This window comes from Phaenicophaeus curvirostris, chromosome 17 (genome assembly GCF_032191515.1).
Source record: "Phaenicophaeus curvirostris isolate KB17595 chromosome 17, BPBGC_Pcur_1.0, whole genome shotgun sequence".
Taxonomy (NCBI): domain Eukaryota; kingdom Metazoa; phylum Chordata; class Aves; order Cuculiformes; family Cuculidae; genus Phaenicophaeus; species Phaenicophaeus curvirostris.
The window spans coordinates 12,469,997-12,747,558 of record NC_091408.1 but is presented as its reverse complement, the minus strand read 5'-3'; the positions used below and the strand labels follow the sequence as shown (position 1 = coordinate 12,747,558).

The following is a 277,562-nucleotide window of genomic DNA, read 5'->3' as shown; positions in this document are numbered from 1 at the left end:
AAAGCTATTATATAGTAAGAAGTTGGCCATTCTAATTCTAAGCCTTAAAGTGTAGATAAAACTGTAGATGGGGTTTCAGACCCATTTTTAACTTGTCATCCTAAGGAAATAAGGCTGACATATTCACAACGTTTATCTGGTCCCTCTTAATATTTCTATTCACCCTATTAGCTAATCTCCACTAAACCAAGAAGGGTGGAGGTCCAAAGAACATAAATTCCCATGCGTTGTGGGAGTTCAGTAGCCAGGGAGTAGAAGGCAAGGGAGGCTCTGCTCTTGCCCACTCAGTTTAGGTACCTGGTAGCACAGGTGAAGCTTGCGGCTTAGCAGCACGCACACACCAGTTGGCTGAGCAGTGCAAGGGTAGATGCACGCCTGTCAGAGCTTTTCCTATTTCTTGCTTATCCAAGAGGGCAAACGAAGGTAGCTGGTGAATGTGGGAGAACGCAATTGTGAGGAATCATAAAGGCAATTGAAGAAAATAGGGTGTATTATGGAAAAGGATATAAGGCGTGTCTTGGCTTGACAGCAAAGGATGACTGGAGGTATTGCAAGGGTTGAAGTTGTTTTTACTTAGTTGTATTGTCCCTGTTGACGGAGGGAGGCAGCATGGAGACAGGCATAGGGTCTGCTTTTTGTTCATCATGGAAAAAGGGAGAAAACCACAAGAGAGAAAACTAAGTTTTGGAGTTTTGTTTTTGCTGGTTTTTTTCCTATAAGAACTATAACACCAGAAGAAAAAAATTAAGGAAGACGACAAACAAAAAAGTAAGGGACAGATATTGTAGATCTTTAGAGTAATTTGAGAATTTATCTGCACTTTTCTTTATTAAGCAAATTCCAAGGTCTTATTAACTCTGAAGTCAGCATTGTTAGCAAAGAGCAGCTGCTACAATGTAAACACACCTGCTTCTGTGTTAGCCTGGCCACAGTCTAAATTAAAAGAATTAGAAGAAGCAAACCCACAAAAAAAATGGAGGCATGGCCATCTTTCATCCCTTTCACTTAAGTTATATGTGAACTTTAAAGTGTAATTAAAACAATTTAAATATTAGCATAGTTAAACACATGCAATTTCATGTCACTTTTTCGTTTAGTTAAAATGAGGCTATTAAAGCAAAGAAATTCTATTAATTCAGCCTCTGAGTTAAAAATCAGAAAAATTTAGAAAATCCTAGAGTGACCATAATATCTAGCACCTGTGAAGTCTTCAGCTTTGCTTCACTGTTGGAAGAAAAAGTACAGCTTTTGAGAGAGCTCTCTTTTCATGCAGCTCTGCTGGAGACAGGGTAGTTCCAGCTATTTACAGGTAAAACATGTTTCTGTTTGTGGAAGAAGCTGCGTTATTAACCTCCAGCATCTGCACCAGGGTAGAAGAGCCTCTGCTCAGCTGTACACCTAGAGACAAGTGTGAGCAAGCCATAAGTACAGTGGGATACCACTGGAGACCGATGTTCTTGAGCCCTGCCTCCTCCTGCAGCCCAGGAGAAGCTGCACATCTAGGTCGTGCCTGAGAAGAGGGGAAATAACGTTCTGCAAGTGTTTGGAGAGGAGGGGAGTCTGGAGGCAGAGACAGAGGCAGAAAGTAAGTGGCAGAGGCTCAGAAATGGCTGGATTGTTTAACAGGCTTCTGATCCTTACTGGCAAGCATCACTTTTAACCGTTTTGATGAATCTGTTTCCTAAATAATTCTAATAATAGTCAGTAATTACATACTAAGGGGTGTGTGTGATATACCTGCCAAAAAATCCTTGCTGTCGTGCACAAACATGTATTTCACACACGCAGCCTGGGTGAAAGAAAAAACGAATGGACTGTTCTGAGAGCAGAGGTTCAAAAGGTTTTCTGCTTGTAACACTGTAAACTACTTGAAAGTAATTAAGGACTTGCCCACTCTGATACAGGAAGTCTGAGTCCCCAGAGGGATTAATCTTAGGTTTGCTGATCATACTCTGAAACCAGGACAGGACTGTTCTCTCCTTGCAAAATATTCTGAAACTGCTGAGTGCCTGCTCAGTCCCCCCCATTTCGAGTACGAATCAGATGCTTTTCAGATATATGAGCTCTAAGTATAAAATGTTCCTTTGTCCAAAATCATTTGGCATAGAGAATTGATACCAATGGAGACATATGTCTTCTTCCAACACTCCCTGCATCGCTCGTCAGCATTTTCACATAGGTCATCTGCAACACTCAACAGTTATGATGCCAAGAATGATTAATATTTGGGTTTATTTATTCTCGTATTGTTTGTGCTACATAGAGGCTTAGTGTGTCACAGACAGAATAAATGAAGCCAGACTGTATGGGATGATTAGCCTATACAATTAAAGCCACTCAAGAGGCTGGGATCATCCATTCTGATGCTGCCAGTTTGTCTCACCCACACGCACTTACACAGAGAAAAGGATCTTTAGCTTACCAGGGAACAAAGCTTAGCATCACATCCAGCAGGCCCCATTCAAAATCCAAGAAGAGGATGCTATCTAAATTCCTGAGTCTTTCAAGCTAGTTCATCTCATGCTATGGATGCAAAAAGCCCTTTGATGATACAGTTGCTTGATTGAGGGGAAGGGAACGGCAGCTCTTGAGTTACTTGCAAGTTCTTCAAACAAGGCTTTCTTTTTTTTTTGCCTCCACATACTGTTAGCCTGTGGTTCCATGTCCTGTTAGAACAGATTGAAGTTCTCAGTCCTGCTTATTCTTGGCCCCTTTATTCTTTTCTTCTGAATCAGTTCTTTGTTTTGGTTGTGTCCAAAAGCAGAACTGTGACATTTTCCCATTTAAAAATAGTAACTGCGTAAAAAGTAGAAGCAAAGTTCTTTTTTTTTTTTTTTTCAAAGTCTGGTATTGAGCACAACCATCCAAACACTGAATCAGCAAAATGGGACAGATGGTAATCCGTGACAAACGTGCAGAAATAGGCGGCTGCTGGGAGGGAAACCAGGACTCGCTTTGGCTGGACTTGTAGCCAGTGGAATAATAATACAGTCTAATGCACGGCCTTGTACTGCCCTGTCTGTGAATTGTCCCCTTTAGAGTACTTCTCTACTTCTCTGCACCAGAATTTTTAGCTAATGATTTTAAGAGTTGTTTCAATAGTTCATTACCATTGTTACCTTCTGCTATGGTGAGTAGCTGTGAACAATAGACCAATAATTCAGGAGCAAAAATCTCAAGGAAATAGGTTGAGTACAGGGGTTGTAGAAGGGTGAGTGAGGAAATAGGTGACCTCTGGAAAAACAAAAGGGAGTAAGGTCATCGTGGATTAGAATTAGAGTGAGTAAACAATAGCTTCAATTCCAATTCACGCATCTATCTCTATACAGTTACAGATATATAGATAATGATATATTTAGCTCTCCTGCTACCGTTCATATTGTAGCAGTACCTCTGAGTTTCAGTTCTGGCTCAGGATGTCTGTGTGCTAACACAGACCAAAAAGACTGTCCTTGCCCTAAATAACTTTTTTCAGACTAGTGCAAGATGACATTAGCAGGGCTTTGCAGCTACAAGAATCAGCTTTAAAAGGATGTTAAATCTAGGCCACCGCAAAAGAATCTAGTGAAATAAGGGAAGGGTTGGAGAAGGAAGGAAGGAAAGTGAAACAGTAAAGATTAGCGCTGGGAAAAATATGTCCCACTTTTGAGGTTTTTTTTTTGCCGTGTACTCCATTCAGAAAAGGGCACAGGTGAAGATTAAAGGGAAATACTATAAATCATATCACAAAAAATGGCAGCATGACAATGTGAAAAAACCCGGCCAAATGGTTTGTAAGACAATCACCGTAGCTGTACCGGGAGACGTCAGCACTCTGGATGCAAGTGTTCATTTAGCACAGGGTGTAATTAAAGGCAGAATTTGTCCTGACTGACAGAGGGGATAAAGTGAGTGTAACAAAGCCTGCTGTCCCACGCACTGATGAAAGGACAAAACAAAATTTGGCACCAGCAGTCTCTAATGTTTGAAAATTGCTGAAAGTGTGATGATAGGAGTAAATGTTACGGAACGCCTAAACAATTTGACTGAGGGGTGTGATATATCTCATAATGCAACGGCAGGTAATGACTTAATCCAAGCGTGATTTGAAACCAATTATGGATCTGTACTGTGACTTAAGAATTAAAAGGTCTACTGGAAAAGCCCGAGTGCAAATACTAGAGTGACGCAAAAGTTTTTCTTGCACGGCTGTGTCAGGTAGAGCAAAATATTGGCTAATGTAAGTTTTACTAGGTTACAAAACATTCAGGGAGATAGTATAATATACAGCGGTAATGATCTAAATTGTCTAAGGGATTAGAAAGATAATTATGACAAGATTGAAACACTCACTGCCAGCTGACACGCCTGCTCAGGACCCAGTCCCTCTCACACAGTTATGACAGCGCAATGCAGATTTCCACTGGGTGGATCACTCCTTGGCACAATCACACTGCAGTAACAGTACCACCACATGGGCTGAAGTGGAGTTTTCCCTGTTACTGACCTGAGTTGTTGAATTCCCAAATTGCAGAAGAGGCTGTCATCTGCATCAGTCATTGCATATGACTGTAAAATAAAAGTATTCCTTATTTTTCTAGCTCAGCTCCAGCTCCTGTCTGCTGGGAAAATTCAGTGCAGCTAAATTAAGCGAGTGGGGTGGTATCAGTAAGGAACTGAGCTTCTGAAAACTTAGTTGAAGCAGAATATTTATATCCACCAGATTTTCATGGTACACCAGTAGGAACTGGAGTTTCCAAGTGACCTAAAGGAAAGCTTGTTGGCCCAAAAGCACATCCATATTTTTCCTCCATCTGTATCTAATACTTGGATAATATTACATGCTACCTCTTCCCATGAACCTGGTCTCTCCACACACTGTCAGGTCACTGCAGAGCTCTATTGCTATTGCATCGAGTGCAAGCAGATGCTGGTGTAAGTTATTAACTGTCACTTTCAATTCAACCTGACAAGAATGAGTTAATGGAGCAGCTCCATTACAATGGTAGACAGGAAAATAAAAGCCACACTGAATCTACTTTTCTTGTCTCCCTTGTTTTCAAAGACAGTGCTGCTGGCATAACACAGAATGCCCTGTTCATTCATTTGCTGATAATGCTTCTCCCTTTGGGGGTGAGAGACAGCTTCTTCATGGATATAGAGTAACTTGTTCAACCACAAAGAGAAACTTCTTCCTTCCTTTAGACTGTTCTCAGACTACCAAAGCAGCTACTGATGCTGACCTACATATTGCTGGCTACTTTTCTCACTAATAGCAATTGAAAACTAGAGATAACAATCTTGGTTTTTTTTTCAAGTGTGTAAGATCTTATTGCTTTCAATCTTGTTTCTGTTATATTTGCCAACTAAAACTAAGCAACACATTGTACTATGTGGGTCTACATCAGAGAATTTTAGAAAACGCTCCATCTGGGGTATGATATCTGCATTTATAGTTATAAATACAAATTAGCAGATTTAATTAGACAGACAGAGAGCAAAGGACAAAGCCGGCCTTGAGTTTCACCAGTGGAAATGCAGAATTCTTACATTCAGACCAACGAGTTCACTGTGAGATGGAATAACTAGGAGAAGGCTTTTGCCTACTAATTAAGCTTGGATGAAATCAGAGGGTTTTGTTGTAATTGCATTGAGCTGATATTAAATCACGTAGACCCATGTCAGATGATATGCCTGGTTCCTCTCTGATACCTTTCCAAAGATCAGTCAGAGATTGCACTGTGAAGTACTTGAGAGGTGGCTGCGTCTTAGACCACTGTCCTGCAAAACTGCCTGCACAGATTACATCTTCAAGATTTAAATAGTTCTTCAAGAAACTTGTGAGAAATTTCATAGATGTTTAAAGTTGAGTAGTGTGCAAGGACTTGGAGTTGTGCGTGTTTGTGTGTGTATTAGTTGCCATATGCATGTTTTTCTTCTGCACCCATGGGATTTTGCATTGTAAAGTGAGGGTTTAGACAGCTGATGTTTCTACAGATACTTAGATTTAACTATAATTGCAGCCTGGCAAATGACATAGCAATATAGCACAAGAATGAGTATGTCTTGTTTTGGAGTTCTCTTCATGCCTATTACTCCAAATTATTCTTTTGAAAGCAAATTTCTTTAATGGCAGCTAGTTCCACAGAAATGCTAGCAAAGTATTGGGAATAAACACTAGCCATGATCAAATACAACATGTTTCCTCATCTTCATGCTCTTGGTCCTGCATGTTGTAAGAATAGTTGCCAATCCCAAATCTTCCTTGATTACTACAATGTTGGAACACCTTGACATCAACTTTTCTTTTCTGAGACCTAACAGATCAAGAAAAATCCTTGGAAGATCATAATCCTCTTTGACTTTTTACTTGATACTGTCTTGTGTTTTTAGTTGACATCCATAAAGATAATGTATTTACATCTTTAAGCCTTTCTGCTAATCTTTATGAAGAAGTTACACCCATGCACAACATCTGCTGAGCCATTAAGTCAGCATCATGCACAGTGTTATAAATGCCACCTACACCAGTTGCTGCAGGTGGTTCTTAAATTTCAAAGACTGTCAGACAGGACTTCTTAACGACTGCCCTTCAATTTCCAGCTAAAACTCATTTTCAACTTGCATTCGTTCTGAGGCTCGGCCCACCGGAGGCTTTTTACTGGGGTGACACGCATTCAAAAACCTAAAAAAGCATGAATTCTTTTGAAAATAGCGACACCCCTCATCCCCTGCAGAAGCAAGTACATATAGATTCAAAGCTATCTGCTTTTTAAACTCTCTTTAGTCCCATTTCCTCCTTCCAAGTTGCCCTTGATTTTGCCTCCATGTTGCTGGTTCCTCCCCTCTCCCTTTCGAACTGTCCCTGATTTATATGTCAGTGCTGAGTGCATCTGATCAAAACGTGGCAAAGTTGCTGGTTCAGCACTCGCAGCAGGGGATGGGAGAAATGGGCTATGTCTAATCCTACTTTGTAATCACTGTCACAATGCTGTGACACTGCCAGTTGGCAAGTAGGAGCAACAGTGGAATTTGGAGGAGATAATGACAGGTGCTCACAGTGCATTTAGGACGGCACGTGCTGGAAAACATGTTTTTTAACTAACCTGCTTAGCTTTAAAATAAACAGCACATTGGTTGCAAACAACAACTTACCATTGAAGAGTGTGCAGGGTATTACATGTGCAGGAAAAGTGAGCAGGCTCCAGAGCAATGTCTGGGTATGTGATTCTACTAAATTATATCTGTATTCAGTTCTGCTTAGAATGAAGCGGCTCTAAGAAGCTCAACTAGGTAGGGTGGTGAATTTTTTTAACTTCAGCCTAAGAAAATTTTGTGGGAGGAGTCACTTTGGAAAGGTGGGAAAGCCTTTACCCTCAGGTTGCCTCAGTAAGAAGCTCCCGCTGTGATACTTGAAAGCCCAATAGACATGTCTGAATTTATAATACACTCTTGAAGTATTCATTCATAATCCTGTAGGGATTTTCAAAGCCACAAAGAAGATGTATTTCTTTTAACTGGCTACAGGGAAAATATTAGTTCCTGCTGTAATAAACAAATAGTCTATTTTGGTGCAAGAGAAAAAATTTGAAGAGTCAGAGCAAAGAAAGGGGAACGGTTCTGACACTCTTGGAAGTTTCTGTTTTTCTAAAATATGTGATACCCCACGAACCACTATTTTCTCCTCATCCTTTACTCTCTGAAACTTCACTGTTGTAACCTGGTGATCCACCAGTGTAAATCAAAGTCACTGCATTCATATGGGGTAAAATCTTTAGCCAGATTACTGCACAGTTAAAAGAAAGGAAGTGCTCAGCTATAAAAAATGGCAGTGGAGGGGGCTGTTTCTCCCTTCAATCATTTGTCCCCGCAGCCTCTAGGCATTTCACAAGAGAGGATATGTAGCATTGCACCTCTGCTTTGTGCAGTCACTTCCTTCTGCTTCCACAGCTCTGGATGGGCTTGTGCAGGCAACGCCACTGTGGTCAGCAAGCACAGGACTCCAAGATGAGCCAGAGTGGTGAGGAGCAGAGTCTGGGAGCAGCAGATTCCTTATACAATAGGATTCTCTTACCATGAGTTTACAACTGAGTTTGTGTTGCTGAAAAGAATAAAAAATAGCCATTTCTAATCACTTTGTCAATTCCTAACCTGTGTAGGCAAGGTCCTCCTGCAAACTTTTACCTCTTTTGCAGCATGCTGTGACAAGTCCTAATGCACATCACGGATGCTGGAATTTAAATAGTGCATGTCCTTTGTGCTTCATGTGTACATGAAGTGGATTTCATAAATGAAATACAGTTTCTTTCCAGCACCTGAGGGGGCTACAAGAAAGCTGGGGAGGGACTGTTTACAAAGGCTTGGAGTGACAGGATGAGGGGCAATGGGTATAAACTAGAGAGGGGCAGATTTAGGCTAGACGTAAGGAGGAATTTCTTCACCATGAGGGTGGTGAGGCCCTGGCCCAGGTTGCCCAGGGAAGCTGTGGCTGCCCCATCCCTGGAGGTGTTCAAGGCCAGGCTGGATGGGCCTTGGAGCCCCTGATCCAGTGGGAGGTGTCCCTGCCTATGGGTTGGTACTGAATGATCTTTGAGTTCCCTTTCAACCCAAACCATTCTATGATTCTTGCCAGAAAGTGGAGTAGCTGCAAACTATGTATGCTGCTACTGCTGAAATCACCTATATATACTCAGCAGGACTTGACTTTTCTGACTGTTAGCCCCACATCTTCAACAACCCTGCAGTGGAGGTGATATATAACAAAATGTGCATTTTAGCTAAGAAAAGCCGATGCCTTTACCACCAACTCATAACATCATTTTGAAAGAAGGTGCCTGTCCTATTCATATTTATTTTGACTTGTGAATTATGTGATTTGCCCTTAGAAATAAAGGAGCCAAATTTAAATCTGGTGTTTTTTTTCTTATTTATCTATTATAGATCACTTAATGTACTTCTTAGTCTGTACTCTAGATAAGGCTTGACAGCTACTTAAGTTTAGCCAGCCATACCCACCCAGATAAGAAATGAGAAAGAACAGTGTATCTTAGTGAAGCTACAAGGAATATTTAAGAAAGCACAGTGTGACTTTATCCGTTTTGAAGAAGAGAATCCAGAAAGATTAACTTAGTAGCTCAACTGTTCCCACTGAAAAAGCCAACTAATCCTCTGATGACTGTATGTGATTGGGACCAAGCTGAACTTGTTGTGTCACCACATTTCCTGTAGCACAAGTTGTTTTTTCTATAAGTCTGTTAATTCAGTGTGGAGTCAACCCAGGTCTGTTCAGTTTGTGAAATCAGAGCCTGAGCTGGAATACATGCAGACCATACTATTTGCCCACATCAGAAATCCTTCGCAAGATACCTGTCTAAGAGAAAAGAGAATTAACCTACTTGAATAACTAGTGGTTTTAACTGCTTTGAGTTACAACAAGCTTCCCTGAAGAAAGGAACTCAAGTTTCCCTGGGTGACCATGCTTTAATAATTATACATTCATACAGAGACAACATTCTTATTGTTGTGTGGTAATTTTACATTCTGTCAGGCTTAATGAATTAACATGCACTTCAGCCCAGTGTGAGGGCTTACAAACAAATATATTGTAGTCACCAAAATAAATGTGACTTTATAAAAGCTTGGGGCAGCAAAGGGGATATTGGTGGACTAAGCTGAGCACAAAGACTCCTTATCAACAGAGGACGAGGTTTGTTAAATTGACAGTAAATAAAAAAGCATCCAGAAACCAGGTAAACTGCTGAACTGCAGACTGCAATGTAAGCACTTCAAATTCACCAAGGCAAATTCACTTTGCCATCTGAACCTCCCATCACCCAATCTCTTCTCTTACCTTATTTAGAAGCTGAGTAACAGCAGGGGCTTATCTTGGGAAGTCACTCTCAGCTCAGCCAGGGAGCAGTATACTGGAAGCAGCGTTTTCCTCCATAAACACATTAATTTGAGTCCATTTTCCTCACTCTACATGTGCATATCTTGCAATACTAATGAGAGCTATGCAGGCTTGTCAGTTTGCTGGAAACGTCCTTTCTTTGGGTTGGTACAAGCTCGGATGTCTTTCATTATATATACATGCATCGACTTTAAACAATTCATTTTTTCTCCTTGAAAACAATTTTCTTACTTCTCCTGTAGTAAAACAGGGAGATGAAACCTTATAGTGTCAGCTCTAGAATCAAAGCTTCATGGCTGGCTGTTACAAAAGACAGAACAAGGCACTTTAGCTGTTGACTGGTACTTGTATTTACAGCACTGAACTTCATGAATTAGAATGGTCAATGAGGAAACTAAGATTTAGGTTACAAGATATTGGAGATTAGTAGATATTGTTCTGTGGTTATCATTCTATTTGTAATGACTTTTTCAACTTATGTACTTATATTTAATTCTGGAGATTACAAGTGCTTTTGGACCACTAGCAGGTTGAAAGGGTGAATGAAAATACATGTACAGGAGATCTATGGTAAAATGTACTGGCATTTATTTGGCTGCAGATTTTGCTTCCAAGCCCAATTGAAGAGTAGTTGGTCATTGTGTAGAGTCCAAGCCAAGCCTGCATATGACACCCTAGTTTTATTTTAGGAGATAGACATTTTATAGCTGTGAATTCACCCTGAGAACGGAACTTGGCCTCTTGTTCTGCTCTTTATAAACTGTCACCTTTCCTGAAATCCCAGACAATTAAACTGCTCCTTAACTGCTTAACAGGAAACTGCCCTTGTTTGTCGGCAACTTCAGTTTTCATGCACATTTCAAGTAATAATTTTCCATCTTGGTGAAATGAAATCCACATTTAAAGCCCTTAATATGAATCCTGCTATTACTTGGGTAGTAAGTCTTCTTTTTTTTCCCTCACCTTTAAACTACTTTGGATTAAAATAATTACTTTTGTTTAATATGTGACCAGAGACTCACCTGACCCATCTCTGCAAGAGACCCAACAACATCCAGGTCAGTGTTTTCCTTAGTAAGAAAGCTCTTTGTACAGCTCACCCTGTCAAGCTGCTGAAAAGCCCATGCTTCAGCTAAAACCCAGATTAGTTTTCCCATTTGTGAGTTACAACTTCTGTGGTGCTTGAATGGGGGAGGAAATTACTGCAAGTGGAAAATGAGCAAAACAGAAGGGATGGACACTTCAAACCACAAAGATTTTCTCTGTCGCAATTATATTGCAGCTGCCATGAGCTGATCAGATCACATTGATAATGTAGGGAAATGCCATTTGTGGATGTTAAAGTCAGATTACAAAGTTAAGTGAAAGCAAACTGGAATCCTGACTTCAATGTGAAAGAAAAAAAAAAGCATCTTTAGATGCATACATGTGGCAGCCACTGATGTAGATAAAAGCTGCAGATATGCCTTTAGGAATATAACTTAGTCTATGGATTCAAAGGCTTGCCTCATAGGCAGAGCTGGTATTGCAACCTGTTATTAAGGGTGACCAACATAAGCTATAATATGATCCTGTGCTAAGAAATCTGATAAGATTTACTTTGAAACACTCTAGAGACTTAATACTTTGGAGAGAGGACTTGAAATTTGGCATGTTGGCATTGTGTATGGGCTTTTTGCTTCTCCTTTGAAAATTCATGTTAAGTTATCAAAGATAAAAGCATTGGAGCTACTGCAGTTCACACACATGCAGCAGAAATTTGCTAGAGTTTATCATCCAAAGCCTCTAAAGATTTATGAGGAGTATGAATACCTGAATCTCTCACCGAGTCTGGATTTGATTGAACTATTCTGTCACCTGCTCCATCCCTGACACTGACTGGACAAAGAGAATACTGAAAACTAGAGGAGCAAGTAGGTACAGAGTGTCAGGAGAGAGCAGAAGTGTCAAGGTGCAAGGGAGACTGAAACTCCTGCAGGATTTTAGTTGCATAAAGATCTTGAAAAGACTGCAGTTATCAGGATAAGGAGAATGACACTTAAAGTCCGTGGGACCAGGGGTTGAAGAATTCATGAAGAATTTAAAGGGTGTTTAATCACAAGCCTGCAGAAAGAGGGAAGATGGTTTCTTGGCTGAGGAAGCTGTCCTGGGGAACTGAATTCAGCTGCAGAACGTAATGCCAATGCGAACATTTAAACAATACTTTCCAGAAAAGGTATTAATTTATGTCATTCCCAGTCCACATCTAACCAGAGACTCTTAAGTCTGATCTGCACAAGTGCAGAGCAATTACCACTTTATAGTAACTTAACCATTTAGTTTAGAAACACTACTCAGAAAAAAAACAGGCCTTCCATGTCTCATAGGCTAGATTAATGAATATTTTCAGACTTAATATCTTTGTGTGATTCTCCATCTGTTAAGAAAGATAATATTCTCTCATCTCAACGATGTATTGTAAAAATAGTTTGTCCTATGTATTGAATGATAAAGGTCATAGGAAAAAAAAAGCTATGAAAGGACTTCATATTTTAACAACTGCTATTAATGGTACAGTGAGGGTACAGCCCCTTTTTATTCAATAGTGATATTGCTACTTTAATGTTTGATCGTGTTGCAATAGAAGAGAACACACCTGCAGACACACCCTGATGTGTACTGTTGGAGGCGGGAGTGCTGGTTCCTGCTGTACTACTTTTACATCTTCTATGTACTCTTGCTGAAGATCAGGATACCCATTGCTATAGCAGCGGTCCACAATGCCGTGTCATCATTTCAGAGAGACTGCATAACTGGATCAATATATGCTGAGAGCAAGACTTCACTACTAGTTGAGAAATTAACAACCTAAAGACTTTAAAAGTCCTCTTGGGTTTCCTTCTTCACCTCTCAGCCAGAGAGATTTTCTTCTCCATTCACCCATCTTCAAGAAATGCTGTAATTCCTTCTTTATTGACTGAGTTTCTTTATACCTTCAGAAACACGATGCTTACAGAAACAATCTTCCTGTCCTCCTCCAGCCCTTAAATATTTGAAAATCTGGAAGTAGAGCTTCGAACCAGAAAAGTTAGAAATTTATTAGAATAGACATTGTAAATGTGAGAGCAATGGCCTAAGGATGATGACTACAATTAAGCATCAGAGAGTTCTGAGCAGCCTCTCATATCTATCCTCATGGGAGAGAAGTCTAGGCAGTCATAGTAAAGAAACCTTTAGTGCCACAGAACTAGGAAAAAGTTAACCAACAGCTAAAATAGATATTATACGGGTAAAAGAGAGCACCAACCTTAAAAATGGGTTTGGTTTTAAGATATTTGCCTAGTTCTTTTCTTTTTTCTGTTTATTTTGCATTATCAGCTTTTATTACTTCCTCTCACCTTTTGTAAAAACTTTGAAGAAAACAGCCAACACATTCTGTCTGTATACCTTTCAAGAGTTTTGCTTCAGGATTATGAGATGCCTTCTTAACTCCTTTAAAGAAAACCTTGTAACATGTGCATGTCCAAGTTTGCAAATACAATTGTGTGTGCGTCATCGCGGCAGTGCTCCAGCACGAGGGGAGACTACTGCAAGTGATAAAACCAACAAAAGGGTAAGTGTCAGGGATTGCTGACACTTCATGGATAGATTGGTTTATATTCCTTGTGGCTAGAATCCACCAGTAAGTTGCAAGGTATGATTCAAGGGGGACTGTGGCAGGCCAGGTGGTACTGAACATGACTGTGATTTCAATGAGACCTCCATGGCGTGCGAGACTTTTTGCTATTTCTTTGCGCTAAGGTAAATTTCAGTCTCCTAGGCGTAACGTGGAAATTGCATTTTGGGCTAACTGTTCCTGTCCTTTTCTGATTTCCAGGTGTTCGCTGTCAGATTAATGTTAGAGGTAGGTTGCAGGATAGGTCTTGTATACATGTGATTTTGTATCACAGTGTGCTGGTTTGAAACTATTATGAAGTATTTTTACAGATTAAGGTATCCATATCATATCTATTACTCCTGTAAGTTTAGTGATAAGTGCAAGGTACTTTTATAATGAGATAACTGTGCTGTGCTACGAAGGCTGACATACCAGTAAGGCAAACCCCTTCCCTCAGACTCATAGATAAAATAACATCCCAGCATTTACAGAGGCTTTATGCTAACCCATGCAGAAAAAGATGTTCCACAAAATGTTAATGTTTCATTTGATATAAGAACAACAGTATAAGTGCTGACTGGCTCTGAGTTTTGGCTTCTGCTATCCTTTCCGTCTTGCCCCTAATGAACATTTAATTGGTTAAAGCTATGTTTATCCCTACAGTGAGCTGGCAAGCCCAGATAACTGTCTAGATTTTTAGATTATATAAACAGGCATGGTTCCAGTGAGTTAAAGGGATAAATGCTGATTTATCCTGCTGAAAGCTTGGCTTGTTACATTTAATGTTTTTATTTATTCTTTTTCCATATGGAACTGTATCTTGTATCTGTATGCAGGTCCTTCCCAACCATAAGGTTTAGAACGGAAGATTGAATCTAGTTAACATGTCTTCTTCCATCCTGCAGCACTATAGAAGACAGAAGGGAAGAGTTTTTCTTCTAGTTAGATATTTTCTAGTAATCTTGCGTCAATAGGAAATCCCTATAGTTGTTAGTGTGATCTCTATGTCTGTGTAGATAAACTTCTAGAGAACAGATGAGAGAGCAGCACATGCTATTCAAAAATAAATACTATAATTTCTAAGGATCGTACTTCAGTAGAACTAGTTGTATATTGCAAGCAGCTTTTTCTGGCACCACTTTACGTGCTCTCCTAACACCCAGGTAATTGCCTGCTTCCTGCCAAATACACAGTTTTGGAAAGAGATTTTTCAGTGTTGCCAATTAATATCCAAAAGTCTCTGCTTGCACTGACTAAAATTGGAAGTTACCGACCTGGTTGCAAATACATGTGGATGCATGTGAGCAGAATTTGATTCTGGTTTGATTTCATTTTTCCTTCCAGACTTTTCAGTTTCCCATTGCTTAAAAAATATGTCCAAATCAAATGGAGAAGAAGCAATGTCTGTTACTCTTCATTTCTTTGCACATAAATGGCAATATCATGCCTGCCCAAGTAGAGGAGCTGCGGGTTTTTGTAGCAGCAGGAATATGGTAACAGGCTCTGCCATAGGAGAAAACCAACAAGATTTCACTTAATATACACACTGGAGAAGAAATCCAGGGAAAGGATCCCTGGTGAATGGGGACCCAAAGCTGTCTGGAGGGGCAATAGGCATTTATTGTCCTGTATGCAGGAGGATTTTAGCTCCTATTCCAGGATCAAGTCTGAAATACTTCTAGGTGTTTGGGAAAAGTACAGAAAAGCTGCCTCATGCTGAGCAGGGACCTTTTGTACTCTGTGACTGTCAGATCTGACGGAATGGAAGCCACTGAACAGCTCCCTCGTAGCTGAGGTAATGATTCTTGTTGACTGTTTTCCTGTTGCTGCAAAGATAGGAAGAGTCACACTGTGTCTGACATCTAAGGAGATTCCACAAGCAATTCGCCTGAGTCAGCAGGCCCTTTGCTGCTGCCTGCAGATAGAAGGCAGGAGCTGGAATTCGGCTCTCTGCAGCACACCTCGTGGGGGGACGTGATGGAAGGAGCCTGTGTCGCGCCTAGAAAAGGGACCAGCTTTCATTATACAGTTTAAATGCCTTATAAATATGTGCGATATAGTGTGGTTGGTTTCAGTCCTGATCAGCTTTGGGAATCCCACTCTTTCCTAACCACAACCTGTCACTTCCTTAACTAATCCTCTCTCTAGCTGCCTTCAGTTAACACCTCTTTATTTCAGAAATTGGCTTTTTTAGATTTATACCCCTCTAATTGGCTTTTTCACCCTCTGAACCTTTTCTGCTTCCTCCTGCATGCAACCCAGCCCCTTTCAGCACATAATCCCCTCTTTTCACACTTCGATTCCACCATTCTCTTTTTCCTTCTTTTTATTTCCTCCCAAAATGAGCTCGTCCTCTTTTGCCACAACCTCTGAGGCTCTAGTGTTAAAAATCTCTGACATACGTGGTGGTGTAAAAAATTTCTGGCTTTCCCTGACTTTCATTATCTGACACTTGCAAAATAGGCTCTGATCCTACAAACCTGTATGAGCACGCCAAGCTTGAATTTGAGTGTGATGAGACTTGTGCCTGTGTTGCCAGATTTTATTGTTTTATCATGAGTTGTGTGATATTTAGGTTTCTGTTTCTGAAAGCCCAAATAAAAAGGCAATCTTAGAAATGTTCTGCCTCACCTAGGGAAAAAAAAAAGAGGAAGACCAGAAATAACTTCTAGCCCTTCCAGCTGTAGAAGCAGATGGCAAATGTAAATCATATAAACCTGAGAGTCAGAGGGAAAATAAAATTAACTCATTTGTCAATATATATCTATTTTAAATCTCTTTATCGTAATCTCATAATCCTGTTGAAGCTGATACAATTTTTGAATACCTGCAGTTGGCAATGCTGAGCATGCAGTTAAACACACTTGCAGTTATTTGCACTGACTTATGAAGTTATCACTGACTTTTTCTAAACAGAAACCAAATAAGTCAGAAAGATGGATTGCCTATACAGTAACAGAACAATGCTGTACCCAATGCATACAAGAGATTCAAAGAAAGGAAAACAGAGAACCAAAGCTGTGCTGTTCCAAAGGGATATTTTAGGAACATCTGGTCTCTACTGGAAGAAGCATTTCTCCAAAAATGGAAAAAAAAAATCAAACAAAAAAGTAAAATCTTTACATGTATTCAAAAGCAAAACTTTAACGAACAGGCTTTGATCTGCAAATGTAATTAGCATTAGAATTAGAGATGGAATGGAGATTTGTCTAAAAGCATTAATTCAAATCCCACGCCTGATTTTTTCTTATCACTGCTGTAATTCTAACAGTGCCTGTGGCAGATTCAGAAATCAGAAGAAAGGGACAAGGGCAGTAGGTCTCCCACTAGAAAAAAAAAAAGGGGAGGGGAGAGAGAGAGGAGGGAAAAAGTCTGAGATGGAATTAATCTATAATATCCCCAGCCCAACTCTGTTTTCAATGTATGAATTATTTATCTTCCAATCTCAAAACGCCAATGTATTTGTGTGCACCATTACTTTGATCTCATGCCGCTACCCAGCACTGCAATGCCTAAAATAAGATGGTTGTGGAAGCTTATAGGGTTCAGGTATATTTAATTTTAATAATAGACCCAAACATCCACTACAGGTTGCTTTTGAAAAGTCTGGAATAACCTATTTTCTTGAAGCTATTCCTCCTTTTATCCTTCTGTCATTGGGTGTGTGTGCATTAGGGTGCAGTGTGCCCACAGTTACACCCCGTTAAGCCTCATTAGGTTACCTCGGGCTGCAGTTACAGTAACACTGGACAGAGTCTCACCTGTCTGTTTGGCAGAACATGAAACTCAGGTAGAAAGGTTAAAATGGTCTCCTTTGTAATGTGTGGTCCTTTGTATTAAGATAGCTAATCAGGGGTTGAAGGGATGTTTGAATTTAGGATTAACCTCTTTCTTGAGTCCGGTAAGCATCAGAGCATACATACATTCAAAGCTTTTTGTTTAGACAACAGTAATACCTTCTATGCCCTTTTCAGTAGAGAAGGCAGCTCTCTGCTTTGATTCCTGTATTCTAGGACCTCCCAATTTATTCACATAGGTTTCTAAACATGCTCCTTTCTCAACATTCACGACTAAGCTATAAAAACTTCCAAACCTGTGGCATCCATTGGGCATTACCGATCGTATTCAGTCTAAACTAGATGGCCAGGATGCTGCTTCCAGACAGAAGTCAAAGTTCTTATTCAGACATCTCTCAAACCTAAATTGTGCTCTCTTTAAAAAACAGAAGTAAATATATGGTGATTACCCACTTTCCAGAGGGATTTGACCAAGCATTTATAGTTTTCAAATCAATATTTTTCTTGTTATTACTGTTATTAAAATTACAGTTTTGCTTGATCGTGGTGCAGCTCTCACCTTTTTTTTTTTTTTTTCCTATGAAAGAAAATAACTTTAGCAGGAACAAAGGCTGAGAGGCTGAGCAAAAGGCAGCCATAAGTCTTATCAAAGCCCCAACAGAGTGGGAATAATTATTCACACTCTGCTGGGGGTTCTAGAAAGACCATCTGAGGAAAAGGATCACTCAGTCTTTTCAACATGTGAAATTAAAGAAAACCACTAGAAATTCAGTACAGGGTTGGGAGGAGGATGTAAAACAGGGGCAGCTGAGAAAGAGATGTAGCTTCTCCTCTCACACTTTGCTCGCACCATTCGCTGACCACAAGTCGAGCCGGCTGTGCTGGGCAGTGCTCACAACAGTAGTTGCGTAACAAATCTCTGTTAATAACTTTAATGAAAGGATAATAGCAGAGCGGAAAACACGACTGCATTATAAGCCACATTTAACTGATGTGTTCTGTTCACTCTCTCCCACTGGTGTTCTAGGTGTTTATTCTGTATATGAAGAAAAATATCTAAGCTTTAACTAATTAACCTAATTGTTCAATTTCAAACAAACGCCTTTGTGTTAACTCCCACACTGGCTCTCATTCTTGAGAGAGGCAACTCTTAAATATTCATGGTACAGCCTTGCATTACACCACTGAAAACTTCCATTTTTAACTATTTGGCCGCTGTTTTTCTAAGATCACAACCTCCCAGGTTGGATGGGCCTTGGGCAGCCTGATCCAGTGGGAGGTGTCCCTGCCCATGGCAGGGGGGTTGGAACTGGATGATTTTTGAGGTCCCTTCCAACCCAAACTATTCTATGAATCCATGATTTACCCAGGTTCGCTCAAAAGGTCTGGGGAGAGCAAGAATTTGAATACAGCTTTCAGTCCAGGGCCAATACAACATCTTGACCACTACATGAACTTAGGCTGAATTTAAAAAACGACAACCCATACATATAAAATTAAAACTATCAAAAATCTATAATTAGGCTTTAAAGTTAAAATTCTAACAGGAATTGAATCAACTCTAGTCTTTTGTAAAGCTGGGTCTACCCAACTAACTGAGATAGCCTTCGGCATATCAAAGCCCTTCTCAAACAGTTCAGAAGCGTTTCTCCTCCTAAATTATCTCTCTGAAGTTCACCTCAGGGTAAAGTAACAAAATGCTACGTTGGGCAAAGTCTGTGATTTTTTTGTGAGCACTCCCTCAGCATCGCAGTTGGCTTTGTCTTAGAGATTAGGCTGGGTACTGCCCAGATGGCACCTCACCTGTAATTACAGTCACACCGAGTGCTATTCTTACTCAAATACTTTTCCTTCTGACTGAAACAGCCTTTGAATAGGCACATATAAAATTAAAGGTGATCTCTCTGTCCTTTGGGTCTGCATTATGAAGCTGCTTCTTGAATATGTTAAACAAAAGGCACGACACAGTTTGCTGGCCCAGGGTTTTCAGGCATTCATTGAGAAGGAAGCTAAGGCATTTGGAGATGACCACTTTAATAAAGTGTAGATTGATTCAACAGATAAAGTACCAGGTCCTTGAGTCACTGCTTCATCTCTGGCCAGTTTCTGAAGAAAAAGGATACTACCTATTCTTAAGAAATAACAGAGCTTCAGCTCCCCAGTGTGCCCTGGGAGCTCTGCCACAGAACTACTTTTTTTTCTCCAAAATGTTGGCATCTTGTTGCCAAGTGAAAAGACCTTTTTCATCTTCTTTTCAAAATCCTTGGGAACGAGTGTAATTTGCATTGACCAGACCATTTCATTTAGCACTATGGCTGCAGTCTGTCTGCTCTTTAATAAAAAGGCAAGGTATTTAGCCACCACACCTGGGATTCCTCGCCAGCACTTCTGCCTCTGAGGTGTGAGCAGTCCAGACAACCCATTGATCTTAGGCCTGTGACTTCTGTGGGCTGGTAGCTATGGAGGAGAGTTTATTAGGTAAGGTGAATATTAAGCTTAAGATGTATTTTCATAGAATCATAGAATCACCAGGTTGGAAGAGACCCACCGGATCATTGAGTCCAACCATTCCTATCAAACTCTAAACCATGTTCCTCAGCCCCTCGTCCACCCGTGCCTTAAACACCTCCAGGGAAGGTGACTCAATCCCCTCCCTGGGCAGCCTCTGCCAGTGCCCAATGACCCTTTCTGTGAACATTTTTTTCCTAATGTTCAGCCTAAACCTCCCCTGGTGGAGCTTGAGGCCATTCCCTCTCATCCTGTCCCCTGTCACTTGGGAGAAGAGCCCAGCTCCCTCTTCTCCACAACCTCCTTTCAGGTAGTTGGAGAGAGCAATGAGGTCTCCCCTCAGCCTCCTCTTCTCCAGGCTAAACACCCCCAGCTCTCTCAGCCGTTCCTCATAAGGCCTGTTCTCCAGCCCCTTCACCAGCTTTGTCGCACTTCTCTGGGGGAAAATAATTTTCCTGTCAAGTTTCATCAAAAGGAAGTTAAGCCAGAGCCTGAAACACTCCTAAAGTGGCCAAAAAATGGACTAGGTGATGTGGTCAAGTTACCTACATGTCTAAGTTTTGTAATCCTAACAACAAACAGAAACAAAGCTGTTCCCTGAGGAGTGCCTCATGTTACATAATATTTTACTATTGCATGAATTATGCTTGCATCTAGCTGATAAACCACGCTTGGCAAGGCAGTGACAAATGGCAGGAGACAAAGCAAAACCAGAGATTTGGGAAATGATCACTGGAGGTAGAGGTTGGAGGCCAAACCAGAGCCCGAACCCAGCGTGCCTCGCAAGCGGAACGTCAACTGGCTACTGCTCTTTCCCCTGCATGGGCTAAATCTTGTTGGGTTTGTGTTAGTAAAACTGCAGATCCCCAGCACAAAATTTTACCCTTAGGGCTAGCTGAGCTGTGTTATAAATGTGCTGTATACCAAGGGAAAAGTATTCTCTGGTGTCAAAAAATTGTTGGTGTTGCTTTGATTATTTTTTAGAAAAAATACTTTCAAAGTGAAAAAGAGGATTTTTTTTTTTATCTTAAAGGGGAAAAAAAGCAGCAGGGAGTTGCTTTCCTTACTCTATATGCCCTTTAAAATCCAGCACAGAAGACCCTATTAATTTATTTTCTCTTTCCCAGCATCACATTTTGAAAAATGCCCATCATATTGCAGATCTGTAGCCAACTTATTATTAGACCGAATGCAATGATGGAGGAATTAGGAACAACTTTTTCCCCATTCTCCCCAGCGGCAGCGACTGGTGACCACATGGCAAAAGCCCTGCTGATTTTTTTCTCCGAAGCGAACTAAAGCAGATAAGGTCTGTCTCTCTCCACTGATACACAATGTAGGGATGTGCCGCTGTTATAACCCCGGTGCCACAGTTATTGTTAGCAGGTCAAAGCACTGAATATCAATAGACTAATTCCTTCACCCCTCCAACCCGTTCTCCGACTGGAATGTAAACTTCTATTGCACAGCTTTCACCTTTGGCCCTCACCGTCTTCATGGCTCCACACTTCAAAGAATTCTGCTCATGTAGAAAATGCCTTATTGAAGGAATGGTCATAGCTGCACAATTATTTCAAAAAAACTCGACATTGTATTTCAGCTGAGGACAGGAGGACTGGCGAAAGTCTGAATCACTTTCAAGATTCAGATCTAAATCCTGAGGTTTAGAAATATGAAAGTCAAAACTACAATAGTCCAAACACACAGAGCCTATTCTTTGCGCCTTGAAATGTGGGAAATTAAAGAGCTGCTCTCAGTTTGACTACTCACCTTTCCATTTTCTGAGGCACCCAACAAAGTTCCCTGTGCTAATGAATACAGGTTTTGATTGTTGGATTACACAGATTATTTTCTGTCATCTTCCTGTCCTTTAAACAATTGCTTCCTTTGAAATTCCTTATGCAAGAAGCATATGACCTTACAACACTCCTATTTCTCTTTTGTATTTAACATCACAGTCCTCACTGTGGTTATATACAATATGGGGAACGCTACAGGTCAGGGCTATGAGGTGGTAGCTGAAAATGCAGGGCACCCGACTATTGAAGTTAACACAAAATACACAGAAGAAAAGAGGGCTACAGGGAAAATGATTTAAAGGTAAACATTATTTTTTATATCAAATTTTGTTAAGAGTTCCAAAAACCAAGGAACAGATGATTATATACAGGACAGGAAATAAATCTAGGGAAAATGAAAAATTAAATGGGACATAAACTTGATCGCTGAAACAGTCTGAAATTCAGATTTGTTTGAAGTGTGGTCAAGTGTGTCCACGCCGGTTGGAATTTATATTGGAAAATCATTCCTGCCTGCCCAATCTTTCTTTCTCCCTCTCTTTCTCTGTGTCTTCTCTGTTCCCTGACATGTTCTCTACTAATGCACCAATACCCATCCCTCATGAATAAACATTTTCCCTTCACCAGGCTTCCTCCCTCGTGCATCTCTCCCTCACTGGTACCCAGCTGCCCCTCCAACACTTGCACCTTCGCTCTGGGTTTTCTGTCGTAAAAGGGAGGCCAGGCTGCCCTAGGAGAAACAACAGAGGTACATCTGAGCCTAGCAGACAGAGAGCTTGTCCCCAAATCTAGTGCAAAAATATGTTTCACGTTTCCACAACATCTTCCATTTTAGCACAATTCTGCACTTCACGAATAGAATTGTTTTTTTCCTGATATCTTTAGGGAGCAGCCAGGCAACATTCAGAGAAACTGAGGTGTTGCTGTTAAACATCAAGAAACGTGAAGTGCCGGTTAGGAGGTGAGACGTATTTTAAATTCCCTGTGAAGCCACAGGCATGATCTAAACACAGGGAAACTTTCACACACATTGGGCCATACCTTCTGAAGGCGAATTTTTCTGTGAATGCTTACTATGAGATTTGTTGTGTATAACAGTTCCTAGATTGGGATTTAAATGCAGGAAAATGCTGTGGGCACAACAGGCTTGAAACAATAAATTGAACCTAACTTTGTCGAACTCAGCATTTAGAATTTTTATTGGCAGAGACTTGTAGAAAGGAACCAGAAATCATAATTCAGCAAATTCCTTCTATCACTGCTCAACTTTTTGTCCTCATAGTAAATTATTCACCTCGGCAATGACTCAGTTAGCGAAAGATTAAAGGCTGGATTCTGGCACCCTTGCTGTTATTGGTTAGCATTATGAAGAGTCCTGTTGAATGCTACAAAAGCATTATTCAAGGTGGTACAACTCTACTTGAAGAAAGGTATCTGTTCATAATTACAAAAAAATTATAAAAAAATATAAAAATCAAAATATAAAAAAATCAAATATAAAATATAAAAATCAAAATATAAAAAAATCAAAATATCAAAAAAATATAAAATCAAAAAAAAATCCTTGGAAATTCATTTGATGGGCAACTCACGGATTCATGTCACCATGGGGGCTGGCTAGCATTATCCATTTACAGAGTGACCCACAGCCAGATTCCAGGTACTGGAAATACATACCTGGCCCTTGATTTTCTCAGTACCTTACGAGGGACCTTATAAGGAACAACCATCTTCCTCTATTTTATCTTACATTTTTTAATTTCTGTACAGGTAGATACAAATATTTGTCATTTTGCATTGATGTCTATGTATTCCACAGCATTGCTTCAACCCTTCTGAGGTGATTTAGGTGTAATGGCAGGGTCTGGAATTTCTTCCTGGGGTTTACAGATAGGCACAACCTCTTTAGTCGACTGCAGTGTTTTGTCTTGTTACTCACATGTTCAAAGTCTTTCCTACATCAATACAAAGCAACAAAAAGGAAAACTCAGTATAATCCGCTGTGTGCAAGTCTGCTACTAAATAAATAAACCTCATGAAACTACAATTATTAAACTAAATGTATCTGACTCAACAAACCTTTCATGAACCTAATCACACTCTAAACTGATAGTTCTCTGCATGTAAACTTTCAGGAATAAATCCTTTTTACTTTGCAGTTAACAAGTCCTGAAAAAATATGCATGAAACTAATCTTCTGTCTTTGGGCATAAATCTGCGAAGTTCAACAGGGGGAAATTTTTATTTGGGCTTTTTATTTGTTTTGTTAGCTTTTCTTCAGCTGTCCTGTAGAGTTCTGTAAAAGATACAGAACCCATTTGAATGGCTCATAAAGTCCATATAACACAGAATTATTTTATCCTAAGGCTTTTCATTAAGATTTTCAACAAAAAAAAGGTTGCTCAGTAACCAGCTGAGCATTTGGCTACTTGTAGCACCACAGTTGATTCTCTTTTGCTTTGTACCTCAAGCAATCACTGTAGAACATGGTAGTCATTAGGCAGTCCCAACCTGATCATTCGAAGGATTTTGTATTAACTGTGTCCTGCTGTGCAGAAGGAAAGAAGCAATGAGGGATCACATGTAAAATGGTCAAGATGAGAAATTAGATTCAATAAATTTAAGGACCAGTACATTTCTTCATAAGCAGTGTTGCTTAGTGATAGCGTGGCAGAGATAAGGTACCCTGAGACTACAGTTCTGTGTGTTGTGAGCATTTCTGGTTGGCAGAAGCCCTTAAGAAACACAATGTTTCCAGTTCTTTGTTGAAAGTTGAAATGATAAATTTCCCACAGAATATTTTGGAATTCAGAAGTGTTTGGCAACTCATAGAAAACAACCCATATGCTATGTAGGCACTGAGGTTTCCTCTCTTACTTCTCTCAGCTATCATGAACTGAGAGTTATCATTTCAGCTTTCTGGAAAGCACTTGATGCAGTCAGTTCCTTTAAAAACATATTTTGTTGGAAGCTGTTAGAAAATTCAGTAAAGAGACTTTGATCATGATCCATTCATTGACTTTCTTGGACTAACTTTTATATGGGATTTAAAGTGGATTTGAAGCTTCTGTTTCAAAAGCAAAGCATATTTTCCAAATTCCTGCAGTGCCTCATGGCATCGGCTTTGCTTTTGAAATAGAGAATGAGGATGCAGAGATATTAAAGCTAAGCTCAAAGAAACATGATTTTTCACCCCCTCTAGAAAAACAGGAACATCCTTACTCGTCCTTTGAATACATAATTACTGCTAATTGAAGACCCATGTCAGAAATTTATACAGCAGGACAGGATATCAAATGCAAAGGGTTTTTCCTATCAATGCTAGAGACAAGCAAATTAAGATCTGCAGTGATCCTCTTCATGGATCCTCGTGTCACATGCAAAACCTACATTTCATAAGTGGCCCTCTGGTCCTACATGGTCCACATAAGCAGCTCCCTGCAATACAATAAATAAAATTTAATGTACCTATAATTTCCAAATAAAATATTTGCAAATACAGGGGTTTTTTTTGATACTTAGCACTCAGTAAAACTTCCATTGAACTGTCATACTGGTATTCTTGGTAATAAAGATAATAAGTAATTAACAATCAACAACAGAGGCGGTTAAGGAAACTTTGCTAAATGTTGCTGCCTACATCGGCTGCAATTAACAGTTCTATTTAATTCTGTTGATGCCTAATTCAATGCGTACTTAAAAATCCTGAACTATTTCATGAAACTCTGCGCAAGTACTGATCCCATCACTGCTCTCTGTAGCGTACTCAAAGATAATAGGCTCAGGGTAGCACATATCAAGATCTTGAAGGTGCTTACTCCTTTTCATACATACTGATGCAAGGGTAACATCCACTAGTGCTCACTAAAGTCACATCAGAAGTCGAACTCTTCCGTTCATCAAGACGAGAAAATTACGTAACAGAAATTCCCATTCAGCTTTTAAAATTTTCCAGCTGTTAAGCAATTCCCTGGATCCAAATCAAAGTCTGCAGATGCTCTAAGGATAAAATCCCTACTGAACTAATAATACAGTCTGGATGGCATTGCATTATTAAGAACATTCACGATGGCTCCATGAATCTGCCTGGATGTGGATCAGCTGCTCCTAATTCAGTCATGTGCTACACAGTCACGTCCTTATGTCCTTGGTAGAATTTTCTTTTTTTCTGATATTTTATATTCTTGTTTGATTGCTTCAAAATCCTTAGTTCTCCTCTCCTCTCTCTCAATTTTTGACAGTAAAATATAACCCACTGAAGAGGTATATCCATACTAATATCCTTCCACTACCTGAAGGGGCTACAAGAAAGCTGGGGAGGGACCGTACACAAAGGCTTGGGGTGATAGGATGAGGGGCAATGGGTATAAACTGGAGAGGGGCAGATTTAGGCCAGGCATAAAGAGGAATTTCTTCATGATGAGGGTGGTGAGGCCCTGGCCCAGGTTGCCCAGGGAAGCTGTGGCTGCCCCATCCCTGGAGGTGTTCAAGGCCAGGTTGGATGGGCCTTGGGCAGCCTGATCCAGTGGGAGGTGTCTCTGCCTATGGCAGGGAGGTGGATCTGGATGATCTTTAAGGTCCCTTCCAACCCAAACTAGTCTATGGTTCTGTGATTCTAATGTGACATTGAAATGGAACCAAATGCTCCTAATTCAATCATATGTTACACAGGTATGTCCTTACGTACTTTTATTAATAGGTAATATCAGCTTTGGTCTGCATAGATTTCTTGTAATATGGTTGAAAACATCTGCCCTTGGCCTTAGTCAGGAGCAGAAGACAGCAGAGATGATCTGTCTGATAAGTTAAGACCCATCATCTTCCCTGTGTTCTAAGCAAAATTTTAGAGCTTTTATGGAACCCCCATACATGTAGTCTAGGTTCTTTCAAAAGCCCAACACAAAAGTGTGAAATACGAGTTCAAATATTTATTCCTCTTAATGTACCTTTTATCCCAGCTCTACCTTCACATGTTCAATCAGATTAGTTTAGTTATTCTCTCTTGCCTTTTAAAAGATACACTTTCATAATAATTATGCCATGCCTTCTGAATACATGCTAGGAATAGACATGGATGGAAAATGCAATTGATTTTGCCAGGGTCTGGGTTGCATTTTAGGAATGGTTTCCCTTGGAACTGCTTCCACCTGTATCAGTGCTGTCAGAGCTTGCACTGCTTCTGCGGCAGAACCTGGGTCTTTACAAATTCCTGCAATTCAAATGGATATGCAATGTTTATAATGAGTGAAGCTATGTCCTATATTGCAATACTCAAGAGTCTTTTGAGGTTTTCAGTATGTTTTATAACTGTTTGTGCTATCTAGTTTAAAAAATAAACAAAACAAAACAAAAAGCTGGTAAAAGAGACAATTAAATGTCTTAGGTTGAGATGCTCCATAATTTATTGCAGATCTATGAGAGTACATTTGTAGAACCCATTTAATTCATTTAATAGTAATGCAAACATTGATATAAATTAAAACTCCAGAACGCTCTCTCACATCTTTTCTCTCCCCATGAGAGGTGGATGAAAATGATTCATTACTCATAGATTATAATTGCTTAAAATAGGTTATGATGTAAGAAAAAAAAAAAAAGATCCCTTCTACCAGGCAGGAGCAAAATTCTACAGAAAGAGAAATTACATCTAACGCCAGCGTGTTAAGGAAGAAACATCCTCGTTCTCCCTTTGGGGAAACTCTAAGAACATCTTTTTAGAACTGTCAAAATTCACAAGCTGTAATAAATTATTCTTTTTCATTACCCATTTATTAAGTAGGCTGTTTGGTATAATAGCAGAAAAATTCTGTTTAATTTTTACAGTATTACACTACTGTGATTTCTCATTTGAAACACACTAGTTTTCAAGAGCAGTGATGTGTTTTATTTTGTACATTGGGACCACATTTCCTCTGAATTCTGATGAAGACAACTTTTAAAGCATGTAATACTCTGCCTGTCAGGACAGTTACATGTCAGGGAGGAAGGGTTGGCTCAGTGGAATTGCCAGCCTTAAGGCCAGCTCGTAGAAAGAACTTGGCCTACAAGCTTAGGTACATGATTTCTGCTACTGCGTGTCTGCAGTTTCTTTGCTAATGTACACAGACATAGGATCATAGAATAGTTTGGGTTGGAAGGGACCTTAAAGATCATCCAGATCCACCCCCCTGCCACGGGCAGGGACACCTCCCACTGGATCAGGCTGCCCAAGGCCCATCCAACCTGGCCTTGAACACCTCCAGGGATGGGGCAGCCACAGCTTCCCTGGGCAACCTGGGCCAGGGCCTCACCACCCTCATCATGAAGAAATTCCTCTTTATGCCTGGCCTAAATCTGCCTCTCTCCAGTTTATACCCATTGCCCCTCGTCCTATCACCCCAAGCCTTTGTGCACGGTCCCTCCCCAGCTTTCTTGTAGCCCCTTCAGGTACTGGAAGCTGCTCTAAGGTCTCCCCAGAGCCTTCTCTTCTCCAGGCTGAACAATCCCAGCTCTCTCAGCCTGTCCTCGTACGGGAGGTGCCATTTTTAGTACTTCTGTCCCTTCAAAATGCCAGATGCCGTCCTTTTTCCTCTGACAGACATCAAGGGACAATTACAATGAAAGGAGTTCACTCCCTGCTTGTAGTAATTGTATTAATGTATTTGATTCACTGTTTTTTACAATTACTTGAATAATTAAAGCGGATGTCAGATGTAAATTTAATAGCAGGTTAAAAAGGAAATTTCATAGAAACATAGAATCGCCAGGTTGGAAGAGACCCACCGGATCATCGAGTCCAACCATTCCCATCAATCACTAAACCATGTCCCTCAGCACCTCGTCCACCCATCCCTTAAACCCCTCCAGGGAAGGTGACTCAACCCCCTCCCTGGGCAGCCTCTGCCAGTGCCCAATGACCCTTTCTGTGAAAATTTTTTTCCTAATGTTCAGCCTAAACTTCCCCTGGTGGAGCTTGAGGCCATTCCCTCTTGTCCTGTCCCCTGTCACTTGGGAGAAGAGGCCAGCACCCTCCTCTCTACAACCTCCATCCAGGTAGTTGTAGAGAGCAATGAGAAAAAATAGATGACTGAAGAATTGTAACAAAACTTAGCAATGTTGTGAATATTGGGTAGAAGATGCTGCAGGGATCTGATTAACTGCAACATTAATGTGAAATTCTAAATGAAACTTTATGGTGGATAAATGGTTAAAACCCTGGCTTAGGAGATGAGAAATAAGGTCCTGGCTCCATCACAAATATTTGTATGATTATGAGAGAGTAATTTATTTAATATAAAAATTTAACATAAATATATAAATATACTATATGACAATTATGTTACTGTAATTTATATCCCATAAAATACATAAATATAGGAAAGTCCTACTGTGGGTAAAGCTTCCTCACCCTTGGTGGTCTAAGTGAAACACTACTGACTTTGCTCTCATAAAATTAAAATGAAAATCCAAATTATTCTGCTTTGCCTAAGCTGGAATGGATGTGCATGCGCTGCCATAGCTTTATTATGTGTAAAAAGCTTTTGAATATAAGAGTTAATGAACATTGTAAGTGGTGATTATAATGGGCTTATTTGGAGTGCTATCTGGTGTCTCACTCAATTGTCATGGGCCATACCACACTTAAAATCAAATAGTTGAGGTATAATGCTAAAAACAGCAACTACCCTTCCATACACAATTCCTGGGCAGGCACAGGGGACGTGTCTGACCAGATCCTCAGCTGGCAAAATGAAACTCATGCTATTACATCGTTCTTCTCCTGAGGTTCACTACGTTTCTTATATGGGGTTGCATGTGTGGTAACACGTAACTCCACAATGTAGCCCAGGATACAGGAGTAGAGAAGTAAAGGGAACAGATGACTGCAATAGTATTTTTAGAAGATATTTGTGAGACCTACAGCCCCCCTTCACCCCTGAAAGGATATGCAATGACAACAGAAAGGCAAAATAAAAGCTACCAATCTCCTATGCCCTGAATGGCAACGACAAGCCAGGAATGCTGCTTTGTGGGCTTTGGTTGAAAATATATAAATAAATGGTGGTTATAAAACCCACATTGTATCTTCACAGCCAGCAGCGACATAAAGCTGCTTTCTTCAGCTAGGAAGTGGATTACATTTTTATAACTAATCCGCAGCCCTTTGACTGAAAAGATTTGCTAAGCCTCCCCTCACTACTTTTTCTTTTAGGTCTGTGCACTCCAAAAGCTTTCTTCCACCTTCTTCCACCTACTTCCCAAAAGTACACTCATGGCTATTTTTTAGGACTTACAGAACGTAACTTTGTGCCTTGCATTGTTAAACAGGATTCACAGACAGAGCAGAAAAAAAAACAACCCAGCACCCAAACAACTCAGTGCTTCATTGATCCATAAAATCATTATAGGCAGCATTTCAGTTTCAACAAGTGCCAAAAATCCTCCCCACTCCCCCTCCCCGAATATAAAAAAATCAGAAACAAAAATAACAAGGCTATTAATCTTTCATTAAGTTAAAGGGATGAAAAGGAATCGCTTAAAGTATCATTCTTTACTTGCACCACAAGATTGGATGCCCCCTGCTAACTTCAAAGGCTTGAAAAGAAGCTGGTTAATATTGTTGGCACAGAACCAGATTGTGGTTTACTTTAGTTTTTCTGATTTTTTTTTCAACAAAAGAAAACATTAAGGGTCGGACACTGATTGCTGAATAACAGCTATTGAAAGAGGGTGCCTTTTGTGCTGCTACCAGTAATATGTCAGTTTTCAGACATGTAATAGCTGTTCAAAAAATTGTGTCAGTCACTGCATGAGGGCAAAAGTCTGTAATGTTGCTCCTGTTTCTTCTGTGGTTTCAGATCAGATACAAATCACTAGTTTTCCCTGTACGCCAGAGTGTTTGGACTTGCAATAACTTTGGTGAAATACGGACTTTTTCCATCCCAAGAGAAGTAATAGATCCCCCATAAGCCAGCAAGTCATTCACTTGCTTCCCTGCACAATTGCTATTACATTTTAATTCCTCCCTAGCCCCAAAGTTTGTGTATATTGAAAACACAGCTAATTGCTACCGAGTGACATAATTTTGTGGTTACATTTCTTTGTGCAAGGGTTTCATTTCAGTGTAGTGCAAGCTGTTAAGCTGCAGATTGTGGTTGCCGCTGCCTGGCAAAGGGTAAATAACAAGAAGCCTGGAAAAAGGAAGGCAGGAAGTGTTGGTGATGGTTTGATGATGTGCTGATAGCTTAATGTGCGTGGCTGAGCTGTGTGGTGCAGGCTCATGGAAATCCATGTTGCTCAGTGTGCGTGTGTGTGGCAAAGGGAGAAAGCATTCAATATATTTTGCTGTCTGTTTCAGATAAATAAATCACTCTGTCTCCATTGCACCACCAGCCTTCAGCCTTTTTCCTTAAGTGGATAGTGAGGAAATAATAATAATAATAGTGGTAATGAGTATAAACTGGAGAGGGGCAGATTTAGACTAGACATAAGGAGGAATTTCTTCACCATGAGGGTGGTGAAGCACTGGCCCAGGTTGCCCAGGGAAGCTGTGGCTGCCCCATCCCTGGAGGTGTTCAAGGCCAGGTTGGATGGGGCTTGGAGCCCCTGATCCAGTGGGAGGTGTCCCTGCCCATGGCAGGGGGGTTGGAACTGGATGTTCTTTAAGGTCCTTTCCAACCCAAACTATTCTATGATTCTATGAAATACAGGCGTGACCATGCAAAGTGAGCCCTCCTGAGGTTTGAGTACCTTAATTCTTTGGGTTTCCATGTGACTTGTCTTGGGCAGAGTAATCAGGAGGCCCAAGCAACCTTCCTGCATCCACGCAAAATAGCTGCTGTGCCTGACACTGCGTTTGAAAGCAGCGATGTCAGCTTGGTGAGCTGAACAGATAAGGTTACCATCCTGCTGTGAGGCATGGGGAACCCTAGAAACTTGGCTCTGCCTGCCTGTGTATCAGCCAGGGTTACTGACTGTGTGAAACTGGAAAGAAAAGAACCACACATGGGCTTCTACACAGACCAAATGGAGAGCCAAACCTTGGAGCTAAAATTTGCAAAAGGCCAGTCCTATGGTAGCTGAAGATGTTCTATTGCTTCAAAAGCAAAGTGCTTCCAGTGGCAGGTCTTGCTAGTATAGAATCATGGAATCATAGAATCACCAGGTTGGAAAAGACCCACCGGCTCATCAAGTCCAACCATTCCTATCAATCACTAAACCATGTCCCTCAGCACCCATCCCTTAAACATCTCCAGGGAAGGTGACTCAGTCACCTCCCTGGGCAGCCTCTGCCAGTGCCCAATGACCCTTTCTGTGAAAATTTTTTTCCTAATGTCCAGCCTGAACCTCCCCTGGCGGAGCTTGAGGCCATTCCCTCTCATCCTGTCCCCTGTCACTTGGGAGAAGAGCCCAGCTCCCTCCTCTCCACAACCTCCTTTCAGGTAGTTGTAGAGAGCAATGAGGTCTCCCCTCAGCCTCCTCTTCTCCAGGCTAAACACCCCCAGCTCCCTCAGCCGTTCCTCATAAGGCCTGTTCTCCAGCCCCCTCACCAGCTTTGTCACGCTTGGTTTGTATAGATTCCATTTGTCTCTATGAGATTCTTCTACTTACACCAGGCTATTCATGCATAACAATTACAAATAAATTTGGCTGCTTCCCCCACAGTGTATTTCACCCAACATCTCCCTGCCATGCTCATATCCACTATCTCTTCTAACTATTCCCTCTTGGACGGATTCAACCTTCATCAAAAAACCTGCATTTAATCAGAGTGTTTGTATAAGGCATATATATGTTCTTGCATACACCGAATATGATAGATATGTTACATTCCTTCTTTAAAACCCTTCTTGGGGAAAGTCTATAATACTGTTGCTATGATGAATAATGCCTCCCTGACTTGTAATAAACTATATATTTTACTTGAGTTAGCCTACAAATTCTTTGGGGCAGGAGGAAAGGGCATGACCATTATCCTTTTGGGATCTTTTCAAGAGGAAGCACACATTTCCTGCACAAAAGAGCAAACGGAGCCAGTTGCACCGTTAGTGAGACAGGCTGCCCAGTGCTTCCTATTAGGAGACACCTTCCATTTGCTCATAGTTCTACTAAATTGTATGTGTTTGTCTCAGAATGTGTGATCTCAGCTGTCTGCCTCAGTCATTTTTTGGGACTAAAATGAAGGATAAATCTGTTCTGGTTTTGTGTTAAAAAATTCTGGCAGACAAAGTGGGAATTATGCTGTCACTTGCCTTCACAAAGCCTGCAAACATTAGTTATGTTTTTAAAATACTAAAAAGTGATAAGTGCTACAGAAAGGTCCATTAGAAAATTAATAATCCTCTCTCAAAGCCAGTTAATGTGCTGTACATAAAGTAGGGAGGGACATGCCGAATGCTGGAGATAAAGGGAAGCATTGAACAGCACCAATCTGTCTCCATGTGCTGAATGAGGCACGAGTTCTCTAGGAAAAAAAAAGTAATTATGTAATTAAGAACTGTGCTATAATGTATAAACAGCAGGAGGCCAATATTGCTCCACGAGCATCTCAGCTCCTGGTACTTTCTTATTTTTGAGTGCTTGAGTTTGACCTGAATAATTTCCTTTTAACTTATTTCTCTTTGTGTGTAATAAATAACAGCAATTAATGCAAACAGTACAAAATGCAATTATTTCAGTTGAACAGCTGTATGACTTGCATCTGTTTTGGGTAGAATGTCTCCTGTGTAACAAAAGGCATTCATTCCCTGAAAAAAGAATTGTTTCCGTCTCCCAGATTTTCTGGTGGGGTTTTCAGTTGGACAGGACAGGGAATACATGTTATGGAAGTGTTTCTGCCAGAACCTAAGGAGGGATGCATGGACCTGAACATCACCGGGGTGCCCTTCCTGGCCATGGGACCTGTGAATCCTGTCAGCAGGGGCATTATTCTGATCTTTTCTGTCATCAACCTTTCCTCTTGCAGATGGACAGCTGGTCCAGTCCACTTGGTTGACTTCAGTGACTTTGGATCAGGCCTTGGGCATGAGTTGAAGACGTAAGCACAAGGAAAGATTTTATTTTAGCATCCTATATAGTCTGGTGGCATGCCGCATCTTTGTGACTTTTTGCTGAATTTATGCTTCATTTTGTGTAATGTTATCTTGAAAAGAAGGGTTTTTAAGCTTGGCTAAGCAAAAAGACTTTTCAAGAGGGGGAATGGCTGGTTCATGCTTGAGACGGCTGTCTGTTAAATGTTATATTGATGATAAGATCCTTAAAGAGCCGGTTGGGGGTGAGCAATCTTTTTCTTTCCTTTTTCTTTCCTTTTTTTATGCTATCTTTGCTGAAGTTTCTTTTCCGCTTATAGTGAAGGGGAACAGTTTGCTTTCTTTTTTTTTTTTTTTATCATCAACTTCAACCACAGGGTCAGCTTTGATTTGGGTGAGTCAGAAACATATTTATCTGTGAAGTTCTCCTTCTGTGCCTGGGAATGAAGTGTTTCTCCTCATCTCAGAAGAAAGAGACATATTTTAAATAATAGCAGTGCCACCCCCACCCCAGCCCCTGTATTAATAGCTTTTTGTTTGACCTGCCTATACTAGGTCTGATATATACGTTGCTGGTACATATATGATTTTAAGAGACTTCTCTAGTTTCTCCGTGGCAATGTTTATAGTTTGTTTACAGAACGAGATCTGTACTCCAGACTTTGTTCTCAGCTCAGACAGTTGTTACAGCAGATAGACTTGACCTACTACTCACCCTGTTTAAGATGTGTTTTATTTTTGCAGGCATTCCATAGTTGCAGGAAGCACTCAAGCCTTAATCTGGACCACTTGTTGGGTAGTGAAAGGAAAAAAATAATTCAGGGAGCAATCCTCTTCAAAAACCATACGTGGGCTTTAGGGAGAGCTCAGCAAGCCTGCAAATGCTGTAGGCAGCTTTGAAATCCCCAGTTTAAGATGGGCCAATAAGGCTTTGTTTTTGATGCCTCAAGGGAGAAGCCAGATGCAGTGCTCACCACGATGTGAATGCGTATCAAGAATAAACTGAGATTTTGCATGGTTTGATCTGTACATCCTTTTCTTGCCTGCTTCTGCAGTTTTGGTGGAAACGAAACTGCTTAGAAGCCTGAAAACCCAGGGACTATGTTGGTTCACAGACTCTAACAGGTATCTCCATGGTCTTCAAGACTCTGAATTCTTTTGTCCTCGTAGCTTATGCCCTTGGGCAGAAGTACATGCCATCAGTGCAGCTGCCGATCTGTTTGGAAGGCTGCGCATAGTCTGGAGCAAGCATATGCTATTCTTGGCTATGGTTCTTTGTGAGTATTAGACATCCTGACAAGAGTCTTTGTGATATTCTTGGCTTCTGTGGCCTTCCGTTGCTGTACCCATAGTAACTGGACTGTAAGTATGCCTGGTATTGCCAATGCTAGGCTCTGTTATATAGGATCTTGCATGGTGTATATGATAGTCTCTGGTAAGAAACTTGTCACGTTCTGAATCTCAGAACAAGCAGTATTTGCTTCATCTTTCTTTAGTATTTGAACTACCCATTTTTTTTCTTAGACTACAGTACAGCTAAACTAGAATGAATAAATTACAAGTTGAGTATATTTTAGAAACAGTGATGTGAGCATCAGTTTATTTATTTTAACCAAATGCAAAATTTGAAAGAAGAGAGTTCTGGAGCAGATGGAGACTATAAGTTACTGTCTGTAACACCCACATGCAGTTGCTATTTGAATCTTGTTCAATCCAAATAGCACCACAGAATATTACCTGGGAAGAATCCACCATTCAGTATAAAAATAACATTATCTTTACTTACTTAGCTACAGATCAGAAGATGCAATCACTATAAGCAGGCTACAATATGTTCAGCAGGAATGAGATTGTACTTACATAATACAATCATAGAGTCATAGAATAGTTGGGTTGGAAGGGACCTTAAAGATCATCCAGTTCCAACCCCCCTGCCATGGGCAGGGACACCTCCCACTGGATCCGGCTGCCCAAGAACCATCCAGCCTGGCCTTGAACACCTCCAGGGATGGGGCAGCCACAGCTTCCCTGGGCAACCTGGGCCAGGGCCTCACCACTCTTACCATGAAGAAATTTCTCCTTATATCTAGTCTAAATCTGCCCTTCTCCAGTTTATACCTATTCCCCCTCATCCTATCACCACAAGCCTTTCTAAAACATCCCTCCCCAGCTTTCCTGAAGCCCGTTCATGTACTAGAAGGTCGCTATAAGGTCTCCTCGGAGCCTTCTCTTCTCCAGGCTGAACAACCCCAACTCTGTCAGCCTGTCCTCATACGGGAGATGCTCCAGCCATTGGATCATCCTTGTAGCCTCCTCTGGACCCGTTCCAACAGTTCCGTATCATTCTTATGGTGAGGATTCCAGAATTGGACACAATATTCCAGATGAGGTCTCACAAGAGAAGAATAGAGGGGCAGAATCCTCTCCCTCACCCTGCTGGCCACACTGCAGCCCAGGATACGCTTGGCTTTCTGGGCTGTGAGCACACATTGCCAGCTCATGTTGAGCTCATCAACCAGCACCCCCAGGTCCTTCTCCACAGGCTGCTCTCAATCACATCATCTCCCATCCTGTATTGAAACGGCTATTGGATGTGTCCTTCCAGTAATAATTTTCTCTATATTTTTTAAGATCCTTGAGAATCTTTATTAATTTTTTTCAGATCCAATGATAATGTGATTAATGGCAAACTGTATTCTGCACTTTGAATTTTTTTTTTCTTAATTTATAGAGTGGGAAACCAAAGTCCAAGTGTGTAGATGATTGCAGTTTCAAATAAAGTCAACTGCAGCTGCGGGTGCTCAACATCCGTGAGAGTTAGCTACAAGGACTTTACACTGTGTTCACGACAAAGGCCTAGTAAGTACCCTGCTAGTTCTACAAACGCAAAGAGGAAGATTGGAAATGTAGTTTCAGATTATTCTGAATTACTTGACATGCAACAAAACGATTCAGATCTACTCATGGTACATTGGAGTATTACCATTATACTGTGTTCAGTTTGGAAGTAGAACTTGCTTTTTCTGTTATTTATCCAGTTGTATCCAGGTAGGTCAGGGAACTAGAAAGTTCTAGTAGTTCTTGGAGGGAATCTTTTGTTTTCTTTATTGGAAATCCCAGTTGCAGTGTTGCAATTACTAGATTTCTGCAAGGTATATTTGCTCCCATGCCATTATATTCCTTTTCACTGAACAATCCTTTTGGAAAATGAACTCATGGGGAGGAATTAGATTGCACAAAAAAAAAGGGAGCAGTGGGCAAGTAACTCATACGTCTGCAGCCACAGGGAAAAATTATTGTATATGCATAGCCATCATTCTGTGCAAGCAGTAGTGATCCAACCTGGTGATTCTATGATATGTGGGGCCTGCACTACTGGGAAAGTGTACAAGTTCTTTACAAGCTTTTTCTTTAAAAAAAATTATTTATTTGATACTTTAAAAATTGGGTGTAAATACATATTCTGTCCAGTAATGGAGTATCATTTAACTAGAATTCCAGTAGGAAGACAATCTCAGTTGATAGCTTGATTTAAGTAGATGTACTTCTGAATGATTTGGTGTTGAACGCAGATCTGTGGTATACCAACCTAAACTTGAATTAGTGAGATGAATATTTTTATTGTCACTAAAAATGTATTGATTTGCAGTGGTGATAAATCATTTATGTCCCTTGGAAAGAGCCCCACATCCTAAAAAAATCATATTAAAATGGTGGTCATAGTGCATTTTTGACTTGGAATAGAATTACTTTTTAGAATTGTTTAAAACTACATCAATACAGACATTAATGGCAAAATAGTGGCCAGATATTCAGCAGATGCAAACTGCTGTCATTTCATTTATTTCCATTGAACTGCTGCAATTTACACCAATTCAGAGAATCACTCTGACAGATCACTTCTCCTGCCTTCACATTGAATGTTGCCTAACTAAACAATTAGTTTAACTAATTTAATGGAAACTCTTTTCATGTTTTCCCACGTGTGCTAACCTCTGTTTCAAGACAAGCAAAGCATGCAGCAGAGATCAATGCTGGCACAGAGAACATCATCCAGGCTGAAGTCGAAGGGTGACCAGAGTAGCTGCTACTTGCAAAATTCCTAACTCTCCTTGGATGGGAAATCTGGATAAAGGGACAGGAAATTCCACAGTACTGATTAAAAAAAAAAAAAAAAATCTAGTAAGTGCTAGCAAGTATAGCTTCACCTTGCACTAGCATTGCTTTTTACTGCCCGTGCTGAGAGCGGTTCCACCTCTGACTTGTCAGGTGTGGAAAAGGATGTTGATCCAGTTGCTGCCACCTTGTCCTTCAGCATCTTGTAAACTTGGCAGTGATTCTGTATTTCTGAAAGCATCGTGGAAGTCAGCCACCTGCTGTACTACTGAAAGATCATTTTCTCTCAGATCCCATAGCTCTGCGACTTCCACAGAAGACCCATTTCCCTACTCTCCTGGAGTGGTAGCTTTCAAGCTACATACATGTGAATGGAGAAGGGACTAACATAACTAAACAATAACTCATGTATCATGCAATTTCCAGTGAAACTGATGGCAAGAAAAAGACTACAGGTTTGAGAAAAAAATCATCTATCTTCTCCCATGGACTTAAAAATGTTCTCTTTAAAGATCTGCACTATTTAGCTGATGTCTCTTTTTTTTCCTCTCTTCTCATTTGACCACCTTGTGTTCAAATCTGCTCACAGAAGCCCATAGCCCAGAATAGAGAACATACTGTTAGAAAATAAGGTTTTTCCTCATAGATTTTTCTTCATCTTGGGATAATGTTTGATGGATTAATGGGTTAAAGAAAGGAATGGAAGAAGTAGAAACAGTTTATCTTTTGGTGTTTTGCTTAAGAAACCCCTAAGACGTCCAAACCCTATTTTTATCCAACTGGGAAAACATATAGAAAGGTAATGGAGCAAACCACTCACCCTAATGATAACTACTAGCTACGCTGAAAAAAATTACATATGTGAATAAACAGGCTTTCTATTTCACCTTCTAACAATGCTCCCCTCACATAGACCTGAGACCAAACCCAGTGTAATGAAACATCCATGCCAATACTGAACACTAGGAAAGGTTAAATGTAGAATTGAATGGCAGTCTTGCTAGACCATTTTATCTCCTTATTGCAGCATACATACCATGATGCATTCCTCAACTGTTGTTAATTTAAAGGGTTTGAGGCGGAAAAAAGGAGATTCTGGAAATGTCATGCTGGTCCATGTGGGTTAACTTAGTCCGAGGTATCTGCATTTGCAGTTTGAGGATTCAAAGTGACTTGGTGGAAGACTCTCATTTGGGTTTTTTCTCTCTACTGTTTCTGTTTAATCTGAAAAGCAGGAGGAAAAAGATTTAATATTAGAATTCTGTGCAGCAGATCATTAGCAATATCATGAAAAAGAATTCATACCTTAGGTCTTAAAAAAATGAGGAGTTTTTACCTATGTGTAGATAGAAAATAAAATATTTTCTTTTGGGAGATTGTATAGTGCAAGAACACTGTCATTTGTTTTTCACTAGGTATGATGTTAGATTATGTGAGGAAGAAATCATGCAGATTTCAGGTTTTGCCATGTGCCACAGGAAAAAATCTGTATCCAGATAGTTAAGATTTTAGAAAGATTATATTGGTTTTTCCTTTAGTACTAGGAACCTCAGACCTATTTTATTATCTACCCAGCTATCTAGGCTCATTTTCTTCAAGCTTTTAACACATGTTCTTAACTTTCTTTTCAGGAATCACTGTAAATATAATTTTGATAATATGTTTCCTCTTGTTCCTTTGTCCGTTTGGGAACTACACCATTCTGACTAAACATCCCTGAAGAGAAAGAACATCCCACTGCTCAAAATCTTTTTTACTTTGCTGAGTTCTGTTTTCATTTAGACGCATAGTCAAAATTCCATACTTGATCAGACTAGTGGTATCGTCAGCCCAGCATCCTGTCTTTTACAAAAGCTGGTAACAGATGCTGCATAGGAGGGGTAAAGGAATGCTTCAGTTAGTAACCCACGGCTAACCTGCCTGTGGGGGAAGATTTCTCCCCAAGCCACAAGAGTTTGAGACTGAGTTATGCCCTGAAGTATGAAGTTTTATATCCTTTCAAAAAGTTTTAAAACATAGCTATCATAACTTCACAAACCTTTTTGTAAGTACCTCTTTCTTCATAGAGTCCCATTAAGTTCCTGCCTCCACAGTTTGTATGGTGACAACGAGTTCAATAAGCCAATTATGCTCAGTTATGAAATAGATTTAGATATCTGTCACTTTTCTGTTTGATCCATTTCAATTTAATTAAATGGTCAAAACTAAAAGCATATTTTTTCCATCTTGAAAAATAAATCCTCCATTGTAACTTGTCAGAAAATATCCAGTCTAGTCCTTTATTTTTTCATTTGGAATAATTCTGAGCTCTTACACTGATGAGAGATTGTTTAAGCAAGCATCTCACTTATCTGCTGTAGAAACTATATTTTAAAGACGCAATTTTCTGTGAAAGAAGCTAGTTCAACATGTAATTCTCTTCTGTCTTTGATGGATCAATTGCTCAGACGTAATGAATTCTGCTGAATCTGATAACTTTATTTCTCATAAAGTAATCACAGTAAAATAATGAGTTACTGTATCATCATTTTCGCTTTGTTTCTCATTGCTTGCCTCTTTCACTTGATATAAGTCCTTGAGATCTTGATTAGTCTTGTTGGCTTAAAGGACTTGTCTTTTATGTTGTTGAAAGAAAATATTATTCAGATTCTTTACTTTTGATTCACCGTTGCTCTGAAATAATGAATGGTATCCTTCCTTATAATGACCCAAAACATCAAGGGTGGCTTCCTGCTCCCTATGAATAGGTCCAGCTTTTTCATTGGGATAAAAAACTTGTTAATAAAATCAGCACAGTGATTCAGGTATGTTAGTCTGTTAGACCACCAACGGGAAAGTCACAGATCCTAAGATGAAGAAGAAAGGGAAGGAGAAACAGAGATTCATGGGAAAAAAAAGGGGAGGAAAATGTGATTTCAGATCGTATCAAACAAAAGAAAAGAATGTTACCATCAGTTCTCTCCCACCAAATTTGCCTCTGCCCGGTTCAATGCTGGTGCCACTGCTCAGGTCAGAGATTTAGTAAAATGCAATAAAGTGTCAATATTTCTGGAAGCCTGGAATCATCCTGGAACTACTCAAAGAACTCTAAATGGAACTGATCCAACCCCACAAAGGTAAATGGGATCTTTTGCATTGATTTCAAGAGGCTTTCAGTTATATCAAAATCCTAATTGTAGAAACAAATGTTGAACTTTCCGTTGGCAAGTTGAGGGGAACCCACCACTATCGTCACTTACAGAATCTATCATTAACAGAAACAAAATACCACGCTGTATTCACTGACATGGTTATCTCTCTCTGATGGATTTCTGCAATAAAACCTATCACAAAGTTGAGATTTTTTAAATATTTGAAGAGTTAAAATTCATCAAAAGTTTGAAACCTGTTGCGTTAGAACTATCAGAAAGAGCTGGTATTTACTTCTCAACCAGTACACTTTAAAAGTATGTGTGCTTTTTCCAATGCTATTTCACGTCCTATTTCCAGCGATGACCTCTACTATCTGTGCTGGACTTAGGTATTATTTTTTACTAAAAAGAGATCTCTTTAATCAGTTTTTAAAACATCATGAACTGAAACTGCTCTTATTTAAAAGTTTAACTTCACTTTCATCAATTTATAATCAGAGTTCCTCTGGTATGCTTGATTCCTGACAAACAAGGATAAAAGTCTTGTGCCCCCATTGCTAATGAGATGATAAAACAGCAGGGATCAAGTTTTTAATTACTACAGGCTATGCACTGGAGAGGTACCAGTGATATTTTCTATTGCATGTCTAAGTTGTAACTTCAGGCTTATGACAGTCATGCTGTGTTCCTCTGCCTTTGATGATCACTCATCTTTGTCTCCTGAGAACATACAAAAATTTCTGAGCTTGGATCCTGGGGGGCTTGCAATTATTGCTGTAACCTGGCACAGGTTCCAGTGCAGCACCATCGCTGCTCAGCGAGGATCTGATGTTTGAACGGAGGATAGGACATGCAAAACATCTATGAACTTTTCTTCTCAGACAATCTGGATTCTCAGTCTAGTTGTATGCAAGTCCCTTCAATATTTATGCTTTTAATTAAGCTGGAAAATAATTTAATATTGTTTCATTTTTTTCCTATTAGAAGCACAACCTATTACCTTCTCATCTATGAAGAACCATGGCCACAGGCACACAGCAATGCACATTTTTGGCACTAGGGGACTCAGGTCTTGGAAAACTGACAATAATAGGCATATATTTGGAAATGATCATTATTCCTACCCAGGTTTATAAGCTTCTTGAGCAAGTTTTGTTTCTCTGAATGAAATGAATACTGATGCAAGAGATTAAAAGGCATTTTCTTGCAATAAATAGAGACATCATTAGACAGAGAGACAAGAAGCTGATGATTTTGCAGACCTATCCTTCCCTTCCCAGGTTTTACAGATCTCCACCACACTGATCAGCTGCACATATTTCACCATTATTCTGGTTATTCAAATGCTTCTTTGTCCTTTTGCTCCATATCACTGTCTTAGATAATGGTGAATATTTCCTTTGGCTCCAGAGCAAAGCAAACAAAAGAAGAGTCACCAGTTGTGCTAACATAGACAAAGCACAGATGAGACCAGAATGAGGATGTTTGTAGTTTACACGGAAAGTCAACTCTCTCAGATGCCTCAGGACTGGATCACTGCTTAGATCACCAGAAATTTGTGGGGAGGAAAAAATCAGAGGAAAAACACTGGAAGTATCTCCTTGCTGAGTTTCTATGATTTTTTTCTCCTTATACAAGGTTTGTCTTCTCATGAGAGTTTGTAAATTCTGAACATGAACCCACCAGAAAAGGCTGTCCCTGTACAGGCCACATACCCAGCAACATTTGCTCTGAACCCACTACAGTGACATCTCCAGCATGAAGCGAATTCAGCAAAAAGGAAAAGATGAGTCTGGATTCAAGAACAGGACATCGTCCTTGAGTGCTGAAACACACACACACACAAAAATAGAAAGTACTTTTTTGCGTAAATGTGAAGATTTTACAGTAGCATCATTTGTATACTGAAAAAAATACTAAAGGAGGTGCCTGCATGCAGGGATATTGCGGTATACTGTATGAAAGCAAACTTTAACTAATATATTCATTTCAGCAAGAACTGTGAGTTCTGATCTGACTTAGATTCTCCAGGGACTGCATGTCAGACAAATGCTACAGAAATCAAGAGACCAGATGACCCACTTCTCTCTAGCTTGAGGATAAAACCCCACTGCTTTGGTATCCTTATCCAAGCTGGCTGTAAATAATTCTTAAGAAAAACAGGGTGGCAAAATTAACTTCAAAAAGTACTTCACGCATTTGAAAACTTCTATTAAATAACCAACCATGATTAATGCACTTGGCTGTAGAATTCAATTACATTTTAAAAGCAAATCATAAAGGAGACTTCACACTTGTTTTCTTTTACAACTGATAGGACAGATCAGAAAAGTTAATGCTACAAAAACTGTATGGACTAGAAACTAAATTTATCTTAAATGAAATGATTTATTTCACAAATGTAGGATATCCAAGTAATAAACTGTGGTTCTGTAGAGGCAATCAATGGCACTTAAGAACTATACAGCTTATATCAACTGACACCAGGGCATAAACAGAATCAAGAGACATTTAATATGCTACATAACAGAACTAGAAATGAAGTTGACCATAAAATTTGTATATTCTAAACTGCAGAAATCTCTCCATTTTAATGATCTATTCCATGAAAATAAAATGCAAAGTGTTTAAAAGATCTAGCAAAATGTGTGCATTGATTGAATAAATCATCATGGGTATCAATTATATCTTGAAAATAGTGTACAGCTCTTGTAACATCAAGGACTGGTTTTAGTTACAGCTGCAGTATAACTAACATTTTCTTAATTTTAATGAGTGTTGTTCTATGATAGGATCAACTTGTGATGAAGCTGAAGAAGCCAAATCAAGTTTGAATTAAAAGAATTCCAAAGACACTGGAGAGGTATACGGAGCTGCAGATTGTTTTGAAATGTGTTGAATATTGGCCCAAGTGCTGTTCTTCTTTCTCACTCGATGAGACTTCTCATAGGAGTATGGCAAACACGATTTGGCCTTTTTTCCAGAATTGTAAAAAGTAGATATTGCAATGGGCTACAAGTGCAAAGCCTGTAGTAAACTCCTGCCTACATAAGGGAAATTTGCAGAACTAAAATAAGCACAATATATCATTATAAACCTTAGGATGGAGGCACATCAGTAACATCAACTCTTTTAAGTCTCTCTGTGTGGTTGTAAATCATGCTTGATTGACATATTGTATCTATATGGAGTATTTACCATCATAATAACACTGATACAGCAGCAACATTTCATCAGCTAGGCCAGGATTAAGTGAAATATTGTATAAAGGTCAAAGAACCACTTGGAAGACTCCTGAATCAAACCCAAAACCTAGCAAGTTTGCGTTTATTATCAACACTTCAAATCATTTAAGAATGTTTTCACTAAAGAACGATAGAACTTTGTTTAGTACAGAACAGGGCATAGAACCAGTGGTTTGAGAGGTGGCAATGGTCCATTTTATGCTAACTCTAGCTTTTGTCCCCTTCTTTTTCTGGCTTTGTCTGATGATAATGGTCAACTAGTTGCTATTTATGTTCAGGATTTTTTTTTTTTGGTCCGTTTTTAGGCTACTGGTCATGAATGAGGTCTAACGTGGGACATAGAGAAGACTGACTTTATGATCCACAAACAATTTATGGGAAGCAGCTGGTTTTGTGCAAATGTGAAGTGTGAGTACGGAGATTAGAAGTCATAATTTAGCCTCGAAAGTGGGCTCTTGGCTACAGGAGCAGAAAGAATATCATATTTTTGTTATACTAAAACTATGCCACTATTAAATTAAAGGAAGAATTCTAAACCAAAATATTCATGTTTACAGAAATGTGAACATAGTTCTAGAGGCTAGTGCCATACCTCAAGCCTTCTCTATGCTGAGGACAGAAACATTTGCATTTGGCATTTCATTTTTCTTCAGCAAATTTCATTCCTCTGACGTTTTCATTAAAAGAGCTGTAGTGTGTATCGAGAACATTGCTTATATAAAAGGAAAACTAGATAATAGGTGCTTTTTATGTCAAAAGGCTGCATTGCTTTTCTCCTACTGCAGGGTGGCCATAATATTTAAGTCATAAATGGGCAAATGTCAAAGCAGGTCTCCTGCCGTGCCTGACTCCCTCTAATAATTAGGTGCTGGTTTATTGTTCCATGGCTTAGTTGTGAGTACAGCTGTCAGCTGACATAACTGGTAATGGAAGGTCCACATTCTTTATAGCCAGACAACTCCCTTCAAAATTCACAGCATATTTACAGGCATCAGATTTGCAATATCAGGTTCCAGACTATAGCTGTGCACAGCAAAATAATATCTGAACCTATGTGACTGCACTGTTAAATGCACATATTTAACATCAAAAATTTATATTCATGCAAAATAAGGAGGACCAGACCTTCCATCCAGCTACGACTGCACCTTACATTGCTTCAGAAGAAGCAAACAGCTTCACTGCCCAGCTGGGAACTCTCCCTTCTCCTCGCAGTGTAACCCTGTGTGCTCGCCCCAGCTCCCTTCCCTCTCACGCGTGTCCTGGAGAGCACGAGACAGGAGAAAGAAGCCTCGTAGAATAAGCATTTCCATGGTCCCCAGTCACCACAGTAGTTGTTTGGAACAGTAAACCAGTAACGTAATTTAGCTACTTGCTACAAGTGAAAAAAAAAACCAAAGGCAACTGCAAAGGTTGTTGGGAGCAACACATGTAGACAGGGCTCTGATTTGTATTTGCCCAAGGAAAAATGCAACATCTATTGAAGCCTTGCCTGTCTTGCTGCTGTTTGAAAAGTGTTTTACCATCCTACTACCCTTTTTCAGACCCTTTCTATAGACTCCTGTGATGCTTCGAAGGGCAAAAAATTTCTGTTGAGTCATAGCTAACCTTCCCATCCCAGCAGATCTCTTTTTATGAAGGCTCCAGGGAGCGACACCAGTTCAATGCCCACTAGAAATACTTGCTGTACCAAAGTTATTTCCTGGCAGAAGGCACCTCGTGGGAATGAGGGCTTATTGACAGAGTGGTGCTGTTACGTGGGCTGCACCAGGAGTTGTCTGGCTCAAGGTGACTCTTTGCAAGGTCTGTTGCAGGAACACAAGCATGGGGCAGCACACAGTGATGATCGTTCTAGATATCTCTTGTACCCTGAGCCAATTTTATAGCAACAAGGAGAAAGCACAGATGCAGGAGCTGCTATTCCCTCTGGTGCTAGTGGGAGATTTTCTCTACGCTGGGAAAGCCTTGGGTGAAATGTGGGTTCTCAGAAGTAGCCCTTTTCAAGAGGCCTTCTTGTAAAAGAAGAAGTTACAGCTCCTTGCTGCTCTAGCCAAAAGGTACACAATTTTAATGCTGGAGGATTATTAGGTCTTTGTGTACTTAACAAAACATGTCAGTAATGTTCTGTACAAAAACTTTCCCGTGGCAGCTGTCAGACTTGTTATAAGCTGTAGTTGAGCAACCAGTCCAGACATGTGGTTTTCTGGGGGAGAGGATTTTTATGAGGGTTGTTGTGTTACTTTATTCCAAAAAAATCAAATTAGCTCCTTGCTATTCCATATTCTAGCAATAACTTCCACCCAAAAAGCCACCCTCCTTCAGCATGGACTTAGGAAAATGAGGCAAGAAGAGCTTGTTCAAAGCTAGCAGTGTTCAGGCAGAACATTTAGAAAACATTGAATGTTTAATATCTCAGTCCCTGCCCTTTATGCAAGGAAACTTTCTCTGGTATCAGTGGCACCTTTTTCTCTAGGCGGAATCTATAAAGCCAGTCCCGTATTGCTAGAAGGAAGGTGAGAGAGCAGAGTTTTGAATAGAGAATTTATTTGCCACAGCATGCTACTGGACACAGGAATTGTAAGAAAAATTTTACTGAGAAGAAAGACAACCAATAATACATCAGTAAACATTATGTTTTTTCTAGCAGTCGCATACTGACCGTGCTGAGGATGTTAATTTGCTGTAGTGGTTATTTTAATAGAGAAAAACCAGAGCGATAAAAAGGGAAAACAGTGCAAACAGCATAAGATACTCTTCTGCTTTCTAAATGCTGGATAATCATTCACCCAACTTTTTGCTAGATAAGAAAGTTCTAGTGTTGGCTATTTGTGAGATACTTAATGCAGTGAGACTTTTTTTTAATTATTTTTGCCCAGGAGACAAATGTGTAACCATATGATTTTTTCCCCCTGCTATGTTAAAAATGCATTTATATTTTTTCAAGCACACCCCGATTAAAGAGGGCACATCTGTTTTAAGTCCTTCTTTATGAAAATTACTGAGCTTCCTCTGAAAGCTTATCTTTTAATTTCAAAATTCTTTGTAGCAATAACTTAGATAATAACCAACCATATTTCTGTCTTCTTTAGGAAAAAAAAAAAAGAGAGAAAGAGAGAGAGAAAGAAAGAAAGAACCATTTTGAGCTTTGAACTCCCCCTCCCTCCCCTCTTTGGGTCTCCTTTGAAAAGGCCCCCCTCATTTGCGTTTAAAATGGATGTTTCATACTGGTTGATTAGTGTTAGTATGGGATACCAGCCGCTCTGAGCCCAAGGCTCAGCTTGAGATCTGCGGATTATTCATCAACTTCCCCGGCAGGGGGGACCGTTCCTCACTTTCACTGCACAGCAGCAAAGTGTTCAGCTTTGCTTTGTAAGATTTTTTTTTCCCTTTTCACAAAGTTTTTTTTCTTTTTTTCCCCCCTCCTTCTTCCCCGTGGAGGGGTTACTTGAGTGTACATAACACCAGATCACTTCTAATACCAAACCTCCCCCTGCCTGACCAGCTTTCTTGGTCTGAATAGCACATAATGGGTCGGGATGTATTTACCATATGTCTGTCTGGTTACAACCATTGTTTAAGGCAAAGATCATTTAAATACGTAAACTGAGACTTGGAGAGGCACTCGATTTTATGACTACATTATGGCCTTATTGTAGCATCTCTTTTTTTTTTTTTCTTCTTTTTCCTTAGGTCTGATTGACGTGTTGTTTACCATATATTAAGTTAGAAAAGATGTAGAGGACATCTGTTTGGATGTGTCTGTATTAACAATATTTCAATAACATTTATCATCATTGCTGCCAGCGTTTTGAGTTCCAAATCTAATCCAGCTCTGAGCAGGCTTTTTTCAAAACTCTTATTTGACATTAGCTACCTGTGTATTTTTGCAATATTTGATTGTTATTCAGAATCATACCTACCGAGATAACATTTCAAAACCAATTAAAAAGGAGTTCTCCTTGTGCAGAACAAAAATAAATAGCAGACAACTTGGTGTGTCTGAAATCTAGCTCTCTTTTGTGTCATCCAGCCTTGCAAAAGATGAGTTCCCGGCAAACCTGGGGTTTCTCAGTTCCATAAGCCATTATGGGCACAGGAATAAAATTGCAGCATGAAGAGTTTTCCCATACATTAGTAAGCATACATATCATCCTTTGCTCCTTTGTCTCCAGCTGCCTAAAGGCATTCACCCTTCCTTGAACATAGTGACTACACACAAAATTATAATGTCTACAAAAAGGCAGAATGGCTTTCTTTTAACTTTAGCCATCTAAACCAGGCATGAACCTTGATGATTAGTTTAGAAGAATATTTGCTGATGGAAAGAAACCAGCACTTGCAGAATGTGACCATCCTATCAATGCTTACAACGGAAAAGAATATCTTCTAGATATGGCATATATTATCCCTGCAGACAGAGTCCAGATAAGATGCTTGGATCAAACTCCCAACTTTTAAATAGCAGAGACTGGGTGAGATGATTCACACTTAGTAAGACAGGATGATTTGGTGCAATGTTCACAATCATTAATTCTTAAAATAAACAGCTACCAGGAGCTGAATTTTCTCTTTTGTTGCCTACTGAAATCCCTGAAAATTCAAAAGAGGTAGATCTCTCTTCTTTGGGACTTTTAGTGAACTATATTTCTCATGTGGGACATATTTAATCGGCTTACAAGGAGGTTAGTAGAACTAACAGACACAGCACAGCACTATGGACGCTTTGAAAACAAGAACTTCTTTACATCCATGTGGGCACCCACAGTTACCCCTTCCTAGTCAATGTAAATTAACGATACGCTTTCTCTCTTCGTTACCTTATTTTTTTGGTTTTGAACCTATATCCCCTGGCTGAACTCTCTCTCACTATGAAACCACAGCACGTAAAACCCAGATGTGTTATTTTAAGACACAAATGGCCACAAACACTGCACATTGTGCCAAGTTCAGGTCTATTGATATGTATTTGGCATCCTCCTCCAGGAACCGGCACCTCGGTACTCCTTGTAGGTCCTGTATTCCAGGAGGGCTCAGACAAGAGTGGTACCTTTCAACCACCCATATCCACAAGACAGAATTATGAGGATCTGGAAACTAAACGGTCAAATTTAGGCCTATGCAGAGTTAGACATATGCTAAAGAAATTACACAGACTTAAGTTGAGGACTTAGGTGCTTAAATCTCTCTAAAATATGTTTGGGGCACATGAACGTTTCTTTTGATGGCCCTTAATGCATCCTTACTCTTCTCAATTTTGTGTCTGCTGCAGCCATGACCACAGCAGTATTTGAGTGTCATTCAGAACTGCCTCATGTGAATTCTGCCTCTTTCTTCTTTTTCCCAGAAGGAATCTAAGTAATAATCACAAAAATTTAAATACATACATAGATACATATACATACATGCATATGTATATAGACCAGAGAAACTAGTAACCAAGATGTGTGACTCCTGCAGCCAGGAGATGGGTGTTTTCATCACAGACATCAAAAGGAATATATGAAGGAGGTGGGGATGACAATGAAGCAAATAAGTCAAAGGATATTGCAAAAGATGTTGCAAGAGATGGAAAGACGTTTTACATACTGTGCTGCATTACAAATGATGCGGTTCACATAAAATGCTCTAGAGAGAACTCAGAGAACACACTATGTGACTAGATTTCTTAGGGCCACTTGAGCAGGCTAGTGTAAATCAGCACAGCTCCACTGACTTGAACTGATTGGGGCAAATAAATTGCAACAAAGGAGACACCAAAAGGAAACCTAATGAGCCCTCAGTCATTTTATTCAGTTGTGTCTGGAGGCATGGTGATACTTCAGAAGTATTGCTTACAAAGCATTAGTGGTAAAGCCATTTGTACTAGACTCATTTAACACGTACCTGCCCAACCCAATTCAAGTCAGCGAAGCCGTGTTCATAAGCATGTCATCTGCTTGATGGATAGTTATACTATAATATGAAATATATTTGATAATACATCTATATTTGATACATGCAAGAGCAAGGTAATGGGTAGCAACATGGATCAGAATTCACTCCAGAACAGATTTTAAGTAAAATGGAGTTATTACATTTTCAAATTACTGTTACTGAGATCAGGATCTTTACTAACATATTGATGACCACGCTTTCTTACAGAAGTCCATGGGGAAAACCATTCAGCAGGATCATTTGTAATGTAGTCCATTAGGAATTTGGCATTTTAGAAGTTAACCAAAATAGAATTTTATAAAGTCGTTATCTGCAAATATTCCGAGGGAAGCAAGTGAAATGGTGATAGATGTTTTCCATGTAGATAGATGCAAACTTTGTTTAACATAACATAAAATGTGTCAGAATGATTTAAACTCAATTGCAAAATTAATTATTAGGGTTTTGAAATTGTAAAGCACCATTTGGTCTTTAAAGAATCTTCAAAATAAAGAAAATAACTCAGGTATTTATTGGTTTGCTTCAATTTACATTGGTGCTATAAATAGCTGACAAGAAATGATGACAAATAAGCTATTGTAACCCTTTGGGAGTTTATTAGGTCATTTGTGAGAGTGCTGAATAGTCTCATTTGTTGCCCTCAGGTGTTTGAGAGTCTCTTTACCCTTGGGAAAGGAATTTAACAAAGGAGTGTATTTCAAAGAAGGCACTCTGTGTTTTCCACCCTTTTTCTGAAGTGTTTTCAAACACACTCCAAGCTAAAAATTCTCAGAAGTGAGAAAAGGAGGTATATATCAGACGATCCCTGAAGCAGCTGACAATCCCAGGGAGCAGAAGATAGGGTCAGATCCTAGATGCTTGAATCCCAAATACATTTTCACCATAGGAGGCCTTGATTTATTTTTGCCCCACCCACTGGGTGCAAACTTTGAAATGCACAACACAAAAGCGTTGGACTAATGCCCTACTTGCATTTTCTGACTTGGCTCAAATGTGACATGTCTGATTTTCTGTCTGTTTCCAAAAACACTGAGCAGGTCCTTTGTTACAAAAAGGCACTGCATCTGCCTAATCTATATATCTTCTTAATTAAATAAAGGATTAGCATTTCTTTAGGTTGTAATAAAACAGATTGTCTAGCAATATCAATATAGCCATCATAATGAATCTGCTAAACAGCTTTAGGAAAAAAAATAACTGCAGTTTTAATTATCTAAGTAGCATCTAGGTAGTTATCTGTCCCAAAAGCAGTGGTCCATGCAATCCCTCCAGTGGAAAGAGGGGTAAAAAGGAAACCAAGGGGAAAGGAAAAATGGAAGTGAATCTGTGTGTGTGTATATATATATATGTATATATTTTTCTTTTTTTCTCTTCTACTTCCCTGAACAGCAGCAAAGACATTTAGCTATCTAAAATGCATTGAGTAAACATTTTTAGCATCATCCACCTTGTGTTTAGTTCAGGAGGTTACCAAGTTACCACTAGCTCAATATTTCTGCTTAGTTAAGGTACCTAGAGGAAAATCTGTGGAAATTAAAAGGTTAGTAGTGACAATGATGAAATGAAAACACAGTCTCACTGAGTAAAGCAAATTTGCAGTACTGAATACAACAGCAGTTCATGGACATCAGGTAATAAACAGGATCATTGTTTTATTTTTCCCTGAAGGCTATTGCTGATGGGTCCAAGGCAAGACAGATCATCTTTGTTTCAGGAAAGGCATCCTTCCTGTACAAACTTTGCTTAAAACAGCTTTTATCTGAAGTGTCTATCAGAGAAATCGGACAGAAAAAAGGAAACCATAGGCTAAAAAAAATAGTGCAAAGCCCTGGCTTTGATTAGGGAGCTGTTGCAAGGACAGTAGTTAATACTGGTGTCACAGGCATCTTTGCCTGAAATAAGGGCAAATGCACTCATGAGATTCACTGGCTGGGTCAGGAATATGTACTAATTAATCATTCTTCATTAATCATAAAGGATAAATCTTAGGAATTAGTTTTGTAGCTGATTTTGTCGTCTAAGACCACAAACCTGGATTTGGTGGGAACCATTAACAACTCTTGATATTTAGGAAAAATATGTGTCTTTCTAAAAAAAAAAGCTTCTTTAAAAATGCACTTAGTGCATTTGAAAGGCTGGAAGCTGGTGCTTTTTATCTCACTGGGACGCTGGAAGATTTCGTTGTGTTTTTATAGCATCTGCCAGTCTCCTTGCCATAGCACAGTGTCAATCAGGAGTTAACTGTACGTTTAAGAATGAGAAAACCAGAACAAAGCAATGTGAAAGAGAACCTGTTTTCAAAACATCTTTCTGTGTTCTGGATGGGGCTTTGTTTCCCTTGACAGAAGTCTGAACGTAGTGGGCATTTCTGACCTACATTTTTGGGAGCTGACTATTGCCTGTCTGTGTGTACATAACACAGCAAAACACTGTCTGTGGTCTCACTGGTGCTGATGGGCAAGGATTTGTTCATTCCCAGAGCCCTTCAGAGCTGGATGCAGAGGTTCCCAGCCCATCTCAGAGATGACCCTGTAGATTTGGTCACTGTACAATTCACCTATCACTGAAAAGACCCATTTCTGGTAGTTTATAGCTACAACTTACAGACTGCACCTGAGTTTAGAAACGAGGTCTCGATGTAATAAAGATGCCAGGCAGAGCTCCCCTGCAGAGTAAATAAGACTTAGGAGGAGTCCCAAATAGCCAGCTAAACATCCGTATGCTGGACTTTAATCCCTCTGCCCTCTTCTTCATGTTTATGGATGGATGCAGGCTTGGTTCAGTAAGGAAAGCTCTGCGGAGTGGCAGTAGCTCCCCCACCACGTTGCCTGAAGGACATGCATTAGCACATGCCAAGAAGGATGCTACAGTCCTGTGTCCCACCACTCTCAAAAATTATTTCCTGGCCTTCTTCAGGGGTTCAAGAGTGTACTGTCATCCACTCAGACTCCACTTGAACCCCCTCTCAAGTGAAAGCCCTCCAGCTCTTATCTTTAAATAGTGATGTCCTTCCTTTTCGCTCATACAAGTCATGCAGATTTTTCAAAGGCAAAGCTGATTCTTATGACCCTTCTTCTCTCTTGCTTTCTCATTTCTTGACTGGACTCACTGTGCATTCACTTCACAGGTAATTCATGCAAATAAGCCACTGTATGCTCAAAAGGTGTCCAAGATGAAGAATGGCTGAGATTAGGCTACCCCAATGGGAATAATTCATATAACCCACATATTCTTTTGCTTAGGCTGAATTTGAGAGCACACAGAAATTAGCCTGTCAGTAGGTGAGTGTTCTGACTGTGACCACTGCATTTTCCTGGCTGCCACTCATTCCTGGATATTATCTCTTTTACTGGCTGTTCAGTATTTTGCTTGTATGGTCATGGATGCTGCATGCATCTGACTTGCAGAGACTTGTTTTCTCCTGAGATGCTGCCTTTTTGGGGCAAAGAACCTGATCCGTTTTGTCAAGACAGTTTTGTGCTAGGAAAGTACAAAAGAGTAACTTGGAATGTCTGAGGAAATCTGTAACAAAAAGTTCAGTGCATGTGAAGTTAGGCACCTTCAAGAACAGGCAGCATCTCAGCAGGAGATCTCAGTATCTGTTTGGTATTCAAGTTCTACATGCACTGTAAGAACACAGAGTCTGTTTCTTCGTGTACCTCAATGGAAATTTTGTCACATATACTATTTAGGTAATTCAAAGGCATGTGTTTATTTCTGGAGTGCTTAGAATAAATTAAGAGCTCTGCAGAAACCTGCCACTGTCCCACCAGATGAAGCTCTAACAGCCACTAGTCACCAAAATGACCCAACTGTTAAAATAAGAAAATTTAAAACGAACACAACATTTAAAATGAAAACAACTTTCCTTACTATTAAAGACCGAGGCAAAGAAGACATTAAGTACTTCAGCCTTGTCCTCATCCTTTGTCACAGTTGGTCCCTTTGCATCCAATAAGGGCTGAATATTCCCCCTGGTCCTCCTTTCACTATTGACGTATTTACAGAAAGGTTTTTTTATTATCTTTCATCAAATTGGCCAGTCTGAGCTCTAGTTGGGCTTTAGCCCTCCTCATTTTTCCTCTGCATGATCTCACTTCCTCCCTGTAGTCCACTCAAGACGCCTGCCCCTTCTTCCAAAGTTCATAGACATTCTTCTTCTTTTTGATGTCCACCCATATCTCCCTGCTCAACCAAGCTGGTTTTTTTCCCCGCTGGCTCATTTTCCAGCACATGGGGACAGCTTGCTCCTGGTGCCAGGATTTCCTTCTTGAAGAGTACCCAGCCCTCTTGGGTTCCCTTGATCTTAAGGACTGTCTCCCATGGGACTTCATCAACTAGCCTTCTGAACAGTCCAAGGTCTGCCCTCTGGAAGTTTAAGGTGGTTGTTCTGCTAACCCCCTCCTCACCTTACCTAGAACTGAGAATTCTACCATCTCATGATCGCTTTATCCCAGTCATCCTCCAACCGTCACATCCCCCACAAGGCCTTCTCGGTTCACAAACAGCATGTCCAGGAGGGCGCCATCCCTTGTCAGCTCATTCACCAGTTGTGCGAGGAAGTTGTCTTCCACACACTCCAGTAACCTCCTAGACTGCTTTCTCTTTCTTGTATTGTACTTCCAGCAGATATCTGGTAGATTAAAGTCTCCCACAGGGACAAGAGCTGGTGACCTTGAGACTTCCCCTAGTTGTTTGTAGAAGAGCTTGTCAGCTTTTTTTTCTTGGCTAGGTGGTCTATAATAGACTCCCATTACAATATCTGCCTTCTTGTGGGCTCCTCTGATTTTTACCCACAGACACTCAATCCTGTCATCACCATAATCAAGCTCAATGGTATCAAAGCACTTTCTAACATAGAGGGCTACCCCACCACGTCTCCTACCTTTCCTGTCCCACCTGAAGAGTTTATACCCCACCATAGCTGCACTCCGGTTATACGAGTCGTCTTATCACGTTTCCGTAATGGCAACCATGTCATAGTCTCCTTGCCCTACGACAGCTTCCAGTTCCTCCTGTTCATTGCCCATGCTGTGCGCATTAGTGTAGATGCACTTCACCTGGGCTGTTAATCCCTCACCTCTCATAAAGGGAATAGTGTTCATTCCCAAATGACTGGTCCTTGGATTACCCCATCAGTGCCAATTACGTCTTTTCCATCATGAGATGTACTCATCATTGTCCATTCTCCCCTGTTGCTTCTGTCCCTGCTCTTGATGCCACTGTTCCCATAAATGCCCACGCCCCCCTTTCCCTCCCTACAAGAACACCACCAGTGGAGTCACTGCCTGCAACATCTCCTCCACAACCTTGCAAGAGATCCTCTACTCGTTGCCTCTACTCGATCTGCTTGTTGCCAACAGGCCCAGCTTCTTCTCGGCTGAGCTTCCCCTGTGTGTACAGCACAGGGAGCACCAAATGTTCATATATTATTTTCCTTGTGAATACCATAAAGATAGTTGTCTTCATGCAATCAAATATTCAGATTAAGTAAATTTCTATGAAAACAGAATAGAGGGTGTGTGGTTTGGTTGATGCAGCTACCCAGGAGTAGAATACACGTAGAAACATGTTTGACACGTAGTTGTACTCTTTCAGTCCTTTCAGCCCTGCAGACCAGACTCAGTATTTGTAGGGAGTCGGGAGCAAAGTGCTTTTCCTAATACCTTACTACTACGGAATATACTCTGCACTTTTGTCACAGCAGATACTACTTGTGGATTTGTGTTCTTGGTTCTCAGGAGAATACGTTTGCCAGATAACCAAGATCTTAACTCATCTTTCAGCAGAAATTCTTGGAATACTGTACTGAAATTGTTAATTAATTTGCTTAGATAGTCCTCTAGTTTGTGAGTGTGTATCTGACATTGTGCACAAAGGAACTACACTAGCCTCCGTCTCTGTGTCAGTGACACCGATATACAATCTCCGTGCTGTGGTCACGCGTAAATGCTGTGCTGCCAGTCCTCTTCTCCTCAGGCGCTGCGCTAACAGAGGTTTCAATGAAAACATTTCAGAAATGATTTTGCAACTTAAGAAAACATACTTCAGCAATTATCATTTCCTTTACCATGAAACCAAATTCACTGTACATTACAGCTTTAAAGCTGAGATCTAAGGTTCAGATCAGCTCTTTAATCCTGACTGTAGCTTCAGGTACTTCCTGATATTTATGAGAAATGCTCCAGGCCTGCAGCTGGGCTTTGAACAAAAAAATAATGAACTTCGTTGACTGTGAACAAAGTTCTACAATATTTTAAAGAAAGTTGAGCTGTGACTTTTTTTTAATCCAACACTCAATCACATAACCCAAATTCTCTGCATAATTCAGGAATGTTCAGAGCAATAAAAATGACAATTAGATCAGACTTGAGAACTCTTGCTAGTCTCTCTCCTGAAATACGTCCCATTTCTTTTTGGAATAATACAATATTTTACTATAATACCTGAATCAAAAGTCTGTTTTGGTTCTAATACACTCCATAAAATAATTCTCCATCTTCTCTTATTGCTTGAAAAATACAGATAATAAATGATATGACCACATTTTGTAGAATTTTGTACTCACTTATGCACTAGGCTTTACAAATCTAATTACAGTATTAACTTCTGGAGGCCTTGCTCCTGTCTATTTACTGTGACCTCTCCGTTTAATGTGGCCACCTATTGACATCAAATCACTTCTTGCTCACTTTGCTTAGGATTTGGATACAAATTAAACCTCAGCTTGGACTGATGTGAATTTGTAATGGGCAGAAAATAATGGAAAATAGAATTAAGTTGATACAGCACAGGAAATTTTGGCAGGGATGTGATAGTTTGTAAATAAGAGGCCATTTTTCTACTCAGGAAAAGAGGGCTCAGGGCACAGTCTGACAAAACAGGGCTTGGAACGAGCAGTGATGATAACTGCAGTGATTAGATACCCTGGTAGACATGGAACACATGAAATAGCTTCTGCTGAAGCAAAACATGTTGTTGTCAAGGGGAACCGGAGTGAGTCCTACACAGATTCCAAGCACAAAGTGACTGATGTTTTACAAGAAGAGTTACAAAGAATAAGGGCTCAGACAAAAGTACTAAATGTCTGAAGGCAAACAAAAATTAGGAAATAAAAAATAATCTAGAGAAAAGCAGAGGAAATATAAAGTTGAAAAGTATGTTTTCCCTCTTCCTGAAAGAAAATGCTTGCATTATATCTGTTATGTAGTGAGTTGGGTATTGTGTTCTTAGTAGCATTTTTTTTCCCATAACAAGCCTTTTGATTTCTGTTTTGGTATGTAAACATGAGTTTCTCTGCCCCCTCATACTCTACCCAAGGTAGTAAGTAAACCAGGCTAGACTGTGCAGGCAGATCAGTTCCTCTATCCCAAGCCGAATTATAGTAAATTAAATGTGACACCAAAAACTTGCATTGGGACATTGCAAGACTGTTGATTTATGAGATATTACATTGGATAGCAAGTCAGACTCTAAAACTTTGCCTTTCTGACTTCAAAATAAAGCTAATTAAGAACATAAAACCACTAGGACCTAGATTTGTGAATACTTAATACCTACCACAGGAACTTGAATTTTTAAGTTTATTTTTGAGCAATTCTCATTTGAAATTTTGAAACAAATATTTAACACCATTCAGGAGCAACAGGTTGGGCTTTTAAAAATCTAGCCACACATACAAGTTGTTGAGGTTTGTTGTGATGTGTTCCTTATTTTTTCTTGCTTTATCACAGCAGATAATACTTTTTATTCTAGTACCCTGAAACATTGTGTTTTCTGGGGCTAAAACCAAAGGAGCTATTGATATCTGGACGTGGTATAACAAGAAAGATGTGAAGGTAAGAGTTCAACTTACATTGCTAGGAGTTTGCAAGACATTTAAACACTACACTAAAGGTACCAAAGTGAGCATTATCTGCACTGTGTACATTGGAATCACTTATTTATTTACCATTCAGAATCCCAAAGTGCTGCTAACTACACGAGTCAACAGCTGTCTGCTAGTGTAGTTCCTGGCTCCTACCACCTCAGGCATCTTTTTCCTGTTTATGCTTGTACATCAAATAGGCCTCTGGAAAAATCCCTGATTTTCTTTTGTTCTGTTTTCTTTGTTCTGTTTCCATGTGGTCTTTTCCCCTTTGGAGATGACATGTATGGGAAATGGCTTATTGTAGCAACAGGAGACAGAAGGCAAAAACAATTGCATCATGGGTAAAACAAACATCAAAGCAAAGTACAAGCCAAGTAGCTGTGAAACAATTATTTCGTATGTGATTTTGTGACATCTTGAAGTCCAGCATTGGTAGGGCTATTGGCAACAGAGAAAAAATAAAATGCAGAGTTACCATTTTCAAAACTATGTTTTCCTCAGTGTCTCTGTGAAACCAGCCAGGACACGATGCACCTGTTCCCACTGGTGCATTGTCCTTTCCACGTTCCATCTGACTGTGAAAGTCCATTCACTCTGCCTATACAGTCACAGTTTTAACTGGGCTTGAACGACTCAAAAACCCAAATCTGAAAGACTGAGAAAACCAAATTGGAACCTACATTTCATTAAGTACTAATTAACTCTCTGACAACCCACGTATAAAAGTGAGGGTGCTTCTTGTTGGTGTTTATTTTCACTTTATAAGAAATTGCTGTAGGTAGCCAGCCTGATTAAGTACTTTTAACAACTCCCGTCTAAAGATAATTAAGTTCTGCAGTGGAATGTAAAAAATTTGGCCTAAAAAAATAAACATTAAGTACGGCAGATCTTTATATATTTATTAATTTAAAATAAATAAACATAACTATTTCCAATACGCCCATTCTGCTTTCTCATGATTTACACAACGTAAATGACTTTGACAACATCTTTATATTCTGTTTATCTCTAAATACTGCTGAGCCAAGGAAATCGCATATTGTGTTTCTTCAGCTTTAACCCTCTGACCCACTGGAGAGTTCTACAGCCTACAGAGCAATAAGAGTTCCCACTGTTGGTGAAGAGCCCATGGCAAGCAGTAACCGGTGCTCTTAAAAGCACTGAACATGCCCTATCTCAGTGTATTATTGAGTTTGTTAAATATTTATCCAGATCTGTATGTGAAGAATAAGAACCACACTGCTAAAAGTACTTCACCTATCTTTACGCAGCAATCGCCACACTAGCATAGTTTGAAAGCTCTTCTTTATCACTTGTAAAAGAGAAGCTGGCTTCCTAAGTGGCTTGCTACACTGACATCAAAGAGAAGCACATCAAAACTGGCTTTAGGGACAAAAATACAATCTAAATCAAACAAAAAATCGATATTTGTATTATTTATGTAAAGTGTGTTAACACCGGCACCCATTTCTACCTGGAAGAACAGAGAACAAGCAGCCTTGTCTTCTTTTCACTACTGGTATCTGAAAAATTGTAACTAACCTCATGAAATCAGACTGGCCTTTTATACAGGTAAAGTTTTAATTAGATAACGTTATCTCTTGTCCCTTGAAGTCAGTGTCTCCAGATGCATCACAGCTGTCTCATTTTTAAGCAAGGGCACACTTAAAAATGACAGAAATGTTTGAGCCTTGGTGCTGTCTAGACATCCTGTCTTTCCAGGGTAGCCTGGAAAAGTTTGCATATAGAGTTAATTCCCGCTGAAGGTCACTTATTTCCAAGTCCTAAGATTTCCTAGTTCCCTCCTGGAGTATCTAAAATATAAGCCATTGAATCAGCCTTGGTACTTAGAAAAGGGCTTGTTTTCCTCTTCAATTGGATTGCTGGTCTGCTGGAGCACATATCTCAGGGGAGGGATGGTTGCTCAAGTGTTTGAACTGATGATGCTCAATTGGAATGCGTCAAATAATTCTTGCCGACGGTTCCCTTGCAACACACAATGCGTCTATAGCCAACAATTTCTGCCTGTGTTCTGAGCATCTCTGGAAAAGAGCAGGAAGTTTAAACAGCTGACAAACGCAGTTCTTCACTGCAACAACTTAGGGGGTTCATTCCTTGTTTTATTGCTCCACCTTCTGGTTAGCTTCAAATGTATTTTTCAAGCAAGAAGTGGGATGAGGAGAAAATAATTTTTAATGGGAAAATTTATTTCTTGCAAAGGTTACAGATGAAGGAAGGAATAAATCATTATGTTGAATGAATGAATTAGCTTAAGCAGTAATAAGAATAAGAAGAATCAAATCCTGGCCAGCTGGCAGTTAGAAGAAATGAGATTGTAAGAGATGGAACTGTTGGAATGGGTCCAGAGGTGGCTACGGAGATGATCAGAGGGCTGGAGCACCTCCCATACAAGGCCAGGCTGAGAGAGTTGGGGTTGTTCAGCCTGGAGAAGAGAAGGCTCCAAGGAGACCTTATAGTGACCTTCTAGTACCTGAAGGGGCTACAAGAAAGCTGGGGAGGAACTGTTTACAAAGGCTTGTAGTGATAGGACAAGGGGGAATGGGTATAAACTGGAGAGGGGCAGATTTAGACTAGACATAAGGAAAAATTTCTTCATGATGAGGGTGGTGAGGCCCTGGCCCAGGTTGCCCAGGGAAGCTGTGGCTGCCCCATCCCTGGAGGTGTTCAAGGCCAGGTTGGATGGGCCTTGAGCAGCCTGATCCAGTGGGAGGTGTCCCTGCCCATGGCAGGGGCATTGGAACTGGATGATCTTTAAGGTCCCTTCCAACCCAAACTAGTCTGTGATTTTATGTTTCTACGATTCTTTTAATAAACAGTACCAGGGTACACAGGGGGAATCCACATAATGTGTCCCTCTAATGAGACTGGCTACATGACTTTTATACTGGTTAAACATATAGATTCTCAGAAATATGTTACGAGTTCATTGCCTTTCACCCACTCTTGTATGCACATCACAGTTTCTTTGTGTCTTCAGAAGCCTCTGATGATTTTTATCTTATCTCCTTCCTAACTGTGTCCTCTTGGTGAGCTCCAGTCTGTCTTTTGTTCCTGCTGCTGTTCCCAGGTGCCCTTTCAATCCTTGATTCATTCCTTGTTTCAACTAGTAAACAAGCTAAACTCCTGTTACAATCCCATTCTTTCTAACTGCAAGCTGGCCAAGATTTGATTCTTCTTATCCTTATTATTGCTTAAGCTAATTCATCCCCTTAACAATGATATATTCCTTTCTTCAGAATATATGGTTGGACTCGATGATCTAAGGTCTTTTCCAACCCAGTGATTCTAAGATATTTTGCACTTGCAGGCATATGGATTAATTTTCCCAGAAATCTTATGCATATTCTATTAAAGAGACAGATCACTCTGAAATAACCATAGAATCATAGAATAACCAGGTTGGAAGAGACCCACCGGATCAGCGAGTCCAACCATTCACAGAATCACAGAATCACAGAATAACCAGGTTGGAAGAGACCCACCGGATCACCGAGTCCAACCGTTCCTACCAAACACTAAACCATATCCCTCAGCACCTCGTCCACCCGTGCCTTAAACACCTCCAGGGAAGGTGACTCAACCACCTCCCTGGGCAGCCTGTTCCAGTGCCCAATGACCCTTTCTGTAAAGAATTTTTTCCTAACGTCTAGCCTAAACCTCCCCTGTCGGAGCTTGAGGCCATTCCCTCTTGTCCTGTCCCCTGTCACTTGGGAGAAGAGGCCCGCACCCTCCTCTCTACAACGTCCTTTCAGGTAGTTGTAGAGAGCAATGAGGTCACCCCTCAGCCTCCTCTTCTCCAGGCTAAACAACCCCAGCTCTCTCAGCCGCTCCTCATAAGGCCTGTTCTCCAGGCCTGTTCTTTGCTAGGCCTGTTCTTCCTAGCAAATGTGTTTGGGAAAAAACTATTTGGAAAAAAACGCTATCAAAAAGCGGGACATTCTGTCTAACTTTCAAATGACGGTTACTTGAGTTGAGCTCAGCTTCGCTTTTGCTTAAAGATATTCCACTTCTTGCAATAGTAACTTCAGAGCAGCGGGGCAGGGGCGGCAGCGGCGCTTCGGCTCCTTTCGGCCCTGCCTTTCGGGACCCTTCGGGAAACTTCGGAGCCCTTCGGACCTCTTCGGAGGTCTTCGGGGCTCTCCTCGGGACTCTTCGGCAGCGCTCGGGCTCCAGGAGCCAATCGGGGGAGAGCGCGCGTTCCCGCCTTCCGCCGGCGGCTCGTGCTGCCCTGAGGGGCGCGGCCTGAGGGGCGGGAAAGGCGCGGAGCCGTGCGCGGCGCTTCAGGCGCTTTTTAAGGCTGCGGGAGCGACTCCGGGGCCTCACCTGGGACCAGCCGGCGTGGAACTCGTCGTGCCTTGCTGAGGTGGGAGCAGAGCCCTCCCCGGGCGGGCTGAGGGAGCGCCGAGGGCCCGGCGGCCGAGCGGGGCCTGCTCCCTGCTGGCTGAGGGGTCGGGGCCGGCCCGCGCGAAGGGAAGGGCCTCGCGGGGAATAGAGGGAGGTAGACAGGTCTGCGGGGCCGGTTTGTCATCGTCGGGGAGCTGAAGGTGGTCGGGGTTGGCCTGTGCTTTGCGTGAATACATGAGGTGAAATATCGCGAATTTTTTTTGTTGTTTTGGGTGAAACATCAGGAAAAAATATTTCACAGAAAGGGTCATTGGGCACTGGAGCAGGCTGCCCAGGGAGGGGTTTGAGTCACCTTCCCTGGAGGGGTTTAAAAGACAGGTGGATGAGGTGCTGAGGGGCATGAGTTAGCAATTGATGGGAATGGTTGGACTTGATTATCCAGTGGGTCCTTTCCAACCTAGTGATTCTATGATTCTATAAATAGTGGAATGAGCTGTTCTGGGTCAAAGGAAGGAATAAATCATTATGTTAAGGGAATGACTTGGCTTAAGTAGTAATAAGAACAAATCTTATTGAAAGAATACCAGCTTAATAATCAAGTTGGCATTGCTTATTGAGTTTGGATTTTCACGGCATCGTGGATTCCCCTCTGTGTGCCCTGGTGCTGTTTTAATATTAAAAGAAAGACAGAATCATTGAAATAACAGCTGCAGGAACAAACGACAGACCTGAGCTCACCAAGAGGACACAGTGAGGAAGGAGATAAGATGAAGACCATCAGAGGCTTCTGAAGATACAAGGAAAGGACGTGTGATGTGCATAGAAGATTGGGTGATAAACTATGCTAATAAGTTCCTGGAAAAACTATGAACACGTAATATGTCTCAGGAAATCTATGTGGATATGTATGTTTAACAAGTGTAAAAGTCATGTAACCAGTCTCAATAGTTGGACACATCAGGTGAATTCCGCCTGTGTACCCCACCACCGTTTATTAAAAGAATATCTGTTTAATAATCAGATTGTTATTGATTGTTGAGTTTGGCTTTTTCACAGCATCAGGATCGAGGGTCGAGCGTAGCTTGGTGATAATAAGTCTAATGGGCTTTCTTCACAGCTTCAGAATTTGTAATGGGCTGCGCCAGTCAGTTAAAACTTGACTAAAAGATGCTGTAACCACACCACGCTGCTGTTTTTGTGCGGAGATCCAAGAGCCTACGGAGGAGGTTGTAGTTTACTGGATCAGTTGAGATTAAACTAGGTCAAATGCAGTAATGTTGGTCATATTTACTGGAATAAGGGTGGGGAAGGAGAAGAATTAACACTAATGATGAAAATTGTTTGTCTTAGAGGAGAAGATGACAGGAAGAGCTAGAGCCAGAGCGAGAGCAAGACCTCCAGGGCAGCAAATTGCTGTTCCTGCTGTAGGAGCTGCACCTGTAAGTTGGTTCGCTTTTTAATTAGCACAGCTGGACTTTGAAATGTCATAGTTCAGCTATTTCCTACATTAATATCTAGTGTGTATGTTAAATGTTATATTTGTGTATGTGTATATTGTCAGATATACTGTTATATTAATTTCTTTTTATTAAGGAAATAGCTCTGTGCTTACAAACAAGTGCTCTGTCATAATAGAGCTAATGGAAGTAGGTAGGTGTTTTCATAGTCTACTTTGTCCACTGTGATACCCTGCAGAGAAGCAGAATGTATTAGGCTGCTGCTGCAGTTGATGCATGTTTGGGCAGAAGCTGGGTCTGGCAGGTGTTCTGGCGTGGTCCTGTTGTTTTTAATTTTAATATCAAGGACTTCCTATCTCTACTTTTGAACTAGTGTATAGAACTTGTTTGCTGTGTATGTGCTTTGTTCAAACTATAGCTTGAAAATGGCTGGTAGTTCTTTATTTAAAGCCATTGCCATGTGCATGAAGATTTTTTTTAAAGCAAGTCCTCAAATTTGTTGCTTATTAATAATCATCTTTCATTTGAGAATGTGATTAGATCGAAGGAGTGTTCCTAGTCAGACTATTGCCAGCGTCAGATGAGTTTATATTGTGTTAGAAGGTAGTATACGGTTCTGTTTCTGAAATAGTGAAATGTGTCTTGCATCAGCGGTAGCGTTGATGCATCTCTTGAAACCGGAGCAGAATTTATAAACCTAAGAGACCTGATTATTTCAAATGTGGTCTCCTTGACTTGAATAGAGTTGTTAGTAGAAGCCAGGAGGTGATACTGGTTAAATAGGTTGCCCATAAGGATTGCACAGTCTGCATTCTTGGACATGGGATAAATCTCTGAGCAATCTGATCCGACCTCATGTTTGACCTTGCTTTGAGTAGGAGGTTGGGCTAGAGACCTCCCGAGGTTTCTTCCAGCCTGAATTGTCTTGTGATTCTGTGAGTGTCAGGATTGTTGAAAACCCCCTTTCCCACATGCATACAGAGACCCTTATCCCGGCATAATCTCCTTTTTGACTTTATGATTTGGAGCTCTTCTCTGCTCCTTCAATGGTTGGGAAGGGAATGTAGTTAGCTCAGTATAGCAGGGCTTAATGCTCAGCTGTTGGACGTGTAGATGTGACATCGCAGCTTCCCTCAGGAGCAGGAATAGAATATAGGTGAGAGAGGCAAAGCAGAATGAACTTTTCTGAACTAGTGTTGTGAATACTACAGGGAGCACAAAACTTGTGATAATATGCTCTTACTCTGATAGTACTGGACTGTGATAATTTTCACAGGTACTCTTCAGGGTTATGTGTGTTAGATCTTTGCCATAGTAAGTATTTACAGACTTCTTAGAGAATATTAGCATACAAAAAAATAAATAAATTCCTGAACCCTGTTATTTTGGAGTTTGAAATAGAGAGTAATAACTGTGCTATATAATATAGGAGAAAAGATTTAACCACATGGAACTGTTTCACTTGGGCATTTGAGTACTCTATACTTGGTTAGTGACTTTTTTTTGCCATACTCTTGGAAGTACACTGTTTCTTCAGCTGCAATTGTAAAAGTTATTCCAAACTATTGCAGGTTCAACAGCGTTTGCCAAGTGAGGCACCTGGTCGTTCCCAACCTCAGCCGCTATGTGTTTTTCTGTCAGCATCAGGAGAATCTGCTGGACGACAGAGGGGACCTCCGAGTGCTTCACAAGGCCAGAGTGATAGAAGGCCAGAAGGTCAGAAAGCATGAAAAAGTTTATTGTCCACAGGATCAAGTATTTTGAGGAGAATACAATTAAGACATTATGGAGACTTTATTTCTAATTTTTATTTTCAAAATGAGATTTATTACTTAGATCTGGGAAAGTTCCCCGTACATACCTTATGGTGATAGTACTGTTATTCTAAAGTGCAGTGTAAAGGAACCAAGAATCTTGAGAACTACCTTAAGTATGCTGTGTTCCATCTGTACCATCTCTTCTGTCAAAATATCTTACAAAAACTAAATTAGAAAGCAGTTGGCACGATTAACTGCATGAATACCAGTAGTAAATTTTATTTTGATAGTTCATTGTTTTTCTTGAATCTTAATAAGGAATTAAACTTTCTTACCCGTTTTGCATCATGGTGTATTTAAACATTTTAGTGCTTGCTGGAGCTGAAAGATCTGTCCTCCCTGTATTTGCAGAAACAATTATTGATTTGAAGGTTTACATTTTTTTTTTTTTTTTTTTTTTAATCCTGCTAGTGAGCTGTTCTATTTGCTTAGTAGTTAACTGTCTGTAAATCTTAGGAAGCTAATATACTTTACCTGAATGCTACTTTAAAATTAATTTACTACATAGCGAAAGCTGAAACTTAACATTTTACGACTTCCTTTTTTTTTTATATATATGACTTTTAAAATTGAATTGTATTTAATTCTTATTTCTATAAAAAACTTGATTGTAATTCTTCCTCAAATTTCAAAACAATAGGATTACAGCTTTCTGCAGGAATGCAGGCGTTGTCTTTAGCAGAAAGGGGTCGCCGCAGAGATTTCCACGACCTCGGGGTGAATACTCGGCAAGCCATAGAACATGTTCAAGAATCAAAAACTGGTATGTTTAAGTTAGACTATAGACATATAAGCAAGTTGAAATTAGGAAGGGTTTTGCTGTTCCTGCTTTTAGTGTCCCTTAGAGAACCAAACAATACAAAAAAAGTCTTGATTGTGTGCTAGACAGAGATACAGGTTACTCCTGATAGAAGAACAGTAAGATAACATTTGATGGCAAAATGCATCAAGCAGAAGTTGTGTAGCATTTAAAATTGCAACTATTTAGACATCAGTGATGATCCTAGTATTTTCCTGACGTCCACTTCTTCAAGCAGGACTCTTCTGAGCTGTAGGTTTGTGTCTAGAAATTCCTGTTTGTAAAGCATTGACCAACTTAAATTTGTGAAGATCTCCTAAAAAAGGTGGAATTTGAGACCTTCTCAAGAAACCTTTTAATTTAAATGAAAGGTGGTATGCTTCTTTACTTGAGGTGAAACCATGCCTATGAAAAGAAGCTAAAGCCAGGCTGTCACCATGCCTTCTTTCTAGAAGGCAGTTGTTTTTAATGTTCAGCAGTGCAGGTTCAATGCTGATAATAGTTTTGTATTGCAAGTGACTTTGTGAGACATCACAACAATACAACAGAAACTGTAGTCCATTTTTGCTTAATTGAATGATAACTGAAGCATGCTCCAAGCACAGGAATGGTAGCACTTAGTTCTGCTCAAGTCGTTTGGGCCAGAAGTGGTAGACTTGCTTTTTCTTTCTCATGCAGATTTTCTATGTAGACCAATGCTGATGCTAGATCATGAATTGCTGTACTTTCTAGGCAGCTATATTGCTGGCCTTTTGGTTTCTCCTTATGGCTTTGTACAGTTTTCTAGTATATTATACCTGATTTGTATGTGGTAGTAATTTTATTTTTTTTCATCTGGGGTGTTGTATTTTGGACAGGAAAAAACTGATAACAAAAACCAAATTAAAGTGGATGAGCTGTAGTTGTGTGTATTTTTTTTTGTATTAGACTTGTGTCTTTAAAAGAAATTTAAATGAGACGTGAAAAAGTAGGAAGAAATACTTTGATCTAGAGCTAGTTGTTACTGTTGTTGTTTTTTTTGTCTGTTTTGTTTGAAAGATCTTGAAATACCAGAAGAAATGTCATCTTGTCCCATATGAATGTGGATATCACTACTGATGGTTACTCTGCTAATCTTTGATTCATATAAAGAAAAATTAATTTGTTCACAAGGAAAGTTTACACTTTGGTGGAAATTAAGCTCTCTAGTTTCTAGTACTAATCCTTCACAAGAAAAGTTACTTATCTAAATGCTTAACTTATTTGCTGTGAGATTTTACAGAGGTCTAGATAGATCATATCTGTTGGTTTTTCCATGTCCACTGCTGTGCTTGCCCCATCATAGAAAGCCACTAGGTTGGTCAGACAGGACTTGACCCTGGTGAAGCCGTGCCGGCTCCACTAATCAGCTCCCTGTCCTCCATGTGCATTAGCATAGCTTTTAGGAGGATCCGTTCCATGACCTTCCCAGGCACAGAGGTAAGGCTGGCAGGTAGGTAGTTCCTAGGGTCAACTTTTCTACCTTTTTAAAAATGGAGACAATGTTACCCTACTTCCAGTCACCAGGGTCTTCTCTGGGCTGCCATAGCTTTTCAAATACCACAGGGAGTTGCTTGGCAACAATATCAGCCAATTCCCTCAGGAGTCTGGGATGCATCTCATCAGGTCCCATAGACTTATATATGTTTGAGTTCCTCAGGTGGTTATTGAGCTGGAACAGTTTCATACACAACTGACCTCTAGCCTTTGTCTGAATGCCGTAGTTTTTCAAAATTGCTCAAAGCTGTTGAATTACTGTAAAATGGTAAAATTTTCAAAGTACTAAGATGTTTGCCTCTTGCTTCAGGTTCTTCAGGTTCTCTGATAAAATTAACTGCAAATTACTTCCGTTTGACATCTCGACCCCAATGGGCTTTGTATCAGTACCATGTTGCCTATAGTCCTGAGATGGAAGCACGCCGTCTTCGATCAGCTTTGCTCTTTCAGCATGAAGAGCTAATTGGAAAGACGCATGCATTTGATGGATCAGTATTGTTCTTACCAAAAAAACTAGCGAATAAGGTGCGATATGAGAATGCTGTGTTATTATTTTATTGACTTACGTTTTATGATGCTGCTTGCTTCATACTGGTCTGGGCGAAATTAGGGAATTTGTCCTGTAAGCAACATTTAGTTGAATATGATATATTAATATAAGCTAATTTGCTTGCGTAGACAAATTTGGTAATAAGCTTCTGGTTTTAATACTTAGGTTTTGCAGGCTAGAATAATGCTGTGCACAGAAGTGTATAGTACAGGCAGTATTTTCCCTTAAGTTTTCTTTCTGCTTATGTCTTTTAATAACTTATGTGTTGTAACATGCAATGTATTGAAAAGATGGATGCGTTGACTGTATGTTGTGAAGTCTTGGTAGTTGGGAGGGTCTGGAGTGGCCCATATGGGAAGAAGTTAGGGCCTGCCCTGTGTTGTACCCAGCCATTTGCAGCTCTCTTTAACACAGACCAAAGCTGAGCCCATCAGCAAAGTTGATGGCAACCCTGTGTATTTGAATGGAGGGGGAAATGCCAGAGCAGAAGAAAAACTTGAGACAAAAAGGAGCAGCAGAGGGAAAACAGCATGTGCTGATGGTAACCCCTGCCTCCTCTGCTCCTTGTGCCACTCACTGCCTTAATGAAAGGACTGAGCGTAATCAGTGGTGTTAACAGTGAGGCAGAGGAGTCCAAAGTGAAGTTGAGCCTGGAGAAGGGAAAGGGGGATGGTGTTTTCACCATATGTTTTAGTGTTTGTCTTTTTGTCTCCCAGTACCTGAGTCAGTAATTAAATGCAATTAATTGGCAGCATATTAAGATTATTACATTAAATTGAGTGTTTTCCCCACAGTGGTAATTGATAAGTGATCTCTGTCTTCATCTTGAATTCAGTTGCTTTGGAAATAACCTCCATTCTACTCACACTAGTCACCCAAATGAAGGAAGCAGTTTAGGTTGTAGTTTACAGTCATAGTAGGAATTCAAATTCCTGTTTCAGCTAAGTCTTCGTTTATTCCTTAGAATCTTAATATACAAGTCCAATTCAGTATTAATGGAGCAAAGTCCAGATACAGCCATGTTTGCCTCCGGTTTTCTTGAGCTAACTTCACTTTCTCAGGTTACTCAAGTGTTTAGCAGGACTCGAAATGGAGAGGATGTGAAGATAACAATCACATTGACTAATGAGTTGCCACCTACTTCACCTACATGTCTGCAGTTTTACAACATCATTTTTAGAAGGTTTGCTATCCAAGTTATGTCTTTATACGAAGTCATTCTAAAAATACCTGACTTAAGTTTTTGCTATCTGAAGAATGGATTACAAACCAATATTAGAAATGTGAATTCTTAAACTTTTGTAGCTACTGTTACTATGTGGCCAGCCACACCTGGCGACATTTTAGATTGCGCTTCTGTGCATGTTTCTGACATGTTGATGTGGAATGAGTTTTTACCTTTTCTGTGAGTAAGCACTAATTCACACTGGAGCTCTAACTCTTGCAAGCAGTTAGTCCTGTCTCTGCCCTCCTTTTTTGTCTGTGGATTTGCCTCTTCAAGCAAGTAGTAGTGCAGGACCTCGAACTGGCAAATTGCATTTTTACTGCAGTCTTCTGTTTTACCTTGGTACCTGGACTACCTTTTTCGTCTGAAATGTAGCTTGTTTAGACTGCTAACTCCACCTGGTTGGTGAAGGGTTGGGTTGTATGTGAACTTCTTCTCAACTTATTAATATTAATTGTCCATTAATAAGTTTTTCCTTGGTCTTTCTAAATTGAATTTAATGAAAAGTTCAAGTTTGTGATTGTTTTATCTAGCCAGATGACCAAAAAATGAGATTGTGCAGAGGGATGGGATCATGCATAGTTTGGTAAACTGAATAATAATGGTAAATGACATCCATTTTAAAATTTCTAGGCTTTTGAAGATGTTGAATTTGCAGCAGATTGGACGCAATTATTACAACCCCAGTCACCCAGTCGACATCCCTAATCACAGGTTTGGCGAAAAGATATTAGTGTTTAAGAGGGCTCCAGGGAAAAAAAGATGATATTTTGGTACTGCTGTGGTGGTTTATCTTGTTACAAAACTATGGATTTGGAAACTAGTATTCCCAGGAAGCTTGTGAACTCCTTCTCCTTAGTTTCTTCTGTGTGTAAGATCTCATTACTCTTTACTATGTGTTCTGCTGTTACATTTTACTCTGACATCAGAGACCTTGGTTAAATGTCTGTAAAACTGAGATCTCAAATACTTGAATTATGAAGTGCAATAGTATTCAGCCTTTATTCTGAAGGCTATTTAATCTGCCCAGTAAATTTATATCTGTCCGTACCCTGCTGAATGGGTATGGATGATGTGACTAGCTTCTGGCTAGCACTAGGACTACTGTACAAGTTAGTAAACTTGAATTTGACCAGAGCCCCATCAGATGACTGTGGTGTAGCCTACACAACTTGGTTGGTGTGAGAACCTGAACAGTGTTCTACTACACGAACTATTGGTCTTTTTCTCTTTAAAGTGTCTTGAATACCCATACGTTTTGCAGACAAGACATTTAAGACTAATAGTGTAAAGTGGATTTCTCAAGTTTTGAAGTGTCCTTTCTTCCAGTTTAATTGGATGACATAGCAGTATAAATAATGTACTTTTATCTTAAGTTGACTAAGGATACTTGCATCTAAAATATTTTTGTTAGCTTTCAGGAGCTTTTTTATATTTGGAAAATGGTTTCTTTGTGTTTTGAATACTTTCTCGTGTCTGGAAAAGAGGACAGAAATAACTCAAAGGGTGAAAATAGAGATGCTTTAAAGCATGTTAAGATTCTGTATGTTCCCTTTCAACAGGTTGACAGTTTGGGCGGGCTTCACAAGCTCTATCCTCCAGTATGAGGAAAGCGTTATGTTATGTACAGACGTGAGCCATAAGGTTCTTCGCAGTGAAACAGTGCTGGAGTTTATGTACAGTCTGTATCACCAGGTTGACAAACAAAGATATAGAGATACCTGTGCTAAAGAGCTGATAGGCTTGATTGTTCTTACAAAGTAAGTCTCTGTGGACTCTTGTCATCTTAGAGATCTATTTTTTTTTTGGTTTTGGATGTTCAATGACCTGAAAATATACAATGAAGCATGGGAAAGCATGAAAATATCTTTGTCAAAGTAGCAAACTGATCAAGGTGACAGCATTTACAAAAGCAGAAAGTACATACTGGGTTTTATTTTCATTTGCTTTTTAGTACAATTTAGCTTTTAGTAGAGTCAGTAACGTATTAAAATTGAAAAAAGAAATGTAGTTACTTGTGCTGGTGCGAGCAAAACTTTCAACTTGCATGAGTTTTGCTATTAACTTTGTTGTCCTGTTGTTCCATTTCTTTTCTGTTTGAGTTAAGATTTAAAAAAAAAAACCACTGATGTATTTATTTATTGAGGTACAATAACAGAACATACAGAGTTGATGGCATCGACTGGGATGCCAGTCCACAGTGTACTTTTAGAAAAGCAGATGGTTCTGAGATCAGCTACGTGGACTACTACAAAAGGGTATGGATTTATAATTCACAGTTTTCTTTTAATAGAATTTAATTTTTGATGGATACTATGTAATCTGAGAGCAGTAATTAAATTGGGCAGCATGGTTCAGTAGGAGTAATCCATCCCAGTGAGTAGCCAGTCAAGCAAAAATGCCAGGAGGCCTGCATGGATCAACAAGTAGCTCCTGGGTAAACTCAAAAAAGGAAACATACAGAAGGTGGAAGCAGGGACAAGTAATCTGGGAGTGGGGGTTATGGAGACATTGTCCCAGCAGGCAGGAATGAGGTTAGGAAAGCCAAAGCCCAAATGGAATTGAATCTGGCTAGGAGTGTTTGTGTCCCATTTTAGTTGTTGGTGTGGGTTTTGGTTTTTCCCTCCTAAACTAAATCAGTTACTGCCAGACAGATCAACTCTTGCCAGATGCAAGGAAATGTGAATTTTGGAAACTTCACTTGGAATCCTGTTTGATTCTTGTGATGTCTTTCATTAAATTGTTCTTTAGGGCAGGAACCTTGTCCATTATTGCTCTGGAATGAGCATCCTACTCTGGAGTTAGATACTCTGGGTGATACCACCTCAGGCAAGGCAGAAGCGTTGTTGTCTCAATAATTTAATGGCACCAGTAGAAAGAATAGTGCTTCCCTGTTGAGCCTCTTCTGACAAAACCAGTGCCTCTCCAGTTAGATGTGCTAATTGCTGTTTGCTTTTGTTTTGGTTTTGTTTATATATAAAAAAAATTATTTTCTAAAGTGAACATAATTATTATGAAAACTGAGTGTTTGTTATGAGTAAACTAACATACAATGTGTATTTCTAATACAGCAATATAATCAAGAAATTACTGACTTAAACCAGCCTGTCTTGATCAGTGAGTCGAAGAGGAAGAGAGGAACTACAATGCCAGGACCTGTGGTTCTAATTCCAGAGCTGTGCTTCCTAACAGGTTGAGTTTTTTTTCACATAAAAGCTTCTTTTCATTGTCAAACAGTAGTGCCTACTGAGACTAGTAGGAGCCTCTTGCCAAGTTAAGTAGGATTGTTTTGTTTGTATAAATGTGAGTTTGGAAACCAGTTTTGTAGCTAAAAGATCAGAAATTTAAATGAGACTGAAGAGTGTGAGGGGTTTTGATGTCACATAGTCTTTATCTACCATGTTCAACATTGGCCCACTGATAACTTGTGGAGTTTTTTGGTAGTAAAACTTCTGCTGAAAAAAGAGAAATTTACTATAAACTGATAATTTGATAAGATACATAAATATGTATTTTCCTCTTGAGATACTTACTTTGCACTAGCAGTAACTGTCCATCTCAACACTATTTTGTTTTGCTTTGGAATTGTGAATAGAGCCGCATGTCTTGTGTGGTTTCCTCTCCAGTGCAAAAATCCAGATTTTTTTTTTCTTTTCTGTACACGGATGGGAGTGTACATACAGAGAGCCATTGAAAACATTGGTTACTACTGACACCACTTTAACTGTGCATGCACTGCAGACATGTAATTTGCATGACTTGCAAGTTTACTTTTCTTAGTCTTGGACTAACTTCTAATCAGAAAAAGATTTTGCCATTAACAGGATTAACAGAAAGGATGCGTAACGATTTTAATGTGATGAAAGAATTGACTTCTCATACACGACTGCCACCTGAACAAAGGCAACGGGAAATTGGAAGACTTATTGACTACATCCAAAAGTATGCTACCTTTGTCTCTTCTGTACTTTTTTGACATAAAAATTTGTATGATAAGCTCCTTTGTTGCAACAAAACTTTGGAAATCTACTGGTTTTAAAACGGAAAGGTCTCAAGAACAAATATATTTGTTTTCATTTCACTCTTGTTCTTAAACAGAGATGACGGTGTTCAGAAGGAACTCAGAGACTGGGGTTTAAGCTTTGATTCTAATTTATTCTCCTTAACGGGAAGAGTTGCTCGAGCAGAGAAGATCCTTCAATCAGGAAGTGTGGTAAATAAGACAATTTCTAAATTCTTCCAGATCTCTCACTCACGAAGCACATTCTTAGGAAAGGAAATGCTACTTGTTGGTTTGTAAATGAAGGATTATGAGTGAAAATGTTATATGCAAGTCTTTGTCCAAACGGGAGATACACAAACTCTTAAGTTGTTGACAAGTTCTGTTTAGAAACCCCTTAAGATTTTCTGGTTTGCATTACAATAGTGTCTTTACGAAGCAGTCCGTCTGTGTAAAGAAAGTAACCTCAGTTACACAAACTAGGAGGCTAGAGATGTTTCTTCCAAGTAGTTTCCATTTATTAAAATACTAAGGTGGGATATTGATTTCTTCTTTTTTTATCTCTTGTTTACAGATTGAGTACAATCCTCAGTTTGCCGATTGGACAAGGGAAAGCAGAGGAGCTCCCTTAATTTATGCAAAGCCTCTGGACAACTGGTTATTGATATACCCACGTCGCAATAATGATACTGCTAGTGTATTACTTCAATGTCTGTCTAGAGTTGCACCGTCTCTGGGAATCAGAATGAATAAGGCAACCATGTAAGTATCTTTAGAAACCTGATGGAAAAATCGCTTTACACTTACTAAGGTATATCTGTTAGATGCTTCGGCTGTTAAATTAGATAGATAGTAGAGTATGCCCCAGTACTGACTTCTGTGATATTTTTAATAAAACAAAATTGTTTTCACTATGCGAATTTTTCAGCTTTCTGTAGTGACTTACTTTCTTACTCATGCTTCTGTGTGAGAGTTTTCACTCGGGGTTAAAGCATGCAAAATCAAACAGTGTTAAAGTCATTGAGCAAAACTTTCTCAAGTGGAGCTATATTTAATACAGGAAGGTATATGTCTTTTCTTGATGACTTTAGCCGTGTCTTCCTTTGAGTACCTGTGCTTGTTTGTGGCTTTGAATTTTATTGCTCTTGGAAGCCTAAGTTGGGGATTGATTCCTTTTAGTCTTCTAATGGTGTGAACATTGTACTTTTATTAGTAGTTATAATTGTGACACTTCATACAGTAGTGATGCATAACAAGCATTTGGTTTTGCTGAAGTTTCAATAGCTGTTTTTCTCTGTAAACATTTTTTCTCTTCCTTTTCAGGATTGAAGTAGATGACAGAACAGAAGCTTATATACGGGTTTTACAGCAAGCTGTTACCCGTGACACAAACATAGTATGTATTTGAATCCCTAATTTCAAATCATGTTGTTTTTGTAATTGGTGTTTTAAGACTCATTCTCAGAAACAGAACTCTTGGCGCCTGAGTATATACTACATATGTACTCTTGCTTTTGTTCAAACCCCAGAATGAATATCCTTCTGGAAAATACTCTTTGTACTTGACTTCAAAGTATAGACCCTGATACTTTCCAGGTATTTCTTTCACTATGAATACCTGAATATTTCTGTTGAGCGTTAAGCTTTTCCTGAAGAACTACAACTGTTAGGCACATCTGAGAATACAACTGCTTAAAAACATTTCTTAATTCTTTAAAGGTGGTTTGCGTGTTGTCTGGTTCCCGGAAGGATAGGTATGATGCTATCAAGAAATACTTATGTACAGATTGTCCTGTTCCAAGTCAATGTGTGGTTAGTCGCACTTTAAACAAACCTCAGACTGCTCTGACCATAGCAACAAAAATTGCCTTACAAATGAACTCTAAAATGGGTGGAGAACTTTGGAGTGTTGAGATCCCAGTAAGTACGTTTTTTTTTTTTTAATGGTAGCCATTTTCTTTATTGAGTCTTATTTAAAAAGCAAGGCTTTTTTTCTGAAAAAAAAAAAAAAGAAATATTCTTTGTGTACTTAGTTTTGTGTCTGTGGGAGGAGGCTTGAAGTTAAATAGACCTAAAGAGACATTTAGTGCAATAGTTTAGTACCCATTGCTCACTTAAGTGTCCTGAAACCATACAGCTTATCTTGTCATCTTGTTACACTGTAGGGTGGAGGTAAGTGCTTTGGCACATCTTCATATACTAATACATACTCTGTATTGATTCCTTTTAAGCTGAAACAGGTGATGATTGTGGGAATCGATTGTTACCATGACACTTTATTTGGAAAGCAGTCAATTGCAGGATTTGTTGCTAACCTGAATCAAACAATCACACGGTAAGATTTGAATGCTAAAGGGGTGTGGGTGTGTGGGTGTGTAATCTTCACCTTAACTGAAAAGTAAATCAAATATGATGGGCCATTGTGAAAGTGTCCAAATTGGTTTACTGTACATTGTTAATTAGAACTATACATTATGAACTATTTTTTCCACTGCATCCTGTAAGAAATAGGCTTGTCCTTCTTCCACAGTGGTCGGGAGAAGGGGCAGATAGTGGGGCTAGGGCTAGGATTAATGGAGGGTGTCAGACTCTTCCTTTGGAGTTGACCCTGTGGAATTTTTTGTATTGAAAGGAATTGCACATGGCTGTAAGGTATTTGTCTACCCCAGGGACTTTGTGAGGAAAATATTCTCATAGTGTGCTTTTGCTTGACTGCCTTGACCCACAGTAGCTGTAAAGACTGTGTGGTTGTAGCTGTTTTTTTAAAACTTCATTGAAGTAAGCATGGGAAATGCTTTGCAAGTCATCTTTTATTTTGCTCTTGACAGGTGGTTTTCCCGCTGTGTTGTTCAAGGTCGAGGGCAAGAAATTGTGGATGGTCTCAAATCCTGTTTGCAGAGTAAGGGAAGGTTTTCTGCTCTTTTTGAGTCAATGACAGTTAAGTTTCCTCAGAACATACCATCTCAGCTGTCTTGAGGGGAGGCGTTACCAGTTTGCACTGAGATGAAAACAGATGAAAAACACATTTTGTAACTATTGCTGAAAAGACTGAAGACCTTAGGTTTCTAAACTTACTGCTGTTTTTCCAGTAATAAAAATCCTTTTTTGTTTTGGAATGAATTGTCATTATAGCTAACAGCTTTTACTCTATTTATTTTAAGCTGCTCTGAGAGAGTGGGTCAAGTGGAATAAGTGTTTGCCCTCTCGTATTATTGTGTATCGTGATGGTGTGGGAGATGGACAACTACATACTCTGGTTAATTATGAAGTGCCTCAGTTTCTGGATTGCTTGAAGAATGTTGGTAAAGACTACAAGTAAGTCCATTAACACCACTGCCTTTTTTTTTTTTTAAGAGAAATATACAGTGGGAGACAAAAAGTGGTTACAGGTGAAGATTGTGTTGTCTTTTCATCCTTGTCCTTACCTGAGCTCAGATAACTACTTTTCTAATGATTGTTTACATGATTTTGAGATCACAGAATCACAGAATAACCAGGTTGGAAGAGACCCACCGGATCACCGAGTCCAACCGTTCCTACCAAACACTAAACCATATCCCTCAGCACCTCGTCCACCCGTGCCTTAAACACCTCCAGGGAAGGTGACTCAACCACCTCCCTGGGCAGCCTGTTCCAGTGCCCAATGACCCTTTCTGTAAAGAATTTTTTCCTAACGTCTAGCCTAAACCTCCCCTGTCGGAGCTTGAGGCCATTCCCTCTTGTCCTGTCCCCTGTCACTTGGGAGAAGAGGCCAGCACCCTCCTCTCTACAACGTCCTTTCAGGTAGTTGTAGAGAGCAATGAGGTCACCCCTCAGCCTCCTCTTCTCCAGGCTAAACAACCCCAGCTCTCTCAGCCGCTCCTCATAAGGCCTCATAATCTCCTCATAAGGAGATACCCAACTTGTAATAGGAAGTTACTAAAAATCTAGAATTATGAACGATGTCCTATTTAATTTAAATGAGTGAATCTGAATACTTACATGGGGAATTAATGCTCTGGAGAACTCTAAAATTGCTTTTAATTTGAAGCTGTAGACCGTCTGCTGAAATAATCACTGCAGTTTTTCAAGATCATTTTGGTTATTCTTTTATTTTAATTTATTTTAGTCCAAAACTTACTGTGATAGTTGTGAAGAAACGAGTGAGTACCAGACTCTTTGTACAGGCTGATGGAACACTTAAAAACCCGCCTCCTGGTACCATTGTTGATGGGGGGATCACCAGACCAGAATGGTGAGTTAATATAGAAGTAACAATTCTTCTGTTTGCTAGTAGCAACCTGATAATACAGGAAATATATCCGATATTAAATCGGCTCTGGGATCAAGTAGCACTTTCCACACTTCTGTCCTTTTGTAAAGAAATCATAGTGAATGAGAAAGCAATGGAAAAGTTTAAATTTTATTAATTCATTACCTGATGATTTATGGTTTCCAATTGCAGTACTTGTGTACATCAAGGTACTATATATAAGTGTGTGTTTCACTTTTCATTGTTTCTTTTTTGATTTTTTTTTTTTTTTTAAGATTTAGCACTGAATGAATGACTACTGATAGGATTGCCCAGCTGTCCTTAACTGGAATGCAATTCTGTCTGGCTGTAGTTTTGACATTGTGCATAAATGTTGTTACTCTGTAAGGGTGTGTTGTATGAGTAAGTGTTGGAAGGATTTGTTGGGGTTGGGAAGTCACTCGAGTAAGACAGGATTGTGCAATTAGTATGTAGGTAACACATGTACACAGACCCCACTAACGTAATTTGCTTGTTGTTAGCGTTGGAGGTTTTTGCAAGTCATGCTCCATGAAACTTAGGTCAGTAAGTGGGAAATGTAGAACTTGTTCAGTACATGATGAAACATTTGAGTTTGGTCAAGGGATGCTGAAGCTCGTAGGAAAGAATGCAGTCTTCTGTGGCAGCGTGTAATTCTGATAGGTAGCTCTGCTTTTCTTTTTCTGTATTTCACCAACTTGCTGCCGCTGTCCTAAGTGGTGTGGCAGGCGACAAACATCCAAATATGGCTTGGGGTGCTGGAGTATATGGGAGACATAAGCCAAGTATGTGTGCAGGGTGATTATATGCGGAAAAAAAAATCTATGTGATGAATGGCTAAGATCTTTGTGGTCTTAACCATGTAATAAAATTGCATTCCTCTAGATCTCCTGATCTCTCAGAAGTAAGGAAACTGATTGTGACCAAAGCATAGACATACTTCTGGAACTTACTTAATAGGCATAAAGTGACTTGAAGAAAATAAGTAAGACAAATCTGTGAGGATTTGCATTTTTCTAAGAAAAGCAGTTCTTTCTGTATCAGACTTCGGGTTTTGTTTCTTCTGTTACAGGTACGATTTCTTCATCGTGAGTCAGGCAGTGAGAAATGGTTGTGTTGCCCCCACTCATTATAATGTAATTTATGACACTAGCAATCTGAAACCAGATCATTTACAACGTTTAACCTACAAACTTTGCCACATGTACTATAACTGGTCGGTAAGTATTTCCTCTGGGGGAAATGATAATGTTTTTCTTCTAAGGTTGCAAATATCTCTGCAGTAACAACCCACAAGAATATAGAAAAAGGTATCCTTAAAACACCTGTGCGGATCCAGAAAGCTGCGATTATGCCTCTTGACCTAGAGCAGTGGCTTGAGAAGTAGACATTTTATAATTATGCAATCTCTCTGAAGTCCAAAGATTAAAGCAATCTTTATTCTTACTAGAAAATACTTGATGTTTTGAGTATTATTCCCAAATCCTATATCAAAAGCAAAACTGCAATAATTTATTTCTTAAGTGCAGAAATCCTTGTGTGGGATTGGAACAGTGTTCCTCCATTTTCTGAGGCTTCTTCTGTTGCATATGCAGGTCAGCACACAGTCAGCTCATGCCTGAGGTGTGCTTTTTGTCGTTTTAGTAATAATACTAATAAATACTTCACATGATTTACCCATGTCACACATCCCGTGAGATCAAGCCTCAAATGTAAACCTGCTTTTAAAAAACTCCAAGAAAAAAAAAAGGGGGAGGAGATGGAACTGGGAACTCCTTCCATCTATTCTATAAAGCATGGTTTTTTTTTTTGTTTTACTGTGTTCAGTGTATGTAATGTTGTTTTCACAAATCAGCACAAACTACAGGGAATATAAATTTTACATATATCAGAACATTTTCATTCCAGGCATATATCTATTCATCATGTGAATGCATGCTTATTTAAATGACTTGAAAGTAACTCCTTTGTGTTTTCTTTCCTCCCTTCTGCAGGGTGTTATCAGAGTACCTGCTCCTTGCCAATATGCTCATAAACTGGCTTTCCTTGTCGGTCAGAGTATTCATAGAGAACCAAACATGTTGCTTTCAGACAAGCTTTACTATCTTTGAAGTTGAGTTACCAGCTTAAAGAAAAGTGTAGTTCCTTTCTAGGGAATGTAGAATTGTTTGGGTTTTCATGTGGTTTGTTTTTTTCTTTCTTGAGACGTGCAGGGGATAATGAATATGTGCAGCTGTGCTACTTGCATTTTTGTTGTAGTGTGAAGAAGTTTGAGACAGCATATCTACATTTTGAATGCAGATTTCTGAAGATCTTCATTGGTAGCTGTTCAGCAGGTACAGCTTAATTTGTAAAGCACACAGTTGTGTTGATAGAACTTAATTTTGGGTTTTTGCATTACCAGGCACATAGTCAAACAAGCACATGTGGAAGAATTTGGATTAGTGCTGATATCTTTAACTCTTGTGCTGTGTACTTTGTTGTTCTTCTTTGTGAGATTTAAATAAAGTTGTTGCTGTGATCCGTGCTTGTGTGGCTGTGTTAGATGTATTTGCTTACATACTTTAAGAGTGGCCTGTGGGTATGCTGCTGTGTGACATACGCTGCAGGAACTTTCTAACTATTTTTTGCCTCTGAAATTTAAATGAGCTTTTATTCTGCAGTAAACTTCAGCCATCAACAGCTCTGAAAAATGAGTGCTGTATAACTTGAATTCATTTCACTTATTTTCTTTCTTAGGCTGAGCATACCAACCTCTTCCTCCCACATGAAATTTGTAATGGAGAGGCATGACAGGATAGGCCAAATATTTTAGTCTTCCTGGTGTCATAACTGGGGTAGCTTTCCCTATTCCCTACTTTAGTGTTTCATATTTCTTCCTCGTTCTGTATTGGTTATTTATACCTGTCATGGCTGTCATTCTGACCTGGTTTCTGTCATTTGGGTTACAGAAAAAAAATGGTTGTGCAGCTGCTTCCTTAATCCTGCAGGAAGGTAGGAGTGGTCATTGTGGACTGTTCCTTCCCCCTGAGGAGCAGCGGTTGAACAGGCACCTTGCACCGTTCCTGTGTGCTTAACCATCGCTGCCTGGGCCAGCATCTTGCCATTCGTGTCTGATCCTTTAGCAAGGGAAGGAAGGCCAACACAGTAACAGGGCAGCTGATACAGTAGATTCATGAAACATACTGCACTCTACAAAATATCAAATTATTTATTTATATAAAATATAATACACAAGAGTTGTACACATGCACACACTCACACAGTACTTTACCACAAATTTAGGCCAGTTATTTTCTTTAATTAAATGTTATCTAGCACACAGTATCTTACAGTAATTTACATTATTATCTGAAGACACAATGGGGAAGCTTTGATCATTCATTTATAAACCTTCCATAAATTACAAAAAGAAAGGCAGTCTGAAAAGTATGTATAAACAGTAAAAACAATTTACAAATGGACAAGAATTACAAAATAGTAACAGCCAATGACTGCCATCAATGTGTAAGATTGTTTGTCTTGAGATGCCAATATTGCAAATAATACTTGATTATCACCTGTTGTAGCCTTTTTACTGGCTATGGCATGTGTATGTAACACTTTTTTTTTTTACTTTATTTTAGACATGTATGTTATCTTGAATCTGACATCAGCAGTCTGAAAATGCCTTTTAACTGAGGGCTGTTCCTTCACAGGAAAAAAGTTAGGGAGCAAAAGTCATTTGTTGTGGAGGTGTGGTTTATTTCCCCCCACCCCTGGTAATTTAGAACAGTGAACTAGGAGCTCCAGAGCTGGGGGTTGTATGGGTGAAAGGGGGTGAAGTTGCTGATTAACTTGCACTGTATCTGATTTCAGTTCAGTGAAAACGTTGACAAAAGAAAATACAAGGGTTTTTGTTTGGAGAGAAAAAAAAAAAAAAGCAGCAAAAAGAAAAAGAAAGCATTTTGCACAGCACTTTCAAACTCCCAGGAGTTACATCAGACAGTGGATGGAGTCAGTAACATAGTACTTGATCTTAAATTACCATGTTTTAGAGAGGATGAAGACAGTTGAATACACAGTACATACAAAGTATACGCTGTATATTTATTAGACAGTACGAATCATTGTGCATTAATAAGGCAAAACATCAAGGCTGGTTAAACTAGGAGTTTCAAGACCATTTTTGTTTATGATAAAGATTAGCAAGAGTGGGGTGATCTCTGAACGAGGAATCGAGGGATAGAGTTTTCTTCCCCCCACTTATGGTTCAAGGACACTAATGTCTGAGATTTATCCAATGGAGTCGCAGGTGTTGAGTTGACTTTAAATAAAACCATGTTCTTCTGGTCTTAATCCAACAACTGTGGTTTTTTTGTAGAAAAAAAATATATGCAACAACACATCCACTTCCTTTTTCCTTGTTGTTTTGATTAAGCAATGCGTGTGATTCTATTGATGTCAGGGTTAAAAATGCAAAGGTTTGGTAAGTTGTACGGCATAGTCATGAAAGCCCTAGTTTTGACGTTTAAAAAAAAAAATACACAGACTGGAAGCTTTACAAGTTGTCCAGGAGCACATGAATCATTTCACTGCACCAAGCTTTTTCAGCAGTTTCTTGCCTTTGGAAAGCAGCCCCTTTTTCTTTTTCGAGGACATATCCCTGCCTCTCCCGGGACTACCAGAACCCATAGGTGACGTAGGTGACCCAGAATGGAGATGAACTGTGGGGGATGGTGCTCGCCGTGATGTACCTGTATTCTCGGGAGGAACCTATTAGGTACATTGTTATAATTTATTGAATGTTTGACAGCTTAAAAGCTATTATCATCAAAAAAGTTGGTAACATCACTTGTCTCATTACCCACTTAAACCAAAAGGGCTGGTTCCTATCTTCTTTGTGGCTTAAAATACTACGTGGGCTTACAGAAAATACACCCATTTTGAGAAAGTAGAGACACCAGAGACCTGATTCAGGTATAATTGTTCAAAAAAGGGTTGGGTACACTTGTTTTGCTATAGTTCTGGCCACAGAAGCCACAAAAATGGTTTTGGTTTTGCATTTCAGCACTCTTGAGAGTACAAAAATGAAGAGGGATACTTTAAGCTATTGATTTAAGAAAAATAATTGCATTCATTACTATAGATGAGCAATCGGCAGGAGCCAAACTATTTTCAGAAGAAATTACTTAAATTGCTAAAGTATCACCTATTTTTTAATGTCTTTTTTTTACATGCCTTTTTTTTTTTTCCTTAAAGTTGGCTAGCAAACATTATGTACAGATTTGAGAAGATGGCACACTGGCTTAAAACAAAAAAAAAAATAAAAAAAGGAAAAAGAAAAAGCTAAAATGAACCTTAATTGCAATCAAAGAAAGCTTAAAGACCCTGGCTGCTTGATGTGTATGCTGCAGCTATGAGGTTGCTGAATGACGGTGAATACTTGTACGATACTTAGATGGCAGCATTCCTAAATATTTTAAATAGCTATTTTTGGGGTTTTTTGCAGTCATCAAAAGCACTTGAATGAAGATGCTAAAACTACTGATACTCAGCCTATCCTAACTACAGCGCCCAGCTGACAGAATGGGACACTATCAATTAAAATGATATTTTCAAAGTAGAATCCGTGCCGTAGGGCCCCGTTATCTGGTAGTTCAAGTTAAAACATTAGCAATTTACTGTCCTGTTGTGCAACAGTGAATTAAGCAAAGGGGCTTCAAGCCTACTTTGATTTTAAATCAAGGTCTAATTCTAATGAAAAGAAACCAACTTGGTAAAGCACCCCAACGTACACCTGAAGATACCATGTATGTTGTCTAATGCATTCATTCAGTGAGCTGCATGTTTCATACCGAGACTTTTATTGCATTGGTAAACCAAACATTTGCTAATATTTCAAATGTGCACTTTCTAGGAAAATCTGAGTGAATCATACCACATGACTGGATTTTTTTTTCAGAACAGTTGAATAGTTGGTCTTAGGCAAGCCCGAGTATAATTGATTGTGGAAAACACATTTTAAGGCAGATAATTTGTAGCTATATTTGAGTGTAGTGAGTTTCAAAACCAACTATACCCTTGTAAACTGCAGTACATATCAGCTTACGTGCCATTCGCATGTTCTTTAAGGGTTGGGAGTGTTGTGCTTTTCTCTTGATATAGGAACTTGGAATTTTTACATCCCAGGTTGGCTAACAATGCAATATGCAGCTTTTGTTTGTAGGGTAGTTAGACATCAAACTCTCCTCTCTATGTAAACATAAACATTTAGCTCTTGAAGAAATATGTTCCAAACATTGACCTTGATAAAGTGAGGTCTAATTGATTGTTTATAAGGATTCCTTTTAAAGGATTTGTCTCCTAAAAAACTAAATCGACTTGACTAGATACAGTAAAAGCATAGAGCCTGTTCTTCTGTGGCCAAGGATTTTGGAGACATATTTCTTTTTCTGTTCCCCCACACTTAAGTTTCAAGACTTGCATTAGATAGCCAGGTAGCTTTAACTGAAATCGCTATTGGTATCTTCAGTTGCTCACTTACGTGAAGGCTACATTGCCTTATTAAGGTGTGAAATGAACACTCTTCTTCTGTTTCCAAGCAGATGAGCAAAGAAATAAAAATATATATAAAATATATAATATATAAAAGTATTGCAGTGATGAAACAAAACCAAAAATGAGATACTCTAAACATGATTAGTCTTCCATAAGAGAGAAGTCTGGGAAATTAACTACTGCCAGTTGGCACCAGTCTTTTGTCCACAAGAACTTTTGCTTTCATCTAGCTACTGCATGGAGTAAGAGTCGTTTAGAAGCATTAGGAAGTAACCACTTTCACCAAGGAAAAGCTTTTTAAATTCAAATTATAATTGAAGGAACTGTAATAACTGGAACCAGATTGTAAATTTAGTTACTTCATTTACAGATGAAATGAGCTACTGGAATGCTCAGTAAAGTATTTTTTCTTTATGTCTTATATATTGTAAAGTTAATTTTAAATGGGCAAATGGATTTAAAATATTAAAAGTAATGTCTAAATTACACATGAGACAGGATGGAATGGAAAATTAAAATTTAAGGTTTTCTTATTCGGTTGCTTACCCTTTTTGCTTTTGTACGCGTTGGTGTATCGTGAACATATCGCGAGGGTGCATCAGATAGATAAACTTCAACATCATCAGGCACTTCTTCAAGGAAGTTGGAAGGAACCAGCCCCTTTTGTCCATTAAGTTCACCCTGCAAGACAAGGAAAATTCCCGTGAATTTTTCAGTTAAAGCAAATATAGGTTCCCAAGAAGGTAAGGAAATACCTTTAACTATTTCAAATACAGTGAGGAAGAGGAAATACCCAGGGTCACTTGGGGCCTTAAGAGCCTACACACTTTTGAAGATCATAGAATAGACTCATGGAATAGTTTGTGTTGGAAAGGACCTTAAAGATTATCCAGTTCCACCCCCTGTCATGGGCAGGGACACCTCCCACTGGATCAGGCTGCCCAAGGCCCATCCAACCTGACCTTGAACTCCTCCAGGGATGGGGCAGCCACAGCTTCCCTGGGCAACCTGGGCCAGGGCCTCACCACTCTCATGGTGAAGAAATTCTTCCTCATGCCTGGCCTAACTCTGCCCCTCTCCAGTTTATACCCATTGCCCCTCATCCTACCACTCCAAGCCTTTGTAAACAGTCCCTCCCCAGCTTTCTTGTAGCCCCTTCATGTACTGGAAGGTCACTATAAGGTCTTCTCAGAGCCTTCTCTGGGGCATGTTCTGTCTAGATTTTTCTCCCACTTTAAATGCTTTACCCATTAGAAATCATTCATGTGTTCATATAGATACATGTGATCAAAACACACATTTTCCAGCAAAGTAAATGAGGCAAATATAAATCGCAGCTCTGAGCTGCAGGAACAGTAATCCCTAAACACACGAGTTCAGTGCTGTGTGACCACCTCCAGCTGCAGGAGCTTCTGTTCTGTACGGTGAGGCTGGGGTTGTGTCCAGGCTGAGTGTGATCTCAGACTTCTGGGTATGGAATGGGTCTGGTGATGCTCACCCCGTTCCCGCAGCGCTTCCAGGTGTGAAATTTAGGGCCACATTTGTGTTTAACTAGGATCACAGCTATTCCCACAAAACAATAAGCTGGAGATGTGACCTGAAATCCCTCCCGGCTGTCATTTAATACTCATGCTTGTGAAGAAGAAGAGGAGAAGAGGAGGCTGAGAGGAGACCTTATTGCTCTCTATAACTACCTGAAAGGAGGTTGTGGAGAGGAAAGAGCTGGGCTCTTCTCCCAGGTGACAGGGGACAGGACAAGAGGGAATGGCCTCAAGCTCCACCAGGGGAGGTTTAGGCTGAACATTAGGAAAAAATTTTTCACAGGAAGGGTCATTGGGCACTGGCAGAGGCTGCCCAGGGAGGGGGTTGAGTCACCTTCCCTGGAGGGGTTTAAGGGACGGGTGGACAAGGTGCTGAGGGACATGGTTTAGTGTTTGATAGGAATGGTTGGACTCGATGATCCGGTGGGTCTCTTCCAACCTGATGATTCTATGATTCTAGCAGTTTGCAGCGCCCTGACAGAACTCACATAGTAAAATCCATCTTCATCGATTTCCCCAAAGACAGTGATAATATCCCCCGTGCAGAACGTCAGCTCAGCCTGTGGGAAATGGAACACGTGGCAGTACATGGTTTGTTAGGCAACAGTTAACATTTTCCTTTATTAGCAGTAAATCTATTACTGGTTTCCTCTCTCTTTTATGTTAAGATGCAGTTGGTGAAACCAATTTGAACTTTGAGAGCAAACCTTTTCTTTGTTTTTTAAGTTATATTTTTTTTAGTTTGCTGAGCCTGGCACCTCTCCCGCTTGGTTCCAGGAACCTGCAGGAATCCCTGCAACAAACCAGAGCAAAACAGACCCTGAAGCCTTGAACTACAGAGCATCAAAAATCCCCAAAAGTGAGTCCTTCGGTGAGGAAGGAGCAAGGTGCAGGGGTGGGACGTGGGTCAGGTCCAGGTGCTGCAATGAGCAGAGGGTACATGAACAGCAAAGATTGCTTTTCCTGGAACACAACGTTCCTGAAGCAAAGTTGAGGAGCTACACTGGATTCTGTTTGATAAAGGATTTGTAACAGGCAATGCAGTCTCTGATCAGCAAATGGTGTACTGGGCTCTTTGGAATTGCTGGTGCTTTCAGTGTAATTTAGTTAGGTTTTTAAAATTATTTTTAATTTCCTGTGAGAGAACAAATAAAATGTTTGCAATACATCAGTACAATTGATTTGGTTTCAAACTACTTTGACACACCATAATTTAGAACCAGAATTGGTTCAGTGAGAAACATAAGACAACTCTGTCTGAGCTGTCTAGCATCGTCTCACGTATTTCAAAATTCACTTTCTTCTTTAACAAATTCTACATTTCTCTTTGATTAATCAGTTAAAGAAGCTGTTTTAAAGGCTGATAACTGAGGAAGCCCCTAGGTAAGCAGTATTTGCTTAGAGTTTTGAGTGTACCTTGACATTCTTACCACAAAGCTTACATAAACGTAAACTGCATCGAGTCTTGGTTAAGGACTTGCCATGTAACATCTAAGACAATGCAGAAAGTGATTCTGCTGTTGCTGATAACAAATATAGAGAGACGGGAGACTGCAAGTAGGTGAATGGAAGACAAACCCTTAAAAAAGAGCTATCCAATGCTCAGTTGCTGTTTAAATATCTTTACATTTATATATACACACGGTTGGACTCGATGATCTTGTGGGTCTTTTCCAACCTAGTGATTCTGTGAGGTAGATATATATATATTACAGACAAGACACACATTCATGGAAGCTCAGCTGCATCAGTTAAGAGAAAGAAATAAAATATATTGAGTGCTGTTCTGCTGTGCTGTATTGTTCTGGTTTGGGTTGCAAAGGAGGGTTGGTTTGTGGGGGAATTGTAGGTTACAGAGATTTGAAAAGATGCATCACTATTGCATCATGCCTGTTGGCATGAGCTAGGATGCCTCTCAAAAAATAATCGTGTTCCTATGAGGAAACATACAGAGGGAATTTGAAACCAATAATTAGAAAATATTCCTTCCCTACTGTTTACAACTCCATGTGGTTTTCCTTATAAACTTCTGCCATACACATACGCATATGTTTTGCAATGTACTGACCGACATTAAATAAATTCGACAAAGGGTGTTCCTTGATTTTGTCTGAACAAGGACCACAAATCCACTTGCACAGAAGTGATAAGCTTGTCATATACATCAACCTTAAAACATTTGACCAATGCCCATAATTCTGAACGACTATTTTTTGCACATGCACTGCTAGTGAAAAACTGCTTATAAGCACCAACTATGTTAGAGGTCCCCAAACAGCAAAAGTAAAAAGTTATGGCAATACCTCAACATCAACATTAGGAGAACTTTCCCTTGGATCGTAATCATACAGCGCGACCATCCTTCTCGTAGACACCGAATGCTGTCTGCCAGTCCGTCTGTTTCTTTCTGTTCCGATCACAAGGAGAGGAAGGGAAGGAAAGCTATCAAAGTCATTTTGAAAAGAAAAAAACAAGGTGCAACTTTTCCTCACGTCATTTCCACAACAGTGCGGTAACAAGGTTGATAGTGCTCTACCCCAGTAATCAAGGGTCACAGATCACCAAACCTATCAGCACAGACAAAGTTTTCAAAACAGCATGTATGTTTCATAAATAATTTTTTAACAGTTGGCTTGCCCTCTTTACTCTAAGGTACCGAATCCTCTGAACAGGCTTTATCCACAAAACTAATCTTCTGAAATTTTTAGCCATTCTTGGTTGTAAGAATCAACGATTACCAGGTCATACAAAGCCAAACATTCAAAATTCGTTTGTTTCGCTTTATTCAAACTTCCATGTTTATTGTCTATTACCTTCCCCTGTCCTAATCCCAAGGAATTTTATGCCTGAGATTACTCTTCAGCTTTCTGCTGGGAGACTGGAAGGAGGCATGGACACTCTCAGCTGTCCCAAAAAGAAGCCACCCATTCTGCAAGCCGTCTGCAATATTTTCAGGACTCTGACTACAACCCCACACTCTCAAGTACTGTTTAATTTTACAAGTTTCCTTTGTGAGGAAAAGAAGGAAAGGAGTTGAATTTGTAGTCTCTGGGAACCACATGAAATGTTTATTTATTGATATTAAACATTTACAGAGAAGTCCGAAATGGGCTTCATTTTAATCTGAATGATATCAGCATGATTCTTGTGGATGGTTGCTGGAGCAAGACCAACATGCTTGTTAGTGCTACATACAGAGAGGCACTGAGGGCAGGGCTGATGAGCGATATGCAGCGGATCAACAAACCTGGGGCTGGGAGGCACCTGTGGTTGTTCTGGCACGAGGGTGAACATCGAGGGTTTGGCTAATGTAGGAGCAAATACTAAGTAAGTGTAGCATGCACTCCTCGCACTCACAGCACCCACGAGCTGACACCGAAGCGTTCCACTAGAGGAGATCACTTACTTCTGCAGTGAGAGGTTTGGGGTTGTTTTCCCAGCTACCAGTGCAAGGGATTTACACAGAACACAAAGAGAGATCCAAAAGGAAGGCACAGGCTGTAACAGCCACGGCACCCGATCCCCCTGGCTCCCCAAGGCCTGGATCAACCCATATCTAAATGATGGTCTTAAGAGCCACACTTTCCGTTTTAAAGCACTTCTGTGGGGCAAGACAGCAGCCACCGCTTAGTGGCTCCACAACCAAGTGGTTCTACCACCAAGAAAGGAATCCAAAGGGGACCCGCCACGCAATAGCTATGTGACAATATTTTTCCAACTTCTGGTTTCCAAAAGTTCAAAGGCATAAAGAAGTATATGTAGACAGCTCAAATCATTTCAGCTAATTTACAGCTTGAATCAAATGATTGGTTCTTAGCACAGACCTCTTTTAGACTTTCTGGATCTGCGGTGTACAGACCGTGTGCTCTCTTTGAAACGGTCACAGTTGACTTCAGGAAAGGAATGCATACAAATAAAAGAAGAAAAGATATGAAGCCGTTCAAAGTTCTGTTTCTACGGATTTAATGTGGGCAAAGGATTAAGGAAAATAGAGTTGTATGAACACAGCATGTAAAGTGTCCAATAGGACATTAAAAATGTGAGTAACAATACAAGACAGACTGGCAATTGAAGCCTTCTTCTGCTAAATATCCATGTGGGCAGCCTCTGTGACAGCGAGGGTCTGAGCACGTGGATCACGGCTATTCAGAATTTGCACTTAGTTTAAAATTAAGCCAAACTAACTATTCTTTCCAAATCCATTAGTAAGAGCATTTGTTGGTTTTTCAATGGCTAACAATTTAAATCTATATTGGAGAAAATGTTGCTTTAAAGTGCTAAAATATTTAAAGGTGAACTGCTGGGGGTAGGTTGCTAACAGCTCGCTCAGAAACATCCCAGAATAAAGAAAATCGCTTAAAAATGTAAGGCAGCACAACATTTCTGTCATAAATTGCCACTCTCTCTTTCCAAGATAAAGACTTTCTGATTTCTCAGCTACTTCAGGAGACCCTGCCGCTTGAGCACAACAAAAAAAATCCAACTATATTCACAAAATGTGACCCTTGGACAGCCAAAACATGCAAAGGATGGGCAGCTACGTGGACTCACGGTTTCACTCTCACAAGTGCTCTGTAGCAACAGTTTCCTGGCTTTGATAAGAACTGAGAGCACTGAATGGTACAGTTTCAGGCAGTAGATGTTCCCTGCACCCACGCTGCTAGAAGCAGAAACCTGTTCAGACACTTGTTAATCCCATCAGGCCCCCAGTTGTGTTTACAGGTGCACCCAAGGCAGGTCAGGTATCTCATGATGCGAGAATTTAAACGGCGCAGACCCGTGCTGAAATGACTACGTGTGCAGAAAATCACAGTAGGCAGCCAACCCTTTCAGGCACATCTGTAGGTCCCGCTGTGTGCCCGTCCCAAGTTTTTGTCCTATCAGTGTACCTGTAGGTGCATGTGACACACCTAGAGGAGCAGGTGGGCAGGGGGGTTCACACCTGCGTGTGAGTGGGGGACCTGTGTCAATGTGGCATAAATAAAGATATGCCTATTTGAATTAAGAACTCAATAAAGCAGTTAAGAACTTCAGTCATCCTTCCCTTTCATGGACAATGGAGAATTTTAAAATATCTCAGTATCTTAAAAAAATAAGTCTCATATTTACTAACACAATTTTGGAAATGATAAGGTTTTATTCAATCTAAGAAAACAATTATGGAATATTTCTTTGTTTTTCCTTAGCAACCACTTTTACAGTTCACTTTTAAACAGGACTGAAGCAATTCCAGCCCTTTTTACTCTCTGAATCATGCTGAAAATTTTAAAACGTATTGAGATGGTTGTGTGAAATTTATTTTCAGAACAGCATCTAAGTTAAGATACTTGCATTGTGTATCTGTGTTCAACACTGAACCAATGATGTAACACAAATGGTTTGTCATAGAGAATTTTTTGGCCAAAATCTACTTTTTAAAGGGTTTGTTAATGCAATATCCATAAAATCTCATAATATGTAGCGCTATCCCAAATGAGATTACACATAACCCTTTGCCACGATGCCTTTAAATTATTGGTAAAGTAGGAAAATGTAAAAGAGTAAAAATAACAACAAATAAGTGATTCTTTTTATGCTTTGCAGCAGTGAGCGTATCACAAAGCACCTCAGCACAGCACACTCCAAAGCACAGGGATCATGTTCTGTGTCTAGAAATCTTTCAGGTGACAAAACCCATTTTGTTTTTTTAAACAAGGAAAGAAAGGAATGAGCAGAGTGGTGAAGATACAAGTCCTCATTTGTGGCAAAAGATGTGACCAAGATTAAATATTAGTTGAATAAAGTCAGCCAGATACTGACACAGAATGTATCCCAGGGTGTAGTAAGTTGCTGTAAAATTTATATGCATCAGCATATTGTAAAAACAAAAGGCGAAGCGGATCCAGCCACGTTAATAGCACTCAAAAGATCAGAGAACTGAAGCACACATATTTTCCCTTACCAATTTTCTCAACTGGTGTGTTCAAAGGAAGAAAGCCTTGTTTTAGAAGCTGATCCATCATCTCTTCATCATCTGCTTGGATCTCAGAGACCATATTACACGGGATAAGGCCAATTCTTGTACAGGTTTCCCCACGATAGAAACCATCAGCATCTTTGTCCCCATAAACCTGTTGTTCAAAGAATGATAATGTTGGTCCAGAAAGTTTTTAGCATTTAGGAATTTTAATGCAGGCTAAATGCTTATGAAAGGACAGACGACTACAGTCTGGATGGGGAATTATTATCACTTTTTGACTGCTGTGACATGTTACAAACCTGGAATTGGTACATTCACTTGAATTACGACTTCAGATACATAAGCAGAATTTGGACTTCTTTTGTATCAGTGAAATGCATAAAAAGTTAATAGACACCATTGAAAGTCATCAGTTTGTCCATGTGCTGAGCCAAAAGTATACTTAATGTTTACGCTGGTGTTTGAGGAATTATTCAGATGGCACCTTCTTTGGTGCTGTGTGACTTATATACGAAACAAAGCTTTTGCAGAACTGTGCCGAATTGTAATTTTGAATAGAACAAATTGTATATGATGCCTACCTTAAATACTCGATATATGTCCTTACTCAAGCTCTGCTATTGTCTTTCCAGAAAACATGAATTAATGTATAAAAATAACATGGATTTTCATGAATGAGAACAGACAAATCCAAAATTCTGTTAAATTCTAAGAACTTACAAAGCTATTAATCATGCAAAGGCCTACGTCAAGGACTGTGCTAAACAAAAACGATATTCTTAAGACTAAACTGATAACTGAGTTTATGTTCCCTGTTAAGCTCAATAGTTTTCTTTAATTTCTTTAAGAACAAACAAAGCCCCCCAACATAATCCCTTCATAGAATCATAGAATAACCAGGTTGGAAGAGACCCACCGGATCATCGAGTCCAACCATTCCTATCAAACACTAAACCATTCCCCTCAGCACCTCGTCCACCCGTCCCTTAAACCCCTCCAGGGAAGGTGACTCAACCCCCTCCCTGGGCAGCCTGTTCCAGTGCCCACTGACCCTTTCTGTGAAGAATTTTTTCCTAATTTTTTCCTTCGTTCAAATCCAAGTTGATTTAAAATGACTCTAAAGTGCCTCAGCTTTCTAGAGCAGGGAGGTTTTTCAGTTTTGATCACTATTCATCCCTGGCTTACCTGGTCCCTCTGGCACAGCCCGGCACATGTGGCTGTAACCCAGCTACAAGACAGATTTCATACAGCTCCTGGTGTCCTGACCCTCCACCCCGCTCACCGTGCAGGTAACATATAAGCAGTATCTTGAAACTACAAACTAATCCATCTTTACAAGAGTTTGATAGAAATGCAAGGCAGCAGGTCACACAGTAATCACGTGGTCCCACACAGAAAATAAACACAACCGAGAGTAAATATCTGATGTGGGATCTCTCTAGACATTTCAGTGCCAAACGTGCATATGTTTGTGAAGAAATGAAATGCCTGAGCGAAATGAACATTCTTGCAAAGAAAAATAAGATATATATTTATGGCATAGAACTTATATACAATCATAGAATGATAGAATAGTTTGGGTTGGAAGGGACCTTAAAGATCACAGAATCACAGAATCACAGAATCACAGAATAACCAGGTTGGAAGAGACCCACCGGATCACCGAGTCCAACCGTTCCTACCAAACACTAAACCATATCCCTCAGCACCTCGTCCACCCGTGCCTTAAACACCTCCAGGGAAGGTGACTCAACCACCTCCCTGGGCAGCCTGTTCCAGTGCCCAATGACCCTTTCTGTAAAGAATTTTTTCCTAACGTCTAGCCTAAACCTCCCCTGTCGGAGCTTGAGGCCATTCCCTCTTGTCCTGTCCCCTGTCACTTGGGAGAAGAGGCCAGCACCCTCCTCTCTACAACGTCCTTTCAGGCAGTTGTAGAGAGCAATGAGGTCACCCCTCAGCCTCCTCTTCTCCAGGCTAAACAACCCCAGCTCTCTCAGCCGCTCCTCATAAGGCCTGTTCTCCAGCCCTTTCACCAGTTCTACCCCTCCTGCCATGGGCAGGGACACCTCCCACTGGATCAGGCTGCCCAAGCCCCATTCAACCTGGCCTAGAACACCTCCAGGGATGGGGCAGCCACAGCTCCTCTGGGCAACCTGTTCCAGGGCCTCCCCACCCTCATCATGAAGAAATTCCTCCTTATGTCTAGTCTAAATCTGCCCCTCTCCAGTTTATACCCATTGTCCCTCATCCTATCACTCCAAGCCTTTGTGAACAGTCCCCCCCCAGCTTTCTTGTAGCCCCCTCAGGTACTGGAAGTTCACTGTAAGGTCTCCTCAGAGCTTTCTCTTCTCCAGGCTGAACAGCCCCAAGTCTCTCAGCCTGCCACATCACGTAAGGAGGAAAACAAAACATCTAACACAATATTTACCGTTAGAGGAATTGTGATTTAGAATATGGACAATTGTATTAGGATCCAATCCAACACAGGGGAAGGCAGTCAGTATTTTAATAGCTTAAGCTACAATTTTATCTTTGAAATGAGTAGTGTAACAAATGACTCTGTAATTTTCAGGTTCTGTTTCAGATCACACTTAAATCTCAATTACCCTTGGAGTACCAGCAGCTGCTCCTTCTGCCTCTTGCCCTTCAGCCCATTTTGCACCAGGTCGATAAGCGATGCGGCTGCAGGAGGAGCTGCTCGAATTTGCTGAGTCAACAGAAAAATCTGCTAGCTTTTTCAAATCAGACCAGCAAAATGAACAAACTTGCCTTGCAGCTGCAGAATCATAAGATGAGGCAAGCTGGGATACAGTTCTGACTACAAGCACTGACAGAGCTTAACGCTGCCCCTGTCACCTGAAACAGGGCTGATTTGTCTTCTGCAGCCCGTTTAAAGGCAGCTCGTGTATTTTATACCAGTCAGCAAAGGGAGTGGTTTTCCCAGTTTCAGAGGAGGATGAACCTGGAAGAGAAATACCTAATTTTCGGACCTTAATTAATGTTGCTTATACTGGCTAGGAGTGTTCAGCATTTAAAAAACCTACAGCAGCTTTGCTATGTAAGAGGGTACAACACGGAGCTTCTGTGGTACCTTTGCAGGAAAAATCCTCTCTGAAAGAGGTTTTCATGTAGGATTCATGACAATGAACACAGGAGGCTTTAGAGTCTCGATTTTGATCTCAGCACCTAAATCTCTAATTTAGTCTGTCCCTACTTATATAGCACTGTTAGGATTTTTGCCCATTACCTAATAATTTATAAACCACTAGAGCTAGACAGTAGGTTTCAGATCCAGTGAGATTTACAGCCTGAACCTCTGGAGGAAAAAAACCCTTGAATTCTAGTCTCACAAGTGGCTTTTTCCACAGGGAACAAAGGAGAACCTGGTTGTGAATATAGGTCCTTTGTTTCCTTTGTTTTTAGATCCCACCTTAATGATCTGTCCTTCTTTAAATGGCAGCTCTTCTTCTGCAGCATCAGGATTTGGGGACATTGTCAGTGGATCGTAGTCAAAGAGTGCAACAAATATTCGAGTAGAAATGTCCTCTGTGCCAGGATCTGTTTCTGATTCTTCATAAATATCTGGAGAGAGATGGTCATGACCACCATAGCCATCTATGAAAGTAAATTCAGAAAACAAGAGTTCAGTAATACAAGTTGGCCTCGTCTTTCAGCTATTCCAGTTAAGACTTGAAAAATGTTTGGCATTTTTTGGGGAAAATATTGCAATAACTTAAGGCATGTCCTATTAAGCTTGCTGTTTCGGGGTTATTTTTTTAATTAGCAAGTTGTTATTTTTTTTAAAAAAATGCATTTGCAATCCGCATGCACTGAACACGGTGTTGATCTACACCACGCTGTCCTTTACACATGAGAACACAGCTCAGGTAAGAGAGACATTTTTGTTAGGCTTACTCGAGATTGCCATGAACTAATGAAGCATGTTAAGAATGACATAATGATGAGTCTGATAGGCTTTATCATTACTGCAAAAGGAACCATGCTTTGGGTCCACCTGTTTTCTAGCACAGCTGCTTCTGCTCTTCATGGACACAAGAAAGCTGTGTGGACATACTGTGTTTTAGGTACCAGGTTTAAAACATGGTTTTAATCTCTTCTCTTCAGACAGACAATAAGAAATATATCTCGGTAGTGTTAGTTCTGCCAGGGTTGGAATCACACTGACTATAATTTTGTTTAAACACAGTTAATAGTTAACAAAGGCAGCAGTGCCCCAAACCAAGCTGAACTCTAACTAGATGTGCCAAAATCCAGGAGGAATGGTTACCTGCATTTAATCATAAGCTCATTAGGCAAGATCATCCATGAATATCACAAGACTTGGCACTGCACTGAACTCTGTCTACTGCAGGGTACCAAATCAACTAGGACATGATAAATAAGAACTGATGTTTTATCTCATACATCTTTCAGACTTTTCAAATGACCTGGAGAATGTCCATGATTCAACAACATACTTCAGGATGGACTTCAGCAGAACTGAAGTAGAAAATTAGGCCAAAATCGTTTACAATAGGTGATTTGATTGGTGGGATTCAATGACTTTTAATTTTATTTTGAAAGAGCGTGTGGCAGCGCTCTCCCCAAAAACACACTCTTTCAAGACATATGAAGTTGATATCTCCAAAAATAAAGCCCTCAAAATCACAAGCCACTTCCAAAAAACTTGGCTTCTTGTGTAAGTCCCACTAACTTCAGTGAGAGTCATGTATTTTTGTTCTTTGCTCAATCTATACTTATCCAGTTTACAAGATCCTTTGCAATGAATAAACTGAGAGAGTGATGTTATGAATTGTAATGAAAATGAAGTTCAACTGCATAAAAAATTTTCCAAATGCTTTTCACATTAATACAGTTTTTACTGTAATTCTTACGAATTAAAGAAACTTATTTTTTTTGGTAATAGTTTGAACATTCAATATGGAACATTTTAGATAAAATTCCTCTTCTTACCATCAGTTGCATTTTATTCAACATTTGATATGTTTAAACTACCAGTAATTTTTTTTCAGAGGATCACAGCTTTAAGGGAACAGCTACTAACTCTTGGGTCCAGAGTGCAAGAGAGAATGTGAATAGGGAAAAATGCAGAACAGCAAAAGGGCAGGGAAAAATTCCAGCCAAGAAGCTTTAGGCAGGCACAAAGCACAGAAAGGAAGTGTGGGAGAATGGCAGGTGTGGGACAGGAAGCAATGGGACACAAAGGATGAGATTATCCTCTGTTCTCTTTTCCTCCCACAGTCAGGTTGCAGTCATTCTGTAGTGCATACTCAGGCCCACCAGGCAATCTAAAATAGGTAGGTTAAGGGGCATTTTCTTTTGGTTTTTAAATTCAAATGGATCGATTTTTGCATCCAACTCCAATTGCAGTTAATGGGGGTTAAATGCAAACATGAATTATGGCCAAATACACCTCTGTTAAAAGCACTGGCCTGTAACTACCTAACTCAGAATAGCCATATTTGCTTCAGTGAACCAGAAATCTCTTGATTATCTCATTACCCACTTATTTTATTCTTTCAGGAGGTCTATGTGTGTATCATATGGATGCAGCCAGCTGAAGTGCCAGCAGATGCACAGTTGCAACCACAGCTGCACTGGATCATGAGCTACACACCAAAATACACAAGCTGATGAGCCAGTTGTAAGTCAGTCAGAGATGTTCACTTTGAAACCCAACATTAAATTATGATTTACCTAAACTTCTAGGGCTCCTCTTTTTCTTTTTTTTTTTTCTTTTCTCCATTTCAGTTATCAACAAAACCCTAATGTGTTGCTTAGCTCTCTAAGCTGCTTTTATGGTTTGTGTTAGACACTTCAATTCACTGTGTTATGAACTATGAAAACTGAGTTGTTGATCATGTAATGATTTCTATGTTGATGAAGAAACAAATACTATCAGTAGTGGGTATAATTGCCTTATCTGTGTAATATCAGTTCATTGTTACAATGCAATTATTCCTAAAATCAAGAATAATTTTTGTCTTCAGCAAGTGACACAGCCAAAGTCCTGTGTGGATGTTGAACCCCCCCGAATCTTTGTTTATCCCAAGACATAAATCAGAAAAATGTTTGGCAACTGCTTCCTATTACAGGACGTTGGGTTGTGATATACCAGCTACTGTTTGTCCCTGCCCAGTTCGTATGAATCGAGTGGAAACGTGGTCATTTGGATGAATGGTTGTTGAGGTGTGTACGGTAAATACTGACTGGCGTTAGTAGCAGCAGAGCTTCACAGAGGGTCATGCAATGCAGTGTGCTCGGACTCATTCGAGTATGGAAAGGTGGCCGCACAGCAGTTTGAGGACAGAGGACTACGGGCTGCTTGTCCCTCACAGCTGAGCTGGAGAAACTTACCTGAGAGCAGACAGGACTCACGAGCTAGCTCCCCTGCATTCTGCATTGCATGCAATGTTGTCATACAGAAACCGCACTTGTTAACACGCAGCTCTAAAATGTGTCTGTCACAAAGGAGGAATAATGTTCGGCATACCGTGTCTATATTCAGAGGCCATCGTACGCTGCTGAGGCCATTTCTTGTGTCCACCAATGCTGCGATAATAAGCTTCTTCTTTTACAGGTGAAATATTTCCCTCACTACCTGACCGAGACCGACCGCCTTCACTGTTACTGTCCATTGTAATTTCTATGGAGAAAAAGGGAATGATCTATTAAAACATATTGTATAGTTGCCTTTGCGGAGGCTCCTGCAGGCAGGCTCTGCCTACCTTTGCTTCTGACTTCATAGAGTAGGAAGGCTAAACAGCACGTAGACTTTGCCAGATGTTTCAGCATCTAGAAATCCTTCTTCAGCAGGGGGAATCACAGAAATGTGTATCTCCTTTTTTTTTTTTTATTTTTAAAGCATCTGAATTTTGTGCTTTTTAAAATTCATACAGTGTAAATATTGTTTGTTAGATGTTTGGATAGGAGTCAGCTTTTATTATGAGTTTTAAACAATCCTACCTGCCAGATCTGCAAGGTCAAGAGCACTGTAAACTGTGTTTCACCTAAAAACAAAAATTAATTAATTTACTTAAAACCTACCTGCAAGAAGATACTAAGCCAAAGTATTTATAGATTCACGGAGAAAATACTGGAAAGAGTTTAAATTCTGGAACATTATGGAGAAAGGTTTTATCTTTGGAATGCTAAGAACATTACAGTTCTGAAGGTCATTCCCAATAATTTAATTTTCCATGGCTACATTAATAACTTCCCATCTCTGAAGTAACCCTTTAGCTGAATAACTCAGTAACAACTCCAGGCATACATGTAAAAGGATAAGCTGCTGCTAAGAAATTTGGAATCCACAGTTTTGAGCTATATGCTGAGCCCAACAACAGTTTCATGTATTTAAACCATTTAAACTTTAGCTCAATTGCACTTACTTCCTTTTTTTTGTTTAATTTTATTTTACTCTCCTTTTAACTTGGTGGAACTACATATTATAATGACACAACTAGAACACCTTCCTCTTAAAACCCCTACTTGCAGCCCCTTTTCCTGGGAAACTTCTCTGTTGGTGGGAGTTCTGAACAGTGGGATCAAGTTTATTCAATGCTCTACTGGATGTTTTCAGATGCCCTACTTTTACGCCATTTTATTTATCTGACCTCTTGATACATTTCATATCATCTAGATTTTTTTCCAGCAGGCTTACATGAAGAAGATTTTTGTAGAATTTTATCAAGTGTTTAGATTTTCTTCACTTATCCTTGAAGTGATTTATCATGGCATGATGCTGAAAGCAAAGAATAATGTATGTGTGTCTTTCAGCAATTTTAATCCCTAGTTTTTAGTCAGAAATCAGAACTCTTGAACTCACCCTAAGCCACGTAAGGCCTTTCATCAGCTTCACAGCAAATATTTTTTGTTAGATGCTGTACAAAATGCTCAGCAGTCAGCTTGTTACCATCATTAGACAATGTTGTCATTTATTCCTAATGGAACTTTCCCAAAGAGCATTTGTGAATTGTACATAATACAAAATACACTAATTCTTTCTTTAAGTTACACTGAAAGAAATAACATGTGAGATTTTATTTCCTGTTTGATTATCTCTTTGAGCACAGATGGACTATCAGACATTAATTTCTTCATCTGATTCCTAAGCTCTTGCTATTAAACCACTAAAGTGAAGTCATTACTTTCTGTTTTTCTCGCCTTAATTTTATTGACAGAACGTGAGCTCTGATCAATTTAATCACTTTCCTTATTTCTTAATTAAAATGAAAACTAAAAGGAAACCCAAAGGATTTATTCAAACAAACCTTTCTACTCTCTTGCTATTTATGAAAAAATTCTTTTAGCAGACAATATAAAAGAGAGAATTTTGATATAAACTTGCTTCAAGTAGTCCAAGCATAAATGAGAAATCTTTACTCCTAAGAAAAGAAGGCTGCTTTCAGGGAAACGAGAAAATGACATGAAAATCTAACAGTCTTCACACCATCACCCACAAGCTATTTGATTCAAGTAACAAGAAATTGTCTAGAGAAGTACAAGAGCCTTCCTGCAGCTAATACTCCCCCATATCATTTCCATACCACTGTAATTCCATTGACATCTGTGAAGATTATCCTTTTTTACTTTAGGATGCGGGATGCGCATCAGTCTCTGAAGAGCCACGCTAATATATGTTGAAGACACTAAGAAAGTTTCATGCATTACAGCTGTGTATATCTAGATATCAAAATAATTGTGCCCATTAGAGGGATTTTGCTTTTAATTTCCAGTACAGGCATTTTAGTATGAGCCTATGAAAAGGGAAAAATATTTAATATTTTTTTAAAAAATCATTCCTTAAGAATTAGTCTCTTTCCTTCTGATAATCTCCATTTGTTACATCTCTTGTTCACATAACTGTCAGGTGAGAATTGTCTGACACTGCTTCATTCTCCTACTGATGATGCCTGCAGTATCCACAAACTGAAGTCCAGGTTAGAGACAGGAACAGGACCAACTTTACATCTTCATGGAGTAAAGTTCTGCTAAGAGCTCACAGAACACTTTCTGCTTGTGTTTTGCATGTGTTTCCTGAATTTCAGTGTGAATGTTTCTTATTTGTTGGTACAGAGTGCAAGTTCTAACAGATACGTATTTGTCCACAGTGTCTGGATTCCATTATCTTTTCTGCACTACTTTTTGGATTTTCTGGTATCCACCAGCACATATTTTAAGTCATAAGTAAATCAGAATAGGGATGATTCTGTAAGAAGCATCAAATCTGGTAAGTATATACAAGTTCTGCTAACTTGTTACATTTAACAGCTTCCATTTTTTCCTGCTAAATTCCAAAAAGTAGTCAAGAAAATGGAAAGTGAATGCAAAATGGTGGTTGATGAATGGAAAGATGGATGGCTGAATGGATGGCTGAATGGGCACATTTATTTTACTGATCATATAGCAGCCTGCCTGCATTATAATTTCTTCTTGGTAAGATCTGACAGCTTAACCAAGCTTAGAAAAGCTCCAACACCCACTAAATTAAATGAAAAGACTCCCAGTGATGTCAATGGCTTCTGATTCAGCCCCTGCGGAGATCCCAGTACACTCCTATTTAGATGGAGATGTTTCCAGTTCCATTTCACCCCATTTAAACTATGAGTAACCACGGTTCAAGACAAGCATCTGCTGTTTCTTTTTTTAAGGACTGCCTTCCCAACTCTGAGGCTGTAAAGAACAGAAATGCACCAATCTGTCCAACTAACCAATGGAAGGGACCAACATTGGTCGAGACCTTTGTGGCACTGCACTGCCATGAGAGGACCTTCGCCCTGCATGCTCCACCCTTTCAGGCCGTCCTGCAGATGATGGATTACCTAAAAGCTAAAAAACAACAACAGAAAAAACAGGTTTGTAAGTTACATGCATGGTAACATTATGGTTCTATGGTTGGACATTAATCAGGTCAATCACATTTGGAAGCATAAGCTCTAAAGGCAACTAAACTTAGTTTTTAACTGAAAGGTTAGCTGAAAAGTAAATACAGTTGCCCGGCAAACCTGCAAAAGAAAAAAATGGTTCCCTGATTTATGGCAGAGTTTTGTAACCAGCAGTCACACATCAGAACAAAAAAAAAAAAAAGAAAAGAAAAGAATAATTTTTGAAATATTCTTTTGCCTTTGTTGTTGCTGCTAAGATGACGTTATAATCTCCTGAAGAGTAGTACAACCAGCCATGGGAGCTGTGGAGATTGGACTGTGCTGAACTGGTAAGCCGTTTTTGTATTCAGCTCTACAGCTTTGTCCGGTTTGCAGCATGGGAACAAGCATACATCCTTCTGTCTTTGAGCACGCTGCGTTTCTATAATGGCCTTCGATTGCTAAAGCCTTTTAAAGGTCATTGAAACATGTTGAAGGGAATGTAGACACACTTCGTCTCACATCACAGCTGTGTCTGTTCACTGCCCTTGCAGAAAATGTTGCTACTTTAATAACTAAGTGGTGCTATTTTCATGCTCTCCAGAGTTTATCGTGAAGTCATTGAGATTAATACAGCTTGGGCACCAATTTTAATGAGAGAAAATTTTAAGGATCATTTCAGCATGAAAAGCTAGGCTAGAAGAGCAGGCAGCTGATTTCTACTGTTACATGAAACACATTAGATTTGAGGTTTCCACTCTGGACTGTTGCAGACTGAGAGGGCAAAGAACTTGCTTTGGTCTTTAGGGAGCAGGAAAGCCTACGGATGCGTCTATCAAAGTGTGGAGGCTCTGTTATAGATTAATGGACAGAAATGCAAACAGGCAAGATCGCGCAGAGGCATCCTTGAAAGTATGGAATGGCCCTGGCCTCTCCCTTTGGAAGAAGCTGTTTGCCTGCATTCTCGTGCAGAGATGCAGTCTGCAACTTCAAAGGCAAGAAGAGATGGTCTAAAAAGGAAGGCAGAGTAGTGACTGTGCAAAGATAAGGCAGAAAATGGAAAGATGATGGAACCTGTGACTCCATAAATCTGGGTCACTGTCACGCTGTGGGAGAGTCTTGATTCTTGTCCAGAGATGTTCCATGATAAAGGGCATATCCTGAAAATTCTGGGAATGAGGTGAATAGAAACAACGTGATGAAATGAATTCCTTGACATTAAAAAAAAAAAAATTACTGATGAGATATTTTTCCATTTAAGATGCAGCTTTTTTTTTTTTAAAGCAACATTTAGATGGGCAAAATAAAGAAAAACAATCTTTTGGAAAAAAATATAGTTCAGCTAACCCTTAATTAAAATTTAGATTCAGTTGTCCTTTAATAAAAGCAGCCATTATTGTAATTTGTTCTGAGGGAAAATCATTATAAAGCAAATTAAAGTGATTTCAGCATGACAGAAAAGAAGACTGTAAAGGCAAATGCAGAATAACAAATAAAAACGAATGGGGAGAAAAAATAAAGGGGAAAAATGTAGCAGCTAGGTCCAAAGAATGGACTCTGAAAAGTAATTCAGAAAAAAAAAAGAAAAAGGAAAAAAGTACAAAAGAAAGAAAACAAGACTGATTTGGCAAGCAGATGTTAGAAGGAAGATTTATTGCACACACCAGAGAGTCTTCTGCATCTCTGTGGGATGGCTTTGCAAGTAGACCAGCTGCCCTAGAGTCAGCCATTAAGTCGGTCTTCCAGCCTCCCTGAACATCTTCATTAGACAAATTATCTGTTCTATTACATTTCTGAGTCTCATACTTTTTCTCGTAACTGGACTTGACCTGTTCACTCCTGGGCTCCACAAAGGAAGGACCCAGGTCACCAAAATCTTCTTCGATGCTGGTTTGTCTGGTTAAGGTTTTCCTGCGAGCAAGCAATGGCCTCATGCTTCTCCTGCAGGGACAGCTAGTGGTCTCTGCACAACAGCTAGATGCAACGTTGGCAGAAACTGAATCGCAAGTATATCTGAAATTAAAACGAGATTCTTCTTCTTCACTTCCACAGTCTAGTCCACTGTCTGGGCTTCTCGATAAGGACCGGCTATATTTACATCCTTTGTCGTCTGCAGCAAAATCCTCCATGCCTGAAATTCTGTGCTTGGCTGGGTACCAGAAGTTGTGCTGCTGGTCTTGATTGTAGGGCCTAGGTGGTCTAGAGTCTTTAGCTATTGTGGGATTCTTTTTATAGGGCATACCTAAACCCTGCTTGTACAGCAGTTCAGAGTATTCACCATCTTCTTCAGCTACTTCTGGAATACTGAAAAGCTTTTTACTGTGATGTATCTGCTGTGAAAAGTCAGGCTGTTCCCAAAAAGTGGCTTCAGTGGTCTTATTCTTATCGCACTCCTTAAGATTATGCAATATTAAAAACCAGACAGGGAACAAATAGTATGTGACAAAAATAAAATGGGAGGGAAAAGGGAGAAGAAAAGAAAAATAAAGACAGAATTAGTTTTAGAGCAATGGCAAACATAAGACATGCAGTTTATTTAGTGAAAAGGATGTCATGATTTGAATGAGAATCTGCAAAAAATAAAGACATGATTAAGAAGTTGCCGGATGCCAGATACTTCGTGAGAGGTCAGTACAAACAACTAAGTGATGCTCTTAACAAGAATAAACACATGCATTTAAAACAAAGCAATACAAGCTGCATACAGGTTCCAGCATGGTGAATGAGAATGGCATTAAAACACAGCACTGATGCTTAGTATGTTCCTTGCCCCATGCCAAACTTCTACTTAATTTTTCTTTGTAACCAAAACACATATATGAGAAAAAGAATTCTATTCTAGCAAGCTTTCTTGCTTTGCATCTGTCAAAATATCCTGTATGAGCAGCAAGTACTCCTAAATCTCCTGCCAGAGGTGAGCTGTTCTGCAGACATCATTAAAGGAGTTCTAGTTTCCTTTGTGAAACTGTAAAAAAAAATGCATCATTTTTAAAGCTTGGCTTCCACAGAAAGAACCCTGAGAAGCAGGCTGCTCTCTGATGTCCCTTGGTCTGCGCTGTCATCAAATCTCTCGTCATAATCTTATACCTGCTTGATAAAACCAACATTTGAAAATCAGCCTACTAGTAGAATAGTCCCTGTTTACACCAGGAGGCAAAAAATGTCTCAGCTGGGATAAAATAAAAAAATCTGAACATCTTGTGATTTTTCTGTTACATTTACACAAAACACAAGAACCCTTGTGTAGTATCTTTGTTGCAATCTGAGAAGATACAAGACAATAATGGTCCAGGAGGTGTTGGTTTTGATTGACACTGTTCCTAGGTTCTACGTCATGGAGATCACCTCGCCTGTGCTTTACTCAATGTCCAGATTAAGAAAGTCTCTGGACACAATGACACCTATAAATGATGACAGGATCATCTTGGAAACTTCAGCAATACCACTCTCTCTGGGCATGTTAAACTTAACTGGGTTTTTGATGTCTTCCCTCTCAGGCGTTAGGAACTCTCTAGGTGACTTCTAGACTGCATTTGTTTCAACTATTTCCACTCATATTTAAAATGTGTATCTCACTTGTGACACTTCTGAGACAACTGCCATAGAAGTGGAAAAAAAGTCAATAAATATGAACAAGGATAGTTTTGATTGGAGCTCAAATATCCCACAATTTAGGATGTTCAGATCAGGTGAGTGAGTTGAATCTTCCCTTGAAGACCCATGTCAGCATTTATTTTAGGGAACTGTGGGAGGGAATAATAATCTCCCAATAAAGCAAATATATATCCACATGCAAAATGTTTTCTTGTTACTTGGGGGCATCTGTTAACTCAGGAGAGAACACACAGTTGCAGCTGCACGGGCACGGCTGGCATGTGTTTAGATGCAAGAGGAACAGGAATCTGATTGCATTACAGAAAAGTCAGTATGTTTTTTCAGAAATGTTTTCCATTCCATGTGCACTCTTCACACGCATTATTACTTCAAGAGAAGTATGCCTGCAGACTTTAAGATGTCTGAAATGATTTATTACACCTATGAAGGGTCTGGACCTTTCTGTTTAAATATCAACATTGGCAATACTTTTTTAAAAACAAGAAGTAAATATGCTTTCTGATACATAAAGAACAAGAACAGTCTTGGGATAATTCATTTTTTCCCAGAGGAAAGGGGCAGAAGCAGCATGCAGAAGGATTTCAGTTTCAACATTGATGTTAGTAGAATAATAGAAACATTGATTATTTTTTCTTTTGAACAAGTACCTGTCTCACTCCAGACAGTATCAGAATATAAGGACTGAATTTATAGTACATGAAAGCAGTTACAAGAATGGTCAAAATTCTTGTATACATGAGAAAATAGTATCATTTTGTAGTTAAATAACAGCATATCAGAAGAAAAATCAACCTTATGGTTTCCTTATTGTTTATGTTATCCAACTTTCTAAGAAAACACAATTTATTATAATGGCTAGACACATGAAAAGCAAATACAATTTACATGTACAAATATACTATGGGAAGCATAAATTCTGTACTGCATAGGTTTAATATTCTACACATACTTTAATTTTTAAACTAAACTTGTTTTTCATAATGAATATTCCAGTGTAGTGTTAAAGCAATATTTCTGATAGGTATTTCCTACTGTCTCTGGTGATCCTTTAACAATCAGAGCACAAAGATTTCTGATTTTTCACATAAATCTAATGCAGCTTCCTTTCTTACAAGCATGATTTAAAGCCTGTAGAAGAGATGGGACTAGTGCTGGAAACAGGGACAAAGTATGAAGACATGAAACACATTAGTTGTTGTGTTTGTTTTTTCTTTTCTACCGGTATGCATGTTTTTATAAATCTCTTTGCTCAGAAACAAATTATAGTCTGGTAGCACATGTAGAATATTGTCATACAGACATGAGAAAGATCCAGAAGAGAAATCGCAACTTCAACATTTACATACAGGAAGATAGTCAACTAGTTAAAAGATTAGCTATCAAATAATGCAAGGGAAAAAGTAATAAATGTATTAAAGTGAGCTTGACATTATAAACAACGTTCACCCAAGTTCTAGGTCTATACAACAATGTAAGTGTTAATGGTCTGCAAAATCCATACTAGACTAAAGGAAATCCTTTGAAGGAAGTATCAAAATATGACGGAACAGTTTCTCTGCAAGGCACACTTACCTTAAGTGTGTTGTGTGAAGTCACACTGACCCGTCTCCTTCCTCCATCCTCCAGCTGCATTTCAGAATACAGCTCTTCCTCGTCTTCTTCCATAATATCAGACAAGTCAGAACCTCTGCTGCTCTCTGTGTGGTAATCTTCACCATGGCAATAGTGGGGCTAATTGACAGGGTGACAGAGAAAAGACTTCACTGACTGTAAGGTTGAAAATCCTTGCATAACTACAGTGAGGACTAGGGCTTTCACAGCACCAAATGTAGTTTTAGTCTTGATTAATTTCCTTTGATATAAAGAGGTCCTTCAAGCATCAATGGACCTGCTGACCAAATTGTGAAAGCCCTAGGTTAATTCACATCTCATCTGTTCTTCACAGCTGTTTGTTACATCATATTGTAATTTAAAAGTGATCAGGATTTAATTCTCGCGGGATGTTACCATCATTGTATGATATAGCTAGCTAATAGAATTTGAAGCTCTCACTCTATTAAATGTTGTAGGAACAGACTAGCTAAAATCTTAACTGTCTTAAAATTAGTCCAAATATTTCAAGCTCCTATAAGTTTCCTATTAGTTGTAAGTTAAGGAGGAAGAACTATGTCCTACTGAATTGCTAATATTAAATTGGAGTGGCCTCTGTTAAATATTACATCTAACAAATCAGATCACAAACCAAACTCATTTTATTTACAAGGACAGATTTTCAAATGGAGTCATCTGACTGTCAGACTGCAGTAGAAGTACTTGAAGTACTAGAACGCTAGAAATTACTGCATTCCTTCTACCAGCAATACTAATGAAGATATAATTTCTGTGGTGCCAGAACAATTCCCACAGCTATGCAACATGCTGATAACAATCAATCCCAGCAATGAGAAGAAAATATCTACAATAAGCAGTTTCTCCAAAGTGAAGATGGATTTGCCCTCCAAATAGGCAATTTGTCCTCTTATAATTCTTTGGTTTGGATCTAGATAGACTGTAGGGTGAAGCCTTCAGCAGTTATTCTTCGTGCCAAGTCCATAAATGCTTTCAGATCCTTCAGATGCATTGCATTAAAATAATCTTAGAAGAAAAGCCACTGCAGTCTCACAATGTTTTTGATTTCTTTTTCAAGTTAAAAGATGAGACTATATCCTAATGCTTCATTTTCACATATAAACTTTGTGGCTCTTGTGCTAAGGATGTTGAGGCTCTGGAGCGAGTCCAGAGAAGAGCAATGAAGCTGGTGAGGGGGCTGGAGAACAGGCCTTATGAGGAACGGCTGAGAGAGCTGGGGGTGTTTAGCCTGGAGAAGAGGAGGCTGAGGGGAGACCTCACTGCTCTCTACAACTACCTGAAAGGAGGTTGTGGAGAGGAGGGAGCTGGGCTCTTCTCCCAGGTGACAGGGGACAGGACGAGAGGGAATGGCCTCAAGCTCCACCAGGGGAGGTTCAGGCTGAACATTAGGAAAAAGATGTTCATGGAAAGGGTCATTGGGCACTGGCAGAGGCTGCCCAGGGAGGTGGTTGAGTCACCTTCCCTGGAGGGGTTTAAGGCACGGGTGGATGAGGTGCTGAGGGGCATGGTTTAGTGACTGAAGGGAATGGTTGGACTCTATGATCAGGTGTGTCTTTTCCAACCTAGTGATTCTATGATTCTATGACTCTAAATTTTATTATTTCATCAAAGCCATTCTAGCAGAATCTCGGTCTTGGGATTCATAGAAACTCACTTCTGCACTCCTGTTCTTCGCTGTATTGAACTGGCACAGAACTACAAAACTTGTCTGGTGCCTTGAAGATTATCAAGGGCCAATATTGCTGGAATAAAGTCCTGATTGCTTAGGCAATCAGACTATGGAGACCTATCAAACTGTCTCCAAGGTTTATCCATTGTAGTTCCGATTACTGCCTTGCTAAGGAGTCACTCAATTATTTAAATAAATCTTCTAATTCAAGCACTGCATTAATTAAGGCATAAATGAGATATTACATGAGCAATAATTATGCAATTCTGCTTGTAATCAATTAACTCTTGTGAAACAAGGCATGAGTACTCTATGTTCAATAACTGGGTGCATTTACACATGCAAACTTCCAGTGGCCACATATTCCATGCACCTGTGGTTATTATTTTGTTTTCCAGCACTGCCTATCCTGCAAATGTCCGAAGTTGTCTGAGTTTCAAGTCCACCTCTGACGCCTACTTCCTTTGTCCTTATTATCTATTTACAGAGCAAATTAACAGCTTGCAGAAAAACAGAAACTTCAAACATTTTTGTGACAAAAGGAAGAATTATTATTCCTGTTTTAGCCTTAGTTGACAGGCCCACTGACTCAGATCCTTAGAGGTATTGAGATATCTAGATGCATAAATACTTGTGTGGATCTGGGAAAGAAACACTAACTTCTTAAGCCTAAGTTCACAAAGAAATTGTGTGAGGGGCTGACATTGCACCAGTGCTTCAGAATTGAGATCTCTGCCATCCCTGCCTGTGGAGCATTTTAAGCCAGAGAGCTTAAAGCCAATGGTCTTCCTATAAATACAATATGACAGATATGAAGGATTTCCATTAGAGGCCACATCTAATGCTAATAAAATGCTTGATGATAAAACAATATTAATTCCATTTGCTTGAAGTTTTTTACTCTTATCTATGGAGTCAGGCAAGTCAGCTGATACAAAGGCAAAGACCTTTCGTAGGGAGTCAGCCTACGGAATAGCACGTGCTTCCGAAGACACCAGCAGAGCAGAAGCATTATAATTAAATTAGCAAACTACTAATTTCTTAAGGAGAAAACTATCACAGATTAGGTTTCTCCAATTTTCTCCAATCATTTCTTCACTAACAAATCAAGTGGAAAAAGTGATCATCTCTCACAAACAACACAGATGAGCAATTAACCTACAAATAGGTATATCTCATGAAGCTATAAAGTAAGCATTTAATAACCTATTTACACTTAACATGCTGCAGCTGTTTTACTAGACATAATCTAACTGCTATGTCTCAAAGTGCATTTTTTTGTCAGTATTTTAAAGCAATGAGGAATTCTTTCAGCCTTAAATGAAAACTAAATTTGAAACCTAATCAGATGTGAGAATACCTGCAGCCAGAGAGATTTCAAATCTAGCTTTGAGGACATGCCTAGTAGATATGAAGGTTTAATCTTTTTAGGCTTCAAAGGATATAAATTTTTTTGCAGCCTTCCAATGTTCATATCCAACCTCGTATGTAGTAGAGCTTGGTAAAGCAGACACACTCCAACCCACCCTTTAATGATCTGAGGTAGTAAGCCCACATGAAGCAACAACTTTGTACTCACATGGTAGGTACCCTCGAGTTTATTTATCAAGGTTAAATGTGAAGTATGTTTATGAGAAAAATGAAATTTGTCTTCGTCCCTAACGAAAACTCTAAACTTTTTACCATGGGCCTTCTAAATAAGATCACTGTTAGAAAATCTTCGCCTCTGTGTCTAGAACTTAAACTGTATACAGAGGTAGAGATGCACCTCACCAACAAGCACATTTTGTAAGACCAGCATGACTGCATGTATTCTGTGTAAGTGAAGATGGAGCCAAGTGCATAAAATACTTGTTTCACACCTTACACCTAACACAATAACAAGACCAGGCTACTTACTTGCTTTCCAAGTTCTGACCCTTTCAGGAAATCATCAACTGAAGCTCCCCTTCTTTTGACATTAGGAGAATCGTAGCCATCTTCTTCATCATCTGAGTTAGCATACTGGGCTACATTACTCCTTTCGCTAAAAACACTCCTCCTCTCCATCTAGCAAAGCAACGAAAAATAGAAAATCGTGAAGTAGACTTACTCCTGCAACCAATGGAAGAAATTGCAAATATTAGACATGAGGACTCAAGAACACAACATTTAAATATATTCATAGTTTAAAGCAATATTAGTTTCCCCTGACTGTAGCCCTTTAGGGATTTTCAAGAATATTTTGCTTGTCCTATTACTGTCAATCATAAACAATTACACACTTGTGTGTGACCATCAACTCAGATGCTAGCTTTTCTCTCTCTATGACCTGTTTAAAAATTCTCTGTATTCTACAGTCAGAAGCTGCTAACGACGACAATAATTTCCCCTTGGCAGACGATTAGCAGATGACCTAGTGACTACAGCATTTTTTTACCTCAGTACAAAAAAAAATCTATAGATTGAGGCTTCATGCTCTTCCTCTGCTCTGACATGAGTGACTTTTGCCCTCAGCTACTGAACCCTGCTGCTTACTCAATATTGATGACAATAACCATCAGCCATCTAACAGGCTGGATGAAGAGCAGGGAGAAGACCTACAGCTTCTTCTGCAGCACCTACCGCAAGGGGAGAATTTCTACTACTGGGGACTAAACATGACAAATATTGGCAGAATTTGATTTAATTTCAAGTGAATCCATCTGTAAAATTATGTCCAGAACCTTGAACTAAACATTTCAAGCATCACTAAAATTAATGTAATTAAACACAGTTCAGAGCATATGTTATGTCAGCAGTTTTCAAAGCTGTATTTCATTTCTCTTTCCCTATATGGTTATTAAAACAACTTTCACTTCAGAGTGCCAAAGAAATGAATTGCCTTCTCTCCCGCTATTGCATTTATTCCAGTTTGCTTTTTTTCCCTAAGGAAAAGTAAGAAACATTCACATGCATATATATGTATGTAAGTAGATCTTATTGATCCACAATTATTCAGCTTCTCAAAAGCTGTGTCATCACCAACTGGCTCAATTCTGTCCCAAAACAGGAGCAGTCAATAAGTTGGGGTTGTTAAGACATGTGTGAACTGTCAAAATTAATGCAGCTATTTTGGAGATACGTTGGGAAAAAAAGACTGGACATAACAGATGACTGTCAGATACAGGACCAAGACAATATATGAAAGAAGTGTCACTGGAGCTTGAAACAAGTAATGGACAGTTGTGAGCAGCTTGTGATGAGAAAGCAACTGCCCAGGGCACTGGGAGTATTTAAATATTGTATGCTTGGGTAGAAAAAAGAAAGCATGTTGTCAGGATGCATATGCATCAGCTATGCTGACCCAAGAGGCTCAAATATGAGATTTAAATTAACTAGCAAACATCTCAGTCACTATAGGACCCATGGGTCATAATGGTCCCAAAACCAGGGAGTCTCCTTTGGGCAGTGATGTTTCTAGCAGCTACAAAAGGAGCTGCAATGAAAAGCGTTCATGTGGCAGCTATGTCAAAACAGTTGTGAACATCTGGGAAGGTGTAGACTGAGGAAGGGGCACTCTTGAAGGACAAATATGTGACATTGCCCATGGATCCATGGCAGCGTATGAAATAGTGGCTTACATGCATCTAAACTGCTACTTGCAATTTTGAAAAGGCAGATGGCTTCAGAGTACAAACATTTCTCTCATCTGACTGCCTGCCTTATAGAAATGAGACTCTGTCCTCATTTTATGGACTGTCAGAAAGATTAGCTCTCACAGTAAGGCCGCTCACTACTTTTGTCTATCTATCTATTTTCATGTTGTCACATAGGCACAAGCCTCCCTTTCGACTCCTACAGGATCCAAGCCCAAATTTTGACGTTTACTATGTTTCTGCTTTTCAGAAGTAAGGCATTTTTGGAGACAACATTTCTATCGATTTTATGCGGTTTCTACTGCTGATCAAAGGCTGACCAATACTCTTTATCCTACAAGCTTATTTGTGGAAGATGGCACAGAATTTTAGCATACTGACTCTTCTCAAACTATGAATTTTCAGGGTTTAGAAATGAGTAGCTGCTCCTTAAAGCACATGATACAAAATTTTTTTGATAGAAAGTGCCCAAATTAATAAAGCCCCCAAAAGCCTTAAGAAAATGTTTGCCTTTATTTACCCTATTGCTCTCTGCAACTCGTTGTGCAGCTTCTCTCGCCATGGCTTTTGCGACGGTGTTTGGGACAGGTGTGCCTTGAGGCTGAGGGAGTATTCGGTTAGGCGATGGAGACCTCCTGCCCTGGAGCGGGCCATGAAAGTTAGGGGCAGGTGGCTCGAGCATGTGTCCGTGAATAGGGGATGCCGAACGAGTCTGCTCCCATGACTCATCCATTTTTAAATGTGGACCTAAATGTTCTTCTTTGGTTTCTGGGGCTCCGGCACTTGCTAATGGCTTAGGTTTGGGAGCAGTTCTGGGGTGAGGGGTTGGAGGCACCAGTAGATCAGATGGAATGGCAGCAACAGAAGAGTCCACTGATTCCCCTTGTGCAGAGAGTGTTCGAACTGTAACTTCTTTTGCTTCCAAACTTCTTAGTCTCATTAGCTCCACCAACGTGTTCTCTGCTGTTGGGAAGATCACCTCTGCCACCTGAGTACATAAAGAAGCAACTTATTATCTTGAAGGCACCTGTCTGCCTCCCCTCAACCCCAATGAAGTACAACCTTCAAAGTCTTAATGTGGAGTGAACTATTGCCAACACAGTGTGGACTGCAAGAGCCCACACTAGGGCTCCACATCAGTTAGCACTAGTTATCTTTAATCCTTTCAACTCATTTGACTAAAAGCTTGAGTGTTTATAGAAACAAAACTAATATGCAAGTTATGCACAAACAAAAAGAGTAGGTTCTACTGAACCTGAGAAAACCCCGCACACATTCAAGTTCTGTTACTTGTTTACTGTTGACTTTACCTGTCACGTGTAATTCATCTAATATAGGTGGTTGCTGTAATGCTGGAAGGAGAACTCACCCGTTGACCTTTTGCATAAACACCATAGCCGGTGACATTGGCGCCATGGGAGGTCCCTGTTGCTGTCAGAGTTGGTGGTTTCCAGGACACCTGTAGAGTTGCTGGGGTAGACCCAGCCCGTACAGTAACATCTTGAGGTGGAGCTGGAGGACCTAAGCAAGACAAGACTGGTCACTGCTGAGACTTAGATCAGAACTATGTACATCAACCGATACACTTGCAATTGGAAACTGCAGATCTCAAAGCATTTTTTTAAGAAGATAAAATATCCTTATTGCAGCTGTCATGGTAAAACAGAAGCATACACTCAGCAGGTTATAGGGCCAGGAACTGAACCCCAGCTTGTAGCCAGTAACTAAGCTACATTTCTTTGCGAGTTGGTCTGTGATAGGCTCATGTACTTGCAACATGTTCTGGATCCATTTTTATCCCTCCAGGCTGCATAACGGCTCCTGACTGTGAATGCAGATATAAAGAGAAAAATGCAGAGAGCAAAAGGCCCAGGAGTGGCACTGTTAGTGGAAAACTGATGCAGATGACAGCACATTACTCTGGTGTATATGTCTGCACTGAATGCATTCTACATGCTCAGAAATCACCTTCAAATTGTGTGTCTCTGGATCATCATTGGCTCCAAGTCACAATTTATGGGCCAGAAGCCCATTAACATTGTGGAGCAATTCAGACTACAAGCTGAAACTTTAACCTCTTCACCCAGCAGCACGCTGGTTTAAGCGGCAACTGGAGTCCATGTCTTTTATCAGCACTGAAGAAAAAAATACATCTCCTAACCTTTTAAGGCATTTACAGTATGTTATTTTAATAGCATACCACATACATCCTTAATAAAAAGACATTATTATCCTACTATAAATAGCTCTATTTTGGACAGAAACCCAAAGGAAAAATATCATGAAGATTATTAGTTCATGAATATTTCAAGCCTCCTGTTGAGTTAATTGAACTGTCAGACCCTGAGAAGTGTTTCACGCTAAAAGATTTCAGAAGCAGGATTCGGCTGCAGTCATCTCTGCGTAACAGCTGGGAGAATACAAACCTAGGTTGCTGTGAGCCTGTTTTTGCCAGTGAACCACGCACAACCAATTTCTCTTCATCTACCAAAAGAGATACAAATATCTTAACTGTGTGCATTCCTTGCTACAAACAGATCATGACACAAATGTAAATATCACACAAGCCTCAGCCTCCAGATATGCTGGCAGACCGTCAGTGCACTTCAGTAGTTTGCTGTCACTAAATTTCACCCTCTAGTGGGCATGGAAATAAAATTATGGTCATGTTAAGGACACTACAGACACAGCGTGAAATTTTTGCCTGTACCATCACTGTAATGTATTTTTGAGTTACAAGGCCAAAGTATGAAAACTGACCTAGCATTATTCTTGGCCAAGATGTAGTTTTTTTATTTCAGACTGAATTTCAGCTTCCCTGAACATCCTTTTTTATTGACAGCACACCAAATCCAGCAAAGATCTTCAGCTTACAAAGAAGAATACACCTGATCTAGTCCAGTATACTGTCAAAGACAATGACATTAATCTGCTCCTGCAGGAGAAGTCACTTTCTTTCCATTCTCCTCAAACCAAACACTCCCGAGGGAGTCTATCTTGACCTTCAGAGAGATAGGTTTAACAAACTGTAATGCCCACAGGTTAGTATGGCTTCTATTTTCCCCATCATTAAACAGGGAATTACTCCTGATGACTTTTGATGGTCTTGGTCATCAACATAAATCTGTGTTTCAGAATTCTGCTACGATTTGGTCTTCATGAATTTATTACCTAAATTAGATCAAACCCCATACAGATCCTATTGGGCCAAACCCTGTAAAAATTTGTGACTGTATTTAGATCTGAACATCCAAAAGAGAATCATTTCGATTTTAACTTGAACAATTTGAATGCTTTGATGAATCAAGAAAAGTTCAATTGCTCAGCGACTAAAAAGCTGTTTCTCAGCTTTGGTCTGGTAGGAAGCAATGTGTTTTCAAGTTTAAATCATGCAAAACACAACATATCTATGCAAAGAGCAAAATGAAAATGTGACTTCTAATTGTCCTGTACTTTTCATGCAACTGCTTTCTCTAGCTTTGAAATGCGAGCAGTTATCTCAAGTTCATTTTTGCTTAATGCATTCCTGAAAAAAAGCCCTGAGACTGATATGGTGTAAAAATGTTAGTGTTCAGTGATTCCCACTCCCGTTCTGGTTGAAGTGGCTGATGGTATTCATTCCTATCAGGATATCACTGAAGCCCCTAGTAAATAGCAGAGCTTCTCAGCTTCAGATAAAGCAAGCACAAGTCTTCAGTTGTTAACATTTCTGAAACCCTTAGAAAAATGTCAGTACAAACGTTAGCAGGTGCCTGTGGCCAGTTATGTCGCTGCTCACGCTGCCCTGTCTGCTAAACCTGACATTCATCACAGCTGAAAGTTTGTATGACATCACTCACCCCAGTGCACCTTCTAGGGAAGCACAATAACAAAAAATTCCCTTCACATAGAATATCTGTATTGTGCTCTCAGCATACTCTAAAAACCACCAATGAAACATGTCCCATACAATGTAGCTGAACTGAAGGTATTTAAATCCAGAGTCTGAGAGGAACGCCAATATTAGTCACATTAAAGACATTTTCTCTATTTTTTTTCTTTTAACTTTTTTTTTTTAACTGTAGTTTGGAAGAAGAGAGCTGTGACTACTCAAAGCCAGTAATATTTTCAAGACAAAAACATGACACACTATGATGTTAACTCCCATTGCTGACTCTGATTTCATAGGCATCTTTTTCCTTTTGCGTCAATGAATTTTGAAACAAATACATCAGCCTCTCTAATCACTTCAACAGTTGCTAATTTATTTTGCTGTGTAATGGTGAATAATTGTTGTGCTTTTGTAAAACTGTTCTCTGTGAAATGAAGTGGTGAGGAAGATTTTTGGGATCTTTGTATCTAAAATCAGAGGATTCTTTGCTGTACTTTAGCTCCTCCCAAGAGAGAACAGCTCATTTATTGCTTTAGCATAGCTCAGCAACTAGAGGGAGATACAGTATGTTAAGTGTTCAGCCTGAAAAAACCTCACTTGAAAGGCCTTTGCCAAATAACAAAGGAGGCAACATACCTAGTAAGCCATTAGTGTTTGATAGGAATGGTTGGACTCGATGATCCAGTGGGTCTCTTCCAACCTGGTGATTCTATGATTCTATGTATCTCCTGACTCCCACAGAACACGCGCAAAGTTTAAAGTGGCTCCCCTTGTAGCAGATTCTATAGCAGCACTACCACTTAGCTCAATGAAATGATTTAAGACAAAAGAGTAAATGCCACAGCTGAGGACATTTGCACTCAAACTATACATCAACAGCATCAAAGTGGTAGCCATGTAAGCTTAACTCCCTCTCTCTCAAACAGCATTACTGTCCTGCATGTTTCCTTACATAGAAGTCATGCAAGCAAAGGAAGAGACCAGAACTAATTTCTGCCCCTTTGCTAGAATCAAATCCCAGCAGGGAGTCAATTTATCCATAGCACAGTCCATGCTACAGAAATGCCACTGGTCAGGAGACACTTGTACTTGACTGTCTCTGCTTCAGGGTCATTCATTGTTCTGAAAGTCTGAATATACAAGGAGCCTTCTATTTGTCTTTGCTTAGATTACCTTGGCTAGATGAATCTGTAAGCAGAGATGTTCAAATTTTTCAGGTACTGCCATACACTTCCCAAATCACGAGGTGATCCTTTTTAAATCTACTTCTTGATTTCAGCTCTAGTTTTCAACATTACTTCACTTTTCTTAAATACTGAGAAATAGCTGGTAACACTTATCAATGTTATTAATGTAAAAGCAATGTGGGGAAAAAACTCAGACTTTCCAAAACATGATCAGTTTGTTGTCTTTACAAATTCAAATTGTGCAATGTAATTACAGCTTCACAATGAAAATGCATTTACATCCCCTAAATGACTGTGTAGTCCTCTAAGATATCTGTGTTGTTTTCCATTACAGCAAAGGGATGGATCATCCTTGTGAAAAGTGCTTTAAGACACCCAAATAAAATGCAAATTACATAACAGAAGTAATATCTGGGGTTTTTGTCAGTATTCACATCAGTGAAAATAAATTACTACCAGAAATACTTAAACTGGACAAACTAAATAGAAATGAAACACTTGATGTATTTTGTGATAATGATAAGCATGGCTTTCCCTAGTTTACCTCCCCAAAATGCTTCAGTCCTTACCCAGGAACAAAGTAGAAAATAATGCGGGACAGGAATTAATTTCAGAGACCATGGAGCAATGTAGTAATCTCCAGTCTGCTCATGAATGTGACAGGGATTGCAGCATAAAGCTAAAGGGTAGATTAATTTATCTAGAAATTTCAGAGAAATTTAACTGGAGAGTTTAGGGGTAGGGAATAAAACATCAAACCTGCTGGCAACGTAGAAAATTCCACAAAGGCTTCTTTTTTTTCTCGTTGCTCCAAGGGAAGCTGCCAGGGCATCTGATGGGGCTTTGCCATTACCTTCACCTTGTAGGCCATATTGGGCTTCAAATTAAAAAAGTGGTACTTGTAGCTAGCAGCCTTGACAATGTCAAATTCTTCTTCATTAAGAAAGATCACATGACTGTAATTACTATTTGTAGGGAGCCAGGACAGCTCAGCAGAAATCTGGGTTATATTGTCCACTTTAAGATTAGAGGGCGCTACTATGACATCCTTTCCAACTAACAAAGTGCACTGCAGTTCATCTGAGTTACCCTTGTTTGTAATGCTCTGAATTGATATTCGATATGTACAAGTAGAAATGTTAAGCTTTTCTATAAGAGCTTTCGTTCTGCTTCCCAAGGCTATGTTCATCCGTATTTCCTTGTCAACCAGAACATTGTAGCTGCTAATTGTTCCCCATCCGGGTGGCACTACCGGTGGCTCCCAGCCCACAATGACACTTTTGGCTAGTTGTTTAATAAGGGTGATTTTTCTAGGATAAGGCACAATGTCTTCTCCAATTTCATCAATGTTCACATCCAGAGTCCCTGCACCGTTGCTGATTACGCTAGAGTCTATGTGACTTGGTGGACTTATCTCCAAGAGATCTCCTTCCAAAGTAGGACCTGAATGGTTGATAAAATTCTGATCTTGTTCACTGCTTAATGTGCTGGATAGCCGGGTCTCATTGTCTTGAACAAAATCCACAAAATTTGAAGGGACTAGTCCTCTTTGTCCATCAAGAAGTTCCCCTGGTGAGAAAGAACAATGCCATTAAAATCCCTGAAGGTGCAGACCTCTTGCATGTCACTACCTTGAAAGTGGACAAGATAGTTTAGAAGATATAAGTGAAAACTTTATAGAAACAGCATTCACAGTCTGAGGATGTAAAGACTCAGCGAGGCAAAAACCAGAACTGCCAATAAGCTTTCTCGTCAACATAAATCTTGCCTGTAGGAAAAGCTGACAAACCAAACAATCCCCAAGGCCTGCAGGGACTGGTTTTGCTGGTGCAGAAATTCCGTTAATTAACACAATGATGATAGGAGTAAGTTTAGCAACTGATTTGGTAGTAGACAGAGGGAAGAATTGGGAGCTTGTTTGACAGATAAACTGATCTCAATCAGCATGAATTAGCATGAACTCCCAGATTAAAAAAAATACCTTCATAAAAGCCATCTTCATCCATATCTCCATAGACATAAAGGTACTTTCCTGCCGTAAGGGGGAGCTCGGCTTCCGGATTTTCATTTGGTCCATCAAAAGGGTTGTAACTGCAATGAAGTACAGGTGGAAAACATGCATTTCCTTACAACCCCCACACAACTACATATTAATCATAAAGAGGTGTACAGTTCTAAGGCTGCAGTTCAAGCTTTTTCCTTCCTTTCTGAAACATATTCTGAGTGGAGCCTAGGTCAGTTTGTTGTTGTGAATTATAACTATCAGCAATGGAATGCTGTGAATCACACCCTATTCACTTCAGGTCTGTACACTTGAGATCACATCCTTTTCCATAGAATTTACTTAAACATTTCTCACTTAGGTCTCTTTGAATACACTGGCCAAAAGCTTCTTTATTTTTTAAAGTGAATTAGAGTAAACTCAGTTATGGGGATCTTTTCCCGTCCCCATATTCTGTTTGTTTTATATAGCAGTCTTTCACATAAGTTTTTTAACTTCAACAGGGACAAGTTAAACAAACACAAAAGCAGTGAGTTACAGCTAAAACAAGCTACTCATAAACAAAAACTTCTCATATGCTACTTAAATCTGTATCTGTTCTAAAAGAAATTGTTAATCATGACAGCAGTTTATATCTGAAATTTTAATGTGAAAAGCAAAAATGTGAGGATCTTTTAAATCTTTCTTGCATTGATGAAAAAGAAATTTCTAAGAGTATATTGAGACATTCTCTATGAAGTAGGAGGTACACATTCTTATCTCATTTAGACACAGAAGGCTAGAAATAGAGTGGTGGGTAAAAGAGTCATGCTAGGTTAAAGTTTCTCTGACAACTAGAGCAGATGGAAATGATGCTATTTTGCAGCCAATGTAGACAGGAAAGGGGTCTGCTATCCATAACATTCGTTCCAGGTAACAATTCAGTGCATGAATAAGAGTGAAGCAAACCCAAATGTTGAATATTGAAAACATCTATGATACATGCATAAGCTGCATTGTTTACCTGTAACGGGCAATGCAAAGATGGACTTTCCCAGAATATCTCTGCTTTGAGGTATTGGAATTCTGATCATTATCCATCTGTAGAGAAAAAAAACAAAAGGCAATATGATTTCAAAAAGATGCACACACTTCTCCTGACAGACAATATAAATCAGACAGCAAATACGTAGCATTTTTTTAAAAAGTATATACTCTAACATAGAATAGAACTGGTTAACTTGACTTAGAAGGGCTTAGGCTAAAAAGGAACTGCAATTCAGAGTCTAACAGGGCAAAGAAAGAAAGTTAATTCCTTTATACCTTGCTAGAGATGCAGAACACCTCTCTGAGACTGGATGTTGGTTTTCCTCAAAAGCTTGCAAGATTGACAAAGCATGAGTAGATTGGTGGTTCATCACCTGGAGGTGGCTAAAGGAGATGTGGTATGGACTACATCACTGCCTCTCATGCTGCTGACTAAAGAAAGAGGCAATGACTTAACTGCAGCAGTTTCACTGTCCACCCCACCATCCTGACTAAGCTTTTACTTCATTAGTCTTCATTAAAGTACAGTAAACTCAGTTACTCCAAGACAACCTCTTATAAGTGATATGCCTAGTGTTTCTGGGCATAGTACAGTTGTATGATCACATGACCTAGGGTGATACCCTAATATTTTAATAAGAAAACAATAGTAGAAGCCTGATACCAGTGACTAAGTACTCAAGATAAATGCTGAATTTGGTACTGGTGCAAGTGTCAGCTTGGAAACACTTAGAAACAATGAGTATCACATAAAATAGACCCCCATACCAATCCAACCCACAGCACAGCACCTGTTGAATTCTATTCTTTCCACTAACTGAAAGAAGCAACACATTTCCTCTGAATTTACCATTGTATTGAATTCAGTTCTACAATGCCACACATTTATTCTGTTACAAATCTGATTTACAAAACCTGGAGAATAAATTGTATTGGGAACTCTACACAAACTCCACCTATTTCAGCTCTGTGCTAGGCATCGCACTGGTAAAATAGTAATTTCTGTTATGTTTCAAGCTTAGAAGAATTTTTAAAATGAGAGATACTCTTATTTCCTCCACTTATTTTACAGTATGCTGCGAGACCTTTTAGAAAAAAAAAGAACGTTTTGCCTGAACTTGAAAGAACTTTAATTAAGATAGAAATGGTAGGATTAACAGTGGAATCAATTAAGATGAGTTGTCCAGAAATAGACAAAAACATTACAATCTGAACAGCATGAATACTAAACTGCACCTTTCAGACCTCAACAGGTCCCTGCTTGGCTCCCAGCACGGAACAAAAGTACACCAGGAAAATAATGAGTGAAGTCACTTTTCATCTGAATTAACTCTTCTGAGGTAGGTTAGCGCAACACAGACTATTCTGCCAGTGCTTCGCTTCCAGTGAGGAGGACAGTAACAATCAAGTATTTTCCCCTGTGTAGCCCTTGGGAATGCAGGGAAGTTTCCAAGAGTTATCATATTGATGCCTTCTTACAGGCATGTCACTCATAACTAACCCAATAATGCTTATTCTAGAAGACTTTGTTACTAGTAGTAGTTAGGGAAGTTGCAGGCATATTTTTGCAAAGTATAATTCTTTTTATTTCAGACTTCGCAGTGTTATGCTCCATTTTTAGATTCTATTCACACACTCTCCCCCTGGGTCTGGATACCTCTAGAAAAGAATGGTGCTTAATTTCTATGAGCTTTTATAACGCAAGTATGGATCACATAATTATACTCTAGAAGGCACACAAGGAACAATTCTGCAAAAAACCTCAAAAATAATAGAAAAAGGGAATTAAATTCGACGTGCGCTTCTCCTGTTCCTTGCTGTTAATTCTGCTTCCCTAAGCCTCGTTGCTAAGCTGCTTTTTCTGGTTTGACTACTTCAAGGGTGCTTTTTCTGTGGTCTCTACAAAAAGAAGTGAATGTTCCCACTCTTCAGTAATGCTGCTGCACGTAAGTATACATATTTATTTGTGGATAACTCTTAGACATGCCCATGAATTCCTACTGTACAGGAATCTAATATTCTGTTGAATATCCTACACCATACTCAGGCCTGTGATCCTTTTAAAAGCATTCTGATTCTATCAACTTTCACAGGTTCAGTAGCAATGAATTTAAAGTAGATAGCAAATTTGCACACAGTTCCACTATTTATTTCTGTACAGATGAAGAATGAGATTCAGGACTGTAAGGTGAAGGGTAAAATTTAAAGATCCTTTCCCCATGGCTGTTTGCCTGTGTAAAACAGGCTTGCAGTATTTAAGAGAAAATAATACCCTTGTATAAAGTTTTCAGAATGTGTCCTATACCACCTTATATTTAGCAATCAACTTGCTACAGCACCCCTGTTGAGCTCTTCTGGGCTTCCCATTGGCTTTTTCCTAGAATTCTACTGAAAAACAGAAAACCTTTCTAAGAAAGGAAGAGCAGAACCTTTCAAAAGTAAAATTAATACAAGGTACAAAGTTGAATGGCGGAAGAGTTAAATGACAACATCCTGTGGCCTTTTACTTCCAGGTTGCAGGCTCAAAATCAGTTGAGGAGAGCGAGTTGGAAACTGCTGTAAGAGGGTGTTACGAGCATAGTTGCAGTGAGAAGATTCACCAGGCAAAGAACAAGTCCTGCAGAATGAGCTACTTCCTCTTCCATTTGCCCTGGCTGTATCAAAGTCACAGGTTTTGGTAGATATAATAAAATATTAATAAAGCCACATATAAAAGACACAGACAGAAATGCTGACTTACACCTCTTATGCACAGAAGCAGTAAAACACTCCGAATGCATCATTGAAGGCTGAGGAACCCACAGAAGCCTGAGGTTCTCACCCCCCATTTTTTATACTGTGTAACTAGGAGATTTCTTTGAAAATATCGGTTAAATTCCCACTGGTCACATTCTCAAGTTGTCTCAGAAAAAGCGAATATTCATGTTTTGACATTTTAAATGCAAGCGCATCAACCTACATCAGCCCCCTTGAGAAGGGAAGTCTTAGTCCTATAATATACGTCTTCAGTGACAAATTTAAGAAGACTCACGTCTGAATCAAATCTGCATCTTGGGGTACCAGATCTTGACTTGGACAGGAATGTAGGTTTGACAGACAGTTGTTCTGGTTTGTCTCCAGATATTTGAAGGGGTCGTATAAACTCTGAAATCACACAACGGCTTCCAGAAGGACTTTCATGACCTGTCAGTGAAAATAAACCACGAGTATAATTATGTGTTCTCAGGCAGAAACACTGGCAACTAATAAGCAGCAGTGAGTTATTTTCTCCTCCTGTTAGAAATCATTCTAGATAAAAAATAAGGTAGGTAGACTATCGAGCATAAAAGTAGCTAAGCCTACTAGTTCCCAGCCTTACAGTGAATTACATAAGTCAACAATATGTAATGGAACATAATGTACAAAATGAAGCTATTTTAATTCAAAAAAAATCAAAGTTAAAATTTCCCTAATAAAAACTCTACCTTTATTCTGAGCACCTTCATATCTTTGGAGAAGTTATCTGACATGCTGTTTAACATATGTAGCACTGCAAAGCTGCTCTTGTAACCCTTATGTTTCTTTTAGGGGCTCTATCATGCACTGGACTGCATAGTCCAGTGATAAATTTATCTTCTAAAAAAGCAACAAAAATGTTGATAATTTAGTAGGCATTTAGTTTTGAAATGAAGGGGTTTGGCTTTTTGCAGAGCAGTTAGATACAAGAGCACCTGCTTCGTGTTTCTGAAGAGCTCCTTGTTAACATTGCTACTAAAACACATCAACTGATCACAGAGCCATCTCTCCAGTTCCCAAAACCTGAAGACTTCAGCTTTGAAAAAGGAAAAAACTCCAGAAATACTTTTGAAATATTTTTACTATGCTTTTTTAAAGCACTTAAAAAAATAAAAAGGAAAAGACAGTTTATACTGCATATTTAAAGGTGCTAAAGAGGCAGCCTTACAAGAGGCTGAACACATTTATCTCCTCATCACGGTCGCAACAGAGACTAATAAAATGTAATACAAAGTCCTTCCGCATCTTTTCCTTTCTACTGTCAGTTTAGTCCCCAAACCACATGGAAAACAAGCAGGAAATTGTGAGCCGAGCCAAACTCTACTTGCAGCATCAGCAGAAGTCATGGCAAAGCATGGAGTCTGGGGCATTGCTGACACAATCAGATATGCAGAAAGCCTTCTCCTTTTCTCTCTCATTAACATAATGAACCTGTGCTCCAGTTTTTCAGACTGAATATGTGTAGGTTCAGCATTTCCTCTCCAGTTCTGCCAGAAGACTGGACAGCGTTTTGCTATTGAATTGCAAGCTTCCCAAGAGCACGTCACCAGGAATTATCAGTGGAACCTCTTTATTCATATCGCAGAAAATAAGATCCAAAATAGAGGGTTTTTCTGGTGTGCTCCTTAGTTCAATATGATTAATTTTCTCTGCATCACTGTAATTTACAGCAGGACAGTTTAAGCACATTGACAGCAGGGAAATATACAAGTCATCATACAAAAGATTAATTACAACCAGCCTGCTTACAGCAATCCCCAGGCTGGAAAAGGGCACATTTTTATTCTTGGAACCTTTCTCACATATATAACAGAAAAGTCATCCCCGTTCAGAAACCTTTAGCCAATTTAGCTCCTTCTGTTTGCTGTTAATGTGCTTGCCATATCAGCCTGTCAGCGCCAAGCCTATAAATAATTGGTCCAACTGTGATTATTCATTCAAAGGAAACTGCTGTTTGGTCTCATACCTCCTGGCTTTTTCAGGCTTTGTTATTAAATTAGTTGCACTACATACAAAATGCGGAGAAAGATTCTTGGAGAATGCAGCCCTTGCTTTACATGCTTGTAGGATGGTAACCAGCAGGGGAATATATATTATAAAGAACTCCAGGAATATCAAGATGCTGCAAGATATTGAACTGTCTTTTTTATTTCCACTTGTAAAACAGGGTACATAAAATTTACCATGAGTCCTTAATATATAAGAGAGAAAACTGTGTGCTGTTTGTTGTTGTGTCTTGTGATTGGACACATCCATGACTGCAGATGGTGCTAATGACTACAGGCAGCCTACTTGCACATCTCCCTTCCCAGGAGAGTAATTCTCTACCAATATCCAACAATGTATGCAGAAATACACCTTCTGCCCAAATCTAGCCAGGCAGAATGGATCTGCTCTCCTAATGAGACTTGTTGCCACCTTCAATGTGGCTGCTACACTGGAAAGCTGTGCTGCAAGACCTAGACGGGCCGAAGAGTTGGATGGAGAGGAACCTAATGAAGTCCAACAAAGGCAAGTGCAGAGTCCTGCACCTAAGAAGGAACAATTCCCTGCACCACTACAGGTTAGGGGTGACTGGCTGGCAAGCAGCTTTGTGGAGAATGACGTGGGAGTCATGGTGGACAGCAAGTTAGCCATAAGCCAACAATGTGCCCTCATGGCCAAGAAGGCTGATGGTATCCTGGGATCCATTAAGAAGAGTGGCGCCAGGTTCTCTTCCCCTTCTGTTCTGCCCTAGACAAGCCACATCTCGACTCTGTGTCCAGTTCTGGGCTCATCACCTCAAGAAAGACAAGAAACTACTGGAGAGAGTCCAGCAGAGTTCACAAAGATGATGAGGGGACCGAAGCATCTCTCTCATGAGGAGGGTGAGCTCAGTCTGGAAAAGACTGAGAGGGGATCTGATAAATGCTTATAAGTACCTAAAGGGTGGAAGTCAGGAGGATGGGTCAGACTCTGCAATGGTGCCCAGCGACAGGACAAGGGGAACTGGCCATGAACTGGAACACAGGAAGTTCCACCTGAACATGAGGAAAAATTTGTTTACTGTGTGAGTGCAGAGCACTGGAACAGGCTGCCCAGGGAGAGCGTGGAGTCTTCTTCTCTGGAGTTATTCAAACCCTGCTTGGACATGTTCCTGTACAACCTGTTTGAGGTGAACCTTGTTTAGCAGAACTGGACTTGATGATCTCCAGAGGGCCCTTCCAACCTCAACCATTCTGTGACTATGTGATTTAGTGTCCTCTGTTTCTCTATTTGTTTGGCTATTTGTGCCATGTAACAACTTCCTGCTCAATAAAACTGGCCCTGGGTAACAACACCTGTCTCTTTATTAAAAAGTGTGTGAAATAACAGCTGATCCTTTAAGGTTCTTCCCCGTGCTGTGGGAATGCTTTTATCTGGGACCACAAAATGATCTATTTATTAAAGCAGCTTAAAAATTCCACCATTTTCAAGGTATTCTAATACCTGCAATAAATAAGAGAGAACAGTTCTTTGGGTGAGCTCTATCACGCAATGCTAGCAGTTAGTTCCTGTGTATTCTGTACAAAAGACTTTTTTTTAAAGGTCAAAAGATGCTTAAATAACATATGTAAATTAAGGCTGATTCTATGTATGCAGAGTCACAGCTGGATTTAAAAAGAAACAAACACACACAGGCATCACCAAGGAATGCCTTTGCAAAAAGAAAAATTCAGATTCATTGTGCATGAAGCACATTCCTTCTGAAATCTCCTGAATCTCTGTAATTCAAACTAAGTTCTCATTCATCAACGGCAATTTCACTGATGTTCCTGAGCTTGAACAACAGAATGTAGAGGAATTAGACCTAGAAAACCTGTTTTAAAACTTACTAACTCACTGCAAACTAAGAAAAATAAATACACCTTTCCTTTTCTATTTGCACTTTGGAAAAAAACGGAGTGAAAAATCAAGAATACAAGAGGTCACTTCATAAGAACGTGTTGCAAGCTCTAGAAATGTCTCCTGCCCCCCTTCCCTCCCCACCCTCCCACCAAAAAATTCTAGAAAACAGCTTTATAAAGCCACAGGGCTTTTGTCTGTAAAGTTTCATCAAACCCATATGTACTCAAAATGGTTTTTAACTTCCCATGACTGGCCAGTGTCTGCTAAGGAAGTCAGAATAACGCCCTTTCAAGGAAAGAGGCAAGGAAGAGCACCAGACTCAATTTAAACATCTCAGCAGAATTAAAGCACGCTATACTTGTATTACAATTAAAATCTATTTTATTTATTGGAACTGCTGATTCATTGTGGACTACCTAAATTATCTAGAAAGGCCATTTAAAAGAGCTTTTTATCAGATGAACAATAAATCTTAAGGGTTTTGTATCTGACTGTGACATCATTAGATGTTTAGAGAGAACTTTTTACATCCTAATCTATTCTGGTTAGGTTTATTTCATTTCCTGATACATCCAAACATCACCAATTAAGGAAAACCAGCTGGTCACAAACTGATCTCATTTCCGTCATTTGCTTTGCTTTGAAAGCTGCCTTTGTGTTCCCTCTTGTGTTCTTTCTTCTTCACACATAATAAAAATAATTACACTTCTGGCTCAAAGAACTTGATGTAGCATTACCATCATTATTGTGAAATGGTTGATTTCAGTAATTAGAAATCCTGCCCACTTGCTCAAACATCACTTTATTGTTATCAGTGCATTCATAATTAGAATTAATATTGTTCAAGGATCGCTGATGTTTATACATCAGTGCTGCAGGCCTTAAATTCTACATTGCATAAAAATCAATAGGTTATAAGAAAGGGCTTACGGAGCAAGGCCCTTAAATGACTTCTTGGAATATTTCTGTCTATTTTTAAGGGTTTTTTAAATGCTACTTCCATTACTATTTCAAGAATAAAAATAAGTTAGCATGGAGAGTTTGACTGAAGACCCCAAAATGTTTACTTGTTTTTTATTTGAGGACTGGGGCCTATTTAGATGAATTCCAGAGATACAGACTGGATCTTCACTAGTTGCCTAAAGGACATTTCAATACTTAATTATCTTGCCGTTAAAATTAACTGTTGCTTAGAAAATTCTGTCATTAGAGACACAAGGAGCTAATCCTGTGGGTATTAAGCAAATTTTACTAAATGCTTATAGCTGTTGGGTAATACCATCTGAACTCTCCATTTAGTGCATTTTAGTATCCATTTAGGTAAGACTTGGAGCCCCAGAAAAGCCTATGAACTAAGACACACCACAGCGGGCAAGATTGCATGCGAGCGGCTTGAATTTTGTGTTCAAAAACCTAAGGCATAAAAAGTACAAGGTTACTGAACTGAAGTGAAATGAAAGAAGGATGTCACCTTGGCTCCTTTTGACTTGGTTTCACATTGAGTTTAGCACCCGTCACTGAAAATAACTGCTCTCTGTAATGATAAAATGATTTGTGATTCCTCCACCCCACGCCTCAGAATTTTTCTAGAAGTTTGGGAGGATGTAATTAAAAGAAGGCAAGACTATTTTATTTTTCCAGTTCCTCTCCAGACTTATTTTAAACAACTCTGGGGGAATTTGCAGGTAATGGAAATTACCTGCCAAGCGTTCCTTCATGGAACAGTAGTTAAAGCCGTTCTAGCATGGTTGATACTGAGCTGGTGAGCACACTCAGCCTTGAAAACAACATAGTTATGATACACAACGTAGCATTTGATTTACATGCAAGCTGCTTTCAAGTGTCCTTAGGAAACCTGTGGCCTTGATCTTTTACATTTTCCTATCAATAATGAATTGTTAGCAAAGTTGTGTACTTAGGAGGAGCAGTTGCCTCTAGCAACAGGAGATCACCTGGCAAAAGTTCAACACAGATCTTGGAAAAACACATTCTGTGTTGAAGACACCAGACACTGTAAGTGTAAGAACATCAGTACAGATAAAATTGGGTTTTTTTGCAGGGGCAGAGGTTGTTCACCATTTCTTTTAGAACTTAAATCAACAATATTATTGTTGTGACCTTTCTGTTTCTAAACCACTTGGCAGTTACATGTTCAAAAGCTATTTTAAACGCAGTTAAATATTTAAACACACCTTTGCACAGTTTAGTAAGCAACTGCAGATATTATCCACCTTCAAGCCTGTTAAAATATGTCCCATAAATTTCCTTTCCAATCAAAATCACTTTGTGACAGAATTTGTGTTCTTGTAGACAGCATTTGCTTACACTGAACTTTTTTTTTCTGTTTTACTTTCAAGATTTTATGGAGAAGGGCATATTTTCTGTAGAACAAATGCAACTAAATGAAAAACATTTTGATGTTTGTCAAAATATTTCATTCCATTTTCTCATTTTTTCCCCAGCTCTGTTTACAAGTTTCTTTCACATAATGGCTAATGCGGTGTGGGGGTCTCTAAGTTTTCTTTTCCCAGGAACCAATACTTCAACGAGGTAGCAGACTGACTCCTGTCCCTGAAACACTGAAAGTTTTATAACAAAGACTGTATATGCAGATAGTCTTTCTTCTTCCAACAGATGTAGATATTTACAGAGGGAAGACATAATTTTAAAACTGAACAGGTTTCTCATCTCTACACGCAACAATAACTAGAGAGAATTCTGCTCATAGCGGTGCCTGAATAAAACTGGAACAACCTCAGTGAAGGCTTAAGAGATACTCTGAAATTTAAATGAGTCACAAAACAGGTACTAGAACAAATTCTATTTCTATCTGTACCATCAACTTTTTTGTATCACTGAATTGCATCTTAAAACCTACAGGGGAGAACAGATACCAGTAAAAAATATGCTGATTTTTACCTTTGCCTATAGAAGTGGCTATTCCATTCATTAACTGGGACAGAGATTTACCGGGAGAACCAGAGATATCTGAGGATGCCAAAGTGTTACTGCTCAGGAGGTCAATCTTCCCTGCTTGCTGCCGAAACTTCTCCAGTTCTCTGGACAAGAGGTTAAATTGTTCGCTCTGTGTCCGGCATTTCTCCTCTAGCTCTCGCACCTTGGCCTGCAAGACGTAATACAAACATTTGACTGAGATCTGAGTGAGCTATGACTGCAAGAAAGTTCTCTTGAGTACCAGGAAGACAGGATAGGCTAAGTGTTTGGGATGAACAGGCCCACAATCACACTTTTCTCCTCCCCATTCCTCCCCCGCCCTTAAATTCTTACCCAGATTTAGAACATAACTTTTTAGCAGCCCTGTAATATTAAGGTAAGTACTCCTTTCAGCCTCAATTTTCAAATGCAAATTACTCATCATATTTTTTGGCAGTACTAAAAAAATCACAGCCAAGAACACTTGCAAACAGATTCTACATCTTTGTGACTTCCGCACACAGTTGAATGTCACTATTGTGCACTTTTCCAGCTTTTTTCTAAAACTCAGGTACATTTCAGAGGTCTGCCCATCCTTGGCTATTAAGTTGAAGCCTCCTGAGATGTTAGATGAACATAGACATATTAAATACAGCCACCAAAAATACCCCACCATGGTTCATGTAGAATGTGAGCCTATCTACTGGTTCAATTCGCTTTCAGAAATAATGCTTTGTTTGTAAGCTTGAGAGAGGTACCAAAATTTCATTGTTGGTAAACATTGTTGTTTTAAATTTGAGGTATCAGATTTAACAAAACAGAACTTATAAGATGAGCTTCTGTTCTGACTTGGGGAATTGCATATATACAGTTTATGAATTCCTGATATTAAAAATGAATGAGGTGTGGGGAAGGAAAGTTTCCCTGGCTGAAAGAAATTACAAAGAGCATGGGAATTCAGGAGTTATTTTACAACTTTAACTCAAAATATATATAAGAGCAGTGAGAATTCTAAAGCAGGAGAAAAATCCCTTATCCATATCTGTACTTTCATTATACCAGTTAAATTAAGGGTATAATAATATTTTCATACAATGCATTTAAATTTCAATCTGCATTTATAAACAGCTGTATATCTGCTTGTATATACTACTGTATGTTCCTGAAGAGTAAAAGAACAAATCTAGAGTGCCCAGAGAGTTAGGAGAGACCATATTAACCCCTGTTGCAAAGGGTGAAGAATCAGCAAATCTCCTGAGAGATTCAGTTATGAGGTTTGATTTTCACAAAGGGGCCAACAGCTGGTCTGTGCTCTGGGAATGTGTCAGGGAGCGGTGGCCACTGGAGGCCTAGGGAGCACTTGTGTCTCATGCTTTGACCCCAACACTGCAATCAGATGTAGCTCAACACAGCCAGTAACAGGCTCCTTGTTCCTTTCTTCTTGAAAGAGCAAAATGTTCTCGGTTCACGTAAGAAAAACTGCACATGCTACATGTCAAGAGAATGACATATATTACATACCTCCCACACAAAGATCTTAGCATAGCTGAAGATAAACAAAACACTTAAAGTCCCCAGAAGAACACAAAAATACAAATTTCCTACCACAGAAATTGGTACTGTTTGTTCTCTTTTTTTGTAACAAATACATTTTTAAAGCTACAGTGAACTTTGAGCATATAATTTCTTTGTATTCAAAAAAACCCACAAATTAATTTAGTTCTGCCAAAGAACTTTCAGGGTATCTAGCTGGCTGGTTATGGAACAGAAAACAAGATACAGAGACATTGTGGGAGTTTTACACAAACATTAAATGCTTTGATTTTGGTTTTTGTGTTTCTGTTATTCATCCTTCACCATGGTTTTGAGCAACAGGAACGTGAGACTTTGCTACCTGTTTTTTGCTGTGTGAATAAGGCAACCATGTACAATTTTAAAAGAACATTAAAGCAACAAGATAGTAAAGTGTTTGGGGTTTATAGATCCTCTCTTTCTAATGAAAAGTTTAAGGATCAGCTATTCATCTCTCTAAGAATATATACTGACCTTTCCACATGCAGTTATGGAAACTCTAGCATAAAATAAAAAATAAAAACATCATCATCAAGAACCCAACAGGATGCTAAGTCTGCCTCATTTCTAAAAAAAAAATTGATTTAATGTACTATTATAATGATTTATTAATTTTAAAATTATTTGCATTTCAGCATATGCCTTCATCGTTGTTCTCTCATGACAGTATGAAGCCTGGAAGAAAAGTGCCTTTACTAGTTTTTTTTTAATCCAGGTCATTGGGCACAGGCAGAGGCTGCCCAGGGAGGTGGTTGAGTCCCCTCCCTGGAGGGGTTTAAGGGATGGGTGGACGAGGTGCTGAGGGACATGGTTTAGTGTTTGATAGGAATGGTTGGACTCGACGATCCGGTGGGTCTCTTCCGACCTGGTTATTCTATGATTCGATGAGTTAGAAGCAAGCACAAAGCTGGTATTATATAAAGAAAAGATTGCCATAAGATCCACAATAGTACAAACAGGAGGCAGCCCCATGTCCATCTTTGTATCTTGACTTCAGGCAGGTGCTTGGTTCACTGCTAGGCAGCCAGACTGACCTCACCACAGAAAACCAACAAATTCCTCTATGTCACTGCAGAGCGAGGCACGTGCTGATGCTTTCAGAAGTACTGATTTTTTATTCTGTATCATGGTTCTGTCGGTCCTAATGACGACAGCTCAAAAGTGCCAAGTCTACCTCTCCCTAAAGCCATATGTGCCTATAGCGGTGGTTGTATGAGAAGACATTCTCTACTGCAGACGCAGTGAATGTATATCACTTAGGACTCGCCAAGTTTCTCATACAATACAGAGCACTATTTCTAAAACTTAAACAGTTTTTCAAGCAGTAATTAAGCAGACTTCATCCATTACAAGACAGACAGTGTTCACACAAGACAAATAAGATGATTAGAAACTTTCCAGGTGGATAAGCTTGAATTCAGACTAGTAATTATCTCACACGTTCTGCTACAGAAATACCATTTCATAGTTTGATTGTTTATGTAGCAGCGATGGCTTTCAGTTGGTGGCTCAATAAATCAACCTCAGGTGAAAATATCACATAAAATTGTCTATCTATTAACAAAGAATCAATCTGAATTCAGACAAAATCCACATAGTCAGAAAGCTAACATCTTGAAGAAACTACCAAACCATTCTTACTGGGCATGCTCATAAGAAATTAACTTTCAAAACCAGTGTCTGAGTTGTCATTAAATCATGCTGTATATGGAGATTGATTTCTTCTAGAAAAAAAAATTATCTAATTTTGGTGATTTGTATTAGGCCAACAAATGCCCAGCATGCTTGCATAACAATGGTTCTAGCACACACTCCATGCACAGTTAGGCAGGACTATCATAGTCATTTTAAAGGGAAAAGTGCAGGATTCAGGACAGGGAAAGGAGAATTTATGCCCTAAAATACCTGCATGCTGTCCAAGGTGTTCTGGATGAAGTGCAAAGCAATAAATTCCAAACAAGACGCAGTAAACAAAGAGATGTGAAATAAACAAGGAAATAAACCCAGTTTTGAACAGTTTTTTTACATTACAAAGCAAAATATATTAGAACAGTTAACACGTGTAAAAACATGCATTAACGCAAACCACGCTATAGAATGTTTCAGAAATCAATAGCATTGCTGCTCTTAAATTGCAAAAGGCAGATTAAATAAAATGCTAAAAATTAATGGGCTTACGGTAATAAAAAGCAAAAGCTTAAAAAGCCTTGCTGGCGTTATGCAAATCAGAGGTCGCAGACAAATTAGGTAAATAGGAATTCTGATTAGCTTGAGCGGGGTAAATAATCACTTGCCTCCTTTGTTTCTACTTAAGTTTGCCTGCACCATATACTTTCCACCAGGCATTAAATAATTTAATCTCATGTTCTTAAAGGCAAAAAGCAAACATATATGATGATAATGAAAGCAAGATGAGTAAAACACTTTCTGTGGGAATATTATCTTCTATAGAAATAAGTAAACATTTTTATATATTCTTTTTAGACGATTAATGCACCAGGAAAACCACCTTCCATGAGTGCATGTCCAGTAAGTAGACAGACAGAGCTACTATGAAGGTAAAAAAGAAAACAGAAATCACCTTCTGCAAATAAAATGTTTTCTAAGTGAAATGCTGACAACACACTGGCTATAATCCCTCAATTGCCTGTTCTTTATGAGATGTGCAGTATATACTTAATAGCAGTATATACTTAATAAACACTTAATGTCTTTTCCTCAAACAGAAAAACTAATTTGGTAATTATTGGGGAAAACCTATTTTGCAAGAAAACATGAAGAACAAAAAAAGGACAAATGGAAATCTGGATGCAGTTAGCACACTATTTACTTGTGCGTCTGTATTTTATGACACTTCACCTCATCCAAGTACATAAAATAATGCAATTATAACTGAAAGAATCTGTTGAGCCAAGTTTTGAAAAAACGAGGTGGAAATGTTTGCCTTAGGAAGTCTTACGGGAGTTCTAATTCCTGCTATACATTGCTGTAATTTGTCCTGTCTTACACAATGTTGTGGTCAGCCTGCATTTCTAAAGAGCAGACAACAAAGGGAATAAAAGGTTTTGTCAGGATGATATTTGAATGTATTTATTTCAATTCCCCTTTGATTTCTTTGTGTTTTCAAATGTAATTTAATCATAATTGTATGTATTCTTTATAAAGGTTTCATTATTATGAGAGTCTCAGTTCAAAATCTCTAAAAATTTCACTCCATCCTAAGATAAGGAGGTTTTGCAAACCTTGCCCTGTTCCAACTAAAGCTGACAGCAAAGCTCTTAGTTTTGGCATGGGAGTAAGAATCTGCACCTGTGCTTCATGTTACTTCTATACAAATCTGGATCCTTAGACACAGAAGACTAAATTACTAGGGTTTAGTTTTATTTTTTTTTTTAGGATTAATGACTTGAAAGAAAGTTTTGAAATGTGATGTGAAGTCCATAAACACAACTACTAATGAATTGATGGGTAATGCCCTGTCCTGAGGTCATAATTGCTATGAGCAATTGTGAATGAAAATGCTAATTTTTGATGTGTCTTTATGGATGATGTTGCCTTTATGGATGGTGCCAGTATTTGCAGGTACTTGCTGCCTTAAAAGTTAGTAAATCAGATAATCTGAATCACCTCTCAAAACTTGATTTATTTAACAGTATTTACTTACTACATCTGGTAATCACCGGCAAATTCTAAAAACACATTGCAGTATTGTTTAGCATATTGCTTTATCTTTACTAGACAGTATTTTATTAGGAACTTTAGGTAATTAATTGGTATTTGCATCTATATATTTGCAGCCTAAACTATAATAATTCTCACAAGTAATCACTTCTTTTTTATATATCTGATAGTATTTTACAAAAAAATAGTACCAAAATTTCCATGCTAAGCGAAGAGAAACTGAATTACACACATCACTTGCAACAGCTCAGCTTAGTACACTCCTAACTGAAATATAAACTTTAAAGGATGCAATTAAATTAGAAGAGAAAAAAAGCCCAATTTGCCTACACATTACTTGAAACTCTCAAAAGTGATGACACTGTAAGGTTACCACATTCAGAATGGAACCTTCACAAACAAAGGTAACACAAAGGATATCTTCTTACCTCTAGCAATTGAACTGCTCCTTCATGTTCCTTCTTAGCTTCAACCTGAGCCTTGTTTTTATAATAAAGGAAAACAAAAAAGGAAAAGTAAAAAGGGAAAAGAAATCAATTAGTCATTCCACATATAGTAGTGTCTAATCACATGAAACAGCATACTGTATACTCAAATCCAAAGCCAATTACAGTCTTGAAGGGGCGGCTCCACCAATTTTACTACAGCACTTTGGTTCCAAGCCACTGAAATAACTCTTTATTTTTAGAAGATTGAATCTCAGTGAAGTTTAATAGCATTGGTATTTTGTTGGACCAGGCATGTTCAACACATTGCAAGAACATATCAAAATGTGCCTCTGAAATCCTCTAAATTAAAATTGAACGATGAGCCTATTATTCCACATTGCAGGAGGTTCTTAGTCTAGAAATCTATTGCATCAGCCAGGAGAAAGGAACACAACAGTTAAGCTCATTCTGTACATGCAGCAACAGTATTTATCGTCTAAGTAAATATCTCAAAACCCACTTGTAGAAAAGCACAAGAAAGGTTGTCTGTAAGGAGTGCAACATTTAGGGTCTGATCAAATGAGTTAAAGAAGAAAAGAGGAAAACAATAAGAGAAAAAAAGTGTATTTTATGTAGCTCAGAAATTCAGTTATCAAATTATGGTCTGGAAAAGTCTAGCCCTTAAAAACAGCAAAAAAATAGCACTCAGTAACTTTGTGTTATCCTCACTTTATTTCCACTGAAGTATTCACTATCTTCTTTATTGAAGCTTGCCCAAGATAAGAAAAACTTTATAATAACCCTTATATCAGGCTGATAGCAGTTTGATGTGCTAACTTTGCCTCTTCACTCCTTATTACTGTATAAGCCAAAGACCACATTCTGCACATTCCTCATGGGAGAGAAGCCTTAAACCTCTCCAGTTGAGCAGAGGGCAACCCCCCACGGACTTTCTAATTGAAGCTCCCACGATGGACACTGAAACATCTATGTTAACTTCATTTTCCTTATCTATGAGGGCTATCCTACTCTGTTATTGGTTTCAACAGCAGCTTGGTCAGACCATAAAGTCAAAACCAAAAACATATACCCAAACTGTACTTCACTGTCATGCATGTTAATAAAGCATCCTTTGGTCCAGCAAGTGCAGTCATTTTTCTTCCTGTACTATAGTAATAAGTCTTATTCCCAGCACCTGATAACATACTGGCTCCACGAGCTTTGTATTGAAAGCCGCGTGTTATCCATCACTGTGAGTTTAATAAAATCTACCCCGAATATGAGTTCTTGATAAATGATTAGAAAACCTGCATCAATAGCTATCTCTCTTTTACATCAGACTCTCTTGTATTAAGGCTTTCTTGAAAACAAAGACCATCTGATTCCCTATCAACACAAAACATTGATGAACAATATTATATTCTTCCTTTTAGGCTGAAAATCTGATCAGTCTGTACATATAATGAAAGCACAATGAATTTTTATTTATAATATAAAAATGTGATGGCAAACGCATCAAACTGTACCAGTAACTTGCTTTGTTTTGAAGTGCACAATTCTGTGGTTCATTGGCAACTTTAAGACAGTAACAAGATAAGCTGTGAAATGTGATCCTGTGACTGCCTGGAGTTACTACTTCCATTCCACAATAATTTTTTTCAAGTAAGCATATTACTCATTTAAAAAAAGGAATGGAAGTATTTAACAGAAATATACTAGGTACATTGGGAGGTCAGCTCTGCATGAAATGTGAGCCAGCAGTGCTGTTTAATGATGGAAGCAAAGCATTATATTAGGTAACAGATTTATTTAAATTATTTTTCTGACAATACAGACTGCATCAAAAAGCTGGAAAGGAGATGTGTTGGATACCTGCAGTCTAAAATACCAAACACAATACAACCTCACTTGTGCTTGAAGACAATGATGCTACAGCTTAACAAAAATGACTGGAGAAAACAGTATTACAGAGATTCATCTCCTATTGCCAACCTGTTACAGGAAGACTCATATAATATGGTTTTATTAGAAGAATATAACAAAAATTAGCCAGAAGAAAATTTGAACTTTTCTTTGATTTCTTTGCTTTGCCAATAAATTTAAGTCCAAAATGTATGTGGAAGTTCAAATAATAACAGCTGAATATAATTAGAAATGGCATTTAGAAATATGCCTTAATAGATGAATTGTGAAAGGCTAAAAGAAAATTAACTGGAAGATTTCATTTTGTCAAATGAAGCTTTCCATTTCAAGCAACCTATATTAGATACTTCTTTTTATTCTGTTTAGAATGTCCCTCCATGCTAATTCACTACCAAATTATCATTAGTGTTATTATTTCTGTGTTTTGTTCTAGTCAAGCAACTGGAAAAAAAATCAACATTCATATGGAGACAATTTCAGCTTTAAGTGACTTCAGTAAGACTAAAAATCAATATCATGTTTTTTATATTATATTATAATGAATATTGAGAAGTTGCAGTGTGAAAAAACAGTCTTAAAGTGATTTGTGAATTAGAGAATGAACTTGGAAATGAGGTACTGAAACAGCTGTTTAGTTTATGAAAAAGATCATCTGTGATGTGTAAGTGCTTTGACAAGGACTGACTTTAATACAATTTATTGGAGAAGGTTAGAAAGAATCACCAGTATCTGGAAGATGAAGCCAAAGAAATCCTGACAAAACATTAATATGCCAGTGAGAATGCTTAACTGTCCCAGCAAACTGAAAAAGAAATGGTGGATTCCGCGTGTTTTGATTACCCTGAAATTTAGACCAGATTTAAGGAACACACGGATGTTCAATATTGAGGAAAGCAATGGAAATACAAATGAAATACACGTATTTGTGTTACTTTTCTCCCTATTAGGAAATATAAGGACTTACATATACTGGCCAGGTTTATCTTCACTGGCATTAACATTTATAAATCAGTTGGTACAGTCAGGTATATCCAACAATAAAGAAGCACTTGTAACAAATGCCTCAACTATCACATAGAACGATCCATGACAGGAACCAGTTTGGTAGTGGTGGTTTAAGTTCTTTTAAACCAGGGGATCTGTTTGATGACCTGCGGTCTGTCACTGCAGTTTACTATTTCACTTCACGTTCCCTTTCCCCACGTACCTTCTGCAGGAGTTCAATTTCCTGCTGTTTGGCGTTGAGGACAGCCAAGGCTTGCTCATGCTCCAACTCCAGCTGTTGCCGCCGTTCAGCAGCCTCTCGCATATGCTGTTTCAATGGAAGCAGAAAAATTGTCAGAAGACTTTAACATATTCTACCTGCAGCCAAACATGCTGCCTTTCCCAGGCATGCAGATGTTCATCTCAACACAGAAGTTCTCTGGTATCACTGATGGGCAAGCAGAAAACTGGATCGGATTTTAATTCGGTCAGTACCTGGGGGCATGTTACCAATGCTAAACTCAGGCATTTTGACAGCAATCTCTTTCAGGATATACGACTCTGTCATTGCCAGCACTGTAGCCTCTGTGATGCTCAAGTGAGCAGCACCCATTTTATCCATCAGGCACGCATTTGTACGTAGCACTGTGCTGAAAAATTAAAGCTCAGAAAAAAAAATGAGCTTCACAATTCCCCAAATGCCTCTTTATCTAGGATATGGGCTTGTGATTTGTTTTGCAAATGATGACCCAAAATAAATAGCTTACCTTTGCTAATCTCTGCCTATTATTTATAGCAAATTAGATGGGGAAAAGCTAACACAGGTGGATTTGGACTCGGCAGTATTCAAAAACAACTCTTAAAGTACAGCTGCTGCTAATGATTCAAAGCAAAATGAGTAAAGGTTCTTGGGAAGAGCACAAGCTGAACAATGTCAAGATACCCTTTGCAGATGGAAATCTTTTTCATTACAGGTTAATATTCTCCTAATACTGTTATAACTTGCAAGCACCCTATTAATAAATAGGAGTTATCCTAGCCAAGATCGCTTTATAGGTTCTGATCTCTGGTGAAACCAGTATTAAAGATTTTTATATTCCAAATTACATATTATTCCCATAATACTCTCAAAGCAGAGTCACAATGTCTTATCTGCAACATCACGAATTATTACACTCAAACCTATTAGGAATCAGCACTTGGAAACACAACTGCATGGATAACATCGACAAGAACAGCCCAAAATATCTCTTATTGTGTACAAGACAAAATTTTACCAAGCATATTGCTAACCTTTAATGAGCTGTTACTCTCCACTACATGTTCATAACAAAGAGGGACAGCACAGTGAGGCTGACTTCTCTCAATCTGGATATGTTTGCAAAGGAAGCAGAAATGTCTTCAATACTCCATTTGGCCTCTATTTGGATTTATTTATTTTCATTTAATTAAAAACAAACAAAAAAAAATCAAAGATTTTTCCAGTTCATCAGTTTTGACTCTTAACTGTGGCTTTCTTGCTAGGAGTTTTGTGAGGATTCAGTACTTTGACTATAGCCATTTCTGAACTGCATCTATTGTACAAAAGTTAAATGGGTCTGTCCATGGGTAATATCTATTTTCAGTATCTAATAATGACCAAAAATAATGATTCCAATTCTCATCTCAACTGAATGAATATCACGTATTTTCTAACTAGTATTACTCATGATTTAAATTAGTGTGAAGCTACATTTACTGAGCCCAGCAGCTTTCATCGAGTCTTCTGTGAAACCTGACATAGATGGAGTATTTCCTATATTCAAGAAATGGTGAGGCAATCATGTAATTATCACATCCTTAATTAAAACTTTTAATCATCAGAAAAAAACCTCAAAGGTCTGGCTTCACACTCTCAAGATTTAGTACCAGATTTTGTACAGCATATTTCTATACCATTATGTTCTTACTACTTTTACAAAAGCTACTACAGAATATTTCTAGTCCTTTGCAGAGATCGATAAATAATTAATACTGTGACCATAAAGTGAATCTATAAAATGTAATGAAGAAACAGATTGTGATACATGATCTGTGATTCTCCCCAGTTTTTAATTTCTGCTTCCCCAAATTTGTGTTTCATGATCCACAGTTCACAGATTTGAAGGTCAGAAAAGACTGTTTGGTCATCTACGTTAACCTTAAAGTATTGCTCAGTCATTTTAGTATTGTCATGGTCTACTTAGTATTTAAAGCAGTAAGGATCTCTTCACCCCAGCCTCTATCCCTCCCCAGCACAGCAATTATCTCCCCCAAACCAGAAGCAATTCCTCCCCTCTCATTGTGCTCACAAATTTGTTCTGTTTGCAAATCTGTTTTGTGCTTCCTATCTGCAGATCAGCTGGTGCCAATTCTTCCAAGCCTGAGGGGAGTCGGTTAGGGCAGTGGAGGAAGACTGCAGAGATCACTAGAAAAACAGCAGGGAGAAAGCTCTGAGCTGCTCAGTTCTTTCTGCATCTTCCTTCAGGAGCGAATTCTACAATGATCACATCACTACAGTTTATGTACATGGTGGCAAACCATTTGTCCATGCTGTCGCTCTCCTTAATGTGACGCAGGGTAGAACCTTCTAAATATGCAAATTTGCACTGCCTTTTCTGCACCGTCTCTAGAGGGCCTAATAACGTTACTCTAAAATCAGAATGCAAATCCACATCTGAAGGATAACAGAAAAAACACAGTAAGGATTTTGTATTTCAAAACAAGTGGCAAATAATCCTCTGTCCTTCAAAGGAAACATGCAGAAGGAAGCATGAAGAAGGATCAAAGGCAAAAAGCCTGCTACACAACAGAGAATGAACTGGAGACATTGTGCATATCTCAGTTTTCTTCCAAGCTATTGAGCTAGACAGCTGTATAGTATAAACTGGTTCTGAAATAGCACTTAAGGGATCTGCTCAAACAGCTCTTGATTTTTGTCTTCTTCATGGGCAGCAGGGGGATTTGACAATGAATAGCCCAACCATTTCAGTGCTTGCACTGTGTTACCTACAGCTGCAAACAAAACAAGAAAACCCATTCTTTCCTAGAGCAGTGATTTTCACAGTTCTAAAATGTGCAACTGGTAAACGCTAGAACAAATTCAACTGGCTTTCAAGCACTAAAGTCTTGTTTATGAGACAGAACTCATATATGATGCTGAATGGGGAGCAAATTTAATTCTCACCCAAGTACTCTGATCAAAACACTTGTCATCTGTGCTTGCAGATGGGTAGACACCACTGCAGTGGAATGAATGGGAAAAGCTGGCTGAAAACATCAGAAAAGCAGAACTGTTCCACGTGAGAGGCACTGAGAAGATTCTCAGAAGTTAGCTAAGTCAGCAGTTCTTCATCTTTCCTTTTCTGCTTTGTTGACACATCCTAAAAATCTCAAAAGAGAAACTGAATTTCTCTTTTGAGATGGAAACTAGGCTAAATATTTCTCAGAATTTTCTAACGGTTGGAAAGCTGCAACCCTCTTTTTTTCAAACTACTAATTTCACAAGTATATGAGGACAGGCATAGAATACACAACTGCATCTGCTTAGGCACAGTTAGTGCTAAAAAGGAGATTTAGAGTTTCAAGTCTGTTCAAGCTATTCTGCCAGCTCCTAAGAATCCTGCATAACTGAGAGAACTACTGAACATGAAAAGTCAGGATCCTTATATGCACCAGGTGATATTTGTTCCAGGGAAGAAAAAGTTTTAAAGGAGAAAGCGAGATTTGCTGAATGTTTCTCCCATCCATTAGAAGTATTATTTCAGTAGAAATTTGGAGGAATAATTAAGTCAAATGCCAGTAGATAACCTGATTAAATAGTGGAGAAATTGGCATCTTATGGTATGGCCAAAGAAGAAAATATGTTCTTTAATTTGTTTTAAGATAATAAAACTCAGTCCATCATTAGAGGAGTTTCAAGTATTCAAACTCATATAATCTTAGCAAAACCAGTATCTGAACAGGGTATGAGAAATGAGTTTTATTGCTTATGAAAGTGTGTTCTTTTGGTAGCATGGAAGTCCAGACAATAATAATCTGTATTTTGATTTGATGAAATGTGAATTAATGCCAATTTACTTAGAGCAAAGTCTAATCCTCAGCTGTTTTATGAGCCATGAATTCACAGTTCATTTATTTTCAAAACTTTTTTCCTCTTATTCTTCTCCTTGAAGAAGTAAATTTCTGCAGCTGTCAAGCTGGAATCCCTCAGTCATTATGCAGAGAGCACAGGTGAGCCATATCTGTTGAAACAGCTTCTAGGTGTTGATCCTACTTTCTACAGGTACTAGCAGACAGTAAAATGGCAAATTAGTGAGAAAGGTCTGCGGAGCTATCAGCTTTGTATTTCCCAGAAGAAAAGGAAGAAAATAACAGGAAAAGTAAATTTTCTTCCATTGCTTGAGAAAAACTTCCTACTTGTTACTGAGGAAACTGTATTGGTCTAAAGACAGATAACAACGTATCGCTCTTTTAGTCAATTCAGCAATTTATTTTTCCTTTCCCAGTAGGCGTATTTCTTATTTGCACATCATTCTAGATTTATTCTGTCAATGCTACCTATTGACTGCTAAATAGTACATTGATAATTCACTGTTCAGCCACATACATGACAGTTGTCTCCCCTTGGCATTGCCTAGTATGTGATTTCAACAGCTCCTGTTTCCAGAAGCCACCAGAATAAGTTGGTTTACAGAGCAGTCAGCTTGTTTTTGATAACCCCACAGTCTTTTTGGAGCTTAGCAAGAGGGACGTAACATATAACATCCTTTTACTTCCCTCTGTAGCTGGAAAACCTTTTCCTTACCCCTTGAGCAATATGAAACAAAGCTTGAGAGAAGGTTTCAACAATGTATTTACCTGTGCAATGAGACAGAAAATAAAATGTCTCCTCCTCAAAATTCAGGCTGACAGATAGTCATTTCATCACTACAGTCATCTCGAAAAGGCCAGGTCTATTCTGATGCAGATGACAGCTAAACTCTTTTTCCCCTTTTAGAGTGAGGCTGATGAAAGTCAAAATCATTAACAAATCCAACTTTAAAGAAGTGATGGTACTTATGGCAAGCACTGGCTGAAGCCACTTAGCGTTATTAAAACATTCTGCAAAGTCTTGCTTGAAATTTAAGATCTCCGACCACTTATTTTCATTTCCATCTCCTCCTACCTCCTTTACCAGCCACTTCAGTGGTTTGAAAAGGGAGAACTCTGGACTTGAGAAGGTGAAAACTAAGCACCTCTTTGGTAGTCTGTCAAAACAGCTTCAGCACTGGATTAAGACTCCATTCTAACCAAACGCATCCTTCATTTTTCTGAATGGTCTGAATTACAGACAAGTGTTTACAACTGTTTTTTTCTCTCAAGAATTCTCACTGTAGTCCTCATCAGTGCAGTTTCTCCATTAATTCAAACAGCTGTAACTGTATGATTTCTTTTTCTTTTTTTTTTTAATAATCTTGGTTCTCTTCAAGGCATGTCTTGGTGGAAGTTTACCACACCACAACTTCCAAATTTGCTACTAAGACAAAAACCTAGGAACAGTGGCCCATTCAAACCAGTCTGTGTTTCTACCACACCACGGGCTTCCTTCCTTCCTCTACCCTTTCACTTTGGACACCATCTCATTGTTTGTCACGGACCTTTCAGTCCCTTCTCCATTACTCATGATCCATCTATCAAGCTTAGCTTACGAAGTTACTGTCTTCAATCTATATTTAATCAATGACACTTAGGAAATTTGTCTGTTTCCTAGCAAAGCACTGTTTCCTTGTCACCACTAGAACTGGTTTTGTACTTTGCTTCAACTTATATGAATTAGCTGGTAAGTGAGAATTTCTGATTGATTCCATTTTCCAGCTGAATTTTAATTTTACTCTATCTTATCATCTCAGCTGGATTTCGCCTCTGTTAGATTCACCTGATGAATTCCATTTCATAGAATCAGTTTGCCCCATGGCAATATGCACAATAACCAGGAAAATGGAAGCAGGATAGCGTCTTCAGCTACATGGTGAAACCTCTGCTGAACAGGTTATCACTTATGATTCAAAGCACTTGATTTTTTCCAAGTTGAAAAGGAAGCAGCAGATTGATGACATGAAACCAATTGTGTATCTAGAAAACAAGCAAGGTTAGACACCAACGTATACTTCACTAGAGGCATGTTAGAAGAAAGGTGGTTATCTACCAGGCACTACAATTCTTTCTAAATAAGACCTCTCTGATAAACCAATGGCAGGTTTTGCAGCCCTGTCCTGATGATGGGATGTACTCTGCACAGGGAACACAAGCCGATACCAACAGCTTGTTTCACAAGACCATAATACCATTTTGCATCAAGCTAGACTGGCAGGCACAGCTCTTTTTAAGGTAAAATACCTTGGCAGTTGTTAATATTTCCTTTATTAGCATAGTCACTTGTCATCATTTTCTCCCCATCTTGACTTACCTCCAATAACTGTTATAGTGAAATCCAATTACTTATGAATTATCAGATAAAGATCTCTAATGACGTCTTTCCACTGATGCTTTGAGGTCCCTTATAGGTACTTGCTCTACCATACTCCAAATGTTTTATTGTAACTAATAGGGGCATTCAGTCCCCTAGTTTGCAATGCACTTATGCCTCTGTGACTCACCGAATGAACATCAGGAATATTAAACAAGCAATAGAAGTACTGGATCATTGGGCTTTATGGCATTATACATACCTTTAGGACCTGCTCTAAGTTCTCCAGCTTGGCTTGGAGCTGGTGTTTTCCCTTTACAGCCAAATCTCGTTCTTTGGTCACTCTGAGAAGGGTTTCTCTAAGATGGTCATAGTCTGATTTTACCTATAAAAAAAAAATCAAATGTGATTATTGCCCAAACAGCTCTTTAATGAAGTGAATATGACACAAACATTTCTGCATGTTAAATTGGAAAAAGGAAAAAATGTTCAAAGAATATAGGAAAGAAAGAAGCATAAAAGATGGAAAGGGATACTCATTGAGGAAACTGTGTGCGTTTCATATACGTGTATGTATGAAATACATTTTCTTTTGATAATCTGGCAACCAAACTGTAGTTCTGCATAAATCATACAAGTTTAAATAAATATAATGCACAAAATAAATGATCATAAAACAATTCCTAATTTTGCTGAATCTCAGAGGAATCAGAGGTGGCTGTGCTGTATGAAGAGACAGAAATCCAACATACATATATAAATATAACTCGTGCATTTTCCTGGACTATTCTTCAGTGTAAAATGACTTCAGAATAAACACATATGTACAATATCAGCCTGTGCTAATATTTGAAATCAGTGTCTTTAATCCAATAATAGGTATTCTTTGGCAACGAAAGCCTTGCTCTCCCTTAAAGTATTTCTATGTTGGTTTTTAAAGTTTCAGATACTCCTCAAGTAGGATTTGTTTTCTGATTTAATTTACTTGGTGCTAGCCTAATCATTTCTAAGACTAAGACATTTTATACAGGGTTTTGTGAATCATCAGCAATGGTGACTACTTCATGAACACACATAGCAAATAAGAAACTATAATATTAAACTACTTTATGCTGCCATGGAAAATGTTTTTCTTTCTTCAGTTCAGATTAGGTGAAAATTTGATTTCTTATCCCTGATCATATTACGACTTTATGTCCTGTATTGATAAATAGCAATAGGATTGGTACAGCTCGTATCATATCAGAAACTGACATTTTTACTTTAGGAACGAAAACCCACCAGCAGTAAACACCTGGCTAAAGAAATGCATAATGTTCACACGCTATTTCCACTTCCCTGCAAAAGAAAAGCAAAAAGAAGAAAGCAGAAGAAAGAGCCATAATATTTTTAGTGAATAGCGTTCCAAGAAGCATCTGTTTTCCTTTGTTACACGCACCACAGTGCAGAAGCATAAACAATGCTGGCAGGAATCCTAAGGAAAGGCAAAGCAGCACAAAGTATTGGGATGAGGCATGAGCTTTAATCCTAGTGCATCTCATGTTTCCTTCTAACTTCATTTAAGGGAGTTACAAGTTCTTTTTTTTCCTTTTTTTTTTCTTTTTTTTTTTTCCAATTTAATTACTCTAATTTCTTGCTTTTTAAAGGAATAAATGATACTAAGCAATCTCTGACATGGGTATCTCCTGGGCATTTTATAAAACAATATTTTGGAGACTGGTTCAGCCTTTCTATTTGCCTTCTGGCTTCAGTTTGTTAACTTGCAAATTCTGCCATGGACCAAACAATCTAAATGGTTGCAGCCAGCTCTCGTATTCATCTTTGCAAGAGGGCTCTTTAGAGTGCAGTGGACTAGAAAAAAGAAAGAGGAAAATGGAACAAATCATGTTTTCCACAAGAACTGATGCAATTATTGTCAACCTCAGGATTTTTTTTCTGTGCATGGATTTTTCTTTTCTTCTTCCCTCATTTCTTTATAACGAAGGAAACTATTAAACAATGGAGTTCTGGAATCTATTAACTTCCTGCATCCTTTGTATTGTATTTCATTGCTCAGATCATTCAGTGTATATTGTTGAAGAATAATGGAGTGGAAAAAGGAAGCAATGAGGTATCGTTATCAAAGATGCAATTTTGTTATTGTCTCTGATTTTCAGTTAATTTACTGAGAATGAATAAAGTACAATATTTTGAAAAAGTTTCAAGAGAAGGTTCTTTTCCTCAGGCTTTAGTTTACCCTGTCTCTAAAACAATTGATACCAACTCCTTACGTTTGTAAAGACTTTTCTAGAATGTACTAGTTGTCATAGTCTGAATTTTTGTGAGCTACTGAGCACGGTACTTTTCTGCTGTGTGTCCTTCCCCTGCTGGCAGCAAAGGGACTATCACAACAAATTGTACCTATTGGGCTGGTAACGTAATTTTGGAAAGAGATGAATTGGAGTCAGGTAGAGCTGTAGATATTTTACACATCTCAGATTCTTTCATTTAGGATCTCAAAGTACAAACCCAAATTCATTAAAGTTTAGGAATACACAAATGGTTCTGTTAATTCCTCTACTTTTTCTCTTGGCAGATCAGTTTTTGAACAAAGTTCTGTGTAGCGTTTAATTTTGTAGGCTGGAAAGATCACAACCAAATCTACCAACCACCTTCTGATAATTAATTACTCTTATTACTTCCAGCAACACTGATAACAATATTTCTACAGGGCGTTCTTGCCAGGACTCTCTTCTCTGAAGATTGTGTATCACACGGAATGCTGTGATAGACACATTTATATAGCCCATAAGGCAGGGTAAAACTTGATGAGTCTATAATTTGCTTTTTTTTTGTTTGTTTAGACGACATTTGTTCTTAAATGTGAATTTAATGCTCTCTCCAAGCAGGCTGTTTAAGAGCATATGGGATTTATACGAACCGGAATTGCACACAGAGCGTGTTAAAACATCAAAGTTCCCAGTGGCAAAAACAGTTGACCTAAATAGAGTCCCATCATAAACAGTTCTAATTTCATGACAGGAACAGGGAACATTTTGATCTGTGATGTTTCTCTGTTCAATGCATCAAGTAATTTATTTTCCACTCCATACCTTCACACGTACTAAATGTGCCCTCATTTGAGTCAGTTATGAAGGCCATAGCACTGCTGAAGAGTCTTCCACTTCCTGAGCACCTAAACAAAAACTAGTTATTGAAACCCAGTACACCAAAATGAGTCAGCAGCTTATTCATTGGTGAAAAGCTCCACCAGCCCTATAACTCACCATTTGCCTTAATTCTAGACTTCAGTGACCTGCCAGTTTTTTAAACAACTGACATTGTTCAAAAAAAGTTATTCCAAAATTACCTTGAAAATTGTATGACATCAGGTAGTGTGGATATAAATTATGAATATATAACGTCTATTCTATTTTCACATAAAACCACAGCCCACGCATATTGAGATGAACAGGCAAACAAGTCAGAGCCCGATGTCCTAAGGACACAAAATCATTTCACAAGTACTCCATTCCAGGAATGGAACTTCCTTTCTCTTATGCAGAGTAAAATAATAAAATAAATAAATCATGTAATTTACACAAAATTTAAGCTTTATTTCATGGATTTAAAGGTAGTCAGACTCATAACTACTACTTTTTTAGTCCTATCTCTTTATAACTTGTGCAAAAATGAGTGGCGGTTTTGTTTGTGCTACATAACAAAATGCATAAACCCTCCTCCAGTCCCACTTGCTTGAATGAAGTTGGCCTGTTTTTCAGGCCAGCTCTCAAGGGTGGAAAAGAATAAATTACTTCAGGCAGGTTTTCTCCTTCAGGGCTAAACCCTAACTCTGTTAGAATTCTGCTCCAACTTCTATGTCCAAAGTTGTATAGTTTCACACTTTCTGAATAGCAAAATGTAATCTAAACTGCACAATCTTTCCTCAGCCTCGTTGTGTGTGGTGAAAAAAAACAAAACCCAAACCTGACTGAAAACCCAAAGTCATTCCCTCAGATAACCTGTTATGCAAGAAAGAAAGCGCAAGGTTTGTTAATATTCAAGGTACACTACAAAGATTGCATATTGTTAAAATTGTTAAGAGTAAGAGGGTGCTCTTAAAGCAAGTCTTTGATCCCGCTGAGGCCGGGCTATTAAATCAGTAGCACAGGCATCCATCGTGCCTTTCACAATGGATTTAATGGATTTGAAGAAACAGACACTCAGAGTATAACAAATTCTGACACAATAACACCAAAAGGTAATTTTATTACTAACCTGGTGGCTAATGTGTCAAAGGCTGATGTTTTATCTTTATATTTTAAATTGCTTTTACTAGTTTTTTCAGTGTATCTCTAGCTCTTCACTATAGCAAGAGACGAGCATTACTTATAATAAAGCATTATTAACCACATTGTTCTTTACTTTATGACAGCAAAAGGGGTAACATTTTTAGTGTCACCAATGTACTGAGCCTTCACTGCATTAATACTGGATGTTATACCTGTGTTAGCCAGAATATAAAACTGTCTAAGCAAGACTTTATGTGCCTCGTGAAGTAAAGAGTAAAGACAATGTCTAAACAACAATAAAGAGAAGAGAAAAACATTAGGTAAGGGAGAAATTCTAGACGGATGAATAAAATTAAGTGCTGCTATGATACACATGGCTTCCTCCTATCATAAAGTATTACTGTGCTGACTTTTTATAAAAAAACAATTTTGGTTCCTCAGCAACAGGAAATTTCAGGTCTGCTTCAATACTAGGCGCTACACACAAAATGTAGAGTACATGCATAGCCATCTCTGCATTTTAGTAAAATGCATTTTCTCAGGGACATAATCAAACCTTTCTTAGTTTGGACATTCGGTGGTGGGCTACGTGGTGACACAGGCACAACAGCAATATCAAAGCATGCAGCTACTACTGTTGTGCAAGCTTTGAGGATGGGCTTTCATCAGAGCCTATGTGCGTTACAGCTCTTTTGATATGAATGATGTTGCCGAGCAACTCACTTAAGCCCTGTAGAAATCCCAGATTGGAGTTTTATTTTTAGCTAAATGGAGCCCTGTAAAGTGGCTGGTTCATGATGTTTCTTCCACTGAATGCATATGTGGGGAGGTGAGGCACATCTCCTCCCATGCTAGTCACGCCATGCAGTATTTGCCATAGGTAGAATCCCACTGTAGTCAGGAAGATACTTTTTGTCCCCTAACAGGAACAAAACAGAGCTGAAGAAAAATACTTACTATTAAAACAGTTTTTATGTCAGGACCTAGAATAGCTAAGACTAAGCCATGTACCATGGTACAGGGGAAATAACAATTGCTAACCGGAATTTTGGACAAATGCTCGACTGCAGTGTTCTAACATTTTATTGAGAAATTTAAAAATGCAAAGAAAATATGCAGAAGGGTCAGAGAGAAACCTACTAGCCAGCATTTATTCCTATCCATATTTTTTAGAAAATTCAGAGAATTTTAAACCAAGTCTCATCAAAATCAGTGAAAAGTCTTCTACCAAAGCTTAATACCAAGCTACAACTCTAAGACAATATGCATCAGAGGAACAATGCAAGTTTATCATTGTGTCTTAAAATTTCACTTGAAAATAGCATCAGTCCATAAAATAATTTTTGTAATTTATATTTAATTAAAATATTTTATGTTCTCCTGTAGAAACAAGTCAATCAGAAAAAAATCCCCTTTTATCCAATCTGTAGCCAGATTTCTGTAACAAATGGATGTCCAAGTTCTGTGCTCATGATGTTACCTGGTCATATTGCAGTGCTCTGTGGGACACGCTCGCATACTGAAGGCTCAGGCGATTCTTTTCTTGCACAGCATCCTTCAGTTCATTTTCCTAAAGAACGAGTAAAGGGTGTTATAGATCATTTATCTCCATTACAGTACATCCTATTAAGTGCTTAAGGAAGCAATGTTTTTGCATTATTTGGTATTACCAAACTATTAAGAGTAATATCAGGCAGAGAGCCAAAGGCATTGAAGGTGCAGAAGCAGCAGATTAGCTTGCAATTACAGTTGGCTCTGTAGTAAACCCACATGTTTTCAGTAGATGATCTGATTAAAGATGTGCAGGCAAAGAGAGATGACCTGACTTCACAGGCCTGGTGCCTGTAAAACTAATAATAATAAAAAAAAATCTCCCTGTAGAAAGCCAACAACTGGAAGGTGTACTCATGTATGCAATTTTATGTTCACATATTTCGCTTTACTTATAGTGTATATTTAACTAAAATATATATTTATAGACATTCTAATGTAAACATATTTAGGAATTGGGTAGACCATCTACGTGTGACAATGGCAGGCAACCAGAAATGCAGATGGAAGTCGAAAGGCAAGTAACCTGTCTGGAAGGGTCAAGATATTAACTACAGCCTGAGGAATGTATTTTTATTTATTTAGACAGCACTACACTAAGGAAAAAAAGGAAGAGTAAATGCAACTCAGATATACAAAGGAGGGATGGAAATGCAAAACCCCCACAAATCAAAATACATGCAGCTCAGGAATAAAGCAAAATCCTCTGATATTTCTTTTTTTTTGTGCAAGTTCACAGAGGTAATTATCCAAGAATAAATCTTAAATTCAGTTCCTTATGAAAGCTGTAGTCAGCCATGCTGGGCAATCTGTAATCTTTTCATCCTGCAACGTGCATTATACATTATCCTCTGAACACATTGTTTCTATTTGCCAAAAACTATACTAAGATAGGCAAACCTGGGGCTGCTTTCAAGCGATTTGAAAATAATTATGATTTTGTACCATTAAAATCCACATTATTGGCAGATTGCTCTACTAATTCTGCTGAAGTGTAAAGAAAAACTGTTCAAGTAATGTGTTATCACAATCGATCTTTAAAACACTCAATATGAAAAAGAATCAATTGTTAATTTTTGATTGACCAATATAAGCCCTAAAAAAAGGAACTTAAAGCTTCTGATATTACATACTACTCCAACCAAAACTCATGCTATTTTAAACATACTTTCTTAAATTAATTTCAAAACGCCCTGCACACAAGATCCAGGTTTTGAATAGAAAACTAGCATTTTCAGTGAATAAAAGTGTTAAACTATTTATCTAAACTGTTTCCTAGGCTTAATTACCTGAGCATCAGAACTAAAGAAGCTTACAGATTTTTGCCTGCTTCCTACTTGACTGATATCTGAGAAGGTGTGACATCCAAATCTGACTGAAATTAACCTCTGGGTTCAAAATTTATAGGGTCAGCTGAACAGATAGCATGATCATATGAATATTTTTTTCTACAGGAAATGAGATTAAAACATCAGTTTTATAAAATATCCCACAAAGAAAAGGCCATGCTGAATAACAGCGATTTTGACATATCAATTAATTCCACAGAAGATGCTGCACTTCTGCCCACATCTCCACTGCCAGTCGGATAGTTAAATTTGAACATAAACAAAGGATTGGGAAAATTAGTTCAGCTGAAGTAATGACATGTTCCAGCATCACCATCACGCAACATCAGAACATCTCATTATCTGTGGGAAGCCGAACTCTTGACTAAAGGTGGTAAGTGCTGCTGCAGTGAACTAAACAAAGACGACAAACTGCAGAATATTCAGTCTCCTGATTGCAGATCTACCTATCATCTCGCACATAAGGAGCTCAGCAATTATAATTTGTCAAGTCTGTTAAGTCTGTTGCTCAGGGTGCAGTTAAGAGTGGTAGTCAGGCTCTGTGAGATGCCAGACAGTTCTGAGGGCCAAAACTGAAGAATTTCTTAGCTCGCTTTGCATTTTCAAAGGTGTGAATTAAATCAGTAAATATTTTTACAATAACAACAAACTGCACAGAATAGTTCCTTGAATATGCAAATAAATCATTGTATCCAATTAATTGCTGAAAGTCACTTGCACTGCATTACGAGTTTATTCTGCACTTTATGAGGTGAAAATAAGCTACACTGCCTGCTTTGAAACCCTTACAACTGCAGGCTTGTGTCAAGCCAGTTTTGACAGTGACTTTAACAGATCGACTTGCAATTGTTACTAATCAATACTGCTCAGCTGACTTTAATAGAAAACAAGTGATAAGGAGTTACCAGGTTTTAATGATGTTATTAAAAGGTATTGAAGCAGAAATGGTGGGGTGGGGCTGCAGGAGGGAGAGGAGCAGCAATTGGCAGCAATCTAGGCCAGCATCTTTCACACCCTACTTAAACTCCCCAGAATGGAAAACCATTTATGAAAGATGCACAGCGACTGGGCTGGCTGTTAGTCCTATCTGAAGAAAATACATTCTAGCATGTTATTTTCAAGGATGAATAGAAGTAGGGCAGTAACCATCCCTGTTTCATTGGTCCTTAGCTATAAGCCTGTTTCTTTTCGTTTATATTTCTGTTCATCATTGTGGTAATTTGTCTCAGTATTATTTTGCATTTGCCTGGATAAAGCCCATCTATGTTCCCAATCCCAAATGAATCGGCAAAGATCTAGAATCACCTGAAACACTAGCAGGAGTTACTGGCACACCTCTAGCCTGGCAGATACACAGATAGAGACCCAGCAACTAAAACATGGGTGCAAAATTTCTACTTGCAGTATTTGAAACAAAGACAGAATGTAATTGTAGATATTATCAGCGTGTTTGGAAGTGACATAAATATGTGTAGACCTATAATATTTAGGTTGCTTGCTCTCAGAAAAAGCTTTAAGGAACAAAGAATAAATGCCACATAAAATTATGTGGTGAAACTGAACCAAAGTCTTGCAAATATTAGCCAAGTTCCTTTATTGGGCTATGTCTTCTAGAAATGATTCAAGTCACAATTGCCATCAACTCATAAATTCCCACAATATTAGTTTAAATTATATGTTGACTTATATCTCAACAACAAACCCTAACAACAAGGGCTCTGACAGCAGAATTATGGTAGATTCAGCTGCAAAAGTTTAGCTGCTGCACAGTAGTATCGATCACGTCCCTGAAAGTAACACATGACGTGGTTAACTGGAGCAGCACATACTACTGCCCAAAGGGGAACACAGGCTAGTTTCTGAGTAGCATACATGACTAGTACTTCCAGAGATATGTTCTCTTTCAAATCCGTCATGGCCAGTTTCTCCAGTGTTGAATGTTTCCAGGTGCTATCTGTTACTTGTAGAAACGAGCAGTATCTATTATACATCTCCTCATGTCCTTATCTCTTCATCTTCTGTGGCTGTGAAATATGACCTGGATTTTTGCAAATGATACGTATTCCTCATTGCAGTTTGTGATTTTCTGCCTAATCCATTTTCTTCAGTAATTTGATCCCTTAACAATATCCACCTCAGTATTTTCCAGATTGGTTAAATAGAAACCTTCAACGAAAGAGACCAAAGTTAATCCCAGCTTTCCCAGAACTAAACTCCACCCAACAGGCAATTCATATATTAAATGACAATTGAAGTCTTGTAGAGGAAAAGGATGGTTTTGATTGTTTTCCTGCATGTACAAACTGGAAAACTCAGATTTCTGGTATATACCCTTACTGGCCCACAGGCAGACTCTGGAAGTGGCCAGTTCATGGCTGCTCTTCTGAAAAGTGCTGTTGCACCACTGTTGTGTTTACACCAACTTGACTGGTGCCAGAGCAGCACAGAGAAGGTTGCTTTTAATCTGGGAGAAACCTAACTGATTTGATCATCATTTTACTATGAATCATAGAATAGTTTGGGTTGGAAGGGACCTGAAAGATCATCCAGTTCCACCCCCTGCCATGGGCAGGGACACCTCCCGCTGGACCAGGCTGCCCAAGGCCCATCCAACCTGGCCTTGAACCCCTCCAGGGATGGGGCAGCCACAGCTTCCCTGGGCAACCTGGGCCAGTGCCACTCTCGTGGTCAAGAAATCCCTCCTCATGTCTAGTCTAACTCTGCCCCACTCCAGTTTATACCCATTGTCCCTCATCCTATCACTCCAAGCTTTTGTAAACAGTTCCTCCCCAGCTTTCTTGTAGCCCCTTCAGGTACTGGGAGGTTTCTATAAGATCTCTTCAGAGCCTTCTCTTCTCGAGGCTGAACAATCCCAACTCCCTAACCCTGTCCTCCTGTGGGAGGTGCTTGTGTTGTGAGTTGTCTTCTTTAGGATTTTATGGTTGGATGCTGTAAGAGCTTTTTAAGAGAGACAGATGCCTTTTGAAAATCCCAGTTATGTTTCTTCTCACACAGGAAGGCTCCACTTCCTTAAGACGCTATAAATGAAAATACTGAATATTACTGAAATAAATGACTATTTTTCTATTCTCTTTCCTTTACTTGGCAACTAGTACTGAATGCATTAACAACAGGGCAACACTTTTCGCTTCAGCTCTTACAACTGCCAATTCCAAACAGAACCTCCAAGTCAACAGAAAGAAGAGGTCAGCAAATACACAAATGACAGGCTTACTGGCAGTAGGCTGGATATGTGCTTCTTGCCTCCAGCTTGCCTGTGGATGCTAGGGATTCTGTGCTACAGCCTTCCTCACTCTCTGTTTAATACCTCTACCAAAGTCTAAGGGGAACATCCAAAGAGACATCATGTGGTTACTGCTTGGACCTAAGAGGAGATTTTGAGGGATTTTGCAATTTATTTCAAAGTTTGAAATGGCCCAGATTTTAAACTTCTTGACAATAAACAAGTACCAGTCCAAAAACCAAACCTGTGGAAAGCATTACCATGCACTCTACCCTCATCCTTCTATTTTGTTATACAAATAGCTTTTGACTTCTTACAAATTTAATGAGAGTTTTGTCCTTTTTTGCCCTGCTGCTCTCTCCCCTGTTCTTCATTTATTCACTGTATGTAACAATTCTGACAATTTAATCGTGCCTAAGAAGCAACATTTCACCAGAGTCAAATGAGGTCTACCATTTAACCTATGCAAATCAATCCACTGCAGCTGTTAATAAAGACAAGAAGAGTGAAGATTAAGAACTCATCAAGCCGGTTACTTCAAGACACAGTATAAAAGCAAATGCTGACTAAATGTTAGAAGACTAATATGCAAGTGAAAAGGAAGCAGTACTTCATACTTCCAAAGAAGCTTCTTGCCAGTCTCCAGAGTGTTGGCATTGGGTTTTGTTTATTAGTTGAGCAGTCTGTCACCTCCTTTTCTAATGATGGTGCTACACAATATTCATACAAAAAAATCAAGAGCTTGAAGTAATTTAATCACTAGTACAGCATGTATCCGAAAAGTTTACAAATACAGAAATGAATGTAAAAAATTAATGTTAAGGAAAGAAACAATAGCAGCTGTATGTAGAACAATTTCACCTTCTCTCAGAAAAAAATAGAAGTACTGTCATAGATTAGCATCAACTAGATAGAGAACAAACCAACCCCAGACCTCTTCTAATATTTGTAGGCAGAAGCTGCACAGAGTTTAGCTTGCTCCTGCTTTCTTACTCGGTTAAATACAAGAAGTGTAAACCATACTTACATATATTACATATCTGCTGCTACATCAATCAAGCTGTATTCATGTCAGGACCATAAGTTGCATAATTTGCAAAAAGAATCTGAAATGCCTTTAAGCATGTCAGACAAAATTCCAAGCAGCGAGGATATTTCCTGTTGGATGTAAAGAATGCTTCAGGCATTCCCCACTCGTACAAGCATTTTGATTTAAGAAACCAACACTAAGGATGATCTTTTCAGAATCTGTGAAGTGAACTGCATCAGAAAACTGACATCTCTCCCACATCTATATAAACACAAGCATTCCTGCAGTGTGCCATTTTTTAAGGGGTGCCCAGAGCACTACACAGATTTAAAGACTCATATACTAATGCATATTTTGCAGAACATGAGACAATAAAGAAAATTTAATAATAGAAGACATAAAAAATAATGTTACCTTATATATAAGTTGCATGCTTTTAAGTGCAGAAATGAAGGCAAAAACGTTTGTTCATAACAGAGCAAAAGTAGAAATTCTCCTACAGATATGAGGACTGACTATAAAAAATCACGGTAGGAGGATGACTTCTGTAGATTTAATACAATCTGACACCACCGTCCGGGTAACAAGGTTCTACATTGCCTGGAGAAAGGCATCTGTTGCCCTGTGTGCTAGTTTGCTCATCCGTCAATTATTTTTGTTTAAAAAAAATGTTATATACTATTCATTTATTTGTAGCTCTTTTTCTTTGAGACTTGTTTTTGCCAGTAACCTGAAATGACTGTAGTAGAACATTCTGATCATAATCCCCTGTGATAGTTCTCTATTTTGATGATAAATGAATAGAATTAATCCAAGAGAAAAGTGAAAGTCTACAGGTACTTCAAGGAAAAATGAAAAATCTTCTGATCTTTTCTCCTGTATTTTTGCCCTGTAAATGACTCACTTCTAAGGTCAGGTTCATCACCATCAATTTATTTTATTCTTCTCGTAAGAAGCACATTTTAAAGGCAAAGCTGACTCATCCTGAACAGTACGCGGTAGAGCTATTTAAGAACCTCAACATGGACAAGCTAACAGAGCTGGGCTGAGAAGCACAGACTGTACAACAAACTGCCATTAAAACCTTTCTGATTTTCTCTTTGTAATTAGCATGTGCATGATGCAAGAAAAATACAGGCTGTCCTGCATAATTCTAACCACTATATAATACACTAGTAAGAAAAGTGGAACCAGGAGCAGGCAGGAAAATGGCATTAACGAGAGATGCTGCTGTTCTGTTACTGTCAGTTAATGTTCTGACACCACTTCCATTATATCTGACAGCTTTGGATGTACACCAGTAAGATAAAAGTGGGATCAAAGAAAGCAGTGAAAGATGCTGAATGTCCCCTTCCTGCCCCATGAAGCGTCCAGCTTCCACAGTTATCAACTTTCATAGTTAGAAAGTTGCACTTTTAATAAACAACATATGATAAGTTAGTGGAAAAGCGCTAAATGCAATGAAAAATGGTCAAATTAAATACTCTTTCTTTTTGAGGCATTTTACTATTTCCATTTGATTCTCCCTCTTGATTGTCATGATGAAGTACATGTTAGTTAGTAGTGCAGGAAAGTAGCCTGACATTTGATGATGTTAACATTTAAAAACTAAAGAATTTCTATAGAGAATTATAACAGGCTTACAAAAGTTTTTTCCACTACCACTCCTAAGACAAAGGAAGATCTACTCAGAAATGCTTGCATTTTAAATAAAATCACTGTACGGTTCTATTTTCTTCATTTTAAAAATAGGAACTTTTCCATGCAAATTAGACTTTGTTCTAATAAAGGAAAACAAATGCAGCTTTACCCCCTAATCAGTACGCTGAATTTAGCCTAATAAACACTATATAAAAATAGCACTTCTTAAAAAGCACTACTAAATAAAGAATGCAGGAACTGTAGCAGTTTATTGGACTTGGAAATCACCACTGTCTTGGCACTACAGTGACCAGGACCAGATGTTATGGAGGAAGCACAGACAATTAATGCATGGTATTATTTTTCACTTCAGTAAGACTCTTAAGATAACAAGCTTTGCACTACCAGATTATTTCGTTCATGTTCTTTTTGTCTTGTCCTTTTGAGCATTAGTTTTTCATGCAACGGTTTCTCCGAACTTGTTCACTCTATCTTTTCTACCACCTCAAATTCATTAACCCCCTAAGAACACTGATTTACACGATAAGGTTCTCACTGCCATGTTTTGCAGGATCAGAGAAGAAAAGGACAGATACACATCGGATTCATCTGAATTTCTGGAGGACTCCTCTGTCTTAGAATCACATATAAATAAAGATATATATATACATTTTTGCTCTTGCCCAGACTATGGCCATGACAGGAAATTGATAATCCATCTTATTTTCTTCACCTATGGCACATGGTATGAATATGACAAGATTTTCTCAACTCTCCTAATAATGAAAAGTGTAAAGTGATAATTTTAGATGTAGCTAAGTGCAATTATAGTATCCATAGTCGTGAGTAAATAACACAGCATACATTCTAGCTGCAGCTGATTACAATGAATTACTAAATACACAAGTTCTACTCAAAACATTACTTTTGCAATTCATACCTGCTGTGGTTGAAGGAATTAATCATGAAGACAGTAAAAAAACAGATATTCCACACAATAGCATTATTTAGTATTTGCTATTATATTTGTATTTTATGATGCCTTGTTTCCTCCTTGAGGTATGTGGAATGCATCAACTAGACTTCATACTGGAAATGTCTTTGCACACAGAACACAAACAGAATGAAGTCTTTGACTGGCAGTAGATGAAACTATTCCAACAGGCAAAGACTGCAGGTGTATAACTTGTGTTCTCAGTATCATCTTTTAAAAACCTCTCAGCATTTGCAATGAAATGTTATTAATGCGTAGCCGATTAATTCCTTAATGACAAAGTCATACATAATCTTTTTGTGGGAAAGTACTATACAAGTGTATAACTGATAACTGCAGGATCAACTCAAGGTAATTTTAGGCTTTTGCAAGAAAAATGAGGGGTAAAGGGCCAATTCTAATCAGTAATGAGTTATTTATATATGTTAACACTGTCACATTTTCAGTCTAAGGCTGTTCCAATAAATAAATTATGCAATATTAATAATGCTTCCATCATAAAAATTATTTTCATAGTCATAAGTTTTAATACAAGCTTCGTACCAAAGCAATTCGACCAACACAGCTGTTCCTAATTTAGCCACCCAAAGCACCTACACAATGTGCTTTTGTTCAGGCTACGCACCGATAGGCTTGGGGCGGTAAGAAGCATTTGGACAATGCTCTTAATAATGTGCTTTAACTTGTTCAGCCCCGAATGGGTCAGGAAGTTGGACTAAATGATTGTTGTAGGTCCCTTCCAACTGAAATAGTCTAATCTATTCTATTCTACCCTCCTGAAGATGCCCCCTCCCTTCAACTTAGCCAAACCACTACTTAATACTTCGTTTGAAAAAGAAGCACATTCATGCTTCATTTTTTAAATATCATCCAGCTGCTGGGAACATAAACATAGCCAAAAATACAGTAAATATACATTTCTGCGTCCTCTAGTAGTGAATTAATTTTAACTGTAATATTACAGCAGTGTTTTCCCTCAAACAGTATTAGAAAGTTAATCAATTTGATTTGTGGGCTGAAGCAAAATCAATATTTATTCAGGGTTTTTTCTTTCAATTATTTTTACACTCACTTCTCAGTACAATAAATTAAGCCGTATATCTGAGGGACAGAGGGTCTAATTGCCATTTACCATGGCACAGTTCTTGTTCCTTCAGGGATAGCTTATACCCAAAGGAAAGAAAAAAAATGTTAAATTATCCAATACCAAGGGATAAAGGAGTGAACAGGGTCCCTTGGTCATGTATATAAGGGCATAAAGGAAACACAGTGTGGCTGAAACATTATGCCCGTTGGAATGCTGGTATCAAGCTGCCACTGTCTGAAAGGGACATTCCCTACTGCCCCTTTAACAAATAGTTCCTTTTTATTTTACTATGATACTGCATATTTTTTGTTTCATATCTCCAGTTGGTAGTAAATTTATCTTTTGCCTGGATCCCAATGGATTTGCTAAAGATATAAGTTTGTATGTTAAATTGAGCACCACTGATTATATGAAAATAATTAAAATCCATAATGTGGTTTTAGTGGTTTCTGCACGCACATGAATTTCCACTCAAACTCTGTGGGAACTGCTAAGGAACTTGCTATCCACATTTTCCAGTTACTTCGATTTCACTAGCAGCAGAACAAATAAAATACATCAGCTGAAAAACATGAACAAAACGGTTCATCCCCACTGGAGCTCATGAGGGAAACGGAAAGCATCTATTCAAATATCTGCTAAGGCACTGAGATTTCCATTTACTGATCAACAGAACACGTACAGAAGACTGATGAATGGCAATTTGAACTTGGAAATCTCTCTGCAGAATACCTTATAGGATCTGCTGAAGTCCATGTATGTTAGCATTCTGCTAACATACCAGTTGCAGAGGTTTTTATATAGGAACAGCTCAAGAAGAGATCTTGTCAACTTTGATTAAATGGTAAAGCTCATTGTGCTATTTCTTAGAACAGAAATTTCTTATTCTTACTGAAACAGAGCAATCCTTTTCTTGTTATATTGCACTGAAAATTAAAATGCAATTAGTTAGAAAAATAAGTATTTCCCAAAAAGCTTTCCTTTTTGTCATGCACAAGGAGGAGAGAATGGCAAACAAGATCAACTGTTGTCATGGTAACGTCATGCCCCAGCAGGTGAAATATTCAGTCCTGTGGCACTAAAAATGGATGAAATGTACTGAGCCTAAGCATAACATCAACTAAAGCTCAACAATCCCTATTTTTTTCCATATATTGACATAATTATAAGCAACACATTTAGAGAGATAAATGTTAAAAAAAAGATGTAGACTCTGGCGACATTAGTAGTCATTTGGTTGTCTCAGAGTAATTTAGTTAGGCAGAAATTTATATTGATATAGTGCATAATTTTGGAAATCTCTATGCAAAGCTTAACACAATTTTGAAAAATGGTAAGTGACTTGAAATCAGATTTTTTCATTTCAAGACAGATATGAGAAATATATGCTGAATAATTTTAAGGGTTAGGTGCCAGAAGTGTCACTCAAAAACAGCTCTTCATACTCCTCAATTTCTGTTTTCAGAACAGATAAAATTACAGCCTTCAAGTAAGACTGTACAGTCACTTGTTCATCTTCTGTTAAGCTAAGATGGTGTATATAAACACTAAACACTCATGAGCTAACCAAAACAAAGTACGATGGGCTTTCCCTCCATGATTTTTTAAGAAAAGCTGTACAAAACTGTGTGTTGATCCTTCTATGGTCCAACCAATTCTTCCATAACTAAAATTATCTACAAGAAATTGCCCACCTCAAAACACTTCAGTCCTGTTTACAGAGATTGGAACAACATTTTGCATTCCTTCCTTACAGAGAACAAACATGCAAGTAAATCACGAAGTCTTCTTTTCATCTGCAGGGCTCTCAAACAACGGGAAATCACCAGGTATAATACTCATTAATCAAAGCTGTTTCCAAACCATTTTCAGCACCATTTGAAAACTAGAAAAAATGGAACTTTATGTGATTTCTCACATAATAGAAGATCAAATTGGAAAGGACTCTATAGTTTGTTCTAAACAATACAAGATTTCATGTTCTCCCTCCATTTAGCAAAATGTAACAACTTAAACAAAGCTTAATAGTTTTATTATATGTGTATTTGCAGGTGTGAAAATTTAAATATACCACTTTTCTAAGGATTCTCAGGAAAAATAGATCACAAAATAATGAGTTTAAACAGTCAGAATTTGTAATTTCTTCATTGCTCAGAGTCCTTGGGCAAGCAGTGAGTGAACTGCGTCTTCATCTTTCCCAAGTGCCAAAAAAGGAAAGATGGCTCTATCACCCAGCTAAAAAGCAATGCTGTTTCTTATCTCTCTATTCAATGTCATGTAAAGTCCTGTCACAAGGACACCAACAAGAAATACAATAGCTAGGAAATTCTAGAAGTCTCTAGAAAGTATAATTTTTTCCAAAAATTATGTCCTTATTCTATTAAATGACCTTTAGTTCAACCTAACATACCAAACTTCATAATAGAAGAAAGTCCCTGCCTAAATATATTATGTTTTAATTTTTAAAGCATAAGACTAAACAGGAGCTAGAATTGGGTCTAATTAATATACAGTTTTGGAGGCAAGAAATCCTCTGCACATGGAAAAAAGAAAGTAGCTTTAGAGTTTTTAAACAGCGGTTGCTTGAAGGCAGCTTGGAGTTACAAAACTGATATTAGGCAAAGTTAGTTGTCAGAGTACAAATGAAGAGATTGTGAGCAGTATCTCCATGAGAATAATACTTACATATCCTGATATATGTACATGCTGAGGATGTCATCAGTTTGTACAGTAAAGCTGAGAGAAATCCATGACACCTGTTTTTCACAAAGAGAAATTCAGTAACTAAGACCAAAAAATGGTCATTGATTTTGAATTCTTCTGCTGGCTGCAGGTATCCCTGAAAAACCAGGGCACTCATCAGCAATGAACACTTTGGAAATGTGATCTTAGGTGATTTGACTGGCACTGAACAACAACAGGAACACAGAGTCAGACAAGCACAAAAATCCTCCTGCATATCACACTCTACACAAACATACAAGTCTTTAAGCTTTTAAGAACTACCACAACTTATTTTGCTGTCATAAATCTGCTCTGTATCTCTGTAGTCTATAAGGACAAATTTCCAGGCATTTGAAAGGAGAACAGAACATAGACAAAATACTTTGTGTTATCATATCATAAGAAACAACACAAAATATAAACATTGTATGTGTCGTTTCTTTTCCTTATCTTCTCTTCCCTAAGTTTAATTAATGTTGCCAGGCAGATATTTATATACTACTCTGTTTAGTGTAAAATCAAAAGAAAACTAAATCACCAAGGCCCAATTCAGGCAAGGAACTGTTTAAAAGCAGTGGTATGTTGAAGCAATTTATCTGACCACCCTAGTATTTTTCCCTTCATTAAACTCTGACATAAATCCAAGCAGAGTCCTGACTGCTTTAAAAAGGGTAGAAAATCATCAGCTAGAATTCTGCATTAAAGTTGCAATCAGACTTATTTCTTTGCTATTTCCAAGTCTTAGCAAACATGTTATTTGGCATCTCCATTTAATCTTACATTTGCTTCAACATGACTAATTAGGTGTATATTACCCTCAGTCTTAAACCATTAATTCTTTCATTACTTAGAGTTACATGTGGTAGCAATGAAAAGTATTTCACCCCCACTTACTCAGAAAGCCGTCCTGTACATATGCACTTGCATCCATCTTCCCTCCTTAATGATACAGGCAAAGAGAAAGAGTCAGAGTTTCTTTCTGCTTATTCAAGCTGTACCGCATCATATTGTTATATTAAAATTAATCTTCCTTGCTAGCTGAAGCTGACCTTCTAGCCACTGCCTGGAAAGAGAACATCACTCCCCTGGGGGCTGTTCAAGGGGAGGGCTTTTTTGCGCCTGACACCTCTCAGCCACCAGATGAGATAAGGCAAAAGCACATTAAAATGGATAATTTGGTAAGGGATGATTAATATTATTTATACTAGGAAGGCTGGCAAGCCGTGCTTGCTGCCTTAAGTACCAGAGCCAGGGAAGCTTTCTGTGATCTGTAACATCAGTAAATATTTACATTTTGGATTATTCTTTAAAAGTTGATAATTAACTGCTTGAAGCTGAACAGAAAGATGCTGTAAGCTTTCACTCAGTTTCTGCATCCAGTTTGCTATTACTGTATCCCTGAACTAGCTCAGGACGTTCTGGGGCTTAAGGCATTTGTATTCATTTAAATAATATAAGTTTATTCATAGTTGTTTCCAAGATAAAACCTTGACATGTTAGGGAAACACAGAGTTAGTGTTTTTGTTATTTGCTCTTTTATTAAACGAGAAGCCTAGAATAAGAACAGATACTGCAAAAGGCTTTTGCCCTCTGTCACTCAAACCAATTTGAGCACTAAGAAATTCAATTTCTCCTGCCCATAAAACCTTTTTAATGCAAGCATGCATTACTCATATCCTGAGTAGAGCTTTTCAAATCTCCTCGCTGTCACTTTGTATAAAATACACATTATTTTATGTCCTCCTTGAAAACTTACACTCTTTATTGTTGCAATTTGTATATGTGCTGACATTTAATCAGAGTTTTACATTGAAAGTATAACTAACCTGAAAACAGCTCATAAGGTTAAAGACCACAAGGGGACCAACCAGGAAGAGACTAATCAGAGCATAGAATTCCTGTTCTGTATGAAATATTGATTAACAAATATCTTTCTTGTGAGAAATGGAAATGGGAGGAATAATGATGCAAAATATTTCTGGTGTGTGAACAGACTGAAAATAAATTTTGGCTCAGATGATAAAAAAAGGAAAAATATAACAACAACAAAAATTTACCTCTGGACAGTAGAAATGACCCTACTCAAAGAAATCTCTGAAAACATTAGGACAATGTAAAGGATCACTACTACTACTACTACAGGAATATAGTATTCCACTTCACAAAATTAAGTGTTGGAAGTTTTTCATGCTGAATGAAAGCCTGAAAATAAAATAATCTAATGCTAATAATATTTAGCTTGTCATATTTATTGTTTTCAGTTCATAAAAATCAATTGTGTGGCAGCTACAAATTTAAAGCTTTGTGGAAGTTCCCAGGAAAGGCTTTGAGGACAGTGGGAAAAAAACCCAAACAAACCTATGCAAAAACAAGGAGAAATACTAAACCACACTAGTCACAAGGATGTCTTATTTTCACTATTTCAGATTGCTATTCAACAAAACAATGTGAAAAAAAAATGGATCCTATAGTTTTGCATTTATAAACTCACTTCTAAATGAATCGTGACTTTAGTCTCCCAGTAACCTAAGCGAAAGCTGCTGCCAGCTAGTATACATTAACAAATACAGTTCAAACACTAGCTTCTGGGCTTCCTTTTGTGACAGAAATTAGGATGCTTTTAATGCTAACGTTATCCTTATTGGTACTTGAATGGCTCTTCATTGGAACAATACCTTCATTCTGCTCTTGCTCAGGTATCATTCAGCTTTGGTCTAGAAACTTCACAATGACAGGTTTCTTTTCAGGAAAGCGTATTGACATTGACCAACTGATCAAACAAAGTCTAATTAGTCATAAATAAAAAAAAATTAAATTGTAAATACCTGGTTGAGTACGTAATTCTGATCTGTTTTGAGCTACTGAAGAGCTTTTAAAATAATTCAAAGACTTTACAGCCTTGACCAAACCTCCAGGATCCAAGTTTATTTCAAGTTTAAACAAGTACGAGACCAGTTTGAGGAATATATTCATGAAATCATCACTCCGTTTAATACAGGATATGATTTGGTATAAAACCTAATGTGTTAGGACTGCAACCATAGAATCACAGAATCATAGAATAGTTTGGGTTGGAAGGGACCTTAAAGATCATCCATTTCCAACTCCCCTGCCATGGGCAGGGACACCTCCCACTGGAACCAGTTGCTCCAAGCCCCATCCAACCTGGCCTTGAAAGCCTCCAGGGACGGGGCAGCCACAGCTTCTCTGGGCAACCTGTTCAGTACAATCAGTACATGAAATAGTAAGAGCAACTCATTGTACTGTCTGCTTCACCAATTTTCCTCTTATTTTTATTCACAGATATACAAAGAGAGAAGCCCATTTTTAAAAGCCCCTACAGTGATACACACCATCCCAACACCTGAAAGAGAAAGAATTCAGTTTAAATTCTGGGAAGATGTGTATTAGTTCCAATTTCATTTCACTGGAATTTATTTTCACTTCACACTTTCTGATCCTCATGTGCTGTGCATTATCAGCGCAACTAAGTAAAACAGTGAACAGAAATAATTTACCTTTAGTTATTAAAGATAATATTTATAATATTTGTTTGCCATGCATTTCTTAAAACGATCAAAACTATGTTTTCTCATGAATCATCAAATAAAAAAAATGAAAAGATTATGTTCGATTAAAATAAACCTCATGTTTCATCTTTGCATAGCATTTTGTTAGCCATGCACAGACAATATCAGCATGATTTCTGAACTCTCTCAACTCCTCAATTAAAAATGGACCTACAGGTGAAAACCTATTCATGAAATAAGAAATGGATCTCTTGCAAGATAATTATAATTCTCTATGCAAAACAAATCCTTGGAGAACATTTAAAAACTAAATTTCTAGCACCCTAGACACTTGATACCATATACTGTCAACTGTATTTCTACGTATCTATTATGAATTTCACTAACATGTACTTTTTATTCACATTGAATTCAATTATTGGTTTTTTTTCTTCATGTATTTATTTGTTACAAGGAATGTTGAGTCCTCAAGCAAACTAATTAGATCTCATAAAGCCAAAAGCAAGGTTAAATATTAACAGATTACAAATTTAAGTGGTGCTTCTGAATTGCAATGGGCTAAATTTCGAAACAAAAGGTTAATCAAAGAGGAGGTCCAATTTATCTCCTATTGTGACTAAAACCTTTGAAATAAGGAAGCATTCCTAGGTGCTTGAAGAACTGAAAACAATGGTGAGAATGTATGTGTTCCTATGATGGCTGTCAGGAAACCTCAGGAAAAATAAAAGTAGACCACAAGCTAGCAGGGAATACTCAAAAAAATATAACTCAGTTGCATTTCTGAGCACATTAATCCAGAAGAAACAATAATATTAGTTGAAGATCAAGTCTACCCCTACGCTTCCAAGGGACACTGCATGTCTGTCATTTTAACACAGAAGTAAAGGCAGCCATCTACCACCTGCATTTTTAAATAGACTATGATAATAGTTATGCATGCATTTTAAATGTTGTAGTGTAGAGACATCAAATGCAAATGATGCTGTGCTTTTTCTCTCCTTGAGATCTCGACAAAATCTCATTATCCTGACGTGAGGCTTAAATAGAGTATCAGTGAATTCTCTCTTTTACGGCTATCAGCAAAGTGAAGAATGAAACTGAAAATTAAAGATAGCCTCGGAAGGCTGCACCTTTACGAAGTTTTTCTGAAAAAATAAATTTACTATCACTGATTTTTTTTCCAACCGTCCGTTGCAGAATAACACCTGCATTCAAAAATGCGATTCCCAGAGATGACGGAGGTAGAAGAGTTCATATGTATGGACAGATCCCCCTGCTCCAGTGACAATCAAAATGTCTGTCATTCTAATAGGCACATAAAAGATTAATATTTCTCCTAAATTTCTTAATATATAGCTCCAGAACTGCTATTTAAAGTATTTCTATTACTTGTAGCACTAAACTAACCTCTACTTTCACAAAAACATTTTGACAAGAATCTACATCTACAAGAACCATTTCTTAGCACCTCATTGCAAGCGATACCTGGTCTGTGAGGAGGCTGCCTTTGATGAACTACCATACTTCTGATTAAATGTTTTACATTTCATCATATATACAGTTTTGATTTACACTCCAACCCTTCATAAATAAACAATTGATTTCAGCTCCTCTCTCTCAAATGGACACTGTCAGGAACACGTTATTTATCTCCCCGTATGCATGAGAACTAAGCATTTATGAGCCTGAACTACCACAAACACAAGCAAACAGGAAGGTAATTTCACTTGTTCAGTTTACAAATGTTTAACAACAGTTGTTAGAATTTTCAGCTGCTAAAATGAAAAGGTCTTCCACAATGTTGATGTGATTTTTTTTTTTAATCTATATACAATAAAGGAAGAACCCATGACAAAAGGCAACTTCAACATATGAAACCAGTCTGTACTGTTTTACTCTTCTGTATAATCCCCACTTATTTCAGGTTATCTCATCCTCTGATCTAGGGCCCAGTTCATAGTGTGGTAACAGAAAGTACCATTTACAATCTGAACAGACCACTTTTTAATGTTCTGACTACCAGTCCCTTCCCCTGCAAAAGTAATTTACAGAGAAGGGAGTCTGTATGTTCACATGTGCGAGCCACACTATATCCACACACACATGCTCCACTCAGAGAAAACTAGAATCAGCTACACTGAAAGTCAGCAGCCTGTTGATTCCTGAGTTTTTATAGCTTAGACTTAAAGGTTGCTTTGTTACTTGTGTTATCTTTTGACTGCCAAAACAGATAGGTGATCAGCTCTGAAATCATCTCTCTCTCTTAAGCCAAGCAGACCACAATTTCTTTAAAAGTCTTTGTAACTCTGACAGTCAGTCTACCTCTCACCCCACTAAAGGATAACTTTGGAGACTTCTGCCAATTCCTTCCCTCTTCTATTCCACGTCCGGTGCGAAACCTATCTGAGAGAAATCAGGGATGAAATCTGCTTTTAGGAATGGAAGCTCAATTTTCATAATAAATTACAATTTTCCCACTTGCAAAGACTAGCACCTTAATTTGAGTGTAAAAATCTTGTGTAAGCATTTAACAAGTCAGTCATACGATTTATTTCTTCAGACGCTAAACACAGACAAACTACCTTTCTGCATATGTTCTCCTGACTTTCCTCATATGTTCTCCTGACTTTCCTCATAAAATTAAGTCAGACAAGAAAAACATGATCAGAGATGGCAGGTCTCTCAAGATAACACCAAAGTGAGCTTGTGATCCATCTGAGGATCTACATGTGTATATATTGTCACAGGACAGGCACAGTCATGTATTTAAAATCAGGTGAACCCCAGCAACGTAAACCCATAGGTCTTTAAAAGACCCAATGTACTCAGTAGAAAAGCAACACTGGAAAAAAGACCTCTTTATGGCAGAGCTAGGGAAACAGCAGGTAGTAAACAAAGCAATAAAACCATTGTGTATCTACTAGCTTAAAGCAAACCATGGGATTAGTATTAAAGCAATTTTGTGGAAAGCTAACAACAATTATGTCGTAAAATACGTCATAGGTAAAGATAGGGGTTTGAATTTTGCTGCAAGATAAAACACGTACGCTTTCTCTCTCCCTCCATGAAAGACTCCTAGTCTAGAGTGAAGAGTGTGAATACAGGACCTAGCATTGAATTTATCATCTACCTCAACAGCACTGGCAGTGTTATGACTTTCTCCTAATTTTACACGTCCCCTCATCAGCAATTCCCTCCATTAGTCGTTTACTGTTGTTCTAGTTTGTAAGATTTCAGCAAATTAACACTAAATTGAATTCCACAGAAAAAGATGTTACAAGCTTTCTACCCATGCCTGGTTTAATCACATTTTCTTCTCCTTCAATTTATGCATCATTTAATGGTGGAAATTGTTTTTAAGATTGATTTCTGATGATTATGCTTATTATAGTTCAGCGGATTAGTTGTCTTGTCTATCTTTGGCTAATTCTCAAAGGAAAGATTTGATCTGGAACAAGTTGTGAAGGCCAAAAGTGCTATTTACACAAAACATTATTTCTTTTTCCTTCCAGTTCCCCTTTACAGCACTACAGTCAGTGTGTGGCAGAAGGCATGAAGTCTGCACAGATTTCCTTCTTTCACAAATACCACTATCAAATGCTTGAGAAGGGCCGGAAGAACTAGAAATAAGTCAATATCATTCATCTGAAAGAAATGTAGAATAAATTTGTCTCATTATGGAAAGAAATCTATCTATAGCCAAGCCTAGACGTAAGGATATTCCTTCATCATTTTAAAGTGCTCTGAAAATCTTTTAAGAAAAGAAAATTATTATTTATTGGCAGCATGTAATGAATATAATCTTCTATGTTTTTTTAAAAAATTCTCCATATGGAATTATTGCTTTTAAAATCTCTGTGGTTCACATTGTTTGAAGTATGATAGGAGATTATCTGCTTAAGCCATTTCTTTCACTCTTGCATTTCAACAGCGAAGCAAAGTTTGGTTCAGACCTGTGAAGCTCCTCACAAACGAGAAAATGAGTCAGTAGAAAAAAATATGCAGCCTTTGAGTGGTTTAGAAAGCAAAACAAACCCCCAAAAAGTGTAGTGAAATCAAACTACAGGGGAGAAATTTTGAGGTACATCTTTTCTTGATACTGTAACTAGCTACAGAACCCATGTACCTTTCTCCTTTTATTTCTTGCTTAAAGAGGAGCAGCTGAAGGAAGCTTGTTAACTCCATTTCTTCAAACCTACGATTCTGTTTCTGTCCTTGTCAAAATGGAAACTGCCACTCGATTAGGAGCTCAACCAAATGCAAACTACCACCGCTCTAAAACACCCAGACGATGCTTTATTTACCCAGAGGAAGTGAAGCTCACTGCCAGCATGTTTCGTATTCAGTTTTCATGCCTGATTCAGAGGATCAGAATCCGGGCCTTTTCTTTACTATTTTCAGCATAATTCAGCGTGATACAGTCACAGTGTTGCCAAGACTGTATCACCTTAAATGGGCTTTAGCTACATTATTAACCAAATGGCTTAATATCACTTTAGTCTTTCTTTGAGAATGACTGGATTTAAGTTAATGCTGTCTCCTTAACTCAGTCTCTTAACTCAGCCGTTACTAACTGAACCACATGTAGAAAATGAAAGAGCATTTTTCCCTGAGGGTCCCAAATTGCCCACAACAAAGTCTCTGTAGAGTAAAGATGGCAAATTGAACATCACAGCAATCTACATCTCTGCCATCGAGAACCTGCAAATCCCTGTCCTGTTCCCTGGACAGGTTGGAAGACAATCCAGATTATGAACGTTTTTTCTCTACCAGATTGTCAACCGGCGTGATTCCTTCTTATGTGTAAAATGTGAGTTGAAAGTAGCTCAAATGCCAAAATGTGTCTAATCCTGCTATAATGTGGTAGAGAATAATTTCTAAATTTAGGAAATAATTGCTTTGCTCTCCAGTGAAATGTACACTAAAAAAATAAACTCCTCTAGGCAAGTCCTCGTTTTAAACACCAATTCAGACTTGTGTGAACACGAACACTAAACGTTTGGAAAAAATGAAGCTGTACAACTCCATTGTTGCAGTTTATTGTTTTCTTCAGTGCTTGCTCTGTATCACAACACAATCAAAATAATACTATTTAGTTCTTAGATGTCATCCAATACATAGCTACAAAGTGCTTTGCCAATAAAACTATGCAGTTCTCTTGGGGAATATTCCTTTACATGGAGGAATTTTACTTTCTCAGTTGTGGTTTTATTAGAATTCTGAACAAAACCTTGACATTTTGAACCTCTTTGTGCAAATGAAAGGAAGGAAAGGTTCTTGTTGTAAATACAATCTACCTGACACTGCTGCCCTAGAGCAGTTTCTTGCCAACTTGAATCTTGGGAGCACTAAGTCTTTGATTTCAGGAATTTCAGAGGACTGAATTCTTAGCTTCTAAAATTTAAAAGAGACTCGATTGAACAACCATGCAAACAAGCTGGCAAACAGAGTAGTTTGCCATCTGGCAATTTAAATTACTCTTTCAATAACCCTACAATGTGGGTTTCCATACACTGCCAAATCCCCAACCAGCTAATGAATATCATTCCTGATTTTAGACAAGTATCAGCAATTATGTACATGATTTATCATGTATAGGTTTTAGCTCCACATATGTTTGGTAGTCTATGAATTAAGGCAGAATAAAGGAGTCAATGACAGTCACGTTCCACATTTAAACTATGGCTTTACAATTCATAGGACTAGGCACTGATCCAGCTGTCAAGGACGGGGTGGGGAGAGGAGGCAAAACAAAAAATCCCAGAGAACAAATTTCGAATAGATTTTCATAAGTATTCAAAAAGTATCAATGAGAAACCCAAATGAAACTGCACAGACCAGCCTGTGAACTGAAATCACAGGCAAATTAAAGAGAAAGAAGGGTGTCCCACCAGTTACTGATAAACTGTGGAAAGCACAGCAAATGCCTGAAATACTTTGTTCCTTTCAACTTCTGCCTGGTTAGGGCAAGAGGAGGAGATTTAGTCCTGTTCATAATGGTGAACATATGCATACTAGCTCCCATCTCCTACAACAAACCCTCTCAGCAGATTCAATCACCTTATTAGCCACTGGCAAGCCATGACTCTGCTTTATACATGGGTAAACTTTCCATGTAAAAACGTAAAGGCAAAATGGTTTTTTTTCTGTTTTTGAGCTGCTGAGGCATTATCATTGAGCATAGGAAGATTGCGCTCAAACATATGGAAGAAAACCTGCAAGTTTACAGCTGAGTCCTGCAGACTCAGAAATTCACTGTTTAGAAGGACAATCATCTGCTACGGCAGTAAAATGTCACTACAGATTAGAATAGTAGTATTTACACTTTTAGTGAGAACTCTTACTATGTTGGACCAGAGTTCTAAACACTGCAGTGTATCACTTGCAGGTCTGTGTCACTATATAGGTAGCAGCTGAGCTTGTAAACCTAGGCAACACACTGCCATCCATAGAATCATAGATTCACCAGGTTGGAAGAGACCCACTGGATCATTGAGTCCAACCATTCCCATCAATCACTAAACCATGTCCCTCAGTGCCTTGTCCACCCATCCCTTAAACCCCTCCAGGGAAGGGGACTCAATCCCCACTCTGGGCAGCCTCTGCCAGTGCCCAGTGACACTTTCCCTGAAATTTTTTTTCCTAATGTTCAGCCTGAACCTCACCTAGTGGAGCTTGAGGCCATTCCCTCTCGTCCTGTCCCTTGTCAGTTGGGAGAAGAGGCCAGCTCCCTCCTCTCCACAACCTCCTTTCAGGTAGTTGTAGAGAGCAATGAGGTCTCCCCTCAGCCTCCTCTTCTCAAGGCTAAATCCACAAACATCAAGGATGTGACAAGCATCTATCAAAACTCTCTTCCTTTGACCCTTAGTGTTTATAATGAAACTGCATTCATTTAAATAGTATTACTACAGAACTACAAAAAAACACAGACAAAAGAGATTATGCCTACGTAGAGTTCAAAATTTTTTTTTCCATTTTGAATTGAATCCTTTTCAGTTCTTGGCCAATGTAAACATAAGCAATATCAGAATGATCCATAGAACAAATTAAGATAAAACCCACTAACCACAGTAATTTTATATTAGGGAGTTCAACAGATGTCACAAATAAATACAAGGAAATATATTCAACAAAAGGAGATATAATTACACTTCTGCTTAACCTTCACATTGAGTGTTTCTGTCTTCATTAGCACCCTCAGAAGAAGCATGTAGTTGATTTTCTCAGTTGCCAAACCATCTACTTTCTTCATATATTTACGTAGAGAACAGTAAGCGGAAATTATTCAGTACACTGCAAACTTCAGGCCAATAATTTGACAGAAACTTCTAACTCTCTTCCTCTGAATCTTTCGCTTTTTCTCAGTTTAAAAAATAGATAATATAGATGTAACTTAAGCTCTTTGCTTTAGTCCTTCTTTTGTTTTAAAAATTTACTAATATTGCACGTACGAGCAACCCAAGGCTACATAATCGCGTTGTGCTCACCGTATCTACAACCACTATGCAAAATTGTCAAATTTCTGTTCAGTGCTGGGGTATATAAAGGGTTATTTTCAAATATAAAAATCCTGTGATAAATAAAGCAGTTGGAACTGTATCAGACCATTATGATATAGGATCTGCTGGACTTCTGGAGTTTGGCGTTTTTACTTGCTTGTTTTTGTCTTGAGCTCCTGAGTTTCTTTCAACTATACTAAACATTTTTTTTCTATTAGGATCTACCCAAGGACCATTCAAGTGTCATTCATCTGCATTTAATCCAGTCCACTAAAAACAGTAAATCCTGAAAAGTTAAGGTATTTAATTGGGTCATTAGTAGGTACCTAAAACTTCCTACCAGATGAATGCAAACATTTCTTTTCTTCCTCAGTTTTGGGTAATGTCTTTAATCTAATCTGACTAAAATTCACTCTAAAATAGAGAAAGGGAAAAGGGGAAAGAGTAATAGAGTAACAAGTATTGCCTCACTCAGGATAAATCATCACAAAAGCAGCAGAGTTATTCCATCCGAGGTGTTTGAGAGGCAATGCACAAAGGATTAAGGTAACAAAAACATTTGTTGATATAGCAGTTCTTGACAGAAGGGGCAGCTAACCAGAGGTCACTGTTGCCATCCAGGGAGCTGACTGTACCTTAATCATGCCTGAGACAACCTTTCTCTGCTTCAAAGCTGATTCCTCCTATAGACTGAATTTGGCAATGAGATGGATTCTCAGACTGGTTTGGTATAATTTCTTGGTTTGCCAGCAAGACAAGGTATATCACAGAGCTCCCATGAGGTTTAATCCAGACCTTGAAGTTTCACTATTGCTCTCGATAGCCTCTGGTAGCCTGAGAACTAGTAACTGAAGGGGCTACAAGATAGCTGGGGAGGGACTTTTCACAAAGGCTTGTAGCAATAGGACTAGAGGCAATGGGTATAAACTGGAGAGGGGCAGATTTAGATTGGACATAAGAAGAATTTCTTCATAATGAGGGTGATGATGCCCTGGCCCAGGTTGCCCAGGGAAGCTGTGGCTGCCCACAGCCACAGGATTTGCCTTGGGCAGCCTGATCCAGTGGGAGGTGTCCCTGCCCATGGCAGGGGGGATGGAACTGGATGGGCTTTAAGGCCTTTTCCAACCCAAACTGTTCTATAATTCTATGAACTTAATTTCTACAGCATTAGAACTCTGTCTTTCTATTGTACCATGAAACTGCAAGGGAGTCTAAAAGAGAAACTACACGGGAATTCAGTACTGAAAGAAAAAGTGAAACATCTATTTTTGTTCTTGGAAATTGTTTCCATGGGACTTTACCTGAATACTCAGAAATAAGAATCTTTATGATGTTTAGATTTTTAGAATACAAGAGGTTTTAAACATGAGAATGGTAGTGGATTTATGAAGACTATTCGAAAAACAGTTTAAATTTTAAACACAGCCTCAGCTTCCAAATTAAATAAAATACAAAATCTCTTATATTTTCAAAAACATCAACAATGAAACAAAGTTCTAGTACACTGTTCTAATGCAGGAAGGACAACTCCTAAATCTGTGAATAAGAGTAGGTAACTGCGACCTAAAATTCAATGCTTTTTAATGAGTGACTTTTCCAAATAACAGAGAATATGAGAGTAATAGAGGGATTTTCCTATTCTTCTGAAAAAGCTTTATTACACATACTCAGTGTTTCTGCACTACACAGTGCAGGCAGATACATAGGCATGGGATGGCTTTACTTTTCAGCGGAGTGAGCTAAGAGAACGGGGCTTCTAAAAATAATTCATTTTGTTCAGCAATAGCTTTCGTCATATTCTTCTTTTCGCTATTCTTGCAGCCTGTGAGGAAGGCTAATTTTTCTTCACAGATCTCTGCATGTGTTCTAACTGCTCAAAACAGGCTCTGATTTTTCAGCCTTCTTAGGAATCAGAAGAGGCATCTGCAAGGTGAGAGACCTTAATGTCACTTGAATAAAACCTGCTTGAGGACTTTTATTGCCATATTCCAAAGAGAAGATTCAAAATAGGAGTAATGGGGGAAGAAAATGGGAAAGAAAAATATTAAAGCAGTTGTTCACTAGCAGAAATAGCCATCTCACTTTTATTCACTAACTTGAAGTTTGCAGCTGAAAAAAATTGAGCCCTCTCCATTTCTTCTAAGGCACCACTTAAAAGTGCTATCTAGTTCAACATAATAGTTATTCCTATCAAACATCTCTACCTTTCATTCCATTAATGGGCAGAGATTATGGACGAGCAACACTTTTCCATAGGGTGAAGCACTGTTATCATGCAGAAACTTATTTATTTATTTGCTATCACAGACAACACCCCACTCCTACCCACCAGCTTCTTCGTGATCAACCAATTCACAGTTGGATCAGATCTCTGCAACTCCTGACTGGGACACGAACACCCTTCTCCTTCAGTGACAGATGCTTTTAGAACTCTGAAGTTTGGAGAAGGACACGACTGATAGGAACCAGATGGAAAAATCAGCAACATGCCCAGAGCACTTGTAATGATTCACAGATCACAGTTGGCAACTTGGCTTTGGAAAATGACAATAAACACATTATTGCAGGGTTTCTGTACCTTCTTATTTCATCAGTACTTCAGAACAGTGGGGTTCTTTTTAAAAAAATTTAGTTTTTGCACTAAGCATCATTAAGACAGGGTTCCCCAAACACCACAAATTTAAGACCGTTAAATACATTTTCAGACAACTCAGATTATTGTTATTGAAGTTGAAATGGATGTTTTGAATTTGCCAAAATGAGAAAGAAATCATTATACTTTTCTTCAATATTGACCTTTGTATATGTATTACATTAAATAAATCAGAAGTACATAAATCAGAATCTGCAAATGAAATTTGGCACTGAATCAAATATCATCAAATTTCACTTCACTGTCAACTTCAAATGACTGAACAGGTTTTGGGTATTTTTGTTAGTTGTTAGCTCTAACAAATTCCTCCTTCCAGTGAGAATTCACAGAAAATTCTGACATTACCAACCCTATGCTTTCTGTAAGAGGAACAGCAGCTCAAAACCCTCTAGTGTGCTAAAGCACACGACTTTCTTACTCACCATCCAAAATAGCAAGATTAAAATCCTGTGTGGTTTCAAACATTTAATATTGACCCTGAAGTAAAGGCCCTCAGTGTATAATATTAGATGAAACACCACACCTAAAAAACACGCCATGGGATGTTCAGCTACTTAAACCTGATTTAACTAAATTTTTACAGCGCCCTCCTGACTATTCTTTTTAGCTCCCTAAATAAGGTGAGGTAGGCATTTTTCATCAGAGGTAGGGATTTCCCAGTGGCACTTGAGGGGTTGTCTTGGTTTTAAAATGAATTATATGGTAATATGTTAAAAAAGCTGTTACATGGGAGGACTGCAGTCTTATTTATTTTATAGATAAGGATGCAGCCCTATTTCAGGAAACCTATTTCCAGTATATGAAGAGTTGAGATCTTGTAAGGGGTATGTCCCAGCTCATCTGTCAGTCTCATTTGGTTCCTATGACAAGAAGCTGTGCTCACAAGACTAGAATTCAAGAAAAAGAACTGAAATAGAATTCCAAAACTGAAGTTAAAAAGCCCACAAAACAAGCAAAAAAAAAAAAAAAAAGCATTGCTGATACAGCAGGAAAAGCAAGCAGGGTGGGGAAAAATAGTAATTTTCTGTACTGGTGACATTTTGCAATAGTATTTTTTCGCCTCAATTATCTGCCAAGGAGAAACATGCTTCAAAAGATAAATTGCAGTTCACAGAAAATAACTTGCAAAGTCAAGCATTTGATTGACCAAATTTTTCTGATCTCTAAATCACAATCTACGTGTCTCTAGCTCTGAGGCTGGTGTTGGTTTCATTGCAGACATAAAAGCGGACAGAATTTACATGGTATGCAGACATTGCAAGGACATGAAGAAATCTAGGCAGATTTCTGAACTAATTTCTATCATTTGCCTTTGGTAAGTGAAGAGCTTCATTGCAAATTATGAAGCATCCTACTAAATGAACAAGATGAGGTTTCAACAGAACAAATAGCTATTTGGTTCAGGGGCCTGAAATAAATCAGAAAGAAACAATTTCTTCCTTTGTGTCATCTGTTTTTATTCAAAATACTTCCCAGACCAGTAGAGATCTGTGAGTTCTCTCCCACCACTGCAAAGAAAATGCACAGGAAAGCACGTACCCCAAGGCCCCAGTGTATACCCTCCATCAGCAAGGACTCTGTAGGAGCAGTGGAAGAGAATGGGACACAGAACTCTTTTAAATAATTCTGTTCAGAAAATCAGAGTCTTTGTTTTCCTATTGCCTTCCACAGCTGGTGACCATCAATAGATTTTTTTATTCATTTAGAATAACAAAAGCAATTGGAGCCAGGAAGAATCCAACTCTGGTGATACTTCATAAGAGAGTGGCCTTGTAAACCAACATGTTAAATCACTCATCTGTATGGTCAGTGAAACTACCATGACTGACCTATCAGTGCTACCATTCACCATTACTTTCTGGAAACTGCTGGAGTCAGTGCTTTGCCATTGAACTTATGACAATGTGTCGCTTACAAACTTAATCTGAAGACTTTTCTACAGCTGTATGAACTCACATACAAGAGAAATGTATAAGCCACACATCAGATCACCTGTCCTTGCTTATCAAGGAAACCCAATTTATTTCTGTCCTAGGGAAATAGTCTCATTCTTACTCAAAAACTGACTAAAAACTGGAAATTTTAGAAAATATCTACAGTAAAATTCATGTTTTTATAAAACTTTGGACCCAGCACAGAGGCAGTCTGCATGTTGATTCTGGAACTGATGTCAATGTGCTTTACATTATGGGAAATCCAGGAATAAAGTGCTCACCTTAGTACGGGCGGTGCTGCAGACTGCTGTCCTGAACAGCTCTTCGAATCAAGCAACTCTAGTAAATACACAGCACTGTGACACAAAGAGGTCTTAGGGAAGAACCTGTTGGAATTGCCGAGTTTCTCTTTGGAAACGGCTTCACTGCATGTTTCTTGGGCTCAGATTCATTGTAAGACAGTGGTGCTAGACAGCGACATAACAGAGAAGCAGTGAGAAGCATCTATATCCTCTATTGCACCCTTTATACAGTGATCTCAAAGAAACATGAAACCTCTACATCCCTAAGGCTCACACAAGGCCTGTGATTAGCTTAATTGATGCACTGAAAGGCTCAGCCATGTAAAACACCAGCGCAGTCAAGAAATACTGACTTTAAACTTCAAGCTGGACTGCTGTCTGCTACAACTGTCTTGACCCATGCAATCACTGTTATTCTTGTGTAAAATTCTCTTGACTCAATCACGCTGGTATAGCTTTTTATTTACTTATTAATTTGCTTTTAGAAAGAAGACAATGTAGGAGGCATTTTGTTTTCTTGGCTTTTTCATCATTCTTTCAGAAAAAGAGATAAAAATGTTCTCTTTCCTAGAAATGCAGTATTCTCTTCTCACCACCGAGCCTCGTAAAACGTGGTTACTGTGTAGGCTTTATGGTCACTACAGAATACATAGAGCAACATATTCAGGATTTGTTTTTATATGCATTCATTTTATTTGACCTATTGCTTGGAATCCTGTGATCTGGATTCCTGGAAAGAAAGAGCTCCTTCAGAATAGTCCACAGCATGCTGATTATGGGACTCATCAGGGATCATGATTTATAATTTCACTTCAACACCTCAGCTGGATTCCCAAATTAACAAAGACATTATCACATTTCTACAGGACTTCTATGATGGGAGAAGGCTTTGTTTAATAACATTTTGGCACTCTAGAATGTCTAGGATATGTCCATTATTTAGTCAGCCAGCCTATAAAAATTACATGACTTTCAACACACCTTTTAATTGCTTTTAATTATTAACATTTATACAGCTCTGAAAATGACAAAGTTTCTTAGCTGGAGACATGGTTAAATTTTTAATAGGACTGGAAAGCAAAGCACCACATCTCAGACTGTGGATTTAAAGAATACACAGTATTACATGCATGTGTATGTTTATGTATAATATTATCAATATAAATATGAAGAAAAATCTCTGTAAAATATATAAACATTAAATCATGTGTATATGTATTTCCATGCATGTATCCTTAATGAAATCTCATGAATATGCTGTTCAGAAGGTAAAAAGGAAAAGCTCAGAAGGCTTTTGGGCTCCACAGGATTGAACGAAAACAACTGCGCAGAGTTCTAAAAACCCTGTCTTATCACATCTTTGATTTGAGGAAGAGAATGGTGAGGCTGCTAGAGATGGTGTTGTAGCAAGCTTGTTCACTGCATATTTCTAACGTATAATGCAAAACACTCATTACAAAAAAACCTCTTACATGAAGTAAGTTATTTTATTAATGTGCGATGCCAGCTGTTAATAACCTTGCCCATTTAATACCATTTCTCTCAAACAATTAGTTTGCTCTTTTGGTTTTTTTTTAAACTGCTCCCTCAAACTTTAACTACCTTGCAATTCTACAATTCCAATCAGCACTGGAGATCATTAAATACAACATTTATTGTCCAAAGCAGATAAGTTGCATCTATGCTCTCTTCTTGTCTCTGTGTGGCTCTGTTAGGACTTTTCCTCAAGTTGCATTTTAACAACTTGTCTAACTATAAGCTAGATCTTCAAATGAATTCTATGCTTGTTCTGGCTTTATTGACATTAGAAAGCAAGGGTAGGTTAAGCATAGCACCATTCTTTATTAGCAGACTATGGGGCTTCCTCTTATGCTTTTTGCCAGAAAATTGAAATTTTCCTAGTGGTGTCAGTACCAGATCTTCCATACTATATGACCTGCTCATCTCAGATATAGACATGTCTATAGACATTTTTGCTGGCACACAAGCCTTCTACTGTCTGAAGTTTCCAAGCGCTTGTTTTCAGAAGCTCAGCTCTGTCTGCACTGTTAACCCCAACAGAGTACACGAGCCACAACACTGCTAAGGCTAATGTCATTAGGTTGCCAAAAGACACCTCAACTATAACACAGATTGACTCATATCTAAAAGCCAGCCAGCCAGTAATGCTGTTAAAACATCCCCACAGGCTTCTTGTTCCTTCTTTTCCAGAAAATTATTCACACAATTACAAAATAGTTGAAACAGCTTCAAGAAGAGTACTACAAAGCAATGAAGATCATTCCCTACACTATTTGGATATAGACAAACCCAACTGCTTGTGCTCAATCCTTTCCCAAGTCACCTTTTCCCTGTGGTCACTCACAACCACCTTTTCAAAAGGACCTGTCACAATTTTGACCTCCCTCTTATTATATCCTGGATGAGTCCTGGATGAGCCTTAATCCCCTGAAAGGAATCTTAGGAATGTAAATCAAAGTGTAAATCAAAGTCAGATTACCTTTAAAAGACTTAAACCAGTTTGGAGAGCCAGAAGTACCCCATAACTTTTAAGACGTAAGAAAATATTTATCATAGGTAGATAATATGGAGAAGCTTGCTTCTCTCCTTAACGAGAATTAGGAGGCATCTTTCTTTAACAAAGGAGTGAATCTCAGAATTATCCAGCTTTCAGGACTTAAAGGAAATGGAAAAACTATGCAAGGAAAGTAGGAAAACTGACTTTGTTTCAGAGGAATGGAAAGAGAATAGCATCAATGCAGTGCTAGCAAACAAGATTCTAGTTTCCCTCTGATACTTCAGAATAAAATCTACAAACAATACTTGGTTCAAGTCCAAACAAAAAACCCCTTTTGTAACAACAAATGCAAAAGTCTATGTGCACCAGAGATGATCAACACGGCAAAATTACCTCCTGAATTAGTAAAGTTGGGTCAGCATATTAATTACATAATTAGAAATGCTCAGAATACATCTTGCCACTATTGTTACTTGTCCTATATTTAGGGTTCTTTTAACTGTTCTACATTGACTTTAGACCAAAGAATAGCCGAATTTGCAAACTAGACAACTTATTTACAGAGAGAAATAAGAACAGACACTCTTATGAGCACATATTTGTCAGCTTTCTTTATCTTCTTTTCTTAGCCCTCCCTTCATAGCCTTGGTTTCCATTTAAAAATCTGACAGGAGCAGGGCTTATTCCAGTAAACCAAATTACAGGTATTAATTAATGGTTCTCGCCTGTTTGCCAGCTCCTGCAAGCAGAAGGGTAGATAAAAATGTATTTACAGCAAAATTTAATTACCCATTTTCCAGCCATTGGCCTGCTGGCAGAAGTCTCCCAATGTACTGCAGAATAGGACTTGGATTAGGAATTAATTTAGTGTCAGCAATGATCTGCAATGTAATGGCTTAATCAAGTTTGCTGTGAAATTGGTAGGGAGCTCTGGAGCCTAATATTGCCCCAGAGCCTGCTGCATCTAAAGACAGGATTCAGAGATCCATAACGTAATCATCATCCAGCAAAACCAAGATCTCTCCTATAATCAGGAACTGCCCCTAGCAAGCTCACCTCTCACATTATAAAGTTACAACTCATGGGTTTGAAGTTCTGTGCATACATTTGACTCTTTCTTCCTCTTCCAGCTAAATCTCCCAAATAACCTGTACTTGCATGAATAGCATGATTAACACGTAAGCACAGGCCAGTGCGTCACTAACACATGCTCTCTAATTTTTTCACAATTTAATCTCAATGCAAATACAGAAAACTGCTAAAACCAAGAGAAGATAGGTTGTAACATACAAATTTTTTTTTTCTCAATTCAGAATTCTCCCTAAAGTGGGCAGTATGATTACAGAGTTCTTTCTACAGGAGCACTGCTGTAGGTGGAAATAAGAGATTAAGGCTCTGGAAATCACAATTAAGAAAAAATGAGATATGAACTGAGCCTTTTGTTTGCAAATCTTTGAAATTTTAAATATCGTTATTATCTTAAAAAATAAAATCAATTCACATTTTCTGCTAGATGTCAACTGACAGAATAAAAAAATTGCTAAAACAGAAAATGTTATTTCATAAACAGTAGAATAAAAACTATTCTCTTGAGCTTTCAAAGCCATATTCTATTGTCCTCAGAGGCTTCAACCTTTCAAAAAATATGAATAAGTTTCTCAGCTGGGGTGTTTAGCTGGGGCTGAAATATTCCATACTGTCAGCAAATTATCATAGGTTGATAAAATATCATGGGAGAAACTCCTAGAAGAGCTTTGAACACCACACTGTCACAGCACCTTACCTGTTTTACTAATTTTTCCCTAAGACAATGAATCATCCTTGTGCCTCTCATTCTGTCACTCATCCATATTTACATCACATCTGACACAATGCTACTGGTACATCCAAAGGCTTCTTTTTACAGCACTGAGGATTGCTTTTTATAGTCTTTTCCTTCTTTTGGGTTTTTTTTTTGTCCTTTTTCCCTTTTTTCCCCCTTTTTCTTCCCTCTCCTTTTTAAAAAAAAACCTTATAACTTTCCCCCTTCTTTTATTCTAAGCATAATACACAATACATCTATAGAAGCACTATAGATCATCATCATGTGAAATGACACTTCATGTGCAGAATTTAAGAAACATGGATGCAGAAAATGAACATGGATAGATTCAGAACTGTATGCACAGGACCATTACACAGCCCTACATCTTCACCAAAAGCTGATATATGCACATGTGGTGGACAAGCATACTCCCTGTTCAGAGTTAAATAAAACTTATGGGTTAAAAATGATTAAACGTATATGCAAGTGAAGATCTAGCACACATCTGAAAAAGACAAAGCTAAAGTTCATTGAATTGCTCATATCAAGAAAAACTGTAGCTAATAGCACACTCTCGTAGTGGTATTTAGGTTAATGAGTTGTCAGAACTCTCAAGCACCAAAGGTAAAGCAATCAGAATTCTGAAACTCTAAACCAATCCCCCCTAAAATGCACAGATGTGATTAACTACCTTAAATGCAACACTGTGGTTGGATGTTTGAGTAGCGATCACTTATATAATGTAATTGTTTAAATATAGGAGGTAAACTGAAGAGGTGAAGAATGTATCTCCATAAAGAATAAAAAGCCAAAGCCTTAAATCATAGATTCTCATTCCTAATAAGTCCCTGCTGTAGTAAGTATTTCTCAACTGAGTTTACATAAAATATATAAATTGACAGTAAACCCTTTAATGAGTGTGTTGAGAATACTGCAACATGGACTTCGACATTCAGAAAGATCTCATTAAGCGTTTAACCACATATATTCTTCAAGTAGAAAGTTACGAGAAAGTTAGTTTGTCTATACCTTAATTAAAAAGGCTAAATATGCTTTATTTGTAAGAATTAAGCTTTAATCCTCTAGCCTCACATCCACTCAACTGAATTATCAGCTAACAGGCATTACCTTAACGTGTATAGATCACTGGACTTGTGATACATCATTTTCTTAACAAATGCATTGGTCCTGTATGTTCTACAACACTGCTTTTTTTAGTTGTCTGCAATGAAATGTCTCTCATAGCATGAAAATTTCTTCTGAAGCAAGAAAACTCTACTTTAGAGGATCCTTGCATATTCTCTTTTAAAGTCTATGAGACATATATTATAAGGATATGTCGTGAAATATCACAGCATTCATTCTCTGAACCTTAAGCATGGGCCTGCCTCGAAAGACAGCTGAGAATATAGTTGTTCAGCTCTTCAGCATCTTAACAAATAAGTTTAGGCTTCCCCAAGAAAGCAGAATGTTCATTCACAAAAAAATAGCAAAAGTCTCTTTTACAGCATTGCATCTTTTCTCTGTCAACACAATGTATGTGCTAGGATGGTTATGCATATCCAGAAACTGCAAATTACCAGAACACATATACAGATCTTAGAGCACGCAGTGATGATGGCAATTACCATACTAGTGGTTTTCAGTTGTTACAGTTGTTCTAATAATATCTCCCTGCCCATTATGGAACAAATTGGAAACATCAGCACCTAATTTCTAAACTTCCCTTTCTTATCCCTGATGGCACTTAATGCCTAAAAGTCATTACACCTAAAAGTTCTCTCCACACATCACAACGTCAGTGCCTGATCTAAACCCAGTTTCTTCACTCAAACGTCAGCAACCTGGTTCATTTCTCTCCACAGTAGGGTGCCCAGCATCACATGCCTGCTCTATTGCCACAGGTGATTTTTTTCACCCTATCACAACAGGAAACTGGGTGTTTTCAAACCATAAAGTTTTCTGGACCTCAATCTAAATTTTTTAACTGCCAACTATTTAAATACAATTTAGACTCTCTCAAATAAAGTTACACCATGATGAATTTCCTTTCAATACAAGAGAGTGGCAGATATAAGGCTTTGTTTCATAAATTCAGAAGAGAATTTTCCTTCTGCGCAATCATCTTTGAATGAACACCCTGAATTCATTCCTAAAGAGCCGCAGAGGGCTAGCTGCTAAGAGCAAGCAATGGCAAAGCCCGCCCCCATCTCAAGTGGGAAGCGAGGCTGCAAACCATCAAAATGCCAAAGGCACAAAATAGCTTGTCCCAATTTCTTCATGTTATTTTGGTATACTTCATAAAAAACCAACATCACATAACTCATTAATCATAACCTTTCAAAAGTGTACTCCTTTCCCCCAAACTGTTAAAATTTAGTAGAAATGCAGACAAAGTTCTAATAAAACTATTTTTAGACTTTGCCACACAGAGAACATCATCAGGAGTCTCATCTTTCTATTAATGCAAATGTATTTAAGCAGTCACTGCAGGAAACTTTAAAATATGCTAATCACTGATTCTTTGGACTCCTGTTTCTAACATCTTTGCTGATGTGTACATATCACAGATGGGCTAAGTAAAGGGAACACCATCATTTAAAGTGTCAATAGGTATTCACAGCTCCATGAAGTGACAATCATATGTATAATTTATTGCCACATTTATATATTTCATAAATTTCCAAATTCAACATCCTTTTAGTACATAATATTCTCATTTTCTGGTGTCTGGGCTGAATTGCCACAGTGTGTTATAAATGGAAATGCTTTTGATAATCACATGCACTGTTTTTCTTTTTAAAGTGATTCAGTGCTGATGAAAGGGGCCAGATTGACGGCCTTGCAGATTGGAGTTCCCTGTTAATCCACAAAGAAAACAAGGCACTGTCAGGGCAGTAGCTGGGCCAGCTTCTTTCCAGTCCATCTCCATTTAAATCCGTAAGAGAAAAAGAAAATCAACAATGTACACATCACATTTCTAAGTCAGTCTGACTCTGCCTGCTCATATCCTTGGCCTTGCTTCTTATTTACACTAGCAGAGAAAGTAATCAAGGAAAGCAATGCATTTCTGAGATTGGACTGCTGCCTGTGAGCTGTTTTGTAGTATACATTTAAATCCAGCAGCACACATCACTCTTAAGCCAGCACACGCATCTTCAGTGTGTAGTTAAAAAGAGTACAATGATTTTACCTTGTTTACAAAGGCTTGTAGTGATAGGACAAGGGGCAATGGGTATAAACTGGAGAGGGGCAGATTTAGACTAGACTGAGGGACGTGGTTTAGTGTTTGATAGGAATGGTTGGACTCAATGATCCGGTGGGTCTCTTCCAACCTGGTGATTCTATGATTCTATGATTCTATGATAAGGAAGAATTTCTTCACTCTGAGGGTGATGATGCCCTGGCCCAGGTTGCCCAGGGAAGCTGTGGCTGCCCCATCCCTGGAGGTGTTCAAGTCCAGGTTGGATGGGACTTGGGCAGCCTCATCCAGTGGGAGGTGTCCCTGCCCATGGAACTGCATGGCCTTTAAGATCCCTTGCAAACCAAACTAGTCTATGATTCTAATAAAGCATTGAGGTAAAGTTACTAGGTTAAGATCCAGTAAATTGGCTTCAGCAATCCTTTCCTGAAAGCAAGTGGTTCTTATCTACTGAGTGCTCCGTTAGCAATGACAGATGTTTTCTCTAGCAGGTTGCTATGATAAAGACAAACCAACGCAAGATAGATGTATGTGACTCTCAATTTGGTCACTATTGCTTATGAAAATGAATATATATTTCATTAAGAATGTGCCAAAATATTGTAAAATATTATTTTGGGTTTTACTTATCTACCACACAGTGCAGAGCAGCAAGCGCCACACCTGAAAGACAAGGCTGCGACAGTTGTCCAAACCACATGTTAACTTCTAGTCTATAAAACTGAAGTAGAAATTCGATGAAGATCCCTTTTTAACGGCACACAAACATGACAGCAATTAGGGGGAGAATATGTTAGCATAGAATAAACAAATAAAACCACAGGATTTTAAAATACCAAAAGTAGCTCAGCCAGAGTACTTTAAAAAGAGCAACATGGGTTAGTCATATGGCTATATGAACATAACAGGGTGATATGGCCAGAAACAGGAGCATTTTGTTATGTGATGATAGCAATGAGTCTAAGAGCTTCCATGGGCATTTGCAAGTAAAATCCTGCCTGCCCACAGTGAACTAAGGAATTGTTGTTAATGAGATAATGGGTCATCCCCTACTTACTAGGTATCCAATTACATAGATGTTTTCTTATTTCGACATATCATAAATAATATTAGCCTTCTATTTTTGTAAAAGATCAAATCCCACTGAAATGGATCTTCCAGTCTTCTTGGGAAGCACTGGTTCTGTCTAGAATTTCATTTTATCTTCCAGTAACTGAAAAGATTAAGAGTATATTTCAAGTGTTTCCATTCATTTTTTTCTGCAGGTGAAGATGTCTATGCCATTTTTTTCTGGAATTTAAACTGTTCTAAATGATCTGCAAATCTTCATGCCAACTACACAAAACATGCCCTCTACTGCTAAAGAAGGAACGAGGAAGTTTGAAAATACGTTCACGAGTGGTTTTAATGTAGTGTGCTTTGCTTTAAATCATATTCTGTTCCTTTATTCATGACTACGTATTTCATGCATCCTAAAAACCCACATAGAGAAACAGTTAAACCATATTTGACTTGCTGAAATAAATAGTCTCAGTTGCATCTTGGAGACCATGCACTCAAGCCAAGATACTTTTGGCTCTATATGAGTATATTTTTAAAATGTGTTGCTAGTTATTTATACAGCTCATTATCTCCTTGCTATGCTGAGCACAATGAATTTCCCATGTCCACCCACTGCCTCTCAGGTAAGGATGAACTAATGGTTTGGATGTGTCTGTAACTATTTCTTTTTTAAGGAGGAAGAAAATTAAAAAGTGCGGCTACTTTGGGGGAAAATTCAGTGAAATAAAAAAAAAAAATAGAGGTCCCACTATCATTAGATTTGAGAAGCAAGGCACTTACATTGCAACTTTGCCCCAAATACAGAAAATCACCTAGCAAGGTTTCTTCAAGAGCAATGTAGGTACCTTATGATAGCTGAGTGCATAAGGGAAGAAAGAGTAAGAGAGAACATCCCAAGTGATAATTGCTCCAAACTGTTTGTTTTAACCAATGCAGTTTATCTCTGGCCCACCAAAATAAAACAAGCCACATCCAAATGATATTCCAGTACTGGTAAATTAAATCTCAAGACAGAATCAGAGAGCCATAGAATCATAGAATAGTTTTGATTGGAAGGGACCTAAAGATCATCCAGTTCCACCCCCTGCCCTGGGCAGGGACACCTCCCACTGGATCAGGCTGCCCAAGCCCCATCCAACCTGGCCTTGGACACCTCCAGGGATGGGGCAGCCACAGCTTCCCTGGGCAACCTGGGCCAGGGCCTCACCACTCTTATCATGAAGAAATTCCTCCTTATGTCTAGTCTAAATCTGCCAGCTTACACCCATTCCCCCTTGTCCTCTCACTACAAGCCTTTGTAAAAAGTCCCTCCCCAGCTTTCTTGTAGCCCCTTCACCTAACTCACCTCTGAATTTAGTAGTAACAGCACTAACCTTTAAGATTTGAGTAGAGGGGTTAAGTTTAAGGCTTATATCACCTGAATACTTTGTCTCCAACCAATTTACTAGACAAGAAGCCTTACAAATAAAGCTACTACAAAATTCTGCAGTCTGATTCATTAGGACAAAAGTTATTTAAATCATGTTCTCTCCACAGACATACTATTTTGTCTTAAAGATGATTAAACAAGAGGCAGATGTAATTAGGGTTGCCTAAAGGATAAGCAAAAAAATCAATCTCATCAAGCGTTTTAGAAAAATGAAGTAATAAATCACCTTGTTCCATAAGCCTTTTGTTTTGCTGTAACTGATAATGTGTTGAGATTCTTTAGCGTTCTTGTCTGATACAGCATTACATTTGTTAAGGCAATTTAGAAGGAAACTGGGACCTAACAACAGACAGTATATTTTGGAGAAAAATAATAAATACAGTTAGGCTTATGCAGATGGCCTCCTTTCAGACAGCAATGAACAGAACACCCGCTAGTGAGATTTACGAAAATATAGACTACATCCATAAAGACAAAATAAAGATTTGAAAGAAAATATATACACTGTCTCTTAAACAGTCTCCCAACTCTTATCCCAGGTTCAGAAAATAACTGTTTTAGGAAAAGTGGAACCTTTGAAGGTTTGCATCACTGGCTCTTTGTTGGTTGGATGCAAATAAATCACAAAGTACAAAATGGAACGAGAAAAATCATGCCCTGAAAGAACTATCTGCAAATAAGAAAATCTGCATTCAGTTCCTGAATCAAGCTTCGACTTTCTTTAGATATTAATTAGCTCATTTCTTCTGTTTCTTATAGAGCAACAGAGAAAAGAATGTTTCATTGCTCTTGTCTCTTTAGTCCACATTCACTGCTCAGTTACTTCAGTTATGGATCATTTAGGGATCCTGTTCCTCTCCTGACCCATCCTGACTATGGTTCTGATTAGCCCTCAAATAGAAAAGAGATGGAAACAAGGGTGGTTTTACTAAAAGCTTGCATTTGAATCAACAATCTTTTTAAACTGAGGGAGTAAGAATATTATGTCCTAGGGAAGAAAGAAGAAAAGTCCAGGCTGCTTTCATGGCTACTGATTTAAGCCAGTCTTACGCTGGACATATCTCATTGCTTAGGACAAGATTTACTGCTTCTCACTCATTCAGGAATGTAACAGTGTGCCTGAACTCTGATTAAATTTTTTTTTTTAAAGACCACACAAAGGTCTATTTTTGATGGAAGTTCTCTTCACAGACTGCAGATAGGAAGGGCTTTTTTTATACTGGCACTGTATTAAAAAATCTCAAAACAAAACTCTACATTTGCACAGGCGATAGTTAATCTAGAAAATATCATCAGAAATGTAAGGTTATATAAGTTTTCTTCTCCATTGATATGGAGAAGAAAAATGATGGAATTGTAAAGGGAAATAAGGTATTAAAAATAGCTCACTGGCACTCAGTGCCATATGTTTAAAAATGCTCAAAAGAGATCCAAAATGGTAAAAATTCAAATACATTATGATTACCTTCATCATTTATCAAAATCCAGACACTGTTTTTGGCCATGGATGTTGTTGCTTTTGTTGATATAAATCTCACCCATGTACAGGGCACAGCAAAGACAGTTAACCTTAAAAAGTTTCTTCCATAGAATTAGCTACCTGCGCTAAACAGCAAGCATCATATCAGAAGCATTCATGGTTTTGCTGTTATACTGATATCCAGCCTCATTGTTCTGCCATCATTAACAGACTGCAAACCATCTCTGAAGAGCAAGCAATGCTCAAAATATTTACGAATTCAAAATATTGTCTTTCAGTCTGTTTTTTTGCCTATTACTGCAGACATCTAGGGCTCTGACTTCAGGAGACAATGAATCCAAGAAAATGGCTGGGAAGGATGTCAGATCCCTGCTTTGCACAGAAGCAAAAAGGTTTAAATGGAGTACAGCGTGTATTTTAGAGAAAACAGAGTATTGCAAAAGACTGAAGCCATTACAGTTTTTCCATCATCAACATGTGATAGAGGGCTGTATCTCAGCAAACTGCTGTTGTTATAGAAACTCTGCTGACACGTTGCTGCTACGGTGAAAGTGGCAATATACTTGCACTAATGTCCTTTTTATCAACCTCGGTTCAAAATTCAGAGCACTTTAATTTACAATCAGGGAGCTGCACGACACTTGCTGCAGTGTCAAATGCTGCTGTTGCCTGGAAACCAACAGGTAACTGCTGCAAGTCTGATTCATTTATGTACATGGAAAGCTAATGACAGAAGAGGAAGAGAATGTTTATCTGTAGGTAACGAATTTGGTCTCTATTTACTAAAATACAGGATTTTCCTGTGAAATCACTGCAGAAATATATCACACAAGAATGAAAAACTGCACTTACTTATTCTGTTCTTCTGTGTAAATGATTAAAAGTTATTGGTACAGATACAGCTGTGGCAATTAATTAAAAATTAAATAGGAGTCAACTGTAAGTTAAAATTTAGCCCTGAAGTACTGTAACTACAGCATGAAAGAAATGTTATTTAATATTTTCTTAGCAAATTTAAATCCTGGCACCAGCGTATTTATCGCTCTCACTATCTATACTGCAATACTATGTAAACAATAGTGTTTTAAATAGAGGCTGGTTCAGAAGTCTAAAGTTTACTCTTTATCCAGAAGGCTGCTAGTGCCCAGCAACCCTTTAGGCTTCTTGTGTTCCTCCTAAATATTGACAAACCCAGCGATGAGAATAGACTTTAAATGCACTCAAGGACACAGTCCACACCCGAATAAAACGAGCTGCTGCAAATAATTATTTGTCTGTTCTGTTCTCAAGACTCTAATCCAAATCCCTGTTTTTTTGTTTTCCAGCACAGCTTTATGCTTCTTGAAAGCTTGAATTATTTGTGTGGATGAAATTCATGGCAAAATTCCCACTGATTTCAAAGGCATTCCATTTTTGCCTCATGTTGGTCTTCTGTACAGGTACTGAGTCTGGGTCTACAAACAAGCACACAATTTCTCAAATGCCTTCTGGTAAGGAAACTTCTACATGCATTAGAAGATTGACTTAATTTTTTTTAACCAGAAATGTCTTTCACCAGACCTCAACATTCAGTTCACATCACAGCTATATAATTATTCTTTTCAGAAGCATAGATGCAAAGAAGGCATTAACAGCCATTCAAAATATCACATTTATGCACTTTTCTCTTGTCATATTAAATATAATTACTTCTGATGCAATCAAACGCATATCCTTCAAATGGATAAATCCAGCACCAAATTTAGAACCTCAAGCTTCAAATATCAGGCTCTTAAAGCAAAGCTTTAAGCCTTTACTTTCAGTTCTGTGAGGTACAATGTAAGAATGGCAAGAACATTAGGGTTAAAAATGGTATCTTTGTATGAATTTTGTTTAAATTATTGTTAGTTATTGGTTGTGAAGTGCTTTGAAGATGAAAGGTGATATCTGAAATGTTATAAATCAGTCACCAAGAGATGTGGATCAAGTAAATGACCAACATACATACTCCTCAGAACTCATTAGAACTGGAAAATAAATCACAGTATCCTATTTGTCCTGAAGCATCTAAATGACTTACAAGTGTGCATATGTTCCTCACACAGATAGGGACATACATACTTTTAGGCTGGCACAATAACTACTTATTAAAATGGGAGAGTATACAGTAATAGCAAATATTCTTACTTGCCGGTCTAGTTATAGGATTGAGTTTCGTTTAAATGCAGGGTTAGCCTCAATTATGCAACAATGAATTGCAATCAACTCTACACAGAGTACAAAAACTGTGTTAACAGGTATAAAGCATGCTTATAGAATAAAACTTCATAAGCAATTCCTCTGCACCTTACACATCAAAAGTAATCCAGTACATTCTCTGTAGAATCTAAGAACATTAGTATAACCATTAAGACAGTTGAAAGAAAGACACCATACAACACTAAACACAATTGCAGTATTCCCTGATGCATATTTTTCAAGAAACAATGAGTTTGAATTCATTATAATTGCATGTAATGAGAGGTATATACAATCAATAAGAATAAATAATAAATAAATAAATAAATAAATCTGTGCTTTCACCAGTTGAGGCTTTCATCTCACCCAAGAAGGAGATGCTACAATCTCTCTGCAAAATGCCCTGGTGTTTCACCACCCTAATTTTAAAGATTAATTGCTAGGATTTGTTTTTTGCTGGCAGTAGCATGAGCTGAAGTCACCTGCCCATTGCTTCTCCCAATAAGCATGCTACATTTTCCAAATGTGCTGCCTCAACTGCTTCTGCAGCTGTGGATGGAACCACATGAGGAACTGATCTGTGCTAAAAATAATTCTGGGGTGGGCAGAGGGAGAAGTAGTTTGATTAAGGAGGCACTGCTCTGAAAAGGACAACGTTGAAATTATGGCTTACCTGTCTTGGGCAACTGGCAAGTTTTTAGAAGATAACACTGTACACAGTAGACTTCCTCCTCTACCCTCCAGACTGCATTTCCTACTAAAAATCGACTCAAAAATTCAAATAAAGATAACCAGTTCAATCTAGTTTCTCCAAAAACTTCTAAAAGCTTGTCTTCCTTCTTCACAGTATTGCTCTTATTACAAGGCAAAAAAAAAAAAAAGAAAATAAATCACGTCCATTATACTTCCACAGTCTAAAAAGAAGTAAATTCCTTCGTATAAGGAAAGCAAAAGCAGATAAAACAGCTACTAATTACAGGACATAAAATGTAGTGTTTCATCGGCAATTCTGATTTTAAAAAGAAACAAAATTTTCTGTTTATGTATTCAAATGTCTTTGTACTTAAGTGCAAACATTTTATCTAAAAGGGAGCATTCAAGGCACCTCTTTGGCACACATATTCCCCTCTGGAAGTTGCCTTCAGGTAAGCAAACATTATCCTATGGGGTTTGTATTTGACAAACCCTTTTGAAAGGTTCTTTGAATGCAAAAAGTGCCTAAAAATCAGAACACATGCAAACACATAGAATTCCAAATGGAAAAAATCTGCTATCATTCAGAATCAAGTGTCAGGAGATACACAGCAAGATTGGAATGTGCATATAATAACCATTAAGCACTGGCTCCTGCACTTTTGTGTTCATGCATCTGGAAGAAAGCATTGGAATAACTATTTATATCACATTTTTGTTTATCAAACTCTCATTTCATGCTTTCATTACTTGTGTCCCAAGTATATATGTGTATTATTTAAGCACTACTAGTGTTTTACAAGATTCTAAGGAATCAATACAAAATCTATTGCTATAAAGATTGTGGAGTTAAATTCTTCTTCTCCCAAACACACCCCTCAGAAAACTCCAGCTCACTGCAAACAAAAAACACCAACCAACCAACCAAATAAAAAAAAGCAGCAGCTTGGACTGCAAAACTAGCCTTGTCTTTAAATTCATCAGTTGCCATAAAATAGTAAAAACAAAGTCAGTACTTACTAAACACTGCCAGTGAGGATGCTCTTGATTTAAGGTGGTGACATGAGACTTAGAAATCTGGGTTTCTTCTAAAAACTGGGTCTGATCAAATATTTTCTGTGATGTTGCAGGCTGCAGACATGATGGATCATTTCCAAACTGTGTAGAATAAAACAAGCCAAGTGACCACATTGTTAAAACTGCATTTGTACTAGCTGACTAGCACTTGCTTTTCCTGCAACACATCATGTTTCATTAACATGATTTTCATTCCATGTGTCCCCAAAAGCTGCTTGAAAGTGATGGTTAAATGCACATTACATACAACAGAAGCCAAACTAATAAATTGAGCTTTGCTGAATAAGCATTTTGTCAGGGCGGGCAACAACACCAAAGTCCAACATAAACCTCCAAAAGAAGATTTAAATACTGTGGTCATTGTTCCCTTGAAGGAAATTAATTTCAGGAGGTAAATGATAAAATTCAGTGTCAATATTTTCTCTATAAAAGGTAGGGACATAAAATTAAGCAGAAAAATTCTGACTAAGATTTATCATTAGATGCTGCAAGTTTGTCAGAATATTAACAACAATGTTCCAGCAAAGATTATACAAAGCACTATTAGAAATCCTGTTTGTTTGTTTTTTTTGGCAGCTCACTTGCACAACTCAGTGCTCTCTGGCTTAAGAGAGATCAGAAAGTTTGATTTCAAATTTGTTTTGATGGAGGCAGCAATATCAACATTCTCAAATTCCCTTTCAAAGAAGGTTTGGAAACAACGGCCTCAAATACATTTTCATGTAACTGCAATTTGAAATGCACAAGTTTCTGAGGAACCTTAAAAGATCCTGAATTTGAGATAGTTCAAATATACTAAATCTTTTGCTTAGAATTTCCTTTTCTGGGCAACAATCAAACACCATTTAAAAAATGTCTCAATAGAGATCAAAAATTATTGAGATAGGCATAACCCAAAGTTACTGACACCAATGGAACAAATCCCACTGATCTTTGGGTAAGACCCTAATTGTTTACAGTTTAGCTTTGTAACCCAAGAAAAGATCCAATAAACCAGTTCTCCCCTCAGGCAAAATTAGCTTCCTCTCCTTACATTCTAATATCAATTTTAAAACAAGCTACAGCCAGTAAGAATCATATGCATTGGAAGCTGCTTCCTCAGGAAACATGAAAGATGGTGAAAAAGTTTTTTAAAAATAAAAACAAGGATTTAAAAAATAATATAATATAGCATCAGCATTGTGGGAGTTTTAAATGAATCAAAGTTTGATGTAAAGTCTAGAATTTAATGTGTTCTTCTGACTCCCAGAAGCCGCGTAGCAAATCACTGAGATAATTACATATAAAGATACCTGTTTGACTATTCACTTCATGGACAGTAATGAACAGGTGGTAGTTTCCACTACAAAAGGATCAGATGTAGGTCTGTTGAAAAAACTATGATTTTTAAGACTTAATTTACAAGGCTATAATTCAAGCAATGGAATGATTTGACTGGAAGGGCAGCATGCAGATATCTGCAAGAAAGAAACCTTTACCAGCATGGTTAAATCCCCTCTAGAACTGTGACTTGAAACTTCCAAAAGATGCATAAAATGAAGCATTTGAGCAGTGTGTGGGGTCAGCAGATTTATATGCCCATTTACAAGCCATCTTTCGAATTAAAACATATACAGTGCATTACTCCTCACATATATGCATTGGAAAGGCTGTGTTCAACACTTCTACATGACTGATTAAAAGAACAGAAGAAATACAAATGTTAAGATATTATTTTTTTCAAAATTTTGCACTTTTAAGACTAAATACAAAAGATGAAGCATTCTGAGCTGCTCATTTGCTCATCTGTGCTTTTATACTCTATCTTGTCAGTTAACCAGGAGTCTAATCTGATTTCTCAATGAGATTTCTAGGCAGGACTATAGCACAAACCACAAAGAAAGAAATAAATAGTATAGCTACAGTACACCTGTAAATATTTAATAATACTGAGTATTATGTTTATGATTATTCATTTCCTCATATAAACATTACACTCACCAGATAACTTTCTGGCTTCCTTTGAAGGGAGTCATCTATTTAAATCATATGTTTCATGGAGATTAATTTCTCTAATCTGTTAAATGTTTTTACGTCCGCAAATGAAAAGATTTACTGATCTCAGGTCCTCAGCCCCCTTGTTGACCTTTCCATAATTATCTTTTTAATAAATTTTACCATGGCACAGCTGATAACGAGCATTTTAATCTCCCTCTAGTATTTTTCTAGTTTGAAGCCTCCATAAGCTGCCAGTATGAGATATACTCCTGCAGAAAACCCAGGGTGTTTTGCAGCTAATTTCCTTAAGAACTTTTTCTGTGTCAACACTTTTGCACAAAGCCTTCACAGCTCTGAACCATATGCTCTATCTTCACATCCTTTTTTTTTTTGCAATATTCAGGTCAAAATAATTGTGTGCGAAAATGAATAAGGTCTTGAAAGAACAGTTTTAGAAGTAAATGGTGTTGGAACCGCAGCTGTGAAACAGTCAAGCACCTTTCCATTATATTTTATTCAGGTTGCATTTCAAAAGTTAGAAAATAAAATCTGTGAGTAGAAAGATCTGCTGATTAAGCTCAGCAAATTAAATTCAGGTGAGCCCCCCTCTTTCCAGAGATAGCTTTGGTTCAGCTACACTGCAGGAGGGTAAGGAAGAATTTCAGAAACACTTGAACACCATCCCCACAGTCGAGCATGCTCGGGATCCAACACCCTACACTGTGCGATCAAGCAGGGCAAGCATGACAACAGCTTCTTTTGCCCCATAAACAGCACTTAGATCTTGTCCTGTCTACATCCTCTTAAAAACTATCGAGGTGTCGATTCCCAGCTCTGTTCAGCCAACAGTTCCACCTTTCACCCCTTAATAGCTGCATTTTCACATAAGCATCTCTGTGCTTCTTCCTTATGCCCAAGAAATGCTTCCCAATGAGCATTTGCTAAAGGCACCCGACTGTCCTCCTTAAAATTCTCAGTTGCTTCAGAACCTATGAAAACTAAGTAATACTCAGCCAGGTGACACACCAAGGTTACTCTCACCCCCACCAGTGCTGTTCCACGACTTCCTCCCACTCTCTTTTCATGTCTTATTAATTTTACATCACTGCTGATCTGCGAACTTCACAGAGATATCACTCCTGCAGTCACATGTACGTAGGACAACGTTCTCTGGGAGTCTGAGTTCGTGCTACAAAACATAATGTAGCAACAGAGAAGAGCTGACATATTTATTGGACTCGGTAGAAGATAAGAATGAATAAGTTCTTCCAAAGACTTGGAAACTCATCTTTGTCCCTAAAATGGAATTCTAAAAATAACTTTGGATAGTGCGCCTCCACACCCTAAATGGCAAGGCATACGAATTGCATCCTATATGCACAAGCTAAATATCAGAGGTTATTGACTAACAGATTGTTCAGAGTTAATGATAGATACTTCCACTCATACCCCCACATTTCCACCTATTTTTAAATATCTTTACTTACATAATGTTTGATGTCTTCATCAGCACGAATCTGATTCTGATAACAACATCAAAGCTGTACTTGTAGGACATGGGAAATCACACTGAAAAGCATGCACCCTTACATTTCTGCTAGGCTTGGGCCAGGAAGCACAGGAGCTTTTATTTATTTATGAGTTTCCTGAGAAAAACTAGTGGTTGCTTTGTGTCAGCTGAATAGGATCGTAATTCAATCTTCATTGGAACCTGTTTATCTGAACAACTCATTACAGTGCAAGCTGACTGCTAAAGAACTCTGTTTCATAATAACAAAGCCTTCTGTTAGGGAAAGATGTTTTGAGAAGTTACTTTATGTAGTATAAGTTTATCAAAGTTTGCTTCTGAGAGACAGTGTTATTTCTTAAAAACATAGACAAATGAAGTGAAAGACATTTGTACCTGTAACAGTAACGTTTTGCCACAAGGACCGTGTCAATGTGCAGTAGGATGTTTTATGGGTACAGGCCTTGAAAATGCAAGCTCACAGCTGCGGAAACACTAAAACAGGAGAGTTTCTAAATTGCTCACGGCTTGGTATTCAAGCACAGGATTTGCAATCAGCTCTTCAAATAGATCTGTTGCAATTCCCCTGAAATTCTCGACTTTTCAAAGGGGTACGTGAGTGTAAACATCAAGGAGTCAACTGGAGTTTCACAAGTCTGCGTCTCTACTATTTATGGTATTACTATAAATCCAGCTAAGAAATGGCCTCTTGATGCCACATACTTATGATAATACTCAATATAGGGGTTTCACCCTGGAAAGTTCCTGTTAACAGAAACAGCAACAATAGTTGACTCTTTAAAAATACATCTTTTTTTCCGGAGATCCCTGCTACAGCATGCACGATACGAAAGTCAGATCAAGAAATGAATCATTCTAGGAAACTTGCCTAGGAGGCAAAGCACACCAGGTCAAGTGACAGACTAAAGTTACTGTTGGCTACTGCTTAGTGGCTCTGTTTGGAGCCAAAAGAGCACACTAATGATTCACAAAGGAAGAAGAACACAGAGGAGTTGCTCTCATAATGGCAAATAGGTCTGGTTTAACATTCATTTTGACAATACTGCCGTAAGGGACAAATATAAAAATCTAGGTGCTGAGGTGGGGTGTGTGCAGTCCTTCACAGTTTTTTGAGCCTTGAAGAATGGCTGCTTTTAAGTTTCATCCTCTGATTTGGGACTTTGATATTTTGGTATTTTCATTCTAATTTTAAACCAAGACTTATTTCTGTCACAGAAAAGAGATGAAGAAACATTCCAGCTTCTTGTCTGCCCCACCGTTGAAAGCTCTGCACTGTATAAAATGCTAGTTTACCACTCTGTTTGCACTTGACAGCAGTTTGAAATAGAAACTATTTCACAACAGTGATTCCAGTTTATCTCTGGGCCCACAGGAGGTATAAATTTTTGAGGATGGGCACCACTTCAATTCACAAGAAAAGTATGGTAGACATGGTCTTGCACACTGTATTACAGCTACACCACCAAGAGATTCTTGCTAAATGAACAAGGAACTTCTGAAGACAGATAACATGAAAACAGATAAAAGATGAAACAGATAAAAGTTTATAAAAGATGAATGAGGAGATGAAAATACACTTACTCAAATAAACCTAAGTAGACTCTCTCCCTGTATTCAAGTGACTGGCCATAGGGAGTTTCCTAAAAAAACATTTGTTTAGGGATTTGCCTTCCAAAATTTCCTGTCCTTCATTAAATTAATTTAATAGTTGATCTTTCTGCATGTATTCCGGTAATCTTAACTGATTTATTATTCTTCATAGAGTTATAGAATCATTCTTCCTTAGCTCATCCCTATGCAAAACCTTTCGCTTGTAGGTATTAATGAGATAACGAAAAAGGGATTAAATACATGTGGTTTGTTATTGGCTATTAACTGAAAGCAGACATTATCATAAGCAATATTCCTGAATTTTAGGATGACTGACCTGCAGAAATGAGTAAGAAGCAAAAGCAATGCGGGTGTCCCAAAAACTGCATTGAGGTGTCTTTAACGCTACTTACTAATTATGCTGTTTCATAAAACAGTCATACAAAGTGCTGATACATAAAGGTGCAGCATAATGAGGCTGTTTATCACTGTCCATTGGAGATCCAAATCTTATCAGTTTACACATTTCATTTCAAGCTGAAATCAGCAAAATGCAAATGTTAACAAAAGGTAGAGGTCTAAATCTGAGTACTGACATTCTAAGAAACATCTATAAAGTCACACCTTCCTTAAAGTTTCCTTAAAAGTCACATTGGAGGCTACAACAGTAATTCATGCAGATTATAACATCCAATGTATTTTACAATAACTAATTTTTTTCTGATCTCAGAGGCATGAATACTTTACCAGTTCTGAAGATAAAAGAACATAACTACAAACCCAAATTTGAAAAACAAATTAATCAAATTACATTCATATTAATTTCTTGACAGGGCTGTCAAGTAGTGTTTTGGAAATTAATTTGGAAGATGCTGTCATCATTTTGCAACCTCTAACTATATATTCCATCTCCTGATATGTCTCCAACAAAGACTAAACCATGCAATATATGTTTATTTTAATTTTCTAGAATTAAGTCTTTTGCCAAGAAAGGTTAGACCAGATGGTCCTTGAAGTCCCTTCCAACCTGCTATTCTATGATTCTGAGTCTATGATTAGCCTCCATCCTTATTACAACTGAGCCTTTGGAGCTACTTTTATGATATTTGTCCTACGTTTTTGAGAGCTTTTCGGTGTATTAAAGAATTCATATTTCAAACTCACAAAACAAATTAATTAGTAAGATCATGCCACCTCATCCTTAATCTCATTAGACAAGACTAATGGCTATAGAATCAATTATTTCATAGAGATTACTGCCTTAAGACCATTAGCCATCACACAGGCTCGTTTTGAATTTTCAATTCCTTTGTAATTTCCTCCACTGGTTTAATTACCACCCTTAATTAAGTCCTTTCTTTAATCAACTTTATAGCTATGTCCATTCATTTACAGCTGTATATAAAATAAGAAACATAGAGCAACTTGCAGATCTATAAGGCCAGAGCTTTCACAGTATTTGGCTGGCCTTAATCTTTGTTCCAAGAATTGGAAGTGTTCCTTTCTTTTAAATAACCATAATAAACTCATAACAAATACAAAGAAACCCTAAATTTTAGCCAGGTTTCACAAAACTTGGACCGATAAATTTCTGACTTTGCAGTTCTTCAAAATCAAAAGGATTAGCATTTATATTTGCATATTCCATTGTTTAATTTTCCATCAGTTTTAAGAATCTGTAGCTTGGCCACAGTTTCCCAGTGACTCCTAAAACTAAGTTGAGGTGGCAGGTCTTTTATACTCTAGGTATACACAGGAATTTTTACCTCACACTTTTATCATACACTTCATAAATCCTGTCCTGATGTGGAAACCACGAATCAATATTGAGTAAAAGAGTGTCAATTGCAGAATAGATAATGTATTATAGGAGCACAGCTGCATAACTGATCAGAGAGGTGCAGCTAGGTTGGCAAAACTATTTTCAGGATGCCTCCTACTTCAAATTCACTCGTACAAATTCACTACATCTGCATTTGAAAGAATCAGGAGGGGCAGTTTGGCAAAGAAAACAGTTGTAAACAACCCTTTGGATATGTTAAGTCTCCCTTGACTCCTGTATAAAAAAGATTTACACAAGCCTCTCTGTTTCTCTCTGAAAAAGCTGTATCCATATACTCAAACAGCTGTATGAATTTTCACTGATGAAAAGAAATGGCTACAGAAAGTCCATCCTGTATTTCTGCAATTTTTTTTTCTGTTTTATAAGTGAAATATTAACTTTTCAGGGTATGCTATATTTTTCAGACTAGATAATTTCCTTTCCAAAGCAATAAAAGACGTTATTTTCCAACTTCATGCTTTACTAATATCAGAAACAGATTCTTGTCCTTCCCAGAGCAAAGTGCTTTGCCATCTCTGGCACCTTAGCCATGAAAGTAATGAAAGTAATAAGCAGCTTCTCTGAAAGCTGCCCCTTCTAACCATTCTGTACTGGGAAGATATAGAAGTCACTCAGATTCATTCACCCCACTTATTAATGTATTCTATACATATACATACATATTTGTATTGGTAAATGTTTTTTCTGTTAATATTATTAAATCATTAAATATATCAAAGTGCTTTACATTAATGAATGAAAAGATGTACTTTCCCTTTACACAGTTTGCAGTAAAATGCATTTCCAGTTTTCAGAAGGAGTTCATGTTTGAGCTACTGACTGACACAAACATATATCTTCCATGAATTTGTGTTCAATAGGATTCTGAACATTCCTTGAAGCTCAGATCGATTTGGCACTGTATATGCCTTTTTCTGCATCAGGTGTGAAGAGTTAAACATTTAAAGTTTTCCAAAGAAAGAATATTTGCCATTCTTAATGTTTCTGGCATTTCAAACATATTACAGATGCACTCTGAAAATCATGCTGCTGGTTACAAATCCCGACCTCAATCCTTTGGCCAGGAAAGCCCAAACGTAATCTAATTTTTTGCAGACCCTCATATCTCTACAAAATCTAGACAAGGAGATTTTAACAAATTACTGTTTCAAATGAAAGAGGACAGTATTCTGATTCACAGAAAACCATTGTTCATTCTTCTCAAATCAGATATAATTTATCTTAAAAATAGCTCTCTGCAAATATTTGTAAACTCCTTTCCCTTGAAGGCACACATGCAGCAAATATCAGCCTTCTTTGACAGAAAAAGCATTATCCCTGACCAAGTATCAGCAGACTTGCTGGCTAAATGTTCACTCCATAAATATAGTAACACATAAGCATTCGCATTAGATACTTATAGGATCTAAAGAGAAGGGTGTTAATACAGAATTGCTCAATAGCAACATCTAATATGATAATTAATGATCACAGAATATAATTTTTTACTGTTTTGTATTTTAATAGAAAAAATTAATAGTCCTTTTGCAACAATGGTCTTATTTAAAGAAAAAAATATTCTCCAGTAACCTGCAGAATCTTTCTTATTTGGTGGGCATGTGATCAGAAAGATGAGAAGCTCTTTCTCCAAAGAAGTTTCTAAGATGAACTTCTAAGTATTTGATATTTTTAAACTGTGCATAAGGGAAAGGTACTGGTCTTCTGTGACCTTCAGTGAAAGAGGAGATTGCAATGACTAGGAATAGCCTCTGACCTTCCGTTATCTTTAACTAGTTCCACACAACCCCTTTTTTTTTTTCCCCCGCCTCTCAAAGACGAGAGCTAAAAGCTAATTTACGTTCCTTCCTTATTGCAGCTTCACAGCCACATCCTCCCAATCGTTAGATCCTACAACTTGGGAGCTATTTTTGCCATTTCTTTCTAGCTTACATCACACACACCAAGTCATTTTTTTAACCCTGCCTCTTGTTCCTCCAAATCTCTGTGATTACCAAAATTTGTTGCTCTCACCAGACTGTTTCTTGACTAGGGCAAATTCCTTGCCATCCCAAACATACAATTTGCCCTTTTCCACCTGTGATGTAAGCAGCTATTTTTACCGTACTGTTTGCTTGCAAATTACTTTTAAATTTTCTGAGGTGCTAAGCACAAATTGCTCTCTCAGGAAGGGCTATGAAACACCAAACTGCCCTATCACCAAATAAATTTGGAACAGCAGATTTTCCTATTTCTCTAGACACATTTTCATTTCTGCTTTGTTTGCTGAATTTTTTTTCCCATCACGGTATATAGAAATTTCTTGACATTTCTTGAAAATGTTATTTTACTTACAATCTATCTTCCACATTCTCATGCGTAACTGGTAGAACTTGTTAGTGAATGGTGTCTTTAAGATCTATTATAATAAATATACAAAAATGGGAAATGCCAACACCCTCTTGGCATGCAAAATTTTTCTCTTAAATACAAAAAAATAAGACCAAGGCGATCCTATTTCACTGAGCAAATTAACAAAAGGTCAGAAAGCTTGATCTTTGTCACTGGTGTACTCTGTCTGAAAGCTGAACTGCCATTTAAATATTTATAAGGGAGAGCTGTAATTGCAGGTTGAGAGCTGTGAGACAGCTCTGCATGTACAATACAGGAAACTCTGAAAATATTCATGATGTGGGAGATATTCCACCAAAGGAAAATTTGGGTGAAGGAAAAGTGTACTAACATGGCATTTTAATAATTTCTGAATCAGGATACCTAAGAAAGTGACCTGAAACCTGTTACTCTGGGGGTCTGTCATGGGACAGACATAGAAGAGAAAAAAGATTCAGACTCTTACTAGCAAAAGAAACCCAGTTCAAATTACAACAGCAGACCAGCAGTAGATGGAACCATGTTTTATTTTCGTGAATATTTTTAATGAAATAAAGAAAAAGGAAAAAACAAATATGAGAGGAGAAACAGCTGCATACATAGCAAAGTTAAGAGAGCAACCAAAACCAGTCCAGACCCTGCTGCATCCATTAACTGGGCTTGCTGGTAGCCATAGAGCTAACTCCCAGCTCTATGGTGCTTGCAGTAATCTCCCTTCTTGCCCAATTTTTAGTACCTTTAAAGAAACTAAATTTATACACGTCCCTCGAGTTTGAAATCCAGTTTATTGAAAATACATCTCAAGCAATTTATTCTGTTTGGCAGGATAAGGAAAACAAGAAAGCTCAGAGAATTCAGTCAATTCTTCTCACACAAAACCCTAGATAACGTGAAAAAAACGACCAGCATACAAACACCAGCAAGATGCACTATGCCAATGGTTCACTCTTCCATACTTTATCTGTGCTCCCTTCCTTTTCACAAGCCTAAATATGCTCCAAACATATGACGGAGAATATTTCCATTTTGGTCATTTAGTAAATTGCCTTCCAGTCCCACGAAGCCCCAGCTCCAGAATTACCTCAAAAAGAGGCTGCAGACCACAGCAACCGAAAGACAGAACATCAAATGCTTGTACAGGTGAGATCATGTTTTGAGATGAAGGTGCTTAAAGAACTATCTTGCAATAAACTGGATCTGTGTAATGGATGTAATTGCAAGATAAATCATATATAAACTGCTTCTATCAAAAATACATACCATGAGCTTGATAGGATTACTTCTTAAATAGCATAAGAAAAAGAGAATTTAGCTTAGACCTAAGAAATAAGTAGTCTTGTGAGCATGAGGCTGAGATTAAATGTATTCTGTTGTTGGTCCTGCTCTTTCCGCCACTGTTTAGAAAAGATGACTACCTGCATAATTTCTAACTAATTCTCTCTGTGATATTGGAAGTTTTGGAACTAAGCTGCTTTTAAAAATCATACAATGGATTTCAAAAGAAAGCACCTCAGCTTCTTCCTAAATAATTTTTAGGAATATATAATATTCCTAAATATATATACAATATATATACAATAAAATATGTTCATTGATCAAACAAGCCAACATCCCCAAATATTCCACTGATGACACCTGGTGGAGTTGCATAGTGATATCTACCAGCTTTCTGAATGCATTTCAGACTATGGAGTATCAATCTCTAAGACAGCAGATCATGTGAGTTTCAACAGTACCCATTGAATGCAGGATGGAATCTTGAATTCCATTTTGCATTCATGGCTTTTCAAAGCAAAACGTTTGTGTGCCATAGGATTCAGACATGCAAATGTCACTTCTTGGTATAGTGGCAAAAATAGATAAATTAAATTGTAGAACATGGTTAGGAAGATGCAAGGCATCGTTACCAAGCAGAGTCTTTAGTCCAGAGTACATAATCTTAAACACTTGATCCACAAGCAAGCTCATCAAAAAGCATTATGATCTTGCACTTCACTAATATTTGGAGTGTCCAGCCATGATGAAAATAGAGGTAAATATCCACAGAATCACAGAATCACAGAATAACCAGGTTGGAAGAGACCCACCGGATCATCGAGTCCAACCGTTCCCATCAAACACTAAACCATGTCCCTCAGCACCTCATCCACCCGTGCCTTAAACCCCTCCAGGGAAGGTGACTCAACCACCTCCCTGGGCAGCCTGTTCCAGTGCCCAATGACCCTTTCTGTAAAGAATTTTTTCCTAACGTCTAGCCTAAACCTCCCCTGGCGGAGCTTGAGGCCATTCCCTCTTGTCCTGTCCCCTGTCATTTGGGAGAAGAGGCCAGCACCCGTGGCAACCCAAGCAATGAGTTCACATCGCTTTATCTAAGTAATTTTTTTCTTCACTTATTTTGTTGTGAAGAGACAGCTTAAGAAATAGATTGTTGTGCAAAGCGCCTTAGTATGTGCTGTGAAATAGCCACTAAGAGCTATTGTAGACACCATGTCTTGTTCAGAAAGTCTCCTCAGCAGCACATCGCTGGTGATTGAAAGAACATGCACATGAAACGTGACTATGCATTTGCCTTGCTCGTACATTTGTCTAAGCAGACTGTTGCTCACAGCTGAATAAAGAACTAAGTGACCTCTGCTCTGAAGTAATTTTATGCCAGAATTATGCTATATTATGTTCCTTATACACCTACACCCATCATGATCATGCATACCATTTGTTAGCTTTAAAAAACTCCCAGGTTGGAGTTTGTGAGGTCTGAGAGTATTTTGAGATTGTCACTTCAGCATTCCTAGCTGGAACATCCTTTCAAAGCATATTCATGTAAAGACATATAAAACTTTCCTTTCATGCCAGCATTTCTTTCAATTAAACATGCCCTATGTCATTAGTCATTCAAAGCAAACTAAAAGAAGTTCAGGAGATTACCGAAGGAAAGCAACTATTGTCTAAATTTTTGTGAATAATATTTTTTCAGAAAGTAAAAATGAGATTGAAGGAAAAAGGTGATATTTTATTGAGCCTAATTAGATGATATCAATAGCAAATACTTTTTCTACTTGGGGTGATGCTAGTGTCAGAGAAGTTTTAACATTAGGTTCCATAAAGTATTACTGACTGGCTCAGATTTTGGTGACAATACGTATGTCCTGCCTCTACCATCTTGAAGGAAACCCTCGCGCTTTTTTTGGAAGGGTAATATGAAATGACTGGCGTATTTCCACTGCCCTCTTCTGGATGAAATAAGAGTGGGACAGGAGTCTGTGGTCCATACAGTCTGGTTTATCAAGAAACTATTCTACAGCTCTGGATTCTTATTTTCAAGCCAGTGTTCTCAAATTCTATTTTTCTGCTTGCCATACAATAAAGACGAGCAGAACAGCAACTGCTGCAAAATGGCAGAATGACAACAAACTTGTGGCAATAAGGTAACCTAACATTTTCAGCTGTACACCTCCACACACATATTTCTTGCTGTTGAAAATGAGCTCTGGTGATACGCAAAAAATCTAGCTTAAACTGTCATCACAGAGTCATTTTTCTGGCCTAGTTGTGACAGGGTTATGACCTTTAATAGTATTGCTTCATCCATTAGTTTGGGCTGCCAATAACAAGTACTCTGTTGAGTCTCTGTCACCTCTTTCATAGGATCAAGAATAAATGAGTAAGAAATGTCTTTCATCAGGAGGAGGAATGGGACTCATGGTATGCAGATCTACAGCCTGGCTCCAGACTCAGCCTCTGACCTTCGATAATTCATTCAGTCTCTTTGCAAATAGGAGAAAAATTGTTCAAGCCAAACAGTTTGGGATATTAATAATAACTACATTATTGACATATAACAATCTCATTGACAATAACTATATTATTAACAGTACTATTGACATAGAACCACAGAATTACCAACACCATGATGGTACAAGAATTCAGGTATAAGTTGGAAAAGTGATTCATAATTGTAAAACCACTCAATGATGATGCTTGACTCCTTAGATCTCTATTCAAATATCTTCTCAGTCCTAGCCAGACTGAACAATTCCCATTATGACAGGAAATAGGAAACACTATTGAAAATGCTAAGTTTAGCTTGAGGATAATTATACAGATCTAGCTTTGTATCAATAGTGAACTTGATTGTGAATGGGAAGACTGTTGTTTAGAGTTTTTAATAAATAAATTTAAAAATTAGAGCTCACTTGTCACTTGCAACTCAAAGTAAGAAATAACAATAGGCTGTACTGGAGGCTATCCAGGCATACAATCACTGCACTGGAACAGAAATATCCCGTAGTCTGCATCACCAGAATGATAAAATAAAAACAGACAGTTGACACAAGAAAAACACTTCATAAGCAACAGACTGAACAATCCAACCAATGGGAAAAAATGTAGAATAAATTATTACTTGTTTTGAATTTATAGCTGAACTCTCTGGCAGTGAACTACTTCCTTCCAAATGAATGGAACGAAAATTAACTAAAGCTTGGGCTTTATTATTTTTTTTTAAAAAAAGAATAATAAATATTAAAATAACATAACCATACAGCTACCACACCAACAGAGAGGCGATATAGTTTAGGACACCAGGTACGGCCTTAGAAGAGCCCTGTGATCTATTCCTATCCTACTTACTTACCCTTCTGATAACATGGGTAAATGACATATTTTTTCCATTCCACTGTTTCAAAAAGTTGAGTCCCAGCCCCAAAGACGCATTTTAACAGTCAACAAACACAGGATCTAAAATATTGTCCCATTTATTTGGTACATGTGTTACATTCCATTATGTGGTACATATCGGGGACTTGCGTTTAATTGGGATCACTATATGTTCTTGTAATACCCCCTGTGCAATATTCCCTTCCAGAGTGCAACTCTACAATTATTTGTGGCCTTATTTTCTAAAAGCCCAGTTCATTGAAGATGCAATACCTGCTCAGTGCCTTTAAAAAAAAATAAATCTACCTTTCATTTAGGTTCCTGAACAGAAAAGCAATCCAAACCGTAGACATTTAGCCACTTGAAACATTTATTCTTGAAGACCTTTGAAGATCTGAGTTTCTGTGTTCACTGATAAACTCCTCCTAGAATGTGGTACACCTTGACTTTCAGAACCAGGGCCATTGGGTGCACAAGGTCCTCACACATTTCCACTTTGACTGTGGTAGTGTTTCCTGGTCTGCTGTGCATTTCAAGCCCAACGATTAAGCGGGCCACCTTTATACTGCAAAGCCTGTTTTAAATAAGCCAGCTGTTTCCCTAAGAAGTTGAGAAACTACATACAGTCACTGCTGCATGAGCAGTGAACTCATCAACAACTATATTAATGCAATTCCCAGACTCCTCTTCCACACATTTTTTTCTATCAATGATCACCATCACTTTGTCCCTCCTCTTCATTGTTTTGAAGCAGATACTCTGCAACCTCATAAGCACTCAAACACTTCCTCCATCAAGCTGATAACTCTTCACTAAAGCTAGCCCTGGTGAGAGCCCCACTGAGCAAACTCATATTTACAAAAGCCTCTTACCACTTGTCATATCCTTGTCTTAATTTTACTCCTTCTTCATGCATTCAATATTACGCTGGTTTGCCCTTTCAGCTTAAAAAAATTCTGTGTCACTCTAATTTTCTTAATGGCTCTTGCTTTAGCTGACATCAGCTCTCCAAAGCACTGCAGTCCTGAGGATTCCCATATTTTTAGCTACAGTGCCAAATTGCTCTGAATTAAATTAAACACCTAGCTGCAGAAATCTATCATAAATTCAATGCAAGAGTCTGCAGTCAAAGTCTTTATGATAAATTCAAAGCCACTTTACTTTAGTAGCTGATGGACGTGAGGTCCTGATGGAAACGATTTACGTGCTAGCATCTTACACCTAAAAAGGACTCCTAACTCTACATCTCAAAAAACAGTGCATGGCAGAACATCATTCTGTATTGTTCTGCAGAAACCACACACTAGCAAAAATAATACCCATTGTTTCCATGAGGCTGTTGACTTTTATCTAAATGAATTATTTATCAGCTAGACCAATTTATCCTTCTTTTGCATACATCTAACTAATGTCTGTCTTAGTGGCATTGTCCCTGAGTGATACTAACAGAAGTCTAAGGAGATTCCATCCTTTAAGCCCTAAGTATTACCAGCAAAAAATGAAAATCCTTTAAAAGTGTTTGAGGTGGCTTTTTATGGGAAAATGACAGTCAAGAAAACTTCTGACTTCTACGATATAAACAACACGACAAGAACTAAAGATTCATCTCTATAAAAGAATTCTGAAACCCCAACAAAAGCCAGAAGGCATCTGATAATAGCTGGTATATCTCAATAAGTCAAACCATCAGAATTTTATATCCCTATTTTGGCAATAGCAAACACATCATTTTGGCAAAAAAAGAATCTCCCATCACTAGACAAACAGCACCTTGAATGTGTATTGCAAAGGCCACGATTCTTCTATCCTCTTTTATGTGTAGTACTTTCAATGGCTTATATTGTAAACAACAGTGCCACTGTTAATTCTCTGATCACCTAGTATCAGGGCTCTGTTGATAATTATAAATGATTTCATGACCAAGTTTAAATGTATCTGCCAAAACAGAAATTGAGCCTGCAGAGAGAAAGCATTTTTTTCCCATGCAAGTCTTTGACATAAGCTGTTCTGGATCTGTGCCTACATATGCAGCCAAAAACATTAGCAAACAGACTAGCCCTACAGCACAGCCACCTGAGCACCACAGGCTTCCCCCTGTGTTCCAAAAACACCGCAGTCCACAGCTTTAGCTCTACAGGTGAATAATCTGTCATTCTGGACATGCACTAATAGGCTAATCAAAAGAGGTTTTCAGCCTGTGGAGTCTAAAATAGGACTGCTTCACTTTAAAATCAGAGAGAGATGTGTCAACATCAGACTCGAGCCTTCAGGTCCTAGCCATCGCTTAATACAAGAAACACAAACTGGAGTTTTTTCAGATGATAAGAATTTTGGATCATCTACACAGAAATGATGAATCATGCATCAAGATTCATCGGAACCAAACATATTTCAAAATTTATTCCAATTATAGAGATTAAAGGTGCTTAATATTAAAAATTAATCACATTTTTATACAAAATTGAATATATAAAACTTCATGGGATTATTTTATTTGTCATTAGAGGTATATGAACAACTACACTTGTTCTAGTTGACTGCACCCTCTTACAGTCAATGAAAAAATGGGCACTTTTAAGATGTAATTTATCTCCACTCTAAGACAGATACTAAAAATAGAAAGCTTTCTTTCCTCATCTAATTTTTATAATTTATTACTAAAGTACTGCCCTGGCACCAGTCACTCGGGCTGGTGTCTCTGTGATGGTGCTAGAACTGTCCTTTTCTCTGCCTACACTTACGGCAAATTTACTGTGATCTCCCACTTGCTTTTCTTGAGTCATTTAACAGATCACCTGAACCTCTCACGCATCCACACATACACTTTCATTTCACATGAAACTGTGCCTGTAAGAGCTGCTGACACTTGCCCTTTTTCAGGGGAGGTCTTTGAATAAAGGCAAGTTAAATTACTAAATTATCATAAGTCCAGAATTAAGCTCAGGAAGTGAGAATCAATTTACTTTGACTTTGCGATTAAGTTCTATGAAGATTAGTTAAAGGATTTTCTTTTTCTCCAGCCTCCACCTGCATCCTTTATAAGTGAAAGGATGGAATTGGTGATATGCAGGTCATACCTATCTTCCTCTTTGATCCGGTTAATGAAATTGAAATTCACTGTAATTTTGTTCTTTCCATCATTTAAGGAATGTAGTTACTTTGAAGATTCCTTGAAGTCTACAGTATTTGGCCTCATAACCAGATTCTGTTTCTCCTGGATATCTTATTTCTTTATCATTGCCAGTAATATAAATATAATATCAATATCTCCAAAATCTAGACTTACTGAGCTCCACAAACTTAAATTCTTTCTTGAATTTGTACAGAAACTTTTCTAGAAAAGTTTTGTGCTTTTTCCTCTCTCTCACACAAGCATCATTTATTTCTAGCTACTGGTGCAAGTATTGGTGTAGCATTAAAACTATGCCCTCACATACACTAAAACAGCTGAGGAGGAGCCTTCATCAAGTCAATGGTTCAACTGGCAGGTCAGTACCAAAGCAGTTCAGGACATCACCCCTCCTCTCTCAGCAGCTGGGGCTGCGGCTGAGAGAGCTGGGGGTGTTTAGCCTGGAGAAGAGGAGGCTGAGGGAAGACCTCATTGCTCTCTACAACTCCCTGAAAGGAGGTTGTGGAGAGGAGGGAGCTGGGCTCTTCTGCCAAGTGACAGGGGAAAGGACAAGAGGGAATGGCCTCAAGCTCCGCCAGGGGAGGTTTAGGCTGAACACTGGGAAAAAAATTTTCACAGAAAGGGTCATTGGGCACTGGAACAGGCTGCCCAGGGAGGCGGTTGATTCACCTTCCCTGGAGGGGTTTAAGGCACGGGTGGATGAGGCGCTGAGGGACATGGTTTAGTGATTGATTAGGAATGGTTGGACTCCATGATCCAGTGGGTCTCTTCCAACCTGGTGATTGTATGATTCTGTGATATGGGATCCATTTGACTGTACACGTGTACATAAGGAGAAACGTGCTGCTTCTCTCAAGAGTTAGTGGCAAGTGGAAGACAATGAAGGCACATAATAGGAAAGGCCAAAGTCCAAGGCTGCTGTCAGCTGATGTACAACCTATGCAACTCCTCTGAAAAAAGGCCTTCCTAACTAGCACATTCCCAGTTGCCTCTTTTCCCCATGCTGCTCCATAGTCCCATTCATAAGACACTCATGAGCGCAGGAAGGAAGAAGCAGGTCAGACTGACAAGATGCACTCAGCATACGACATCAACAAAACACACCATGTAATGCTGTAAATAACAGAAACAGCCGTAAGTGAGAGAAAGGAATGAGGTTGAGTTAACTTGTGAAAGTCTCACTCCATTATGACAGATCAGAGAGGTCTGTAAATAGGTTGTGAAGCCTTTGTTTGGATAGACTTCCCGTATGTTGAAGGGAGCACCACACTATCTCCAAGTGATTTGCTGCCAAGCCCTGTATTGCCATTTCCTTCCTGGAGGAAGAGAACAATACGAGTAGAGGAACCAAAGTACAATCTTTACACTGACTTTCCACCTCTTTACCTTCTGCAAAGCAGATTAGTACACATTCTATTTTAATCCTTCATGAAAGACATTACCGCAAAATTGAGATACATTAATGAAAATAAACAAAAAAAACCCCCACCACAGCTCCTTTTAAGTCTTCACCTTGTGTGTTCTACTGGCAAGCTTAGATAAGCACACTAGAGAGAAACTAAGAATGCTCCAGACGGTAAAGGTTAATTTTGCTGTGGTATGGCTTGTTTTTGCACAGTGATTAGGCTCACTGCCAGCCTGATTCCTTCAATGTTTTAACTATCTACAGCTTGAGTGATTACATTAATAAACTTCCAGTGCGGACAGCATGCTAAAATCTAGCCACTGGTCATGAGGGAAGAGAAGGGAAGTCTTTAAATACACTTTCTCTTCTAACTTCTAAATAAAAAGGCAAATCCTGTCCTGATTATTTTCAGGAAGAACCATTCCTTAGAAACCTCCATCAGTCTCTTGATTCTCGGCAGGATATTTAGGACATGGAGAATTCCCTATCAGCCAAAGAAAGATTTTTTTTTTTTTTTCTTTAAGTTTATAGCAGCAGATGTAACATTTCTATCCATCACCTATTATAGATCTGCATAATTCAGATCCTAGTCATGACATTCCTACAAATTACAGTCTAAAGATTTTCACACCAAAACCATATACCTCTACTGTTCAAGCTAAGAGAATAAATAATCAGCAATTATTTATATTCAGAGTCTAATTTTGCTCATCTTAGGCTAGTCCAGAAATCTTCAGGTCAACTCCAAAATAAAAAGAACACATAATGATAAAATTGAGTTGCACCCAATCCCAATTATATCTCACAAATTAGTACATTGTCAAAAAGAGATGGGGAGCAATTGAATCCTGTTATATAGCAAACAAATAAGAATATCTTCACATTTGGATAACAGGCAAAAGGAGAATTTTAAAGCAATGTTTTGTAAGCCACGTTGCTTCACCAATCTCTCTGAACCCACAACAATGAACACCTCTTTCAGCAATTGTATTAAAGATGCTTTACTTTTCTGCACCAGGAACAACTACCCTGCTATCCCTCAACCTTGACTTCTGCCTCCATTGTATCCAAAAGGAGATAAAACAGGTATTTGCAGACTGAGTCAGACATAGTTACTGTCATTCTGTAGGGAAGTACAAGAACCTGTTAAGCAGTCAGTAAAAGTATCTGTGTCTTTTGCACAATGTGTTATTTTACCACTTCACCCTCCGTGACTACCGGCTGCACGCAGCAGTATAGCAATCAGTATTTTTCTATTTGATTTGTTTTAATTTCTGCGTGAGGAAATGATTGAAAACTGAAAATGTTTAATATATATTTTGCAGAATTCTACACATTTACTGGTACATTTACGCAGGGCTACAGTGTGGGTGGAACACCCAGGTTTCATTCTCAGCTCTGTCACTGACTCATTGCAGAACTTGGGGAAATCATGTGGCCTGCTAAACAAAATGGGGATAATAATCAATCTTACCAAACAGATGTGCAGTGAGACTTCGTTAATTAATGTCTGTAAGTACTTGAAAATCCCAAGATGAAAGACAAAATGCATCCTATGAATTTATAAAACATACTATAATCTTATCTATGGAATAATGCATTTAACACTTCTTAACCATTAATCACGTGCTTGTAAAAGGCAAACTACTGCCATCCGTTTCTAAACAGACTTGCATACACAGAGCCAAAAGCCAATAAAAGCTAGGGACCCCATGTTTCCAGTCCTTCTTTCACTTTACTGAGGTGGAATCATTTAAACCCTACGGATATAAAACATTGCCTGGAGACAGACATGCAGGTCATGTACAAAAGCAACCCTATGACAAAGAAAACAAATAGGCCTATTTTCTGTATGCCTAATCATTTGCAACCTGATCTTCAGGTTGGGCTGCAGCAGAAGGGTTCTGCAATCCTTTTAAAGACTGAAAAGATGGAAAGGGTAGCAGTAATCCATAGTGACCAGTCCAGGTAACAAACATAAATCTAGAAGAATACAAAGCAATGGCAAAAAGTAGATCATCTTTAATACAGAAAGCTTACCATAAGTGTAGCCATTTATTTGCACGACCTTCTCTTCTAACTTCATGGGAAAAAACTGAATACCTATTAATAACTCATTCTACTTGAAGCAGATGCATGAGAGGCTGTCACTCTAAATTGTCTTCAATTTTGTGCTTTCCCTGCTTCCTTCACATGACTATTGCATGTATGTTTGAGATGCACATTATTTGTTTCATTATTTTAACTTTATTGAAGTTTTGCTGCTAAGTTTAGAGATGTAACTTCAATTTTCTCTTCATCGTTGCATCAAAGAAAGTGGTAGTATATGCTACTCAATTTAAAGAACATTTTGTGCTCGACATTTCTGCAAACTCTTTGTTCCAGAATCAGGCCTGGATCCCTTCTAAAAAGGAGAATCCACATATATCAACTGACTGAAAGAAGGTCCTTTAACTCTTGCTTACTCAAGTCAAAGGATCAAAATCACTAGTGCCATTAACATCCATCTAACCACCTCTTCATCTGATCACTTTCCTGAAAGCATCCTCAGAATATCCTCAAGTATCTTCAAGGAAGTGGAAATCAAGACACATTACTACGAGAAGCTCTCAAGTATATAGGCGTGTAGGAGTTTTCTCTTTTAGAATGCATGAACTGGGTGCTTGTGCCAAAGCTCTGGCAGCAGGGATGCAGGGGCCTCTGTGAGGAAAGGCTGAGGCTGCTCCACACTGGACACAACCCACCAAAACGATGAAAACGTAGAGGCAAAAATATTTCATGCATCAGCTCATCAGCAGTTCTGCTTATGTGGGACTCCAAGAACTGGCCTGAATTTAAGATGTAGCCAATGGGTAAAGCCACGGAGGTCAGAGCATAACCTCTACTGCCCTTGTTGCTAGCCTTCCTGAAAAAGGAATTGTGCAAGCTTAAGGTATGCAGAGAGACACACTAACCAGTTATGCATTGTCTTTCACACAGAGACTGCTGATGCCTTGCATTTGGCTGGTGTGAAGACACATAATGTTTTAAATTACCCTTACAGGGCTATTAGCAAGTTCTATCAACTGTTACATTCTTTAAATCACTTCCACATCTCTTCAGTTTAATAAGAGATGTGTCCCCCTCTGAGTTTGCTATTAAGGTGTTACACTTGCCTGGATACTTCCTCTTGCTTCCCATCTTCATGACTGGCTTTCATTTGGCATAAACCCTGAGCAGTATTCTTGAGACAGTACAAATAATAACCTAATGCATTTAACCCCACAGAAATAACAATACGAAATAAGAATCTGCTTTTCCCAGGAACCTCGTGAAAAGGAAAAGCAGAACTATTCACAATACAGCAAATAGTATGGCAGTGAGAGATGAGGAGAAATCTAGGGCTTCCAGATCTAGCCTATCTTTTATTTAGGAACTTTGCATTTTAAAATGTTTGGCCACCTACACTAAGAAAAATACCACAGGCATCATGCAAAGATTGTAAAAGAAGTGGGGGGGGGGGCGTGCGGTTCTTATATAAATAGCATTCATGTAGCAATTTGAAAAAAGGGTTCATTGAGAATTACTGAATTCAGACAGCAAATAGGTCCATGAAGCACTTAGATAAAGTAAAAACAGAAGGTAGGTTAAACCTTAGACAAACTGAAGGTTCTTACAAATCACACTAAAAATGAACAGCTCTATAACATTTTTGAACACTTCGACCATCTTGACAATTTCTTGGTGTTTGAAACAGAGCACTAAACACTAGGCACATGCTTAACTTTAAAAACAGTAGGAGGCAGAATTAGTGGTGAAATCAGACTATTACCCAGTTGTTTTGTTACTATGAGATGACAAATAATAACCTCCTTTAGTGTCCTTTCATAACATAAGCTGTCCAAGTTCCTGGTTTATTCACATGGCTCCATCTTTTTCCTTGTTCCGGTTCCAGTTCATCTTTCTTGATCATAAACCCTTCACTAACTCAAAAAGGTAGAGCTTTAAAATGCATTTTAAGTATTTCAAAATATACAAAAAGTGTTTCAGTTGTTCATGATGGAAATAATATGTCTTGCTTCTTACATTTCTCTCCTTCTCCTTTAAACATGTGTGGTAATTTTAAGAGACGTGCAACACAGAGTAGGATGTTGTGATAATTCCCCTGAAGTATTTACTTGATGCTTGTATTATTTATGTAACGGTAGTCTATTATCAATCCAATAATGATGGATAGTGATAGTTAAATGTTCCTGTGGGACTTCACAGGCCTTCCTCCATAAAGTAGTTTTGATGCGTCTATAAAAATCCAAACATATTTCTTCCCATACACACCTGCACTGGGTTACAACAGTGGGATTCCTGCATATAAGAAAAGATTTACTGCCTAAATGGAAAAGATAGACTGCACCAACCCACTCTGAAAGAAAATAATTTCAGCCCTGAAGTTATTCCAATAAATTAAGAAATTCTAATAATAGGAACAACATGGACCTTTAATAGCACTGTAGCTCATGGGCGTGCATTATTCTTCCTAGTTAATGCCAGCAATTACACTTTTTATTATGTGCAACATTCGTTAAAACAAAATATAATGTCCTACATGCCTGAAATCTGTATTTTTCAAGAGCCCTGATTGCTATGAAAATTGTGTCCTCTTGGCAACTATTACACACCATGAACAAAAGGTCATTTTTATCCTCAAGGGAGATTAGATGTCAAGGACAGTCCTGTTTTGCTTACTTGGGAATTTTAGTTTTGAAGGGGCAGTAGTCCACAAATGATAAGCTTACAAAAACCTAAATTCTAGTGTATTACTAAGGACAAAGATGGGACCAATAACAAGGAATTAAGGATGATACCATCATTCATCAGTATTTAATAAAGAGCATCTCTGAACTCGGTATTAAATCAACCAATCTATAACATATATGAAACTATTATAATAAGCAACTCTGGACAGACAACAGGAGAATCCTTTCATACACATGGAAAATAAACTGATGTTAGCTTTTAATTATGTAAGTTTTTCAAGGTTTCTTATTTACCTCATTCCTTTCATTTTCCACTCTGCCTATTTTCTTGCTATTTTTGTATTTCCACTTAACCTACTCAAACCATAATGAGATTGCAAGGAAAAGGGATAGAAACAGCCATACTAGATCAGATTCCAGACCTAAACAGTCCAGGCACAATTGGCTATCAGATGCTTAAGAATAAGACGCAAAAACCCCACATTAAATTCCTGTATCATAGAATAGGTTGGGTTGGAAGGGTCCGTAAAGCACATCCAGTTCCAACCTCCCTGCCATGGGCAGGGACACCTCCCACTGGATCAGGGACTCAAAGTCTCACCTAACCTGGCCTTGAGCATCTCCAGGGATGGGGCAGCCACATCTTTCCTGGGCAACCTGGGCCAGGGCCTCACCACCCTCATGGTAAAAAAATTCCTCCTTATGTCTAGTCTAAATCTGCCCCTCTCCAGTTTAACCCATTGCCCCTAGTCCTGTCACTATGAGCCTTTGTAAAGAGACTCTCCCCAGCTTTCCTGTACAACCCCTTCAGGTACTGGAAGGTCAAACTAAGGTCTCTTCAGAGCCTTCTCTTCTCCAGGCTGAACAACCTCTGAACAGCCTGTCCTGTAGCATAATCTCTAGTGTTCCACAGGGCCTGGAATAAGACATGATAAATACTAACAAAACACCAAAGCAGACAGTGCTTAACATCCCCTTCAATTCAACTACAGTCCAGTTCCATCCACACATTAAAGTGTATAGCTCAATCATCTTAGGAAAATTTTCCTGCTACCTAGATACATGAAATCAGAGTTGAGAAAATATCCTTTTCAATAACAACATAGTCTCTTAAATGCTATTACGTAAAATTACGCTTAAAATTAACAACATTCTTTGTCTAAATGCGCTGACAACTTTTTACCTAATAGACTCATTTTTAGTTACATAAACCATAATATGGGGAGACAAGGCGAGAAAAGATCAGAAATGGCTAAAAAGTGAGGTAAGGGGGAAGGAGGAGAAGTCTTCTCCTTTCTGCTCCCTCAAATGCTGCATCACCCTGCTGTATTCAATTGCGTATTTGGACTGACAGCTCTTTGAGAAGCGTGCAGCACCTCGTTCTGTGAGGCCGATGCTCAGGATCTAGCCACCAGCTCTTCCTGCTGATCAGAAATACAAAATGCTCCAGTTGTTCAGTGTCACTTTAAGTGTCACTCACTTGTTGCATCAGTGTTGACAGTTATACTTGATGAAACATGGTTATTTATTTAGTTACAGTATACAAATATTATTTTTACAGTAGTGTTTACTGCTTTCTGCTCAGAGCAGTTTTTCCACAAAGAATCAATAAAAACACTTGAGTCCCATAGACACACGTGTGTTACATCTCTGGTCTCATCTGTACAATGACCTCGTTCACAACCTGATTCTTTTAGCGCTTACAATGACAGCTTTTCTTCCTGTCTTGTTCTTTTTACTAAATTGTACCATCTTATTTCAAAACAATTTTCATAATCAAGAAAAAAAAAGACGTCTTTACAAAACTTCTCTCATTAGGTCACAGAAACATTAGCAGCTTGAAGCACTTTATATTTTGTTTCCTTTAAGCAGAATTTACTGAAATGAAATAGAGTTTTTCCAAAAGGAAAGCTAGAAAGGTTGTGAGCTACGTAAGGTTTATAGTTTATGATAATTAGTACCCATCAATACCAAAGAAGACAGAAAGGGGATTACTCCTTGTAGAACATAAAAATCTCTTCAATTTTAAGTCTTCCTTTTTCATACCTTCATTTGTTTGGGTCGGCCACTTGTTGCATCCTGAAACAACTAAGGACAGAGCTGGGGTGACAGCTTTGTTCTCACTCTATGACTGCAAGGCACATTAACTGGAAGAGGTCCAGATCCTGAGGAGCGCACCTACAACTGCCTACAGGTTTCATTTAAAATACAAAAGGAGTAACTATACCCACCTGCCTTTCCACACAAACACAAAACTGCTCTATAGTTGGTTCATCCTATTCCATCCAGCAGCCTACAACCATGATAACACAGCAGCGCTAGTGGTAACCACTTGAGCTTCAAACAAGCCAAAGCTACTGAATCAGAGGGAACGTATGGTACACACATTTGTATAGATGATTTAAGACTGTTGAGCAACAGAGGCACCTTCCAGCAATGAAACATTTGTAGTTTCAGAATACCCAGTGGGTAAGCAGGCAGCCATTAGGAGAACAGACAAACTGACAGACAGACTGATAGCTACCGTGATTTAGGATAGCAATAATTCTTTCAAAATTAATACACTCTCAAACACTTTACTAGCACGTCGGCGAGCAGACAGTTAATTCAAAGTGAGACAAAAAAAAGCCTGCTTTTGGAAGATCAATACTTCCCCCTCCTCCCTTCTTATACAACATTTAATTAAGGGAAGCAATACAGTGGATAACATGTTGGACAGGACTCTGCAAACTGCATCCATAGATTTGCATTGACCCTACTGAATGATCTTGGTCAAATAAGCCTAAAGCACATTGGAAAATTTCTCATCCGCAAAATGGACAGAATGAGATCAATCATCATTCTTAAGCAGTTTGCAAAAGGTTTTTACTGAAAATTGCTATTACAAGCCAAGGGCTACTCTAGAACAAAATGCAGGTTCACACAACCACAGATTTCAACATGAATCATAAACTTGAAAATCTGACTTTATTAGGGAAAAAGAAAAGAAAACAAAGCAAAACAATAACCCAAAATTTCATCTACTTGTTCCCAGTTTCTAACTACAACTTTTGTTGCAAGGCAACAGCAGCCCGTTGCCACTGAGCCTTCCCAGCAGGTAATGAAACTGAGGCAGAAAGGTCACCCGTGGTTTACTTGAAAACACACAGCATGTCAAACATCAAAGCCACAGACAAGACCCAGCTCCAAGGCCCATATCCTGACCAGGAAAACAAAACCAGACTTACTTTCCTCAGGTCAGAGTTAGCCCACTAACAGCTGAGTGCTTAACTTGCATTGGGCAGGGTATAAAAGTGTTTTAAGCTACAAAACCTGCAACTGTATGTGAAGAGGGATCAAAAGCTGGTGCTGATTCTGAAAAAGCAAGAGAGCCATTATTCGATGATCACATTGCTGTCACTTATAAAAGCGCTCTGTTAGCAAAAGAGCAACCTAATGAATTACCATGCATTAAAAATTGATCATCCCTACACAGCATTTTTTTAAACATCTGTATTGATTCCTGTTTTCATTTTGCATAATGCAGCAGAGCCCAATTAAGATCCATAGGAGGTGGAGGGGTGGGGGACAGACCGAGAGGTTTGCTATGTTTATTCTGGTCTCTGGTCACTTAAAAACTAAAATCATAGAATCATAGAATCACCACTAGGTAGGAAGAGACCCACCGGATCGTCGAGTCCAACCATTCCTATCAAACACTAAACCATGTCCCTCATGAACAAACCTGTCAGGAAAACAGAAGGGATTCTAGCATACTGCATTTAATATTAATTTGATCATTACCTGGCATGTCAGAGTGTTCAAATCTAACCCCTCCCCTCTCCTCCCCTGCAGGAAAGGCCGACAGTGCAGTCTGCAAGGCCTTTCTGGGAAAAAAAGACAATTGGCCCGACAACTGAGGGCACAAATCTTGTGCCAGAACAAACCATCTCCAGTCATCATACCTAAAAAACCTGATCAGGCTGCTGGCTTCAGACAGAGCCTTATGTCGGGCCCAGTATGACACAAGCACATTTTCCCCAACTACTTAAAGGTTATGTAATAGAGATCTGCAGAGCATTAGCAGCCACATGACACGGCCCACTAAGATTTCAAACTGCCACCTACCAAATTTAATTAGCAAGCAGTAAACAAGAGAGAAGGGAAGAAATACACTCCTAGAACTGACAGAGAATATTCTTAACGTTCTGCAGGCAGAATTGGGGGCAGGGAAGTGGGGAGAACAGAAATGAGGATTTAACAAATAGGTAAAACTGAGACTGTCACAGCAGAGGGAATATGCAGCAAACAGGGGACAGATTCAACCCCGTATTGCTTCTCACAGTGGCAACTGTGAGCTTCATCCAGCTGAATTCTAAGCACCATCAACTCTAGCTGTCTTCAGTAAGTTTAGCCCATGAGCACACTCCCAGGGATGCTCTGCTGAGCTCTCTCTCCTGGCATAAACTGGCATGGATCTATAAAAGTCCCTGCTGATTAATATCAGAGCATATTTTTAAGTGAGTCGGACAATATGCTTACTAAAAATGCATTTTCCATGTCAGTGAAAAGGCACCGTGATACAGGAGTGACAAATAATATTTTTCAACTGTATAAAAAGGAGGTACAGCAATATTCAGCAGGAGCTGAAACAATGAAGCCACAGAATAAATTCAGGATTTTACATTTAGGATTTTTCTAAGCCAACCCTAAACAAGTTAACCTGGCTTGAAAAGCACTTATTTTCCTTTCAAAACTGGCAAGAAGGGGTATTATTGTAATTTTCTTTCTGCACACATCCAGTGTAAAAACTTAACTGAATCCATCTATAAAAATTACGTCATCAGAAAAAATGTTTACAAAGAGCCTTGTGGCAGTGGTGGTGGAGGATGGAAGGAAAGGGGTGCACAGGCTGCCTGCCCATCCCTCTGTGCTCACATCAGGCCTTAGGGAAGGTATCACACTGCTGGGCTTGCTGCGGGATGATCTTTAAAGAAAATTGGAAGGTAGTTTCTAATTGTCATTAGAGGAGAACAGAGAAGAGAGACTGTGCCTTGCTATTACGTTCACAATGCCTTCCCTTTGATTCTTGAGGGTAATATTGTGCACTGCTGTTGCTTGCTAATCAGCATCAAACATTTGGCGGAGTTATGCTTACTGTCTTAGAAACCAAGTGTTATACTGCTTATTACAGAGAAAACACAAAACTTTATGACAATTACATAAAATTAAAAATCAGATCTACAGTCCCACTTCCTCTGCCCCGACTTCTGCACTGTAAGTGCTTCTACCAAACCTCTACCACCATCAGGGAAATGAGGTCCTTCACTCCAAGCTGAACATACTCATAAGCACAATAAGAAGTTCAGCAAATCCAATACTATTTCAAAAAGCTTGGAATCAACTCAGATTCTTCTGACACTTGGAGATATTTTTTTCTAGACCGACAACACACAATGCAGACTGTCAAGTGATTTATAAGTAGCATCTAGAAGCCTCCATTGGGATTTAGCATCCCAGTGGAGAAAACAGTCTTTGATCTGAAGATTTTATTTTTTAAGCAGAAAATATAAGTAGGATGTAATGGCAAGGATTCATTATTATTCCCATTTATGGAAAGAGAGCAGAGCCCAAGAGATACGAAGTGCTTTGCCCAGGGCCATTCACAGAATCTCTGGGAGAGCTGGAAGTCCCACTCTGATTTCCTTATCAAGCACCACGTCACAAGAACAAGTCAAAGTGCTGAGCCACGAGCCTATAAGCCACCCTGATTTCCTCACCAACATGCCAACCTCATCGGCTTTACCGATATACTTTACAGAATGACTATGGCTGCATCATGTTATTTAACAGGATGGTTACAGTTTGCAAAGAAACCCTGGGTGACAACATTCAAACTTCAGGGTCAGCCAGTTTCTCTAGAAGATCATTAACTGTTCTCCCAGAGTAATGTTATCACTGCCATTTCCCAAGAGCCCACTCTCTGCAAATAAGCCTGACACAAGCCTTTTTTTTTACTGGTGAACAGAAACTGATTTCATGACACATTACTTTGAAGAAGCTGCATTTTTCCAGCACAGTGGCTACATTCCAATTCTATTTTTAATCATGATATTGGTATATATTTTTCAATTCTAATGGCAATGGAAAAATGTTACACGACATTTTTCATCTCTGGTGGGCAGTCAGCTTAGAACATCAACAGTCAGATGCTGACATATTTCGTAGTATTGATAAGAGCCTATAACAAGTTCAGTTAAATGAAAAACAGCCATGACTCCCAACTTCATTCAACATAAATATTGAAAGGACAGGATAGTGATGCTTGACCAACTAGTTTCTTATTTCAGAAAAATGTGGATATTTAATTTTGATACCCGGTGGGGCCTTTGCAACACATAAAGGCAAGCCCTTATACCAGAGGATACTACTTATCCAGTGATCGCAGACATCTTTTTTCCACACCTGGAAATCCAGAAAGGCTCAGAATTTTGTAATAAGCTGTTACCAGGATGAAGAGCACCACTATCGTGCTTATATATTCATTTAAAACTCAATATTGCACACCTATCTGAATTACAATGAGTATGTACATCTAACACATATGTAAAACAGAATGAGGTGATATTCAAAAAGACATGTATTTTGTATATATGCAAAAGTACCTACGTATCTTGTATCTGTACAAGACTGGCCACATACAGAGATGCTTAAGATTTCAGAGCTCGTGACTGTCAGTAAACTAAAGTAGCATGTATCAGCTATTCAGATAATTTTCATGCAGAAATCTGTGGCACTGCACTGTCCCATTATTTTGTTCCATCTCACTTTCCCTATCCCTGAAAACCACGTGTCATTTTAAAGCTGCAATTTGGTTATAATTCTAGAAAGCACAACACATTAAATTTCTCAAAAAGGCACTCCAGGTGCACCCAAATGTCTAAAGTCACATATAATAATACTAAACTTCTGTTTCATGCCTCTAGTATATCGTCATGCTGTATGTTAGCAGGCTGGAACCCATTCAGTTATACAGCTACAAAAAACCAGCATTGCTCTTCAGTCTACAGGCAGCATGACCACTTCACTAGTTTCATTTAGAGCAGGTCTTTTACCTGTTAAAAAGAAAGCAGCATGCACCAAGCCACTGCTCAGGACCACCAGGTCTCACTATCAAAAATAACAAAGAGTCACCTAAAAAAGCCTCACCACCCTCCTTTAAGGTACTAGAAGTAATGCATGTATTTCAAAGGATGTCTACAGTGGCGAATCCTGTTTGACATCTCTAAGATTTGATCTGAATTGCCCTCATTTGTCAGCTGGGTAGACTTGAAAACCTTCTTCTAATAAAAATGTAACACCTCCTGTTCAAAACCGCTGAAATATAAAGTGACTACAGTAACTTTCATATCAGTTCGTGTGTACTGCTGGTTTTTAATGTATTGAATTTATGACGATGCTTTCATTTCCAGTCTAGCACTTGGTCTGTATTTTAGTATTTCATGCTGTTTTCTTAAGGCAGCTCTTCTAACTTGCTAAGCAATAGTTCTTATTTATATTTTCATGATGGCAGTCATAGTATTCTTCCCCTGTCTCAACATACTTGGCGCAATTCTTAATGTTAAGATCAATGGCTTTGATTTTAGGTATTTCTTTAAAATAAATCCAATCACTTAAGAAGCAGACTGTTTTTACTAGATGCAGTGACAAGACTCATTAATAAGTTATTCTGCTGAGTTATTTTATGTATAAACTCTGCATCACTACCTATACTGGACAAAAACCCCTAGTCGGTGTTTTACTGTTAAAATCACAGATAGCAGTAGCTTAAAAAGAAAAACCAAAGCCTTCATATACACTTAGATTTTCCTCAGCTAAAATTGTACTAAGACCATGTACAACTGTAATGTCGACCATCACATCACTCTCGGAACAGCCCAACACTATAAGCAGTAGCCAATTTTGAAAAGAGGTTAATAAAAATACTCTGCAGTATCGCCTATAATACCAGGCACAGCATACTGGTATGTGCTAACTAATTAACTGGTAGTTTTATGCATATGCTATATTGAAATGCTATTATTCTGTCCTACATACTCATATACATAACATACTTCCTACAAATACTGCTGTGTGTGGTGTGTCCACATATATAAATATCTCTACTGTTGCTGATGATCTCTCCTGCCTACCAAAAAAAGACAGGATGTTTATTTGCAATTGGTCTAATTTAGCATTAGCTGCCAGACAAATACCACACACGATGTCGCTAACAATATCTCCATGGAAGAGCAGCCACACTGATGACTTTGCCATGACATGACAATATATGTCTCCAAAGCAGATACTGGGAAGATGTACCCAGCCTGGGGGCTCGGGGGGAGGGAGGAGGAAGCCACTGGCCAGTACGATTACGAACTTTGCCCACAGACACTAACACAAAAAAGAAACCTGTCAATATAATATTTATTTTGTCGGAAACCTTAAAAGTGACTAGAAAATGACATCAGATTAAACATCAATAGGAGGGAGGATGGAATAATCTAGCAAGAGTTTAATCCCTTCACCTAGTGCTCGTGCACGATTTTATTATTCTAAGCAGCACCTAGAAGAAAAGATCTAGTGAAGGGCATCGTCAAATTGCAGCAGAATAATAAAGTTTGTCTGCCTCTGATAAGAGTTATGCTGCATTACTGCTAACTAAACAGAGGATTCTTACACACACAGAAACCTTCAGCCCTCCCACCCTCAGCTGGCCCCTAAAGCATTTAACAGAAATAGCTATTTTTAGAAAGGGTGAAATCTCAGCATACCTTCAAATCAAGTGCTTCCGATGTTCAGCAAGATCATTGCCGAGAGAGAGAGAACTGCAGTCTACTGTGTCAAATTACAGCCTCGTAGAGCAAGGCGGCAGCGGCGGCGGCAGCAGCGGCATTGGTGTGTTTGCACTGCTAGCGCTCAGGCTAGAAATGATTCATTAGCTGTCTGCAGGGAGGCAGGGTGAAAAAAAGAGAGAGAGCAAGCATCATCGGCCATGCAGCAGCTGCCAGAGCCTATGAAGCAGCGGCGCTCACACACACATACGCACACAAAGATGGCTTTCCCTATTTGCCGGCTTGTCTTGCACACCCTACGAGCCCCGGCGCAGCAGCAAGAGCTGACGAGCAAGGGGGATCGCAGCAAGGATGTTTCACTGAGGGAGGGGCGGGGGGGGGGGCGGGTGTTGGGAGATTTTATTTTACCTCCAAGTAAAGCTATCGCAGGATCTTCTCAGTAGGTCATCTGTGGCCTACTGGCACGAACCAATGAACTGTAAATGTGAGCGGCAATTTTTTTTTCCGCTCCCGAGCCTGCCCAATGGAAGGCTTAGAAACTCAAATGCAGAAGGGTATTAAGACAGATTACCTGGAGCATCCTAACCATCCTGTCTTTCCTCTTCTCAAGAAAACTGTATACACTAGATTCACACAAAACTTCTAAGTATGCAACAATCATCTCCCCTGCAGCTAGAGGGAGACACTGAAAGCGGATACTGGGAAAGATTTTATTGAAAAAAAAAAACCAACCCAAACCAGTACTTAAAAATCTAGCTTTAAGCATTTTTTACCCCCACTTTTTCTTTCATTCTTCCACCCTTTCTCCACAGAGATGATCTGACTCAGGGAATCTGACCGCTTTGGGAGTGCATACACTATAACATAACCAAAGTCCCAATGCTAATGAAGGATAAATTATCAAGAAAACCTACAAAGTGGAACCTCTGTGTTTGCTTTTCAGTATTTAACTGGGGAAGGATCTATTGCACTCTCAAGCTGCTGTTTTATTGAATTCTTTCAAATATACGCAGAAGTGCATCTCTCCATTTAATAATGCCTCCCTATGTTAATTTATGGTTCCTTTTCAAATACGAGTCTTCCCCCAACAGTCTCACTAACAGGCATAATGAGAAAGTGGAGGAGAGTTTTCAGAAAAGTTTAGGATTAACAAGCAAGCCAGATTTCCCTCAAAGCTTATTGGTCCATTATGAAGCTGAAGTGTGTGGAGACCACCCTGATCTCCAGGAACTCTCAGCACCAGATGCTTTACTGGAAGGTATTGAGAGCCATGGAAAAGGGACTCATCAGATGATGTCTTTCTTATGTTTTGCCTTATCTGGTTTTCTAGTCCATGAATTTGAACCTTGGTGTTTACTAAACAGCTAAGGAATCTTTCCAAAGTGGCACTGTCTATATTTACGAATATTTCAGTTCCCAAGCATCAATCTATTTGAGTGCCTTATTAAGATTGTTATCCTAAAGGTTCGAGCAAGACTGAGTACCACCACTCTCACTTGGATGAAAAGCATTTCTTTTTGGAGGTTTAGAATCAAAGTAAGGTGTAGAATATTATAGTGTGGTCTTCAAATTAACTGGTTGCTTCTGAAAAATCTGTCCCTCATTCATCATGAAACAGCTAAAAATCTGAACCTTGGCTCTGGATATTGCAACAAAATGAGGAAAAGGGTTACAGACAATGTGTGCCTCCTGGCCTGAAGATCTACCTTGTCACATTCTGGAAAGACTAGAGGTTTCTGAATGGAAAGTCCAACATCTAAAAATAAGGTATCCAAGACCACTCCTTTGCGCCAATCTCAGCCCCAAATGACCTTCCTGTGATTAATCATGACTGTAACGGGAACAACAAACTCTGGTATTTTCAGAGAGAAGAGCTGTTCCTACTCAGGATCATATGTTTCTTCCTAGATTAGATTATGGCTTTGATCATCAGGCAAGTGCAGTTTTACTTTTATGACCAGTTTGTGGCATAAATGGTTTTATTTTTTCTAAAAAAGTCTAATTTTGGCAAGTTAGATATTTCATACCTCAGTTGAGCTACTTGCAAGCTTCAAATCCAAACATTCCTTCTGACTCTGACTATATCAGCACTTACTGTACTGTCCCTCAGCAACAAATACAGACTTAGAGCATATGACACAAAGTGATACTGGAAGATTCCAGGTGACAATCTAGGCTGAAGACTGGATGAACATATCCGTTGCTTTATATGCATTTGTACTAACCAACCAAAAATTAGCTAAGGCAACTTTATACTTCAAAATAAGTCAGATTGCTGGAAAATAGCATTATTAATGCATTACACTGAACCAAACCAACTCTTCTCATTCCTCTTCAGAGGTGGATTTAAAGCATGTTTATCTGTACACAGCTGTGTGTGGGTATATACAATATAAGTGGGTGTGTACAATATGCAAATAATCATAAACTTTCTGGAAATTTTGTTTCAAAAACATGGAAAAATATATGGATATATTAAATTAAATCAAAATAAAATAGCATCTGCTATGAAGATTTTAAAACATTCTTTATCCCAAGTTAAAATTTAGAAACCTGAGCTATCAAAACTTGGCATATTCATCACGTCATGCCACAGCAGATGAGAACTCACATTTTACTGGAACTCTAAAATGATAAGATATTGTTAACATAAAGAGATTATTATTAATTTGGTGGGTTTTATGGCTAAATATCTGCGTGAAGTATATAGCATTGATAGTAGTTTTCACCCATTCAGGGCTGGATGCAGTCACGCTGATGATGGGCTGCTGGTAACCAGGAATGCATAATAATAGTGCTGCTGAGAGAAGAAAGGGAATTACAGTTCTGTGTACCAGACCAAGAAATCTCCCCTGGAATTACAGTCCCAGTGGAATGATCTTACCTTCTGACAGGCAGTTTTCTTTAGAAAAAGATAGAGCATATGACGTCTTCCCGTATGCAATAGGGCTCTACAAAATGCCATGTGAAGTATGTAATCTTTCACTGGACATAATGAATTTCATATTCTTTGTAGTCTTTCTAAATTATGTGAAACAACTATTTAAAATATTTCTTTTAAGATGAATCTTCTGGTTAGTACCCTTAATACAAAAAATAAATTTTGCAGTGCGTTGTTTCAATAAAACAAGCCAAATGATGATAAACTCTTCCCTTTCTAATTCCTTTTTGAAGAGCAAATTAAACTGAAAAAATAATAAAGGCACTAACCTTGCTTGCTGCCAAAACATAAGCGGGGCCTCCTGCGGAGATGAAGGACAACTGCCTCTGAAGCCATAACAGCTCTTTCTGAGATTGCTTCAGTAACTCCTCCACGTTGCCCGGCTTCTGCCCCATCAACCCTTCCTGCACAATAGCAAAAATTCAATTTCTGTTTTCCCAGACATAGGATGATAGTAACATATGATTTGTCACAGTCGAATTTCTAGCTAAAGAAGGACACCTGCTACAGCAACATAGCTATGTTTATGCATGTGACTTTTTGTGCTTAATTTAATAATCCTCTGGCTCCTAAAAAGCAAAATGGCTTTTCATAGCATCAGCAGCACAATATCCTACACTTTGAGTACCCTAATACTTCATGTTTAGTAAAATTCCTCTGCCTATTAATCAAGCGAGGTTATGTTAAGGTAGAAAACAACATGGGCAAGTCCAGTCTTTGGGAACTGGAAGAAATTCCTCTCACATATATTGCTGGAACAAAGGGCTCAGAGATGCTGCTGACAGGGAACAGAATTAGTACAAGACAATGCAAGACAATGCACCCAGTAATCCAAAGTACAATTTTTTATCCTCAGCAAAAGTTTTAACTTGAGGCTAAAGCAGAAGTATTGTAAATTCAGACCCCAACTCTCTTCTAGATGTGATGAGTTACAAAATATTTGATATCAAGAAGCTATCTATTTTAATGAAAACTGAGCATAGAAACATTTTTTCCTCCTTGGTTTTAACATCTCTATGAATAAACTATTGTCAGTGTCATTGTTTACCAGCACATCCCAATAATAAGAACTGGATTTTTACCTACCCTCAGGCACCCTAGCTGAATTTTGAGTTCTTCACACTCTACTTGCAGCAGCTGGATCTCCAGATCTTTTATACTTTTGGATTGTTTGTTGATATTTTGCAGATCCTGGGCCTTAACATTGACACAGTGCATTTTCTGCTTTAGAGGAAGTGTTCTGGTAATTGTTTTTGTGATGACAGCAGTGTTATTGGATGACAGCGTCAATGAAGTTGAAGGGCTGACATCCTGGTAAAGAGAAAATATGTTTTTCATGTCAGTTTTGATAAAGCCACGTCTGAGGGAAAGACTAGAACTCAAATTCTTTGAAATGTCATACTATAAATGCATTATTTGAAAATTTTCTTCTTCAGATCTTTCAGTCAAACAGTAAGTGAATGAAAGACAATCTTACTTGATTGATCACCAATAAAGAGAATGGGATAACACAAAAAAATGAAAAGCTGGCAGTTTCTTTTAATATATATATGTATTTTCTTCATTCAGTGGATGCAAGCCAGCAGTGATCACTCCGAGTACATGGGTATCAAGGCATTTACCACTTGATGGCAACCTAGTGTTGCTGATAACCACAGAATAACCACAGAATAACCAGGTTGGAAGAGACCCACCGGATCATCGAGTCCAACCATTCCCATCAAACACTAAACCATATCCCTCAGCACCTCATCCACCCGTGCCTTAAACACCTCCAGGGAAGGTGACTCAACCACCTCCCTGGGCAGCCTCTGCCAGTGCCCAATGACCCTTTCTGTAAAGAATTTTTTCCTAACGTCTAGCCTAAACCTCCCCTGGCAGAGCTTGAGGCCATTCCCACTTGTCCTGTCCCATGTCACTTGGAAGAAGAGGCCAGCACCCTCCTCTCTACAACGTCCTTTCAGGTAGTTGTAGAGAGCAATGAGGTCTCCCCTCAGCCTCCTCTTCTCCAGGCTAAACACTCCCCAGCTCTCTCAGCCGTTCCTCATAAGGCCTGTTCTCCAGCCCCTTCACCAGCTTTGTTGCTCTTCTCTGGACTCTCTCCAGAGCCTCAACATCCTTCTTGTGGTGAGGGGCCCAGAACTAAACACAGGATTCGAGGAGCGGTCACACCAGTGCCGAGTACAGAGGGAGGATAACCTCCCTGGACCTGCTGGTCACGCCGTTTCTGATCCAAGCCAAGATGCCATTGGCCTTCTTGGCCACCTGGGCCACTGCTGGCTCATGTTCAGTCGCTGTCAACCAACACCCCCAGGCCTTTCTCCTCCAGGCAGCTTTCTAGACAGACTTCTCCCAGTCTGTAGCACTGCACAGGGTTGTTGTGCCCCAACTGCAGGACCCGGCATTTGGCCTTGTTAAACCTCATGCCATTGGACTCTGCCCAGCGGTCCAGCCTGTTCAGATCCCTTTGCAGAGCCTCCCGACCCTCCAGCAGATCCACACTTCCACCCAGCTTAGTGTCATCCGCAAACTTGCTAAGGGTGCATTCGATGCCTTCATCCAGGTCATTGATGAAGACATTGAACAGGGCTGGACCCAGCACTGAGCCCTGGGGAACCCCACTTGTCACTGGCCTCCAGCTGGAGTTAACTCCATTTCCCACCACTCTCTGGGCCCTCCATCCAACCAGTTTTCCACCCAGGAGAGTGTGCGCCTGTCCAGGCCAGAGGCTGACAGTTTCTCAAGCAGAACGCTGTGAGAAACTGTGTCAAAGGCTTTACTGAAGTCGATCAGCCACTGCTTCTGGTCCTTCACTCATCATTGTCTTGCATAGCTAATTAAGAAGATATCCTTGCTGCTGAAGATGCACCCCACTTGGAAGCTGTGCTCCAGCTCCACCTGAGACGCTGTATTCCAAAAGGCACATTTGACCACACTGCACACCCTTCAGTGGGAATCAGCCGTTATGCAGTCAAACTTACTGCACGAGAGAAACCGAAGCTCCCTCTGAGACCTGGCAGTTCATAGCTCTTTATGTCCCAAGTCTTCTTGCTTTATGCCCAGTAATTGCCTTACTCCTCAACTTGTCCTGGCAGGCACTGTTGTGCAGAGGTTAGTCCACCACTTCAGCAACTCTGTGAGAACCAAGCTCAGTGACAGTGTCTCATCATGCCAAATCAACCTGCACCACGTAATAAATACAGTTTTGACTAGAAGGGTCCATTCGCACTGTCAAAACCGATATAAAGTGTTCAAGCGTAAAAGCCTCACAGTCCTCCAGATGCCAACAGACGTTCACAGCCATTTTGTGAAAACAAAAGGAATTCTTAGAATTCAACATGATTATGACAGAAATCTCCCTTTGCTGAATCTTTCATCTCCTGGCTTTTTTAAATCAAAATAGCCTAAATATCCCTATATAAGGGAAATGCACAAAAGGTATTATTCTGGGCAGGAAACTAAGCTGTTCAGGTATTCTCATCAGCAGTCCAGATCCCATTTTTCATAGTGTCTAGCCAACTTTCTCAAAATCCATTACCACCGAGAAAAATCTTTCAAAAATCATAGTGTCCTCTATGCTAATTCTACACCCTCAACAATTAATATACAAAGGCAGACCCAGAATTCTCAGTTCATTATTCTGTGATGTGCAATTCCCAAATTCTATAAAGTATGAAAGTTTGCCTGGTTTTATCTATTTTTTTTCCACCCCTCTATTTGGGCTAGAGAAAGAAATATCCTCAATACCATAATTCTCAAAAGTACATTTTGATTAAGGACCAGACACTGATCAGAGGTGAAAAAACAAAAAGAAACTTTCAATTGATGAATTACAGTTTCCCAGTGAGGCGCTCACTCAGTCAGGGTTGGCTCAGTCAGCCCCTGACATGGTTCACTGAATCACTAGGTTGGAAAAGACCCATCGGATCATCAAGTCCAACCATTCCCATCAATCACTAAACCACGTCCCTCAGCGCCTCATCCATCCGTCCCTTAAACCCCTCCAGGGAAGGGGACTCAACCCCCTCCCTGGGCAGCCTGTTCCAGTGCCCAATGACCCTTTCTGTGAAAAATTTTTTCCTGATGTCAAGCCTGAACCTCCCCTGGTGGAGCTCGAGGCCATTCCCTCTTGTCCTGTCCCCTTTCACTTGGGAGAAGAGCCCAGCTCCCTGCTCTCCACAACCTCCTTTCAGGTAGTTGTAGAGAGCATGTAGAGTTCTTCCTCAGTGTTGAAGCTCAGCGAAGCTCCCCCACAAACCCAGCCTTGGCTTGGGGAAAATTAATTTGTTGCAAATTAAAATAGGTTTAGGTAGCAAGAAACAAAGGCAAAAATTAAAAAACCCCAGCATCTTCTCTGCCCACCTTCCCAGGCTCAGCTTCACACCATCCAACCCTCAGAGGATTCCCTCTGCTGGAGAGGTCAGCATCCACCTCCTTTGTCAAAGAGGCAGTTGGTAACTGAAGCAAGGTACAGCTCTGCGAACCGGATCAGCTGCAATTGGCTTATTTTTAAAGCCAAAAAGGCTACAAATTTTGAGGGATGAAAACATTACAGCCCCAAAGTGGAATGCTTGCAGATTCCTACAAATAAATCCTGACTCCAACCTCAAAGAGGTAGATCAGGTGTTACTTTCCAGCAAATGCAATTCCCATGCTCTGAAACAATTAATTTTGTCATGAATGAGAAGAGCAGGAAAAACTGAATCAAACAGTCATGTGTTATAGCTGCTAAATCTGCACATGAATATTTAACATGCAAGTTTCTTCTATTAAGCATTAAGCTGTTGAGTAAATGATACAGTAAATTCTGGGAGTTGCCAAACACTTAAGTGTTTATTGATTATTTTAAAGCAATTTCTATCGTGTTTGTATCTGCTGAAGGGAGAAGCATTGAAAGCTCTAGAGAGTGAGTCCATTAGTGAATAGAAAAGATGAATCACAGTAAACATCAGATAAAGTTCCCTATCTCTAATGCACCCCAGCGTCAGTGGTAAAGTGGCGTCTCTGTAGATAGACAGGGTGTTGTCTCCATCACAAGGGCATCCTCAGGTTACCCCCACTGCTTCTGTTTTCTATGCCAACCACAGACCTCGTGCTTTGTTGGAAAGCTGCTGATCCCCCTCTGTCACAAGCCTCACATGCAAATGAATATGCTGGAATCATGACAAAAGGAATTTAACATCAGAGTGTAATTTTTTTATTGGGGATTACTTCAAATTAATCAATGTTTTAAATTGCATAGTTTACCGTGAAAGCAGTAAATCACTGCAATTAGAAGAGGAAAAAAAGAAAAAAAATCATGGTGAGTAACAGTCATAGTATAACTTCTAAAACTGCAGAGAGTTCAGTAATTTGTGCTGGACCATAAAACCAAAACATACATATCAGAGAAGCAAAACCTGAGCTAAATCTCAGTGTGCCCGGTGCCAGGGAGTGTGCAGGTGGTTGTTTCACCCGACAGTCACTCCTGAGTTGGGCTGCTGACATTTCATCAGTTGGCAGTAAAGCCCTGGAAGTTTTGAGATGATGGAGCACTTACCTTCTTCTTCTTAACAGTTAGTGAGCTACTTTTCTGTTTGCTTCTGCCCTCAGATCTGCAGTGTGGAGGCTTTTCAGATGTCTGTTTAACTTTCTTGTTGCCCTTTTTGGACTGTGGAAGAAAATTCATCAACCACTTATTAAAATATATCACAACACATCTAAAATACCTCAGTGATTCCATTCACCTGAAATAAATTTGGGTTTGCATGGAAAGCACATGTATAGCCTTGAAGTGCAAGAGAGCTAATGGACATGGCATTGAGACAGCTCCAGAGGACATGGTCTAGTGTTTGATAGGAATGGTTGGACTCAATGATCCGGTGGGTCTCTTCCAACCTGGTGATTCTATGATTCTATGAAACGGCACAAAACCAGGGGCCTTTGTTCTTTTTACTGTTACCCAGTGCAGAATGACAGGGTACAGAATGAATATGCAGTATTATTTAAAGCGTGCTAGAGATTTTAGCATTGATTCCTTCTTTAAATTTAAAATTCTTGCTAAAAATGATGTCAGCTGTACTGTATTCTACATTCAATATAAGACAGTCTTGCCTCCTAGCACTTACAAACCTAAATCAACAGCAGAAAGCAGCTAGGGAACTGGCCTCATACCACGTTGTGTACTTCAAGGCTGCTCAGAATACTTTTTTTCAGGAAGGTCAATCCCTCTTTCTTCTGTTGATACATGTTTGAGAGAAAATTCACAATGGAGTTTACTGTTGTCCTTGGCTCCGTGTGCTGTGTATAAGCACCAGCAAAGCAGCTGTCTTGGTTTTTTTTTTTTCACTTTACATAACATTTAATCTTGGATAACCAAGACCACTCCCAGAAGGTAAACAAAGTGATGAAGATCTGTTTTTCCAAACACCACGACCTCTCTCTTCTGTCTCTCTTTGGCCAGCACGACTTGGCATTTTGTACCATTTGAAGTGTGGATTGCACATTTGAGAAAAGATGAACCTTGCAACACCAAACAAGAAGCTGTTTCTGGAAAAAGAAGTTCAGAGTCCATCCTTCTCTCTAATCAGCCCTCAAAATTATCCAATAATCCACCAGCAGAAGATGGAAAAAGCAACAAAACAAAACAAATAGAAAGAAAAAGTGAACTGGTTCTAATAAAGCAGAGACAGCTGCTTGGAACTGAAAAGAAACCTTTTATGTAGCTGTTGTGCAGTCGCCGTCTGTGAACCAAAGGTGGTTGTTAGAACCACTCGTGCTACAAATATGAACCATCTGTCACTGTTTTAGCTGCGATGATTTCTGTTACAGGCCAGAATGCTTGGGAGGAATCCAGAAGTCTTTTCTGAAAAACTAAAGCAATGTCCCCTTCCCCATATCCATTGAATTTTTCCTGTTTTCATCTGACGTGTCACTGGTGGGAACCCACCATGTGCCAGAAGACACTGAAACTGGAAGGGTAGCACATGAACACAACAAATGAAAACATACCCGAGAGGGAAGAGCGCAGGGGGCTATATCCAAAGAAACTTATGACATGTGGAATATCAAAGTGCTTTGATGTGAATTAGACATTGGAAAAAAAACCCCAGCAATCAACCCATTGCTGAATAAGATCACCTACGTCACCCCAATTGGTAGAGCAGACAAATGTACCTTTTCTTTAGTTCACAACTGTGCCTGGATAATAAAACCACATTAAAATAGAAATAAAATTGAATGAGCACTTGCCTGGAAGCTGAGTGGGCTCCAGGTGTGGGAGAGTCACAGGGCTGTGACAGATGATGGTGAGGGGAGAAGGGAGACACCACCAGTGCTCCCAGGAGCAACCCTCACAGCAGCAGCTCTGGCACTGGGGCCACCCCGAGGGAAAAACAAAGTGAAGCCTTGCTCAAAGGGACCTTCTATTTCTCAGCCTTGCTCACACCTTGGTTTTCCCTTTCTGTTCCTATAGCCTATCTCTCCTCCCAAGAGCAGAGAAAGAAATAGGAAAACCATTTTCCCTTCTGAGCTCTCATTTCCAAACCAGCCATGGCTGCATAACCTCACTGCCTCCTCCTAATGCTGACAGCTTTCTTTCAACCTGCAATAAAATCATTCTTATTAAAAAGAGCATTACATACATATTCATTTTTCCCCCCTTTAAATAACCACTATTTTACAGCAATTCAGTTCTGTTTCAATTTTTCTTCTATATGTTACTATATTGTGTTATGGTGCTACATGCATCACTGTGTAAGAAAAGAACTTTTAATGTTATAACAGATAGTAATAACAGTTCCCATTTAATCACAGAAGAAGATATTTGAATGCAATTCAAATAATTTCAGATTTACTTTCCTAGTAATAAATGATGGGGAAGTCAATGAGGCCATTTATTTATATCTGTGTAGGACAAAAAAGAATGCTCAATGGAAAACCAAGAAAAGCATCCTGGCCTACAAGCCCGTGAGTCATTCTGCATAGCACATGCTTGCCTATAGCTTAGCAACAAACCAACTTAGATGAGAAAAAACATAGAGAGCAAATATATCATCTAAAAGCAGCTCTTGTGTATGGATATGTGAATCCAGCTGGACGACAGATAAACATAGAGGCTTTGCCTTTATTTTCTTCAAGTTCACTTGAAGTTTACAGTAATTTCTGTTGTTTCTAGGGATTTAAAAAAATAGATCATCTATAATTAAAAAAACATTTCAACACTTGCTGATGTTTATTATCCTGTGATTTTATCTATTTTCTTTCTAAGACTGATTTGGTTTTTGGTTTATTTGCCTCATATTATCAGACCCAAATATACAGTTGGGAAAACTGTATAAATGGGAACTCTGACAAAAGCCTTAAAAATAGATTCAAAGTCAAGTAAGCGCAAGTGTGCCCAGCTGTCACGCTTTGGGTCTGAGCAGAACATCAGAGCAAAACATCAGAGCTTTTCTCCCAGCCTGTCCTGGCACACAGAGTGGGTGACTCTCTGGGGTAGATCAAGTCTTCAGGCAAAGGGCAAGATTACTGTAATCTAAAATTAGCCTCCTAAATTCATACAGAAGCTATCAGCTATCCAACTTCATTTCAGAAATGCCAGTCAAGTAATATTCTACCAGGCACATTCAAAGACTTATTGTAGAAACTAGTTATAATTCTTATAATGGTTCTGAACCTAATTTTAGGTCACCTTTCTTTTTTTTTTATGTTTAAATCTTGCCCTCAGTAACTGTTGAGGAACTGTACAAATACGTGGTGAGAAATAGCTTTATATTGTAGGAGTAGATCAAATGCAGTCTTACTTTTAAATAAATGAATTTGCATGTGTGGAAATGTACCACTTGGTAGGCAGCTTAGGTAGCAGATAATTTATGTGGGGAATATGAAAAGGAGCTGCAATTATTTTAACAATGAATGCCTAAAACGTATGAATCAGGGACAATAACATCAGTTCACCAGAAGTGGTGACATCACACGTGGGTAATAGAGTTGAAGACAGACCAGACGAACATGTTGTATAAACTATTATGATGATGCTTTGTGACAAACACAGGAGACGTCAAGGGGAAAATTAACCCAGAATTCTTAAAGTTAGTTATTTGTTGTGAGGATAAAGATATTGCCTCAACACAACTGAAAGTAATGGGGACAGCTTGAAAGAGTGGCCAAGGCCACCTGGGACTCAGAGCTTGGTTTTACAAAAATGGAACTACGACTCACTTCAGACTTCCCAGGCCAAAACTTACCTGATATCAAAAGTTTCACAAGCTCTACAGCAACTCTTTCTTGATAGAACTGGCACCATGTTTACAGCCACAGCATAACCAAAACATCCCATCTTTGTAGCCAAAGGAGACGTGTAAATGTGATGACCTTAAAGGTCAGAAATTCTGCGTTCTAGTTGCGCTTATTGTCCACGTACTTGCTGCTGCGAAATTCACCTCCACTTTTCATGCCGCCTACCAAATAGTAGGATTTGGGAGGGTTGACTCAGCATTTAGAGGCATATCCTACCATACAAAACTTTTTATTAACAAGGTTTTACATAGATCCTCTATATAGAAAGATTTTTTTTAAAAATGCTTATTTCAAACACTCCCTCACGCCCTCCAAAAACAAACAAAGAAAAAAAACAGGCAAGACTTGAGGCAAATTCTGCCATGTCTTGGATTGGAAACGGTTACTCACCACTTTGTCTTCCTCTTGTTCTTTGGTCAAGGGCTTATCCACTTTTGAAAGTGATTGATTTGCCTTAGGGGAATCCACTACAGAATAGCCATGATCCAGAATGCGACTGATTGCCTTCTTCTGTAATAGAGGGAAAAGTGGCTTGAGAGCATTTAAACTCTCTTGAGAGAAGCCTAAATTGGCTTATAGGACCTCCTGACTTATAATATAGTCAGCCAGCACCATTTCACTAGTTACAGCTTCAAGGTAACAGACATATTACTTGGATATTCTTTCATTTCTATATGCTTGTCTCCTCCTTCCCTTCCAAAACATTCATGGCCCATCCTGAATCTTTAATTCAAGCTTTGGAGATGCTGGAAGGTCACTCCTGTAAAAAAACTGCCTTTCCCTTTCTCTTCCCAAGGCTTTTCAAAAGACAACCAAGATATTTAGTCACAGAAGAAATAAGCATGGGTCAAAGCTTCCCTTTTCCTCTAAGGAGTTTTATTGCAGATGAGCAGCCAAAGTGCTTTTGAACCTTGGAAGCAAGCAGTTTTAAATAAGACAGCCTCCCAAATGTTTGGTAGGTATTGCAAGATAGCCACTCAAACTTAAAAGCGGCACCACTGTCCTTTCAGAAAGCAAGTACCTTCCTGAATAACATTTTTTTTAGGCCAACAATTTAAAAGATTCATATCAAGCAAAACAAAGTGCCGTGCAGCAACACGCAGCAATGCATTCTGGGATTTTCTTTAATTATATTTTTAAAATAAAAGTAAATTTTTACAGAAAATATGCACTTGATATTTCAAACACTTTCAGAATGGGGTAGCTGGAAGGCTGAAAGTTTTACCCTCAAAAGGAGATGGTGTTTTGCACCTAACTTTCTGCTTCATCCCAAGCTGCAGGCACAGTGACCTAATTTGAGATGAAAAACTCTGGAACAGATTTCAAGAGAAATCTCTGTACAGACAGAACATCGCATTTCCCCTCGATTAAAAAAGAGTTCCAGAATGAAAACAGTACAACATGCAGCTCCCAATCAGCTGGGATGGATTTATATGCTAGGAATCTGGCATCCAGGTTTCACTGCAGTTAATTTATAAACTGCTTAGCTTCAACAGCCTTTTGCAAAAGGCTGTTTAAAAATCCATTAAAAAGCAATTAAAAAGAAAGTGTGTCTGTAAACAGCATATAAAACAAAACAAAAAAAACCCATTGAGTTTCAAAAGTCAATGTTCTTTTATTCTGAAAACTTATCAAAAATAAAATGAAAGTGCATGGAAAAATTGGAAGTTGAAGAAGAAGAAAGAGGCAAGGTCTCTTTCCTGGGGGAAAAAATGAATACACATTCCAGCAGTTCACAACAGAATCAATGATTCAGTCCCAAATCTAAAATCACTTCTCTTATCTAAAAGCATGGGTCAGGCACCAAGCCAATAAGCCATTTATGTCCAGTTGTGACCCTGATACTTAAGTAACAGCTAAACCCCACATTAAGAGAAGTTATTCTTGAAGCATTTGTACTGAGGAATTCAATCTAAGTTTCCTGCCTTGGTGGAAGAGAGAAAGCAATCAGAAGCAGGACTGCTCCCACTGAGTGCCACAAAGAGCTTCCGATCTAATGTGTTCTGGGTTGGCAGCTGGGACTGAAACACTGGTGCCTACAGGATATAAAGCAAAAGATTCATACTGAAGGTGCACGTTCACTAATGCCTGTATTGCCTGCTTAACGACCATGTGAATACCCCTAACTGCTATTCATCTGCAGTTTGTACTTGTATTGCACACTTCAAAAGGGCAAGAGCCGTGCTTTCTGTGCTTTACAGAGGGAAGATGTTTGGGGTGGGAATTAGCAGATTTATATTAGAATTGTGCTTACTGGCACAATAGATTCATGCACAAATTATTCACCTTGGGAATCACAGGTTTAAATCTACTTCTCACGCAACCCTGAACCAAGTGCCTTTGAAGCTAGCAGGAGCAGTGCTGTGAATGCCAATAAGAGAGTCTGTAGAAGTCCCTCCTTCAAAGCCCAGCAGAGAAACGAGATTGAAATAGTTCATTTGTACATGTGCAGGTATTTCAGAAGCTCACTTAGCTGTCTCTTTATTCTTAATTACATTTATAATTACTTTCAGTCTTCCCCATTATTTAAACACATTATTTTTAGATTTTATTTCATAGCACCCATGTGAAACCTGAGACTATATTGCTTAATACGCCTTTTGAACTTTTAACTTCTATTGTATCCAAGAATGGTCCTGTGTTAGGTATTTTAAATATAATCCAGTAAAATTGAAATACACTCTTCCCTCATGCTGTCTACTTGCCTCCAAGGAATCGAAGGTAGGTGGGAGATCAGCTGCCCTTTGCAGCATCTCTTTAATTCAGTTGAGAGACTCCCATAAGAGTTGATTTGCTAAATAAAAGGCCAGCCATACCAGAACAGAAGCTCCAGGCCTTTGGGCCCTCTCTGAGATTAAGGTTTTTCTTATCAGTTTCTAATCATCAAGGTCTACATCGTCAGCCCCTGTAACCTGGAGCAGAATCGCTGCTGTCAGTGAAGCAACATTTCATTGGGATAGTGAATGAAGATGTAGCCTGTGACAAAAGATGCTTCTCCTCAGGGACTATAAACCATTTAGGCATCGCTAATGTTATGCTTAAGTGAAATTGTTTATTTTAGCAGCAAGTTCACAAATGCGTATGAAAATACTAGTGATTTTTTTATTCGCTACTAAAATGCTAATGATGCTCTGAATTTCTTATACACACTACAGTCAGAGTCTTAAAAAAAGCAACTTACATTTGAAACAAAATTCTCAGGATTCTTAAGATGAAAATAAACTGCAAGTCAAACTTCACCTTAAATAAGATAAATGCTAACAGAAACATTACTACACATATACTATAATCCCACAGCACTGCTCCTACAAAGCCATAACAGCCTGTAATAGGCTCTGCTTTTTTCACCCCTAAGACATTTTGTTTCACACCACATTGAACCTAAAAGCCTCTTACTCCAACCAAAGTGAGCAGGTGATCCCAAAGTGACAAATAATACCCAGAATGAGGGCCCCCATTATGCATTGCAGACAGCACTGACGTGTTTCTAAACAACAACGTGCAAAGTGAATATAGAGGAAATTGTACGGCAATACTCTGAATTATTGAAAGGATAGCTATGCAGAACAAACATAATTAAAGGGTCTCATTATCTTCTAAATAATCATTGTAAATAATGCTTTAGATAATTACTTCATTAGTTTTCAAAACACTGGCTTTTATTCTCCTGCGAGATTCCATCCACTATCTCTACTCTGAATAAATTGCCAAAAGGGAAAATCAAAAGCTGAGCAAGCGTGTGAGCTGGAAATGCAATGGGCACTTGTATGAGCAGATTTAAACCCAAGATGCTTTGAAATAGTTTTGGAAAAGGTTATAAGAAGGCGTTTAGTTTTTTTAAACAGATGCTTTTTTTCCCTCAGATTGCTTTCTGATGCAGTTAGATTCACTTGCTAGCAGCTATATTTATTTATTTATTTAAAGTTAGTTGACAGCAGTGTGGAGAGAACCAGGATTAGTCTTTATCACAGATGACTACCCTTCTTAACTAAACATATACATTGCTGTTTTTCTTCACTACAAATACCACGAGGTTGAGTCAATGACAGAAGAGACTATGCCTCTCAAAGCAACAGCCTAAACAAAAGGAAAGCTAAAGACCAAAGGAAGCAGGGGGCATAAGATCTCAGACCTGCAATTAGATGGTTCAATAGCTAAGACAGTCTGATTTGGAAAAGCGGATGTCTTTTTTTCTTTTTTTCAAGAATATTCGGCGAGTACTGCCAGCAATTAATGCAACAGTGAGACAAAATGGCAAATGTTTTCCTGGTCAGGTCCCAAGTCGATCTGTAGCGCTGCAGAACGCTGACACTTACAAGTCATGGTATTTTAAAAGACCTTTGCCAAAAGTCCAATAAAGATATTACGGAGCAAGAGAAAAACAGTCAGTCTGCAGAGCAAGTTACCAGTCATCCAATTCTTTAGATAGGAAAGGCACAGCAGACAACTCAGCAGAAAGCCACCATTAGATGCATGTGACCAAACCCACGATACGTGCTGTGATACACATCGTGATACACTGACGTGTATAAAGATTGAAGTAATAAGCATCAAATACATTGTATTACTGCAAAATTCAGAAGGCTGTGCAGAAGATATTGCCAGGCATAAATCAAATCACCACCAAAAAGAACAAAAAAAGCAGCTTTGTTTTACAAAAAAAAAAAAGTGAATGGTATAGGGGAAAGAGATCTTACTTCTTCCTCCAGTCTTTCAATCACCATCTGAAGCAAAGAACTGGTAGTTAGGCTACATGAAAAAAAAAAAAAAAAAAGCCTCAAATCCAATGAAGTGTTCTTTTCCACTACCACTTTTTCTGTCATGTCAGCATTTACAAGCCATTTCCACGTGGTGGCAAATTCCGGATTGCAGTGACCGTGGAAGAGTCTATCACCACGGGAGGCTGGAAAACATTAACTTGGTTTTCTGTAATTTCCACTTATCTTCATTTCCTGCTTTCCTACACCATCGACCACCTAACAAGAGGCTCTGGCGCTCCTGTAGTGGATGCCGAGAGCATCAACGTCGAGAATTAAACCATAATGATTATGATTTAAAATTAAACATATAATACTATTTCAGTTAGAAGAAGGATCTGACTGCCAACTCCCCCATGGCTTCCTTTTTGTGAAGTAAAACAACTTCAACCAAAGTTGTTTACCTGCAGATGCATCTTCACATGGCACCTTCAGCATTCAGTACTTCACAGCCTGAAATGTTACACACCAGGACTTCTTTTTGAACCCCTTGTATGTAACCAATCACAAAATTTGAACACTTCAGTCTGAGAGCTTGAGCCCTGCTCAGATTTACAGCAACAAAATTAACTAAATTTCCAAGTAAGTCAGACCACCACTCTAAACATCTATAACAAACCAATACAGAATTCAAACTGGTTTGAATTTTTACTCACCTGTGCAGAAATCGGGCCTTTCTTTGAAAGAAACATAAGCAACCCACCTTATTTCCACACCAAGAGAAGGCATTAGCACTTTGCAAAATGAGCTAAGCATATAGAATCATAGAATAACCAGGTTGGAAGAGACCCACCGGATCATCGAGTCCAACCATTCCTAACAAACACTAAACCATTCTCCTTAGCACCTCATCCACCCATGCCTTAAACACCTCCAGGGAAGGTATAAATAGATTATAAATAGATTTAAAATAGATTTAAATAAAAATAAATAGATTTATAAATAGATTTAAGCCTTGAAAATTATTCCTTGCATCCCACACCTATGTGGATGATTTAATTTGCTCATTTTTTGAAGGCGTGACCTAGGAATTTCACATTAATAGACTTAATTAAAAAAACCACATTACCAATGCCGACTAATACTGCCTTCATTGGTTTGCATCTGTTTCTTGTTGATCTTTACCACGCATTTTTTAATGACTAAACTTTTAATTCAGTATTAATGAAAAAAGATCTCAACAACCCTTGTACAAAAGTTTGGGGTTTTTTGTGTTTGTTTGGGTTTTTTAAACAAAATTGACTATAAGGTCATGTCTTCTTCCATCAGATATCAAAGCTCCTATGATATTTGCCATAAATGCAGAAGATAGAGGTTTTTCTCCTTAGGTTTAAACTCTTCTCCCTCAAACCTTCCATTTCTTCTCATGGACACAGATCCACAAGCTCTGTCAAGTGCCCATTCCCACACACGGTTGCGGCAGGGATGTGTCAGTGAGGTACCTGTGAGAAACTACAGTCAGGAAAAGAAGATGCACAGTAGGCATCACGCCAACCAGGCTGCTGGAGCAGCCAGTGTAGCTTCAAGAGTACCATTCTCCAAACTGCTCCTTTACTCATCTGAAGTTTACACTCTGTCACAAAGCTCTCCAGAAGGTCAGAGCAATAAGGCACGAGGTTGCCCAGGGAGGTGGTTGAGTCACCTTCCCTGGAGGTGTTAAGTGACAGGTGGATGAGGTGCTGAGGGACATGGTTTAGTGATTGATAGGAATGGTTGGACTTGATGATACGGTGGGTCTCTTCCAACCTGGTGGTTCTACGATTCTATGAGACCTGCTCCTGTTAAGGCAACTATGAGGAATGAGACTTTACGTTTGTTTTGACCTTCAATTTGATTTCACAGAGGATACCGAGCTTAGTTGCTCACGCTAAATACACTCTAGGTATCAGATCTTTTCTCTGGACTCGTGTTACATTGCTAGCTGTGCTAAGATCAGAAATCCCAGGGAACGGCCTGGAAAAATGAAATTGCAATTAATTGTGTTTTCTGAGAGCATTTCTATGCAGCTGCAATTTACAGCATCAAATGTACAAGGTTGTGAGGGAGCTCTAAATGAAATGGTTTCGTCTACTCTGCTGCCACCATTCAAGGCCTTTCCTTTCCGCTTTCCCACTCTAAAACCTATTGAAAAATTAAAAACAAAACAAGGTTTAGTCATACTTTTAAAGGATAGCACCTTCCACGACCAGCAGCCTGCTGGTTTGGAACAGTGACAGAACACAAGTCAACCTGCCAAGTCAGTCAGCATTCGAGCCAATGCACAGCATCTGCATTGTGGCCCCGTTCCCGGAGGTGTGTGCGAGGAATACTACTGGGAAATCCTTTTGAAAAGCTCAGCAGAGAGAAATGCTGATTAAGACGATTAAACCAAATTGCATAAAATTGTTCAGAAGATGAACTATGAAGCCAAATAGCATTCTTGCAGATCACCGAGTGAATGGGACTTGCAGTAAAGGGCTTTATCACTTCCAAATGCATCATTCATGCAGAATTACAGCTAATGAGAGAAAAAGCTCCCTCCCTCATACCTATGTTCTCACAGGACAGGGCATCTCCTTCTCCCAAGCTACTTCAAACGCTGGAACGCACAGTTGCAACGACAGTTTCGCTTCCGTTGGAATCCTGTGCCACTTTTAATAAGGAATAAAATTTAGACCTCATTTTCAGCAGTGGATGTAACTCATGATTGCAAAGGTGTATACATGGTCCAAAGTTCGAATACAGAAAGAAAAAAAGTGCAGAAAATTTAAGTGGCAATACTAGTTTTTTCAGTTCAACTTTCTTCCCTGAATCATTTGTCACACATATAAACTGCAAGCGACGTTTTCCACAACAGCAGCACTGTGAATTCCTGCAAAGCACTTTGAAACCTGAGATTTTTCAAGCTGTCTTCACCAGTTTGAACATCCTCTACTTAACCATGTTCTAGATAAGAGCTGGGCAATCCGACAGTACCAGACAGCTCTGATAAAAACAATAGAGTTACTCACAGACTCTATAACAGTGTACTGGTAATTTTCCTTCCTCTGCCTAAAATAATCTCAAAATACAGATGCCTCTTCCAGATAAAACCTTAGAAGTTTTACCATCCAGGAAGATAGCTAAACGTAAACCTCACTTAAATATTTTTTGGCAATAACAGTAAACATGCAGCACGCACTTGCTTAGGAGGTTCCCAAGAGTATTTCTGTTAACGCTCTCATGCACACACCAAAGGCAAGAGCAGTCTTGCAAGCTGAAATGGGCACCTGAGCACGAACACCGCGCTCTGCCAGGGCACCCTGTGTGACCTCAGTCCTTTCAGGGACTTGGATGAACTGGGGCTGAATTTTCCGATTCTACATGTAAGCAGAATAGCTCTGTAATAGCTCTGAGCTGCACTGGATTCTACAGTGAACTACAGACACCAAGTAAAGCCTTGGACTGGCTTTCAAAGAGTTGCAATTACTACTTCTACTTAGCAATACGTAGACAAAGATGTATTTCAGATAGCTGGAAGGTCTCACAATGACGAAAACCACTGTCTGGTTATCTTTGTTGTGCAATACTGTAGCGGGTCGCTCCCTGCCCCTTGTCTAAAGCTCAAGTATTTCACATTTAGTCCAGAGTGCATCCTTCAAAATAACTGTTATATCCTTCAGTTAACAAATCTTTTCCACAGGCAGGGCAAGGAAAAAATTCTTCTCAAGGCCAGATGATCTTCTCGAGAATACTTAGACTAGCAAAATGTTATTTTATTTGATGGACTTCCTACACAAAAGCAATTCCATTGACCCACAGAATAATAAGAGATAATATTCTAATTTACAAAGTCATGACAGAAAAATAATTTCAAAAAATAAATTCAAGCTTCTAGTTAAGAGTCAGTAAATCAAAATCAAAGGTGTTTCATTCTGTGATGTAGATCACAGAGAATCTGTTCTGATCTCACCAATAACACTGCTTGGAGCAGGAGGCTGCACTAGATGACCTGCAGAGATCGCTTCCAACCTGAGCAATTCTCCAATTCTATAGCATATAGATGTTCACCATCGGCTCACATAGCAATACAGGAGAGAAGGACGTTTAAAGAAGCCAAACATTTCTTTAGCGCAACCTGTCAATATCACTATTCACAAGCGCTATTTCTTGTGTGCCTTCCCATCTCGAAGCCCAGCGTTCTTTCCATTAGCAGCAATTAGCATGGGCTGACCCAGTATTCTCATTTTTGGTCTAAGGTATGGATACAGGCATTATAATTTTATATGCAAAACCATCCTTGTTTTCTTCCCAACCACAAAGTCTGCTATACATTGTTAGCTATTTGTATCATAACTTCACCATTTCCCCAGAACTATTTACTCTTGAACATCAAACTCCTCCTTTCCGCCTCCTTGCACTAAAATGGATTCAAATGCAGCCAATAACAATTCCTCTTTACAACACAAACACAACCATTTTGTAATTACTCACCATTTCTATATATTTCCCTTTGTAGAAACCTTTTATTCCCGAAGTACTTCAGTTCCTCAGAACCCAGTTACAAGTGCTTATGAAACACACTTTTATTCCAAAATGCTCCTTGAGAAGCGCTTTACTGCTGGCAGAAGGACTCTGTGTTTGACAGCGGCAGCTAAAAGAGGCTGTAAATGTCACTGCAGAACCGAGCAGCTCGTTACTGTACATGACAGGGGGACTGAGCTGGCTCACAGGTGCCGAGGCTGACCCACTGACTGCCACGGTTATTTTCAGAAGTTGCATACAAGCCACATGAACACATCAACTCCCATTTAACATTAGGTAACATAAATCTTTAAATCCCCATACGCACCTCCTGCAAAAAAAAATAAAACCCAACCCAAATGACCCAACAAGCCCCACATTCAAATTGTTCTCTCAAAATCACTTTAAGCACAACTGTCTGCAAGGGTGGGGTTTTAAAAAATATCATTTTTATGCAGAAAAATACCCTGCCTTAGTAGGCAGCAGTTCTCTCATTTCCCTTTCTCTTGTGAATTCAACTTATCAGGTTTTTATTCATCAAAACTGACGTAGTGCTATGCTAAACAAATTCTGCATTAGCAACAAATGTCTGCTTTACACTAGAGAGCAAAGAGCAGCAGAATAAAGACAGATTAATTTTTGAAACGGCTTTAGTTCATGCTATTGAATTCCTTTATGTTCAGATACAGTGCTTTTCCGCAGGTGGTATGGAACCACCGTGAGAAGCAGCAGAGATGCCCACACTTATAAATAATCTGAGCACTGTGGTTGTTCAGCTCTTTGTAAGAACAGCCATTTAACATTCTCCCTATGCCAAGATTTTACTTTCTCAGTTTGCCTTTATGGACAAGTTTGCCTTATTAATTGCTAAGTTCAACATTCCCACTCCTATCCAATTTTCCCAATGCCACAAAGAAACACTGAACTAAGCATAACTGCTCAATTTTCTAATAGCTCGCCCTAAGCTGGCCAGTCCCCAGCTTCTAAGTGCTTTGGTATAAAATCTGCACACGTATCCTTGTTGATGTTAGGCAAAAGTTACAATCACAATATATTTCTGTGGGAAGATGGCAGTTACTCAAAACAAAGCAAATGAAACCGTGGGCATTCTCTCCTCAAAATGTCTCCAAAAAAGCACCTCTCCTTCCCAACAAGAGCAGCGCAACCAACCTTTCTTCTTATACAGTGACTGATGTGCAATTGCATTTGCGAGAGCACTGACCACACTAAAAACTTGTGCACCTCAGTGTGAAACGAGGCATGAGGATGAGAGAGAAGAGCTCCTGTTTGCTGCTGTGGGTGCAGGCAAGGGGCAGTGATGCCGCAGTCACCTGGCTGCAGCTGCATGGACTCAGGTTACCAAGAGCACACGGGTACAGCACCACCCCTTGGGTGACACCGCTCAACGCCATGACAGCAAAAAGCCATCAGTGGCGATCCAAATCAAGTTTAAACTCAGCACAGGTGGAATGACTCCAGTTACCAGCTGTCCATCACAAATCTGATGCTATCCCAGAGCTTCTAACTCAGGCTTAGGCAGGTAAGGAAGTTACTTTAATTCTGCACTGTGAAAGATGTGCTTTTATGAAGAGTTTTGAGAATACATTAATAGCTTTATACAAATAAATAACGCCCATATTTTCCAAGTTTTAACATTAAAGCAAAATTCCACATGCATAGTTTAAATTAATAAATCCCATTAATGTCTTCATAAGTATCTCTACACCTTTTTTTGGTACAAAGTTTCAGGAAATGCACTACTGAGACCCTGGTATCACTCGTTTGACAGTCATTGTTGCAAAAATATACCACCCTTATTCACACACTTATTGGAAACACTCACAAAGGTCACAGTAACATCATGAGTATAAAAATAGCCACAAGATACTTGCTGAGATAAATTTATTAGTGCATAGGTTAGAGATTTACTCCTCTCCAATATTAACAGAACAGAGAGGTTCATGTGATAAACAAGTTTTGTGTTTTAAAACAAACTCACTGAGGCAGCTATATAACATGTAAAAAGCACAGTGTGGCCTGTTCAAATTTCTGCTCTCGATTGGCAATTTATTGCATTATAAATAAAAAAAACAACTTAGCATGATGGGATTTTGGGGGTCATTTTAAGTAACCAGCTGTTAAACAGCAGAACTGTGTTTTTTTCCCCAATCTGATCTGTGTATGTGTATAAATAATATTTACTGATAAAAATCTAGAAAACTATAGAATAAAAATATCTTACCTTGTATGCGTACTAAGGCAAACAAACTTTCCTTGCTTTGCATGTAAACTTCCTCTCAAACATCAGTGAGTGTTCTGGACTTAGAGGTAAAAAAATTTGTTCGTTAACGAAGCCGAAATTTAAGCGACTTCTTTATGGCTGACTTGCAAAAAGACCAATAGGATTTTTTTTTTCATTTTTCAAACACATTTGACATCAGAATAGCTCCAGCACATTCACAGTATATTTGGACAGCAAAGCAGGAATATTCATGCATACAATATAAATTGTAAACTCTGATGAATTTCATTAAGACAGGCTGAATTATAGTTTACTGAGCAACTTTGATCTCAGACACTTTAAACAAACCACAAGTTTAAGGATTCTAACCTTTTAAGACCAAGTTATTGCAGTTAGCATTGTAGATGAATATTTGGAAACACTGACGAGTGTAGTTCTACTGTGTTTAAGAAGCAATACATTATACTTTCCTCTAATTCTCTTACATTGTAATAATATCTACATATCTACAGAGAAATCCTTAAACAATGAGAAGTCAAAAATACAAGTTACAAATACTTTACAAACAAAATATAAAAATAACCTATAACATTAGATGCAGTTATTTGGTTACATTTGAAATCTTCAAGCTTTAAAGTCTTGCAAGCTAGCATTACAACAGGTATGTATGTACTAAAACACTTCATAAATGTTATATTACATATGAATTTCATAACAAATCAGTGTTTTAGTTTGTATTGTTTCAGACTTTACTGAATGAGTTTCTTTCTATGTGATATATTCATACCCCAACATTAGCAAGCTTCTGAATAAGGAACTTTAACTTGGCTTTATAAAGTAAAAGTGACTTTTGTCATATTCATATGAACAACAATATGGATCCATCGGTATTTGTAACATGATCTGCTCAAGTTCAAATTCAGTGTGCTTTGTTACTGCATTCTTTCACCAGAAATGCCCCAACTAATTTTTTATTATGAAGGCAAGGAAATATTTAAAGCAATTAACCTTAGTCTCATTAAAAAAAAAAAAAAAAAACAACCAACCCTCGAAAGTGTAAAAAAAAGCCTTTCTCCTTCTTCTCAGGTGTAATGCAATAGGCAGACAGTTAAATAAGTTGTTTTTTCAGGATAAAATATTTTAGCACTTGTTGGAGAAAAAAAAAAATTCAGTATAAAGCTTACATAGGTTAAAGTGACTAAATAATTAATACACTTAAAGACAAAACTACATATCATAAAAATGTTCATAAGAGTGCTAAAAATCAGCAGTGGTAAGGTATTAAAATTTGTGATTAAAATTACATTAGCAATAGGGGAAAAAAAAAAAAGGCGCCAAACAGTCAAAACTCAATAGTCCCACAACTCCCCATTTAAACTGTCTGTAACACTGATATGAAAAAAAATTCCTAAGTTACTTCAGATCAAACTAATTAAAAGCAACTTTCAGTCTTACAAATGTATAGCTTATGATGGAAATCCATACATATCCTAACATATTCTGATCTTCATTTTTGCGTAAACATTAAGAGTGATTTTGTTTTAATTTTTAACCATTAGTGGTAGGTCATCATCACGGCAGCGTAAGGCATCACTTATTAAAAGAGGTCTGGTTTTACTGAAGGCGTATTTTGGAGTATCAGAAGGTTCATAACTCTTGGAATGTGCTTGCTATCATAGTGTTGTTGCTAGGATAATTCCAAGTATCAGAAGCAATACAGTTACACATATAATTATGAACATCAATTTCTGAAAAAGAGAGAGAAAAGTCAAGATTGAAATACCTTGTCAGATATAGAACTGTTAAACACATCCATAGCCACAGAAAATTAATAACACTGATACCTAATCGGAGCGTTTGGATTTTCTTTCTAAAGAATACTTACTGCTACGATTTCCTATTGTTAATCTTTCTCTCCTAGCACACACGTAACTACAGTTACAAGGTAGTTCTGTCTGTTTAAAACTTGTGTTTTGTTTCACAGAGTAATTGTTACTACTCATACCCAACTTCTGTAAATATCACAATATAGAAACAGATGCAATAGTGAGTTCACTCATCAAGGTCAAAGTGCAGTAACAATGCTTACTGCCACCCTCCTTAGATAAATATTTGCAGCCTGCTTAAACCTTTCCAATCACACACTTAGTGTAATTCAATAAAACATCTGTAAAATTATTGTGCAGGTAATAGCTCAAAAGAGCTGCAAGGAAAAGAAGAAAAATAAAAATGATGAGCTCTATGTAAATGCTATGTCTGACGTTAGGGAGGTATTTCTGACTACAGCAATGACAATAAATACAGTTACCTGCCCATAAACTGCAGCTGAGAAGAAAACTAAAATCAAAACTAAAAGCTTTGATGTTAAGAGTGTTAGTACAAAAAAAGTCTAATTCAACTAGCTGCCTGAAATGACATCCCGCTCACATATAATTTGAAGATACTACATGTAAAAAGCCGAGTTTCTACTAGACTCAGAAGAGTTAACTGCCATTTTCTACTAAGCCAGGTTAGATGTTATCTTGACAAGAAGTGGTATTTTAGCACAGAATAAATCTGAAGATGGAAAGAATTCTCGAATTTATGTCCTAAAATTAAAATTGCATTCTTTGCAGTATTCCTTTTAGAAATACATTGTTATTCCCCACTATTTCTTTTAGTCTAGTATTCATAAATAGCTTTCAAGTAAGAAATTTTAGGATGTTCTGCAAGGCATAATAACCAACTTCATGTTGTAGACATGCACTTTTATGAATGCTCTACTTAAAACCATAGAAACCTCATTTAATAAAGCTCAAAGTGTAACTAGTATTCCATGTCTTAGTGTGGATTGTCTGCTGATGTGAACTTTCAGTATTAAAAAAAAATTAAAGGACAGAGACAATAATTGGGTTTTTAGTCTCATTTCCTTCTGTGCTTGAGCCTTAAGCAGTGATTGCAGTCTGTAAGTTTAGAAGCTTACCACTAGATGTCACCTTTCAATGCTGCCATGCACAGCGTTTTACAGAATGCAGAGAGAGAAAACCCACCAACACACCTCAAGCCCACCCCATAATACTGACTGTGCAGATATTAAGGGTTTAGTAGAACAATACAAGTTATAAGAGCAAAACAAGACCACAATTAGTTGATTAGTTACTTACTGCCACAGTGGCAGGAAGTCATGCATGCTGCGGTTATCCAAGCATCACCGAATACCAACAGACAAACCAATCATTAGGCCAATTATGGCAATCAACACCAATGATACAATGATAATTATCCACATTTTCTGTCAAAAAACAAGGTATTATTATTTTGATATTAAGCACATTAACACTTGCATTTATTTTCAATTTCTTTTTTAGATCACCACTAACGCATTAAATGCTGCAGTATTCTCAAACTGAGATAAATTTATCTGCATACTCCTACAATGCATAAGAATAAACATTTTAAAACAGTGCTTACAGGTAAACTAAGGTGATCAATACCTATGTATTGATATATCGAACATGAGAAAACAACCACTTGCAAATACATTAAGAGTGCTCTTTTGACACTTCTTAAATAACTCTTAAATTTAACAAGCATGTTATCTGCATATAAAAACCTGTCTATCTATACAGAGATCCAGCTTGCCATAAAACACCTTACACAACTGCACAGCATCTCAAAAGATGAAAGTGTCAGAAATGAATGCTTCATTGCATCTGCAATCATACGGTTACAAAATATAAAAGTAAATTACTTAGCAGTTTGATTTCAGAATATATTAATTGGTTTTCTCGGGGGAAACAAGTTTCCATAACAAGGGAAAATGCCTGAACATTACTTTCAGCTTAATTCCTCCACAAATTTGAGTGTCACAGTTTAACATTACACCCTTTCCAGAGGGAAGATTCCTCTAATCTAGTACTTGTACAAGAATACAAAAGTAGCTAACTGTAAAAATAATAATGACAGATGGAATTCCTATTATTTTCCCTTTATTTTTCCTACAAAATCTCCTAACATGGTGATTTCATAGCTGCAATTCCAGGAAAGCTTACCAGTGGAAAGATCCAAAACCATTTAAGCTTATTTAGAGTCTGAATAATTTAGCACTGTGGTAGTTGGCAAGAACCACCTGTGAATTTATCTACTAGCATAATATATTAATTCTTCTTTGGGGGTTTTAAAAAGCTGTTGTTACAGAATGTAAAGTAGAAAATTGTGAACATAGCCTTAGCCATGCATGAATTGCTTATCCACGTTCACAAATCCAAGAAATTTCTGTCCTCTACTTGCAATATCAACATTAACTGCAACAAATTAGTTCACACTGGAAGGGTTCTGATTTCTACTGGATTATGAGGGTTTGTTAAATCTTGCGGTATGTCTTCCTCTATCATATACTAATTTATAAGAACGTTTTCTAATCTAATTTTAAAAATCTCAACTACAAAGAAGTAAAATTCATATATTAATTCTACCTTGAAGGACTGAAAAAATCAAAAAAATCAACTAAAATTGAAGGTTGCTTCGTACTGTGTTAAGTTAATATACTGACTAGAGAATTACAGAAAGACAGCATACCCTTCGTGCTTTACTTTGATATCTAACTGCCTTTTTTGTCTCCTCTTTTGCATGTTCCACATAATCTGATGCATTCATCACGTTCTTCTCTATGTTGTTGATCATATCCCCCTTAAAATAAAATTTTGAAGAAAAAAAAAGTTATTGGAATCCACGAATCCTTGTTTAATGAACCTAAGAGAAGAAAGACTAAAGAATATCAATGATTATTTCAAACAAGTGAATAATGTACGTATTAGTGACTGACATTTTTTTTTTTGCTTTGATGTGTAAAGGAAACAGGGAATGAGAAGCAAGGGCTCAAAGTTCTAACTAAACAAGGAACATTCATGGGCAGCGCAGGCGTATTTCTCTCGCTTTCAGGAACAAATACTGACCACTTGAAAACATACCTTTGAACATGAGGTATGTTTTAACAGCCCAAACTAAAACTGACGTATTAAAGTGATCAGAAACTCCCAACATGCCTAGAAGTGGGAAAGGATATTGACTATTTTGACACGAGGTTCAATACTTCTCTAAGGAAATGCACACATATAAAAGCAACTTTAAAAGCTCCTCAGGACTGAGAGCTTAGAGTATCAATATATAACAAATTCAAATTAATTATGATGAAGGAAATTTGGTAATGAAATGGAGGATTGGTGAAAAATTACAGTAAGTCTATTACCTGTGTTTCTGTCCAGCAGAAGAAATAATCAGCAGCAGTAAACAGCAAAGTATTAAAGATTGATGCACAAGTAACTTTTGTTCATTTCTAATTCAAAAGAAAACTGCTACTAACTTGTCCTGGCTATATATTTAATATCAAAGCAACAAAGGATTTCTACGACAAAACCCAACGAAAACCACGACTATCTTTCTCAGGAAAGTTTCTCTCCTGAACATCATTCTTTTCATTTTCCTTCATAAGCCAAAAAATTTTAAGAACATAAGTTAAAAATATTTTTGTTAGATAATGGGCATGTAAAGACTACAAATTGAATGAATTAACATACACATCAAGATAAAGCTTATAAAAGCTTCTCTTATAGGAGATGACTTGAATAACTTGTCAATCCATTTACAGTCCTGTTAGTTGTAACAGTAATCATACCTTTGTATAAGGTGCAAGTTGCACACATCCTTATTAATGCACATTTTATTCTACCGCAGTAGTCCTTTACCATGTCTGTGAGAATCCTAAACTCCCAAGATACTATCTAAAATTCCAGGAGTTATTCTTAAACATGCACAAAACATTCAAGCATACTGCAATAAAAGCATATTGAAGAAAGTACTGAGTATACCAACTGAAAGTCTAGCTTCATTATTCACAGCAGGTACTACGAGTACATCTAAATTGTATGTTTGCCTAAAACAAAAAACCTCTAGTGATTAGCTTTCATATATTCTAATCACAGTAAAAACCCACTCTAAGTCTGTATTATCTAAATTTAAGCAATTGTTTCTGCATATCTCAAAAAGGAAGACTGAGGCAAAAAACCCCACTTACGTAAACATGTTTGAATTGGTTCATTTACCTGAGTCTCAACAAACATTGCCATGTCCATAAACATTTCATGTAGCTCTCGTATGCTAGATTCTAGTTTCATAATATCCTTGTGACGTGATTCAATTTCATTCAGAGCTTGCCTAGTTATTTGAGAGTCTGATATAATCTTCAGGAGAAGAAAAAAAAAAAAAGACATGGAAATAAATAAGTATGTGCTGACACACTTCTAAACAGTAGAAGCAAGACATAACTGGACCAGAAATACATACATCAGATGTGAAAATTGAAGGATTACCACTCTCCAACATTTCTTCCAGTTCCTCATCAGTGGTGGTCTTTCCAGCTAGGATAAAAACAACAGCACATCACATAACATCATTTACTCATTACTGAGCATAAAATTTTACCATACCAGAAAGATGACAACTCAAAGAAAATTCTTCTACTGAGCATTTTTCAGGATAAAACAAAATAGTGTTTAGCCATTACCAAGTGCCATTTTGCACATGAAAAAAACCCCAGAAAATATCAAGCAGAAGTCAGAAAACAAACATAGAATCAAAGCTACAGTAAAGAGCTCCTGGTGGATGACTTTTTTGTTATTTAGTTGGTTGGTTTGAGATTTTTTCCATCAAATTGAAGAGTTTGACCAGAAACATTTGCAATGTGCACATGAACCTTGTTAAGTGGAGCACTCTTCAGAAAGAACTTGTGATACACAGTATTTATGTAACATTCAATATTTACCTATTCCATCACGTCACACTGGCACCTGATTTAACTACTCCCCACCACTATGTGGGCAATAAAATCTTTATGTAGATTTCTTTTCACCAACACAGGATTACATTCATATTCCACACAGATGATTACTCATAGCATCCCTTCATGTCTACTTTTCATAATACACCTAACAACTGATGTAGTGTAGTTTAGTTTATTATTGCACGATTAAGCAAACTGAATTCTACTGATCACACTGGTATGACAAATGCCAGTGCCAGGACTTACACACATTCAAGTGATTTGCACTGCACCATTTTAAAACTTACATAACAAATCGCTGCTCTTCCCATGTAAAATCAGTGGAATATCTGTAATAACTTATAAAATTCTGTCCTAGAAGATGGAAGTAAGATCAGAAAGCAATATTCAAACTGTAAATACTCAAGAATGCCGCAAAACCTGCTTTAAAATTTTTAGTGCTGAGAGAAAGCTGAAGGCTCTAATTGGGCCACAAAAATATTAACTTAAAAGAACCATGTCCTGAGGTTCTCTCCCCTCAAGTGTGTAGGTAAAGAAAAATTTAACTTGTCCAATAAACTTCAATGAAATGCTAAACTGAACCACTGGCACGAAAAGCTAATGACAAATTTGAGAAGAACATGAAAAGCAAAGTCTTCTTACTATTTGTCCACTTCTCTGTTTGCATTTCCTTTTTCAGCAATACATGTATTTGCTTTTACAGAGGATATTCAGAAAGGCTAATTTTAGGTACAAGTTGTTATGGAATTTTTTTTTAGACCCCTTCTGAGGTAGACACTGTAGTTCAGAGTAGAGTCAGGTATTTCTGAATAGTCATTAGTGATGAAACAAGTCAAACGCGAGTCAGTAACAAATGACTGGAGTGCATACAGTAGCAGCACTAATTTTATGTCAGCTGTATTTAATAAATGTCCTTACTGACAAAAATAACGTGGCATAAAGAGAGATGTCCTGTTCAGTATGTAATTTTGGAATGGCTTTTAATAACACTTGCTATCTTCAGAATACGGCTTTTCCTAATGTATTGTTTAAAGTTGCAACATTGGAAATAAATGATAAAAAGGAAAAATAAAGTTTTCTGAAGAACAGTATCAAAGAGCTTAAACCACACCAGAAAATTGTTTATTTTCCCTCACATGCCTCAAGAAGAGGTCCAAGATGCATGATGCTTTGTAAAATCTTTAAGTAATAAGAAACAAGGGAGGTACTGACACCACAATTACACCTTTTTTCTTAAAAAAGATTATTTGGATCACTTACTTATCTCTAATTGCCTCTGTATCCGACCTTTGCTGCGTTCTCGAAAAAGGGTTTGGGTTTCATTGTATTCCGTCATGACCTCCACAAACTTGTGAGCCAATACAGAGTGCTGGTTTTTGAGGATTTAAAAATGCAAAATAAAAAGGTTTATTTTTTTTGATACATCAAATACTACTGCATGACAACTGCAACTGGTATTTACCTTCCAACAAAACAGAACATGACATTCTGAAACAGTTTCAGAGAAGTGAAACTCACTCTCCAATTTACTAGAATCCTTTTAATTTCTTTAAGCTTATTAAGTGTTCATACCTGTGTTTTTCTTATCCTGAGGTCCACTGACATCCGACTAGCATTTTCACCCTGATTAAAACTTTGTTCAATGACTAAGAACAATAAAGGAATATTGTAAGTCAGCGTTCAGTATAGTTATTTAATAGAGTAGCCAGTTAATTTGTAAATACTATTAAATATTACTTTTTCCAAGTACAAGCTCCTCACAGACATGTTTAGCATTTCAGGTAGAGAAGGGGGGTGGCAGTGACATACACACAAACACGCATAAATACATAAAAACTTAAAACACTTTTGATAATTGGTATGGATCTTAAAACACAGTATTTCAATACTCTTAACAGGGTCACACTGGAAAAATTTCAAAAGGTGTAACACAATAGGTTGCTTTTACAGTGTGAAGAGTAAATACCATACCCTAGCATTTCTAGAAGGATAAAAGCATGCAGTAATTGTAATTATCAACACAAAAACACTCAATATATTTCAAAACCTATGCTAAACAATTAGAACACACTCATAGGGCAAAATCAGGTAGTCTCAATTTGAAGTACAACAGATGCTCTTAGCAATCTCTATGAAGACATTTATGCCACGGAGACTTTTTTTTTTTGCAGGTAAAAGTTAATCTTCTTCCCAAACATCATAACCAAAAACCAGCATTTCAGTTGCAGAGAACATTTCTTACACAGAAGAATTACTTTGTAACTTCCCAGGTTATTTCTGCAAGGAAGCAAGCTCCTTGTCCTGTTCCACAAACTAGGCTGTGCTTAGCGCAGGCATTTACCCCTGGTGAAGTTTGCCAAGGAGGAATGAAGTAGAGGACGATACTGTTACTGACACAGGCTGTACGTCAGTTGGCAGGGAGGCACTTCTGTCTCTATTTTTATAAAGTGCCATACAGTACAGTTTATGCATCCATAGTGCAGCTTTTAAAGCTCAGAAGTTGAGTTGCAATGCATGAAGTTTGTAACACTACTACCATCCTGAATCATTACAAGTGACAGTAGTTTTATTTCTCCAGACAACTTACCCTTTAACCTAGCTCGGACTTTATTAGCAATCTTCTTTATTTCCTCATTTAATTCTTCGAGCTCTTCCTTTGTTCCTTCAAAAGAAGAACATTTTTCTTTTTTAGAGTTCTTAATGACTGATAGCAGTAAGCCAGCAACTATCTACAACTCTACCTTGCAATCTCATAATTGCATGCAGTACAACCATGCAGAGAAGTAGTTTATAATAATCCTAAGTACTTTAAATACAATTTTTATAACAGCATACTATCAGATTCCTGCTTTTTATGACAGGCCCTTACACTAGGAAATGTTAGTACCAAATCACCAACTAATCCAGGTGATAAAATATTTCATGTTTTTTCTTGACTAACACTTTTCAGGGTCATATTCATTTGTGGATTAAAATGAAAGCTCACAGAAGTCTATAAAGTGAAAGCACAGATTTATTTCATGTCTTTTTAGTTCTGTTGTTTATCAAGGATTCACTACTTTTACCCTTATTAACATGCCTGTACTATACGCTACCTATATTTTTGAAGAACACAGTTCATATGTGTTAGAGAGGACAACTTTTAGCACAAACACAAGCTGATAAATGAGCTGAGACCACAGATTTAAAACATTCAGATGAATATCTCAGCATCTTTTCTTCTCTTTTCTTGAAGCCCTGCCCACAAACCGAGACACGCCCTGAAGTGCTGAGAACAGAGATGGTTCCATGTTTCTGGGTAGCTTCCTTGAACTATCTATCAAGTTCTCTGTTCAGAAGGCCCATCTTCACCTTCTGCTCCGGGGTTACAGTCTCTAAAAATAGGGCTCCAGCACTCAACTCTAACTAGCACTGAAGCAGCTGGCTGTAGTGTTACTGTGAGACAGGATCTTTTCCTTCCTGAAGGATAAAGAGAAGATGATGGCTCTGCTGTGTGAGCTTCAGTTGACAACTTCAACACTTCCACAAATTAAATGAAATGCGAGTGGCCTCTAAGTTTCTGAAGACATCATCAATTTTAAGATACCACGCTAAACCGAGTTTTCGTCCAGCAAAGGTTTGGATGATGCAACAAATATTCTGCAAAATGTACTTCTTCAAATGAGATTTTTTAAAAAGGAAAATTAAGTGAACAAAAACATTAATATTAAATATGGAAATATTTAAATAGCATTGCATTTTGCACTCTGAACACCCAAAGTTCTATTCCTACAGCTAGCTAAAACAAATCACCCCCCTTTTTTCCCAAAACATCTAGCAACGCATATCCAAAATCTAGAAAAAATGTTACTCACTTCCCTCAGGATTGGGTGCTGACAGGATAATGCTGTGCTGCTTCTTCACTTCTTCCACATTTTCTGCTATTTTTGCTATATTATTTCTAAGTTCCTCAACCTACAGGAAGCGAAATACAGCAATGAAAATAGAACAATTCAGGGTAAAGAGTGGTGGGTTTTTTTATTTTTAAAAAGAATCTTTAGTAACAGAAAACGTATTTAATTGCAGAATTTCTAAGCATATGACAGAAATCCCAGCACAAATATTGACAATTAAGCAGCTTACACCATTTTTTTAAGAAAAAAAAAGGTATTCTTAATACAAATACATTCTGTATAGCCAAAAACTTAAGTGGTACTCTCATTAAAAAATATTTTAAATTCTTTCAGCAAATTCCTCATCGACAGGGAGTTAAAAACACTTCTATGCAGTAAAGACCAAAATTACCCCAAAAGAAACGAACGGAATTGTTACCAACATTCCATCTGGCATAACGCTACAAAGCGTATTGGCTCTGTGTGTGTAGATGAATTGTTAAGTCTAGTTACATCAACTAGAACACATGGAAAGAAATGCATGGTAAAAATTACAGTTTTACCTGTTGAAAAAAGTCATCCATAAAATGATCTTTTTCAATAATAACTGTCTCCCCATCTTCATTTCCTTTATGCTGAAAAAGACAACAAAACGAATCTATGAAATAAAATTCAGGATACTGCTCTGAAACAACAACTTCCTCCACATCACGAATGCAAACACATTTTTTTCAACAGTCTGCAGAGTCAAAAAAGTGAGTTTTCATCTTCTGAGGACTATCATCTAAAATGAAATAAGCAGAGAGGTCAAAAAAGTATTCTCGCTACCACAAAGTTGTGAATGTCAAGGCACATACTCTTCCATAAACAACTTTATGACAGAACCAGTCTGTAAGCAGTGTCACAGTTTTCATTATCATTATTAAAAATTATTAAAATACAATTTGACACATCGATGGTCTCTCACAGGATAAAGATATTTCCACAGTGAGTTCCATGTGAACGGAATATAATATTCAATTTACTTTGACAGCAAATCAAACCTTCTCAAAGAAACAGTAAGACGGGTGCCAATGATTGACTTGTGATGTAATAAGCTAAACATCTAATGAAAGCCAGAACTAAAAGCTATCAACATCCACTTACTAGTCTTGCCCTTGAGTTTTTTCAAGGCTGCCCTTCCACATCAATTTAGACGTAACTACGTGTTACAGAACTGATAACCCCTTCGAAGGGCAGCCAAGGAGGAAGCAGCTCAAGCTGGCAGGCTCTCCCGGGTCTCCACAGCACAGAAATGGATTCATTTCCCCAGGTCACACTTCCTACCCCTTGAATCAGCTGCAGGAAAGCTGCCCAGTGGAAAAGGACCTGGGGGTGCTGGTTGACAGCTGTCCAAACGTGAGCCAGCAGTGAGCCCAAGTGGCTAAGAAGGCCAACAGCATTCTGGCTTCTATCAAAAACTGTGTGGCGAGCAGGAGCAGGGAACGGATCGCACCCTGTACTTGGTACTGGTGAGGCTAAGCCTTGAATACTGCGTTTAGTTTTAGGCTTCTCACTACAAAAAAAAAAAAATATCAAGAGGCTGGAGCATGTCCAGAGGAGGGAAACGAGCTGGTGAAGGGTCTGAAGCACAAGGCTTATGGGGAGCAGCTGAAGGACCTGGGGCTGCTCAGTCTAAACAAAAGGAGGCTGAGGTGAGACCTTATTGCTCTCTACAACTGCCTGAAAAGAGGCTGTAGTGAGGTGTGTTTGGTCTCTTCTCCCAAGTAACAAGTGATAGGATGAGAGGAAATGGCCTCAAGTTGTACCAGGGCTGGTTTAGACTGGATATTGGGAAAAATTTCTCTACCAAAAGGGTTGTCAAGCATTGGAACAGGATGCCGAGGGAAGGTGGAGTCACCATCCCTGCAGGTACTTAAAAGAGGTGTAGATGTGGCACCCAGGGACATGGTTTAGTCGTGAACTTGGCAGTGGATAGTGGTTGGACTTCATGATCTTAAAAGATCTTTTCCTACCTAAATGGTTCTGTGATTACTCATCCTGCAGTCAGTTCCACATCCATTTTACTTTCACATTTAGTTGCAAGGACCAACAACAGATCAATATGCTACCTACAATTTGTTGAAGGATTTATGGACAGCCTACCTTGAACATCAGCACTTTAACAGCTGATAACTTGTCAGCCTCTATTCTCTGTGTTCTTAAATCACCACTTACCTAAGATACAGCTTATTTGCTAACTCTTCAAATTAAGTGATACACCTTCTTTTTAACGAGCACACAGTTCAAACAAAACCTTGCCTTTGCCATCAAGTCTGGCAGCAACGTATCCTTTCTGCCAGACCTTACCTCCTCAGTATAAAATGTATTGTAAGAAAATTGATAAAAAGTTTCATGTCAACACCAAGAACAATATAATAAAGCCCATTTGCAGCTCATACCTTGATCCTGGGATGGAAAGTCTGGGCCATACCCAGATATACATAGACTGGGCCATTCATAGACGTATAAAACATACCAAGTTACCTCAAAAGTCGGTTCATATGACAGAATCCAGCTATTAGAAAATATAACTTTTCAGCTCCAAGTAGGAGCTATCCTGATGGTTTATGAAACTTCTGACATTTTCCCACACCTTATACAATTGAAATAAGGCCAGCTTGAGATGCCTTACCAAATTAATTACTGAACTTGGAAAATGAAAACAGCTTTTGACCTAAAAATATGACTATTACTTGCCCTTGAAATTCCAAGCAAAGTTATTTTTTTCCTCAGTCTAGATCACGTGTATTCCTGCAGCAAGCTGTAAGGGTAATAACTGACCGCTATAATCCAATGACTCAGACCCAATGAGCAAGTTAAAGTGTTAAGAGCTTCTCCTTATAGCATCAGTGTTTCAGAAATTGTTTTATATCAGAGTAGCCAAGGAGGGCTTACAGAGGACCATGAAGAACTGTCGGGCAGCTCTGATTGGCTCTCGGTCAGCCATTAACATGCATTTAGTAGCATTATTGTACAATGAGAAAATTATCATATAGCAACCGCCTACAAGAAATTAATCTACACTTTTATGACATGGAAAGCACAAAACTCATCTTCAGAAAATTCCATGTTTGAACAAGGACTAATTTAAGAGGTTAATTTGGGGGAAAAGTAATTCAGTAATGTTTTCCTCCTTCTGAAAAGGATCCTTTTTCATTTTTTTTTCCATACCATCCAATTCTACCAATTCTAACTTTTGTGGTTCTTCACTCATTCCTAAACAGTTTGGAGGCACTAAGTGAATACCTAAGACATACTTTACAAAATTACTGGTCCTTGCTTAAAAACAAAAAAGGTAAAATGAAATATAAACGCATTTTTCCAAGGTTATATCTAAGATAGCCTCAGTAACACTCAAGAGTAATGAAAGATGAAAAGCATATCTAGAAAATGATTCACCAATCAAGCAAGAAAAATGGAATTCAATAGAGTTTTGAACCCACTTTAGCATATAACAAGACGGTAATTTTTGATCCATATGAACTTTGCACCCCAAACTTTCAGCAGACAAGGTTTACATCTCACCTCTTTCTTAAATGATTTAACAATAACAAAAAGAAGTCTGAATGTGTTATTAATAGACCTTTAAATGGACATCTGTTTTCAATATCCGACACTGGTTGAAAGTGCTGAACTGAGTGTCTCAACATTGATCCTGCAGCTCTTGCTAAGTAATTTGAACTTGTATCCTGAACAGCAAACCACTGAAGGCTGGGAGAATATTTTACACAGTCATTGCTATGTACTCGCCCTGTTTTGTTCTGGTTTTTTTTCCCCTTCCTAAACATCTACTGTCAGCCACTGCTGAAAACTGCACACTGGAGCAGAGTGAACCTTTTACTCTTCTTTTAATCTTACACTCGTTTGCTTTCAAAATAACTAAAACCAGGCTGGGATTTGATCAACTGCCCAATTAACTGTATTAAAGGATCATTCAAACGGCTGAAAGGATTTCATTTTGGCCTGTTTGGAATAATTTAGAAACAACATTAAAAGAATCCACTCGAAGTGAGCAATTCCAATTCCAAAAACTTCATGCCAACTACACACTTTTAAGTGATAATACATAGACTCCAGTATCTTCTACCTGCATTTGATGTGTTCAATTTTAAGTCTCTAACCTATCTGTTAATTCTACAGGCAGTGAAAACTACATTGATGAACATACGAAGGACTTCAGCAATACTGACCATTCTGTTCAAAGGAGCAGCTCCTTGCAGCAGTTTCAGTTAGAGAAGCAGCTGGCTGGCGTCTAGCAATGTTTTCAGACATCAAATGCTAAAGCTGACTTTAAAACCCCCACGTACAGCTGTTTTAGAAGCTTTCAAGGGAGGTTAGGTGTTGGCTGGGGGTTTTTTTTAAATTAAAAAATGCATACATCAGACTACTACTGCTTTCCCTCAGTCAGAATAAAGTCTGAATGTTTAGAATTATAACAAGCAAGTTCAGATCACTGTTTGGTGATTGCTCTTTCTAGAAAGCGAGAACCATCACTGAAAACTGGCACATGTTCCTACAACCTGGCCAGGTTCAGAAATAGGAAAAGGAAAGAAGCATACCTGAAAAAAATCACACATTTCTCTGGCATGATTCTGAAACACCTTTCCTGGTAAAGACACCAGCCTAGTGGGAGGTGTCCCTGCCCATGGCAGGGGGTTTGGAACTGGATGATCTTTAAGGTCCCTTCCAACCCAAACTCTTCCATGACACCATAGTCTAATCACGTGAAAACATTTCAAAAGCCAGTTCATTCTTTTGGAGAGGAAGACAAAAGATTTGGCAATTCCATCAACTACAGACGGTGCTTCCAGGACTCATTTTGTGATCCAGAAGACAGGAACGTCATTTTAAGGCAGGCGAGCCCCAAACCTGCGTGCAGCTCACAAACACCTGCGCGGAGCCCACGACTATCGCAGGAACCCCGCTTCCACTGCTTTCCAGGAAGACTGTCAAGTATCCTTTGATTTTAACCAGCCCACATCCCGTCGAGGGACAGACACGACGGTCCCACCCCTTTTTTTTTTTTTGGCAAACCGCTTTCCAAGCGCAAATAAGGGAAAGGGAAAGGACGGATCAACACAACCGCCTATCACGTCGTAAACACGCGGAGATCAACCCCCGCGGGCAGCTCTAAGGACCCTCACGGGATAACCCCCCCCCTCGCCGCTCGGCCGCCCCGCGGAGCGCGGTGCCCCCGCTGCCGCCCGCCCCCTCGGCCGGCGGGCACTGCCGCCTCCCCCCCGCCCCGCACCTCCGCCAGGTCCGCCAGCCGGTCCTTCATCCCCGCGGATGCTCCCGCCGAGGGCCGCCCGGCCCAACGGGGCCGCCTGCCCCTCGCTCGGCCGCGGAGCTGCGGGGACGGAGCCGCAGCACCCGCCGCGCCCTTCTCCTTCCGCCGGCCACGCCCACAATGGCGGGGCTGGCGCGGCGCGCGCAGGCGCCGAGAGCGCGGGGGACGCGGGGAGCTCCGGGGCGGCTGATGGCGTCCTGGGAACAGGGGTACGGGGAGACGAGGAGGGGCCAGGGGTCAAACAACCTGGAGAAGAGGAGGCTGAGGGGAGACCTCATTGCTCTCTACAACTCCCTGAAAGGAGGTTGTGGAGAGGAGGGTGCTGGCCTCTTCTCCCAGGTGATAGAATCAGAGGATAGTTTCGGTTGGAAGGGACCTTGAAGATCATCCAGTTCCACCCCCCCTGCCATGGGCAGGGACACCTCCCGCTGGATCAGGCTGCCCAAGGCCCATGCAACCTGGCCTTGAACACCTCCAGGGATGGGGCAGCCACAGCTCCTCTGGGCAACCTGGGCCAGGGCCTCACCACCTTCATGGTGAAGAAATTCCTCCTTATGTCTAGAACAAGAGAGAACGGCCTCAAGGGGTGTTGGAACTGGATGATGTTTAAGGTCCCTTCCAACCCAATCTGTTCTATGACTTTGTGATGTGTTGCCACACTGAAAGAATGGGATGTCATCCAGAGGGACCTGGACAGGGTGGAGAATGGGCCTGTGAGAACCTCCTGAGGTTCAACAAGGCCAAGTGTAAGGTCCTACACCTGGTCAGGGCAATCCCCATTTTTCAGTACAGGATGGGGGATGAAGTGATTGAAAGCAGCCTGTGGAGAAGGACCTGGGAGTGCTGGTCCCTGAGAAGCTCAACATGAGCTGGCAACACATGCTTGCAGCCCAGAAACCAACTGTATCCTGGGCTGCATCAAAAGAAGCGTGGCCTGCTGGGAGGGGGAAGTGATTCTGCCCCTCTATTCCTCTCTTGGAGACCTCGTCTGGAGTACTGTGTCCAGTTCTGGAATCCTCAGTGTAAGAAGGATGGAGCTGTTGGAATGGGTCCACAGGAGGCTACAAAGATGATCCGAGGGCTGGAGCACCTTCCCTGTGAGGACAGGCTGAGAGAGTTGGGCTTGTTCAGCTTGGAGAAGAGAAGACTCCAAGGAGACCTTATAGTGAACTTCCAGTACCCGAAAGGAGCCTACAAGAAAGCTGGAGAGGGTCTATTCATAAAGGCTTGTGATGCTAGGGCAAGGGGGAACGGATATAAACTGGAGAGGGACAGATTTAGACTAGACATTAGGAAGAATTTCTTCACCATGAGAGTGGTGAGACACTGGCACAAGTTTCCAAGGGAAGCTGTGGCTGCCCCACCCCTGGAGGTGTTCAAGGCCAGGTTGGATGGGGCTTTGGGTAACCTGATCTAGTAGGATGTCCCTGTCCATGGCAGGCGGGTTAGAACTAGATGGGCTTTAAGGTCCCTTCAAACCCAAACTATTCTGTGATTCTGTGACATTAGGAAAAACTTCTTCACAGAAAGGGTTTTCAAGCACTTGTCAGAGACTGCCTGAGGAGGTGATTGAGTCCCCATCCCTGGAGATATTTAAAAGGCAGGAAGATGAGGTGCCTGGGGACATGATTTAGTAGTGGACAGGTATGGTTCGAGTTGGCATCTAAGGTCTTTTCCAACCTAAAGATTCTGTGATTCCTGCTCAGCGGCAGTGGAGCAGGCGGCCCCACCGGTGCTTGCGAGGCAGCAGGCGAGGGCGGTCAGGAAGGTTGGGCTGAATAGGGTGATGCCACGTAGAGAGGGAGGTGATGAGGGGCGCTTCAGAAGAGGGGAATGCTTCCCATTGTCGAACAGAGGGGTCTGTACCTACAAGGCAGTCCCCTTCCTCAGGAAGCGGTGCTGCAGGTCATATCCCAGTGGGAAATTATAGTACAGGCAATTTCAAGAGGCTCTCATGAAAGAAAGTGATACAATATGTGGAATATTTTGATTTAAGCTAAAGGACAGTTAAGTTTCATTTCATCAGTTGGGGTTTTTCTGAAGGTGAGAAATAATGTCCTTCTAATAGCATGTTTCCTTTAAAAAGGTCTTAAAGGTCTTTCTAGACATTGTTTGTTCTTTGGAGATGATAATGCCTTCTGTGAAGTATGATCTGTGCTGAACAGATGTCTCTTCTGTCATTACCTCTGCTTGCAGTTTTTTCTATCTTAAAGCCAAGGGCAAGCAGAGAGCTGGAGCCACCTCCAAATTAGTTTTGACTGTTGCAAAATTTCATAACATTAAAATTAATGCTGCATGCTCTCCCATTCCATGGAACAGACAGTGACCCATCGGCTTACTCTTCAGCTAAAACCTGTTCACGCTTGTTGCCTGCTAGTGACGTTTAGGGCTCTGGTAAACCACCAAAACTTTGCTGAAGTCCACAATCTGTACAATAGCAGGTATGTCTTAAAGGCCTGTGTGTTTCTAGGAGAGAGCATGCGCGTGTTATGGAAGGCAGACAATCCTCGGTGGCATTGTGTTCTTAGCTGCAAAAGGACTACTTCAGGCTATAGTCAATTCCCTGTTATTATTAGTTATCTCAGTTCTACTATATACAGACTTTATCTTCTAGACTTTATGTTCAGCAACTGTAAATTCTAAAAAATGTTGGGTTTGGATACTGAGTACGATAATCCAGTGTATAATTTTGCTCATGGATTTGAAGAATTTTATTGCAGTGCTGGATCAGGAATTTAAAGATCCTGAATTAGCAATGTAAGCTGCTTTATTGGCAGTAAATTACTGAATTTTTGTTTTCTGGATAAATTTAGATTACGTCTGCCCTTCACCATTGACCTATTAAATGCTTATCTTCCAAGAGTATAGTCTTCTAATAAGACCTTGTGTTTTACTTCATGAAAAAATGATTAAAGTTTGTCTTTTGAATACATATTCTTGTTGAGTTTTGCTACTGTATGATGCATTTTACCCATCCTTGCTGTGACTAATTTCCTCTTAAAATCTTTAAGTGTAATTTCCTGTGTTGCCTTGAATACCAGCGTGCAGATCTCCGTTCCTGCCTGGGCTCATGTCCCAGAGACATTTCCGCAATCACTGCTTTAACTGGGAAGTACAGTTATGTTCCTTTCCATTGCTTGTCTGCATATGGTGTTGCCTTTGTTTACAGTTTACAAAATCATTTTGCTTCCTGGTTATATAGCACTTGGATCCAAACATGCTGTTTAGCTCCCTGACTCTGTCCATCTCCACTATTAGCTTTTGTACCAGTCCTTTTTTTGCATCTTTAGACACTTAATTAGCGAGGGCTGCCTTTTACTTCGTGCGTTTGTCTGCTTCAGTGAATTGCTGAGTTTGTTCGCAGTTGACTTGGGTCAAGATACAGGAAATGTAAAGATCTTTTAAAAGTCGTTATTCTGATTAGCTACTGATATCTTATGGACTCTGTCTAAGTGATCAAACACTGCTGATGGGGGCTTGGAAGTGTTCATTGCCTTTGCTGAATGGGGTTGTCTGGACCAAATGTTTTGTGAATCCTCTGAAATAAACACTTACTGTTATATGAGCATAAAACAGAATAAAAACTAAATTTCAGGTAGTAATTTATCTTCACAATAACAACATAAATATTTGCTGGGAGCTTAAATACTATGACAGGGAACTTTTTAATTAGAAAACCATTTTAATTATTCCACATTAAAGTACCAGATAGTATTACTATTTTCTTTGCAAGGGGAAAAAAAAAAGCCGATGAAGAAATTTGTAACAATATTGTGGAGTTTCTAAACTACACATAGCTTCTATACACAATTACAGATTGCATTTTTTCCTGGCTGGAAGCATTTATATTCTTAAAAAATGCCAAGCTGCACTAATGGGCTCCTATTTATAAATGCACGCTGATTTGTCTAGAAGAGAGGTGGAATCACAAGGGTCTTATAAAGATAGCTTTGTGCTGAGGAAAATTTAAGGTGAATTACATGCTCTGAAGAATATCCTTCCTGACACCTAGAGGCGATCAGCAGAAATTCTGAAAACTCCACATCCCCATCTCATCCAAAAAAGGGAAAGCAACTTCAACAAGCCAGTGATTTTTCCAGCACAGAAAACCTTGTGCAACATTTGGATTGGCACCACGCTGTCAAATCTTGTGAAACTTTCAGTGTATGCTGCCTCTATGTCTGTAGAAAATGAACAAGAAATAAGCAATGTTTGTCTGTCTCACCTACCAGGACATATTTTCCATGTTAATTCCATCCAGGGGTATTTTTAAAATAATAATTTATTTCTTCTGGATTATGGGGTGCATCAGCAAACATTATAGAGACCACATAAAAACTCTTTAAGTGTACTGCAGTAAAAAAACCCACAGAAATCAATGTGAACCCATGAACTCGGTATTTATAGACCTACGCAAAACACTTCTGTTCTTTGAAAGTAAGTTTTTTAACAACTTCACTCCACTGAAGTTTGGACTTAGAGAACTATTATTAGTCCAGGACTTAAAAACAACTTTTTTTTTTGTTGATGTCATCTCTGGTGGGTGGGGATCCGTTTGCATGGAGAACTGAAAATTATGGTTATGGGGTATGTTAGGGAGAGCCCTTTAGGATACAGCAGGTCATATCTGAAAGTAAATTGGAATCATAGAATAGTCTGAGTTGGAAGGGACCTTAAAGATAATCCAGTTCCAACCCCCCTGCCATGGGCATGGACACTGGATCAGGCTGCCCAAGGCCCATCCAACCTGGCCTTGAACACCTCCAGGGATGGGGCAGCCACAGCTTCCCTTGGAAACTTGTGCCAGTGTCTCACCACTCTCATGGTGAAGAAGTTCTTCCTAATGTCCAGTCTAAATCTATCCCTCTCCAGTTTATACCTATTGCCCTTAGTCCTATCACTCCCAAGCCTTTGTAAACAGTCCCTCCCCAGCTTTCTTGTAGCCCCTTCAGGTGCTGGAAGGTCACTATAAGGTCTCCTTGGAGTCTTCTCAACCCCAACTCTCTCAGCCTGTCCTCGTATGGGAGGTTCTCCAGCCCTCTGATTATCTTTCTTGCCTCCTCTAGACCTATTCCAACAGTTTCATCTCCTTCTTATGCTGACGATTCCAGAACTGGACACAGGACGCCAGGTGAGGTCTCACAAGAGAGGAACAGAGGGGCAGAATCCTCTCCATCGCCCTGCTGGCGACTCCTCTTTTGATGCAGCCCAGGACACGTTTGGCCTTCTGGGCTGTGAGTGCACATTACCGGCTCATGTTGAGCTTCTCATCAACTAGCACCCCAAGTCCTTCTCCACAGGCTGCTGTCAATCGCAGCATCCCTCAACCTGTATTGAATCCAGGGATTGCCCTGACCCAGGTGTAGGACCTTGCACTTGGCCTTGTTGAACATCATGAGAGTCACAGAGCCCTGCTTCTCCAGCCTGTCCAGGTCCCTCTGGATGACATCCTGTCCTTCCTGTGTGAATTCTCCTACTATTTCATTTTCCCACTTTACTACATCACATGGGAGGCACTTTAATAGATTTGATGATCTGAGGGCTGGACCACCTTCCATATGAGGACAGGCTGAGAGAGTTGGGCTTGTTCAGCCTGGAGAAGGCTCCGATAATATCTTATATTGACCTTCCGGTACCTGAAGGGGCTACAAGAAAGCTGGGGAGGGACATTTTACAAAAGCTTGGAGTGATAGGACTGGGGCAATGGGTATAAGCTGGAGAGGGGCAGATTTAGGCCAGGCATAAGGGGGAACTTCTTCACCATGAGGGTGGTGAGGCCCTGGCCCGGGTTGCCCAGGGAAGCTGTGGCTGCCCCATCCCTGGAGGTGTTCAGGGCCAGGTTGGATGGGCCTTGGAGCCCCTGATCCAGTGGGAGGTGTCCCTGCCCATGGCAGGGGTGGGACTGGATGGGCTTTAAGGTCCCTTCCAACCTAAACTATTCTACGATTCCTAATTACGCGGGATTTTTCCCTTTAGTATCCAAAGGACCCCAGCTGGCCGGACACCCCGACGGGATTTTACCCCCAAGTCTCCTCCCGCCCCGCCCCGGGCCCCGCGCTCCCGCCGCCGCGCCTCACGTGACCCTCAAGCCCCGCCTCCTGCCCGCGGCCGCGCGGCGTCGCTCTCCGGGTATTTGAACCGCGCTTCCGCCATCTTCCGAGCGCGCACTCACTGAGCGGAGCGGCGCGGAGAGCAGCCTCGGCGAAGGTAACGGCCGGCAGGGCCGCCCTCCCCCGCTTTCCGCCCGCGGCTGGAGGAGAAGCGGCGCCGCGATGAGCCGCCCGATCGGCGGGGACGGCGGTCGGCGAGGAGCGCGGGGCGCGGGCTGGGTGGCGGCGAGGCCGGGCCTGAGCGGCCGCCGCCTCGCGTTGTGGGGGGCGGGAGCCGCGCCGCCGCCCGGGGAAAGCGGCGGGAGGCCGAAGAGGAGGAGGAGGAGGAGGAGGGACTGAGGGAGAGAGCGAGGGAGCGGGGCCCGCCGGGGGGAGGGGAGGCGGCGGTGCTCAGTCATGGTGCTCGTGGCGGGAGCGCGTTGGGCGCGGGAGGCGGCGGCCACGCGGCTGCGGGCGGGGGTGGGCGCCGCCGAGGGGCCCCTCCGGCCTCCCGGAGGCTCCCGCGCGGGGCCGGGGCTGCGGGGGCGCCTCCCGCCCCGTGGCGGCGGCTTGGGGGCCGCCAACGGCGCCCGGCCTCTTCCGGCCGGGCCTCGAACCATCCCGCCCGTGTGAGCTCACATGCTGCCATTTCCCCTGCAGACCCAGCATGGCCGCCCAGGGAGAGCCCCAAGTGCAGTTTAAGGTAAGGCTGGCTTCGGATGGGCGTTCTTCTCTTCGTTACTTTTTATTGTCTTCTCCTTTCAGTATAAAAAGTAGCAGGAGTGACTCTCGAGTGCCAACGTGGACGGCAGGTTTGGTTTTGTAGCCTTGATCGTAACTGTGGTCAGTTTATTGTAGTATTGCATGTAACTTACACAAAATGATTCAGTTGTGCTATGTCAATCAGGTGTTCTTTGTGGTTTAATGGGAGAAATCTTAGTAATGTTTTGACTATAGAGTGATTTTTAAATTTCAGAAGTGACTTCACTAAGTACTTCTTTATATGTATTAGTATAGCTTTTTCCTCTGAAGTATTCATCATTTAGAGAGAGAAAAAAAAAACCATCAAAGTGTTTAGAAACAGATTTTAGAATGTTTTGTGGGATGTTCGAACAGCCAGAAGTCCTTAAGTTTTCTTCATGAGAGGTTGTTACTTAGAATAGAATATTTTGTGGTTGGAAGGGACCTTAAAGATCATCGAGTTGCAACCTCTTGCAGTGGGCAGGGACACCTCCCACTGGATCAGGCTGCTCAAGGCCCATCCAACCTGGCCTTGAACACCTCCAGGGATGGGGCAGCCACAGCTTCCCTGGGCAGCTTGGGCCAAGGCCTCACCACCCTCATGGTGAAGAAATTCTTCCTTATGTCTAGAGCAAGAGAGAATGGCCTCAAGGGGGGTTGGAACTGAATGATGTTTAAGGTCCCTTCCAACCCAATCTGCTCCATGACTTTGTGATATGTTACCACACCGGAAGGATGGGATGTCATCCAGAGGGACCTGGACAGGTTGGAGAATGGGCCTGTTTAAATTGTAAGACTTCAATTGCTTTCTTCAGTTCAGATGCTTAAATGAGTTCCTCTCTGAATATGCTCAATTCAGTTACTTTTAGTTCGGTAGAGCTACATTTGCAGTGTTTAGTAGTTTTCAGCGTTAGGGACTAGGTAAGTGACTGCAGTTTCAGCATGGTAGGCTTAACAAATTGAGTTATGGTGAGTTGCTTGTGTGGAACTGGGTATTTTGTTTACAGCATCTTGTAGGACTAATGCATTAAGTGTAAATACTAACTGTTGCTACAAAATGACCAATAAATGTCTCTGAAAGTGTAGTGCTCTGACTTTTTTTTGCCTTTATCAACAGCTTGTCCTGGTTGGTGATGGTGGCACTGGTAAAACAACATTTGTAAAACGTCATTTGACTGGTGAATTTGAAAAGAAGTATGTAGGTATGTCTGAAACCACTTGCGATCTAGTAAGTTGCCATTAGAAGTGCAGTTCATGGCTTGCTAAGCACACTGGTTTTTATTTTTGTTATAGCAACACTGGGAGTTGAAGTTCATCCTCTAGTGTTCCATACCAATAGAGGCCCTATTAAATTTAACGTATGGGACACAGCTGGCCAAGAGAAATTTGGTGGCCTGCGAGATGGCTATTACATCCAAGGTAAGATTTGTATATGTGGAAGTATTCGGTACCTCTTACAGCCCAATCCTTCATTCTTTTCATGCTGGCCACTGTGAAAGCTGTCAGTGGGTTTGGAGTCCAAGTTTATGTTTCGGTGTGCTACTATAGGCTTTGGTATTAATAAAGAGAAATGGAACATCTTAACTGACAGGACATTGCTGATGGTCTTGAGTGGTTGAGAGGTGAAGGTATGTGCTTCAGTTAGTACAAATTTATATCTGCATTAGTATACTGTACTGAGGCAAGGCCTTGAAACACAAACTCTAAAATTCTAGATACGATGATGAAGTTGTACATCTCCATGCCAGAGTCTAATTGTCTTTCTGAAGAAGTACTGGTAGCACTTAACAAGCTCTGTTCCCTGTGTACTTGTCACTTGCATGTGTTTTAAAATGTTGCAAGGGATTGTGAGTTTGAGGCTGTTGTTTTTCACTTAGAAGTATCAGATTTGAGTCAAGCCCATGTTCTATGAAAAACTGTTCAGGACAAGGGCATCCTGAGATACTGACTTTTGTAATCTTTTGTGTACTTTCATGCCATGCAAATGCCATGTGAGGTCAGTGAACAGTTGTGTTGATAAAACTAGAGATGTGAGATGAAGTGCATTGAACTTGTTGACAGAACATGGGCTCTTAAAACTGCGAACCTGAGTGTGCTAAAGTTAATGCAGATGCTTAAACCTCATGTGGGATTTCTATGAGTGTGTCTTCTTTCTCCTGTAAAAAAAAAAAAGTGCTTACTCTCCTGCTGTAACTCTTGACTATTCTTTTCTTGCAGCTCAGTGTGCCATCATAATGTTTGATGTAACATCAAGAGTTACTTACAAGAACGTACCTAATTGGCATAGAGATCTGGTACGAGTATGTGAAAACATCCCCATAGTGTTGTGTGGCAACAAGGTGGATATCAAGGACAGAAAAGTCAAGGCAAAATCCATTGTCTTCCACAGGAAGAAGAATCTCCAGGTACGTTGGCATGAGCTTGTATGAGTCCTGTTCGTTGTGTGTGACTGCAGTTGGATTCTGTGTATTCATGTGTTCTGCATTTGTCACTACAGGCTGTAATATTTCAACTTTACATCCATTTGGCTGTGTGAAACTTCAGGGAAGGGGTGATGTTAAGAATGGTCATAACTGGTCTTGTGCAGAAGCTATGATACACTTTAAAAGAGCTTGTATACATTTGGCTCTCACAGCTCAGTGTATCTGCAGATGACACAGAATTGAGACTAAAGTAGGTCATGTCACAGCAAAAGAGTAGATGTATTGTTTCCTCCTGCAAGTTCCATCTTTGATCAAACCGGATACCTTTTTAATTATCAGTTTCTGACTATTTGCCAGAAACTCTGCATCTCTAGACACTTGGGTCATTAGTCTAAAAGAAGACTAAGAGAAAAGTAGAGATGATCATGTGCATGTTAACCTTGGTATGCCCTAAATATTAGAAGTGTCTTAATAATATAGAGGATGTACTTTTTTTTCAGTATTATGACATCTCTGCTAAGAGTAACTACAACTTTGAGAAGCCTTTCCTCTGGCTTGCTAGAAAGCTAATTGGAGATCCTAATTTGGAGTTTGTTGCCATGCCTGCGCTTGCACCACCTGAAGTTGTCATGGACCCAGCACTGGCAGCACAGTATGAGCAAGACTTACAGGTAAGTGAGAAAGGACACAAAGGTCAAATGGTGACCTGATACAGGAGTACTGCACTCCAGGAGTGCTTGGCCTCCTGGAGCAAATAACTGAAGAACAGTTCCTAACTGTAAATTCTCTGTTCCAGATTGCTCAAACCACTGCACTGCCAGATGAAGATGATGACCTGTGAGGGATGAAGCTGGAGCCCAGCGTCAGAAGTCTAGTTTTATAGGCAACTGTCCTGTGATGTCAGTGGTGCAGCGTGTTTGCCACTTTATTATCTAGCTGAGCAGAACATGTGCTTAATCTTTGGGATGCTGAAAGAGATGAATGGGCTTCGGAGTGAATGTGGCAGTTTAAAAAAAAAAAAAAAGAAAAAAAACCAAACAAACAAAATGAGGAAAAAAAAAAAGAAAAACCTTCATATTTTGGACCTGCATATTTAGCTGTTTTTTTGACTGCAATTACTTCCCCTTTTGAGTTTCAAATATAAGACTGCTGCAGTCACATCAGCGTGTTAAGTGGTTTCTCTCATTCCCATTCTTTTTTGTTTAGATAATAAAGTTGTATTTCAAGTATCTCTAAGCAAGTTGAACCTTCATGCATTGTTAGGAAAACTCTTTGAAGTGTCTTGTTCTGTTGAGGTTAATACTTGGTTATCTACTACACTTAACCACTGTCCTCCTTTTCCTGCCTGCTTCTCATGTTATGCTCCTTGCTAAATCAGAGCTAACAGTTAACCTTCCCTTACTTTCCTGATGCATATACTAAAAGCACCTGAGGAAAGCTGAACTAATTGCCAGGTAAAACTAAAGCGGTGAAGAGTTGGCTGGATCAATGTTCTCATGCAACTGGGAATGCATGTGGTCTGCAGGGTGTTGAGAGAAGTGTGTAGTTCAGCTTGCATATGCTACCCTTAGGTACAGTCTCTGAACTCTCTAACTTTCAGTCTGTTCTACAATATGCCTTCACAGAGCTCTGTGTTAGTAGCCAGAAACAAATGGCATCTAGATCTGGTAGGCAACTTAAAAGCTGTATTGTTGCATGGAACATCATTCAGTAGAGCTATAGCTGCCTAGAGAGACTTTGTTCAATCATCTTAAAACTCACTAACTAGAAAACAGCTGTAGTTTGAGCTAAAAAGCTCTTGGCTACAAAAGAGCATATTAACTATACCCACATTTATATGGAACACTGTAACTGCACCAAGTTCTTAATTTGAAACTCGAGCTTATTACAGCACAAATGGTGGGAAATGTCAACTTCTAACACTATCTTGTAGAGATTAATCTTGGTCAATATTAGTACTGCTAGTAAACAAAACTAAGATGCCATTTTTCAGTAGTGTTTGAGTACACGAAGCCTTGAACTCTTCAGTTTTGTATTTTTGGTTTCTTAATAAAGTGGAGCATTTCATTTATTCCTTTTAACTTGCATGTTTGTGTACGTAACTCCTACTTGAATATTTAACTACTCCGCTGTTCTGGTACATGTTAGC

The 277,562-nt window shown here is 38.9% G+C and overlaps 5 protein-coding genes across 20 annotated transcripts; 2 read left to right on the top strand and 3 right to left on the bottom strand.

The window, feature by feature from the left end:
• Positions 1-63,657: 63,657 nt before the first annotated feature.
• On the top strand, positions 63,658-80,215 carry PIWIL1 (piwi like RNA-mediated gene silencing 1). The gene is made up of 20 exons (XM_069870823.1): positions 63,658-63,738; positions 65,328-65,472; positions 66,214-66,336; positions 68,198-68,412; positions 69,499-69,620; positions 70,296-70,376; positions 71,225-71,422; positions 71,809-71,920; positions 72,734-72,854; positions 73,487-73,604; positions 73,761-73,875; positions 74,237-74,424; positions 74,986-75,058; positions 75,382-75,582; positions 75,894-75,997; positions 76,491-76,561; positions 76,824-76,977; positions 77,771-77,896; positions 79,005-79,152; positions 79,927-80,215. The coding sequence occupies exons 1-20, from the start codon at positions 63,658-63,660 to the stop codon at positions 80,041-80,043; spliced, it is 2,613 nt and encodes an 870-aa protein (XP_069726924.1). The 3' UTR covers positions 80,044-80,215.
• A 910-nt stretch (positions 80,216-81,125) lies between these two features.
• RIMBP2 (RIMS binding protein 2) lies at positions 81,126-194,477 on the bottom strand. Of its 14 annotated transcripts, none has more exons than XM_069870764.1 (25): positions 194,340-194,477; positions 150,857-150,946; positions 145,368-145,490; positions 138,863-138,967; positions 135,733-135,783; positions 133,529-133,549; positions 130,037-130,241; positions 123,507-123,658; positions 120,453-120,529; positions 119,429-119,538; positions 118,207-119,016; positions 113,759-113,910; positions 112,910-113,377; positions 110,672-110,821; positions 107,047-107,205; positions 103,524-104,252; positions 101,707-101,824; positions 98,487-98,639; positions 95,403-95,587; positions 91,955-92,123; positions 89,838-89,903; positions 88,317-88,420; positions 86,502-86,573; positions 85,019-85,153; positions 81,126-82,687 (listed from the first exon to the last, which is right to left on the bottom strand). In XM_069870764.1, exons 4-25 carry the CDS (start codon positions 138,962-138,964, stop codon positions 82,499-82,501), a joined length of 4,377 nt encoding a protein of 1,458 aa, XP_069726865.1. In that variant the 5' UTR covers positions 138,965-138,967; positions 145,368-145,490; positions 150,857-150,946; positions 194,340-194,477; the 3' UTR covers positions 81,126-82,498. The 14 variants fall into 14 exon arrangements, with proteins under 14 accessions (XP_069726865.1, XP_069726857.1, XP_069726851.1 ...); XM_069870756.1 differs by lacking the exon at positions 194,340-194,477 and adding an exon at positions 163,891-164,037; XM_069870750.1 differs by lacking the exon at positions 194,340-194,477 and adding an exon at positions 156,965-156,992.
• An 18,206-nt stretch (positions 194,478-212,683) lies between these two features.
• Positions 212,684-249,309, bottom strand: LOC138728136 (uncharacterized). The gene is made up of 8 exons (XM_069871239.1): positions 249,258-249,309; positions 245,433-245,536; positions 240,628-240,694; positions 239,049-239,221; positions 234,919-235,029; positions 230,466-230,690; positions 229,649-229,783; positions 212,684-212,803 (listed from the first exon to the last, which is right to left on the bottom strand). The coding sequence occupies exons 1-8, from the start codon at positions 249,307-249,309 to the stop codon at positions 212,684-212,686; spliced, it is 987 nt and encodes a 328-aa protein (XP_069727340.1).
• Positions 249,310-249,781: 472 nt separating this feature from the next.
• Positions 249,782-266,237, bottom strand: STX2 (syntaxin 2). 3 transcript variants are annotated; one of them, XM_069870657.1, is made up of 11 exons: positions 266,122-266,237; positions 261,392-261,463; positions 260,811-260,910; positions 259,544-259,618; positions 258,529-258,602; positions 258,217-258,325; positions 256,461-256,534; positions 256,220-256,357; positions 254,697-254,807; positions 253,362-253,410; positions 249,782-251,887 (listed from the first exon to the last, which is right to left on the bottom strand). In XM_069870657.1, the coding sequence occupies exons 1-11, from the start codon at positions 266,149-266,151 to the stop codon at positions 251,787-251,789; spliced, it is 933 nt and encodes a 310-aa protein (XP_069726758.1). In that variant the 5' UTR covers positions 266,152-266,237; the 3' UTR covers positions 249,782-251,786. The 3 variants fall into 3 exon arrangements, with proteins under 3 accessions (XP_069726758.1, XP_069726756.1, XP_069726757.1); XM_069870655.1 differs by having other exon boundaries at positions 253,283-253,410; positions 266,122-266,236; XM_069870656.1 differs by lacking the exon at positions 253,362-253,410 and having other exon boundaries at positions 266,122-266,234.
• Positions 266,238-272,240: 6,003 nt separating this feature from the next.
• On the top strand, positions 272,241-276,649 carry RAN (RAN, member RAS oncogene family). The gene is made up of 7 exons (XM_069870790.1): positions 272,241-272,367; positions 272,910-272,952; positions 274,108-274,192; positions 274,284-274,409; positions 275,208-275,395; positions 275,914-276,084; positions 276,210-276,649. Exons 2-7 carry the CDS (start codon positions 272,917-272,919, stop codon positions 276,252-276,254), a joined length of 651 nt encoding a protein of 216 aa, XP_069726891.1. The 5' UTR covers positions 272,241-272,367; positions 272,910-272,916; the 3' UTR covers positions 276,255-276,649.
• The last annotated feature ends 913 nt before the right edge of the window (positions 276,650-277,562 follow it).

Excerpts from the sequence above, each read along its gene's own strand:
- PIWIL1 (XM_069870823.1), top strand. The coding sequence starts at position 63,658 with ATGACAGGAAGAGCTAGAGCCAGAGCGAGAGCAAGACCTCCAGGGCAG. Across the intron at positions 70,377-71,224 it reads GTCGACATCCCTAATCACAG|GTTGACAGTTTGGGCGGGCT; the intron begins GTTTGGCGAAAA and ends CCCTTTCAACAG. Across the intron at positions 74,425-74,985 it reads AGAATGAATAAGGCAACCAT|GATTGAAGTAGATGACAGAA; the intron begins GTAAGTATCTTT and ends CTTCCTTTTCAG.
- RIMBP2 (XM_069870750.1), bottom strand. Across the intron at positions 113,911-118,206 it reads ATTTTCTACGTTGCCAGCAG|GTCCTCCAGCTCCACCTCAA; the intron begins GTTTGATGTTTT and ends TGTCTTGCTTAG. Across the intron at positions 107,206-110,671 it reads GGTCAGAACTTGGAAAGCAA|CCCCACTATTGCCATGGTGA; the intron begins GTAAGTAGCCTG and ends CCTGTCAATTAG.
- LOC138728136 (XM_069871239.1), bottom strand. The coding sequence starts at position 249,309 with ATGGCGTTGAGCGGTGTCACCCAAGGGGTGGTGCTGTACCCGTGTGCT. Across the intron at positions 230,691-234,918 it reads TAACTGTTAAGAAGAAGAAG|GATGTCAGCCCTTCAACTTC; the intron begins GTAAGTGCTCCA and ends TCTCTTTACCAG. Across the intron at positions 212,804-229,648 it reads ATGTTTTGGCAGCAAGCAAG|GAAGGAAATGGCAATACAGG; the intron begins GTTAGTGCCTTT and ends CTCTTCCTCCAG.
- STX2 (XM_069870657.1), bottom strand. The coding sequence starts at position 266,151 with ATGAAGGACCGGCTGGCGGACCTGGCGGAG. Across the intron at positions 259,619-260,810 it reads AGCACCCAATCCTGAGGGAA|GAACAAAGGAAGAGCTCGAA; the intron begins GTGAGTAACATT and ends CTTCTTTTGAAG. Across the intron at positions 256,358-256,460 it reads CTTCAATTTTCACATCTGAT|ATTATATCAGACTCTCAAAT; the intron begins GTATGTATTTCT and ends CTTCTCCTGAAG.
- RAN (XM_069870790.1), top strand. The coding sequence starts at position 272,917 with ATGGCCGCCCAGGGAGAGCCCCAAGTGCAGTTTAAG. Across the intron at positions 272,953-274,107 it reads AGCCCCAAGTGCAGTTTAAG|CTTGTCCTGGTTGGTGATGG; the intron begins GTAAGGCTGGCT and ends CTTTATCAACAG. Across the intron at positions 275,396-275,913 it reads ACAGGAAGAAGAATCTCCAG|TATTATGACATCTCTGCTAA; the intron begins GTACGTTGGCAT and ends CTTTTTTTTCAG.